General features: G+C 36.9%; 4 protein-coding genes across 19 annotated transcripts; 1 reads left to right on the forward strand and 3 right to left on the reverse strand.

The window, feature by feature from the left end:
- Positions 1-1,862: 1,862 nt before the first annotated feature.
- On the reverse strand, positions 1,863-29,004 carry LOC133523894 (uncharacterized). The gene is made up of 13 exons (XM_061859650.1): positions 28,563-29,004; positions 27,540-27,746; positions 26,726-26,900; positions 25,806-25,964; positions 24,730-24,833; positions 24,257-24,364; positions 22,209-22,414; positions 21,582-21,718; positions 16,545-16,676; positions 11,405-11,602; positions 10,609-10,742; positions 9,301-9,551; positions 1,863-7,674 (listed from the first exon to the last, which is right to left on the reverse strand). Exons 2-13 carry the CDS (start codon positions 27,738-27,740, stop codon positions 7,539-7,541), a joined length of 1,941 nt encoding a protein of 646 aa, XP_061715634.1. The 5' UTR covers positions 27,741-27,746; positions 28,563-29,004; the 3' UTR covers positions 1,863-7,538.
- An 11,617-nt stretch (positions 29,005-40,621) lies between these two features.
- On the forward strand, positions 40,622-66,454 carry LOC133523910 (uncharacterized). 3 transcript variants are annotated; one of them, XM_061859651.1, is made up of 25 exons: positions 40,622-41,024; positions 41,401-41,574; positions 42,329-42,588; positions 43,163-43,335; positions 44,166-44,256; positions 45,072-45,290; positions 46,083-46,329; positions 46,938-47,089; positions 48,243-48,351; positions 51,634-51,679; positions 52,071-52,337; positions 52,488-52,545; positions 52,760-52,806; positions 54,065-54,136; positions 55,062-55,594; positions 56,034-56,385; positions 57,713-58,000; positions 59,037-59,893; positions 60,030-60,052; positions 60,164-61,616; positions 62,056-62,193; positions 63,077-63,202; positions 63,940-64,125; positions 64,743-64,863; positions 65,467-66,454. In XM_061859651.1, the coding sequence occupies exons 1-25, from the start codon at positions 40,755-40,757 to the stop codon at positions 65,580-65,582; spliced, it is 6,378 nt and encodes a 2,125-aa protein (XP_061715635.1). In that variant the 5' UTR covers positions 40,622-40,754; the 3' UTR covers positions 65,583-66,454. The 3 variants fall into 3 exon arrangements, with proteins under 3 accessions (XP_061715635.1, XP_061715636.1, XP_061715637.1); XM_061859652.1 differs by having other exon boundaries at positions 40,797-41,014; XM_061859653.1 differs by having other exon boundaries at positions 40,797-40,966.
- A 7,684-nt stretch (positions 66,455-74,138) lies between these two features.
- LOC133523941 (voltage-dependent calcium channel type A subunit alpha-1) lies at positions 74,139-188,282 on the reverse strand. 14 transcript variants are annotated; one of them, XM_061859759.1, is made up of 43 exons: positions 187,880-188,282; positions 187,027-187,493; positions 125,628-125,762; positions 113,482-113,614; positions 112,837-112,976; positions 111,090-111,190; positions 110,035-110,190; positions 107,860-108,080; positions 106,642-106,745; positions 105,103-105,218; positions 102,039-102,098; positions 101,848-101,949; positions 100,279-100,476; positions 99,559-99,773; positions 98,982-99,194; positions 98,528-98,701; positions 98,226-98,282; positions 97,910-97,993; positions 96,623-96,729; positions 95,481-95,603; positions 95,037-95,216; positions 94,225-94,488; positions 93,647-93,790; positions 93,088-93,289; positions 92,824-92,988; positions 91,008-91,118; positions 89,381-89,464; positions 88,634-88,678; positions 87,103-87,285; positions 86,342-86,433; positions 84,689-84,842; positions 83,795-83,922; positions 83,507-83,709; positions 83,210-83,418; positions 82,691-82,726; positions 80,940-81,115; positions 80,537-80,549; positions 79,328-79,446; positions 78,878-79,032; positions 77,501-77,584; positions 76,443-76,633; positions 74,918-75,027; positions 74,139-74,487 (listed from the first exon to the last, which is right to left on the reverse strand). In XM_061859759.1, exons 3-43 carry the CDS (start codon positions 125,702-125,704, stop codon positions 74,274-74,276), a joined length of 5,643 nt encoding a protein of 1,880 aa, XP_061715743.1. In that variant the 5' UTR covers positions 125,705-125,762; positions 187,027-187,493; positions 187,880-188,282; the 3' UTR covers positions 74,139-74,273. The 14 variants fall into 14 exon arrangements, with proteins under 14 accessions (XP_061715743.1, XP_061715656.1, XP_061715648.1 ...); XM_061859672.1 differs by lacking the exons at positions 86,342-86,433; positions 105,103-105,218; positions 187,880-188,282 and adding exons at positions 85,743-85,834; positions 101,075-101,092; positions 103,253-103,368 and having other exon boundaries at positions 76,443-76,618; positions 187,027-187,827; XM_061859664.1 differs by lacking the exons at positions 86,342-86,433; positions 105,103-105,218; positions 187,880-188,282 and adding exons at positions 85,743-85,834; positions 101,075-101,092; positions 103,253-103,368 and having other exon boundaries at positions 187,027-187,827.
- Positions 188,283-282,840: 94,558 nt separating this feature from the next.
- LOC133524009 (uncharacterized) lies at positions 282,841-284,131 on the reverse strand. Its single transcript, XM_061859776.1, has 2 exons — positions 283,346-284,131; positions 282,841-282,978 (listed from the first exon to the last, which is right to left on the reverse strand). Exons 1-2 carry the CDS (start codon positions 284,114-284,116, stop codon positions 282,973-282,975), a joined length of 777 nt encoding a protein of 258 aa, XP_061715760.1. The 5' UTR covers positions 284,117-284,131; the 3' UTR covers positions 282,841-282,972.
- Between the last annotated feature and the right edge of the window lie 3,898 nt (positions 284,132-288,029).

The raw sequence follows: 288,029 nt of genomic DNA on the forward strand, positions 1-288,029 counted from the left end.
GGTATTATCTCCACCTTCCGTAGTTGGTATTTTTCGGCAATTTACTTATTATGGAAGGTGGAGGTAAGGAATGGAATCTCCATGTACCAAAAATTGTAATCGAAAACCTTCAATAGGTGGCGCTACATACAATACCTAGAATACTTGAAAAAAAAAAACAAATCATAGACACCGCACTTCACTCCGTCCTCCGTCAATAACGCCTAGTAGCTACTCTAGCGCTATTCTGGAGAGATTTGGAACTTGGTTATTTATAGCTTACAGCTGGACACTTTTCCAACAGGGGGCCTACCGCGAAAACACAAATTCGCAAATTGCGGGGATCTTTCTATTTTACTCTCACTATGACGTAATTAGAGTAACAGAGAAAAATGCCCGCAATTGACGAACTTCGATTTTCGTGATTATAGCCCAGTTCTACCATAAAAGAACTCACTCCTACTTATTAAGTAAAGGTGAATATTATGTTTTTTGTGTTAATAAAACTAAGCAGTTAAATTTTTACAATAAATGAATATAAAAAAAAAAATGTTTAAAGTTTAAAATTTGATTTTTGGGGTTTTTTTTTAACAAAATGCAGTTTTTATTCCCGAAATGAATTCTACGTAAAAGAGTATCAATACTATCAATAGATTTATCCGAAATTGACAACAAACCAAACATTAGCTACTCAGGGATTGTTAGAATTTTTAGAATAAAGTCAGCCGGAGCGGTACTTTAACCACCCTATTTCATCTATTTGAGGGCTACTTTGATATAAGGAACAACAGTAAGGTTCCGCACTAAACACCCATACTTACTTAAATTATTGAGATCTATAAAATGGGTGCCAAGTTCCAGTTCACTCGGGACGCGGATGTAATTAAAAGTTCAGGAATTGTCTTGGATTTTCCTACTTCCCGCGCTTGCTATTTTCTTAGCAAGTTTTGATTAATGGGTTAAAGTTTTTGTTTTTCCTCGCTCAAAAAGTAGGTGATCTTGAAAACCTATTAAAATAATTTTATAGTATCGTTATAGAACCGCGAGCCAGGAACAGATTTTTATGACCAATCGCCTGCCGGGCAAAAACTCATGTAGTGGTTAACGGCTATGTATGATGAACCTTCGTGGACGTCAGCTGCCGCACCGTTGGTGGGTTGAGGAATCGCTGCCATCGAAACACGGAAAAGAAAATTAGGCATCGCCTCCCGTTTGATACTTTGTCAGATGATAGTACAGATGCTATTTTTAATTTTAAAATCGTCAGCCGGTTGTATCGCGGTGGTAAGAACGTCAGCTGGTCGCATGAACATGTAAAAAATAAGCGCTTTACCCTTTTATGATAGTAAAACAAAATCATGACACGTTGCATGTAGCATTCCATCAGGCGTTTCAAATAAATAGATTACGCATTTTACACAAAGTGGTAAAGCGCGTATTTTTTACATGTTCATGTGAGTATGGATTTAACCTATTTTACGGTGCATATGGTGCTACTTTTCCGCACTAGTGCGATAATTAGCGCATTACGTGCACATACGGGCCATATGTACTGTAAAATTCTACAATACACGTGCGAAAAGGTAATTCGCAACTTCAAAACACTCTGAAAACACTCCCTTCGGTCATGTTTTAATTTATCGCCACTCGTTGCGTTGCGAGTTTCCTACTTTTCGCACTTGTATCGTAATGTGCTATTAAAAGGAAAGCGTGTCCCAAAGCACTAGTCTGCGGAAAGAGAATTGTAGAATGTATGGATTCCCTTACATTCCACGACTCTTCTCTATCCGCACAGATTACCATTTTTTGATGCAAAAATTCAATTGGTGACAGTTAGATGGTAAGTCCCACTTGTCCCACCAGGAAAATAAATAAAATAAGACTGTTTTACACAAGAGTTTAATTATCATGAAATGAAAAACATGCAAGTACATTTTTTAAATGTTACATTTTGTTATCTTTAATGGTGCCATTGGTATGCTGCTGTGGATGGGTTATACATAATAATAATATCATCGTAACTATGTACTAAACACTTAAAACTAAAAGCTGTTTAGGTGCTTGAATATGTTCTGATTCAAAATAGGACGGATCAATTAGTTCTCTCCGGAATTAATAAAAAAATGCACTAGCAAGCTCTTGTTTACAAATGTGTCTGAAAAGAAAAGAAAACGTAAAATAAAACTTCATAACACTAATTAAAAAAATGAAACAACAACAGGATGTGTTTTACATTACATGCGTAATACTATATATATTAGATTATCCCTAACGCGGCTGCATCCTTATAATATATGCCTTAGGTATCTTGTATAGGATCCGGCCCCGTGGTGTTTCAGTGAAAAAATATGTAATGCCAGTCTAGTAGCGCTCTTTCAAACCGTTAGTAACGTTCTGATATGTATTTTTCCTCGACAACGAACGACGTATAAAACATGATAAAATGTACAATAGAGATATTGTGTAAAAAAAAAAATCCTGCTTGCTATGATACCACTTTTGGCAGTTGAAAGAGACCCACCCACACTAAATAGCGTCTCCCAAGCGGAAAAATTGGAAAATGGCGTCACTGTGACGTTGCGTCGAGCAGCAGCTATAGACGCTGACGCTCAGGAGACGCTAGTGTGGGGTGGCTCTTAAGGGTCTTGATTCTTGTTCGTCTCTTCTTCGGTTATTTTTTCTTCGGTTCGGTGTTAACAGTCGGTATTTTGGTCTAGTCTATGACGACTTCGACGCATAATATTAAAATATAGAGACAGTTCTCTTCGTGTGACCACAGGGCCGAATACTATTAGCCCTAAAAAGTCCGAAATTGCCAAGGTATCATTAAATCACAGAATGCTATTTTTGAGATATAGTGACTAGCCATAAATTTATTTAACGATAATAAGTATCTATTGTCGATGGCTTCGAGAGATATTCATATGTATCGTAAATAAATAGTCACTACCAACAGCTTTATATGACACCAATCGCAATTTATAACAAATGTTTCGTCGACCAACAAAGATAATACTTAAAACTTACAGGATTACTCTATCTAAAATATTTTCTAACAAAACGAATTGTTGTTTATCATGTAGATAAACAAAGAGTAAATTAACAATATGATTTTCATGAACCTTCCGATATTTTTTAAATATTTTAGATATAAAAAAACACTTAAACCATCAGAGAGTACCAAAGTCATCACAGATTTGGAGAATTTCATTCGCATCAGCACGTCTCGAGAATGCAATGATTTAAAATCTCGTAAGGCCTGTACCATAGAGCTATTCATATTCAATTTAATGAAAAACTTATGCCAAAGTAATAGAGTAGCATTTCTTTTGTTACGTTAAGGTTTAGCAGTGATCGGCCAAGATAGAACAGTAGCCCACAGGCGAACGGTGAAACACTGAATATTGTAGAACAAAGGAAATGACACACTATTTGACCGTAGTTAGCAGAAAACAACCAACTTTTATCAATGCAGAAAGCGACCAAATTCACTGAGCTATGCTACGGTGTAAGTCACTTTGACAATAGTAAAAACTTAGTCGGTTTTTACAGAAAAGTTGATACATTTTCTAGCGTATCGTTAGCTGGGCCTTGGGGAGAATAGCTAAAAAATTCAAGAAAGAGAACCCGCCTTTGTGTGCACAAACAGATGACTAATATTTGAAATTTTAACAATAGTGAAAGTACCACACGCCGTCAAGTCCTTTCCTTAATATCCTCCACCTTTAAGCATTATGAATATACCATTCAAAATAGTCCTAAATTTTAAAACATATAAATATGTACAGTCGTTATGTAAAGAAGGTCAAACGGTCGCATGTTATGTACTCCAATACGGTATAATACATGTAGTTACAAAATGCTGTATGCACCATAATATAAAATACAAATTCAAAGCTGCCAGTACTTTGTGGCTAAATTACAAATGCAACATTACTTTGGCAAATATAATATTAAATATTAACGACTCACTATTCATACGAGGCACTTAGTTACACATAAAAATAATATTTTTCATCATGTTTTATGTATATCATCATCAAAGTACTGGCAAGTCTATATGATCGGAGGGTGCAAATAATCATAGTAAGGTGTAATAAATATAATCTTTTATAAACTTAAAATAAAAGAAATATTCCCCTACCTTTTATCAGCCCGATTGTTTGTGTGAAACAAGAGAGACAGGCGCCTATTTTGATATCCAAAAAGACCCTGTACTATGCTTAAACTACGTGTCAACAAAACTTGCTTATACATAGGTATACTCGCTAACTAAGCACATGCAATACAAAAACTAACAATACGTGAGGTCGATCTACAACATCATATTTATGAACATTCAGGATATTTGAAACTCTAACAGTTCAATTTAATTCCGAAGATATACAAAATCACAAGTTGCGGTATTTCTACATGAATAGGTAATTTGTGTAAAGCGATAAATGTAAAATATTTATCATTTGGCTGGGTGCTATCAATCGATATGCTTCAGAGTTACAGTAGTAAGCAACATACTATTATTATAAGTGCCAAATAAACTTCTCTAAAAAAATATGTAAACGAACAGACAAAATAAGTACACCAAACCAATCATCAAAAATGTTTGACTAAAATACTAGTTTTGCTGAAGCATTGTAGCTCCGTCCTGATATAAAATATTTATCAGACGCCAATATAAATAAAATTAAGCTTTTCTCGCTTTTTTGCGAGGAACACTTAAAACCACAATCTCATAATTGGTATAACGACATACCAAATAACTTTACAATTCAATCATTAGCTTTCACAAAACATTAGCGTTGAATAAACACGGAAAAATACGGGAAAATTTCCAAACGACTCGTTTTTTTTCAAGTTTCTTTCGAAAAAAAAAACACTGCAAATTTCAGTTACAATACTTCCGAAAAAAACTAATAAAGCCGAAAAAATCAAGTTTTTTTTTTAAACTTCTGTATTTTTCCATATGAATTTAATTGTGAATTTAACAGGAAGGTTAAGGTTGCACGTCTAATGTGTTGGGTAGTTTCTGGCATTTTATATATTTGACACTGTCATCATCATCACTCATCACTCGTATGACGTATTTAATTTTTCTGAATAAAACAGGAAAATTATCAGAATAATCGAAATATTGGTAAAATTCCCGAAAAAAGCATTTGTTTTTCTCCGGAATTTTCATCCCTATTCTTACTTGAAACTTTAAATAAAAATTCTGGGTAATACACGACATTGTATAGTGTGATGTTGTATGTTTTATATAGATTCACTCTACCTGTACAAACTTTATTGTCGCGTTTAGCCATTTAATCGGTCATCTACAATATATAAAATGTATTATATATATTTCGAATAAGATTGTCATCCTATTGTCGTCATGAAGCTAACAACTGCAATGAGAATGCAATGCAACGAGAGGGATGTACCCTAATACTATCGTGTATTAGCGGTATGTATACGGTCGATACTAACCTTTTTGCTTGTCTCATAACTCATAAAAATGTACCTATTCATAAGAGTTATGGAAGGTGGAGGTAAGGAATGGAATCTGTATGTACCAAAAAGTGTCATCAAAAAACCTTAAATACAATAGCGCTACAATACCTAGAAGACTTGACAAATAAAATCAAATCATAGACAGCGCACTTCACTCCGTCAATAGCGCCTAGGTTCTTAGCTACGCGAGCGCTATTCTGGAGAGATTTGGAACTATTATTTATAGCTGACAGCTGGACACTTTTGCAACAGTACCATAAGAGATTTCAATCCTTTTAATTCCACACTCCATAATAAGAGGAGATCTTTGACAACTCAGTAATTTTCAATATCTAGAGTGAGAACAAAACAACTTATTAATAAATCGTTTTCCTTAACTAATTTCAGAAGCAAAACAAGCATATCTTAACAAACAAAAGCTACACGATAAGCGGCCGAAGCCATGACGCCCCTGCGGTTACGTCAAATCAAATTCGAATAAAAAAAAATACTTTTTAGACACAATCACATGATTTTCGGAACACTTTGTGGTAAAATAACTCACACAGATCAATCGATTACTATAATGAGGTACACCGGTAGTTTTCTTACGATTTAAGGACCAAATGTTGGGAATTGACGCGTTGATGTGTGTTCAACGAATAGAAGCGAAGCTGGCACAAGGACTACACCTGAGAAAAATTGCATGAGACGCTTATTCAGTAGCCTAAGGCCGCCTTTACACCTGTAGTTACTTTCGTAATATTTATGTAATTTACGCACAGTTGCATTTATACTTAAAATAAACTTACAGTAAAAAATGCTTACGTAAATTTTGTGAGTTTAAGCTTGCATAAATTACTTACTAAATCAATAATAAAAATGTCTACTCATAGTCGCCACGTACAAGCGGCTGCTGCATATATAATTTTATACAATAAAAGGAGAATGCAAAAGAATGCTGAAAGAAAATGCTGGGTAAAACCTTGGCTAGAAAAAAGAATGGCACGAAGTGCGTTTGAAAATCTTTTGAAGGAGTTGAGAATGGAAGACCGAGCCCAATTTTTAAATTTTATAAGAATGAATGTTACAAGTGTTGAATATATTTTGGGTAAAAGTGGCACCTATCATTAAAAAAAAAACACACATTTTCGACAGGCAATTTCACCATCTGAGATTTTGTATTCTTTATTTTTGTAGTCCCACAATATGGGACGTGCTTCAAAAGCGGTAATTAAAGTTTCTACCTCGTCTGGTGACCAGGTTTGGTTTGTTTTTGTTTAGAGGACATTGTTATGGTGTAAGTTCTCAACTTATCAATTAAGTTCGATAAGCTGTGAGTCGCTTCCGTAAACAAACACGAACGTGTTTAGACTTGTAATTTCCCAATTTACGAAAGTAGTAAAAAATTACAGTAAGCTACTTACAACAAGTGTTTACACTTGAAAATTTATCGTGAGTCGCTTACGTAAGTAAAACTTACAGGTGTAAAGGCGGCCATGACTTAGAGATATAATTTTTTTAAAGTTTTAGTAGTGAATTACAGTTTTATTTTAGGTAAATATGTCAGAAATAATTTGTTTATATAGGTATATAAATATTACATAGACAACGAATGTGTTAATTATGTTTGGTATTTGAAACTTGCTCCATACAATATTTACGATTGACAATTAAACCTATCATTTCAGTCACTAGATATTATGAATACCTACAGTTCAGATTATTTTTAAAACTGTCCAAACAATAACCAAACAGTCCGAGTTGCCAGCAACGCTTCTATGCAGTTTATTCTCGTATCATACCGCATAAAAAGGGACCGATTTACGCTTTACACTTACTGTACTACGCTCGCGCTTACACAAGAGTTATTTACGCTTATTGCATGAAATAAAAGCTCACAATCCTCTAAATTGTTAGAGGTCTTGCTGCGTAAAAGTGCGTCCAGACCTGGCGAATGCGCCGTTAGTTGCTTGCTGCACAAATTGCGCACTACATTACTACTACACCGCGAACAGCTTCGCGGAGCGTTCGGCGGACCTGGACATTAAGGCCCCTTCTGTACGGAAAGACATTTGTTTAGGGTTTTACTTGAAGTGTCCGAGTATGAATGCGTCCATGACCTTGGGCGTGTGCTCGTCGATGCCGATCATGTCGAGGACGCCCTCGTGGCTTCCGTCGGTTGTCGCGACGCGGTGCGACGCTAGCGACATCACGATTAGCCTAGAAACCAAACATAGCTTAGCTTTCCTATAAAGAAATCGCTGACCCATGCCCGACTCAGTGGTTCACTCTTGTTCGAGTGTACAACACCCTGTACAGTCAAACAAGAGTGAACAATGAGTGAAAACCGTTCATTGCGGATCAAACTAAGGCCAATGATAGAGAACCTTAATAATGAACTATTACATTCCCATGTACATGTTACAAATTAATGATTTTGGAGAAACCTGGAATCGGCTTGAGTTGCAATGAAGCGATAAAAAACAATTCATAATTGGTTGCCAGTTAGTTAATTGAGTCCTGATTTAACACATTCACATAAAATATGAAATAAATGGATAACATGTGAAAACCCATATGTAGCGAAAGGCGACAACGGACTGAACGCCCACCTAGCTGGTTGCTGGCTGGTTTATACAAAATTATTAGATTAAGGCGAAACGTAGTCAGATTACCTTAGGTACTGAATATTATTATACCACTGTACACACACATCTGATAACTTTTATATCTTATTGTAAAGACATAAGGTCCACTACAGACGAGTTGAGAATGTTGCTTTCATAATATCCGTAAACCATACTGTCGACCCGGGTCGTAAAACTTCTCATTCACACTCTCTTGGTCGTAGATAGAGCGAGAGAGATAGTGATATGACCCTAGTCCTCAGTTTGGTCTGCGTTGATGAAATGGGAATGGGATAGGGGCCAGATGATCAAACGAGATGCATTTATGGAACTTTCGGTAGGTGTAGCAGAGAAAGGGGTACTACTGTTTGTCCTTGTCAGCCTTTTTTTTTATTCCGCACCGTAAATTTTTGTATGGTTTACGGTAGGCATCAAAATACCCGACTAAATTACGTAGGTTTTTTTGGTATATTATCAGGAATGTTAAAACGCGTTTTGAATTTTGTCGCCTTGCGTATGCTCTGTCCCTCACGGGCGCACGCGTATAGCACATCTATACAGAATGTTTATTTAGTTACCTGCCATAATTGACGGGCTGAATATATATATAGGTCATACTGAACAACTTTTACTATCGGACCAACCCCGAAATCGTAAAAAAAATATTACTCTCCCATAGAAAATGACACGGTCAGACAGCCAAAATGTATGAAACATAAAAAAAAAATCGCGATTTCGGGGTTGGCCCCATAGTAAAAGTTGCTCAGTATGACCCAAATATTCACCCCGTAAATTATTCCAGGTGATTAAATAAACAATCTGTAGAATCCTACCATCTATGGTTTGCGGCTACTATACGGAGCGTGCACAAACTGTAGGTGGCAGCACAGGAGACGTCAAATTTTTGGCGCGAGACGTAAATGTGAAGTTTATGCTCCCAATGTAGCCCGCAAGATGGCAGAATCAATGCACAAGAAAAAGTGCTTATTGATTCGAGTGAAGTGCTTATTTGATTGAGTCGATGTACTTATTGTAATTGTTTATGTTTCCGATTCAGGCCACAAGATATCTAGATAGATATATTAAAGGGATAAGTTCGCCTTTGTACTGCTTATCCTGTGTCCATATTTATGTTTTGTACAATAAAGAGTTTATACATATATACATACAAGATGGCAGACCCTCCAACGCACACGGTCCCGGTCCCTCTAGTACTTACTTGGCGTTCGCCTCGACCGCGGCCCTGTAACGCAAGAGCGCCCTGACGGGGCAGTGGTCGGGGAGCTCCTTGCCCGGCGCCGGCGGCGGCCCGAACCGGCCCCCCGCGCCGCGCCCGCCGCGCTGCTCTTGCTCCAGCTCCATGTACCGCGTGGTCCGATCCACCATGTTGATGAACACGTCGTACTTGTTCTTCTTCTTGGCGGCCCATTCTATGGGCGCGTCTAGTTGAACTCGCCCCAGGTTGGATTTCTGTTGGTGGCACGTTTGAATTGAAATTACCCAAAGATAAGCCACAGAGCCAATATTACGCAAGGCAATGTCGTACAAAAATGTGGACAATATAGGATACAAATACCTACATTTATAGGGAAAAAAGTTGTTAATAAGATTTCGTTTGAGACTAGTAAGTGTTCGTTTGTTCACTCTTTAACGGACCAGATTAAAAACAATAGTATTTATATAGGCTGAATTGTCATTATTTTATTATTATTATTTATAAAATACACAAGTCCCATCGTCTCTAACGTCCTAAAATTTCGGCAAAAGAAAAAAAAAATTATGCTAAAGGGTGGTAATTTTTGGGGTATAATATCTAAATGTGCCAAAAATGGATATAAACAGAGGATTACTATAACTAGCTTATATGCTGGCAGCATTTCCTTGTTCTATCGCAATACTGATACGTTGTGCGAGGAAGCCGCCAGCTCTTCGGTCACCACTTTCGTCACAGCCAGACGTTTAGATACGAGACGTTTCGCGATGTCTCCAAAAAACTTGTGCGCGTTGGGACCCTATGGACCTAGAGTTTCAACGCCAAATGGTACAAAATGGTACTCTCTACCAAGGCTCTTATATTTATTACGTTTTAAAATTTCGGCGCTTTCCACCGCTGCGCCACCACCCGCTTTTACATTAGTCCGTTGGAGGTGGGACGGTGCCAGTGTGTCTATGCAGGTAGTATCCCACACTAACATCCGTCCCAAGCTCCAAGGAACCAAGGACACTCCATCAGGCCTCTTGCCGTCATCCCTGATAATGCCAGTCGGCTCAAGAAGAGCAGGCACATTGATGGTGGCAAGAGACCGACGGATTATGTCATTAAGCGACGCATGTCTTGAAAAACGATCTGCACTTTTTTGACAAGATAATCCATGGTGTCCCAGTTGGTCCACATCTGTGCCACAAGAGCATATATGTGGTGTACATTCCGAAACCCCGAGTCGCAAACCAGCCGCCAGTCTTAGGGAGGTCGAATCCAAGAAAGAAATGTGCCCTATGAAAAGTTAAATAAGCTATAAATGTTTACCCTGAGATTGTACTCCGCCTGGTCAATAGAGGTCGACTTCTTGTCGACGTTGACGATTTGGACGCCTTCGTCTGTAAACACTGCGAGCTTCACATTGTCCTCGCGCTTCAGGATTTGAAGAGCCAGTATGATGGCTACAAAACAAACAAATAGCACAATATTATCTGAAATGTCGTTGTTTAGAAATATAGGGTGGATTTGATTAAATGGAGCTCTGAGAGCAGTTACCTGGTCCAGTGCGTAAACAAAACGGTCTTAGAACATCCCTAAATTTTGATAAACGATAGTCTATAGTTTGTGAACTACTAATATTAATCTAATACCGTTCGAGAAATGGACCCCAAATTATGGAAAAATGTTCAATCACCAACAAAATTTTTGATGGCAATCGATCAATTCCATCCATGTCCAGGAACAAAAGCCTTAAAACAGACCAATCTAGTTTAGGGCACTAGAAAGGAAATGCAAGAATGAAACTGTTTTTTTCCAGTTTAGCCCCATCACCGGCCACTGTAGTCTTAACCAGTCTATTTAGTAACTATTAGCGACCCGCCCGGGCTTCACACGGGTTACACAAAACCTGTACAAACATATACCTAAACCTTTCTCTATAATCACTATATTGATAGGTGAAAACCGCATGGAAATCCGTTCATTCGTGTTTGAGTTTTTCGCGAACATACATACACACGCGGCGGGGGACTTTGTTTTATAAAGTGTAGTGATTTTCTAACCGACACGTGCCAACTTGCTTCAAACACGACCATTATGCCAAGGGTAAACAACTAAATCTTACCGGCATGTCCCGGCGTGACGTGTTTATTGTAGAAGCACTCGGCAAACAGGTGTTTCTTGCACTTCTTCTCGGCGTCGCCGTCGCCGGCGGCGGTGACGGGCGCCGCCGCGGGCGCCGGGGCGGTCTTCGTGGGGGTGGCGGTGGCGGCCGTCTTGCGACCCTTCTTGGGCAGCACGAAGTTCTTGCAGAAGTGGCGGCCTGAAGGTACATTGGAGATCACATATATAAAAAGTGTACCATTTGTTTGGTACACTCTGGTAGTTGGATACCTTTATAGTATCCAGTATGTTACCATAGTAATAAAATGTAGAAAAAATAAACACAACGGAAAACTTTTCTTTCAGGAAATACTTTGTATTTTATTGGGGTGTGGGCCACATCGACCAAGCAGTGATCTATTGTGACAGTTCTATAAAGTTCATGAGTCATGACTAATGCCCGTGAAATCCAGAAAATTCCATATTTTTGCGGTTATATCGTCTCATATGGTTGCAATACATGCCGCCCTAAGTATGTACTTCTTTTTAACATAAGTGGTCCACAAGAACAGAGTATGTACATTGCAGTCTCCTCTGTAAAATACTTTGTAAAGCATAGTTCATATAGAATTGGTTGATTGGCTAGGAGATTGTTATTTTTTGAAGTAAATAAAATAAGCTTTCAAATATGTATAAATTATAAAAAAATCTCTGTTATGTAAATAATTATAAACTGGTTGTACGAACATAATGGACCTCCCTCCTCTTCTGCACAACACTTTGTCGACATTTCTGGGGTATTGATTTTTTGTAGATCGCAATTAATTGATACCCTGGGCAATTTGACTAGTCTTCTTTAAAAAAAAAATCATGTTTGCCCAGTAGTTTTTGTTAGATTGAAATTGGGGACCATTCGGAGGATTCATCTCGCGGGGTATGTAATTGGTCTGACTATTCGCATACCATGCCAAAACTTTTTTTGAGTAGTGGCAGCTGGCTAAATCTGGCCAACATTTCACAGGGCCGTTATGAGTTCTAATGGCAATAATCATTTCTCTAAGCACTCTTTAATATAAAGATCCGATTCATTGTTGACTATGTTATGAAACCTTTCGTCTTACAGCCGCAATTACAAATTCCTTCCCATATTATATATTTTTTGCGAACTTGTCAAGTTTCACGAACTTATATTTTCGGGTACATTACCTCTATTAATGGCCATATAAAACTTCGAACCGAGTAGTTGATTAAAATCAAGTTTTACATATGTCTTGTCGTCCAACAACAAGCAACCTTCGAATTTTGTCAATACTGGGTCGTACAATAGTCGAGCTAGTGTTTTAGCTTGTCTGATCTGTTTAACAGCTTTGCTCTTATAACCACCTCTGAGGTGAATCATCTTTATCTTCTATTCTATTCTTTGGATTTCTGGAATAAATCATAATTAGGCCGTCCTGAATTTGGGAATTATTTCCCAAAATCTTGTTATTTATCCCAAACCTCCGATTAATTTGTATTTTTCTGTCGGCTGATAGAGTCTCCTTGTAACGTTTTATGACCCTACAAATACTAGCTTTTAGCATCTTAAGCGACTTAGATGTCTTCGTCCGGGATCGATAAGAATTTTCGAAATATTTGTGCACGATCTATCTCCTTTTTACAATTTTCATGGTCGAAAACATTAAAATGCATAAAGCTAAATAATATATTCACTATTAATACTTTGAAGGTTGGTAATTGAACTGTAACTGTAAAAAAATATTCCCGCCATGGAATTATTATTTAGTAAACATTGCTAATTATGTGCCAATTCTATATGAACTAAGCTTTATGTAATGCACCCTAAATGAAACTTGGAGCATTTTGTCAGTGTACTCGTAGCTTGTAAACACTGTGAAATTAGCTTTCCTACTCCTTTCAGAAGTATTAAAATACGAGCATTTTTGTAGTTAATGCTCAACTACCTACCTTTACCTAGTTATGCCTGATGTTGAAGAAAATTAACCTAACCTATACCTAGTTATGCCTGATGTTGGAGAAAATTTAAGTTGCAATCACCTTGGTAGAAATAATTTATACCCCGGCCACACTCGACGAGTGGCATAGGAAGTAGGCAGAGACAGAGTGTGGCCACGTTACTCGCCGTTACATGCCTACTCCCTATTTTGTCGGTTTTATGGCGCGAGTCAAAGAACCGGCAATATAAAGTATGGAGCATCGCGAATAATCGCGCGAGTAGAGCAGTGTGTGGCCGGAGGGCAACATCGCGGCAGCGCGAGGAGCATAGTGTGGCCGTAGTATTATAAGACGTAACAGTGAATATATTCTAGACAGATCATCTTTTATTGTCAGACACTCTCGTTATAAATTTTCCTGTCAATTTGTAGCGCTACCGTAAAACCACCCAACTATAGTCCAGGGGCCCATTTCTCTAACGTTATTAGCAGGCGCGGATCCAGCTCTCAAAAAAGGTTGTGGTCACAGCCACCCGAAAATCGGCCAAGTGCGAGTCGGAGTACGAACTCACTCATGAATGTACGAGTCATGATCGTCATCGTTCATGAACGATCTTCAGCCTATCGATCTCAATAGCCCGTGAAAGTGTTACGTCACATGACTATAATGGGGTACCTAATGATTCGCAGACCTATTTTTTGTAGATTATCGATTTGCAGACAACGTTTCGCCGAACATCGTTTTGCAAAGGGATTTATTCGTACCTAGATGTAACTTTTAGTCGACTAACGTTTGGTAGAGTCTAGGTTCACATACCGTTCAATTACAATTATTGGGAGGATTACGGGATATTGCTATTTTACAATAAAAAAGAAGAAAACAAGCACCACAAGAATATTTTTGTTGATGGTAAGTACGAGTATCGCAGGCGGGGACCAACAGAGGGTTACTTATAGCCATTTTGGTTGTTGGTCCCCACCTGCGATACTTACCATCAACAACAATATTCTTGTGGGGCTTGTTTTCTCTTTTTTAGTGTGCAGTCGGGTTTTTTGTTTTTTTATACTATTTTTTTTTTATTTATAATTTTTTATTTACCCCCAAAAAGACATCCTATGACACTCCCGTGATCAAGACGAATCTAACGATACTTCATACATCAAAATCCATCAACCCGTTTAGGCTACAGGAGGCCACAAAGAAACAGACATACATACATACATACATACACTCGAAAAACATCCTCCCTTTGGCAGTCGGGTAAAAAAAAAATTAACCAAATTTTATTTCCAACTGTTCATTTTTCAATCAAATTTTCCCTATTACTTATTTGACAGATTTACAATTTAACAAATTACCATACCCTAACAATAATTAAACAACATTCATTAGACCAAAACGTTTCACTTGGTTTAAAAATGTTTAACAAGTTTTAGTTTATCAAACATGTTTAGTCTATTTTTATTTATTTATTTAAATAAAAATAAAATATTATTTAAAGAACATTAGAGTATCTACATAGAGATTACAGAACCAAAAGTTAAAGTAAATCGCATTAGCCAGTGTGGTTTTTTTTTTATTATTTATAAAAAGTTTTATACATTTATATCTCAGAAAATAACAGAGATAGGAAGCTGAAACATGAGGGTTCTAAATAAAAAAAAAACTGTAAACATTTCGTGGAAAGGCCGCTTTTCTATGAAAACACGGCAACTAAATAATTCGAGGAATAAAAATGGGGACAAAAAATTTTAAACTACGGAAATGTATAAACTTTCTTTTTCAAAAAAATCGCATGCAATACATTTTTATGCTATGTATTGAGTGGAAAAATTTGGCGTTTATGTTTTTACGATAGATTCTTTGGAAAATGAGAATCTAGCAAAAAACTTTTGGTAATCTATTGGGTCTTTGAATTGGTGTTTTTTTTTCTTTATTCCTTACTTTCTTATTTAGCAATAAACTTAGTAATCCATTAGTAACCTAAGAATTTCATTTAGCAGATTAAAAAATTCGAGCGACGTTTTTTTAAATTTAATTTCGAATAAAGTGACAGTTAAATTATAACAGTTTCGTTAGTTTAGCAATTGCGGTACTACATACATATTATCGGCATATAAAGTAATGTATCGGAAATCGCAAGCAATTTATTGCAATCCATGGAGCCGTTTAAACAGATAACTACGCTAAAAAACTCCTACGCCTGAAAATTAAAAGCTGGTATTATTTTTAGAAATTTGTACTAATATTTGTAAATGTTTCAGGTTTCTAAGACTCCTTAAGCTAAAAACAATGGCCCCTGTAATTTTAGTAAATAATAATAATTTTTGTAAATAAGTATCAGCTGATATTAAGATGCTCGAATTTCTAATTAATACTAAAAATCACTCTAACTATCGTGTTTCGACCAATTGTTTCTCGGGTAATTGTGACGGTTACTAAACGATTATTCTACGAAAAGTAAATCTGCTTATCAATGTTATGCCAAGTTGCCAACTGACTACTCTACGTAATGAAATTCTGCCAAAGCGTCTGCGAAACGAAAATCTGCGTAATTTTACTAGGCGAATCAATAGGGCACCCTATTAGGGTTGTGGGCATGCCCATCGTGCCCACAACGGTGGATCCGCCCTTGGTTATTAGACTAATATTATTAGTCTGTTGCCATGGTCACCCCTACGATTTGACAGTTCGTGTATTAATATTAGTCTAATACCGTTCGAGAAAAAAAATAATAATTATAGGACATTATTACACAAATTGACTAAGTCCCACAGTAAGCTCAATAAGGCTTGTGTTGAGGGACTTGAGGGTACTTAGACAACAATAGATATATATATATAACATATACATACTTACATACATAGAAAACACCCATGACTCAGGAACAAATATCGGTGCTCATCACACGAATAAATGCCCTTACCAGGATTTGTACCCGGGACCATCGGCTTCATAGGCGGGGTCACTACCCACTAGGCCAGACCGGTCGTAGAAAATGGGCCCCCATACTACAACTATGGTGTACAAGTTGGTATCTAAGTATCATACATCATATCAATGTTCTTTTTGGTTTAGTCGAGATTTTTCTTCTATTTAATAAAAGTCACATCTGAACAAAGATATTTTTAATTTTGACCATACTTTGGAGCCTCTGGACTACAGTGGGTGGTTTCACGGTACCGAGTTGTGAATGTGTTGTTTACCTTTAAACATGTGTGGTCTCATGTCCATAGTGATGAGGTAGCGCGCTCCAGTTTTGGGCGTGAGCGCCCAGGTCATATCCACCAGATTCGTTAGCGCGTTCAGCACGGCTTGGTTCGGAGGCTGGTCGATGCCTACAAAGTAATCAGGTATTTAAAAACTGTAGATTGATGATAAAGTAGATTCTTGCAACAGGGTGTTAATTTAGTCAACTGCAATAATTTACGGGGTGAATATATAGGTCATACAACTCTTACTAATGTACCATCCCCGAAATCGCGAAAAAAAAATTGATTCTCCCATACATTTTGTTGGCTAATGTTGATATTTTGGGTTGGTTCCATAGTATAAGTTGCTCAGTATCACCTATATATTCACCTCGTAAATTACTGCAAATGACTAAATTTACATCCTGTACAATAGGGACCGTGCGTGTATTTGGCCATTTCGTGACTTATATCGAATGTTTTTAGAATTAATGCGATAAGCAGGTGCAGGCGACAATCAGCGGGCCGAAATGTCAACATGGGCCAGAGGGCCTAGCACAGATGCCAATCGTCGCCGTAGCGAACGAAACGGTAATCTCTCACTATAGTACGGTCGCCAAATCTCAAAAGCCCTCTAGAAACACGATTTAATTGACTCGGCTCGGCCTTACCCACAACCGGTATCAATGTGTTCGGACAGTTCTCCTGATCACCGTACATGCGGTAGTAAAGCGGAAAAATGGTGGAGGGGATAGTAATGACGTCACAAAGATGGCGGCCGGACCTATTCTTTTTGGCGGTGTATCTCGAAAACCACTTAACCGATTTTAATCATCGAGGTGTCAAATAATAGCTTATATTATGGAGATTATTTCCTTTTCTACAAACATTTACGTGAAACCTATAGGAAAAAAAATAATCACAAAAAACTGTTTTTTTATAAAATTATTATTTTTTATTTTGTAAAAATCTCCGTAAATATTAGCATTTCGCAAATTTTGTTTAATATAAAACATATTGCTTCATTATCAAGGAATATAATGAGCCTTAAAACATACAGATCGAGTAATAAACAATGAAGCTACACTCATTTATTTGCGCATGGGTAACGATAACTGGCTTTTACCGGTCGAAACTGTGGTGACTGTTACGATACGTATTGAATGGAATTTATAGAGTATCGGTTTTAATTACTGAAATTATAATGACAATTATAAAAACCAGACACAATAATGTTACCTTACTTCGACGTTTAGTCTCTTTTTTCGTCTTAATCATAGGTAGGTACATATTTCTTTTTACTTAAAAATTTTATACAGGGTGAACTTTTAACCACCAGTCATACTCTGCGCAGCGACTTTATAGGTCATACTGAACAACTTTTACTATTAGTAGTCCCCAAGCCGCTCCGAGGCCAGATTTAATTGACTCAGCTCGGCCTTACCCACAACCGGTATCAATGTGTTCGGGCGTTTCTCCTGATCACCGTACATGCGGTAGTAAAGCGGAAAAATGGTGGGAGGGGATAGTAATGACGTCACAAAGATGGCGTCCGGACCTATTCTTTTTGGCGGTGTATCTCGAAAACCACTTAACCGATTGTATTCATCGAGGTGTCAACTAATAGCTTATATTATGGAGATTATTTCCTTTTTACAAACATTTACGTGAAACCTATAGGAAAATAATAATCACAAAAAACATTTTTTTTATACATTTGGTTGGTAGGTTTGTCTTATGTTTTAAAGCAGTAAAATCTTTCAAGTCGAAACACAGTATAAATATACATTTTGTTGTCTAATCTAAAAGTATGATGTTCATTGTTTAAGACTGATTAGTGATTACTGAATTAAATAACATGCTATTTGTTATTTTTGTTTTATTTTTTAAATCAGGTATTAATTTATTCACTATGTATCACTATACAGGCAAAATGTGTATCATAGTTGGTCTGTAAGTACTTACTACTTGTGTCGAATATAGGTATAAGATGAAATTTTAACCACCAGCCATACTCTGCGCAGTGACTTTACAGGTCATACTGAACAACTTTTATTATGGGACCAATGCCGAATCACGCAAGAAAATTTGGATCTGGAATGGCACCCACTGGCTGTGCCCTACCACACAAAGCGAGATGACATTCACAATGCCCATACCTCTCTTTTGGACGTAGTTTAAGGACGTACCCGGGTCCATGACGCATGCTCGCCACACCGCTGCTTAAAATAAGCTGACGCACCGTAAATTGAACTGCGCAAAAATCGCAAAAAATATTACACGGAGATCTTATGGCAGACACCGTACCGGTGACGTAAAAGACGCAACTGTTTTGCGAACAAAAAAGATTCGCGTGAAGCACGTCACTGCGATTCCGTACCGTCACCGTTTTTTAAACAGCGGTGTGGGGAGCATGCGTCAAAAACGGTACGCATACGACGCGTCACTGCGATTCCGTATCGTGACCGTTTTTTAAGCTGCGGTCTGGTCGCACCTTGTATTGTATTGTATTGTATTGTATTCGGGCGATTTTTCCGCAACTCGACGACTTGCGCCTATTTTGCGTGATATGTTGGGGGTGGGCTAGTCCTGCCAGCCCAGCTCCTCGAGGAATCCTATCAAACCTTTGATGTTGAGTAGGACCTCGGGGAGGTCTCTCGGAGATCCGAGATGTTTAGCCCTGTATGGATTCACTCCGCTGCATTCCAGCACCACGTGAGAGGCTGTTTCTTCTGTCTCCATGCAACCTCGGCACAGGGGACTGTCTGTGACACCTGTTGTGAAAAGATGTTTGTTAAATAGTCCATGACCTGTTATGACACTGGTTACCATACTCAGTCGGACCTTCCCTAGTTGCAGGAGCGCCCTTGTGAGTTTTCCGTTGATGCCAGGCATGGCTTCTTTTGCCTGTCTGCATCCAGTCTGGTTCAGCCAGTGTTCTGTGTGTAGTTTCCCTGTACGTGCCAGCAGCATTGAGCGTACCTTGCTAAATGGTATCGGAAGAATCGGTTCCGGACCAATCGCCCCCGCATTCGATCCTTGCCTGGCAAGCTCGTCCGCAGCATCGTTACCTCGGGATCCACTGTGTCCCTTGATCCATTGTAGGGTGATCTTGTTATTATGACATACCTCCATTAGTCGTTCGTGGCATTCGTGTATAAGTTTGGATGTAACTATATGGCTATTTAGAGCCTTAAGACTGCTCTACTGTCGGAGAGTAGGCGGATGGAGGATCCTACTACCTTCCTTGCAGTGATGGCAGCCACCGCGTTTATGATGCCCATGCACTCAGCTTGGAATACCGAGTTATGGGCTCCTAGCGGAGTGGTGATCGACATGTTCAGGTCTTCTGAGAAGGTTCCAGAGCCCGATCCGCTGTCTGTTTTGGACCCATCAGTGAAGATTCTCAGCTCCCGGGGATTGAGTCCTTCATGATTGTCGTCCTCATATAACTGTATTTTGTACCTTTTATCGAAGATAGCTTATTTGTGAATCCGGTCCGTGCCTGACCTAAGCACTGGAAATTCGTCATACACCTTTTCCAGGCATTTTGTGTGAAGAGCTCCTGTGATGTTAGACCATATCTTGAGGGTTCGCAACCTTACCGCTGAAAGACTGGCCTCTTGCTGTATGTGTAGGTGTAGCGGTGGAAGGTTTAGCATGACCTCCATGGCTGCAGTCGGGGTAGACCTCGTGCAGCCAGTGGTGGCCGCGCATGCGAGCCTTTGAAGTCTTTGTAGTTTGTCTCGTACGTTGCCTAGGTTTGTTCTTGGCCACCAAACCAGAGCACCGTAACAGAGTAAGGGGCGGATTATCGTCTTATAGAGCCAGAGGGTAATTTTCGGGTTGAGTCCCCACCTCTTACCAATCATCCTTCTGCACTGCCAGAAGACAACTCCCGCCTTGTCTATCCGTTTGTTGATGTGGTTGTTCCAATTGAGTTTATTGTCGAGAGTTAGTCCTAAGTACTTAACTTCATCGGACAGCTGTAGCTCAGTTTGGAAAAGTGTTGGTCTGGTAAAGTTGGTCGCACCTTTATATGGGACAGTCAAAAATTTTTTCGCGATTTCGGAATTGGTCCCATAGTAAAAGTTGTTAAGTATGACCTATAAAGTCGCTGCGCAGAGCATGACTGGTGGTTAAAAGTTCACCCTGTATAAAATTTTTAAGTAAAAAGAAATATGTACCTACCTATGATTAAGACGAAAAAAGAGACTAAACGTCGAAGTAAGGTAACATTATTGTGTCTGGTTTTTATAATTTTAATTATAATTTCAGTAATTAAAACCGATACTCTATAAATTCCATTCAATACGTATCGTAACAGTCACCACAGTTTCGACCGGTAAAAGCCAGTTATCGTTACCCATGCGCAAATAAATGAGTGTAGCTTCATTGTTTATTACTCGATCTGTATGTTTTAAGGCTCTTTATATTCCTTGATAATGAAGCAATATGTTTTATATTAAACAAAATTTGCGAAATGCTAATATTTACGGAGATTTTTACAAAATAAAAAATAATAATTTTATAAAAAAACTGTTTTTTGTGATTATTTTTTTTCCTATAGGTTTCACGTAAATGTTTGTAGAAAAGGAAATAATCTCCATAATATAAGCTATTATTTGACACCTCGATGATTAAAATCGGTTAAGTGATTTTCGAGATACACCGCCAAAAAGAATAGGTCCGGCCGCCATCTTTGTGACGTCATTACTATCCCCTCCACCATTTTTCCGCTTTACTACCGCATGTACGGTGATCAGGAGAACTGTCCGAACACATTGATACCGGTTGTGGGTAAGGCCGAGCTGAGTCAATTAAATCTGGCCTCGGAGCGGCTTGGCGACCGTACTACTATCACTCTTCCATATTAGTGCGACAAAGACATTAGCGTTACTGATATTTTGGTTAGGCACCCAAGAAGTTTATTTAAAAGACTGTTGAAAACACAAACCTTCCTTGTGGCTTTGCATGGTCAAAAAGGTCATGGTCATGGTTTGCATGGTCATGGATTAAAAAGCAAGAAATATGGATTTTCATGTAACTTACCCCAGTGCTTGACCTCCTTGGGGTGGCGGCGGGTGACCGACCACTCCCAGAGCCCGGTTTTGCTGTCGAATATCTGGCGGGCGCGACGGCGTCTCTCTTTCTCCACAGCTACTTTTGCTTTCTCGTGTTTCAGTGGTCTGTATTAAGCGGTAGGCAGATGAGTGCAATTATAGATATCAACACAACTGTTTAAACACGGCAACCACATGATAGTGACCAGAAAAAGATAGGCTGGTTAGGCAATCCAACTGATTCATATTGCATACTTTCCATTGGAACATAGGCAAGTCGGTGAAATTTGAAGATAGTTTTTTTACATATTTCTTTAGACAACCTAAATTATATGTTCAGTAACATATTTTTTAACATATTTATTTAGACAACCCTATTTATATATGTTCAGGAACATGATATTTTTTTTACATATTTCTTTAAACACGTTTAAATAAACGTTCGTTCGTTTAACGTTATTTTTTCATAAATTATAAGTTTCATCTGTGAAGGTTGGCCTTACGAACGAAGAATTGGGACTTTTTAAATAGACTGTTGAACCTTAATCCATCGTACATGTTTATCCAATTCATGAATATATGTTTATACATATGTTATATAACAGTATAAACCAACCTGGTTTTTCTTTTGTAATTATTCAGCGTGATGTACACCTCGATGGGCGTGACTTTCGACTTCTTGATGACGTCATTGTTGCTCAGCAGCGACACCAGGATCGCGGTCGTCGGCGAGTCGCTCGTGAGGAAGCCCATGTTGTGCACGCGTTGCACGTTGTAGAGCAGATCGCTGAGCTCCAAGTGAGGAAGCACGGCGTCCCACACCTGAGGAGATGGTATGGATGTAGATCTAGGGAAATATACCACGAGACCCTCCATACAAAAAGAGAAAAAGTAGATCTAGGGAAATATACCACGAGACCCTCCATACAAAAAGAGAAAAAGTAGATCTAGGGAAATATACCACGAGATCCTCCATACAAAAAGAGAAAAAGTAGATCTAGGGAAATATACCACGAGATCCTCCATACAAAAAGAGAAAAAGTAGGTCTAGGGAAATATACCACGAGATCCTCCATACAAAAAGAGAAAAAGTAGATCTAGGGAAATATACCACGAGACCCTCCATACAAAAAGAGAAAAAGTAGATCTAGGGAAATATACCACGAGATCCTCCATACAAAAAGAGAAAAAGTAGGTCTAGGGAAATATACCACGAGATCCTCCATACAAAAAGAGAAAAAGTAGATCTAGGGAAATATACCACGAGACGCTCCATACAAAAAGAGAAAAAGTAGATCTAGGGAAATATACCACGAGATCCTCCATACAAAAAGAGAAAAAGTAGGTCTAGGGAAATATACCACGAGACCCTCCATACAAAAAGAGAAAATGTTTTTCCACTTCGAAATGTTTTCCATTCTCCATGATTTTTTAGTATGTTATTGACACAATGAAAAACTAGGTTTATATTTATTTATTTAAACTTTATTGCACAAAATACAAAAAATAATGAACAAATGTCCTTTTTTTTCAAAATTTGCAAAACAAAAAAAAAAAATATTATTAAAAGCGAAACCTTCCTATAATACCTATATTATGCTGAGGCGATCGACATCAAAAATCAAAGAGATTAGTTAGTGAAAAACGTTTTTCCCGAAATGGAATTTCATAGAAAAAATGCCGTTATTTCGCTGTGATCGCAAAGCTATTGTTCCCTATTAAGAGGAGGTAATAGTACATTACTATAAAGACCGGGAAAGAAAGGATTGCAGGCAAAGTAGATATAGACGGATAACGATACGCAGCCGGCAACCCCGTTTCTCGCCGACATTTGTATAGTGCTTTTCTCAAACTCGCAATGAAATAAAAATGTAGTCATTTTCTTTTATTCGTAGATCTACGCAGCTAAAAAATACGAATCTACCACTATTTGATGGTTGAATGCAAAGACGTCGTGTCACAATTTGGCGTTTAAAAACTAAAGAAGGCCTAGGTGTGAAAGGCTGTATGAAATTCCTTTACATATCATCTTCACTCATCGCATCGGATACGTAGTATTTCTGGACCTAATTTGAAGTAAATCATGTCAACATTTCTTGCAAGTTTGTCAAACTTTAACTTTGAGGCAATTTCCTCGCGCGTATGCTCGCTCTGTGTGGACCAATACTGTACAGTCAACCTGCAATAATGTTACTCTTCGAAAGCCGCAAATGTGACACGCTCGCATGTGGCTTTACAAATAAGATCGAGTCAGATTTGAGGCCTTCGTTGTGTAACAATTATTGCAGGTGCAGTCACCTGCTGTTGGCAATTCATAACACAATAGGAGACTTAGGGTAGTTGAAAACAAAAATGAAAGCTACAAGCATTACTGGCAAACCATTGAGACTAGCTTTTATTACTGTCTGTACTCTTATTTGCAAATCAACAGAGGTGCCGATTTCAAAATAAAAGTACAGTACAAGGAAGAAGATTCTAAAACCATCGTGCCTACGTGGTTCTTTTATCTTCGCATTGCCGTGTCCATTATTAGAGTTAAATATAAATTGAAATATTCGTTTGTAGCTACCTGCACACAGCCCGCGAAACAAGTGAAGCTAAATAAAAATAAAATTTATTCATAAATATTCGGTTTCGTTATGTAGGAAAAAAATAACAACATACATCCTGCGAAGTCAGCAAATGTCCGGGTATGTGGTCAAGCGTGAACCGATGTTGTTCAACCATCGCGGCCGCCGCGACTGGATCCTCACAGTGCCTCAGGTCCTCCACCTATACAAGTCAATATTATTTTTTAGCAAAATATGCAAATTTTATTAGTACACCTAAATCCCGAGGGGGGTGGGGTTAGGGTCGGCAACGCGCATGTAACTCCTCTGGAGTTGCAGGTGTACCTAGGCTACGGAGACTGCTTACCATCAGGCAGGCCGCATGCTTGTTTGCCACCGACGTAGTATAAAAAAAAATAATCCCATCTTGTTACTAGGGTCCACACAGAACGAATCGCCTCGTAAGCAATTTCTCGCGCGAGGAAGTTCGGTCTGTAAAAGCGTGCATTACCAGAGGCATCATAGCCACGCGTGCCTCGTTCTGTGTGGACTCGTATGTGCATAACTAAAATATTAGGGAAAAATTACCTTTTGTATATACTCCAGCACAGTCTTCGTCTGTTCGTGGTCGGCGGCCAGTTGCCTCGCTTTTTTCAAACCGAAGATCGCATATTTGATGACGATGTCGCGGGCTGAAATAATAACCATTTTTCACAAAATAAGTCTATCACAGTGTCACAGCACAATATAACGAGGTAGTGGCGACCAAAAGTCAAGGGTAGGGTGTGAAATCTGAATCCGAATCAAATATCAAATATCAAACATTTATTCAGCAAATAGGCCACAGGGGCACTTTTACATGTCCATTTTTACAAACAATAAATTAAAAAAAAAAAACAATTACAAATATCGAATCTATGAAATAATAAATACTTTATTAGAGATGTATACTGTCTCTAAATGTCAAATTACACAAAAAAAACTATGATAAAAAAATAAATCCATAAAATTCTAAAATTCTTTAGAGATGTATGTCTCTAAGTGTCAGAGATAAAATATAAAAATATATATTAAATTATCCTTAGAGATGTAGAGGGTCGCCAAGGCTTGAATTCTTATATAAATAATTAAAAGACAAAAAAATTAAAACAGACAAGAACCGAATGAAGTGTCTCACGTTAATGTCACTCAAAAGTAAAGTTACATACTTTAACATAACCTGTACCCCGTGTAAGCTTAAACAGACCGGTCTCCACAAACAGCACCCGTTCACGAGTATGACGTGTATCTCAGCCATCGCCTCCCTCAACCTTCATTCGGGAAAGTGGCGACCCGATCAACGACGCCACCGTAAGTAAAGACTTTTAAGCGAGCATGACATGTGATTAACATGAAATTATCCGGATCCGCGGATCTTCCCATACATTTTAGATCTGTCTTGCAAACCCTAGTCAAGGGTGACTCACACATAATACCATACCATATTCTGTTCAGGTTCGTCCAGAACTAGCGAACGCGCCGCGAGTGCTTGCATGAGTAGCACTAATTAGGTGAGCCACGTGAAGCATCAAGTAAACATTTGTTTGCTTTCACTAATTCTGGACATAGCTCTATTTTATGTATACATATACACCAAACACTAAAGAGGACTTGATAAAACTCACCTTTATCATTTTCGTCGATCTTAACATGGCTCTTCCTGAGCAGGGTGTTGTGAGAGCGGCCATGGCGAGCCTTCACCCTCGTGAGCTCCTTTGCTAGTTCCATGGGGTCTTTGGTGGTGTACCACGACCTGACGATCTTGCACCAACCTTGGCCATTTCCTGTACGTAAATGTATATTTTAATAATACAGATAGGCAGTGCTTGGAACGCAAGCTGGCAGCTGAGGAGAAGGAACAGGAGATGAACATGAGTAACATTTTTTTATCGGTTTCCGGACATTATATTTAAGACAGATATGATTGAATACCATTACTTAGTATACACATACATAAAATCCAGTCATAGTCTAAAGACAATTGAGTAGAGGGTCCACAGAAACCAATTTTTTACATGCTATATAGTTCAAAAGGTGGACTAAAATCGCGACTGAGTGGACATGACCACCAGGAAAAAGATATCATGGAAGACCACAAAAACGCATCACGGGACATAGTTGAAAAAACAGGAAAAAATTGGATGAGACTAGCTACAGATAGAGAATAATGGAAGGGACTCGAGGAGGCTTTTACCCAACAGTGATCAGTGAAATGAATAAATAATAAAGTAACATATAAACTAAAATTACATTTACCAAAAACCATTACATTGTAAATTACAAAAATTTCCCTGAAAGAAATAAAACTATTTATTTTAGTAGCTGTCTGAGTATCCACAACACAAGCCTTCTTGGCTTACTGTGAGACTTAAGTCAATTTGTGTAAGAATGTGTTTATAATATTTATTTAAATATAATAATGATAATAAATGTTGCCAAAGTATGAAATGCTTTTGGTTTAGTAGATATTAGTGATTGTCAAAATTATCCCACTGCCGAAGATATCCCAATTGCACTTTATATGCAATTTGAATAAACTGTGTACCTGTTTTCAATAGCCTAGTGTATTTGCAGAATAGCATCATCTGCTCCGGAGTGTTGCAAATTTGTCCAACAGCTTTGTAAGTAGCAGCTTTGACATCGGCACTTCCCAGCAATAGGCACTTTGTGAGAGCAAACGCAATGGTTTCAAATCTTGTGTACCACCCATCTTTGTAAGCCTGTGTAGAAAACGAAAATTATTGCGAAAGAAGTCTCATAACACTAATCCAGTCATATGACTACTAAAATTTCTTGACTCCTTGAAACTCTACCCTGGAATTTATTCTAAAACACCTAATTATGTAATACAGTAGGACCTCATTAATCAGACCACACACAAAACCAACAGTTGATGGATTACAGAAGTTTCCGGATTATAAACTGCAATTAATAAATTTACTTAGATTACACTTAGATTATTACTTAAATTAGAAAATAATGTTTTTCGATTTTTCAATGTTCGTCTCTAGAAAAATTGTTATGAATGTTTCAAAACAAATAACTATTTTAAGTAAATGTGTCATATGCCCATACTGGAAGAGGCCTATGCCGACAGGCACACCACACTAAGAGATATTTTATAATATAGACAACTAAATACACTAATGTGTTTACAAGTGTTTCTTATATTGCATTGTATTGTATTGTAATACGGGTGATTATCCGCCACTCGATGACTGGCACCTATTTGATGGTTTGTCACCTGTGTGTCTTATATAGAATAAAGGTTTATTTAATTAAATTAATGTGTCATAGTTATCAAATTAATTAGGCCATTTGCTCAAATTTAAATATAAAACCTATGTTTGACAAGTTACCTTTAAAATGACATCCACAACTTGAACATTATTGACTCCATTAGCAAGTGCCTCATCAATTGTTTTCAAGTTTTCAACTTGAAAATATTTTTGTGACGTCCAGCAGCCCGGGTAATACTTGGGGACTTCATTTCCCGTATGAAGGAACCTTGTCAGCTGATTGCGAAGTTTCGAATCAAGTGTAGGTGTTGGTGTTGTCATTGTAGCCTGTAATTTTAATTCTTTTAGTTTACAATACTAATTATTCAATTTAAAAATATATACTAATAGTAACATAATGAACTGTTTATTTGTAAAACTCTTATGGTCGTCGTCGGGAACATAAAGCTAATAAGGTTTATTTTGTTTCTTGCAGAAAATGTAAGTCATAGTACTTTAAATTAAAAAATGAAAAACAAATACTGATGGTCAGTTAAGTTGCATGAAGTTACATTAACATAATCACTTATTGTTCTACATTACACATACCTATATCTTAAAAAAATATTATAATTGACAATTGTAAGGTCTGTTCCTTGGCTCTAATTTTGAAATCTATAAGAAATAGAAATGTCAACCGCATGCTATTGATAATAAACCCTCATCTAGACACAATGAAACTGTTTCCTAGTTTCATTATTACTCTAGTGCTTATAAATTATTCTTAAAAAGCGTACTAATTAATGCAAGTAATTTTATCGACCTAATAATCACATCTAATAAAAGACCGTCACAAAACATTAGGCACTGGAACGTCGGAAGTGGGTACTTTATAGAAAGATTAAAAATATGGGTTGTCTACCACAGCAGTCTGGAGCGCCGTAGCGCGCGGCAGAGCTAACACTAGAGGTTAACGCACGAGAAAACTATTAATTTTTTGCCCGAATTCAAGCGAAACATGTGCCACAATAAGATTGAGGATGTGGCTACAAAAAACTGACAATGGACGCTGCTTTCCATAACCATCAAAGTGAGGATTTTGGACATCGTAGTAGCAGTAATAAAATAAAATAGATTAGCTAAATAATATAATTTTCAACTTACCTAAATTCGTCTGGCAAAGTTCTTGAAAACAGATTTATCTCGAGAACTTCAGCTCAGCGGTGAATAGGGCTTTAATCCTCTTTCGTTCCGTTCGTGTTCGAGATACTTTCTTTTTTTTTTAATATTTTTTTTTTTTTTTTTTTTTTTTATGGCATCGCGCTCCTGGCGCATTCAGCCAAACGAGTAAAACGGGGAAACGGAATTAAAGGATTACATTATAACGGATATGTCGGAATTTGGATAAGGATCAGGGAATGGTAATATATTATAATTTTATATTATGACGTGAGAGGAATGAATACAATGATTTAAATATATATGGAGAAGAATTATTAATATACAGGAGTGTTCTAATAGATGTGGGAAACGGAACTTTTAAATCTGACAGCTGTCTTAATAATATAGAACGGTCATACAGGTTACAATTACCTGAAAAGAATATATGATTGAAAATAATATTACGGGTCTTTGGACGGAGTGCGGGACGGGTTGTGACGTTTAGAATCTTCTCGGCTCAAATTTTATTTTATTCAATCTAGAGGCGAATTTTATGCAAATATTATTTTATTTATTTATTTGTTCAATTATTGTATATATATTTCATTTTGTTGGGTTCAGTTCGTTTACATATGGCCGGCAGAGTGATGGGTTCTTCTAGCCCATCACCCAGGCCGGCCGATAATCTTACGATGGAGTCAAACTCCCCTTTAAGTCCTCCGGCGGTAGACCGCCAAGCATCAATCTCTCCTGATATGGAAGACGAGTACGTTTTGGCTAAATCGTCATCCCTTAAAAGACCCGCGATTAATTTAAAGGAGACCTCGACTGACATTCCAAAAAAAACAAAAATAAGTCAATCGATGAAAACTCAAGCGTCCGCATCGCCCCCCATTGGTAGGCAGTGCTACACTCAATCGGACGTTGGTCCATATGTGATTCACGTGCAGATGAAGTCAGATTCATCTCCTGATAATGCACATGACGTTACACTACACCCCGTGAAATTTGGGCAATATTTGTGCTCTAATAATGTTAAAGGTCTGCTCGAGGGGGGAGTCCGTAAGATAGGCAGGAATCGGTTAAGCCTTGAATTTGCTAACGGTCTTTCTGCTAACAGGTTCCTAGAAACAGTCAATAAAGAGAACTCTCGTTACCTTGCGTTTATCCCGACTTTCAACGTGGCAAGAATGTTTATTATTCGAAATGTTCCCAAGGATCTGTCCAATGAAGAAGTAGCAGCGGGTACGGTAACGCCTGAAGGATTTGGTAAGATTATTAAGGCGAGACGCCTCAATGCAAAAAAGAAGGTAGGTGAAGGTCATGAATGGATTCCCACGGAAACAGTGGCTTTAACTATCGATGGGCAAAAAATACCCCAGAGAGTGTTCCTATTTCACAACTCTTTTCTCACTGATAAGTACAATTTGCCGGTAATTCAATGCCGGCAATGCTGCAGGTACGGCCATGTTATGGCACACTGCAGATCACAGCCTCGCTGCTCAAAATGCAGCCAGTCACACCTTAGCTCGCAGTGTACTTCATTTAATGATGTAGTGTGCCTTTTCTGCTCTGGTGCTCATCCAGCCGATGACAAGAAATGCCCGGAATACAATCGGCAACTTAAAATTAAAGCTGCTATGTCGGAGGAGGCTATATCATTTAGTGAAGCCTCCCATCTCTTCCCCTCATCAAAACGATCCTACGCCGAAGTTGCTGAATCGACTGCTACATCATCTTACAAAAAAACCATTGCTATCACCAGGAAACCTAGGGCCCCTCTCCAATCGGGATATGATAAGATAGCCCATCAAGCAATAATTAATAGTTACAGAATCCCTGATCCTCAAAATGGTTGTGCTCTTCGCGAAATGCCGAATGCAGACTTAGGGAATCACCCTGACAGTGTCAACTCTTTCTTGCCTTCGTCTTCCCATCAACCCCAGGATTCTTTCCGTGGAAAAACTCAACTAAATGACAGGGTCCTTGATTCTCTTCTAACCTCCTTGTTGATGCTTCTTAGTTTAGACAATTTACCGTACCACGCTGCTTCCAAAATTGAATCCCTGTGCGTTATGCTTAATAAAAGACTTCAAGATGTGTACGGCAGTACAATGGAATTCGCGTAGTATTTTAAACAAAAAATCGGAATTATCATACCTTTACAATAAATATAACCCAATGCTTTTTGCTATAAGCGAAACTTGGCTTAAACCCCAGCAATTCTTCAAATTGCCGGGGTTTCTAGCATTAAGAGATGACAGGATGGATGGGTGGGATGGTTCGGCCCTTTTAATTAATAACAAAATCCCCTTCTACCAGTTACAACTTCCCGTTCACTCAGATAACATTTATATTGTTGCAGCCAGCATTAATAATATTTCTTACGTTTCAGTATACATTCCGCATCCTTCTATAGCAAATTTGAACGAATTCTTCTCAATTGTAAAGAATATTCCCAATCCGATTGTTATTATGGGCGATCTGAACTGTCACCATGCGTGCTGGGGTTCAGGCACTTCTGATAGCAATGGCAGGTATTTACTTGGTTTATTAGATAAATTGAACCTTTGTTGTTTAAATGACGGCAGACCAACGAGACGTACGGCCCCTAATCAGATTTCCTCAGCAGTAGACTTAACTCTTTGTTCATCCAATTTAGCCCCTCAACTATCATGGAATATCTCTTCCCTATCTCATAATAGTGATCATTTCCCTATATTTATTTCCTTACCTGGAAACCTTAATTCCTCGGCCTCTCTTCCCCCGTTACTAAAGTATAGACTAGGTAAAGCAGACTGGGATAAATATTCTTCCACTTTAGATGACAAAATTCAGTCCCTCTTATCTGTCACTCACCCAAACTTAAATTCCGCTCACGAGTCATTCGTCTTTGCTATCCATAAATCAGCAGAGGAATCCATCCCTCTTAAAAAACCCTTCGTCCGTCGTAATAATAAGCCCTCACAACCATGGTGGGACTCAGAGTGTTCTGCCGCGGTAAAAGAACGAAATGAGGCTGAATTGGAATATACTAAAAATATAACTATTGAAAATTACATCAAGTTCAAAAAAATAAGAGCGAAATGTCGTAAAATTCTCTCAATGAAGAAATCTGACGGTTGGAACTCTTTTTGTGAATCTATTTCCCCCTCGACTCCCTCTACGCTAGTATGGAGGAATATACGGAGATTTCGTAGAGGCATTGCTCCTGTGTCAGCCTCTGGATCGTCTTTCAACTGGACTAATGATTTTTTAAATAAACTAGCCCCTCCTATTGCTCCTAATGAGTTTGATATTCCAGTTACTTACTCTTTTAACAGATCGGACAATCTATTGGATAAGGATTTTAGTTTAGATGAACTCAAAACGGCTCTTACTACAGTAACTGACTCATCCCCAGGGTCTGATGGTATTGTGTACTCCTTTTTGAAAAAAGCTGGCTCAACATGCCATGATTTCTTTTTAGATCTAATTAATAAAACTTTTGAGTCGGGTGATATCCCTGAATCGTGGAAGCACCAAATCATTCTTCCTATTCTGAAACCAGGAAAAGATCCCGAGCATTTCAACTCTTATCGCCCCATTGCTCTCTCTTCGGTACTATGCAAGATAGTTGAGCATATGCTTAAAAACAGATTGGAATGGTATGTTGAGAGTTCGGGATTTCTCTCAGAGTCCCAATTTGGCTTCAGAAAAGGAAGAAGTGTTACTGATAGCCATGCTCTATTATCGACAGATATCAGAATAGCCTTTTCTCAAAAACAATCTGTTGTTGCAGCCTTCCTAGACATATCAGCTGCCTATGACAATGTTCTCCTCCCGGTTCTCTGCAGGAAATTGCGCTCCATAAGAATTCCGGAGAAGGTTGTGCTTTTCATTAATAATCTGTTATCAGGCAGAAAAATTACATTAAGAGTGCTTAATATGCATGATAATCCAAAAATTGTTTGGAGAGGTCTACCACAGGGCTCGGTTTTAAGTCCATTACTGTACAGTATATATACTTCTGACTTAGATCAGTCCATCAACCAGCATTGCAATGTCCTCCAGTATGCGGATGATATTGCAATATATTCGGCCCATAGGAACGTCGTTGATGCGTCCCATCACATAAACAATTCTCTTGTTTCTCTGGGTCTTTGGCTAGATGCCCATGGTTTAGACTTGTCACCTTCTAAGAGCTCTGCTCTAGTCTTTTTCAGGGGCAGAAATTGCCCTCCTATTAATGTGTCATTTCGTTCTCAAGCCATCCCGGTCCATAGGAATGTAAAATTTCTAGGTGTGACCTTTGATTCCAAACTATTATGGTTTGAACATATTAATAGTACAATTGGAAAGTGTGAAAAAAATTTGAATATCATTCGAGCCCTATCAGGCTCATGGTGGGGAGCCCACCCATATTCTCAGAAATTATTATATAACGCTTTAGTTAGGTCTATTCTTGATTTTGGTTCCATTATAATTGAGCCATTCCGTAAAAAAGATCTTAAAAAACTAGATAGGATTCAATCTAAAGCCCTAAGAATAGTTACTGGCGCCATGAGATCTTCTCCCATTAGAGCGCTTCAAGTAGAATGCGCTGATCCCCCCTTAAAGATTCGTCGCCAGTATTTAGCTGATAGATATTTATTCCGTGTTGCTCAATTAGAAAATCACCCGATCTTCCCAAAGCTTCAACTATTACAATCTCATGTTGAAGTGAATCGGTTATGGCTTAGAAGACCAAAACCAAATCTTGTTACTAGTCTAGTTAGATTAAATAATATTGAGGCTCCGTTAATCCAATTCCCTAAGATTCCCATTTATACAGTGCCTTTCGAGGCCCTTATGTTCCAGCAAAAATCAGTGAACATTGGAGTCAACCGTAGTTCGACTGACGTCAATGACAGATTCCTGTCTACAGTAAGAACTAAATGGCAGGGATGGGATTTACTCTTCTCTGATGCTTCAAAATCAAATAATAGTTTAGTTGGATGTGCTTTCATTCATGACAATTTGAAGTCAACCCACAAATTTCAACTTCCCTCGGTCTGCTCTATTTTCACCGGAGAATGCGTAGCCATTTTGAAAGCTGTTAAATATATAATAGAACACAAATTGCCTAAATCGGTAATTTTCTCTGATAGTCTCAGTTCGATCCAGGCCATTACCTGTAGCTCTATTAAAAATTGCTCAAAATCCCCCATAATTTGCCTGATTAAAGAAGCTCTTTTCGCTTGCCATTTGCTAAATTTAGTAGTTCAATTATCATGGATTCCAAGCCACAAAGGCATTCATGGCAATGAAAAAGCGGATGAAGCTGCAAAAGAGGCGGCTACAAACGGTAATAGGTCCTTCTTTCGATGTTTCAGTAAGGACTTGGATGTAGTTTCCTCGGAAAAGCTACATTCTGATTGGTCAGATCTTTGGGTTACCAATAATAAATTACAGTTCTTTCAAATTCAACGAAACATTTATTCTAAGCCTTGGTTTTTCAAATTTAAGTTTAAAAAAAAAGTAACGAGTAGTCTGATTCGCCTAAGGCTGGGTCATGTGTGTTCTCCGGAATTTCTATTCAGGATAAAGGTAAAAGGTAGCCCGGAATGCCAATGTGGTTATGGCGTAGGCACAATTGACCATATATTTTTCGAATGTCCGTTGAACCGTCTTTGCTTCTACGATCTCTTGCTCAAATTCAAAGTATCTCTCCCCTGTAATGTAAAGTCTCTTCTAGCTAGTTCTGAACCCAATGTATTAAAACTGTTGGCGTTTTTCCTTGATAAAAATAATATAAGTCTTTAAATATTTTGTATGTATACAGCTATATGTGTTTATTTTTAATGTTATATTGTTTAATCTTTCATGTTATGTATATAATTCTCTAAATTCAAAATTCTGGGCTAAATCATAGGTGCACTCCTAAGTTTGTCCGTAATAAACTTGACGTTGGCAAAGTGCCCTGGCAGCAAAAGCCATTCTAACAAAAAAAAAAAAAAAAGAATATATGATTAAGATCAGCGGGATCAGCTCCACAAATACATGCGGAACTGGCCACGCGATTTTGTAGTTTCAGGTGTTCCGGTGTACATACGTGACCCAATCTCATTCGAATTAACATACTGGTTGCAGGCTTTGGCAAAGAGATTTTAGCAAACCAAGGTTTGGCAGGAATTGATCTTTGTATGCTCCGATAATGTAACGCAGCGGCACCCGCACCAGATGCCCATAATTTTGTCCATTCCTTTCTTAGGTATATTTTAGGCAGTGCCAACAGGTCTTCAGCAACATTCTTAAATGGAAACATGTCTCCAGAACTAATGGCATCACGAGCTAAGTCATCCACCCTTTCATTACCTTTAATCCCTCTGTGTCCAGGGATCCAGGCAATGGAAACCGAGTAACCTTTAAGATGACATTTTTGCAGTAGACTACGGATTTGATAAATAATTGGGTTATTAGATTTAGATTTGAAAGGAAATTTAGATATTGATTGAAGAGAACTTAAAGAGTCTGAAAAAATGACTGTTTTTTTAAGATGCATTATGATGATAAACTCTAATGCTTTAAGGATTCCAAAGCACTCACCACTATACACAGAGGATTCTGGAGGCAATTTTATCTTTTGGTAAATATTAGATTGTATGTGAAGCACACCAATACCGACACAACCATTGATGGACATCTTAGAAGCATCTGTATACATATGGTTAGCACCCTGATAATCAGTATCAATAAAACTCAGAAATTGTTGATTTTGATCTATATCATTCTTTGAAATACCTATATCCAGGAGAACTGGTGGAACTAGTATAAGAGACTCATATTCATGCTGAAAAATGGGAAGTGATGAAGAGCTAACAGTGGGAGCTGAAATAGATTTAAGTTTTTGAAAACTTTTGATTAAGCAAGGAGGGCTCTTGTGTTTCCAATAGTTGGATGTACTTATTTGAAGTAGAAGGTTAGACAAGATAATCCAGAGTTGGTGATTAGAGAATTGGGAGCAACGGAAAATAAATCTATCACAAAGATATTGGCGTCGTAAATGGAGCGGAGGCTCACAACACTCAACTTGCATAGCATTGATAGGGCTTGATTTCATGGCACCACAAATTATTCTCAAGGCTTTAGATTGAATATGATCTAGTTTTTGGAAGCCAACGACATATCCAGGCTCTAACAAAAATGTCCCATAATCTAAAATGCTTCTTATTAAGGCATTGTACATTAGTTTCATACAAAAAGGATGGGAACCCCACCAAACTCCAGAAACACACCTAAGGATATTAATATTTTTTTCACATTTAGAAACTATGTACTCACAATGTGGGAGGCCTGTTAATTTACTATCTAAAATGACACCAAGGAATTTAGTTTTATCTTTTACTGAAATGGAGTAGTTATCAAATTGCACATTGATTGGAGGAGGAAATAGTTTTCTAGTAAATAAAACTACAACACTTTTAGGAACAGAAAGTTCTAAACCATTAGAATCTAACCATGACCTCAAGAAACATAAGGAACAAGTGACTGATCTACTAGCCTGTTCAGGAGAAAGATTTGATGAATAAAGTAATAAATCATCGGCATACTGTAAGACCCTAACAGTACCATTTAGAGATGACTCTAAATCAGATGTATAGATATTGTATAATAATGGACTTAATACAGACCCTTGTGGTAGACCTCTCCACACTAAACGAGAAATTCTATTGTTGTCATTTATAAGACTGATGGACCGTTCAGATAAAAGGTTTATTACAAAATGACTTAACATTTGTGGAATGCCTAACTTGAAAAGCTTTTCCTGTAACACTGAAACTAATACATTATCATAAGCAGCACTTATATCCAGAAAAGCAGCTACTACTGACTCATTTTTAGAAAATGCCAGTCGTATATCTGCAATTAATATTGACAAACTATCATAAGTAGATCTACCTTTTCGGAATCCAAACTGACTATGAGATAATAAATGGTTCTTTTCAACAAAAAATTCTAGCCTGTTTTTAATTAAGTGTTCAGCTACTTTTGCAAATACTGAGGAAAGGGCAATAGGGCGATAGGAAGAAACATCTGATGCTGGTTTATTGGGTTTTAAAATAGGAATAACTATCTGGGATCTCCATGAATCTGGGACTATACCGGACTGGATAACCGAATTTATTATGCTCAGATAATAAGTAAGTATGCCATCACTGGCATTTACTAAAAATGAGTAAGGCACACCATCTTCACCAGGAGCACTATCTTTTAAATTGCTTAAAACACCTTTTAGTTCCTCCATTTTAAAAGGGCAATTAAAAGTGGAGTCTAAGGAAGGATCATATAAAAAGGTTGCAGGTTGGAACACAAACTCTTCAGGAACAGATGAAGGTGCTAGTCTGTCTATAAATTGTTGTGCAAGATTAGGAGGCAGTGTACGCCTTGAGGGTTCATTGAATGCATGTCTGAACCTTTTGATGTTGTTCCAAACTATGGAAGGTTTTACATTAGGATTGAGAGACGCACAGAATCGTCTCCAACCTTCATATTTCTTCCTACGTAACAATTTTTTAGTATCACGTGCGACCTGCATGTAAGACTCAAAGTTTTCAGTAGTCATAAAATGACGATAAAGTTTTTCAGCCTCCTTTCGTTGTTTAATGGCTTGGGAACAATCCTGATCCCACCAAGGAGGAGAGGGGATTTTATTAATTACAGTATTTTTTACAGGAAATACATCATCAGCTGCTTCTGTAATCACCCGGGCCAAAGCAACCGAGCAACCAACTACGTCAGTATCATCTAAACTAGGCAAAAACAATAATTTCTTCTCTACACAGCATTTAAAGTTTTTCCAGTCAGCATTACATAGATTGTATTTAAGCCTAGGGCTAGGTTTCGGAGATGGTCGTGTAGATGAAGGAAATGAGACTATAATTGGAAAATGATCACTACCAAATGTAGAATCTAGAGTTTGCCAGGTGAAAGAAGATGCCAGTTCAGCAGAGCAAATGGATAGATCAACAGCGCTGGGTGATTCTGTAGGCGCTGTACGGCGAGTTGGAGAGCCAGTATTTAGGACACAAAGATTGTGATCATCTAAGATTTTTAAAACACGATGTCCATTATAGTTGGATACTGAACTGCCCCAAAACTGATGGTGTGAATTGAAATCTCCTAGAATCAACAAGGGCCTAGGTAGAGAGGAAATTATTTGTTCTAATTCATTAAAAATAGAAGATGATTGATGAGGAATATATACAGAGAGGATGCAGATGTTATTTACAATGGCAGCAATAATTGAAAAATCATCACTATGAGATGGGAGATGAAGAGATGAAAATGATTCAGAATTCCTGACGAGTAAAGCTACTCCACCCCACCCGTCAGGACGGTCCTCTCTGAGGCATGAATAGCCAGTAGCTCTTAGAAGAGCTCCAGGCTTGAGCCATGTCTCAGATAGGGCAAAAACACAAGGTTTAAATTTATTTAGTAAATGAATGAAATCATGTTTTTTATTGATTATGCTTCTGCAATTCCATTGTATTATATTGTCCATTGTTTTTAATTGCAAATGTAAGAGAGTCAATCATAGGGGCAACGTGGGACGGTAAAGTAAGGTTTGGCTTGGACAAAAGAGTTCTTAAGGCCTCAATAGACTCAGCGATTACTAGTCGTTCTTCCTTTTCTGTTTCCTGACGTAGAGCACAACCGTTTGCAGGAGAAGGGATGGAGTATTCACTTATTATGGCCCGATGTGCAGCCACATCATAGCCATGGGTAGTCTTTTTAACAGAAGGACGAGGTTTCAACAAAATAGTTTTTCTGCTGCTATGGCTAGGAGGGCGCATATTCGAACTAGGGTTTGTAACTGAATTTTGAGCACTATTATGTGGTAAATTTGATTGTATATGTGGTTGTGACTTAACCATATCAGCAAACGATTTCGATATAGCTGGGTGCAGTTTAACGGCTTCTCCATAGGAGATGCAGTTATTTGCCATACTGACTTTAATTTCTTTTTGCCTTACATGTTCTGGGCATGACCTGTTTGTGGCAAAGTGAAAGCCATTGCATAAACAGCAAATGGCATCCTCCTCCTCCACTGCACAGGTATTTCCAGGATGCATTTCCCCGCACTTGAAACATTTAGGCTTCGAACGACAGTTATTTTTGGTATGTCCAAATTTACAGCATAAAAAGCATTGAATGGTAGGAAAAATGTACAATTCAACGGCAAGAGAGTTGTAGCATGAAAAGACTCGTTTCGGTAATACTTGACCGTCAAATGTCAATACAACTGTCTCTGAGGGTTGCCAGGTAACAGAACCGTTAACCACAACTCTGTGGTTCAAACGTCGTACTTTTAATACTTTTCCACACCCCATGGGCACGGAAATGTTGGAAACTATTTCCTCCTCCGACCACTGTGCTGGAATACCTCGAACCAAGCCCATACGGGTCACAGAAAACGACGGAATGTATGCGGTAAGATTTTCTGATTCAAGACACGTATCAGTAACAAATAAGTTTGCGTCAACGTAATTTGAAAACGACATCGCTATACGTGTCCTACCAATGCGCTTAACACTTCCATTTATAATGTTTCTGAAGCCTTTTTTTAGTAAAAATTTCCCAAAGGACACCGGGTGCAGAGATGATTTTGCATCTGTTTGTTTCATTTGTACGTGCACCGTGAAGGGAGCAACATCGGAAGATGAAAATAAATTCCTGCCAACCTTGGTATTAGAAGAGTCATTTTTTGTATTTAAGTTATCCGAAGAGTTTTTGGTAACCTGAATGTTAGAGTTTGAAGGAGCTTGGGTTTCTTGTATGATGTTCTGACAATCGCACGAATAGTCCCCGCCATTATTTTTCCTTCTTTTTTTATTACATGTTTTGCATCTTTTGTGACTCTTATTTCTTTTCAATTCACTTCTGCTCCCCACAGAAGAGTCCGTGTCCATTGCTGAATCGATAATAACATTACTTCCGACCTGGAGGTTATCACCTCCAGGGTCGGGAGGATCGTCATCCCCCATTACATATATACGAAAAAACTTACCAACTACGACGAAATTACACTAATTATATATACAAATACAACAATATATACAAACTATGTGAAAAATTATATACAAATTACTGATTCCCTGATCTATAATATTAAAATGGAAATTAAATTTACAAGAAACCTAAAACTGGACCGCCGCGTTTCACGTTTCCCGCGCTCTTTTTAATATTTAATAATTATTTCCTATTTATTGCCATACGAAAAAAAAAATTGGAACCGTAGCTTCATTATTTATCAAAGAATTTTATTTTTCTTTGGTTAGTTATGTGGATTTTTGTAAATTGATTTATTAAATATAAATTAACATGTTTATGATCTCCACTTATCCACTTAAAATAATATTCTTTAAGGCCACATACGCACGAGAGTTTAAAAAGCGTTGCGTTGTTTGTGAGTATTGTATTCTTTGGTTGTAACATACTTACTTTACTCTTCGATCCAGTGCTATATCTAACCGCGAAAATCAATGTTCGTCAATTGGGGGTATTTTTCTCTGTCCCTCTAATTACGTCGAATTTCGGTTTTCGCGATAGGCTGAATTCAATTAATGGCCGAAGCTCAAAGTCAAAAATCCAACCACGCACGTCAATAAAGTGTAGCTGCCATTGTGTGAATAAATACACAGGTAGAGTCAGACCAAGATACGTTGGCAGCGATTTTGATAGCCCGGTCGGTGCAAGAGTCGTCATAATTTCATAGAAGTTTGACATTTAAAATAACACCGTCTAGACTTTCAAAATCACTGCCAACTTAGCTTGGTCTGTCTCTATACATTTGTGCCATTCAAACGCTTTTTTAAAGCGCGTTATAAAAGCGCTCGTGCGTATGATGCCTTAATAAACTGGCACGGCAAAAGTAAAACGTATATTTAATGAAATATGATGAAATAAACCGCGCATTTACGTACTTAGCTGTTTTAATAGTGACTTAAATAGGCCAAGAATTTCGATTGACATCATTGACATTGACATTCGTCGGCTTGACCATAGAGTGTAGACAGTAGACACAAAGACACAAGACCAAAATTCAATTCAAAACATCAACAAAAACATATGAACATCAACATGTCAGTGCAATAGTTTTGGCAGAAATCCTTGCAATATAATTTATAATAATACTTTAATTCCATTACAAATCCCAAAATCCTATAATGCTGCATGATGATCATAGCATTGCAGATGCTGATTATTTTCCGTGAAACCATTTTGGCCCTTTTGGATGGATGGCTACCACCGTTTTTCACTCAACTGGTTAGGAAGTTGAGTGATAACGGCCTGGTGCATGTGAAGGAAGAAATCGAAGAGCAGGTTTATGCAGACCGCGATGACGAATGCGGGGTGGTATTCTTCCCGCCGGTGTACGCTCAACGGTATGCAGCAGTCTGCGATTGCCTTATGGACGAACAATGGTTTGGCAGGTTAGAGAAGGCAAGTTCTGTTTTATTTTTATTTTTTTTATCGACCGTAGCTTGCTTTGCTCATGAACACTTTACATTTATGATGCAACTGTCGAATGCTATATGGTGCAGGGCTAAGATGGTCGGCTCTTTATCATTTGTCACCATACCTGTCACGTTCTAACAAGTATGTAAGCGCGAAAGTGACGAGCATAGTGACAAGTGATAAAAATGGAACCATGATACTGCCGCAGATCTGTTATTTAATTTTTTAAAGTATATTTCCATTACAGGGGTGACATCGTCACTGCATGACGAAACCTACCCAAAGATAAAAAAAGTACTTTTCTGTGGAAATAAGTCTTATACTGTCTAATAACACTTAAATTTGAACCTTTATATTTCAGGTCTTAAACATAGGGAAGCACTATGACATAAATTTCTTGAGATACCTAACTGAAGTGACAGGAGTAACACAAATACTTGGTCTAGATATCGCACACTCTCTGAACTGTACCTGTGATATGCGTGATTTATCAGTAAATTATTTAGAAAGATGGGGAAAACCATTGCAAATAACTGTAAGTCTGTTAGAGTTCTTAGGTTTGTTTGAAAACCTGATATTGTTGTTGTATTTGTATATTCCAAGAAGTGCTCAATTTCTCAAAACCGAAATGATATCCAGAAAACACTTCTTTCTCAGCAAGTATGTGCCCACTGTTGGGCATCTGCCTCTCCAAATCTCCAAGCAGTCTGATTTTCTGCTTCTCTCTTCCAGAGTGGAAAAGAAAAGCCTATATAAGGTTTTATATATATACAGCAGAATTTAAAAGCACACTGATAATATGAATTTAATCTATATTTGAATTTTTGAACACTCAAAGTTGTAATGGATCAAAGCATCACTTGACTGAAGCTAATGCAAATTAATATACTTCTTTTCTGTGTCTGTTGAAAATGTATCAAGTCTAGCAGTTAATTGTCAAAGTGAAGTATGAGATTGCCAGACTACCAACATTTGCATGTGGTGAACAACTAGAATCCAGCAACTTACATTGACATATATCTAAGACTGGGCCTGCCGGGCTATAAGAATGGTGCTAGTGCAGTGGTTCACACACAAATTCAAGCCAATTGTGCAGTCTGATGCCACAACGTGATTGGTTGATGAGATCGCATCATGTGCACGATTGGTCACAACTAGTCACGTTAGACTGCACAATTGGCTCGAATTTGTGAGTGGCACAACTGAACTAGCACCATTCTTAGTGCATGTAAGGCCCATCCTGTGATATATGTCAATGGCGACTTTCTTGTAGTAATTTGTAATTTCAGCTACTTCAAGGTAATGCAGCCGACCCAGACTACAGGCTTATCGGCTGTGATGCAGTCATTGCTATTGAGATGATACAAAAACTGTTGCCCCATGATCTAGACAGACTCGTTCACAATGTGTTTGGTTTTATCAAGCCTTGGGTTGCCCTATTTACTACGCCTAATGCAGATTTTAATTGTCTCATGAAGAATTTGGACAAGAATGGACTGAGGCAGTCAGATCATTACTTTGAATGGACCAGAGAACAGTTGCATGATTGGTAATTATTTTTTCTCAATACTTGAAGTGAAACTTCTTATGTGACTTCCAATAAGGTTGCGTTAAACGTTTAACGCTATAATCGGTAACATAAAGTAGTAAGAGTTTGTGATGAGTAAATTCGTCGATTAGCTCAGCTTGTTCACTGGTGTAATGGTTAGCACTCTGGGCTCTGAATCCAGTGATTCGAGTTCAAATCTCTGTGGAACTGACTTTTTGGATTTTTTCTTTTTATATTATCTATAATTTAGGAATTTTAGAATATATTTAATTATATGTATTATTAAATCTATTTTATAAATCTTAATTTAAAACAAACATTGTGCGTGGAGTCCCTCCGTATTTTAATTTATAATATTCATTACTAGATGACCCGTATCACTTACCTCTTAATATAAACCATATGTATTTTAGAGCATTATTTTCATCTCCACATTACGAAGTTTCAATTCTTCCGCGCGGAGGGACTCTACGAACAATTTCTTATTATTTAGTACAATCTGCAATCAATTGTTTAACCTTGTATTGTATTTATTTTCCATTGTAAGATTATTAAATGTCACTGAATATTACAGGTGCAGTAACATTGTAATGAGATACCCAGAATACATGGTCATGTCAAGAGGCATTGGGCCCGGACCTGTGGGCACCTCTCACTATGGCTGTTTTAGTCAGCTTGTGCTCTTCATATCAAAACATTACTATAAGAAAATGGAACTCAATGTTAACAGCTTGGTGATGGTTTCACGTGAGTATTCATAGTAAAATCAGATACTATAAACGATGTGTATTTCTGAATAACGAGCTCTGTGTATTTTCTATATATTTGTGTGATCATGAACTGGCTTAGCGAAATGCTAATGAAACTGAAAATTAATAACGGCATAAGCGCCAAGCAATAATGTTTAGTAGCAATTTCTGCGATAGAAGCTATTTCGAAACCTGCTTCTTATGTCCATAAAACCTAAATGCCCCTGGTTCCGAAGTCGAGAGAGTGGTACATTGGATTTTATTAAGGTGCCGTAGGTTCAGAGTAAAGTTTTGAAAAATCGTACCGCTTTTTTAGATCAGAATACGATTTTTTAATAAAAATATATTTAAAAAAATTAGCAATATGATGATTTTCTCTAGTGACTTCATCGATTGGAATCCTATTTTGTTTGTCTTTCGCTCAATAGAAAAAAAAAACATGAATATAAGTCTAAAACGCACTCTATAAATTTGTCACATTTTATACTTACACGAAAGTTCAAAATATGAATATTGCGGCTAAAAATGGGTCGAATATGATTTTTGAGGGAACTAATCGATTAATGTTTTTAGTTAAAACTTACAACAAAATTTTAATAATGTGATATCCGCAGTCGCGAGCACGCACATACATTTCGCGAGAACAGAACACGAACCTACGGGGTCTTAAGCAAATAGAATGTCAACTTATTTGGGACTACAACATTTCAGAATGGTGTATAGTATTATCCGCCCACTTTATTTGCGAATGGCATAAAATGACTTAGCGTTTGCGATTGAACATGTACTTTAATAAAACGCAATATTTAGTGTAACGAATATCTTTAGATCTCCCAGAGCCTGAACAAGTAAGCGAGATTGGCTGGATATCACCCAAGAATGCGAATAGCTCGCACAGCTCGTTCGATAGACTACTCGAGTTAGTATGAACATAAACAACTGAACTAAATACCCGTCTAAAGTAGAAGAAACAACATGCTCAGCTTCACTGAGGCGTGGTGTATGTGTAACACCAGAGTTTAGTAAATGAAGAACTCGTGACAGCCCTCATACAACAAATGTAGATGACATTCAATATAATTTTGTAAATTTTAGTTTCCCATCTGATTTTGAACTATATATCGAAGTGATAGGGTTTCTTTTTGCATAAATTCTGACCCTATGCTTTAATAAAGGGTTAAACTTCGTACATGACTTCGTACAACTATCGGTACCACTTTTGTTTATATTCTTGGCCCTTATATGATTTATGTATATGCAATGCGAAAGCCCGAAATTCAATATATATTTTCTGATTATCTGAATTTCTTATAAATTTGTAGAAATCTAAGGGAAGAAGGTTCAGTTATCAAATGCATGATCGAAAAATATATTTTTGAAAAAAATGTAATTTTGCGCCCCTTTATTGCAGAGAGCAGATTCTTGTACTTCTCGCAGTTTATTTTTTATAGTTCGTGTCATTCACGACGGCGAGTGCCTTGACTCGTATGGTCATGTTATTACAGGTTAGATTTGACAAATCTGCGCGTCATCGTGGATGACACGAACTATAATTGTAATCACAATGGCAATAGCGATAGCGTAGTTATTTGAGTAGTTTTTATGCATCCCTGCTTGTAGCTATATGTATGCATATTGGCGTTTTTATCTGGATAAACTACCATATTGTTTTGTACTTGCAACCGTATAATTGGAAACCTCATTGTAAAACAAACCTTATGTACTATTCGACAGACCTGAATCTTCAGAGTTTAGCCAATACTCATCTGAGGACACTCAGTTTTCAAGTCTCAAATTGACGATTCAGGCTATAGACAGGAGTGTTCAATGCAACCTTGAAGTAGAATTTGGCAAGAAATTTGTCATGTTCGACGATGACGTTATGTACGAGATCAGGATGCCTCGTAAGAGATCCGACGGAGATGTTTATGAAATTGGAGATGTTGCAAGCAGGTTCATATAGATTTTTTAATATTTTATAATTATGCCATAGAGCACCATCTAGGTGGAAGTCAAACTCTGGGTACAATATTTACTTAGACTTTACACCTATCAATAACTCTGGTTACTTATAAATAAATAAATAAATATCATAGGACATTATTACACAAATTGACTTAGTCCCACAGTAAGCTCAAGAAAGGCTTGTGTTGTGGGTACTTAGCCAATGATATATATAATTACATAAATACATAGAAAACACCAATGACGGAAGAAATATCCATGCTCATCAGAGTCATCACACAAATAAATGCCCTTACCGGGATTTGAACCCAGAACCAACTTCATAGGCAGGGTCACTACCCACTAGGCCAGACCGGTCGTCAAAACTTAAAAGCTTTGCTTACTCTTTTCTATTATATTTTATATTTTTGAGATTGTTTTCTTTTTTCTGAAACTTGTAATGAAATGTTGACATGACTTACTTCAAACTAGGTCCGGAAATACTACGTATCCGGTGCGATTAGTGAAGATGATATTTAAAGGAATTTCATACAACCTTATACACCTAGGCCTGTAAAGCAACCTTCTTTTGTTTTTAAACGTCAAATTGTGCCATTCAACCATCAAATTTTTTAGCTGTGTAAACCTACAAATAAAACAAATGCGATACAAATCTCGGCGAGACACGAGGTTGCCGGCCGCGTATCCCTATTTCGTCTATATCTACTTGGCCTGCAATCCTTCGCTTCTCGGCCTCTATAGTAAAGTAAACCATATTGTCCTATTACTATTATGTTTCAGGTTAAATAACACAATGCATTATGTAAAGCAGTTCTCGAAAATAACACAGTATTTAATGGAAAAAAACGAATACAACAAAATGGATTGGTTGGATGAAATCCTACAGCTGACTGATCAGTTGTCATGCAAAATAAACCATCGCTCTGGCGATGAGCGTCATGTGTGGAACAACGTGAACTGGGGCGAAAATGTTCCATATTGGAACCAGTATTATAAGGTTGTGGGAGTGTACAACTTTCCGTATGAGGTAATCGTTAGTTGTACACTTTAAGTTGTCTAGCTAGGCAGGCCGGGAACTTAGATTGACAAAAGGATGGCTCCTTTAGAAAATAATCCAAACACTGACTCGACAATAAAAGCCATATAATTAACTAAATTTCACGAGAATCTATTGAGAAATACGACATGTAGAGGAGACAGCCGGATATACGAAAGCATTTTCGGCGCCGCCTCGCTCGCGCTTTGCGTTCGCTTGGTCAATCATTTTACTATTGAATTATGATGTTTGCTTCTGATTTACCTGCATATGTATGAACAATATATTTTCAAGCTGCTAGAGTCGGACCAAGAAGCTAACACAGTAAATAATTTGAAAAATCACATATAAAGGCATTTACAATATAATACTCTTTATTGCGCACCTCACACAGTTTACAATACAAGTACAGAAACAAATAAAGACAATTAGATGGAGGTAAAAACAGGTGGTCTCAGTATTTACACTCTTTGTCGCTTCAAACTCGGCTACACTACCTACCCTATTTTTCGCGTACCCCACTTCCCCCTAACCCTCCCTGTAGGCCCTAATTACCCTAACACACCATCTCTATTTACACGATCACTTGCATATTCCAGGGGAGATCCGAAGAAGATGTGATTCTCGAGGTGTTATCAGCGGAGATCAACAAGTTTTTTGATAAGCACGTTCGGGGCAGCAAACTAGAGATACCTGTGGGGGCGTTGATGGACGCTGTCAAACATATCACGGATGACGTTGAAAAAGTTATGTAAGTGTTCAGATTTTTCCTTGTACTTGTAGTACAATCAGCCAAGAAAGTGGTTTTCGACTCTATTTATCAAGTAATAGAGTCGAAAAGTGGTAAACCACTTTCTTGGCTGACTGTACATAGATAGTAGGATCGTATAGATGTGCTATACGCGTGCGCCCGTGAGGGATAGAACATACGCAATGCGACAAAATTAAAACACTAATATTCCTGACAACATGCCAAAAAGAACCTACGTAGTTTGGTCGAGTTATTTGTCGCCCACCATAAACTATACTAAAATTTACGGTGGGGTATGAAAAAAAAATGAGACAAACAATAATAACGTTTTCTCTGCTACGCCTACTGAAAGCTCTGCCATTTCATCTCTATACTATTGTACCTCTAAGTTGTAGTATAACTACGAATTCTTGGTCAACAGTGTCGGATTTTACGGTTTTTTACGGCACATTTCATTTTTTCTCAGCTTCAGGGGCTTTAAGTGTTTCCAAGACAAAGACTTGTCTCTTGAAAGACAGACGGACGGACGGACAACAAGGTGAACCTATAAGGATACATTTTTTTCCTTTTGAGAAGAAACCCTTAAAGTTTTCGTTTTTTCTCTGAATGTATTTCATTTGCCGGGAACTTTTCGTTCCAAGTATCCGGAAAAAAAGACTAATAATGAGGGAATCTGGACACTTATTAGAAATGAGACAAGATAACAGTTTTGTAAAGAACCACTGTTTTTAAGCCAGGCACTATTGGGTATGGTAGGCAATAGCGAGCAAGTTTACGGTACTTACCCCCTTATTCATAAAACTTAACAAACCTTTTTTAAAGTTATGTGCCTTTCTATTAGCGGATTTACACTCGCTTGTGCCACGAGACGCATATGTAATCAGTGGGCCCGTGGGTCGTCTCGCGGCTCGGCTCGCGTCCGGAGCAGTTTTTTGGGCAAGAGTCCAAGGGGCTCGCGGGGGACGCGCGCTTATTGTTTATATTCGCGTTCGGGTTACGTTCGGTTATAAACCTTACACAGTGTCGGTTGTTTTCAAAATCGATTAGCACGACGAGCTGACGAGCTGTGGCCGAGGACACGAGATCGGACCAGTTATGAGGTTTTTTCCTTAGACTTCACCTCTCTATTACAATAAATCCTGTTTGATTTTAGTATGCTCATGGAGGACAGCGGGTACGAGTTGGAAGGAGAATCCGTCGTGTACACTGGCGTCGACGTCTCGGAGGCCAACTACGGCGAGGAGTTCGACTCCAACTTCGACGTAAAATACCAGTTTTCTTTTTACAACCTCTAGTTTAACTTGCCCTGTCAGTATGTATGTTATTTTGTTAGTGTCAAATCTTGCAAGCTAAATTTGACCCATTTCTCGATTTTCGGTTGAGCTGAAAATTTGCCTACATATGTAAGTCGGATGACAATGCAATAAGGTACAATCGAGCTGATCTGATGATGGAGATAGGAGGTGGCCATAGGAATTCTGTGATGAAACAACGCAACCTTAAGGTACCTTTCTACCAGAGATGTGCTACGCTACGTTTCTATGGATGTGTTGATATCATATCCACCAGTCATGCTCATTGGTGCACATAGCATAGCACTGGTGGAAACGGGTTTAATTAAGCTATGATTTAACATGATTGGTGGATATCAAACACATCCATAGCAATGAAGCGAAGCACATCTTTGGTGGAAAGGTAACCCAATTTTGTTTGGTGTTTTTAGAATTGTTCCGATGAGTATTAGTTGCCTGTGATAAGAAAAGTACAGTCAGCGACTAAAGCTTGTGCCAATTTTTTTGCCAAAAACTTTTATATACTGTCTGATTTCGATTTCTGGCCATATCTATCAAAATATGGATAATATTATAACTCTATCATTAGGTGTTCAAAATAGTTATTGGTGCAACAAGAGAGGGAAGTTAGTTTTCCTTGCGAGGGACCCAAAAACATGAGATGTAAATTAACTTGATCTCGTGTGACACATACAACTTTTTACCTCAGTAGTGAGAACATATTAAAGGTAAATAAAATTCAACATCAAGTAAAGTTTTTATTCCTGTATTCATGGCCTTCACTAAATTAAAAAGCTACTTTGTCTCACTCCCTGGAGTGACGAAAGTAGGCTTGTTCGAGCTGCTGAGGTGAAATAGTTATTTGTACAACAAGAGAGCAAAGTTTGATATTTCTTCGAGTGCTTGTTTTGAGTCCCGTGCAAGCGAAAGATTCTATAATAGATTCACGAGCGTAGCGAGTGAATCTAATTTAGAATCTTGAGCGTAGTAAGGGACTCAAAAGCGCACGAGATGTAAATAACTTTGATCTCGTGTAGTACACAAAATTTTTCACGTCAGTCAGCCATCAAAAAATACAACCTGAAAAAATGTAATCCAGACGGACGGATCACTATTTCACTCATGTTTTCTGAAGGTATTCTAACAATTAACTTTAATTACCGCAATAAAACAAAACGAACGAAATTTCAATAAAAAAATACGAAAATAATGAATTAACGAACATCAATTGACAGGTTCAATCGACAACTTTTTTTTGTAAAAAAAAAAACATTGTAAGATCCGGTCCGAATTGCGGATACCACTATTTGTCAACTATAGTAGAGATCGTTAAAAGTAGTCAAGTAGAATTATTTACTGCGTAACAATTGCGTAAATTTGTATAAGTTCATTGTTTTGATTTTATAATAAAATACGTAAAATATGGTGTTTTTATTACATTTTAAACTTTTATTTCATTAATTAATTATTACGAATGAAGACTCGTAGGGTGTTTTGGAACGATGCGGTCTGACTTATTTCGGGGGTCTATTATAAACCGTCAATATACCGTTGAATTACGTATGCACTTTTTTTGTCACTTTCTTTTTGCTATGGACGTGAAAGGGATAAAGACAATAGAATCCAAATATTTCGAACTCGTATTAGGCCCCGCACCTTGAAATGACATTCGAAACTAAAGGTCACTTGAATGTTATTTTGTCTCACTCGGTGAGCAAAATGCGATTTTGCTCACTGTTTTTAAGCAGCAAATTACCCTTATTCGAGCTGCTGACCTGAAAAATATATTACGCTGTAGTACTAGTTTGTTTTACCAACTGTTATTTATTCGATAAGCATTAAATCCCTCATGATCAGGTCATCTAAAAAGGCAAAAGCCTAAGTAGTAAAATTCCTAGAACGCACAACAGCTAGCTAGCAAAATGCCTGAAACGCACCATGCCTGCTTTTTTTATTACCTAAATCGCATTAGGACCTAATAGCAAAATACCTGAAACGCACCATGTTTGCTTTTTTGATTACCTAAATCGCATTAGGACCTAGTAGCAAAATGCCTGAAACGCACCATGTCTGCTTTTTTGATTACCTAAATCGCATTAGGACCTAGTAGCAAAATGCCAGAAACGCACCATGTCGTCTAACAGGTAACCTACCTACCTTTTAGTCAGCGATATAGTTCATCCCTACAACTTGTATGGTGTGACTATTTTGACACTTTGACTGCTACGAACTATATGACGCTGACTAGTCGCCATCAAATGTATCGGAGCGGTCAGTGTTGTACAATCAGCAAAAATGTACATACCAGCAGCAGCAATATGCAAATTAATAAAAGTAATTTGGATTGAACGAAATCTAGTAAGTAGTTTTTTTTTAATTCGTCATAAATAACTTTTATGTTATATGTTACTTGCTGCTACGGAACCCTTCATGGGCGAGTCCGACTCGCACTTGGCCGCTTTTAATTTAAATAAGGGAATGTTTCCTTTAATTAAAACAAGCTAACTTTTAAGGATTTAAGCCCTCCAAGGGCCTATTTCACCACGGTGACAGGTGCGAAAAATGTGAAAGTGTCCATTACTGGCTTTGCAGGCGTCCATAGGCCACAATTACCACTTACCTTCGGGCGGGATGTGTGCTAAAAAAACTTAATAATTTCGCCAATAAACAGATATTACTTTCGCGAAGAGCTTGTCAAATTGTCACAATAACACTACAATTGTAGCGGGTGCCGGGTGGCTCTATACTCCAATTTTTAATTCAAGACTAAAAAATCTACTATAATGATGCCACAGCAACAAAATTTTCGTATTATAGATCCCTATTTTGTAAAATACACGTCAAGATAATTTACTTATTGGTGTATACAGGACAATTGCTTATCAGATATACTACAATTTAGGTAAATCTAATTTAAAGTATATTGCCATTCAGCTGTTTTGCGTTTTAGACATTACATAAATTAGGCAACAGCATATTTTGTGACTCTGCTACTCAGACATTTGACGTTTTGGATGATTTAAGTCTTAGGCATTATGATTGTAATGTATTTTACTTCTTAGGTATAAAGCTTCTTAGACATCCGTTTCAGGCATTTTGCTACTTAAGCGTTTTGCTTTTTAGATGACCTGATCATGAGGGCATTAAATTTGATTAAAACGCCATGGGGTATTGAAATGTGATTTTATATTTAGAACCTTCCTTTATCTTTGTTTTGCATTAATTTATATGTAGGAATCCTTTTTTTTTCAGTCCGATTCCGTATCCAATGAAAGCTCTAGTGGACTCGATTTAAATGGTTCGTTACTTTTTATTGTCACGTTTGACTGGGTAGATTTTTTTTATGCACTTTGGCAGATTCGTTAACACATTGACCGCCAGCAACGAGAATTTGAAATAGAGGTGGATTGTCAAAGTAAACTTTGTAGCCACAGTAAATTTACTGCCATCTTTCGACACATGATTAAAACTTTTAGAGCTCCATTTGACTTTGATCCTTATTCTTTCACTGATATGTGTTAATTTTGTTAGATATCAAAAAGTGGAATGGAGGACCGGTCGTCCACTAATTTTAATATCCTTAAGCCTAGTATCTAACTCGAAAGAGAGAAAGCGTATCGTCAGTAGTATGTAGACGTATATGATAGTGTAGACTTTATCTGTAGAGTCCAAATTCCTTTACTACGCAGGCCGCTTGCTCAATCGGACCATTGCCCGGAAAATCAAGATGCTTCGTCTGATGTTGCCCCAAGAAGAGGACGTTAAGCAGGCGTTAGGCCAAGTCGTGTGTAGGCTGAAGAGGATCGCGATGAGTTCGGGGCCACACGCGCGGGGCCCGGCTCGATCCAAATGGCTTCAATCGAAACTTCTCGAACTGATGACGTTGACGGAGAAATCGGTTTTGAGAAGGAGTTTGCGGAAAAACGAGATCGTTCGATTTAAAGGTTTCAGCTATGGTAAGTCGACTTACGTTAAGCGTTACCACTAAAGAGTTATAGATTACCAGGACTTTTCCTGGCAATGACGATTGTCAAAATGAAATATCTTATAGCTTATTTATTACTCAGGTATCTATCAGTAATTAATCTATATTTTTAAATTTTTAGACACGGGGGATGAAATAAGCAGCCAATTATCTAGAATTAAGGCAGAAGATGATACAGTGTAAGAAACAAACATTTTAATTGTTATTTGTTGGGATGTCAATTTTATTCCTTGTTACTGTAGAATAAGGTATTCTGCATCTTAAATGATACAATAGCGTGTTTTAGCGATTTGCTTATATTCATCAAATCCTTTTTTACGACGGTAAGTAATTATGTAGTATTGAACTAAAGTGCCACTGAAAGTAATTTTTAAATCAATTTGTTTTTTCCAGGATAAGATTTCTTGAAAAGTATGAGGCTATATTGCGAATGTCAGCAGGTATTTGTTTCTTTGTCTTATAAAACTTTGTATGTTATTTACTGTTGTCCTACCCTTTTGTAATTTAATAAATTTTGGGCTGAGTTTGTGAAAATGACCTTAGATTAAAGATACATTGATTGAGTAAGATGCGTAAAATCTAAGACAATTTCGTGCTTCGAATTTGACAAGTAAACGAGATGGCGCTGTACAGCTCCATAATTTCGCGGTAACTCTAAATGTGAAAAGTTGACGTTTGACGATTCAGTGACCGCAAAATATATAGCGTAGCGTAGTACAGCGCCATCTGTTTTGGATGTCACACTAAGGGGCACGTTTTTTTCTTAGATTGTTCCTCTCTATTACAATCAATTCTCTTTGCCTTAGACTGTGGTTTTGGTCAGGTATCCTGTCCCACCATTGGTACCATCAGAGTCTAGTAAATAAAGTAGACTGATAGCCCCCATTCAACACTGCGAGAATCGTCAATATTGTAGATTACATTAAATTTTATTTACTCATGCATGAAAACTAGAGAACAGCAGGCCCCCGAATTAGACACCTACAGCCCCTATAGGTACTTTGGTATGGCACTTAGAATTAAGGCGGCCCCCTTCTCCATCTTAAAACCATTGCTAGGTTGCCTACGTCCCTAGGCCTGGGTCTTGTGGACTTAGGTAGAAATCCGGCCCTGGGGTACAGTACCTAGGGTAGCTACTTTCTATTTATAATAATTACCTACAAAACTTAAAATTGTGTGTAAGAGATTGATTCACAAAAGTAGATTAAAAACAAATAAAGCATTTTAATAGCCCTTAGAAAAGGTTTAATAATCTTAAAACTAGTCGGTGCCATCAGAAAAGGATATGCAAAAGATGCTTTTATTATGCTTTGATGGGGTTGGCCGGTCGACTATTTTACAGATGGCGCCACCATAGATTTTCTTATCAATCCCTAAAATTGTGTCCAATCTTTTTTTTATAGTATGGCATGGACTAGAATCTAAATCTCATCAGAACTAGAGAAAAACCTACGCGGGCGCCATCTTTGCAAACCTTTAACAGTTACCAACCCCATACTACTTTTGTGTACACTCAACATAAGTGAAGCCATAAGTAGCAGTTGGTCACAGATTTTATAAAAATAAAACGGAAGATCAGTAAAAAGGTACGCGGGGAATGCATTGTTAAAAGGAGGTTGCCGGTCTTGTTTGTTTCCTAGTCTCTGGCACTATATCAGATAATTGTTAGGGGTTCATGAAGGAACGTATTTTTTTTAGGTAACTCACACGAAATAAATTATGAACACGGCAGTGACAAGTCTTTTCCTTCCAAGGTTACCGATGATTCCAGTGAGTAAATTTTGCTGATTTTAATCATTTCCTTAAGGCCGGTTGTAGATGTCCGGTGTTTTCGCCGGAAACCGGACCGTGTTACGCGACTACGTCCGGTTTTGTACATGGCTACCGACAGCTACACTCAAGAAAACCAGACATCGTCGCCTATCCCGGACAATTGTCCGGCGAAAACACCGGACATCTACAACCGGCCTTAGTCGTCTACTGATGTGCCGTCGAGTTTCCAAAATTTTCTCATAGAATAATTTCGGAAGTTTCTAATTTTTGTATGAGTATCGAAATGTTTCATTTCCGAAATGAAATTTTCCTTTGTTTCATTTGAAATTATCCAGAAATTACTGAGAACTTATCCAGCTTTTGGGAACTTTCCGCAACTTGCACATCCTTAGAGCCGTTACATACGTCGACTTTTCAGTGATGTGGGAGCTTCTTTGAGGATGTTTTTCTGTATAATTACTAAAGTGGTTTCGCGATTGTTTCGAATGATAACTCCCAAGAAAAGAGTGGATGCTGAATAGGGTTGTTGACATAACTAAATCTAGATAGAAAATAAATGACGAATTTGTTACAATAAATTGGAAACTTATAAAATATATGGGAATAATAAAAAAAAACAAGACCGCAAAGTTTAAAAAAATTAGTTTTTTAAAAACATTCAAAAAGGAAAAAAATAATGGTACATTCAATTTCTTACATTTTATTTAAAAAAGATATTGTATAGCAACTATACAATGTGTTTGTCCACGTATAGTGGAGCCGTTAACCACGTATAGTACGATGAAATTTATCGACAAATCACCCCCCATACCTATGTTATATCAACCATTTTAAAAATGTGTATTTCTGTATAAACCTGACAGAATTTAGACTAGTGCTGTGAATGGTTAGACATTATTTTTATTTACAATTTGTTTTTTAGAAAATAGTAGCAGTGTTGACTTATCGAAGTTATGTGATGTTAACGAAGTTTGCAAATTTCCTGCGTCTGAGACTAATGATCTAAGTTTGTCACCTAACGAAGAATTGACACAGTACACGTTAGACGATCAACACATTGATAGTCTACAAGACTGGGGAGAAAAGGATATGAGTCTGTATCAAGAAGACACGAACGAAATAAAAAATAAAAAATACGGCGATGCTATTTCGAAAAAACAATCTAAGCACAAGAAGTCGCGCAGAGATGATAAAGGGAAAACAAAAACCACGAAAAGGAAAGTAACTAACAGCTCGAACAGCAGTATTTGTAAAAAAAAATCGAAACATATAGCAGTGAAACGAAGTCCGGTACATACATCTAGCAACAAAGTTGTGGACAGGAAAAATGATTGTGCTAAACATAAACAAGGAAAAGTTATGAACAAATTGACATACAATAATACATTAGTTTGTATTGATACGATGAGGAGGAAAATGGGGCCTACATTGGTTCTTTCGGTACCGCCCAAACCTGTAAGTGTAAGCGGTATACCTACAAGTTAGAAAGTGAATATTTAATTTCACTCAAAGTATTTTTTTTAGATTAGTCCAAATATTTTATTTTACGAAGTTATATTGGCTAATATTCTCTCTCCAATCATATTCGCGCATAATTTTGTGATTTAGTCTACAGTTTGAAGGTAATTTATGTATATGTCGGCGCCCGATTGTAAGATCAGACAGATCGTGAAATTCCTAGACATATCGTGAAAAGTGAATATCTTTGCCTCGTCCCCTGAGTCGAGCGGGGCTCCTATTTCTGGACTGTGTGCTCTTCGGACATCAGAAGCTACCTGACGAACCTATCCTACCTATCTATTGGATTAATATGACTACCGTCAAAATATTACACAGGAACATATCGATCGAGATAATTAATAAAATAATATAACATTGATTATCTTTATCTCAGATTCCAGGCAGCATACTTGAATTATGTCACCCACATTTGCATCATAAAACAGCCGAGCCTTTTCAAAAAAACATTGACTGCTGGAATGATACCGTCGGTACACCTGAGGCTCCTGAGGCCCCTGTGGCCCCCGTGGCCCCCGTGGCGGCCACTGAGCACAGCCATAGGGTAGAAATTTTGAGCCAAAGCGAAACGGTAATGGTGGCTTTGCAAAGAATGATTGGTACTGACCCAGACGTGGATGCGGAAATATACGAGCATGAATTAGAGCTGTCAGATTTGAACAGCTTGTTGAATGATACCACATACTTTGCTCATACCGAGAAGAATCCGTCTCCAGTTGGGGTGTATGGTATGATTTCTCGATACTTATTATTAAGCATCGGAGTTTTTATCGCATGGTAAGACTGATAGTGAGCTATGGAGTCGACATTAGCAATAAAATTCAACTCGTATTCATACTCATACTCATTCATCTATTTAATAAGTGATTTTAATTTTATAACCAAGAACTAGAACTTTGACGAGTTATATACTATACTTTAATTATGTCTTTGAATATATAAATATTACAAATAAGAATAATTACTATTTTTTGTATTGATTATATTACGAAACTTCATTAAAAAAAAAAACAAATTGTATATTAAAAGTAAAAATAATATGAATGTAAATTAATCAATACATAAAAATGGTCATTATATTTTATTAGTAATATTTATGTCCTGAAAGACAAAATTAAAGGATCGTTTACAAACATTCTTGTCCTTGTAAAATAAAAATCACTAATTAAATAAGTGAATGATTATGAGTATGAATATGAGTTGAATTTTATTGCTAATGTCGACTCCATAGCTCGATATTAGTCTTACCATGCGATAAAAACTCCGATGCCTACTTATTATTACCAAAGAGAATTGGTTATATAGGTGTATTGTCAAAGAAAACTTTGTAACGACGTAAATTTACATCTTTCGACACATAATTAAAACTTTTAGAACGCAATTTAACTTTGATCCTTATTCTTTCACTGATATGTGTTTAATTTGTTAAATATCAAAAAGTAGCGCCATCATACCGGGCACTATCTAAAGGTTATGGGGCCATCGCTCGAAATGATGCTGCTATACCTTTCGACTTAAAATAAGATCTATTAGATGGCGATTAGATGGTATAAAATTACGTATATTCTCTGAGATTTTTCATAACTTTAATCTAAATATTTTATCCTTGATGTCTAAAAGAGGTTTAAGTATTCGGGTCAAAACTGCTTAGATTGTTTCAACAATTCTCCTTAAGCATTATCTATATACCTACTTCCGATTTGCTGAGAATATATATGAAATAAATTAATTTTAATGTAGAACTGATCTTTAATACTCTGTTGACCAACACACATTACGAGTACTGTTTGTGTACTAATGACCTGTTTCACAATGTCCAAGTGAAGTCCTGAATAAATACTTGCCACTTATCTGACGAATAACGTCATCATTGGCGTTTCACAATCTTCGAATAAGCTTTACTGGTAGATAAAGTACTAAGTTTTTATTTTATTTGTTAATTAGCTATCCAACACTTTTCTCAGACTTAGTGAAACAGACCCTAAATGTACTTTTCGTTGTATTATTTTTTATGAATTGTCACTAGTAATAAAAAAAGTTCCTTTAAACGTTTAGATCCACTTGGAATAGGCGCATTCACTCAAGAATCTAACAATGCACAGCAAGAAATGGACCCTTTTCCTTGCATATTGAAGACTCCGTTTGTAGAAATTGTAACGCAAGACGGCCAGGAATTGATTGCTTTGCAACGTACCATTGGTACCGACCCAGAAGTTGATACCGACGAGTACGAGCAAGAATTAGGGGAATCGAAATTAACAACTTCTCTTAATAATATGGCATCGTTCGAGAAGTTTCCTGTCGGGGTAGTGAACGCGACATCACAGGAATTCTTTTTGTATGGTAATAGTTGCGTTGTTTTAGTTTTGACCAATATGGATTATAAAAAACTATTTTACGATTATGCCATGAACGAAATTAGAAACAGCCCTAATAGATAATTATGTACATTGACGTCCCTCTGTCACAGGCATTTAAGCCGACCACTAGATAACAGGCCGCCGGACGATATCGGCCTGTCTGTTACAACAAAAATTTGACAGTTCCGAACAACTGACCGGCCGATATCGTCCGGCGGACTGTTAGTCAGTGGTCGGCTTTAGGTACATCCACACATATGTATATAGGGTGCATATTACATACCCTTCAGTCACTAGATACAGTTTTCGAGTAAATTGCACTTGAAGAACTTGGATGAAAAGTTTCGGGTCACTATACACAATAAAGCTAGTGTATGGATACAAATTGAACCTTATCGACAATTAGTGTTACTATCCAGCAACGTGAGGACTCTCGAGTGCAAGAAGCATAGTTACTACTAAAAAAAGGCTACTGGATAGCTGGGAGACTTTTTATAAATACATTTTATGAAAGAACGAAAACAAAAGCAAACATTTGCAAATGTTCTAATTTGTAAAAGACCAATCAGTTTTTTTTCATGCCATTACTTCACATCAATCAATGTGTTATGAATAGTGTAGTGTGATTCACGAGATATGGCACGAATAGAATGAAAGAGTGAATGACAATATTTACACAAATATTGTCATTCTATCTTACGTATTACGTTATCCATTAAACTGGTGGCTGGAACTGTATACCGGTGTCACTCATACAATGAAATATTCGTTCATTTTATTCGTGCCAGCTTTCTTGAATCGACCTGTAAAGTTATTAAGGATTACTAAATTGTTTATAAGAATCAATTAATTTCAATACGCCAGTTTTATTCGTTTTCAAGATATTAAACTAAATGATAGTGACCCGAAACTATTGCTCATGAGTGTAGTTACCAAAGTCTTATTTTATTTTTCCTCAGAAGTGCTTGCTTTTATCTTTTTTTTATGGTCTATTAGTTTAAGTACAATATGTTTTTTAGATTTAAACGAACCTACGACGTCGAAAGGGATTCGTCATGTAAGCATGGACGTGCAATGCGGCACAGAGCGTCAGATATCTGCGACGACTTCATTTTCGTGTCCCTTAAAGATGTTTGGGCCTGCTTTAGACTTTGAAGGTTCAAATCATGACGTTCGGGCAGTCCTTAAAAACGACTGCGTTACCTCGACCCACGACATTTTAAAACCTTGTGAGCCAATGGCGTCTCCTTGGATGAAATCTGTGGGAATTAAAATAAAAGACTCAAATCATCAAATTAACGATACATCCAAAGAAACAGAAACTTTTTCTGGCTCTTTCACAATAGCCAAAAATTCTGCGCTAATTGATACTCTGCGCAACCTACCCGTGGAAGATACTCTTGACTGTACCAAGAAAAAGATGCCTAATAATAGCCCTAGCCTATATGGCCGGCTGAAATGGAATGAAATAAAAAAGAAAGATTCTAATCACGTAGTGTCGCGAATTTTGCATGTACCGAAGGGGGTACGGTCCAAATTGAGCTGTGGGGGTGTTCACATCCATAGTTACAACGATTTGCAGGTATCTGAAGACGTAGTTTACCAAGGCGAGTGGCAACGACACAGGCGATATCGCAATCCTAGAAAATCTAACCAACCTTCATCGGAAAAACTAAAGTTTACCCGTAAACCGAGTGTCCCGCCAATACTCCAAAAGCCGATCGTTCAAAAAACCGTCGTTACGCCTATAATAATTCGAAATACTAAAGCGAACAAAATGAAACAAGCTGTGACTAAGATGCACATACAAGCTAAATTAGCTCCTACAACGCAGCAAGTACCCAGAAACAGGACCGTAATTCGGCAGGTGACAAAGGTATTTTGTGTTTATGTTTTAACATCGTAAATTTATTCAAATGTAACTTTTTATGTAACAAGAATCTCTTGTTGTTTTATTCAGCTGAGCGACAGGTCAGTTAGGTGCTCATATTTATTAATTTATTTTCTTACAGGTTACATCCAAATCGACTGTAAGGTAAGTTAAATTTTGGGTATTGGTTTAAATACATTAAATATTGCTCATAAGCACATTACCATTCTGCCGAGAGTACTACAGATTAAACATTTTATCTTCTTTATTTTCCAGTTATTCAAAATCAATAAAGGCAAAATCAAGTAAGATAATCCATCCTCCGCGGCATACTAGACTTGCATCAAAGACTACTATAATAAAAGAAAATACTATTCCGATCACACAGAAGAGAAAAGTCTACATTCCTCCCTATTTGGAGAAAATGAAAAAAAAGCAGCAGATATCAAAAAAATCCAGCAAGATTGAGGCTAAATCAGATAGTTTGTCAAATCTGTTAAATGTAAACAACGAACAGATAACGTCGATACCAGCGCAATCGAAAGTTGAAGATCTGGTATCGGCGTTGTTAAAAGTCTCTATTAAACCTCCAAAGGATGTAAATTACGTCGTGTATAGGAATGAAATGGAGACCTCTCATTGCAGTGCTGCAATAGAAAATATACCCGTTACGGCCAGACCGAGAAGTAAGGAAGATGTTTTAAGGCGCAAACTTAGTAATCTCAGCAACAACGATTCTGCCTACTCGTCAACCAACAGCGCTACCATAGCGTTAAACCCAGTAATTACTAATCTCCATCCTTTTCAATCTAATAAGAAAACTACGGCGATAAAATCAACAATAAAATCTAACATAAAACGCGAAGGGACAGATAGCAAAATGGTTTCCAGAATTAAGAAGCTAGCCAGTTTAATGTTTTCTAAAAAGTCACACACAAATGTTGCAGAGCACTTGTCTAAAATTTCTACCATATCACCAAACTGTTCGAAATTGTCTCTGAAAGGTGATTTATTGTTAGACGAGGCAGCTAATAATGCTGCATCGAGTGAAGAGTCAAAGTCCAGTGTCACAAAACCGTTTCTTGAAAGTTATGATAGAAAAAGTAGACCATGTCCGAATGACAAACCCGAAGGATATTGTAACAAACAGGACTTAAAAACTACTTTAGTACTTGATTGTAGTGAATCAAATACACGAGATTTGAAAACTGAATCATGTTTCGACTGTAGTGAAGCAAAAAGTGATACACAAGAATCATTAAACACCACAATTTTAGTCACAACTTCAAATAAAAGCTCTCCCAGAATTTTTGTCAGTGATGTGCTGTCGAAAGCGAGGGACAATATGAGAGAAACCATAACCGATAGCTCTAATGATATTTTAGATGAAATGAGGCAATTGTTAGAAGAATGCTTGAACTTTAAAGATACGTCGCAAGTAGCTTTAAAGAGAGATTCTGAGGATGCACAACTAAAATCTTCTGATTTTGATAACGTTACTCCTATTGGATCTGATGCGTATGAGACTAGCAGTAGTTTTCACAAAACGTATGCTGTTCGGTCATTAGCAAGCCTGACGCAGAGTTTCACAGATTTCTCTTACAAGTCGCAGCCGTCAGCTTCGAAAATTTCTGAGGGCCTTACGGACGAAAGTTGGTACAACATCGCTACTTCCAGGCCAGGAAGCGAAGTTCAATCTGAAAATAAGGATACTATTAGCGTAACTCAGGTAAGGTGTAAGCTAGTAGAATTTTTGAAATTATTTTGAAAACTAACCTCCTTATTCATAAACGTCTACTAAAGTTACGATGCCGCTAATAATCGTTTGTCCCTTACCGACGTATTGGTATGATGCAAAGGGACAAACGATTATTAGCGGCATCGTAACTTTAGTAGACGTTTATGAATAAGGGAGATAAATGTTTTTATTGTAGATATTTTATTCATTACATTATTAATAGGGTGTAGGGTATTGTAACTAATTTAAGCACCCAGAAAGTTCGAGCACCTGACGCCAGTGTTGGCCGAATAACCATTATAAATTAAACCTTAAACCGTAACCGTCCGTTACGGTTACGGTTTAAATTATAATAGGTTAATTGCAATTAACGTTCGGCCAACACTGCCTGACGCAACCTTGCTCTTAATCCAGTTATGTATGTTTTCAGAAACCGAAGTCTGGTCTCGCGTTTAGCTCTTTCTCTGTGAACGCTCAGCCGAGTCCTTTGGCGTTCAGGCAACAGCCGGACTACGTGAACCTCGTCGACTCCGAGACTGGGAGTTGTGCGCAGGGGGCTCGACGAGCTGTAAGTACATTTATTTTTCTGTTGGCTGAGGCCCTTATTATAGTTATAAATGTTTGTAACTTGTAATACATGCGGAAACCTATTTTTAACAGTTTATTTACACGTTATTTATAAGCTTCCTTGAAACGTTCCTCTGGCACCCAATATTAGGGATGATGCGTGTATTTAAAATAAAGTATTTCTCACCATGCACGAAATAAAACATGAGAAAATTAGTAGCGGTTACTTTTTATCAAAATTTCTATTTAGTCAATTCTATAGAACTAAAACAAGTAGGTGACTTTAAAATCTTAATCTTTTTTGTGACTAATCGTTTTGATATTCGAAAAGATGACGAAAAAAGATACTGATTTGATTAGCAGGCAATTACCCTATACCCTATACAAAACACAAACACAAATTAGCTTTAAAATTCGAAAAAGAAAACTACGTGCGCTGTGCTTGTTTCCCCTGTTCGTGAAGGTACAACTTAGGGTTGGCAACGCTTATGAAACACCTTTGGAGTTGCAGACGCCCATAGGCTACGGTGACTGCTTACCACCAGGCGAGCCGTATACTTGTTTGCCACCGTCGTGGTATAAAAAAAAACTTAGCCACCAGGCTTTATGTCTATCGTTTAGTTAGCTGGTTAAATATTTTCTTTGTGGCATGTTTATATCAGGAACCTATTGACCCATTTTCATAAATCTGGAATCTGGTTATATCAAATTCGGTTTTAGAAGTCAGTTCCTTACACCACAGTGCATCTATTTTTTTAAATATTTTTATTTGTATTTCATGCGGAGCATTTTTTATAGAATAAGAAACAAATGAGGTGAGATAAATGTGCAACGTGCTAATGTTTTATCTACATGTGTTAACCGCAACTATAATTTATTGGCAGACCTCTGAAGAAGTGTTGGTGTCCAGCCGTTCGTCCGATAGCTATGTCTCCTGCTCGGTGGAGGAAGACGCTACGATCCCGAGCTGGTTATATAACATCAGTCAGCAGCCATCTGGCAGTTTCTCGGTAAGTTACAAAACAAGTTTAAAAATATAATAAAATTATAATAGTATAGGACAGTGTTGGCCGAACGTTACTTGCAATTGCCTTTAACCATTACAAATTGAACCGTAACGAATGGTTACAGTTTACGGTTCAATTTGTGGTCAATGGTTAATGGTCGATTGCATTAACGTTTCGGCCAACACTGGTATAGGATATACCCCAAAGCCGGAGGCATACCACGAACATCGAATATCGTAAGTTGGTTACCTGCGTCTCTATCGTCCGAATATGAAAGAGCTTTACAGAGACGTATTACTAAATTTGGTTTTCTATGTTATCAGTAGGCCCCTGTAGGGCTAATATGGTCGGCTCTTTATCATTTGTTACCATGCCTGTGACGTTCTAACAAGTATGTAAGTGCGAAAGTGACGCATGGCAATGCAGGTGATAAAAATGCGACCATGATACCGCTGCAGGTCTTTTTCGTCTACATGGATTGACCACTAGTTGTCGAGGGAGCAACTTTTGTCATAGTGAAACTAATTTGAAATAATAGATATCCTATTAGGTCTGATATTTTATGCCTATAACATGATCTTTATCTAGCAGGCCATCGCTTGAACTTGGTAGTAGTACAACGTCGCCATCAGATATATCGGAACGGTCAAGGTGCTCACAAATATCTCAACTTGCCTATTTTCAAGGAGGTAGTTTTATATGTCCTTACGTATTCTAATACATTATATATTGAACACTAGTCGAGCCGGCACGCCGTCCTTCCCGAAGTCGTTCCCGAACTGGACTTTGACGTGAACGGCAACGAGCTGACGGTTCACGGCGCGGGCGCGGGGGACGGCTGCGGGATCCACAGCGACCAGTCGCAGGACAGCTCGGGTCAGGGGACCTCGTTCAGCTCTACTGGCAGCTCGACGGTTCATAGCGAGGTGAGAGACCAATCTGCTCTTTGTTGAAGGATGCATCTAGCCGGCAACGAGGTGTCGAATAAAGACGCGGGGGCGGGTGTCGGCTGGGGATCCACACTTTTTAATAAAAAAACCGGACAAGTGCGAGTCGGACTCGCGCACCGAGGGTTCCCTACAAACTTAACTATTTTTTTTTATATAAATAAAGTTTTCTGATTTTCCTCTGTACTTTTAGTGTAAGACGATATTTCTTGCCAAATTTCATAGTTCTAGGTCAACAGAAAGTACTCTATAAATTTTGATTTCCTTGGATGTGCCGAAATATACGTTTTTTGCGGCATAAACGGCCGTCATCAAAATCATAATATCGTTTATTGCACCAAGGTAAAAAGTTGTTACAAAAAATACAAGGTAAGTATCACATGGACCCCAGAAGGGTTTTGCAAACATTTTCTTAAGCTGTTAGACTGTTGGTTCAGGTGTATAACTAAGCGCTAGTTTTTAGTCAAGATTTAAACCATCCATTGCCACATTTTCCGTCCTGTGGCCTGAAAAAGAAGAAAAGTAGTCAGTCGGTGGCGAGTTTTGAACTCGGCCATGCATTATTTTTCGTGATTAAATTATACTTTTCTTTCCAGTCCATCGTGGTAGACCCAGCATCGTTCCTGGCAGACTATTCACCACCGGGTGAACGATCACATTCCTCGGCAGTAGCTCCACCAGAGGAATTGATTGAAACTTTAGACATTGCAGCGCCCGGTGAGTTTTTTTAAATTTCTTGGCATCTGTCTGATCGGCGAGGCGGAGAAAACACAGTTGGCGAGCGATTATCATCACGCATACGAAACGTATGTCGATTGCAGTTCACACTGCCGGTTAACGTTTAAAAAAAACACATGCAAAGAAATAAACTCGTTTATTGCTCCTGCTTCATCTTAATCGTCTGCGGTACTGCGTTTGATTGACTAATTTCACTATCATCTATTTAAACAACTTTCCTAATTTTACGTCCAGGGTCGGTATGGCTTTTGATTTCCAAGATTTGGTATGACCTTGATATTTTGTTTTGGTTGGGTTTTCAGCAATATTGTTCTTTAGTGACTAATTCCAAAACTGAAATGTGGTAAGAATCGGTGTTTAACTTTAGGGGGCAAATTAATACTTAACACCTAGATAGATCAGATAAATAAGCGTCAAAAACCTATATTCGTGTTGTTAACTTATTACAACTGTACAATACATGCCGTCGCCTCTTTTCAATTTCTTTTATCAAGAAAGAGGCTTTCTTTTTCAATGTAAGTTGTAAAATGTTATGCAGTAGTCTACGCGTATAAATAATAATTGTTCTCTTTCCACACCCAGAAAACCAAAACCGGCCTCTAAACAGAAATCGTGTCCCACGGAGCATACACAGGGTGAGCTTGCCGGCCAGCGACGCCGACATCAGCTCGATTGACACGGACGTCGCCTCCGATTAGAACGACATGAACGTTTATTTTTCAAGCAACGGTTTATTTGCACCTTGCAATTCTGCAACACGTATTTAATCTTAGAAATACAGCGATTCACCAAAGCGGGTGAATAAAATAAGATACGAATGACATCCAATATTTTTGCTATAATACGTTTAACCCTTTGAACGCTTTATGTCGTGAACACAAACATCATTCAAACGCCAAAATCCCGGGCGCAAGGGAGCTAATGTAAACCTTACTCGAAAGTGTGAAGGATACTTTGACAGCGTCCGCCATAACACCTATAGTTGTTCTTGGCGCAGTGGCCACGACTAGTTACGACGCCTTGGCGTTCAAAAGGTTAAGTACATTAATGTCTTGCCGCAAACTTGGCGGGGGACATCGTTCATTTGGCTAATTTATTATTTATTAATATATCTTTCTACTTTGATGTACACAGTAACCACACAAATACTTATATTCTTTATTCTGTTAATTTACTCCCGTTTGGTAAATCGACGTGTACTGTTGTATGTCTGTTCGACAACTATATCTATGGCATAATTTTTAAGGGCCACTTGCACCATCCCACTAACTAACTTAACCGGTTAAACCTGGAGTTACCATGGTTACATGTACATATTGACACTGGGTTAACGGGTTAACCGCTTAATCCTGGAGCTTCCATGGTTACTTGTACAATTTGACAATGAGTTAACGGTTTAATCGGTTAACCCCGGGTTAGTGATGCTGCAAGTGGCGCTAAACGTTTAATGATTTGAGTTTAGCATAGACCCGTCTTAAATTTAAACCGTAGCTTGATATTGCAACCAGATTGTGATGTTGTTTGAAGTTCATTATGTTTGAAGTTCCAAATAAATTTAAGTACATATATACATTTTTATATCTTACATTTTTAACCCTATCGCTAGGAAATATTGTGGAGTCGTAAAAATTAACCCAGTAAGGGCTCTCAACTTATCTATATACTATTCATTTCGATACGCTGTAGTAAACAATCACAAAAAAAAAACTATCACGTGCCGCTGCGCTCCCACAGAAAAAACTAAACTGTCGCGAGGCGGGATTAAATAGTCGCTTTTGTCATTCATTTTTAGGGTTTATAGTAAAAAAAGTTTTATTTTTGATGATTGGTAAAAAAACAACACACAACAATACAATACTATAATCAAGCTCTCTATCACGATTGTATAAAATACGATTATACCATTGTGAGGGATTTTTCAGTACTTATTGAGATGGTGTAAAATCATTTAAAACAAAAAGGTTTCTTTTTTCTTTTTAGTCGAAGTTTAGTAATGGCGATCTGTACCCCTAGTGTAAATTTAGTCAATAGCGAAACGTGACGTACGCGTTTGCGTTAAGTCTCATTTTGTATGGGGTTTTTGAACAGCGCGCCAAGCGGGACGTTTTGGAAATTCAAAAATCTCATACAAAATGACACTTAACGCAATCGCGTACGTCACGTTTCGCTGTCGAAAATATTTACACTAGGGGTACAGTTGTTGAGACTCCATGGGTGCTATCATTTTATAAACAGTAAACTAGACTTAAATCGACCGGGATATAAACCGTGATTACCCTTTATATTGTTTTTGAGTTCCCGATACCCGTGAACAAGATGCATGTAACTGCATCGAAATATCGGGAGCTCAAAAAATAATAATACAAAAGGTAGTTCATATCCCGGTCGATTTAAGTCTAGTGGAACTAACCGTAAATCATTCAAAACTGTTAACAGTAGGCATTTAGGAAAATACGACGTGTTTCAACTGTCTGAAAGTAATAGTAATAGTACCAAAATAGTCAAATTAATGGTGAAAGGAAGGCCCTAGCCCTGGAATGCATTTCACTTAGATATTTATTAGGTTTTTACTTTACCTTTGTTTCTGGCAACATAGCATAGTTACTTATCCACGTACGGAAACGTAATAGCACTCCTCTATTAGTGCAATCTTTAGCTTTGTTTCAAGGTAGTAAATAATAAGTTACCAATCCACGGATACTTAACCTTACATGCCGATACAGACTTGGAGTATTTAACAAGGATTTAAATCTTCCAAGTATACAGAGCTCGTTGGCTTAGTTTTGGTGTCAGAAATATTTCGAAAATGAACACACATAATCGAGGAAATTGTCTTTTTTTGCATTTATTCATATTGTACAATCTTATAATATGATTCATTCTGCAAAATTTTACAGGCGAGCAAGAATTCATATATAAAACAGTAGCTCTTTCATATTGTACATAACCATTTTTACCAGTATAGTGAAAACATGCGTATAGTTTAGTTTTAGGATAATAAATTACTTAAATACTAATTTTAAGTTTGGTTCTTTATTAATACAATATCAATAGGATTGCACTATCCTGTAAAGTTATTGGAATGTACCAAAAAACATACTATGGTGCTCTCTTTGCCGATGAACTTTCTATGCTAAATACGTAATAAATGTATCATTTCAATATAAAATATGATCATCGTGAAGCGATACACAGATACAAGGCAGGCATGATAATACTGGGCTAACACTTATCTCACTTCGCGAGTACAACGCGGATCTAGCGGGTGCGCAGGGACCGAGTCGGCAACGGAGCGCGCGAATCTATTCGGCATACAAATCGTCTGGACTGAGCCAAAAGAGCAATATTTAAACGAATTTCGAACGAGTCTATCTATTAATAGCAATTATAATTACTGCTGTTGACGTATTACGTAGAAAAGTATTAAGTTGTTTAACATTAATTTCATAGTTCGTTTTATTCCTCTATGCATGGGTTATAAAAATGAATGACAATAAACTTCTTAAGTGAAGCATATTTTTAGGTATTTTCACAGTGTTAACTTAGCTATGTGTGCAACACTATCATAGATTCGCGGGCATAATATTTGGCGAAATTTTATTCAATACATCTATTATTATATCGTGTTTCCTTTGAGTCGACATTATAGTACAAAAACCATGGGATCGTATAGTTTTGCACCATCACAGATAAGTATTTATATAAACGTCACAGTTTGCGTGTCCTCAGTTCGGAGTTCCGCATATTTCGTATTTACCGAATGATATAAAAAACGTATAACAAAAATTCAAACGCCACTTATCGGTAGTAGTTTTAAGGTAACTATTACATCGAACATTTCCATTATTTTAAGGCAGTGAAACACCCAACTTAAATCCAAGAACCGTTGGGGACGAGATTACCTAGCTAACATTAAGATTAACTAGTAACGTATCACTAGACATTTTCACAGGCGACCTCTACATAACGGTCGCTTTTTTACAATATTTACACGTCTTATAACACTAAGTCGGTGGCCGACGCCGCAGCGAGAGGTGCGCGGCACCAAGATGCGCCTCTAACTATCACTATACTAGAGACCGCTATCAAACTGGTGTAAACGATTTAATTTTGTTACGTTAAAGTTGTGAAGGGTTGAAGGAAGTTACAGATTCGATAATAGTATTATTTATTGATTAATAAAAACCTAACCGAGGTAATTTGTTATGAAAGAGGTTATTGTTAGAGGTCCCCAGTGTGGGTGAGGGGAGTCGCGGCGCGGTAAGGCAGCGGTAGGGCGGCGCGGGGCGCGGCGCCGCGCTTGCGTCGCTCGCTGCGCGTCGGCGCGGACTAAGCGGCGCTCCAACGTACGGCCAATGTTACGCTAGACCACTGGATCATCGAAAGTCCATCGGCCTTATAAACTTAATAACAGCTCCAAATTAATTTATAGCTATACAATAACAATGTAAATATATTAGTGAATGTTGGTATCACGATAAATAATAAATCTACATAGAAGAAATCTAACATTTCGAGATCAGAAATTTACAACATTTATGAAACACGAATTTTTTCTATCGCTTCCTCGAGGTCAACGATTTGTCTTAATGTAAATACTAACACTTGAAAAGGCGTACGTTTCTTATATTATATAAGGGCATCTCGTACTACTCTCTTGTTTAACAATAATCACAATTATATGTTGGTTTACGTTTTCTTACATTATCCTGTGGACGAACATGTCGCGCAATATTGATGATCTATCAACTATTATTAAAAGCTCACAGAAAAAATCCGCATTACATTACAGAGTAGATACTTTGTACTAATAATCAACTATAACTGACGTAAAATATATAAAAAAGAAACACACTTAAAAGCTAAACACCCTCTTACCCCCTCGACTCACACAACAACCGTCAAACATTATGAGACGAGTAATATCTGTCCGGTCAGGATACCGCCGCGCCTGCTAGAGAGTGCGTCGGGCCGCCATTACCCCACTGTGCGCCACAACACAACGATAACTCTACACAGAATAAATAAATATACTATTAGACTATTCGCACTTGTCGCCTTTATCTAAACCTCAACTAACTCGATTACAGCATTTAAAGACACAAATGTCAATCTCACTTTAGGTTGTTTTATTGATTGTTAGCTTTGCAAATTATTGCTTTAATATATTCAACGGCAGTATGTGAATACCCAGGTTTATTACTTATTAGTGTACACGCTATAGAAAGCTGTACTTTTATTTAATATCCTAGTATACAACCTAGAACGAATAGGAGCTATAAATTCCCGCTGATTGGTATTGGATCCGAGGGCCTGTCGCGCTCTCGAGCAGACGCCGACGCTACAAATTAACAACTTCTCTACGCAATCACACAGGTCTAATAATATTATGTTTTTCCTCTTTATCACAGAAAACCATTTATATACAATTTTGTCGTACTAAAATGTCGTAACCTACAGCATGAGTCGCGAGAAATGTTTCAAATTTAATCGTCCACGGGTATGAGATATTGTGAGATACTATGTATAATTAGGTATACTAGTTCCATAATTTAAATATATTACTGTATGTGTACGACATTTTTTATTGCTTTACGAAATATTACTGTTTGTGTTGAAGTCGTATAAATAATGATTTGAGGAGCTACAGCGCCCACACGTTAGTGCCAAGATAATGGAGTATTTTTAACAAGGGAAGGGGTTCTTGGAGCTAACGCGTGAAGTGACATGAGTTGATATCTTATCACAATTACTGCTATATGAACACAGGTGAAAGCTTCCCTTTTGTCAGTATTTTGTCGAGGTCACTTGTATACGCATTACTGAACATCACGGAACTTGAACTTAGAAATCCATTTAATAGATATACATTTTAGTTAGGTACAATGAAGTAGGAGTTAAGCATATGATTATCACTTACTTGTGTGACTCGACAAAAGACTTACACCGTACAATACAGGGGGTGGTTATATTACACGCTCGAACCATTGCTGACAGATGTACAAACATTGTATAGTGTTGAATATTGCTTATTATTTCTTTCCGTCACTCAACAATTATGTTCCGGACACTTGGGAGGCGTGCGCGGAGCCGAAGCTAACACGTAGATTAGTTTATTATTAGATTTTTTGTGGTTTATTATCATATTATTAGATCGATTAGTTATTATTACGTTCATACGGTTATACTATTATTGTACCTGTTCGGCGGGGGCATGATTCATATGAAATATTTATATTATTGATGTCATATATGTAATTATATAAGCCAAAATTTGATTTTTACATATCACACAGAACTACCAATATCACTTTTAGTATGGGAGTTTGCTCAATTATTATCAGTCTATGAGCTTAATATATTTAAGTAGATATTTTAATCCTCCCACAACTCCAATTGGTGTAACAAATTACATACATAAATTATCTAATATTAATATCTAGTTTCAAATTTATTATTCTCACAGTGGTTGGATACATTTTTTGTACCGTTTTTTTTAAATCTGTCATTTAGCGCGAAGATAAATAATTTAACGGCTGGGCACGTTTATGACATGTCATCGTCGCCGTTGATGACGATGTCATAAGAACCTAGTGTTTACGGTTATTCGGGCTAATTGCTACTAAAATAATTATCTAAATGCTTTATTTTATACTTTGTAATTTATAGATACTTCTGACATACATAAGAAAAGAACATTTCATTTCCTTATTACGACCGGCATCTGGTGCAGGGATGTCACGAATGTCGCATTCTTCATATTCGCGAACGCGGAATCCAGGTCCAGGACGCGAATGTCTGAATGGGAATACGAATGTTAGTGAATATGTAGTTGTTGACGAGACAGGACACGACCTGCGCACATTCCAAAACATTCGCTTAATTTGATGCGAATGTCTAAAACATGCGCATAATCGTGACATGCCTAATCTGGAGTACTCGAATGTAACGTATCTACTAGAACAAGCCGATAAGTATATGCACGGTATGATGGTAGTCAATGTGTTAACAGGCCTTTAGTCATAATTAATTAATTAATTTTGATCTGTCATCAATGGCAGGGGCGCACTTATAGCTTCCAAATATATTCTATGATTAATTAATTAGTCGTGTTATATGCGACGATAAGGCAATAGCATAATATAATACGGATCGCGTACTTTCTATGTTTATTGCTTATGACATGTTCTTTCGAGGTGAAAGGACCGGCTTGGAGGTATTTAATTCTCACTAATAAATATCTCACACAGACTTTTGCCATTATTTGTCCGCACATCCATATTTGTATGGCGTACGATTATTACAAACATTTGAGATGTTTACTTATTAAAAATCTTAACTAATTAAATTATTTGCTAGCCAATAGACTAAATATACACTCAATGAGTTTGCAATTTTTGCAAGAAAGAATAACAATTTTGATGAACAGCCACTAGTAACTAACAATGCCTACGCGCCGTACACTAGGTGTCACTTAAACATCTGCGAATCCTCGGTAGATAGTATTATATTCTCACTTTTCTTTCGCTTTCCCCGCGAATCACGTTGTTTTATATATGTACATGAGCAAATGGCATTAATAAACGAACTGAACCTTTTATTTGTCTTTAAAGCCATTTTATACTAGCATTATAAATGAACTGTCTACTTGACTGTGACTTGCCGGTTTGCTCATTGTCCGATTGCTGTTCAGGGCATTTCATTTCGTAGTCCCCGTATTCCACACGGAGGGTTCAGGCTTCAGGAGGATAACAATTAATGGATATTATTATTAAGACAGCGTAAGGTATAAAATTTTTATTATTAAACGTTTATCCCCTGGACTCTTCCTACACTTAGGTGGAATAAAAACCTTAAATGCTAAGTAATTTAAAATCCTAGTAAAAACAGTCAAGCCGGTCTCGCACCAAGACGTCACGCACGGGTCTCAACAACCGGCAGAATTGGCTAAACGATTGTAAATACTCATTCATTTAAATTGTAGATCATTAACGAATAATTACAACATGCAATAAAGTTATTAGTTTACAATTAAATAGTTCTATATCGTAAATTGTTAGTGAGCCAATCTGACCCTGATTGTAAAGAAATGGTGACGCAGGTTTCCTTTAGTAGCTGGTGTTATCGTTGCTAATCAAAATTTGCCACACCTGATCTCGATCAAGGAACTTTATATTATGCGAATCGTATTAAACATACAAACATAAGGTTATATTTAACTGTCCTTAGATATATTATGTATTTAGAGATCACTGTATTCAATGTAATGTGGAAGTAGCAAATTAAAATTCCTGAATCGAGAAGCAAACGTGCGACCCTCGAGTTATTCTAGTGGCGTTCATTTTCAGCATTAGGTCGGTGTGTAATGTTCGAGTGTGTGAGGTTGGAATGCGGTGGGCCAGCGAGCGCGCCGCCCGCAGCGGCGGGCGCCCGCGGCTATGGCGACGGCTCGATGCTTGCAACGGTTACGAAAGTCCTAGTGTGTGATGATTTAAACAATCTCAACACTAAATATAATTAACTTCACAACATTACATATAATATAAATAATCATTCAGAGTAATCTTGTTTAAATGATAACAGTACATAATTTTCATAATTTTACCCAATTTAATTTAAAAATGTCATCTTTAATGAAATACAATACATATACAATTCATATTATTAGTTTTAATTGTATTTACTAAATTTAAATAACGTATAAAGCACTTGGGGGAGGACAGCAAATTCAATAAAAAATGTTATTATTAGGTATAATATTAACTAAGTAAAAATTATTTGCTATGTAAATATTTTATACAATACTAGTATTAATTTGTCTGACGATGAATTGCTAGTGTTTCCCAACGACTAAGTTGTAGATGTAGACGCGCGGCGCGGAAGGCGCGCGGCGCCGGCGCCGAGTGCCTGGCGCGCCGCCGCGCGAGGCGATATTACGTGGACTTTATCAAGTGCAAATTTAATGATATAGAAAGTTATTTTTACAATACAGACTAATAATTTCATTTATGTAAAAATCCTAGCGCAAACGAGCTGTCTGGCACTGTTTCATACTTCGATTACCTTAATCGTAATATAAATTAAAGAGTAAAATTTTAGCGAATTAAAAATTAAATTTTCCAAAACTTTGTAAATACTAGAATTTGGATATAGCTCATGGAGGCCCACCGGAAGGGGGCGCAGCGGAGGTCCGCCGTGTCCAGGAGGGACGTCCAAAATCCTGAGCAACGTAAGTCGTCTATGTACACACGGTCGCCGAGTAAAAACGAGATCGTTCGAGGCGTGTTGTCGCGGGTCGGGCCGGGCGCGACGCTTCAGAAGGTGTGCGCGTGAGTCGCGGGGGTCGCGGCGGCGCGCACGTCTCTCTGGGAGCGCGCGCGTCGGCGCCGCTAGCACCAGTCGTCTTCGTCGGAGTCGGAGTGGCGCGCGCGCGGCTTGTACCCGTTGGGCAGGCGCGAAGGCGGCGCGGGCGAGGGAAGAGCGCGCGCGCCGCCGCCGCCGCGACCTAGCGCCAGCGCGGCCTCATACGACAGTGGCGCTACCGGCTCGTACGACCGCCCTCCCCGCTCGCTCTCGTAGCCCCGCCCGCGTCTGTTGCAAATACTATGTGAACAAACGTACAACATGTCATCAACATACTCGCGTCTTTTTTCTTAACGATCTAGGTTTTGAGGCTATAGGTAACTCATAATGACTCAAACCCCACGACGGGAATAAGAGGCTGATTGTATGTTTTTAAATCTCGACTAAGTACTTACGACTTTGACACGACTTGCGACGTTATGACTCGCAGTGCATTTCGAGGACACCAGTAAGCGCGAGCATTCTTATCATCACCATAGACATTAACATTTTAACACCGCTCTAGATCTGTCAAATTAAAATGCTTGCGGTGGGCCACAAAACAGGAGATGCAAAGATATATAGGCATCATGCACGTGGGTGTGTTGATATTGGTGAGAACTAGATATACCTTTTTCTTCATTCACTCGATCCATTTGAATTATTAGATTATTTTAGAATTATACCTTACCTATCTCTAGATCTATAGTCTCGGTGTATCAGTCTTTCTACTTCTCGGCCATACTCGTACTCATCGTGCAAAGGCTCCACCGGGTCCCGCACGGTTTGCCTCAATGATAACTGAAACAGACCAATCAAAATAATGTCGATGAAACTCGTAGTTTCCCGTTTTGTACGTTCACATGTACTTAGTCGGTCCATAAGTTCTGTCACGAAGGTTTTTACTGATAAAAAGGTAGGGGAGAGCGGGGTTTGAGGTGCCGATTGTCATAAAATACAAAATTGATCTGTGAAAACAATGTGAAGAAGGTATGTGGCTTGCGCTATATTAAAAAAAAATGATAAATTATTTGCGTGTTCTTGCCAGTTTTTTTTACGAGATCGGTCGGAACGGAACTGGGCTGGTTTTAACTCATCGTTCAAAAAATTTAATCTCGTTTCACACATGGTAAAAGAGTACTTTGCAATCGTCGAAATATGTGATTATTTTTTGTGTATTATCAACGGTTAATAAAAAATCCAAAGCAAAAATATGCTTTTCCGTGGGGTTAGTTGTGCCTTGTGCCATCGTTTTTATTTTCCATAACTGCTTTTCAACTATAATAGAAGCGACTAAAACGGCTTGTGTAGGAAAACTAAATGTACAAATAAGCAATCGTAAATATTGTACTTATATTTCCTTTTGTAAAGCATACTTTTTCAAAATCTAGCTGCGTGTTCGCGTCCAACGACGATCGCAATGTAATCAAGAATTAATAAAATCACGATCTAAAATTTAAATTGTGTGTATATACGCAATATATTCTTAAATAAAAATATATATTGGTTGTACTACGTTTTGGTAAGTATTAAACAAGCTTTCACATCATGGCTACATTATTTTATTAAAGCCTTTATTTACATTGTATCCGACAAAACCTTTAAGAACTCATAAGTTCAATCTCACCGCTCATAAACCAACTAAGTAAGTAGTCACTCTGACGGTGAAACACGCTACAGGAATATTAATTTTTAATTCGCTCTTATTCTGTCTAGAAAAGGAATAGGGACCGTGCGCGTTGGAGGATCTGCCATCTTGTGGCTTGAATCGGAACCATAAACATGTACATTTACACGTCACGTGTTTTCTTGTGCATAGTAGGTTCTGCCATCTTGTGGGCTACATGGGAACAATAAACATCACATTTATGCCTCGCGCCAAAAATCTGACGGCTCCTGTGCTGCCTCCTACAGTTTATGCACGCTCCCTATAAAATATTGGAATTAATAGTACTACGTAAAATTTTCTACGGTTTAGTTTTTTGTAGTTTTTGTTTGAAAAAAAAAAAAAAAAACGTACAATAATAATTTTTACTCTTGTACTGTTATACTCGTAGGAAGTCGGCAATAAGTTTGTTTTTTAAAATATGTTTTTAGGAGAAACTTGACCTCTTCTGGTAAAGGTGCTAGGTATATTTATAATATTTTAAAATCTGAAGATGCGTAGGCACATGACTTGCGTATGCACGCAAATTAGGTAAGTCTAGTGTACTTACATGAGAGGGGCTATGGGTGATTCGAGTGAATGGTGGCTGCTGCTTGACCTGCAGCGTGGACGGCTTGGTAGGCGTGGGCGGGAGCTGCCGACCGCGGCCTCGCCGCGCTCCATCCCTCTCCCACGACCGGTCCCGCCAAGCTCGCCACTCGCGGTCCCTCTCCCGCTCTCGTTCACCTATTGGAGCCCAAACTGTTCTTTGAATAATTTGGACGTTCTATTTAAGACCCATTTTCATTGTCCGATAGGGTCCGCATTCTGCATGCGGAAACCACGTTCTTTTCTGTTTGCGCTATATACAAATGAGTACCAATAAGGTCCCCGAATGCCCCATGCGGATCCATCGACTAATGCAAATGCGCCTTATATGCTCGCAACGCAACCAACATTAAAATACATCAATGTTTCGCCGAAATAAACAAGAAAAATCAGGGTCATAATGAAAATATACAGTCTGGACAATAAACAGATGTGCAAACAATTTTCCTAGAAATATCACGTATCACGTCCTCTAAACACACGGCTCTGTCACTCGTCTTCATGCGTGCGAAACCAAAATATTGACACTGAAAATCTAATTTGGTTTAGACACAATGCTGATCTTAGCAAAGGGTCTTTAATTCAATATGGACTGTATATATTTCGATATATATTTTTAATTCAGACCCTTTGCTTTACAAATTTTTAACAAGATATGCTCGACAGGCATTTAAAGTAATTTATTTGATGATATAGACAAAGGTAAGTGACTTAATGCAGAAATCGTCCGGGACAGTAAAGGAATGTGTAGGTAAAACTTTGTGTTAAAGCTTGATTTGGCTTGCGTGACTTTTGACAAGAATAAAGTCGTCAAATGGGGGGAAAGAAATTGAAATATTGGTGTTTCGCTTGTGCGTCAAAATCAGTTGTGTGTGTTTTAGCTATTACCACAAAGACCTATGTAGTTAAATGTTATTAGAGGAACGGAAATTTGAAGGTGTGTTTCATGTTCGAGTTTGGATTAATGGATAGTGTGTATGTATGAATGTCTGTGTGGTGTGTGTGGCGAGTGGATCTCACCGTAGGTGTGGTGTGGCGGGCTGGGCGACCGCGAGGGCTGGCTCAGGCTGGTCGTTGGGTGCGGCGCTCTCCACTCCTTCCCTGCTGTCAGGAATACCTTCATGTACCTTCCACCACGGTTTACCCTATGCCCGTCGGACTACCGACCTCATTTCCTTGCTCACAAAGGTGACTCTAAAAGTTTTGGGGTGTCTGTTCAAGGTGGTACCAAATGTACGGGTAGTGATGGACACGGATTTGGATCTGGGATATTTTTGGGGCTTTAGCACAACCGTCACTAAATCGCATAATGCTCAATTCGGTTCCACTTTCGTTTGCAACACTATTGTATTCACTAAGCGACCAAGTGAAGACGAGTCCTTTAAGCGTTTGCATGCTGCATGGTTCAGGTACACGGGCCAAGTGCATGCGCTTCAGGCACCACAAGTTTTAGTGTAGTTATAAAAAGCAAGTAAATTTGTGCAAACAAGGGTGGGTAAGAGTTAGTTCTTTAAGTCGGCGCCATATCATGCAGCAGGCAAAACAATAAGAAGAATCTGCTTAGAATATTGTTTTTACAAGCTTTTTATTAATAGTTGTATAAAGTCAGCCGCTTTTGCTTCTGCTGGCGGCGGTGCCGACCCTAAGTATGCGAAGTGAACTTAAATCTAGAAATGTCAAGTATTGCCTGATGAAAAAACATACGATAGGAATCGCTAACAATCAAGTTATGAGCATGTATGGATGAGCTGTTATTTAATCATATCTAATTTGAACTACTAGTCGGTATGTAGATTATAAAACTAGCTTTGTGATGATATTAAGTAGGACTAAAATTTACAGACTATGTATCTATTCAACATATTTATTTTAGCATGACCGGTTCGGCCATAAATTGTCTTATAACTACAGCTACAAAACATGTCTACATCTACTTTAAGCTAGACTTCCCATCTTCTCACAAAACTTTCAGAGTACCTTCATGAGAAGAAAAATGTTTGCAAAACTGTTTAAATTGAAGCTAAGAAAAGGTTAAATATCTCATCGTTAATATTTATGAAAAAAAAATACACTACGGGAACAAAAAAAAAACAATTGAGGCAACCAGCTCAATAAAAAGCTAAAAGACTAGAAATTTCATGGATAAAGTCACAATTTCCAATTTGCTAGCATTAAGCCACTGTCCACGTTCTAGAAAGGGAGAGACGCATGCTCTGTTCGAGCACAGCTTCTGCACTTTCGAAAATATGGCGATCGGTAAATTTGCTGATATCTATATTGATCTAATAGGTGTGTGGTAGGACGTCTGTAAGATAACCAGCAAATCCACGTATACTGGAAGCTAAATCGGGTATCTCAAACGTGTAGCATTGTTAGCTTGTAGGGAAAAGTGCGTACCATGTGGATGGTAGTGGTGTGGCGGGCGATGTGAGCGGCCGTGCCGCTGATGTTCGTGCTTCACTATCTCGACGACGTTGCTGACCGTGTCCGAGAACCCGATGTCGTGGTGGTAGCCCCCGTAGTGGCCACGTCGCCTCGGACTGGGCGTCCGTCTGCAAAAACGCTTCATTAGCTGTAGCTCACAACCCGTTTCCCCTCATGCGACATCCCATGCAGTTACATGTCACGTACAATTACACGAAACAGCATTTCCTTCAGAATAACAAACGGGTTAGTTCAGAAACTTGTTAGTGGACGTTATTACGTGCAACGCTAACATACCGTTTTTCACAACGATTACTTTGAGATCAATTTCTTCTTCGATGACACTACAAAATAAAATGAAAACAGAAATAACTCAAAATAAACGGTAGCACAATAATGTGAATTATTTATGTGATATCTCACCTCAAACTGGAAGACCTGCCGTGGTGACCGTTTTGGTAAGTGTGCGGCGCCGTTAGTCGCGCCTCGTCCAGAGACTCTATTGACGCGTGATGTGAAGCTACGTCTTGCAACTCCAAAACCTATAAAACCACTCTAGGTTATGACCTACACAGTCCAAAAGTTAATCAAAAATTAAGTATTATTCTATGTTATACAACTTCACCTCTTTGTGTCATACAACTGTCCCATATTTACAAAATTGCATTCGTATATTTAAAAGAAAAACATGCATTGAGTAGATCAGTGAAAAATATTTGCGTCATGCTACAAATCGTGCAGTATGGTGCTGTTCGTTAATAACATACTTACCAAATAGAAGTTTCGACTAATACGTATCATCATGCGATGCATGCTTTCATATATAGATCCAGTACTCATGCGATATAAGTAGAATATTATGTTGTGGTGTAATGTTATATATTACGATTGTAATGTTTGTATATATGTATCGGTAGTGAAAAATCTATGTCTAATTATATCAACATGTGTTATCAACGTCTAGTCCATAGAAATTACGCTTCATATATATAGTTACACACGAGACATCCACTATTATAATACCGAGATATTATCAAGAATAATTAAATAAACTACAATTTTACTGATTAGTAAAAGAATCCTATATTACTGAAAATGTTTACCTAATTATAAAAACCATCTGTAAACTTTGAAACGTTTACCATTATAATTTTCGTAAGTACAACATATACAAGTCAATAAACATATAGTGGGCCTAAGCCCCTAAGTTATCCTTTACCACAAATTCAAATACCTAAAAACAACAAATATTTCATTATTTTCTAATGATCAACAACAAACATAGGACAGCGCGACCAACCTACGGCTTAGCTGTCCTTTACATTAACAAAACACTGTTCTAACTTTAAAATAAAATGACAACATATACTATCTATGACAGATGGTGATGCATCGACATGTTTATTTAGCATAAATAATTCTGATACAGTACGTTTGTGGACAACATTCTAATTAACCGTTTTGATATTTCTCAGTTGTCATGTGCGAACTCTCTCATTTCTTTGAACGAGATGAGAAATAATTTCGGTGGAAACATCAATTTGCACTTGACAATAGCTAATTGTATGATATTATAGGGCTTTACAACAAAAATATAGCTTAGCGCTGGGCCCGTTTTAAAACGGCATTCACCTTTTTATTGTTCCTGTAACAAAAGATAAAGCCATGTTAGTTTACGTTGGTCTGTCATCTTTTTACAGAACAAGCAAAACGATTGAAAAGCTTTAGCCCTACTGCGGTTCCTTCATACAAAAAACATCCTCTTTCAATGTAGGCTAAAAATGTAGCTTGACATAACACCAGAATCGGTCAAGTAACATTGAAGCTAACATAGCCGCATACTTACATAGTGGTTGGGTAAAAAAAGTAATTATCTCTACTATTTATCTTCGGGAAAAATAAGGCAAATCACACCATAAATAGCAGTATAAGCGATTAATAGAGATATATCTGCCCTGTAGTCAAGTATAAAAGTATATTTGCAAGGTTTGAATCTCCTTTACAGTAAATAGTAGCTTGAGATAATAGTACTCACTTGAGTGACTTTCTGGTGTTGCGACGGGCGAGGTCGGCGAGAGTGTGAGAGTCGTGGTCCTCGGGATGGGCAGCGGCCGGCAGTGCGACGGGGGGCTCGTGGCTCAGCGAGCCGGCGCGCGAGCCCGGGCCCAGCCCCGCCGCCACGTCCAACAGGCAGTTAAAGAAGGACGCCTTCTGCACCACGCACCCCACTTCACACATCCACCCCACACACGCATATGCGCAAGCTCATGTCACACGCCGCCAACAAACGCAATGGCAACTAACTAAAGCAGTGGTTCCCAACCGATGGTCCACGGAACACAGGTCAGTGAAAACCTCAGAAGTGGTCTCTAAACCATGACAACTATCTATGCAAGCTATTTGGTTTTTAGTTGTTTTGTTGGGAACCCCGAACTAAAGCCTACATGAGTCTGCGCAAACCCACACCTCATGTCCATGCTGGAGTTCTTTAATTTGTGTTATGTTAAGGTGTATGTTTGTTGAGTGTAAGAATCCCAACCAATGGACATTGTAAAATGAATGCATATTGCATTGTATATCTGTGGTGTATAGTGAAGATGAATGCAGCTGTATATCTGAGAAAACAACTATAACACGGTATGTTAGTAGGTATTCTACGATGTCAGAGTTTCTGTTCAGTGAATACGTTGGATGACTGATTCATAGTACGATACATATACGATAGAGCTGTAAATTACAAAGCTTTAATATATTCATATACATGGTGCTAGTTGAAAGGTTAGTGCGAAAATATTGAAGCCAGATGCAGTTTGGTATGCAGCTAGATTATGACTGCTGCATCGTTCGTTATCAGAAGAAGGATTGAGTATTTCTTTCCAACATGCGCTTATATGAAAATTGCCTTATTTATAATAAAGTATATATCATAACTACTTCGAAAAGGAAAACGTATGTCATGATATCGTAAGTATGAAATCGGAAAGATAGTCCTTAGGATAGTATGAGTACGAACTTTTTCGAAATAGTGTCGATATTGAACTTTCATTCTATTATACAGTAAAATACATTCTTAGGCAAAATGAGCGTAGCAGAAAAGCATTATTTCGTTCATCAGTAATCTTCAGGCTTCTACAATGAATAATTAATTGAGCCAAAATGTAGATAATCAGATAAATAAAATAAAACATTCATTCGGTATAACACAAACTACTGGAGGAAGAAACATTTTCAGAATATCCAAAGGTTGTCATGCAAATTTTCCTAGAACGGTCAAACAATACATCTGAATTCGCCAATTGATAGTCAACACAATGAGAAGAACGTGTAGGAGTAGCAAGCGATACAACTTGGTAGAAGACGACACAATGGGGCACTACGTCGGACATTCAACAGCTACTAGACACTGCCAAACAACTCTCCAACAATGAGACTGTTCTACGTTTATTTTGCAACTATAGGACAGGTCACTATGTCGTGGTTTACGAAGCCCTGACGGACACTTGACAGACAAAAATATGCTTGACGCGCACAAGTTTATTTGAGCCAGTACATCAAGTGCGTCGCTGGTGCCAAAATCAACTGTATCTATTCTATGCTACTATCATGGTATGATTTCTCTCATGGATTACTATTGCGATGACTTTAGAAGTCATAATTGGCCATTTGGATTCTTTTTGCATGATTCTCCAAATACGATGCGAGATAAAATATGATAAAATAAAAATGTCTAGAACAGTGCAAGAAAAAAGTAGTCAAAGTCTCGTTCCGTAAAATATTTAATACTACCGGCTGATTGGCCGTAGGGCTATTCTCGCCGAATGCCTGAAAAGTAAACCACCAATGTAGTCGACTCGTACTCGTACGAGTCGATTCCACTAACGTGACTCTGTATTGTTGTGCTCTGCTCGCGCTCGTAATACAAAGAAGCCAATCGAAATTTTCAATCTCATTCTCGATTTCACTTCAATTCCATTTGTAGCGTCATTTAACAACAATACATCCACATAAATAACACAATCAACTATACTTAACTAACTATACTGTTAGAACTTTACACTAATGTGGGGAATTATAAGGGTCCATCAACAAACACTACTTTAACGTGTAGTATTACCTATTCTTTAATATTTACATTTGGCTCAAAGGAACAGAAGATGCTGTACATTAATTACTCTTTAGCCACACGTATTTACTCTGGCTTCATTAGAACTACGCACCTACGACATATACCTAAAAACATTTCTTGTTGTTGAAATACCGAACGAAAACATCAGTGCAGAATACAATATTCACACAATAACTTACCGTAACGCCCTGCGGATTCCGGCCAAACCTAGTCGATCTCCAGCTCTCGAGGATGAGGAGGCCCGCGTAGATCTTGCCCACGGTCATTTTCCCTGTATTGAGTACGTCGTTTCGAGGCACCAGCAAATCTAGCATTTTCTTCGCTTGCAATGGCCATATGTGAGTAATCGTTTCCCTCAGCTCTTCATCCGCTTGGTCCATCTCGTCCGCTACAAAAACACATAGCTCGTTAAAAACTACATTTAGTTAATTTTTCATTTTGTGTTCATGCACTTTTTCCCCATTATTTATAATTACCTGATCTCATCTTGATGTTTAAATTTTCCCGTATCAACGCGAAGAGAGTTGTAGTAAAATTAACCTTCCCTTCGTCGTCTAACGGCATATTCATTCTAATTAATTTCTTATAGGCCAACCTATTCGGACACTTGTTGCCAAACCCCAACGGAGGATCCATATTTTTTAACATATCATACATTTCTGTAAAATGGATCTTTCCGCTGAAAAATAAATTATAAATATATATTACATAAATAAACACAAGAAATATATGGAATTCTTGACATATTACTAGTAAAAACTTACGTGGCATTTGGGTCATATTCGGCCCATATTCTAACAAACTCATCAAGGTGATGTGCGCCGAGGATGGACGAATCCCTCGTTAGGTAATCAAAATTATCCATAATGACGGCAACGAATAAATTTAACATCTGTGAATATTCGTTCTACATGAATATAATTATGACTCTAAAACTATTATTGGGGCTACGTTATAATATAAATAAATTATTGCTAAGACATATAAGTACCTACTACTTATATGTTTTAGCAATAATTTATTATGTAATTATCTAATCACAATTAAATGTTCTGCAAATATAATATGTAAGTAATTTGTTTCTTACTGCCTGTCTGTTTGAAAACTAATATACAATCTTAATGGCAAAGCTCACTTTGCTAGCTTTAACGAAGTGATTCACAGGGTGTCCCGTGGCAGATTTACGACTTCAAAATTTGGTGAAAAAAAAACTAAGACATACACCAAAATTATTTAGTTGACGGTGCATTACTCATGCCGCGGATATTAAAATGAATACGACAACCTACTCCTTGGAGCCTGATTTTGAATTTAATATCTTATTCTGAAATCTATGGGCCACATAAATCACTATTGACAGCAAACAGATCTAATCCACAACAGTTTCAGAGCAAGAAATTGAAATCGGAACCAGAATGAAAGGCGAATCAGAATCCAAAGCGTTGGTTCGATATGTTAGTATACTATTAGGCCGGCGCCCCACTGCTGCGCACGCTACATCCACGGCCCACGTTTTAATACAAACCGTGGGCAAGCCCATGAAATTTTGTATAGGAACGTGGGTCGTGTACATAGCGTGCGCTGCAGTGGGGCGCCGGCCTTACTATCATATGTTAGTCTTAATTACAATATATTTTAGTAATAATTACGGTACTTACAAGAAATGAACAGAAGAATATAAACGAAACGAAGTAGGCGTAAGCGAGCGTGCTTCCGCAAGGTTCGCTTGCACTCTTCCCGGCCTTCTCGTCGCACTTCGCCGGCTTGAGGCACGCCAGCATGATGTTAGGCCAGGACTCGCCCGTTGCGCATCTGAATACCAAGTGACTAACAAATACCCGCATTTGCTCCGATCACCCAAAAAACCCTTGACCTACCGTTAATGACCCAATTTGATTCGAGAAAGTGATATAAGTGACGTGGTGATAAATGGCGATGTCACGGCTATATTGCAGCTCGATATTTTGTATGTCTAAACTTTATATGACAATGTCGCTTTCTGTGACTTTCTCGTATCGAATGGGGCCCTTGTAAGACCTCTATTTTAAATGCATATGAACGTGTGCAATCGTGCAAAATCCAAGTCACACAGCCATTCGAATCGAAGATATCTTTTTAACTTAAAAATTATTTGTGTCAGTTCAAGGGTCTTTTGGCCGTGAAGTAAACCGAAACGCTGTGTCTCTGCTCCCTGAAATGAATTTCGATTTTTATAGAGTATTGAAGCTCATTCATGTCTGGTAACATTATTAATGGCATTCCATTCAACAGTTATAAGAACCAGTGATTCGGTTTTGATGAAAGAAAAAACAATTAAAAGTATTGGGTATTGTCGGGTAGACCAATTATTTTTAATATGTCGTAAATTTAAACTAAACATTTAAGTTTTCCAATGCATGTGATTCTAATAAGTGAAAATCTAATTTTGCCACAAAATCTATGTGGAGATATAATTTGACTTTGAATTTAACGTCATGCAGTGAGGGCAATCATGCACTTGCCAAACACAGACCTATTTGTATTACCTGTTTAAAAAAAATGATTAAATATAAATAACAAAAGGTAATCCCGTGTCCGACTTTTGCTAATCAGTGCTGACACAGCAGTTGTCACATATGGCAAAGCAACATTGATTATCTGTCTATAATTTTGTAATACCCACAATTATACAATAATGTAACGCGATATTATCCTTACGGTATTGTCCCTTACCTGAATAGTAGCATGAGTGCTTGAATGAAGCTTTGAAAGTTGTTGTGTCTGTTCATATCTGAGTCGGGTGCTAAGTCTATATTGCCAAACACCTGTGTCCAAGCAGATACAACACAGAAAATCAGCATTGTGTGCAAAAATACGTGTACCCTATACATCCTATGCTCACCCCGCTCTATAACAGTTACTAAGTTGGATCTACCTAAATGATCTATTGCTACCACTAATAAAATGTTTTAGGGGTACAATGCGAAAAAAATAGTATACAAGGGTTTACTAGTTACAAAAATAAGATGCAATATTAAGGACAATTTGAAGACAACACTATCGGCTAAATCTACACTTGAATGTGACCAAACACTATGTTTACGACATGTTGATGCGAGATCGATGATCATGATTGGTATGTACATGTAACATAGACAGTAGTGTCGGAGTCTTGGGCACAACTGCGCAAGAGTTGAGTCAAGATGCCACACCGCACTCCCATGTGCCATGCTCTGTAAGAACGAATCCCGGCCGTGTGGGCGCCCTGCCGCTCAGTGGACAAGTGAACAGAAAAGATCGGTTGGCACCACTACGCTGTACTGTACTCTCACCGAAATAGCAGCAAAAGTGCTCCCACGAAAGATCGGAAGTTGTTATGCCTGTTGATGGCAGTGTCTGGATCGTATTGCATGTTTCCGAAAACCTGCCATTAGAAAATGATCAGTGCCTACTACAGTGTAATGCTCCTGCGCTTCCATGTCGTGTTAGCCTATTGAATAGGAATGAGTCTTGGGAATGAAACTACTGAGTTTGGATGGAATGGAACAAATAACGCATCTGGCAGGAATGTCTGCGCTAGTAGAATTTAGCAAACGCCGATTGAATAACTATTTAATATTTTATCAAAATGGCAACTAGATTTTAAAGGAGAAGTAAAATTACGGCACTAGATTAAATTTTAGACCTAATATAGCTTGCACCCCGAACACTACAAACCTACTTGTAAGCTAAACTAGGTCAACTAGCCAGTATTAGAATGAAGCTGTTGTTTATTTCTAATATATAATATAAGATATTTTGTAAAAAATGCTAATGAGCATTGCAGTACCCATAACCATACAGATAATACAATGAATAAGTTAAATCTAATATTGTGTCTATTATGAATGCCAACTGTAAAAGCTATACAAACTATTAATTTTCCCCGGACTAAAATATTAAGAAAGAAAATTAATTCTTTTTAATTGTTAATTGTTCGAAATAAATAAAAGATTTATCACAAAAAAAATAAAAATGTTGTCATCATCATTATTACGTCCGTAAAGGTACATTTGCAACATAAAAACACATATGAGAGAAATGATGAACAGACCTGCATCCCAATGATGGCATAGATAAAGAAGAGCATCGCGATGAGAAGGCACACGTAGGGTAAGGCTTTGAAGCTCTGCACGAACGTCCACAACAGTATTCGAATGGTGTAACCCTGCCTGAGCAGCTTGATCAGTCGCGCGGCTCGGAACAGGCGGAGGAAACCGACGTTGAAAGTGTTCTCCTGCAAAGCGTCAACAGTGTTCTACTATCTACTCTCTGAAGTCCCATCAACACCGTCGAATAAAATGAAAACTAAAGAAATCACGTCTAGTTGATCAAATTATAACAATATTGCAAAGTCTTTGATGATTTGAATTTTTTTTGCCTCTTATGGGTTGATGTCCCAATGTATTAATTGGTACGTGTCAATATTCAGAGTGAGATTAACAAAGTCCACGTAGAAATGTACCAGAAACTGTACCAACACGTAATCACAATCAATTGGAATGATAACAAAACTAAAACCATCACAAAAAATAAAAGTGTAATGAAATATAAATATGTACTAATAACATAATAAATAGAAAGGCAATATGTCAATGCCTTTTTCTAACTCGCGAAAAAATAATGTGTTGATGGAACCTTGAAATTCGTTCATTAGGTACCTGCTTTTGTTTGGATAAGTTACCAAGTAAGTAATAAAATCTGTTATTTTCACCAATGCACTACTTTAACGATCGTTCTAATTATACGCTTTGTTGAAAATAACTAATAGAACAAATCGGAAATGGCGCAAGACATCATTTGTGCTTAATTTAGCTTTGCGATCCAATTACAGAATAAAGAACTAAAGCATTACAATAATATTAAAGTTTATTTAAATTTTGTTGAATTTAGTGTATTATACCACAAAAAAGCCGTCAAAAAGAGAAGAGTGATTAAAATTTTTGCGCTTTTTCCGTTTTCAATAAAGTACTGACGTTTTATAAACTACATTTTATTTCCTATAGATTATACCACAAAGTACCTAAATAAGTACTTATGATCGCATTACTTATAAATATGTTTGCCTAATCTTATACTATATAAATTCTAATACTAATCAAATTTATTAAGAGAAAAAGTCACACTAACTCGGTCTGTGAATTGACACACTAAAGTAAATTGAAGAAATCAATTACCATAATCAATTGGCCAGACAATCCTAAACAGATCTCTTTTAAAATCTAAAAATGTAACAAAGTAAAAGATTACTAACACTCCCATCAATGTAACACAACCAATTAAATACTAGCCAACACAACTATGAATACTATCAAATTACGTAAAAACTCCAAACTTTTAAAAATAATTTACGTCTAAATTACTTTCTTTATTAGCAAACTTTACTGGAACAAACTTGTAACTAAATAATTTAAGAAAACACTCTTTGAGTATAACTACACAATCTAGCCTAAAACTAGCACTACGATAAATTATCGATGGGTTAAAATTTGATTGCGAGTTCTACTAGATTCCGTTGTAAACATAACATTATGTATATAAAAAATACTATGTGTCCTAGCAAAACAATTAACTCAATTGGTTACCTGCTGACAGGAAATGTCAGAGGCACAGTGTTCTGGAAGATCGCTCTGTAATCAGGACAAATCGTTTACCTTCGGTTCTCAAACATACCGACTTAAAAACATTACCCTCATCTGCGGCAGCCGAGTTAAAAAGTACAACACTACTAAAAGTGAATTATAAGTATAAGTACACTTATTACACCCTGGGCTAAAAGGCACCAGAGTGTTACGGTGTGTGTAATAAATATGCGATAAATAAACAACCGTGTCGCCACATTTGGAAATAACACTGATTTATACTCGTAAAGGATGTTTTCTGGCATGAACGGTCTATCAGTGACTTTCTTGCGATCGGCGATTAGGGTTACCGATACTTTCAAGTGTAGCTAGAAAATGACTCAAAACATTGTGATTGAGTGTACGTTTTGCTTTTGAGTGTATTTTGGCTGATTCATACACAGCACTGCGATCTTATGGCTATCTTATTCACGTTTTCATTTTTCTTATGAATTTTTAGTTCTTACTGATAGCAGGCCAGGCATCGTTATAGTTCTGTCAAGTACTGGTAATACTTTGTTTATGCCAGAAAACTATTTAGATTTAATAAAGACAATCCAAGTACAATCCTTGAGGTATCAAAAAGTCCTTAGATTTCAGTATTTTTTCTGTAATGATGAACGGCACCGGCAAGATTGGGAAGCATCATGGAGCCCGAAGGACGTTTTAATAACTCCAGGAATGTAATCCCTTCATGATATGAATACTCACGCCCAATTCCATGATGAGAGCGTCAATAATACTTCCAATGACCGTTATGAAATCGAATGTATTCCATGGATCTTTGAAAAAATTCTGGAAACATAAATTACATGGTACTTTTTAGAGTTAATGCACAGTGTAAAAATAATCACAGAATGGATGGATGTATGTCAATCAATATTACATCGAAAATTAATAAAACAAAAAACAAGGGGTACAAATGTACACTTTCTATTTAGAACAAGTAGGAAGAGGAGTGGGATAAGGAATCTCTCTCTCTTAGAAATTATTAATTTGCATAACTAGTAAACTTTTAATTGAGTGACATGAAAACTATATCATATAAAAATTAAGCGGCGTTTTATATTCTATAAATTCTAATTTAATAATATTCAAGTGAGTACTGAATATTGAATGCTAAAAAATCATTCTAAGATATATTAAAGAAAATAATGTGTGTTGTCTTATATACACGGCATTATTGGATAGAATTACAAAAATACTTATATGTAAACAATGTTTCGCCGTGTGTACAAGAATTATGTTATTACTTAAATCTGTTGTACTATTTAAAGGGTAGCTTACCTGACATCCGAAGGCAATCAGCTTCATAACGGTCTCGAGAAGGAAGAAGATCGTAAAGATGAGGTTCATTAATGATAACGAGTCCATGAGTAGTGTTGGAGCCTCGTGAAACTACCACAAAATCAATACCAATATTTTTAACCTCAAACTTTATAAGTTAATACCAAGCCAGATTTACTTTTAACAACATTCATAAAAAACGACAATAGAAACACCGATCTGCTGAGTTCTTAAAAATAATTCTGGCTCATTGGTTTAATACTCTAACAATATTAAATTTTACTACTATCTGCTATAACTTTAGAAAACAAACTCGTTTTGTGTATATCATGTTGAGGTGAATGTACTGGTGTGTGCTGTTAAGTTCCCCTTTTTCATAACCCTGTTGTAAGTATATGTGTGTGAATGTGTATATGTGTTGTCATATTGTGGCTTCTCAGTGCAGCACGTGCGTTCATGCAATCGGATTAAACAAACATGCACAATTGAATCACCACAAATTTACGAGACACATCAAAGTTTACAAATCCCTTGTGAGCTACTAGATGCTAACAAGAGACTTGCAATAATATGTACATATATAATTAATAGAAGGAAACAAACGTTACAAACCTTTGACTACAGTAGTACTTCGCCAAGTTTGATCCGACTGTTAACTTACCTGACCCTTGTTCGGATGGCTAACTCTCTGAAGACAGCTTGAAACCATAAGTACAGTTAAAAGTAAAGGAACATTTATACTGACTGTGTGTGAAACAAACAGGTGCCGCATGCAGCAGAAAAGCCATGCTCAACAATGAAATGCCGAAAAATGGTTTCGTTTTCATTGGCATCTAAGCCTTTAATTTAAGAGAGAAATCTTGTAAAAGGTATTAAAATTGGGTGGTCATTGGGTAGGGATATTATTTACTCGGCTCAAATTATTCCCATACAGTCATGTAAATAGACAAAAAACATATTAGTAAACAGAAAGAGTACATTTGTACCTATTTTTGCTGTTCCATAGTAACCAAATTATTTACCAGAACGATCCGTGTATTGGTTTACTTACTTTGACACCGTAAGCGATGATTTTCAACACCGTTTCCACAGAAAACATTCCAGTGAACCCCATATTCGAATACTTGAGGATATCCGCGTAGAGGTCATTTTGATTATAGTACTGCCATTTTGTGATGATGTGCCAGGCGTATTGGATAAACCCATGGCAATGAAAATAGATATTTGTTACTCCATATAATAGTATCAAGACTTCAATAATTTAATGAGTACTGATAGATGTGATGTTTAGATAATTATACGTTGGCAAGTAATGTTGTATCATAGCTTTAGGCCTTACGATTTTGGACGACGGTAAGATAGAAAAGGATAACAAAAGAGAGGGATAGCATGAAATGAGTGAGGTGAGGAAACGTGCCGACAAGTCATTAAAATCAACAAAAATACACAGGGTCACAGTGAACGAGAGCATCAGCATATGCTTTCTTGCCTACTAAACAGAACATTACTAAAATTAATGTAACATAATGAGGGGATTCTTAACACACAAATTCTGAACAGTTATGAACTTTTGTATTGTTACTGAATCAGTTATAATCTCCTATGTAAATTTTGATTTCACGGTGAAACTTAAGCAGCTGATACTGATAGCCACCACCAACAATCACGCCTGGCAGTAGGCCATTCCACGAAGCATGCAGATCGCTCACAAAAACAATTAGGAATAGGTCTTATACAAGATCATGCAACACGAACAACAATAATGGCCCATGCCCCGAGCTCACTGCTTTCAGAGTAGTTGTGCATCAACAAGCACGAATAGTCCAATATATATTTTGTGTTTCATGTGCTGTAGATGTGCAGGAAGGATACGCTTATCGTGCAGTAGACATTGATACATACATAATGAATAGCAAGCAAGGAGTCACGAAAGGAACACAGAACTGAACGTAGGATTAAAACAATAAAATTATTCGTGGCGTACACTTGACGGGATAGGCTTAGACAGATCCACGGCGCATTCCGATGCAGTGTACCTAGTTTCTCGACGAGTTCATATTCCATAAATGTCATTGTAAGTGTTGCATGTGTTGTGTAATTTTGAAAATATTATGCTAGGCAGTACTTTGAATTTAACAGCCAATTTGTATTTGTTTCCTTTGTAGCTAAGGCGGGAATTACAAAGTGAGGTGTACACAGTTTTGCAATAACGGGGTTGTTTGGTGCCGACAAGTATTGGACGCACGCAAGTATAACATATAGTGGAAATTATTGTAAGGGACATATGCTCTTTACCAAATTAGACGGTTATACACGGAGCGGGCTCAATCGTGGATAGAGCTAAAAGATACTCGCCAGTTTTGACAAGTACCTTTACCCGAAGGCCGCAAAGAAATGTCCCGACCAAATTTACTTGACGCTAACGCTGGTAACGTATGTAAACTGTTATTGTTAAAACCTAATTATCAATTGTGCTGGTCGCTGGCAGCGTCAGCATTGAGTCAACTCGTTCGGATATTTTTTTTGTGGACTTCAGGTACGCCATAGTGAGTCCGGTCACAAGCACCTGTCTAGCTTTGGTCGAGGGCTAAGTGATTACCGAATTTGTTCTGCTAAACTAACTCGTCATCAACTGTGCCTTGTGGTTTAACTAACTTTTCCAGCAACTAATTCATTAGTGACCGCTTCTACATTTTACATTCAAAGTGCTTACTCATGTTTGTATGTAGTCTGTTTAGACGATATCTTGCTCTAGTGTACAAATAATTATACAATATTCATACCTACTATCATCGACACGATTCTTATTCTCATTAAATATTTCAAATACTTGAATATAGAAATAATAGAAAAATTGTGATACATACCTTCATCATGAGTAACAATGTGTTGAGTACGATGAGAGTCATGATGAAGTACTCAAAAGGCGTAGAGACTACTATTCTCCACACTTTGTACTTAAAACTCGCCCTTTTGCTTGGCATATACCTCTCAAGAGGCCGCGCTTCTATAGTAAAGTCTATACACGATTTCTGTAAACCAAAATGTTAGTGTAAGACGATTGAAAACAAAAACAAAACAATACACTGCTTACTACTTAAGTACACAGAACAGTCCCACACTGAACTAACCTGATTCTTATCAATTTCACCGTCTTGTAACTCGGCTTCACCTTGCTCTTGAAATGTGATAATTATCAGAGCTACGAATATGTTAACAAAGAAAAACGGAAACACCACAAAATAAACTATATAAAATATGGACATTTCTATTCGAAAGTTTTGTATGGGTCCCCTATCTTCATACGTAGCAGCCATGGAGTTTTGTAACACCCTGAAAAATAAATTTCATGACATTATCATCATTAATAAATATATGGCCTTGATTGGCAAAAGGTGGTAGCGAGTTGCTTATCCCACACCATTGTAACTCTCGCAGAATACCAGTGGTCACCACGCATAGACGCTTTATGTAATGTTACGTTACGTTACATTATGGTATGATACATGACGCAGTTGGATCCTGCACCAACACAAGCTGATGTTACAAGTAACTGATACTGGCAAGTTTAATCACATTCCAAAATATGGCACGGATAATGCGTTGTGACCGCAAGTTACCTTACATGCTCCATCTATTGAGTGATCGGTTTTCCACGCAAACAATGCGAACGCAAAGATAAGCACTTACTGTGGCCACCCTTCTCCCGTCTGTACCGCAAAAAGCGTAAGCATGGCAGTGGCGACGTTGTCGTAATGGAAGAATTGCGTCGTCCACTGCCGTTTGCTTACTTTCGGCAGTAGGCTATTCGCCTCGTAGACGAAATACGACCCTCTGCAATAAAAACAAACCCCATTTGAATACACTGTAGCCAGCGTAGCAGTATAAGCATGGTATTTCATAAAGAAAGTTGGTATAGTATCCCTTTTCCCAAGAGTGTTAGTTAAAGAAATTTATGTTGGGGAGTGTGATCAACCTATAACAATGATTACTCCTGGGAACATAACTACAAAGCGTAACTAAAACAATTGAAAATCATCCATTTTTATTGATCATACATGTGATGTGATATATACCATATACCATGACGACCATATGCAGTCTACAACTTAAAGATTTTTAGATTTCACAGAATTTCGCTTGTTTTAGCCATATGAATTACATGATTGCTTATATTTACTTGTACATATGATTATTAACTACATATGTAAAATATAGGTTGTTGTAAATAATACCACAGTATATATAGCAAAAAAAAGTATACTCACTGGCAGTCTTCAAATGTATTCTTACTGATATCGTTGCAGTGAAAAAATTTACCATTAAAAAGTTGTACTGCAATTACAGCAAATATGAATTGAAACAATATATACACAATGAGAATGTTAATGACGTTTTTCAAAGAGTTCACCACACAGTCAAACACTGCTTTTAATTTAGGGATTCGTTTTATAGTTTTCAACGGCCTGAGCACTCGCAACACTCTTAGCGACTTTATCGTCGATAGATTCTGAGCGCCTTTTTTCACACCTCTGTAACAATAGTAAAAATATATGTATGAACAGTTTGGTTTCACTTCCATCTTTTTAGTAGGGAGTACCTAGAGCAAAAAGTTTCAGACCACGTAGGTGTCTTTTCGCTGTATTACATACATATTATATGTATCTTTTTTTCTATACGAATCAAGTGAAAGTGAAAACATTTATTCTACAATTTAGGTATACTCGTATTACAATGCACTTATGAATGTCAAAAAACACCACTGGTTCTAACCTTACACCACAGCCCCACAAATATTAAAGAACATACGGCGACGTGAATAAGTTTCGTCACTTCATTTTTCAGTACAGTCAAGTGGCATATGCCATTTTTGAGTTAATGGAATTTTGATTTTATTTCAATGAATCAAATTTCAAATTTAAATGACGTAATCGGTCGCAGCCGGCCTATCAAAGTGAATTCACCAGTAGTAACCGTATTCGTCGGGTAGCAGTCGCATAATATTAAAAGACATGTTTTCAAGCGAATTCGCTCTGAGCATTTTATGATTAATAAGTATTATGAAATATTTTTTACGTACCCGATTTCAAAACCGAAGCTTACAAGGGCACATATAACGACCGCAGCATCCATAATGTTCCACAAGTCGCGAAGATAAGCACCCGGGTGAAATAGTATGCCCAGATCAACAATCTTGAGTAACATTTCAACGGTGAATACACCGGTGAACGCGTAATCGAATAAATTTAATATTTTATTCCTGTGAAACAAAATATTTGATTAGTTCTTTACAACCCTATGGCTAAATATTTTTTTATATTCTGAATTTGCTTGGACTGTACAATTTTGAGCTCTATGTGAAGGGTTACTCTATATTCTGATTCCCCAAGGGCGGGAAACGACCATATGACACCTCTAGAGACTGGAGTTACAAGCATTGGTCACATGAAAGGGGTAGCTAAATTTACTCAAGTTATTTGAATAATTATAGAGAATAATTTAGTAAGTACTTGTTTATACGTACCAGGCGCTTTCTTCAACTACAGGATCTTCAGCTGCTAAAGCCGCAGAACTCATACATATAACAATCATGATAAAAAAATCAAAGTATTTTAAATTTACAACCCAATGTGCGCCTCTCCTAATTCTGCAATCAAAGAAGATACACGATGACAATATTTAAAGACGTCTAAAGAGGCACATACATATTAACTAAAAAAAAAACAGAATATTAAGAATACTCGGCTTTCGTAAAACGACAAATATATACTGTTAGAAGCGAGTGGGAGTGGGACAGCAATAGAAGCCGACTACTTTTAATGCTTTGGTTTTACTTTATTTAATTTAAGTATATTGTTACGTCGTTTTCATCGTTGTGGTTGTGGTTCAATATAGTTCATAGCACTCTGTATTACATTTACTATAGCCGGACAATAGAAATGAGATTTTTGGAATGAGAACGAGAATAGCACAAAGCTAAAGGAATTTGCGACTATGAAGAAAATAAAACCGAGATTAAGAATTTAGAAATACAAGTAGATGGAAAGGGTACGTGTAGATAATCCTCGACCAATGTGCATCTGACTGTCAAAAATGAACCGTGGGTAAAACTGTCTCTTCCGTTACGTAGACATCACCCGGGGCAGAATTCTCACAGAGTCAGATAATACTACATGTACACGCCAAGTGCTACGTCAAATGGCACTGTCAAGACACGTCAAATATGGCACTGCCAAGACACGTCAAATATGGCACTGCCAAGACAGTGCAAATACAGCGTCAGTTCACACTTTCATAGATAGTAAGATAGTTAGACTGCACTAAATTGCTGATAGAAACATTTTTTTGATAATTGCTGATAAAGAACGGTATTGTCAGGGCAGCAGTTCAAACAGGACATTTAAGTTGGTAGTCTAAATTTTCCTGTGGTTCATTTCAATGCTAGGGGAGTGCACATAATGGACATCGTTTGTGCTAGTTGACTGATCTAAATGTGAACGCCAATAATCTTTCTAACGATTACAAAAAAAATTAAGAAAACTTTGGAAAACAAAATGCGTTACGTTCGAATATTCTGCCTTAAAGTTTCGCTCTCTTTTAAAATCAGCATTTCTGCTACTCGTATTTCTAGAAATCCATGAATACAATTTCTCATAGTTAGCTTACGGATTAGTGGGTGACAAAATGAACATGGACGAATATGGCAGCATTGGTTTTGGTCCATCTGGCACCTCGTCATCATCCTCCTTTTTGGCCTCTTCTTTCTTTTTGTTCTGAAATGGTTTAAAACACAGTATAAACGGCTTGAAAAAGAAACCTAAATAGAATCTACGCATATGACGTTTATATAAGTCATCTAGCAAGGCTCGTAACGAATTTAGGTATAAATTAATCTATTACTTAACATAACTTCGAATTTGCAAAATAATTAATGTTTATTGGTTTCTAATTCAAACAATTTTGATATTTAATGATTAAGCACTAGAAAATCATTATCGACAATAACACATTTTATAACATAAACATAACATCGAAGCTAGTAGTAACTGAGAGCAGATTCTACACACACATGCAATACTATAGCTTGTAGGTATACAGGTGACGTCACCACTTCGTTGTCACACACATGAACCAGCCAGAAGAAAGGAAGTACAATGATGGTGTAAATTTAAATAACAATACGTACTGTTTACGCCTGGAGAATACAAACGATATAACATTATACAAGATAGCAATCTATACAACAACGATAACAATGTAAAGAACACCTATAAGTAACAACCATCAGGCCCACAAAAGCGACACATACTCGCATGAGACCATTTTTAGAACATTGCTGATTGCCTTTATTATCAACATTAAATTAATGACTAACTATTCATAGTGTACCAGGAGAGTAGATGATATGGATGGATCAACTTTTTTGTTGTTATCGTATCGCGACAATAATAGCAGAATACATACTTTGTTAGAAGCAATGTTATACTACGTTCTACAAATATTCTAAATAAGATGACCCATTATGGAATTGACTTATTACTGCCATGAAAATGAATATTATTTGAAAAACTACAGAACAAGGGTTTTAAAACTGAACCGTAACCATGGCAACGTATGGCAAGAAAAAAGTTGATTCACCATTAATAATATAAAAGATGACATACATTACACCGAGCGGAGCCCGTCATCCGGTGCTCAGACACATAATTATTTAGGCATGTGGCCGTGAGCGCCAAAGTTGAGCCTCTTGCATTATTGAGGAGGAGAGGTATTGTCAAAACTTAAGCTACAACAAGTGACTGTCACGTTAGAAGTATGTAAGCGTATCAGGCACGGTTCGGGCTCGGTACGGACCAGCGTGAGTCATCCTGAATAAATTGTGTTGACCAACAATGTTCCAAATCTATTGCGCATGATTAAGCCTAGCTTACACCACCATCGAGCTGCTTTTACCTTCCTGGTAGTAGGCGACGGGGAATCTACTTCGGGTGGTATCCCGTCCACCGCGTGTAACGCTCCCATCTCTTTCTTCAATTCCTAATCAGCCGAAACAGAGGTTGTCGTATGAAACAAATTTTGTTCAGCATATCCGATCTTCCATACAACAACCGCTCGAAAGTGTTGTGTTTATGCTCGTGGAAGAGTGGTTGAACATGCTATGACTTTGAAAATAGTGATTCTATCAACTCAGGTCGGAAGCATCAGAGGATGAAATAGTAACATTCATGTGAAAAACAGCGTGACAAGATAAAGAGAGTTGTGTACTTACTGCAAGTTGCTTTTCCTTGTCCTCCTCGACTTGTTCCTCTTCCGCAGCTGTCAATTCCTAGAATGAAAACACAAAACATTTACACAAAAAGCTTGAAATTTACAGGTGCAGCACAACAATGTAACACTGATGTTATATTGACAGATAACGTTAAAATCTCTGGTGACCTCATATTATAGCAAGTGAAGGTAACGTATTGAAAATGGTAACGCTATTTATGGCGGGGGATATGGCCAACAATTTCACGAAATTTATATAATATAAGGTCACCGGAGACATGTTCTCATTAATAATGCACTTACCTGAGCGTTGGCTAAGTTATCGACAGCGATGGCAAGAAACACGTTTAGCAGAGTGTAGTTCCCGAATAGCACCAGTATAACGAAATACAAAGAGTAGATCATGCCCTTCTGAATGCCACCCTGTGATTCGATGCCGTGATACATAACTTCGTTCCAATCTTCACCTGTTAAAATCTGAAAGAAATGAGATTCCATATTTTTAAGACATTCCTAAAAAACTATTATAAATTTTGATGGCCATTTTTTGCCATACGACATATTGCCGTATACAATCAACAACACGATAAAAATGTTTACAATTAAAAAAAAATATTTTTCGGATATTAGTCACAACAAGAATTTAGGTTATAGCATCATTAAATTTTCTGTGTGTATATGATCGAGGTAAGAACGTAGCTGGGTCATGGTTTATCATAATATTACCAGAATACAGGTAAATAGTTGAAATACGTACCTGGAAGACAGTAAGCAGCGCTATAGGGAAGGTATTGAAGTTAGTCGGCGGCGTTCCCTCCTCGAAGTTGAACTGGCCGCCGAACAACTGCATGCCGAGTAAAGCGAAGATGAGGATAAACAAGAACAGTAGGAACAGCAGTGAGATGATAGATCTCATGGAGTTCAGGAGTGATATCACTAGGTTCCTGAGGGATGACCAGTATTTGGTGACCTGAAATAAAGGAAATATTAAGGTTAACGTCGCCAGTTTAAATACTTCCCACTGCTCTGTATCGGTCTCTATGAGCAATATTTTTTTCCATCTAAAGGTACAAGGTTATGGCTGTCTATTTGTTGTTTTATAATGCTAAACATCTTAATATTTATTCACTGTATGTACCTTAAATTAGCTTCGCAGTTCTAATTTTTCCAAATGCTACCATAAATAACTGTTTATAGTTCAAACTTGTAGTTTGGGGGCAATTTTCCCAAGGCTATTTTGCTACACCCTTTCAATCCAAACACTATTTCTATAGACGTTAGTGCAATTTATTATTACTTGGATAAAATCAAAAGAATGGACGTAGTTTAGTTACCTTGAATATCCTCAGCAGTCTTAACGCTCTCAACACAGACAGGCCAAATGAGCCACCCTTCACTTCGGACCACACCACTTCGAATATGGAGCCCGATATGACCACGCAGTCGAATCGGTTGAAAGAAGACTCGAAGTATATCCGCGGTCCCAAAGCATACATCTTCACCCACATCTCCATCATAAAAAGACCCAAGAACACAAATTCGGCATAATCTGAAAAAAAAGGAAATAATATTTATTCATCTAAAAGTTTTTACAATAAACATTGATAAATATTGGTAACCGCAGTAGCCAACGCATGCCTGTATCGTAGGAACCAATATCATATGTTATGTCCAAGTATGCTAGAGTCGGTTGACAGATAAAAACGTTTGGTAAAAATTAGTTGCCTAAGAACTTAGAAATTTAATTAATAAAAGATATTTTTTATTTAAATTACTTGTACTTTACATACAGCCAGTGACATAGAAAATTATCATCTGAATCATATTATTTTTCAGTAATTAATACTGCTTCAAAAATAGTATTTGCTTGAGATACCTAAATCTCGATCTTTGATCCCGATCATTACAATAATAAGTGAATCAATCAAAATTTACTTATATTTGTCATTTTAAATACCACTTAAATTTTTGTTTTATAATTACAATTAGCTATGATGGCAAACATTATGCCACGAGATTACTGATGTGTAGGTACTTAAATTCGAAATACTTACATAAAAATGAGGTCAGCCATTTTGGTTGTTTATAATGTTCGACGGCGACACATATCGTGTTGAACAACACCAGTACAATGACGAACCAGTAGAACCACTGCGTCTTGACCGTGTGCCGGATCCAAAAACGAAATCTCTTTTCCGCCCGCCAGAAGTCTGCACACTTGCCCACCGATCGCGTCTTGCTTTTCAAAAAACCTAAAAACACCAATAAACAATTAATAAAATATATTTCGTCTTCACGCGAGCCTAATGAATATAAGCTTACAATTCCGAACGACCAATTGGCTAGCATCAACATTAGCTATAGGAAGAACTGGGATTTTAGCGTCATTCAGCTAAATGTCGTTGATGTTTCTAGCGTTGGCGATGTTCTCAACGTGCCCGAATTAGGCTCTGTAGTAATTGGCACCGCTAGTGTCGAAATTCGATAACGGCTCGAATTCGACTCTTCGCTCATAAATCTTTGACCCTCTGGGAACATTCGTCATTTTATTTCTAGCCTCTTTCAAGTCACGCTGCAAGGTAACCTTTTTGCTGTAAGGATCTAAAGCCCAAGTCTATCAAGCTTTAGTTAACATGGACAGTAGGAATTTTACCAACAGATGAAAGAATAGCAAGGACGTCATAGAAGGTACTCAAACGACTTTACGCCACATGACGTAAGTCTTAGTGCACGTAAAGGCGCTTTATCGGGATCTGAAAGGGGTCACTATTCTACGACTATGACTATACTATTTTGACTACATAGAAGTTGTAAAGGAATATTCTACCAGCATCACGCTTGATCCCATACCTTGCTTTTTCTTTGGAACTGTAAACAACCAACACAGAAATAGAGTACGAATACTTAAAGGTAGGGTGGCAATGAGTGGAAAAGAAACTCAACACAGTCATGCAACATTCGCATAAAATTATGTAAGAAAAAAAAACGATCCAAAGTCGCTATGTAAATCAAAATATTACTCATCAAATTTACTGTAGTAATAAGGCACGAAACTTATTACCATACCTATTATTCACAAGAAAAAGACATATCAAAATTATTGTGAGAAGGTTAGTAAATAATATACTGTCGCTATCGACGCGTATGTGTTTCTAATGAACAAAAGTAAAACATTCATTTTATACAGCTAGATGAAGTTACATATATGTACTCGTACCTACTGGAGGTAAGAAATGAAAGATGAAAAACAGCAAAAAGAACTGGCTCCACGATTTTCTATTTCGTTACACTTTAGTATTTAAACTTGAAAGTTTCTCTTAATTAAAATAATGAATAGAAAAAGGTGTATGCGAACGACATCTGATGGTCAACCGCGAAAACCGAAATTCGCAAATTGCGGAGATCTTTCTCTTTTACTCCCACTAAAATGTAATTAGAGTAAAATGCGCGCAATTGACGAACTTCGATTTTCGTGGTTAAAGCATTGCAACGAACCAACGCAATCACGTCAAGTTTGGGTGAATAGTATTTAAACTGTCTGAAGAAAAATAGGTAATGTTAACCAGTTCTTTGCTGCTGCTCCTGCAATGATATACGCGCGTGAGCGAGACGGGTATACTGACCGTCGTCACCGCACTCCTCGTCCTGCTCTTCCTCTTCAGTGTCGGTGCTTTTGCTTTTGCCGAGGTTTTTTAACTTCTTTTTGGCCGCTGCTTTCCTCCTCGCTGTAAAATAAGTTGGTGTGTTAAATTTTATTCACAAATATGATGCAAAATAATTTTAAAGCGACTGGATCCGTAAACTGCATACAGACCTTCTATTATGTGCATTTTCTCCTCCTCGGTGGTTCTTTCTTCAGCTAAAATTACTTCCTCTGAAAATATATTAATATGACTCATATAATTGGGTTTCGCTGACCGCGTGTTATATTATCGTGCAGCTTTTTAAGTTATGGTGTAATATTTCAATATAATCTGTCATCTGTCACAAGGCATCTTTAGGGCTCCACCAGAGTGATGCTTACTAACGGCTTTTTAATACTACAGCAAATGCTAGTTAGTAGAGTCAGACCAAGATAAGTTAGCAGCGAATTAGATAGCCCAGCCTGTGGAAGTGAAACGAGAGTCATAATTTCATAGAAGTTTGACGTTTAAAATAACACTTGCACTGTCTAGGCTGTCAACATCGCTGCCAACTAATCTTGCTGTGACTCTAGTAAGAGCCTTTTGTCCGGGTCTGCCTAAAACGTAGTCTGCCTAATTCACGTTAAGACAAAACTTCATTTGAAATTCGCTATTTCTCTAAATCGCTATTGACTTATTACTTATGTTACCTATTTCGCAATATGTCCCAATCGCAGTAAGCCTAAGTAGCTGTTAGTTCATTTCGCGATACGCCTAATTACCAATGAACAGCTCGATCTACGCCCTTAACGCGTTTGTTCCGCGTTTTTTCCCCGAAAGTGTAATGTTTTCAGGATAGTTACAATTAGTCAATACTGTCAATAGGTAGGTAAGGTTCGTTAGTTAGGTTCAGAAGCCCGAAGGGTAAAGTACCCAGAAATAGGAGCCCCGCTGTACGTTTAAGTCGAAATATTGTTCGAAAAGAAACGATTAGAAAAAATCTATTATAGGAGAAGTAACGCTAGATTCGCATTTGGATAAAAACGTAATACATAAATGTAAGTCTCACTGTGCCAGATTCGCTTTTGGAGAATTATGCAAGAGGCCTAAGTCTTCTTGTGCCAGATTTGCATTTGGACAAAAACTAATTAGGCCTGAGTCTTAGTGCGACTATTTCCCGGTTGGTCTAGGCATAACGCGAATTAGTCAGACTACGTTTTAGGCAGACCCGGACAAAAGGGCGTTTGTAAGACGGTTCGAATTTGCTACCTAAGCTTGCTTTTGTAAGTCTCAACTGGACAACCGTTCAAACGGGCGCTGATTATTGGCCATAATTTTTTGACTTTATACCTCTGTACTATTGTTTCTTTCCATTTATGCAAGTACATTGAGGCAAGTAACTTACCGGCTTTACATATCCACTCAACATAACCATTGAGTTCTTTTTCTAGTTGCTGTTGTCTTCTTAACTTAAGAAATTCTTGCCTATTTTCTACTTTCTCTCTTTCTTTAGCGAACTCTCTGTAAAGATAGCGATACAAAATAACTAGCAGAACTAGCGATAGTTTCTAAACTGTGAAATGTGTAAATAGACATTACACAAATATTGTTGCAAATTAGTTTACATCTGGCATTCTCGTGATCTAAGATAATGTCAAAATAAAATTATAAGCAAGTGCGGTAAAGCAACGAGGTTTGAGATAATGATTTCAAGCCATTATTATTTTTCTGATTATTATTTCCCTTTATGATAATATCATAACCCTCCTTTTGCTTTACTGTTGCGGGTAAAAGGATTTTTGTATGGCCACATATTATGGCTCGCCTCATAATTATACTCTAAGGCATGTCCTACAGCAAATAAAATTTAAGGATAAAGAATCGACGAATGCAGTATTTTTATTGAAATTATCATTAACACATGGCGATCGGACGCCCTAGGTATCGCTGGAGCGACATGGTGGAGGCGGATCTGCGCGAGCTTCGAGTCGACAATTGGCGAGAGGTCGCACAGGACCGAGAAAAGTGGCGCTGTCTTGTGTCGCAGGCCAAGTCTCATTTTGGGTCGCTGAGCCAACGAAGTAAGTAAGTAAGTATCATTAACAATTTGTCGATGTATTTAAGTGTTAATTTATTATATACATCGTCGCCTAATATCCACAATACAAGCTTTATTGAGCTTAACTGTGGGGCTAGGTCGATTTGTGTAAGATTGTCAAATAAAAAAATATATAAGAAGATTAAAACAGATTTAATAGCTATAGCAGTTGGTTTAAGGTATGTTTTTATTGTATATCAGCGGGCCCGTTACTTTCTAACACAGAAGTACATGCGAGAATGATGATTTACATAAAAGTGTAAATAGCTGCTTATTTGGGTTTATATAAATGAGAATGAGCCTATTTAATCGCGCAAAAGTTCCCGAGCATGCCAGAATAACCTACTTAAATAATAACAAATTAAACTTTATTTGATATAACAGGGTGTCAGTTTTCGGGGTAATAATCATACTGTACACAGGAATGGCCATTACTATCTTTTTTTCTAGATTTTTTAGCGTTTATATATACCGACTAGCACTAGCTATACATAGGTTACTACTTCTTCCAATGAACAAGTGAAAGATAATAAGTTTTATTTTGCATAAATTTCTTGACCGCTGCGAAGTTAGAAGCTATATTATATGACTTCAACCAAGCAATGTACGTCAAAATATCTAAGCAATAAAATATAGGTGTAGTGAAGAGCTAAGAGCTGAAGATTTATTATTAGCATAAAAATCAAGAGACGTATTCAAATTTAAAGAATTTCACCAACTTGACAATTTCCTGTACCCCTAGTGTAAATTTAAAAACAGCGTGCCAAGCGGGACGTTTTAGAAACTCGAAATCCCATACAAAATGAGACTTAACGCAAACGCGAACGACACGTTTCGCTATCGAATAAATTTACACTAGGGGTTCTGTACATTTCTGGGTTAGTAACGACGGTACATACTGGCCGATTCGAAAGCAACGTCATAAATAACGTTTCTTAAAAAAAATGACACTTGACCAATCCATTTCGTATCTTAAGATTCTTTAGCAAATGTTTGAAATCAGGCCGATAGTGACAAGGTGTATTTGTTGAGGGCATTGTACATAATGTGAATTGTCAATGTCAGCCGACAGCCAAGTGGCAGCAATCGTCGTAATTCTATCATATTCCAAATTTGTATACGCCTCCAGGGTCCTAGCGCCACTGCACAAATCGGACCTGCTTCCGTAATCCAGTTTAAATAAGCGGTAAAGTCCGTATTGAACATCTGCCTCGCTCTCTCCTTCTGGAACTGAGCGCGTCTTTCCACACGCCCTCTCTCGTTAGAGAACTCTCTAAATTAAGCAATTTATGATACATATAAGAAATATCTCCCCAAATAATCTGTCTCTGTAAGTTTGTTCCCAAATATTTATTTATTTATAATTCGTTTGGTAAGAGATAAACGTATCATTGAAGTATAGGCAAAGAGAATCATACTGTCTTTTTCTCATGCTTTAACTCTATTTGAACTTTAAAATAAATGAATTATTTGAAATGCTTACGATATTTTTTCTACTACTGTAATGATAATAATGGTAATGGAATAAAAGGTTCAAATAAAAATTAATTTTAACGAGTGGTGAAGCGGGCGGCGCGCAGTGCACTGGGTGCAGCCGTCGCGAGCACTGAAGCTTGTGGAAGGAACACCGATGGGTTTGAAGCATGTCGCCAATAGCGATAAATAATTCAAGTGAGTAACCGTGGTATCTAAATATTTTAAAAGTAAATTTATAAATTTTGATATACTTATTTTATTTTGTCAGTATGGTTCTAGCTCGTGATTCTGAGTGACATAATATAAATTGCCCAAAATAAAATAATAAGAAGAGCTAATCTGATTCGTCTTCTCTATTCTAATAGGTTAGCTCGAATATCACTAATAAGATAAGAATTCTGAAGCCTAACCCAAATTGAAAATCAAATAAGACTTGATAACCTTAATTTTTATCTAAATCAGAATGTTGAACTTATTTCGTTAGTATAAGAGATCAACTGAAATGAAGTACGGTATCGGCCATTTCTAGAAAATAAATTAATGCCAAGCTTTTACAGACCATGAAACAAATCGCAGCTTTTGATCAATCAATTGAATGAGGGCTACCGTTTTTTTGCTCACCAGTTAGCGCCAATGTAGATGGTGGTCCAGAAGAACAGATCTCAAAACTCTGCTAATGCTATTAAAAAATATACGTTCTAATATACACTGAAGCATTTTAACGTCTCAATTCGCAGTTTTGTTTTAAACCTGTTTAATTTTGCATATATTTTAGTCGGCACTTTTTCTAAACGCTTACACTTACTGAACTATATCGAATGTTTTCAATGAAATTAAAAAAAAAATAACAACAAAATTCGCGATAAAAAAGCTTGTACCCCCAAAAATACTATGCATTTGACATTTTGAAATACGTCCGTCTACACTAGCGCCCCTAGCGGCGAAATTAAACGAGTTAGCCTTCATTAGGCGATCAATCTTCTTAGCTGACAATGTATCTCAAAACGCATGCTGTTTGTTGTAAAGTGAGTAGAGACCTTTAAGCATCAACCTGTGCTGTGTGTGCATGCTTCTCTTTGCCTTCTTATTGGTGAATATTTATCTCCACACTTCTCGCTCAACTCAGCATCCATCAGAGTAGAGCATCCTCTACTCTGATTGATGCTTGTGATTAAGAGGAATAAAGCGCAGTTATTAAATGTATATGTATCAAAACTTACCCGCTAAGAACACCGAGAACTAAGTTGAGCATAAAGAATGAACCCAATACTATTAGAGGCACAAAATAAATCCAATTGAATGCACTGCCTAAAGCGTCGTTCGTCTGAAACAATTGAAACGTGGTTAGTCAGGTGTTGTTTTGCTCCCGACGTGAAAAGGTCACCGTAATAAGAGGCCACGCATAACAAGCTTGAAACAGAAGCACTTGTTTTGTTTTTGAATTTGGAACTTGGTTACTGCATGAAAGTTCAGAGGTGGTGGAATATGTACAAAAATTAGTACGTGGCGTCTCAGGAGAATAAATATCGACATGACGGCGCCATTTTAAATTTAGGATTCCTATCTTATTTTATTAGCTTAGTTTTTATGATTTAATATACATATGATCTGTTCATGTTTTCTTTACCCCAACCAACTTAGACCTATTTGGTCGATTGTTATTTCATTCACGATGTTTGGTTTTGTGTGAAATTACTTATGATAAAGGTGCTACTGGCTAATACAACTTCAGGTAGTTAAATGATTACACCTCTCGCATCGAATTTTGGTCTTGTTGACCGTTATTTTTATATGGAGTATCTGTCACGTTAAATGTTTGTAGCAATTTTTTGAACGTTTAATCATTGTTGTACCATCAGCCATAAAAGTGCATGGCAACTTTATCAATGAACTCATTCATAATTTCTCCATGCAATTTCACAGCTCATTGTACCTAAGAGCTGCTTAGATCTTGAATCGACGGCCGTATTCGACAGTTGACAGCATCATGCGTTTAGCAAAATGCTGTAGACTTTCGTATACGGTACGGATCAAACGAAGAGCTACAGACTTGAAATTAATAGTTTTCTAAGCAGCCCGAATCTAGTACCCAAATAAGCAAGTACTTGCTTACTTGCTACGAACGACCACTCTATACACCAACCAGGCATGTACACCAACCGTGGCGTGGCGTGGCTTAGTCCGTCGAGTAGCAGGCAGGCGTTACTCTGCAGCTTACCCTACTAGCTTTGGTCTAAGACAAGCGAACCTTCTGCACGTTAGTACTATTACTTATTCTGAGTTCCAACTTTGAACATGTTGAATTAAAATTATTGCATTTTTATGCCAGTAGCACCTTCCATCCAACCGCATGGTATCTCTTTTTGGGAACGATTGTATTTTTTTGTCAGCCAGCGTGGGTAGGGGTTCAGAATGTTATATTATAAGGTATAGGCTACCCAATAGAGGATGGCAGTCCAGCCCTCCATCGTGATACACTGGAAGACGGTGAGCATAGCGAAGCCGATGTTATCAAACGACGTGATGCCCTTGTTCGGTCCCTCCCACTTCTCTAAACACGTGCTCTTATCGTATTCGCAAACATTGGCTCCCAGCGGCGCCAAACTCTTGTTGTCTGCATTGCACGGCGTGGCACTGTCGCCCTCATTCATTATTTCATCTGCGAAAATAGAAACGTTGTTATAGCGTACGCCGTTTAGAGAACATTCGCGTTTTAGCAAGCTAACCCTGGTTCCGATGCCTTAGGGTGTCACCGCGTTTGTCGACGCCGAATAGGAAACTGCTCAGTAAAAGCTCTGTTTCTCATAAGAACGATAAATAAATCGTCAGTTGTTTCGCTTCAGCTCGGGCACGGAAATCGGATGATAAAAAATTAAATTAAGTTCAAATTATAAGGCAGGCCCTATCCAGAAAGCGTATTGTGATCTGTCAGGGTCAAACGTGATGCTTATCGTCGAAGAATGTCATTAATAACCTGCTATTACAATCATAATACTCCTCCAGTTATTGAAAAGCACGCTAATGGTGCATTAAACCCTGCACAGATCTTTAAGAGTCATTTATTTAAACCGATTCGGTGACGATAAATGCGTTGATACCCTCAAAGTATCTAACTGCATTCTTATTAGAAAAGGACAATATAATATTTTCAAAATAAATCGTAAAAGTAGTATAACTTAACAGTTTCTGCAATTATGAAAGCAATCTCTCTCTAAGGAGATTCTTATATTATAATAAGGTGTAATAGCTTAATTAGATAAAAATAAAGCTTCACTTATAATTGCGATGATTCAAATATTATAAAAGTATAACTTCGCATCGCAGCTTTGCCTGCGCTATGTGTCGGTCATTCTACTAAGTACTTAGTTTTTATAATTACAGTACAATTAATCCAATCACATATCTCATTTCATTTAAATTTGATAAATCGAACTATATCACTATCCACAACGCAGGCACAGCTGCGATGCAAATGAAAGCAAGACTTCCATAGAATCTATTGCATGGTCATTACTCGTAGTGCACCTTGCTCGCACAAATATATAATATGAGCGAGATACACGGGCAAGTGATATTGATATGCAATCAAAATGACATCAATTTGCAAGTTGGCTTCAGGTAACGGAAGCCTTACTTATGTGTTATGTGCCAACACTAGCATTATCACTCCAATCATTTTCGCTCATTGCTGTTCATACATTTTCGTAAAATAATATGAACAATAAAATTGGCATGAACTACAAATACATTATTATATACTTAATTTCGCATAGCACATAATATTGTACATTGTACCAATTACCAGCGAAACAAAAATCTTCGACGAATGGTTTCGTAAAAGATTTTTGGAATTCGTTTTCAGATTTTAAAATTGATACTGAAATTTAATCAAAGTCAGTTTAAAAGTAAAACGACTAATAATAAAGCCCAACTAAGCCCCGAAGATGACAAATTGACATCCTGGTAAATAGGTACATTAATACATATGAATATTTATAAAACTAAGGGAATATATATAACAAAGAATATGGCTTAAAAGCGCCCTATACATAATATAACTGGTTTGCAATACGCTAAGTAAACATCGCATCGATTTGATATTTTTAATTCGCATTGGCGTTTTTATAAACTTCGCATGGCGGGCATCGTAAAAAGCATCTTAATAAAGTCAATCTTAATACTACATGGAGAATAGATAGTGAGTCTTTAAAATTATAATAAAAAAATCGTTAGACTGATCTTCTTCAAAACGATTTGACACTTTATAATAAAGTTAAGCTCGATCAGTTTAACAATTCGTATTAGCTCTTAATGAAACGTGACAAGATATTGTTGTGAATAATATGCTGCGTTTGAACAAATGGTAACTTACACTCATCAATTTCTTTAAATGCTAGCGTAAGAAAAAAATGAGTTTACATTCTTAGAAAATCAAAGCACGAATTCAATTTTAAAAAGCAGATTAATAGAACTTGCCACGTTTCAGGATAAGATGAATAAATTGTCCATTGCAACTTAGGTTGACAACATCTAGTGCGAACGTGCATTACGTGAAGGAAGTTTCAGGCACTCATGCTAAATGCACATGAAACTACCAATGACAAGATACTTACTAATATCTTCTAAATTATAACAAGTCTTGTGAAGAGCCCCGGAATAGAACTCCAGGCCGATGATAGCGAATATAACGATCGCAAACAGCACCAGTAATCCGATCTGCAGCAGTGGCGCCATGGCCTTGATGATGGACTTCAACACCACTTGCAGACCTACATGGGAAAATAAGCATTAAAAACTGTAACCACACGTTATGTTCCATTTACTCAGCGACAAGGCTGGAGTATTCATGACTCTCATTTTGAGCATTTGTTTAGCCTGAATAGAGGTAAGAGAGAGTGCGTTTATAACAACGTTTTGACGTTCTGCAGACTTTGAATTCATCATTTTAATCACACTCTGAAACTTGTCGAGGAGGTGTATAAATAAAATTACCACGGAATGAATAAATGGAAAAAATAAGTTTGATTGACGCACACTTTGTTAAGGGTTCGCTCGTAAATTGATGTAAAATATTTTCATTCATCACCTTCAAAATAAATTATTGGAAAAAATAACTGGATGTAACCGTCACTAAAATTTTATGAGAAATAATTGGGTTCGAACGAAAACAAAACGTGCACAAGAACAATGAATATTTGCTGTTGCATAATTTAAATGATAACAAAAGAAGCGCGTTACGCATTCGAAGAGATTTGACATGTTTCTCCATTTCTTATGCATGCTTAAAGTACATGCCAGTGTCATTTGTTTCAAGAAATGTTAAGGTTTTAATAAAAAAATGACTGACATTACAATACTTTTAAATATCGCATACCATTTCCGCTGTGTTTAAAAGGTTAGGAACATTATTTTACGAATTATGTATAAAGAAAAATAATTAGTTGTCTTTTAATGATTAGTTAGTTTTTTGTTACAGTAATTTGATTTAAAAACAGTTCTCTTAATTATTGTTTAGTTTTTACAGTGTACATAATAATATGGTAAAAATCACCTTTAAAACACAGCGACCAAACAGACAATTCAATGAACAGTTAAACATAATACAATATTATGCAACAGCCAGTGCATGTAACAACGTAAACTATGCTAAGAATGTGCTAAAACTCACTAGGGACGCCCGATACTAATTTAAGGGGCCTCAGCACCCTAATGGCACGCAAGGTTCTGAAGTCGACATCCGGCGCGATGTTCGGCTGCAGCGTGACGATACTGCCAAACACACACTTGATACTATAGCATGAACTAGCAACTAAATTAAAAACAAAATTACTACAGGGACCTCGCTCCACTGGCTGTATGTTTGCAAAGACCAAACAAAAAAACTAGCCAAGAATATGGTGTAAACAGGGAACACGTCATACTCCCCATAATTTGATTTGAATGCGGGTATCTAATGTAAAATTTAGTGTTAAAACCACCATACCATACTAAAAAACAATACTCTCTAAAGTGCGACGCTAAATAACTACACTAAATTTTAGAGTCTGGTGGGGCGAATTTAGCACAAAAAACCTTCTAAATTTCATTCTCAACATTCGACTAAAAAAGCTTTTAGTTATTTTCCTTGTCTTGGAATCAGTTTCCATATTACATTATTCTTGTATATTAGCTTTCATAAAAACGAAATTTTAGTTTCCGGAAACTGAACAAGAGAGGCTCTGAAGAGAAACAAGGACATACTAAGTATCCACTTATAACTTCAAGCTGTAAGTTTATACAAAAGTATAAAGTTGATTTTAATTAGATCGATGCAGGTGGCAAGGTTATGTACTAGTAGTCGTGTTAGAAGTATTAGTGTATATGGTTGTAAAGCATGAAGGCCGGTGGAGAGAGGCCCGCAGGAATGTGCTTGTCGAGTGTTAGTTTGTACAAGCCGCTGGGACGGCCGCCAAGCACACTCCCTATCTGTACCAAATCACGAGGACTAGCTTCGCTTACTACGAGACTAAAGTATTGTCACTAATTAGTCTTGATTATTGATGATCTAATCACATGTTATAATTCACGCATTTTAATCTAAATACGTCATATATTTCAATTAATAACTAAAATATATAGTCTTTTATCTAAGTTTAATAAGTTTTAGCCTTTTTATACACATACCAAAATCGTACTAAGTATTATATGCAACAGGTAGCCGAAATCCAAAGTATACATAAAACACTTTCTCATAATAATCAATAAATGACAAAAAAAAGATCACACATCTTCTAAAACTGTTACAAAACGTCTGTATAATAAATGCCGAGGAATCGACACTACTTTTTTTTACTAAAATGTTTGTAAAAAAGTTCTATTTTCAAAACTAGCGATATAAATTAGTTATCTACTGTTAAAAAAGTCGATAATCGAAAAGATCTAGCGAGAACGTTCTATACAATAATATTAGGTATTTAGTGAACTTTTCGCCAATTACTGTGAATTACTTGGAATCCGCGAGACGAGCTTCAGCGGGCGGAGGACTCGGAAGGAGCGCAACATGCGCAGGTCTACGTCCACGTTGTATTCGGCGAAAATCGTCATCGACCTAGCCGTAGCAAGCTCAGTCAGTGGCGTCATACCGAACAGTGCTCGGCGCAAGTAAACGTACCGAACAGTGCTCGGCTCAAGTAAACATACCGAACAGTGCTCGGCGCAAGTAAACAACAATCACAACCGAATGCCTACAGTACAATAACTTAAATATCGTATCTCATATTTGTATTTGAAACATTGCCTTTGCAATGAACATTGTGCTTAAAAATCAATTACATCATTTAAAATCAGAATTAAATATTTATTACTATTTCATCGCACAAGCAACCATATTTCCACTTAAAATGACAATAAATAAGTTGAAAAAGTTGATAACTTACCCGGTTACTACAACGAAAAAATCCATAATGTTCCAAACGTTTCTAAGATACGAGCCCCTGTGTAAAACAAAACCTAAAGCTAAAATTTTTAACGAGGCTTCTACACAAAATATTCCTAAAAAGTACGCCTCGGTCTTTTCCTGTAACAAAAACAAACGTGTCAAGTAATTCTAATATTGAAATTAGGTAATACCATCTAACGGTGCAACCACCACGCGTGGTTACTAATTATATAATGGTTCCATTCTATTTAGAAACGTTATAAGCTTGCTTCTGAGGACGCTGCTTATTAGAAGTTAATAAGGCAAGACTGACGCGGACAACATAGGTGCTGGAAATGTAGTTCAGGCGTAGTATTCATAAGTATTCAGAATTAGACAAACTGACGTTACCGAGCATATATTTCTTGATATTTCTTATGAACTTAAGTAAGTTTTCAAATTCTACTCCTTCGTGGTTTTATTAGAGATTTATTTAAATTACTATTAGTTTACTTAGTCTGTTCAGTACTAAATACTGAATAATAATAAAGACGGACATCTCAAGTATCTCAAGTAACCATACATGTGCTAAGTAATAGCTCCGTTAGATAGTATTGTTGGAATATTATATACTTTAAGATGTAAAGAATAAAGCACAATTTACCAGATTCTGTGCTAAGATGGTCTTATCGCCGTTGGGCAAATGCTCCTCCAGCGCCAGCACCACGCAGTTGGCTATGATGGTAAGCAGCACCGCGTACTCGAAGGGTGGCCACTCAATGATGAACTTTGTGTACCTGGAAATAAAGGCCGATTTGTTAAACCAATATTCTAACTAAATATGTACCTTAATTTTGGATCAGGACAAGCTTATTTAAGTATAAGGACTAAGTACTTAAATGGTAGTAGTTATAGTTTCATTCGTACTAGTAACAGGAAGTAAACTTTGCTCTGGTTAGTGTAAAAACTTGTGATATATTGTCTCATATCCAATTTATGTTTAACCTATCAATTAAAATGTATGAAAAGTGTTAACTTTTAGACCCAAGTGGCATGGCCAAGTTAGATACCGAACTCTATGTGCAGCTGTAGGGCTAAGATGGTCGGCTCTTTATCATTTGTCACCATGCCTGTCACGTTCTAACAAGTATGTAAGTGAGAAAGTGATGGGCATAGTGACAAGCGATAAAAATGGAACCATGCTGCCACTGCTGGAAAAGCGATATTACAATAAGCACGAAAGGAAAGTTGCATGTATAACGAGTACCTAAAGTTCTAAGGCGCCATTATGCTCGCGCTGACAGGCGTGGCGGTGATGCAGGTTGTCATTAAAACCCTTTCTTTTTTAAGGATTCTTGATAACTGATGATTTATCGGGAGTATTCTTTACTAGGAATTGAGTGAAGGAATGTGGTTTCGATCGCTTACCAATGAGAACTAAAGTAAAAGTATTTTTCGATAACAAATATATTGAATAGGTAAGGCAGGTAGGGATACAGGCACCTCGGAGCTGAATATTCATACGCCGTACAGACGTTCGAGTTCCTTGGTCAACGGGTCCCTGGCGCTCTGTGTCTCTTCAAGGACTTGTCGAATACACTCTAAGATATCACAGGAGACCGAAGATCTGGCAGCTTCCTCGCTTAACATAGCCTAACGATCCAGCGAGGAAATTCTGCCAGCGTTTTCGGTACAAAGCTTTTTGGGTAAGTTACTTTTATCTCTAGATATATAATCAGTTTAAATTGGCGCCATTAAGAACTAAAAAACACAAGATTCCTCTCGCAAAATGATTCTTTTCGCTTTATCTGTACGCATAGACTACTTGTACTCGTACTAACGCCAAAGAGAATTGATTGTAATAGAGACGTAAAGTCTAAGAAAAACCGTGCTCCTTAGTTTGGCATCCAAAACAGATGGCGCTGTACTGCGACATATGTTTTGCGGTCATTGAATTCAAACGTCAACTTTTGACAATCAGAGTTACTCATAAAATGTATGCAGCTGTACAGCGCCATCTCGTTTACCTGTCATATTCAAATTTGTCTTAGATTTAACGCATCTTATTCAATCAATGTATCTTTGCTAACGCGTAGAACTAGACTCACCTACTTTTATTTTTAATAACTACGACTATTTTAAATAAGGCTTCTATGGTGTCCATAGGTATATAAACTATCTATAATCATATTTAATTTGGATTTCTCAAAAGCTCGTCTGAAAATATACCTATCAGTGTAAATGTATTATATAAGTATGACAAAGTAAACTTTTTCTAAACCGACAGTCTTACGGCCCGATTCGAAGAATGATTAAGACACGTTTAAGATCTTGGAAAGATCGATTACAAAACGACATGTCAAAATTGACGTTTATTTCGATTCCGCTGTGATCCCAATAAGATCTATCTACGATATTTCTAACGTCAAAGTGACATTGGTTGCCCGAATCGAGCTGCTTCTGTCAATTATACGACATACAAACGATATCTAAACGAGAATTTATCTAAACCAGAACTTATCGTTATCGTATCTCATTCTTCGAATCGGGCCGTGAGACTAGCATTATTTGTTCATCAGCTGACGGTAACGCACAGGATAATAGGACCTTATAGGGTTATGATTTTAATAGCATCGCCTCTGCTCCGTCTAATGCGTTAGATTACGGTATCAGCTTTCCATACACGTCTCATTACATCGGTGTTTGCTTGATAATGCACTTAACCCTCATAGCAGCACTTTAGCAGAACACCGTCGTAAGCTACTAGATGCTTTATGGTTAACGATCGGTTCATCCAATGCTATAACTACCTTTATAATATAATAAATGTACCTATACTCACATTATGCGCGCTAAGTGCCCATTAATGGTAGAGTATCAGCCTGAGCAAATGACAAGACACTGATCAAGTGTAAAGAAAAGGGTCTTCAGGGAAAAACTGATATGTTATCAAGTTAAAGTACTCTACCTACGCGTAATATATCTAATAGTTAAGTATATAGTTCAAATGTTAAACATTTATTTTTTTATCCAAATTTAGTGAAATACTCAGCAAATCAATATGTTTATTTTAAGTAACTAATTTTGTAAATGAATTACAAATACTAGTGAACTTTTATATGAATATTTTGATTTTACAATGTGGTGTGTTGTAATAAGATGGAATGGGTATTTGGTGAGATGATCAGTGTTGCATTGGAACCACCGTAAAACAAAATACATAAGAATTGTACATTACGGCGTAAGAGAAAGTAATAGACATTCTTATAACATCGATAATAAATACTATATAAATGAGTAAAAAAGTACCTTCTAAAAATACCATTTCAACGAAAAAAGAGAAGTTTGAATGGAGGCGAGGCAAGATCAATATAGACCCTGAAACTGTATTTGAATGCCGTTCGTTATTGATGATCAGCAATAGGGTTTTCGAACGTTTTAAACTCAACGTTGACTCTCGTGTGAACTTCTAAGATAAAAGTGAAAAAGTTATATCGATTATAATATATGTATTTTACTTTTATCCCACTAAAGACGGAAACGTGTTGTTAATGACGACCGGTTTGGTCTAGTGGGTAGTGACCCTGCCTACGAAGCTGATGGTCCCGGGTTCAAATCCTGGTAAGGGCATTTATTCATGAGCATGGATATTTGTTCCTGAGTCATGGGTGTTTTCTATGTATTTAAGTATTTATATATTATATATATCGTTGTCTAAGTATCCTCAACACAAGCCTTATTGAGCTTACTGTGGGACTTAGTCAATTTGTGTAATAATGTCCTATAATATTTATTATTATTTATTTATTAAATCCTAAAACATAAAAAAACAGCCTTGTATATGATAAATCATATACAAGGCTGAAAAAAAAAGACGCAAGGTTGAAAATCGTCGAGTAGAAGATGATAATACCACCAGTGACGAATTTGCTCGTAGCATAAGACTTAGAACTTCAAGTGGGGATTGACCACTGACCCACGCAGTACAATTAAATGGCAATTGGAACAATGTCGCTAACACTAAAATATTAATTTTATTTGGAATTACGATGACTTTTTGAATTATCCCTGTTTTCAACTTACCCCAACGCACCTTATCTGTTTATTATTCATAAGTAAGTACATAGTACAGTCAGCGTCAAATAATTTGTAGCAGTCAAAGAGGCCAAATAGTTCGGTACACCATACTAAATATATGGTGTACCGAACTATTTGGCCACTTTGGTTGCTACAAAGTATTTGACGCTGACTGTACATACTAGTTGTGGTATATCTATACCTAACATGTTTCCAGTAAAAGAGAGATAGTAAACAATCGGCTTAGTTAAGATTAAAACTGTATCAATTACCTAAGTAATACTGGGTCTGACAAGTGATATACTTATAACAAAAGGGCTTATACTAAAATATTCTGATATTATTAAAGACAAACATTGTTCAATAAGTCAGCTCTCACATGAGTAATTCAACACTTCTATTATACTCATTATCGCCATTTATCAAAGTCAACTGAACAAAACACATGACTACCGGAGGGCCACGATAAATAACCCTTTGACCATTTCTTTTCCGTGGGTGGTAAGGTTTCGCTTACAGCTGGTGTATTGTGACTGTGCTGACACAAGAGACAACTCGACACAAAAGAATGGCCAGAATGGCACTTTATTGCATCTATGAAGCGTGAATACCTACCCGAAAGATCTCAGAGATTAATTTCCCATTTCTTTAGATCAGAATTTTAACATGATATAAGTAATGTTATAATGTACCTACCATATATTTTTTATATTAAAAAAAAGGAAAATTTTGTATCCCATACAGAATAATAGGTATTTTGCACATGGAATAATTCCGGAAGTTTACTATAAGATAACTTAAAATTGTAAGTTTCGAAAACAAATAATCGGAAAGGGAAATCTGAAATATTTCTATAAGTAAGTGCTTATAATCGATAGTCGACCTTAAGTTTGAGTTTTGAAAAGCTTCCTAAATAGTTCCATGTATGAAATAATGCACTTTTGGACACTTTCTGTTGGTACGTCAGTAGGTAAGGTTTTCTTAATTTACTAAATATATCGAAATATTCGTAGGTTGTTATAATCCGTAAAATACCGAACGACGGACCGATACTACCTTCAAACCTTCAAAAAAAGAGCCTACTCCCATCTTAAAGGCCGCCAACGCACTTACAACCTCTCTGGTGTTGCAGGTGTCCATGGGCGGCGGTACTCGCTTACCATCAGGTGATCTGTCTGCTCGTTTGCCTCCTCTATCATAAAAAAATACCTATGTGTACCTAATGAATAAAATACATTAGGTATCATCAATTGGAAAATTGACGAGTAAAATATTAATCTATAATTCAAAACGTATTGCAACCGCATATTATTACAGTTTATTGAATTCGATTCAATTCACACAACGAAAATTTAATATACTGGTAGGCATACCATATAATTGTATTATAATTCGCGGTTGATGTTAATTCATTAAGCCCTCATACTCGTACCCTCTGCCCACATAGGGTGAAGTGTCCAATGGTTTTTAACAAGTGTTGGTAGCCTTTAAACTTTGCGACGCCGTGTTAAACTCAAAAGCTGTCACTCAGGTTGAAATTGAACTTTATGAATATGCAGGTCTATGTTGCTCTGTGGTCTGTAACGGATTAATCCGTCATTGGCGTTAGAGCTGGGGTTCGGATATATCCGTCGTTGGCGTCGAAAAGATTAAATAATAGTTATTGGCACCTAACTTTGTAGGTAAGTTATCTCTTCTCAATATAAGGTTGGGGGCCAATGACTGATAATAGGAACTTCATATAATAACTTATGACAGTTATGACAATGAATTGCTTAATTTAATAGTACATTAGACTTGAATATAACTTATACTCCATTATATTCCAGGTAACATTAGATTTTAGAAGATGACAACATCAGGGATTCTAAACCTTTTCTGTTAAGTCGTAATATTATTTTGAAGTGAAAACGTCTTTAGGCGCGTTAGGCATTTTTTGTAATGGGAAAAACCATTGAACTCGCGACACTGTTACCGTTACCGACACCTAATAAAGCTAAAAATATTTCCTGACGATTCTTAAAATACACGCGTAATCGTTCAAGTTTTCACTTTTGTCGGCACTCCCGGAGTGCGACTGTTTTTTTTTTATAACGAGTATCTTCTTGCTCAGTGCAATAATAACATAAATGTTTATTAAAAAACGCTGCCATGAAATGCGAGTAGTATTTACTCGTATTTCATAAAAGTAACAATGTTGTGCACTCTCGGAACGATTAATTCTGAAAATATTTACTTCATCCAAAATTGATATTTCAAAACTCACTCGTATTGAGTATATTGAGTAACGATACTACACGCTATAGAGGTGGAGCACAAAAAAAAAACATCCCCACGGTTTACGTAAGTTTTTGGTCGGCTACCTTTTATAAATGTCTAATATTATTTAGGTACTCGTGCAAAATTTTCTATCTAGTACGTTTGATCTCTGAGCTAAGCCGCGGACGGACAGATGAACAGATAGAACGATGCACCTTCATTAGAACTAGAAAGTTTCCTAGTCGGCTACTTGAAGTTGTAAAAAGATAGGAAAAATTGTTTAGAATCATAGCATTCAATTTCTTGCACCCAGTTGTATACGTTTGCCTCTTTATATAGGTGTTTTATATGAAAACTTTATTTATTTATTGTAAAGTTCAATTATAAGTACACTTAAACTTGTAAAACCAAATATAATAACATAAATGGCACTAGGCTGTATACATATATACTACCTGAAATACTAAATGATTTGCCAGAAGATGTTCGTGTAAAGTACTTAAATGGTAAACATATAAAAAAAGTTATTAATAGCACTTATTAAAATCTAACGACAGAAGCTACTTACTCTAAGAATCCTACAATGATTTTTTATTAGATATAAGATATTAATATAATGCTTTTTTCTTTGAACTCCCTTGTAATAAAGTTTTGAAGTCTTGTATTAAATTTTAGACTGTAACTTGTTTGTTTATTCAATAAATAAATAAAAAACTGAGTATTTACAAATTAAAATATGAATTTAATCAAAATAATTGATAGATAAATTAGGTGGAAGTGTTTTCAACTTCGATATTTTATTTGAATGACACTGCTTATTGGTTGCCATGTGACATAAAAATGTTCTCCTTAAAGGACTATTTTTCTTCCTGTTTAATCCTATCTGGAATGGACTTATACTTTACCTGAAAAAAAAAAAAATTTACAATTTAACTATTCCAAGTCCTTACTCCCTTGAAGGTGATGTCGCTCCATGCGGACTAAAGCATCGACATCACCCGCTCGGTGTGCCCTTCTCATTTAATTAAATTGTCGAAATAGGGTTTCGTTTCAGCGCTGGCCTCCTAATTTCCGGGGCACCTTTGTCCCGTGTACGGGATAGTACCAAATTTTAAGTACTATTCTTGCATCACAAACTGAAAATCATTATCATTGGTCCGACCTTAGAAAAGTACAAATCTAACAAAAATGAAAACTAACAGACTCGTTTTTCGTTCTACGAATTGGTGCGGTTAAATTGTCAGAACATGTTCATTTTAAATAAATTTTCAACTGTGTGTGCGTACAGTTATTCGGAATACCTTCTAAAACTCAAGTAAGTGGCACTCGTAGGTACTCTGTTAAAAATAATAATCTTACTGTTCAGTGTTTAATTAATTATGCAAACACCGGCGCTTAGCTATATCTGCTTACCGAACGTCAATGACATTCTTGTGACGGCAGTGCGGCACGTTCAGCTGGAGCTCGTTGACACACATGCAATATCGATTTGCACTGGCCTACAAACTTGTTTACGGAAACATTTCTTAAGACATTGCGAATTTAAGCAGGGCGGGTGCCCTGCTTAAAAAATAAAACAGAATATATATAATTTTAAAAAATATGATCTTGTCATGTTTTAAAGACTTAGGTACCTAATAACGCATGATACATACGATAGGTAAGTCTTTAAAAAGAAGCTGATTAAGTATTTATGGAGGTAATCGATGATCGAAAATTATTTACTCCTTCCTACCTTCCGTGGTGTAAATATATAAATAAATTATAATAACGCCCAAATCTTATTAACAAAAAATATATAGAAGATTACTTCTACCCTGACGGCTCGGCCCTCAAATTAACTTAACCATCTATTGGTCACTTTACAGCCTCTTCAACTTCTCCACTTCTGCTTTCTACTTTTGTTCTATTTCACACTTTACTGAGTAAAATGTCAATAATAGCTACGGTCTAATCAAAATAAATACACAAATAAATAAATAATAAATGTAGAATAGTAGTAGTCTTCCAGATGAAAACTTTGTAGGATTCTAGAATTTATTATCTAAAAGTATCGAATCAGCGGCTGCAGCACGGTGCCACAGTAGGAAAGTTAATAAAAAATAGGCTGTTATAATTGAATGTTTCGCAAAATCGGATCTTTACTGGGTTGCTGGTGTTTTTACAAGAAAGAGTAATTAAAAGATTCAGTGAGCCAATCGGCCGACAAGTATTAAACTTCCCATACTTATACAATAAAATTTAGCGGACGCTTTAACGGCGACGTCGCTGACACAGAGTAGTAATAGTAGTAGTAGTAAAACACTTTATTGCACAAAACAAGTACATAACAAAATAGCGAATACAATAAATGTGTGGAAAGGCGAACTTATCCCTTTAAGGGATCTCATCCAGCTAACCTTGAGAGTTTGGTACAAGCGACGCGACCCTAAGGCTGAATTCGTTAACACATTCGCGAATGACACGTTCTCACGCGTCCTCGTTAACACGCGTCCTCTTGAATGACACGTTCTGTAGTCGGGTTCTCTGTTTGTAGTCGATGTTTTTTATATAAGGGATTCTACCGGCTACGCTCGAAGCGCGTAGCATGCGCTGGTGCTGAATTTACTTAAATCATTAAAACACACTGCTTAAAGTCTCCAACTACAATAATGTCTTTATTAAATTTGAGAAACGGGACTTAATCGCGTATTAGGGTAAATTTACTTAATACGCGATCAAGTCCCGGTCTATTATTTAATAATATGCGAAAATTTATATCAGTGTTTTACAAGTATGTCCCCCGCATGTCCCCCTTATACAAGAAATATTAAATATGTTTATTCAAAGGAAAACTAAAATAAAAACTTGGGAAAGGAAAAAAAAGTTTTCCTTTTGCTAAATGCTCTAGTAAAGAAAATGCTTTATATTAAAGTTATCAGCGCCTTTGACAGAAAACTAGAGAGAATAATTTTATTCCCAGGAAAAATATGCGTATTTCCTGACAGCAAAAATAAAGAAGTGACCGCTGTAACAAACAGCAAGCGCTTATTCCTTTCGGTATAATACCATTTCTTATATTAATGTAACCACTGCCAGCTATAGCTGCGGGCTACACTTGTAGCCGATAACGTGTTCTTTCCGCTTTATAGCGAAATGTGCCTATGAACAGAAAACTCTCCGAGCAGGTGGCAGGCAGTGAATGTGTTAACTTTATTCTAGATATATTTATTTTTTAATTAAAAAAACAGAGCTGCTTTTGTGTTATGTGACACCGAGACACTTTGCGAAAACTAGTTTAAACTCGTAAAATAGCGTTTTCATTAAAACCGGGTATATTACGGTAAGATGTTTAGGTATAGGCTAATCAAAAAGAATAGGTTCCGACATACCAACTGTCGATTATGTGAATATTTTCAGAATAAATCATTAGTAAAATCCACAAAATTTATACATGTACGAAATAAATAATTATGTCTATGTCATGACTGCATTGTATTTATTTGACTAACTTTTAGGTAAAATATTTTATTGTAATGAGCACAAAGATACTCTAAATAAAAACGACTTCACAGAAAAGGTTACCTTTAAAAAGGATTACCTTTGTTAATCTTGTCATCTGCTAGAGTCTATTGTTATCTGGAATGGAGTATACTAGGTATCGCCAGGAGAGTTGAGGTGAATGACTACACACACAGCTACACAGTACTAATCGCAAACACAATATTGAATTAATGAATGTGACTTAAGCGCACGATATTAAGCAAAAAAAAAATATCCTCGAAGTAAGTTTTTGGTCCATCTTGCAGTTAGAGGTTCAACTTGCTACCGGTACGAAAAAAGGATACTAATTAAAGATTTCGTAGTCATTTCATGATTTTATTGTTGTGTGCGTGACTTCAACTCTCGTGGGCATATCTATTATATGATATTTAAATTGTAGTGATTAAAGGGCTAAAGCCTGTTTGACTATGTCCAAGTAAAGTATTGGATAGATAATTAATAAATAAATTAACTGTCACATAAAACTTCCTGCAAACCTTAGCACTTAAGCCACCGGTTAAGCTTATTTGAAGATTGTGAAACGCCAACGATGACTATTCGTCAGATAAGTGGCAAGTAGCTTATTCGGACTTTACTTGGACATTGTTAAACAGGCCCTTAGTAAAGTAGCCGGTAAAAATAAAAATAGAAAGAAGATCTGAAAAGTTAAGGCACTTGTTGTAAAAAAAATCAAACATGAAAAATAAATACGTACAAAATTATTGGCATTAGCGAAATTTGCCTAGCCTCCCATAACAATAGTTGCTTCCACTCATTTCAATTCGCCAACATCATGAATAGAGTTCAAGCCTACATCGCCAACAACCAATAGAAAGAAAAAGGCAGACGGCTTTTTGCTCGTAATTCAATCTTTAAGAGGGCTTTGTATATCTCCTTCAGATCTCCTTCGCTTTAAATTATTCTGACATCCCTATTGTTTTCACAGTGCAAGTAAACCGCGACTTGCAGTTAAGATACAATGAGCCGAAGTCTACTACCTAATATTGGTGTATATATAGCTGAACCAAAAGTGAAAGTGCTTTAGAAACATTTATAAAAGACGAGCACGAATTTGAAGAGTATGTGCGATACGTAAAACCGTAGTCAGACAAATGTGTCATAATATACTAGATACACCAGCTTATAAGTGCATCGTAATTTGTGAAAATGTACAACGCATTCCTGCTTTTTCAAGCCAATTTGCAGAGCAGACACTATTACTTCGAATTACATTACTAATTCAACATTCCTACGTTTGGTAATGACATTCCAGAACCTCCCCTCATGCTTGTTAATTTCCCTTTTTGTTCCCTAGAACTTTATCTATTTAATCTCTTTAGACAGGATACGTAGGTTTTTGAGTTGTTGAGACGTGTCTTAGATTAACTATTACTAAAGGTCAAGATTTTGCTGATTTAAATCACAGGAAAGACATCATATCATATCAGACTTATATCACCCCCTGCTGAGCATAGGCCTCTCTTCCAGTACGCCACTTATGCCGGTCCTGAGCCAATCTTATCCAGGAAATTCATATTATGTACGAAGTAGGTATGTAGGTACATGTATACTGACGCATCAAAATCGCGTCCCCCGGCGAACACTTTACCTTAATGCACTTTAGCTTACTAGACTGCAAAGTATTCAGAGTCATCTCGGTAAATTTTCGTTCGTCAGTTGCTGGTAATTAGCTTCCGTTCGTACCCTTAGTTTCAAAGTTTACGGCGATATTTTAAGTTATCAAGTGGTATTTTCAAGAAAGAAAGAAAAAATGCCTGCGAATTTATGCTTAGCTTTCAGGAATCAATTTACCACATATAGGTATTTTGTTACATAGGTATTGTGTACATGCTCCATGCACATCATCAAACTTTTATAGACTGTCGCCGCTAGTGATTTTATAAGTGACGAAATATTATGATTTCTAAACAGTCCTTCGTTTAGGTACCTTTTACATTTTAAGCACGCTAACTTTTTATTATATTACCTGAATCATGCATTTGTCCATTTGTTATCTATAAGGAATATACGTTGAATTCGACTCCTGACGCCGCGACTGCAATGCAATACCCATAATGTCTAGCTTTGCGTTTCCGTGGCACTTCAGTCTAGAGGCGGATAACACTTATCGTGAAATTATCGCGTTTATATGCGTAAAGTTATTGCGTTTTCTTTTTGATATTTTTGCCGTGACAAGATCGTGACGCGTGCCTTGACTCGTATTGTCATATTATTAAAGGTTAGATTTGACAAATCTGCGCGTCATCGTGGATGACACGAACACCTTGTAAAATACAAGTTACATACGTAAATAAACAATATTTTTTTAAACTGAAAAAAAAAGTTATATTTATGTTTTTTTATCATGTTTCAATCGATGACGTATTTTTAAGACCCTGACAAGTAAAAAGAGTACAGTAGCGATAGTAGCGGAAGAGACTACACGGCAAAATTATCTAATATTCTCTAATAGCTGTCAAGTCGAGATATGTCTTCTTCTATATGTATGGTGAACAATATTAAACTATCGCTGATACTTTTATAAGCAGACTGTAGTGTAGAGATATTATTTTTATATTAGTTAAAACATAGGGTGGTAGATACTTTTCAAGCGTTATTCTATCCGCTGGCCCTTTGCGGCACCGACTCCACGGCGGACCAAAAAATCGAAAGCAAGTAGGAAAGCGGACCCTAGCAAAGGCCGGGATAACGCTAGGTAGAAGAAGACTGTTGATGATGATTGTACGAGTACAGTCAACATTAAATACATAGTGACAGGCAAAGTGACCAAAATGTATAGTAATAAACTTTTGTTAGCATATAACTATAGTTATGTTCCGATATATCTGACCGCGGGCTGTCCTATTTCTTTGATACTACCGACTGTACTTACGTGTACATTTTTCTAATCAAATGCATACCTATAAGAGTAACCAGTAAATATGGACGTACCTCCGTATAGGGTTTTCGTCGGAGAGTATGAAGAGCGACGTGGGCCCCGGAGTAGCGGGCTGATGCGCGCCGCCCATGGTATCAGCTGGCGCCGCGCGCGCTTGCGCGCCCGCCGCCTCCTGCGCTGCAGCCAACCTGGAAACGCAGCACCAGCACGTCAACACAACTGCATTTACATGAAAAATGGGGTAAATGACTTTTGTGTGTTATGGGTATGATCCAGTTTCTTGCGGAGATTATATGTCTAGATAGGACCAATTGCATCAGGCAATACAAAAGTCAGAATTGTGAGAGGCAAAGTGGCATCCGTATTCAGTGCTTACTAATTCAATATTTTGGCTGTGAGATATTTGCTCGTATTCTATCGATTCTCTGCATTTCAATGTTTGATATTAGGGTAATATTTTTATTTATTTACACAAATGCAAAAAATACTACAAAAATTTACTTATATTATTATAAATAATCATTTGTAAAATGATAACATTTTACTCCGGCGCTTGTAGCCTACTTACTAGCATTAAATAAGGGTTGGCTGGTTGATTCTCTTGCTAAATTCAAGTTCTTAGCCTCGAAAGCCCGCCGGATCATGTCATTACAATTACCAGATCAATATTATTTTATTTTGAAAATTTTCCCTACTAAGGCAAAAGTCACAAAGGAAAGTTTAAAAAAATGTTGAGTGAAAAATAGATATCGATATACAGTATGTATTTTTGATATAATCGCAAACGTAAACTAGTCATAGTCATGATGTGCGAAATACATTGCTGCTCGAGGAATTTTCAAAAATCATTAGTCTCTGGTAATGGAATTAACTAAAAAAATATTTCCGAATCGCTTTATAGTACTATAACCTACGTGACCTAAGTGACTACTTGTGACAAGTGTGACATTAAATGCGACGTGTTGAGTTAAAACAGAGTAGTGATACATTGCTTGCTGAATTATTTATTTTACATGGAAAAATAAAATTCGTCTGATTTTTAAAAAACCTATAAAAATGTGTTCATTAAATCGTAAACCAACTATACTCTTTGGTTATGCGGTCGTATCAAAAATACACGCTGTAGATGTAATATGTTTTAGTAGTTTCGCAAATCTGTACCCTTCATACTCGTACTAATTAGGGCGAAAAATGTGTGTGTGTGTGTGTGTGTGTGTGTGTGTGTGTGTGTGTGTGTGTGTGTGTGTGTGTGTGTGTGTGTGTGTGTGTGTGTGTGTATCTGTATGTGTGTAATACCATATTGCTCAAACGTAAAGTCTTAATTACATCCAATTATATATCATTGAATACACATTTTATGACATTATTTGGATTTTGTGAAAAATGTTAAAAACCTAGTTGTGCGAAATTATCCCATCGTTAATCGCTAATGGGCATGGCTACCATCACCTTCGAGATCCACTTTAAACAACTAATATCTAAGTACGTAAAACACTAGTTATTGTCCAATACTAATATATCTACACATTCAGGTTTTACGATGAAGGGTTATTATACTTGTTATAGATTTGCCATAGAGTTTTATTTGTCATGTCGGTATTAAATTTGTTTACAAGTGAGTACAGTGTTATCAAAAAGGTAAGTAGTTTATATAAATAAGAGCAAGTCATAAAATATACCAGACCCGGAGCTGTCAGGTAAATCTTTCCTAATAAAAATAGTTTGTGTTTAACATATCTTCTTTAACACAAACTGAATGACATTTTAAATACGCCGCTCTATAGTATAAATCCAATTTATGATTATTATATTACGTTAGAATTGAGACCACCTCGCGTTATCGATATTTCTGTTTACTTTACCTAGACTCGCTTAATTAAAAAGACTGTAAGGTTTACTGCGCCGTTCCTTTTTTATTTGTGAGCTTTGTAGTACTTATAAAAAACTAATACAACTGCTGTTACTCTGCGCAGTTCATATAATAATATAATATATCTAATATTTTTTTATTAAAACAAAAATCTTATTCTATTATTTTGTTTATTACATTTGTTTATTGTTTACAAACGAAGATAATTCAGGCACAACGCCGTGGGAAAACCACAGGAGAAACCCAACTTGATAAATAATAAATAAGTTATGAATGACTAAGGCCCTCAGCACACGGCGCGTAATACGCGCGTAGAACGAGAACGCTACCAGCACGTACAAGTTCAAAGAAGTCCGCACTCGAAGCGTAGCGTATGAGATTTCTGTCGCCGGTACGATAGGCGTAGCGTAATACAGACGTAAAAACCCAAACTTCTGTTATAATTCACATAATCACACAATAAAAAAATCTTCTACATCTGACGAGAAAGTAAGATCGTCGATGCATCCACCGAAGACATCTGACGCCATGATTTCAACGATAGAGATTTCACTTATAAAACGATTACGCTTACGCGACGCTTGGTCTTAGAGTTCTACGTGTCTCATACTCGTAACATTTTTACGATACGCTTACGCAGACGCCTCGTGTGCTGAGGCCTAACTATCCTAACTGATTTTAGTAGCTTTAGTAGCGAATCCATTAACCCATTGAACCCTTAAGTCTAAGGAGAGACTTTGCCTCCTTGTATGTGTTCTACCACTAAATACGAAACAAAAATACGAGGAAAACTGTGTGACGCATAATACAGACAATAATTGCAAAATAAAATGAGATATCTCTGTGTTGATAAAACGTCGCATTACGTAGGAAGAAAAGTCGCAAATGTTATTTGAAACTCTAGATGGAACGAGTACCCAGTCACATTTATATGCTTCAAAAGTGCCCTCCATACTCATGCGCGAATCACGGCGAGTGTAGCGCCGATTTCGCAGATTGTCCACGCCTTCGCGCCTTGTTCACCGTTTTTTGTCGTTCTTCGGCCCAACTCAATGATGACGCGAAGCGCAAACTTGCAAAACTCTACATTACACACTATTTTGGCTCATCTATGCCTAGATAAATATTAATTATATTATCATTATATTGTATTAAGTAGCTATATTTTACGATTTTACAACAAAATAAAATGGAAAAATATCCTTCACGTCAATCACGTATGATGCCGTATGTAACTAACAGTTAAACTCGATCAGCTGATGCTTTTCCGCCATCTTGCCGCAATCCAAACTGCGAAATCACCGTGAAGTTGTACGAGTGTGGAGTCATACGTCGCGATCTGTTCGCTCCGCGATTCAGGCACATAGTCTGGAGGAGGCTTAAGGTATTGGAGGTGACAGACCATTCAACAATAACTGAATTGGAAACTATTGAAAATCTTTGGGGCAATCAAAAACGACACTTGTTACTGACAGATCAGTGGAATGGGATCGAATACCGTACACTGTCTTGTACTAACCGTACAATTTTAGTCGTATTTAAAACTCCTAACACCTTGATACTGGCAAAATAGTCCCACTGGACTGGAGCCATAGTTTAAAAAAAATGAATGAATGAACTAGCCTGGGATCAATTGGTCTGATAGTCAAAGTAGATACAAATCTTATTCGGCAATATGAAAATAAGACTCATGTAACGTGCATTACACATGGGTTTAATAGAGTAAACGCTCCTTAAAGGACAAAATCATTTTGACGAATGTGTGGAAACATTCCTCTTCCGTCCCGACCGGTGATAACCTCTTGAAGTTCAAAGTCCTAATACTAGTACAAATTACCTCCAATGAAATTTGAATCATTATTAAATGGAACAGAGCTACTTTTGCTTTGTTTTGTTTGATTTTAAAACAAAAAAAATAATGTATCGATTCGATACCATTGATTCAAAGGCTATCCATTTTTGAATGGTGGGCAGCTAGAGGATAGGCAGTGTGATAATGGGGTACATCGATAAATGCTGCCTCATATTATTTGAAACATTTAATCATTAGGATCAAATCAAATCTGTCATCGTCGCTTCCAATGCGCGTGATAACTAAAGAAAAGAAAATTAACCGCATCCGGTATTTAAAAGTTGAGTTACTTTTCGTCGATACACGCGTATAATGTGTGAAAGAATAACCCGTTATAACACTATACAAATTATAACCCAACTGTCTAAAAGCAAGGAGGTTGAATTATCACCAAATGTAAATTTTATAACAAATATGTTCAATTTTCAATAATACTCGACTCACCATCCAATAACCTCAGTCAATGTGGAAAGATGCACCATCAGTCTAACCCGGGGTTAACCGGTTAAACCTGGAGTAACCATCGTTACCGGTACAAATTGCCACTGAGTTAATGGTTTAACCGGTTAACCCTGCGTTCAGTGGGATGGTGCAAGTGGCGCTTAGTCATTTAAAATGTTTTAACAGACATCAAATGTTGACAGCAAAATTCATGAAACATATTTTAGTAATTTATTTAAATAATTCAAACCTTTAAGACATTTCGAGCGTCTTTCTTTTTGTTTATAAAAAAATAAAGGTTCAAAATACTAGATTCATTTGTTTGTATTTTTTTCTTCTACGAAAATTGAATGTTGATATCGATGTTTATTCTAAAGGGACCACATCAAAAGGCATCTTAAGCTAGAGTATTAATCGTGATTAAATTTATGAAAACTAGTTGCAGCGACCAGGTCGCGTTAGTCACATTCGCATTAAACTTTTTTTCATTGTAAGTATCAACGTATTCTGCTGTAGGTAAACAAAAACCTATTTTCTACTTAGAATATTTTTCCTTCTTTCTAATAATTTTGGTTAAGTCATGGAGGACTCGGTAAATATGGCGGAAAATTCAACACGGAACCTGATACCCTGTCATATAGGTAACCTACATTAAATATGTATGTTCTCACGGGAGACTACACTACGGCTGAAATCACTCACCGATGTATTTACTTGATAGGCGACCGCGAACTCAAATCGATACTTGAAAATTTAGGTAATTGCGCAAAGTTCCATTGCGAGAAGCACTGCATTTAGTCACTTATACACCAACGAATGGTCTCTTAGTCAAATCAACTGGGGTGGGCACAAGCACAGACCAATAAAGACCGAAGCGGCCCGACACGAACGCAGCGCCCAAGAGCCAGGGCGGGAATGCGCTTGCAGCCTCCGCTCGCCCGGCTCCTACTTTGCTGCTCAGAACCAAACAGCCGTACGTAGCCGTGAGACTTGAACAAGTTAAGGCTTTTTCGTTCGGCGTGGGAGGACTGCAACTCGTCGGCCGACTGAGTCTTCGCTACGCGTGTTCTCAAACAATAATAGAGCAATCGGCGACCTAGTCGGCTGACCTACCTTCTGATTGAGACGACGCATATGATATCAGGCTTGGATTATGGGTGTTATGAAGTGTAAACTGGATAAGGATTCTGTTTATTTATCGGGAAACGGGGTCGCGTTTAAGTCGCATACTTTGGTGAAGACTTGTGTGAAATTCAAACTCAAAAGGTTGCAAATAAAAATATTTGGTTTTATAAATATTAGAAACACAGCATTTATTAACCCGATTTTCATTAATTTCCCTGCTAAACAGTTATTATGATAAATAAATGAATATTTTTATGATGACATAGCATGTTTAGCGATGTTAACCTGGATCGATCAGATGTAGGTTGTATAGGACTTGTCCTGTGTTACTTCGTGAAACGCCAGCGCGTATAGATCGTGTTATCCACGACAACGCGTGCCTTAGCTCCTGTTGCCATGTTTTTAAGGGTTAGATTTGACAAATCTGCGCGTCATCATGAATAACACGAACTATAAAAGTGTAATACTATAGTAATAATAATAGTATTTCCGGTTTTTGGGTCGAAAACTTGTACTTCTTCTACGCAGGAAGGCTTTCAGAAACTACTGCTACTTGTATACATGTATCTACGTGTTTCTGAATAGACCTAAATTAATGACCCAAAGGTATTTCGAAATTTTCGTTAGACTTATTCAATTTCCTGTGCGGATATGATGATCGTTCTTGTCTACGTGACAGCGTGATAAAATGGTAGTAGTAGTAGGAGTAAAACACTTTACAGTACATATGATGCTACTTTACCGCACTAGTGCGAAAATTAGCATATTACTATGTCGAACATTTAAAGGGCCATATGTACTGTCAAACGTTGTACGATACATGTGCGAACAGGTAATTCGCAACTCGTGTCGATTTAAAACACTGCCTTCGGTCGTGTTTTAATTTATCGCCACTCGTTTCGAATTTCCTATTTTTCGCACTTGTATCGTAATGTACTATTATTGTACAGAAAGAAACATAGGTAAAACAGGAAAGAACATACATCATTTGTACAAAGGCGTACTTATCCCTTCCAGGGATCTCTTCCAGTTAACCTTTGGTGTCCTTCATTCCTTAATGGTGTCCGTGTCCGTCACTTTCAGTCGCGCGGTAATTAAAAGCGAACATTATTTTATCACGTGGATAAAGCCATCTATAATACGATGCCGCAGGGCTAAGATAGTGAGATAAACAGCTTGCATGTCTGTGTTGGTATTAAGTGTTGTAATATCAGAAACTTATATTTTACTTTTCCTGCTAACGTGGCAGTAAAGTAGGTGAAACAATTGACAGTTGTGCCTTTCTTTAATGTATTTCTAGCGAAAAGGTAAGTACTTGTAGTATGTATTTATGAGATTTCTCATTTTCACTCGAGAAAGTGATAAATGAAGGCGGAGGTAGCCAAAGAGGCTATCATATTGCTACTATTTTGTGATACCTAATGTATCAAATATTACATGTGTTTTTACTTAACTGGTTAATTTGTCACAACGTACACGTTATGATTTCATATGTCTCTTCTTCTCTGCGGGTAGCATTCCATATTATTTATTTATTATTTATTATTTTATTATTATTTCATGGAATAAATTTATAATCTAGTACAGTTTCCTGCAAAACTGTTTACACAGTTTGACTGGATGTCAAACTGACTGGATGGTTTGGTTTGTTTGGATGGATGGTTTTTGCCGTAACGTTTTTCGGTAAATGTTTAAAATGGAGGAAATTGGCATGAGGGACGTAAGTTCCAGTAGCGTCTATGGCACTTAAGACTATTGCACGTTCGCCGTGATAATAACTCAACGAAGTATTTTTACTCTTTTAAGTTTATGAAGCTGTTGCGAGGTCTACAGTTCACAGAGCCACTGTATATTGCTAGTATCGTCCGTAGACAAAAGGCAGGCAAATATATCGATCGGATGTACGCTACGCGATCCACGGCATTCCAAGTGGTTGCCGAGCACTAAGCACACTGTTCAGGGGAAATAGTTCAACAGCGCACTCCAGTTACAGATAATTGTTAAGTATCTGGAGTTTCCGTTAACCTGGTTACATCGGAAACTCGGGAATACACGGCCAGCAGCTAAAGGCTAAATTACAGATTCCGGATTGTCTGTTTGATCGTAAACAACCGTAGGCACTGTACAGCGGCGCCGACTGTTTACATCGCTAGTTGCTAGTCAATTAACACCGGAAACGGCGTTGAATTAATATTATAATGAATAAATGATTCTGTTATATTTTGACAAATGAAATCTATTTAACAAAGATAAACATAATATAGATCGTGTCATTCACGACGACGCGGGCCTTGACTCGTATTGACATCTTATTAAAGGTTATATATGACAAATCTGTGCGTCATATGAAACGAAATATATTCCACTAAGCTCGCAATAACTCAAGAAACTGGTGGAATGTTCGTCTGCTTGGCCTTTGTAATATCGGAATGTTAGTCGCAATGCAGCCAGTTCATAGAAGTATGCTCCCGGTATTTGTGCATCGTCCTTTAGAAATATCCATGTAGGTACTTATTGGTAAACAGTGTAGCGAGTGAACAACTTAATGTGAATACGGTAAACGTTATACTTGACGACATATACTTTGCACTGAGTCAGTATGCTTTTTAAATTTTAGGTAATATCATGTCAAGACAAAAAAAAACTCATACGTCTTAACCACTCACTGTAATAAATTAGAAATCTGTGTGACGCATTTTCACAATGTACTCACGATGCATCCATAGAAAATCGACTGATTTGTAATGTAGCACCCCACTTATAAAAATTCACTTGTTTATCAATATTCTATATCACATTATGTGTAAATATGCTAGAACGTAAACTATATACGCAACTTAACTATTGTCCATGCGAACCCTTAATAAGTGAATTATGATAATACTTGAGAAGGTAGGTACATTTTCAATGCCACCCTCATTTTGCATCTAATACGATTACGAGATGTAAATAGATATAGACAAGTACACTGACTTTTCGTCTTTTGCTACCTACTAACTTGCATGAAATGTTTCATAACAGTAGGTACAGTCAGCATCAAAAGTAGCGGATCAAGTAACGCTTCATAAGTATCTATAATATTTTTCACATAGCTTGGGTTCTGTGACAGCTGTGATCTCAATACAATTTCTAACCTTAAAATGACAAATTTTATTGAGATGACAGCTGTCTTGGACCCGGGTATGTCCTTAAATTACGTCCAAAAGAGAGGTATGGGCAATGTGAATGTCATCTCGCCTTGTGTGGTAGGGCACAGCACAGCAGATGTCATTCCAGATCTAGAGCAGAACCCAACTGGGGACCTAAGAACCTTACAGAAAACCGCAGCCAAATAACACTTGACCCTACTCATAGTGTTGTGTTCCTGTCGGTGAGTAAGGTTGCCAGAGCTCAACGAGGGGGGTGGGGTTAGGGTCGGCAACGCGCATGTAACTCCTCTGGAGTTGCAGGTGTACATAGGCTACGGAGACTGCTTAACATCAGGCAGGCCGTATGCTTGTTTGCCACCGACGTAGTATAAAAAAAAAATCACAGAACCCAAGCTATGTGAAAAATATTATACCATTCTGTAACAGCTAAACAAAAAGTGATGTCTTTAATATAGAACAACTAAGGCTGGACAAGATATACTTTTGAACATGAGTTTTAGAAATTTATCTATATTTGGAAAAGTTATCCGGGATGTCAGATACTTTTGGCACGTTGTTTCATCCGGTACTTTTGATGCTGACTGTATTACAAACATTTGAAACATCAAGACAAAGACATCAAGAGGTTGTAAACATCAAGAATGGATTTTTTAACTCGGGTAGGTAAAGGCAGCTACTAAAATCAGTGCCGCTACGCGAAAATGATTTCTGATTTCTACCAAAACAAAATATATGGAATATACAAAGGAAAACTATAATATATAAGGGATCTCTTCCAGTTAACCTTTGACCAATTGAAAGAAAAAAAAAAAAAACAAGATAGAAGAGAGCTCGTCGATAAACATGCAAGCATTTGCAGAATAGACTACATTGATTGCATTACAACTTAGCATGAATAGCATTTTAAATCTTCGAGTTTTTTTCTCATATTTGTAATATCACGGATGCGAGCGACGGCGTCGAGTTTCAAAGGTGTGTTTTGCGAGAATATTTATCAAAAGGCGCGCTGTGAAGCAAGCGCTGTAATGCTGGTATGCCTGCGCCAATACTTGTGTAAGTAGGTATGTGATACCGAGCACAGACTTTATGTCAAAATAAAGTTTTTTTATAAAACTTACTTTACCTACAATAAGTCAATAGACAATGAAACGATTTTGAAGAAATTTTTGTTTTTTGGAAAATATTTTCCATCATGGACCTATTATATTATGAATATTTCAGTGACGGCACATCCTACATAGCGGGAAAACGCTAAGTACATATTTTAATTAAAATCCCGGATTATTCATACTACATTTTACAAAAAACTTCCAACTTCAATTCCGCTAGGGTTTAATGTGTTCGATGAAAACCTAGAGGCAGCTGGAACATCGGCACTGGGATTAAAATCCAATCGTGTTTCGATTCGACGAAGCGTTAAGTTATAATAAAGTGAAATTCATTTTCGTAGAGTAACATAGTTATGGAAGTAGGACTCCCTGAAGTTGGCAGAAAAAAATATGATTTTTATAGATCGTGTCATTCACGAGGACGCGTGCCTTGACTCGTATTATCGTGTTATTAAAGGTTAGATTTGAGAAATCTGCGCGTCATCGTGGATGACACGGACTACTTATACTCGTACACGTGTATGGACAACTTTTGAAGTAAACTTTCTTTGATTGAATGTGTTGGATTAAAAGCAACTTTTCAATAAAAAAATACGCGTTAAAAGGCGCGATAATATAAGGAAGGGAGGATATATAAGGAGCGATATTCTGAACTTACAATACCTTGTAACGACTGCCTGTCCTTGTGCATTTCGCTCGCAATAGTACTAGTTTTTGTATTATATCGTTCATATCACAATATACCCTTAGCAGATTTTAAAATCAAATGCCGCTCAAAATTGTGTTCGTAGTAGTGTTAATATTTTCTTGTTTTACTATAGATATGTGTGTTATGGTTTATAGTCAAACATTGAAGCTCCGGCGCTCATAGGTTTGACTAGTCAATGCTCAGGTCTGGCATAGAGTCCTAGTCAAAGCCGAAAATAATAGTGTTTTTCAGCCAACTAAAGAATACTTCAGTCAAAGGCCGGATGTTACAATATACATCGGGGTTTGCCCGAAGGCTTTGGTTAAACCGAGGATAAACTCATCATTCCGGAAAGAGACTGCATATCGACCTTTGACAATGACATGTACTATTTAAATTATGTGTGTTACTTAACTATAGGTATGTTTTTATACCACATCTAATTGCATTATATTGTGATTTTAATTGGCTCTTGGATCTCCTTAAATAAATAAATAAACTATTCACGAGAGTAATTTTAAGAGCAATCTTGAAGATATTTGCCCCAGTGGTAGCTGATACAGTAAATATTCAAACAAAATTAAAATTCGTCTAATAAAGCGATGACAGTCTACGACTATGATTCTATTGTAAGAAAATTTAATTTATTCTGTAGTCAATTGTCGCACAAAGGGTATATCGTATCGAGTGATGATTGGCCTTTTAATGTAATATACCAATTATTTTAACTACAGAAAAGCGCCAGACGCCATGACGTGGGTGTGTTGGCGCCGGGTGACTAGGCTCGCCCACGCGGCTGCGACGATTACGACCGCTGCGACAAGGGTGGAATTACGAAGCAAACAGGTACCGAAATAACCATGTTTTGTTTTCTATCTTGCCACTTTTCCTAAGAATTAGCGAAGATATTCTTTTTTCTAATGCTAAAAAAACGAACTACAGGTGTTTATTTTTACTCCAGTTATAGAGGTATATAGCAAATTTTGTGCGTAATGCATTCATTACGAGCGCGTGCTACACAGAAATTAACGTATTTTCTACTGAGGCGTCGATAAAAAAATATTTAACAACCCGTCTCGAGTTAAGTGGCCGAGCAATAAAGTTAAACTTTTACATTGTTATTAATATGTAACTGACAACACAGCTGCGTAAAATAGAGGAGTATCCGCATACAATACCACAGAATAAGTAATAGTAGTACCGGACAGAACAGAAACTTCTTACAAAACCGAAGTTTGACAGCAATTGATGGACGAATCAAGGTGTCTCTGTCCTAGAGTTGTCAAAATTCAACAGTCATTATCTTATCTGTGGTCGTACACGCAAAGGGACGTCAAGTTGTGCCAACTCTAATAATTTCTCGGAGAAATGCTGAGTCGAACGGAGCCGAGAATGCCCGAAAGGATCAGTTTCGCCCCCCAGACCATACATTTCTTTTCTCTTCAGAAATGTATGGTATGGGCTGGACTGTCGTTTTATAGAAAAATTTTTTCCTTTAATATTGGGGTTAGTTTAATTATAATTTATCACTTCAAAAGTGTATTACGATCTGGCTGTTTGATAAATTTTTACTTCATCCAAAAAATTCACTGCTTTTGAGCTTTGCAAGCAATAATGTTGTTTGATGTTATTTGCCACAAAAGAACTTCCATTAACTTTGTCAACTATAAATGTAGATTAGCCTAGATACAAAGTACAGGCTTTCTATAAGTTTTTCTATCAACAAATATGGAATGAGCCACTTGGCGCAGCTCCAGTTTGGCTTATGCCCCTAGCTGGTATGCGATTTTTACATATTACCTACTCGTACTCTGTTCAAGTAAATATTTCGAAGGCCGACTTTTACCTTCTTTCTTCCTAGTAAGCGCTGTGAAAGAGCATAAATGTTTATTTATTTAAACTTTATTGCAAAATATAAAGAAGAAATAGCGGAATTAATGCCTAAAATATTCTCTACCAGTCAACCATCAGTCCAAAACAACATTGAATAAAAGAGGACAGAATAGGCAACTTAAGCGGTACGCTACTAAAACAGATCAGCAAGGCTAAGATGGTCGGCTCTTTATCATTTGTCACCATACCTATCCTGTTCTAACAAGTATGTAAGTGCGAAAGTGACGGGCATAGTGACAAGTGATAAAAATGGAACCATGATGCCGCCGCAGAGCGCCTTATAAAATATCTGGAGTTAAGAACTCGTAAAAATGACCAACCTGGTTTTTCTACCAGTATAGTCTATAGTCTACAAGTATTACGAGTAGAATAGGTGCATTGTGTAATCTTCTTGGAAAATATTGTGTAAATAATGAAATACTTAAAGGAGCAGAGATTTTAAAATTATAAAATTAGGCTCGAAGATGAGGGCATTACATACTGTAGTGCTGGATAGCACTATGCTACTTTTACATGATTAACCCTTTTCCGGGCATAGTATGATTTATCGACCACATACGCGCCAATAGTATTTCAACTTTAGTATTCCGATTTAAGGTTCAAATTAGATTGCACTTTCGGAAAATGAGACTTGCCTTCAAATGAATCATCAAAGCTGGATTAATTGGAATATATTTGTTTTTTTTAGGAAATCCTTTTTTATTTTTAGAAAATGTTCACCTAGATGTATTCAAATATTCTTAAAGGTCAGGGTCAGAAGAGACTAAGCTTGGCGGTGAGCACATGAACAAATGATCTTCCTACCGCAATAGCTAACCGCGTGTAACGAAATCTTATACGAAATATAATTAAATAGTAAAGATACGAAACGGCCTATTTTCAACATATTTTCAAAAAGATACAGAATATTTCCCTGTGTGTGTAATCAAGCCTAAGCTTTGTTGTCTTGACGGAGTATGGTATTTAACAATGTTTATTAAAATAAATACAAAAATCGGATTGTAAATATAAAATTCAGAATGTCGGGTCGGTTGGCGCGATTAGCCGCTGAGGGAACGATCTCCAGTGCCTTATTGATTATCTCTCGAAAGCCCACGCCCTCTTCAATGCTCACGACCAGTTAAACCTATTTTCATCCGCTGGTTTTGAGCGAAAACCGACTTTGCGACTTCATACCATACAGTTTTGGGTAAAGAGCAATAATAAATGTTGGTTTTCAAGAGGTAGTTATTTGTGTTCTAATAGTTAATGGATGCCTACACTTTTACACCAAGATAACTGATAAAGTATGATATTTTAATTTTTTTTAATAGCTGTATGATTCATGCTGTACCGTGAACTGTGTTCGATAATATTTACTATTATTTGCCATAATCTGAAAACCTGTAAAAAAGTTACCCCGCAAAGTTACATCCCACAACGACATTGACAAATTATATTTGTACCTACAATATAGGGTTAGTCCCATTAACATAACATTCCGGCTGACCTCGAAGCCTACATCAATAAGCAAAAAACGTTCCCTGGGTTCGTTCCAAAGAGGTTATCTGGGTTTGAGGAGCGTGGCAGACGAGACGGCGCCGCGCGCTCCCGACGTCGCGGCACCCAACATGGAGGGTCACCCCAGTCTGAATCTGAACAGACTAGCGGAGATAATGTACAACTTCTTAGTCCGTTTCTTTAACGAAAACTCAGAAGTAATCAAAATTTATGAGTGTACTTGTTATTATAACAACGAGGTCAAACGTAGACATTGTCATACAGACATACACTCATGTACCTATACCATATGTTATAATCTAGTAATTAGCTAGCATTTTATTTGATGATCTTATCTAAACCATGTTTTATGGTTTACTTTACGATTTTTTATGAAGTCGCCTGTTTAGTGTGAACATTGACGTCATTTTCCTGCATTAGGTTCAGATTTATCATTATCAACATGATCGGAATCAAGTTTGAAATAGAAAAGATTCTAAGAAATTAGTCGTATTTTAAATACCTTCACATGTTATGTGAAGGTAATGTGAGTAAATCCCGATTTTTAGATGTTTGTTTCCTTATAAGCGGTCGAGTTATATTAAAGTTAAATCGGAGCTCTGAGGTTTGGATGAGTCACGTTAGTTACACTGCACAGTTGGCTACTATACACGGTGGGGCTACACTCGGCGGGGGCAAACAACATTATTCGACAAAATCGCGTAGGTGTCATACCAGCATAAATTTAACCACGAAATAAGTGACTGTCACTAACACTAAAAGAGTTAGTCAGGTTGTATTTTAAGTAATGTCAGATACGGGTCGGGCTTGGCACGAACTAAGAAAGCAAAAAAATACATTTATTTATGACAAAACAAACACGGATGACAAAAACATGTTGATGCGCGCAGCGCAAAATGCCATAAAAGGGTCACAACTCAGCATGTAGCTGGCAAAGCTGTTCTTCTGTTGTGACTACGCGCGTGACGTCCACCAGGACCTGGACAGGTCGCGTATACCAACACACAAAAATAAATAGAACACGGTGCCAGTATTCACCGTGTACACCCGTCTGGCGGCTATTGCATTGAAACGGATTTTGCACAGTTTTATTCTCGAAACTGAAACTTTATTGTAAAGAACTTGGAACAAAAGTGTGACATGAGTGAGCACGCTACAGAAATGTTGCATCGTGTATGAAATATTCCTCGCGGAAAATTATATATTAAAACTTTGTCAACAAAACTAGTTATAAATTTATCCAAATGTGAACCGACCACGCAATAAGTATAGCATTTGCATTCAGTTTCCAAACCAACTCGAATTAAGAACTGCAAATAGTTATACAGTCTCCACCCCGTGAATTCAATGTCACACTGTTTATTTTAAAGCAAGGAAGGATATGTCTTGTGTGAAAAGCTAGAAACTTCTATATACTGGATGCAAAATAGCAACGGACTTCGCTACGAAAAGTATTACGTCCTATTTTATGTCACGGTAAAATTTTGCGCTCACTTATAAGAAGTGATTGCTTTCGCTTCAGTCTTGCCATTAATATCGCACAGTGTGTGTGGCACGTGCGCATTGAGAGCCGTATCATGTGGGTGTACACGTGTGGCCGTTTTTATTTGTGGCACGAGCAAATGTTAGTAGGAAATTAACGCTGTTTACTATGCAGGAGGCGAATAAAATTGCCTGAGAGTTCTCATTCATATATTTCATTACCTATTTCAACGGGATGTGCGGTCATATACCTTAATTCTTAACCCATGTATGGTTGAAGCTAATTTGATTGTCAATACTAACGCTATGATATCTCCAATGTAAAGTAAACACAACAATTAAAGTCCATAACTGTACTGAAGAAAATATATTGTTTTTAATGTATGCCTAAATAGGTTGATCTGTGTAATAAATCTCAATTGAGTCCCCTAACTTCAAACTCAGATAAATCCGATTGTCAGATTTTGCGATCTTGGTGATAAAAAAAGGTCATAGGGTTAAAAATTTCCTAAGAGGGTTGAATGGATTTGTGGGAACATATATAAATAAATATACATCGACTGGCATCGTGTGTTGTCAAGAAACATTCATCGATCGACTGACACTCTGCGGTTAAACAGAGAAACAGTGACGTTTGCTCTAACAAGAGCAGCTCTAGAAATAGGAGAAACGGAACTAGATACAATCATCAAACGTGCTTACAGTGGTAAATGTTACTGTTCGAGAGCGCTTAAATAGCGCTGATTGAATATTGATATATTAACAAACGTCAAGGAATAAATCAAATTATTTTATCGAGAACATGAATAATAAATAGTCACGGAATATATTTATTCTAAGCATATTGTACAATTTTTTGTATACAATGTTGTAAGATAGTTAAACCAGTGTGTAAATAAATATACATCGACTGGCATCGTGTGTTGTCAACAAACATTCATAGATTGACTGACACTCTGCGGTTAAACAGAGAACCAGTGACGTTTGCTCTAACAAGAGCAGTTTTGAGTTTGCCCTGAGGAGGGCAGTTTTATGTTGCCCTGAGAAAGGCAGTTTATCCATATCCGGAGCCTGCAGCATCCTCGTCGCGCCGCCTTCAACGCAGTACACAACATAAGCAATCCCGGAACCCGAACAACACGACCTCATCTACTCTCCGCCCGAAGAGAATATTACACTGCGATAAAAAACAGACTCATATATGTATATGAGGAGAGTAAAAGTGCGCAGACGAAGAAACTGCTCTTGTTAGAGAAAACGTCACTGTTTCTCTGTTTAACTGCAGAGTGTCAGTCGATCGATGAATGTTTCTTGACAACACACGATGCCAGTCGATGTGTATTTATTTATGTATGTTCCCACAGATTTATCTGAGTTTGAAGTTAAGCGACACACTGGTTCAACTATCTTACTACATTGGTTTGTATACAAGTACAATATGCTTAGAATAAATGTATTCCGTGACTATTTTTTATTCATGTTGTCGATAAAATAATTTGATTTATTCCTTGACGTGTGTTAATATATCAATATTCAATCAGTGCTATTTAAGCGCCCTCGAACAGTAACATTTACCACTGTAAGCACGTTTGATGATTTTATCTAGTTCCGTTTCTCCTATTTCTAGATTGCGTAAGTTCTATCAAGCTGGATAACCGCCAGGACCTATGGCCTTGCTCCTACCGCCGGCGCGGCGCCGCAAGAGTTATGGCGAAAGGGCGACATAAGCTATGGTTAATACCTAGCCATATAAAAGAGAAGTGGCTAAGATATTGGTCGGTTATTAATATCGGCACAGCAGTCAAATGATAACAAATATATTTTTATAGCATTTTACGTAGGTAGCGACGTCATCGGCTTATATGTGTACGTAATTAGCGCTATTAGGTAACAAAGAGAATTGATAGAAGGTAGATGAGTAATAGAAAGGTAAAATCTAATAAAATAACGTGTTCCTTAGTTCGACATTCAAAACAGATGGCGCTGTAGAACGCCATATATTTTGCGGTCCCTGAATTGTCAAACTTAACTGTTGACAATCAGAACTACCGCAAAATGTATGAAGCTGTACAGCAGTCCATGGTTTTAAAAACTACAAACAAGCTGCACGATTCTCCTGTAATACCCCTGGAGTTGAACGCGTCCGTAGGTTACTGTGACCGCTTAGTCAGCGTAAATAGTAGTGGATGAAACAACGCGCCAAAAGTATCTCGGATAACTTTTCTAATTAGAGATAAATCTCTAAAATTTACGTTTAACAGTATATTCTTTACAGTTTTAAAGCCATCACTTTTTGTTAATCTGTTACAGAGTTCTATAGCTATTTAGTTCTATTCTATTGACGGATGGCATTTGTGAACGGAGTAAAACCGAAGTTGAAATGTTAAAATATACAATTTAAATACTGCTTGCTATCGAATATAGTACATTGTGCAACGTGGGGGGGAAAGTGAAACTTGGGATACGAGGGTGGAATTAAAGGCCCGAGTTTGCAATATTCTTACCCCCAGAGTTACACACAATGTTTTTCATCACACTTGCGAAGAAAAAAAACTAAATTTTAAGCGAAATAATTAGGTTAGGCATCGAAGGCACAGACCTATTCGGCATTTAGCCACGATTGAAAATTATGTACAAAAAATAATTTAACGGCTGTTAAATTTATCAAATTGCATAATTTTAAATGTCAACAAAAATACAGTATGACATAAAAAAAAGCTATATCTTCCCTAGGGATTTTTCACTATCCATAACTCCCCCGGGAACAATATAGGTATTTGTCCTTTAGTACACCTGCATAAAATAAGACCTATTTCGAGCAAATTTGATAAAAAATTAATAACAAACTAAGCCTGAAGCTAAACGTGAGCTAAACTTTGGTCAGTTCCACGTGGGTAGTGTTTGTTTTCATTTCCGTCAGTCAGGCCATCGAGCTAGTTAAGTTTTAAACTAAGCACCTAACAATGTTTGCAGGCAAGTTTGAGCGCGGCTTTACAACTGCCGGCTTATGAAGTCGATGATAACATTGGTCAATTAGTAGCGGGGTCAATTACATTCGAGCTTGCGATTAGTTTCACTCAGTTATTAGTTCTCCGACTTGTCACAATATTATGCTGATATTATTAGGACAACTGTGCTTTAATTAATGCGCCGTTGCCTGTTAAGTCAGCATCTAGCATAATCTTTTTAAAATCTGTTTTATTTAATAATTGTATTAAGCCATTAATTAGGCAATCTCGGCTAAGCAGAAGTGCAGGCTCAGATATGCGTTTATTTATTAAGTGAAGGAGGAACGGGCGGCCTTGTAACTCAAAGCCGATACTTACTCAATCCGATTTTACATTTTAGTGTTACGATGAGCTTCGACTACGTTCGTCATCGGACAATAGGTACATGAAATTAGTCGTTTCATTCACGTTGACGCGCAGATTTGTCAAATCTAACCTTTAATGACATGAAAATACGAGCCAAAGCAGGCGTCTTCGTGAATGAGACGATCTATAAGTTCAAGTGTCGCTAGTTCAGAATTATTGCTTAACACATTCGCCATCAGCGCGAGCTACTCGCTACGAACGTAGTCGATAACATGTTTTTTCTGTTAGTGGCGAAACGCGCGTACGATCAGTAAAACCCGGCTAGCGGGTCGCTGGCAGTGAATATCTTAACACGCACTACATAACAGTATTGTAAATAAAGGATATCTTCATTGGTTCAAATATAAATTCACGCTATTGAAGACTGAAGTTGATTTAAATGTTATGTCTAACTTCGAACATGGAGCCTTATTATTACTTTATAACCTTTGATCATTAAAATAACAATACAACAACAGGCTGTTATTTCTTGAAGGTATCCTATAAATAAAGTTGCTAAGATATATTTTCTGAGAAAAATAAATAGACCTTGTCTGGAATTTCTTGTAATTATAAACTGTAGTTATAAACACATAATTACAGCTGAGAGTCTTAAGGAGGATTTCACTCCCACGCAAGGTAAAAACTCTTTTACTGAAGATTCACAATAAGTAATTGAAAGAAAGAAAAAATGTTATTTACGAAGTAAATTCCTAGATGAAATAAATAAAATATAGAAGAAGATTTAAAATAGTACACATTTATGCAAAAACAGCTAAGTAATTAAATACTTATTTATAAATAGCGAACTATTATTGTCGAAGATAAATATTGAAGGTAATACGTAATATGTAGCTGTGGAGGTTGTGTTACTATTCTTCAAAATCTCAAGAGTTCTAATTCAAATGTTAGGCAATTTTTATAAGGGTTTTCCGAATGACACGAAAACATGGACCGGATACCCCATGTTTTGATACTTAGTTTTTCGGCTGTTTTAGCCACCATATTACACTGGTATTCATTACATTGTTATAATAAAAAAATTATAGTAAGAAACGCGAGTTTAAATGGCTTTTTCTTCGAACGCAAACGTAGCGAAGTACTGCAGTCATTTAAGCGTAAGTAAACGAATTATCTGCTAAGCGGGTTCCGCCGAGTATTTATAGAAGAGGGAGAAATGGGGCTACCCGTTCATAACGACCCTTTTTATAGGTCGAATCGTAACAGTCGTTGTTAAACTGTGTTGGTTTTACTGAATGATTGCTGGATTGTAGGTTTACGGTGGTTGTTTGTGTTTCGTGACCTAAAACCGTTTGCCGTAGATACCAACAGTTAGTCAAATAAATCCACGTGGCTTCTGCATGTTACAAATATTTTTGTCAGAAAGGTTAAGTAATACTTATTGTTCGGTTTAGGGCTTTGCAAATCTAATTGATATAAAATATAATCTAACACCACAGAAATTTATACTATGAAAACAATGCAAAAAAGGAAATAAAGCAAGTGACGAAAGTCATACATTGTCTACTTAAGTTTTATCATTGTCTAGCTTTTTCATTGACTTCAATGTGTGTGCAGTTTCCTTCTTGATTTGGAGCAGAAACCGGAATGTGGGAGATTTTGTTGTAAACTTTCTCTTGTGTAATCTTCATAGTTTTTAAAATTCGCTGAACAAATGTTGGTCAGTTTGAAGAGTACAACCTACGGTTCAATTCTTCGCTCGTGTTAAGGCCACACCCGGTATAACCAAAATGCGATAGTTTCTGGGCTTGTACCTTATTAAAACGTGCCGGTTTGTGGGAAAACCTACTTTAAAGCTTATAACTTATATGCAATTTGCAAAGTTATTCGTTAGCTATCCAAATGGCATGTAAAGTTTATTCTACCGCAGACGGGAACGAGGTTAACTAGCACGTGTAATGGGATTAATTTTCGAGCAAATATATAGGTCCTCGCAGCTCGACAGGAACAGTCAACACCATAGGTAGCGGCTCAGAATACGCGCCAAATGTATCTGCCACTTTCTAATAGCTTAACAAAAAGAGATAAAAAAATCTCATATATTGGTCCGACTAAGAAACGTTATCCTTAGAGAAATAAGTTAGCTTAGAGTGCTCACTCCGTAAATAGAAACACATTTATAATAAGTATTAAGCGCGCTTTGCGAAAACTGTAATTAATTTAAGCTTAATAAGAATTCAGTTATGAGCAAATTTTAAACTTATTAATAAGTCTTTTCATTCCCCCATACATTTATTTATGATATAGAAGGTAAACGAGCAGAATAATCGCCTGATGGTAAGCGATTACCGTTGCCCATGGACACCTGCCGTGTCACGCGCAACTTCGTTAACATAAGTTACATGAGTTACGCATTACTAGTCTAAATTGTCTTTAAACCGTCAATATATATGGACTAAAAGAAAATTATGAAAATCTTAACTAAGTACTGAGAAAAACATATGACTAAGTCTCGAGTGATATGAGTATATGCATAACTGACACAACCAATCACAATTGTTTCTTAAGTTACATGACATACGCGTGATCACATACAAAAAGTCAGTAACGCATAAAGTAATATAACGCGCCACGTCTGATCTCGCGTGTCATGTAACTTACATACCGTCGTGTGACTAATATTTACAGTATAGAGGAGTTGGTCATGTCAAAGAGAAATAAGTAAGCATAGAGTGTTTACTCCACTACCGTCATGTGACTAATATTTACAGTATAGAGGAGTTGGTCATGTCAAAGAGAAATAAGTAAGAATAGAGTGTTTACTCCACTACCAAAACGCTTATTATTTTCGCTGTCGACATCTGGCGTCAAGTAGCGGATTTGTCAGTACTGCTACTAGCTACGCGTGCTACGAGCTACGACGTGCGTAGCATGCTCTACGCTCAAGCAGTGACAAATATCTTCGGGAGTACTTTGATTATAACAACAGGGGCCTTATTCGAGATGCACAACTGTCAAATTTCGCGTCCACATCAAATCAACACTTGATTCTATCGCATGTTGATTGTATCAAGTGTTGATTCTATCAACTGTGGATATTATCATTTGGAACAATCAAAACTCATTCATAGAAAAAATAATCAAACAAAAATCAACTTTGTTTATTACTACTATATAGTTTGAAATGGCTCTGAACTCGAAGTGGTTCGGTTTGATTTGATTGTCACCTGACTGTGGATTGCTAATGTCAAATTTTGACAAGTGTTGATTTTATTGCTAGACTTTTTTGTCCATGGGCTTGGGCACCATCTTGGATTTTTTGACGTACGACAGGGAATACCCTTCCTTTCCTACAATATATGGCATAGAGTAAAGCGTCTTTTTTTTTTAAACATAAGTTTACAGGAATCAGCGACATCTTGTATTCGATAGGATAAGTAATGCGCTATGAACAATGCGGCGGCGAGTAGTGAAACTATACCTGACAACGTCAATCAATTAAAAAGTGACCACACAGTTGATGGTCGATAAAGGCGATTATTAATTGAATTTTAACGACAATAAAGAACTATTGACATGCGATATTTTTGTTGAACCCACACCTACACGTCGAATAATGCTCGCTCCACATATTCTCCTATAAACGCTCAAAATTGTAAAAAAAATTGATGCAATTTACTCCGCACCCAGTCTCAAGTTGCTTCTAAACCACGTTCACGAACCAAGTTGTAACCTAACACATCTGTAAATATAAGGCATATGATTTAGAGATAAAGTCCGTTTTTTTTTAAATTACGAGATGGTTCATGAATAACCTTTATTACTATAAAAATAATACATTTGTCAAAAAAAATTTCTGTATTGCGCTATTACATAATGCATAAAATTGATATAAAGATAGGTACCATAGTAGCTCGCTCACTTAGTCTATCAACAACTATTTTAATGTTCTTTGTACTCGTATACGCGACCCCATTGTATGTACAGTCGCCATCAGATATATCGGAACGCATGTATGAGATCTCAAATTATTAAGATAAGACCTACTGTACTGTCTATATTACTTACCAAGACCTAAGTACCTATTATTTATATGTACCTACACAAAGAGAATTCCTATGTTAAAAGGAGATTAAATACATATTTTGTTATTCAACTACAAATAAAATAAAATTTATCTTTTTCAGTTAACACATTTTTTTACCGATTTCTTTAATAAAATAAAACATTAAAGTATTATGTGACTATATTTAATTGTCTTCGGTGTAGATTATTTACTGATGTTCCAATTTCCTGTATCAGTTTGGTACCAGGAAATATAAAAACTACACCTCTTCAAAAACTTTGCTGGTAGTTCGACATCTGTAAGTTTAAATATAAAACATGATAAAAACACTTAAGTCAAAAACGTATACATAAAATATTTGCCCTATATTCTGGTCGCTCGGTAGGGTGCTCAGAAGGCTGGGTGCATTTCCGCGCTGGTTAACAATGCTGATCCTCTGGTCACCAGAAGCCTATATAAGGCGCTCTCATAGAGCCACGCTAGTGCCCTAGAGTTTCAAATTCAACCCCAAGTGCCACAAATATGTAGTTAAGGGTTTAAATTCTGGATCAAGAACATGGAATACTGTTCGCTAGTAAGGCCATAGGTATTAGAAAAAAATAATAGCAGGAGACGGCCGTGGTCATGGTAGGTGGTACAGGTGGGCCAGGCAAGCTCTGAAATTATGCACCTATTTACTATAACTTTGTTCACCTGTGTATATTTACTGTTTCCATGATAATCATTTTTAATATGTAGCCCGTGTAATCGGGCTGTATCATTGGTCTCATATTGTTTAACACAAAATCATAATTTTAATTCAATAATTAATGGTGTTTAAAATTTTCTTGCATATAATAATATTGTTTACTTCAATTGACGTGTTTATTATTTTCGTTACTATGTCAACGTTAATACTTAAAAAATTATAACGTGAAGGTTGAGTCCGCAGTACAGTTACAGTTTACGTACATAGTGGCATTAGGACCAAACTCGAAATGTCTGAACAGTCATGAAATTTGGTATGTATATACGTTAAAGGCCCCTTTTTCATGCCCACACCATTTGACATTTGGGGACCTCGAGGAACCGCAGCCATCTTGGAAAATGTGGACCATCCAGGAGAAATTCGCGTTTTACTCTAAATCTACGTTCTTTATTCAATAATCGTGTAAGGCAACATTCAAGCTTATAAAATTCTACATAAAATAGTTTTAGACATCTTTGCGAAAAAAAACGATCTTGCTTTAAAAAATACTTGCTAAACCCAGATTTAACCCTTATACCCTTTCATAGGATATTCTCTTAATAGGAAACTTGGAAGAATAAAAATTCCACTTTTAACTATACATTTGTACATAATCTACCCCAATATCAATATTTTACTTGACTGCAACTTAACCAGAAAGTAGGGTTATGGGTATAAGTACTGAGGATTCAGGACAGCCTGTAGCTTAGGATACTGGACGGATTTTTTAAATGACGTATTATTTAGCCCTAAACTTTTTTCTTCCGTTAATTTTAGTAACTTTGTATTGCATAGCACTTGTATACTAACTGTCGATCTACTGATGTCTGTTTTACTGTACTCCGCTCAATAGTTTAGGCGCTAGAAGAAAAAATATGATTTAATATTCGGAGTCCTCTCAAGGCGGCTGTATTGATTTTTCTTTAATAGAACAAGTAAAAGTAGGTTGTGAATGGCAAGAGGAATCTAACGATATGTCATTTAAAAAAATCCGTCCAGTATCCTAATACCTAGCTACTGGGTGTACTGAAACATCAGTACTTACACCCATAACCCTTCTTTCTGGTTTAGTCGCAGTAGAGTAAAATGTTAATATTGGGGTAGACCACGTACAAATGTATAGTTAAAAATAGAATTCATATTCCTCCGAGTTTCCTTTTAAGAGAATGTCCCCTGGAAGTGTATAAGCGTTAAACTTAGATTCAGCAAGTATTCTCTATAACAAGATGTATTGTTCCGCAAAGATATCGAGGACTTTTTTGTGTAGAATTTAATAAGTTTTAATGTTGACTGTTGTGTTGATGGTACACATTTTCCAAGATGGCTCGGATTCCTCGAGGTCCCCAAATGTGAAATGGTTTGGGCATGAAAAAGGGGCCTTTAATTTATATGCATAATAAATTTCATGACTGTTACAGAGATTTCGAGGTTGGTCCTAATCCGATTATGCTACATTGTGCGTCCGCAGCAAATACGGTTCTCCATACAAATGTAGTTTCGCTCTCATTTTAAATCGGCTAGCTAGATTGCTCTGAAACTTTGTACTTACAATAGGATATGGTATGTCTATGCCTATAATTAATTTAAAACATAAATGTGAAATAAGAGCCAATTAAGTTCAATATGAAGAATATGTGTCGTTGTTGACTCGCCGACAACGGAATTGAGATCTATATGGGTGCCATGTTCTGTGCTGTGTAGAAAATCCTGAAATTATAAAGGATTTGTCTTGGCTAGTTTTTACGTATAGCGTAGCCTATTACCGAAACGTCACAAATACCACGAAGGTTCGGCTTGTACGGGCCCTCGTTTTTCCTATATTCTTATACGCTGCGGAGACCTGGACTATCCGAAAGACAGGGGAGAAGACGATAGACGCCCTAGAAAGAGAAAAATGCTGGGGATATCCTGGACTGAGTTTCGGACTAATGTCTCCATCCTTAAAGAACTCCGTATCAAGCAGCGCCTTCCGACTCTCGTAAAGACCCGCATACTCAGTTTTTTCGGTCACGTCTCGAGGAGGAACAACGACTCCATAGAACGTCTAGTGGTGCAGGGTAGAGCAAACGGAAAAAGACCGCGCAAAAGGCCACCTATGCGATGGACTGACCAAATCAAATCTGCCATGAAGGGTCCCCTGAACGCATTTGCCAGAATGGCCCCCAACCGCGAAAAATGGCGAGAAATCGTACGGCAAGCAACATCTGCGCCTGATATCAGCAGTTGACCACGACGCTCTGCAAAGAGTACAACGACAAAGAAGAAGAAGACGTATCATATTTGTCTAAAATTTGGTTTGTTGGTACACATACAAGGGATAGTCTCTAGCTAGGTACGGGGTGCCACACTCGTCAGCGCGACGGCGATATTTTTTACCTTTTACCTAAAAATCTCAAATTTGTGTACGGGCTCAGCTCCTGTTTCGTCTTAAGCCTAAATTTAACAGATTCTGACTCACAAGGGGCTTTGGGCATGCTGTTGCGTTCGTTTTCAAATTTTGAAAAAAAAAAAACTAGCCTAACAACACAATAAATGCTTGGTTTTCCGCATTCTTCACTATATCTCCCTGTCTCACTACTATCTGACCTTCTAACCCAGAGGGGAAAATATACCTTATTGGGGATACTCCATCTTCCTCATGATAATATATTTTACTTTACTGAAAAGCAATCGGTACATGTTACAAGATGCACATTGTTAAGAGCCGGGGTTAGAACCCACGACCATTGGTTTTAAAATGAATCTTTGTATATAATTTGTATTTTTATAATAAATCTGTTTTCTTGTTGACATTTTGTGGTATTGTCATGGTATTGTATTGCTTTATGTTAATTGTCAAGATATTTTTTTAATCCTGGACAATTGTCACATGCGTCACATGTACGTTTTTATGATAGATCTACATCGACGCAACTGCATGTCATTGTCAAAGAGCATATAATCACTACGTTTTAAGAGACGGGATTTCCATACTAGCGAGTGGAATCAGTTTGTTTCGCAAATCATTACCAAAATGTACGACAAAGAACTGTCAAAGAACCATAGTATCAACATAAGCGATTTAAATAGTGTAGTACGCTACACGCTTACGATTCTTATCGATATCGATAAAATGGGGAGGGTTGAAACATAGGCTCCTGTCTACAAATTTTGTACTCGAAATCAGGTTAGCATCGAGTCCACATTTAAGTTGTATGTTATATAGTGGATAGATCTTAATTGGACTACTATCTGGTCGGGCTTAATGTGGACCCGAATTATTTTAATACAGTTTTTAAGTCGTGTTTTTTTATTTTATTAAATGCTTGATTTTCATAATGATGTGCACATACATGTTTGAATAAATGTAACTTTTCTATGGAAAGATGTATCAGGTCTCCGTTCCCAACAAATTTGGCCCACTGCCTGCATCTGAAAACATACAGCCTTGGAAAAACATGACTTTATCTACAGTTTATATTCCATGTGTTTGCTAATGAGATGATCACCTGATTATTTCGCGCTAATATGCATCTATAAATCATGTTTTTCGGCATCCAGTTATCAACAACCCTTTATCAATGCTTTAACTTTTTATGTATTTATATGTCTGTTAATCATGAGAACGGGTCTGGCCTTGTTGGCAGCGACCCTGCCTATGAAGCCGATGGTCCCAGGTTCAAATCCTGGAACGGGCATTTATTAGTGTGATGAGCATGAATATTTGTTCCTGAGACATGGGTATTTTCTATGTATTTATAAATACTTATAAATTAGGTCTATGTACATATATATATATACATTATTACACAAACTGACTTAGTACTAAAGTATGAATGGCATGTGTTGTGGGTATATATATATATATTGTTGTCTAAGTACCCACAACACATGCCATTCATACTTTAGTACTAAGTCAGTTTGTGTAATAATGTCCTATAATATTTCTTAATTTATCATAAAAACAGAGATTTATTTTCTTACATTTTAGGTTAATATATTAAATAATCACTAAATAAAAAAAATATGTTAACTAATGACCATTAATGCATAAGTAATAGATAATTTATGCATTATTAATCTTCGACGAATTAATTACGGTCATATTGCATGCTAGTTCTAAGGAAATTTCACATATTTAATTTAATTATTTACACTGATATACAAATAAAACTACAGTTATCGATAGTTATAGTACATCCCTAGTTCACAACGAAAAATAATGTAAAATATCTAATTTTCGATGTGTTTATAGCCTGTTGACCCAAAATAAGGTCAAAAGTATCTAAAGCAATACTTACGAGTCTTCATCCAAGGGAAATTTCGCCATAAAATCCCTTTTTTCGTGATTTTCTCGAGTGGCTCGCTTGCCACATATTTCACACTTAGTAAACCGTTTTCTCGCTGGCATTGTCACAAACTCGCTCTTTACTCTGATCACGGTTGACTATTTTCGATTTTTTCACTAAATAATAAAAAAATTACACGAAATACCCGAACAAAACATTGAAGCCTTCAAAACAAACAAAGCAATTAGGCTGACAGTAGACTTGATGTAAACTTGACAGAATAAATAATAGCACTGACGTTTTCTTTTTCTTCGTTGGCAATGATTTGCGAAACAAATTCCATACAAAACTTTTTTCTTCCGAGTTGCGTCAGCCTGATCGGAATTTGGCAGCTAACTCCATCTTGCGTCCAGTAGAAGAATCAAAATCATACAGAAAAAACTGCTCTCTGCCTAAGGATCCCCTTTTAAATGTCATAAATCCAAACATGGCAGCCATACCCATCGACAAAAAAGTCTACCGTTGATCTAATTTCATTTGACAGTTAACTAATACGTATTCGACACGCTTATATTTGACAACTAGAATCCTGACTAGAGCTGGGACTGCGTACCAAAAGTACGTCTCTGTTACTCGTACCAAAAGTACGTCTAAAATACCAGTTTTACGAGTATGACCCCCAATAGGCAGTTTACGTATTTGCCGTGCTTAGGCGTCTTACAAATAAGGATTATTTATACAAATATCGACTTATTATTTCGGTAAGGGTCGGAAATATGGTGACGTTTTGAGTGAAGGCTATGAATCTATTGTTATATATTATTACATTATTTTTAGATACAACAGACACCCAGACGACCATCTGTTAACAAAATTTTATTTTACCTAAAGTAACGGTAAGAATGGAGGTACGAGGTGATAAAAGTTTCATATTTGTTTTATTTCAGAAATCAAAGTCCGTACTTTTAAATACTCGACAAGCTAAAAGTAGTCTATTACAAATAACCTGTTCCAAAAACTATTCCGGTACAACGCCCCGCCTCTAGTGTGGATATTGTTCACTGACAGGTGGTGATAATAGCAATTCGACAAGTCACAATATTTCTCACATCAAATGGAAATCAACACGAAACGTCACTTTTAGCATGTCGAATAAGGGCCCAGGTTACCAGTTAGATTAGGAGGCAAATTCGAACATAATTTTTGTCTTCGCTCGCCTGTTTTGCTAGTACCTGACAGATGAGACCTACAGGCGAACGATTACAAAATGACATCATTATGATATCATTCTGATGTCAAAATTCAAAATCTAAGTTTGAATTAACCTGTTGGGTTTGTTATGAGTGGGCTGGGTATGATATGAGCAGATAGTAACATAATACGCTTCCTATTATTTTTACTGTTAATATTATAACACGTTGTTGACTCACATGAAAACTCATAAGGCGCATTCTGGTCACAAATACATATCTGGATTTGATTTTGATTTAACTTTAGTTTATTACCTATTACACACATATAATCGTGTGCTTGAGACGCAATGAGACTATAATATCATATCAAGATCATTCTATTAAAGCTGAAATGCGGCAGTGGTTATCGGTTTTTGAATAAAGCCCCCATGATATCAATTAATACAATGTTTTCATAACTCGCCTTCCACATTTATCGCATTATTATCGTAGTGATAAGATAAACGTTATTAAAATCACTTTTATTGCATACGCCGGCTCTGTGTTGGAGCGCTAAATAAATGAATCACCGTTAGGGACTATTTGGAACCCCCTCGACAATTTTATTAAGCCATTCGTTTACATTATATATAATTACAGCAAAAATTGTCTCTAATACATTTATAGACACTTTTAAAATTAGTGATTCCTACTACTCCAGTCATTTTACGGACTGGAGGCATGGTGAATTGAAAATAATTTACAAATACTCTTTATTGCACACCTCAATACAGAAACACTACAAACAATACAGCACATTATGAAGAGGTAAACAACAGGCGGTCTTATCGCTAAAAAGCGATCTCTTCCAGACAACCTTTAAGTAGCCGATTTAATAAATTTATGTCATGTCATATATTTTCTACTTTGATCGAATAGTAAACAAAGAATTACGTATTGATATTTATTTACACACGCGCCGTACATATGTATATTTCCCTTTACATGTATACATTTTCTTTGATTTCATTTTATACTGATTTTAGGCTCGCGAATGCTTGCAGATAAATATAGTAATAATCTTTTGAAATAACAAAACAGTATTATAATTTTTTTTCCTATTTACTTATTTCCGGATAGAATTTTTGTATGATTCCTGCATATATTACCTGTAGGTAAATATCTTCTTAGAATGACATTTTACAAACTCAGTTTATTATAATTTAATGTTTTGCTCATATTAATATACCTGTAGTAAAATCGGCCATCATACTCCAGTGTTTGATAACCTATTCAAAGCACTAGGTGCTTGTAATAAAAATGTGACCGTGGCCGGCAAAACGTCCCACTTTATTAAATTGAATAAAAATTGTACCAGCTACATACAATGAAATATTTTCTTAATTGATTTCATCCTCAAGTAATAATATTCATATTTTAAACTTTATTAGGTACATATAAAAAAGAGCAAACGATAAATTTTGTTTTAATATTTTCTTTCCAACATTGCTTTACAGGAAACAAATAACGAAGAAACTAGAGCAGCGCTAACGGAAAAGAAATAAAAAATCATAAAATTACTAGGTAATAAACCAGAGGATGCCTATTGAGAACTTTCCTCCTCGTGTTTTCAAGGATCAAAGCTTTGCTGAGAAATAAATAAGTGACTTGTGAGAATTCCTACGGCACTGTTTGCCGTAAAGGTGAAGGTTGTCGCAGCAAAGTCATTATTATAGGACACCTGTGGCGCAAACGCCAACTCAAAGACAAACTTTAACTTTGAAGTCGGCGTTTATGCACTCATAGAGAAGCAGAAATGTTCAGCTAGAAATGTTTGAAACTTATTAGTTATAAAGCCCAGTTTGAAGCAAAGAAATCCTTTGTTAAACAGTTTCAAGGTACGATATCACCTGGGGGTCTAGTCAAGATGATAATCCTTGATAGAAAAGGCCAATCGAACCTTAAACTGTATGGAAATATTCACGTGAATTTTCATAGCATCTGTCATCCCGATACATTTGTTCTTCACGTTTGGCATTTTTAGATGTACAATTGTCGTCTTGTTTATACTTTCCGCAAAACTGGCGACTGAGATCATAATGCTATCTCCTTTACCCTTGTTAAGCCCAACCAAGAGTGAAAGAGAAGGCATTATGACCTGACTCGCTACTTAGTTATGCGGAAAGTATAGGCTAACTGTACACAGGCCTGTGTATACTTGCCGCAGCACCAAATGGCAAGTCGGACAATGAGTCAGGTACCGTACCTCTTACTACTGGCACTATTGTTGCGAGTCCTTTCTATAAGACCGTGCAAATGCGAAAGAGAAAGCATGATTCCGATTCCGACCTAACTCGTAGCTTAGTCTTGCGTCAAGTATCATAGAGAAATAAGTAAGCCTAGAGTGCTCACTCCATACATCAGACACTTATTTATGTAGTCGACATCTAGCGTTTAGTTGCGGATTTATCAGTACTGCTACTTGACAATAGATGTCGCGACGAACGAAAAGTCTAATGCTCAACAATTTTCAGCTAATATTATAACTGGATTAACCGGAATTCCTTCAACTGCTTCTGCTTGTAATATTATTTGTACATTGTTGAGCAATACACTTTTTTACACTCGCGACACTCATTATATCTAGTGTCAAATAGCGGTACTGATAAATCCGCTACTTGACGCTATATGTCGACTACGAAAATAATAAGCGTTTTGGTAAGAAAACTGATGTATGAGGTGAGCACTCTATGGTTACTTATTTCTCTATGGTAGTTACAAAAATGTTTCTAAACGTGAATTGGTGTGTTTTCACGAAAAAAAAATCATCGCTGTAGGCGTAAATCCCGAAACTCGCAGCTATCAGTTAGGTATCACTCCGATATCGGATATAGGACAATTTCCCCTTGCGATTGATCGACGCGCCGCCTACGTCATGAGAAGACGAAACCGTCCGATTTTTCAATTTAAATAATCTGAAATGACCTTGGCGGATTAACATAGATTTTTATCCTTAACGGGACGTCTGACAAATTCATTTCTAAATATGAATTACTTCTAATAATACCTATGTATGTGTAGAATTCCTAGTATTAATATATAGATTGTTGAGTCGTATACAGTCCTATATTTTAGACTTGTTTCAATATTTTAAGAACAATTTGGAAGGACCGAAAAATGAAGAGTTGTTTTCATTTTCGCTGTAGTAAAAGTACATATACAGTACGCATATACTTTTCTTAATAGAAACCATATTAGGTCAGCAACATGATACTGATTTTATTGCATAACAGTGGTTTTTATATATAGTTTTCGTGTATTTGTGCGAACATGATGAAGAGAGATATAAATTAAATAGTTATTTACGTCGACCTATCTGTCCTAGTGGGTAGTGACCCTGCCTATGAAGCCGATAGTCCGGGGTTCAAGTCCTGGTAAAGGCATTTATTCGTGTGATGAACACGGATATTTGTTCCTGAGTCATGTGTGTTTTCTATTTATCTAAGTATTTATAAATATTTATATTATATATATCGTGGTATATGTTTCCACAACACAAGCCTTATAAGCTTATGTGGAACTTAGTAAATTTGTGTAATAATGTCATATGATGGAGAATTCTATGAAATTTCGTACTGTTGTCCCGTGCAAACGCAAATTTTCTGCAGATATGCAGGTACAAAAGTTTCCTTTTGTATGATTAATGGTCAAAAATATGTACAAAAAAATAATCGGTTGCTTTAAACGCCGAAAAAAGTCGCAACACGCGAAATAAAATGCGTCCTTACGGGCAGCCCGTGGAATATAAGTATTTATTTATTTGATAGTACGGTAACATGTACGCCGGCTTTGGAATATAGACGGCAGAAATACGTTACCATTCATATGCGTAAATTACATGACACGCTTTCTGACGTTGTTATAAATCTGTAAATAACAATTAATTTAATTTTGCCGACAAATACACTAGAGTATAATTTTCAGAACTTCAGCCATTTTCTTGAACTTTCTATGATTTAATTAAGTTATTCACTGCCAGCGCGAGCCACGCGCTATACTCGTAAATGTAGCCGATAGAATGGAAACCTTATGTAGCAAAAAGCCTCTACGAACAGGAAACCCACTTAGCGGATATCTGTAAGTGAACGTGTTACTTTGGTACAATCACGTCAGTAACAACGCCTAAGTTTAATTACATGATCGCCATGTCGCGAAACTCATTATAGATCGTGCTATTCACGACGACGCGTGCCTTGACTCTTATTGTCATGTAATTAAAGGTTAGATTTGACAGATCTGCGCGTCATCGTGGATGACACGAACTATATTGTATCCAATATGTCACGCAACGTCATTGGTACATAAACTTGCCAAACATTGCATGGCTTGAAACTAGTGATTCTAACAATCAGCTGTCTTTGTGTAATTCCATATTATGGGGAAAGGGTGAGTAGTACACGAGTTCTCTGTTCGTAGGCGCTTTTCGCTACAAAGCGGAAAATCGTTATAGGCCACGAAGGTAGCGCGTAGCCCCCGCTGGCATTGAATGTATTATGCAAGAAGGTGAAATACGAGTACCTACTTTGGGAGTGTTGGCGGGCCGTCAATTACAAGCATTATATGCGCTATGTGGCTTACAATGCTCCTGTCTTCCGTAGTCAACTTGTCTATGTTGTTTCCTTCTAGGTCACGAGTATTGATTTGAATTCAAGCCCGGGGCGCCGTAGTACAATGCATCGGGTGACAATGTGAAATTAATTAACTAATTGCTGTTGCCATTCAATTTGACTAATTTATTGCACGAATCGGATTTGTGTTATTGCAGAATATTGAATGGTTCTAGTGTTCACTGTCGTTATAAGATTGTGCCAATAGCTTATTTGTAGTTTTACATGTATGTAAAATGTATAATTGTTGGTGTAATAAAAGATATTTATTTACTTTACTTACTTACTTTAACCCGTTCAGCGCTTAGTCGTGTTAAGCACATTGTCGCTCCGCATTTATAAAGCATTTTTGTTACATATCCGAAAATCCGTGGTCCCGGCTAGCTATGGCTATGCTATGATTTAGCGTTATGACCGTAGCTTAGCAGTCAATGAGATATCTACCTACAGATATCAGCATAAACTTTTTTTTTATTTAAACCTTTATTGTTATCCCTCAATCCAGCACCTGATGCATACTAATATTTATTTAATATTCAGTCGAAAAGGAGATAAGCTCGTAAAACATTTTCGGTATTAAAAACTAACTGTGGATTGCGTTTGATTCTTGATTACAGATTGATTCTACAATCTAGGATAAATAGGAACAAAGGACCTTTTCAATCAATATTATACAATAGCTCTGAGCAATACAGGAAGTAGCTTCTTAGAATTTTCGACACTATAATACTTTTTGTTGTAAAAATAAACAGAAAACATCCCCATGTTGGCCAAATTGTAGGTAGTTTTAATTGAGCAAGGTTTATGATAACTTTACTGGGATGCCAATACTTGAAGACATATTTAACAGGTATGAGCAGGCATCGGAGTTTTTATCGCATGGTAAGACTAATAGCGAGCTATGGAGTCGATATTAGCAATAAGATTCAACTCATATTCATACTCATACTCATTTACTTATTTAATTAGTGATTTTAATTTTACAAGGACAAGAATGTTTGTAAACGATCCTTTAATTTTGTCTTTCAGGACATAAATATTACTAATAAAAAATAATCACCATTTTAATGTATTAATTAATATACTTTATTATTTTTACCTCTTTCAATATACATATTGTTTTTTTTAAAGAAATTTCGTAATATAATCAATACAAAAAATAGTAATTATTCTTATTTGCAATTTTTATATATTCAAAGACAAAATTAAAGTATAGTATATAACTCGTCAAAGTTCTAGTTCTTGGTTATATAATTAAAATCATTTATTAAATAAATGAATGAGTATGAATATGAGTTGAATTTTATTGCTAATGTCGACTCCATAGCTCGCTATTAGTCTTACCATGCGATAAAAACTCCGATGCCTAGGTATGAGAATAAATCACAAACGTATAACGTACGTACGTACGTGTAACGTACGTGTACTTTATGAAAAAAACATCATTATTTTTATTATTGTTCAATATGTATCGCTTGTCACTAGTGTATGGTTTGTTTGTTTTACGCCTTATCGCTCCAAAATTGTAATATTTATGAAGTAAATTTGTACCAATATGCTATTAGGCAAGTGTTACTTTTATAATAATCTGAAGCCATCCTATTTTCAGTGAGTCATGTCAGGCTATCCCTTGGGGCCAACTGCAAGTAATAATGAAGTCGGAAATTAGGAAAGTAATTCGAAACTCATATTAAATAGGCGTAGTGTGATGTCACAATGTGACTGCATAAATTACTACTTTGCTCGTTAAATATTGCGTTTCTATACAGGCTGTTTATTTAGTGACCTGCAATCATTTACGGAGTGAATATATAGATCATACTGAGCAACTTTTACTATCGGACCAACCCCGAAATCGCGATAAATTTACTCTCCCATAGAAAATGTCAAGGTCAGACAACCAAAATGTATAAAAATCACAATTTTTTAAGCGTTATCGTGATTAGTCCCATAGTAACAGTTACTCAGTGTGACCTATATTCACCCCGTATATTTTTGTAGGTGTTTAAATAAACAGCATGTATAAATAAGAGCACTTATTCATTTACATTTTTATTGCTAGATTGTTATATTGCCTATTTCTCAAAATAATAATTATGTTACAATACCTATATTCGTCGTATAGAAATCACCCTAAAGTCGTCATTGAAATTATCCCAGTTGTACTTTCAAAATAATAATTAAAAGTTACACGTTACGGAGTATAAAACCATAACTACAATAAAAAGCAATCATACTGTTGTCCTCTGCAGAACCAATCAAAAGGTCCCAGCTGTTTACATTCAACATGAACCGCTTGATGGTTTTAATTTTTCTACAGTCTACGGGGAAATTCACGATATGAAATACCTAGAATTCATTACCTTGTAATATAGAATGTTACTTACTACATTTTTATTTATACTCCCTTAAGTTAATACACTACGCTGTTATTTGTTTTACTGGGGGAAAAGTTGTTCTTGTAAACATACTTTGCCTTCGAGTGAAACTCAAAAATTTTCAGCACACCAACCAAACAAAAAAAATCTATTTAATCAAACCCAAGTGAACGTTATAAAATCAAAATCATCATTTAAAAGTGAATTCTAACAGCTAACATAAGGAAACAACTCAAAATTTGCATCTGATTACTTTCTCCCACATGCGAATAAAGTACAACTTTCTCATTCGTTTTTGAATATTTAATCAAGAGAGCCTTTACTTGTTGGTGTGGTGAAAAAGTATTGTATACTGTAGATGTAGATTGTGTTCATTTATTAAAAAAAAACATAAAAATACAAAGTTAAAAATATCTGTATACTTACACATATTTACATGTAAGAAATGGGGTCTAGCTCGGCTAGATACGAGTAGTAGGCTGGTGGCATTGCCTCGCTACGCTAAACGCTAAGCTGCGTCACTGACATTTCGTCACATTTCGTTGGAAATTAGTGGTGTATAAGGTTTTTTTCAGAGAATAGAAAAATCCGGATTTACCTACAACCAAAAGTTGTAAATACCGTTTTTACTTGAATTTAAGTTTTATTTTTGTTAGGGGAACTTGAGATATGTTTTAGACTGCTACGCATAATTTGGCAAGGGCTTGGTTATAAGATAGGTAAGTATTTATTATACTTTAAAAAGTATTATTTTGTATTTTATTCGTATTTTCTTTAGTGAATTCTTGAGAGAAAATGTTGTAAGCATTAAAGTCTCTTCTAGGGATAGCTTTATCCATACAAGACTCAAGTTCAAAAACTACGATATCTAATTAACTATAGTTTAAATACGAGGAGGTAAAATATTTATAAGGTCTAAAAACCTACTATATAAGTAATAGGCTGTATGCTTAGATTTATCCAGTATGTATAGGCTCCACTAAAGATACAAGAGCAAAGAAAAAGTAAGAATGGAGCGTATTTAGATTTTCATTGACTAACCATCAAGTTAAAAGTCAGATTGACGCGTCGGGCGAGGGTAAATTAGTTTTTATAATTATTTGGTGACCTTCTATGGAGTTCGCTAAATCTGTACCCCTAGTGTAAATAAATTCGATATCTAAACGTGACGTACGCGTTTGCGTTTAGTCTCATTTTGTATTGGATTTAGAAAGAGCGCGCCAAGCGGGACGTTTTGGAAACTTAAAATCCTATACAAAATGAGACTTAACGCAAACGCGTTCGTCACGTTATGATGTCGATCAAATTTACACTAGGGGTACTGATTAGCCTTGAAATCGTTACGCGGCGCGTTTTAGCCTTTTTTTGCAACGGACTAACTATATTATGTTCCTAACGCTGCATATATCTTATATTATATATCCTATTATTTAACTTTTCATAAATTAACAAGCCGTTAACGAATATTAAATTTGAAATATTGACAGTAGTTTTAATATATAATAACAAACATATACATTATATATACAATTTATATTGTGGCATTCGCATCGCAAGCTGAGCATATTAATAAGTAACGTATAATGTAAAATAATTTAAGAAACTTTAAATATTTAGTTTTATCTTCGACTAGCGACTCGCCCTAGCTTCACACGGTTTACACAGAACCTTTCTCGAGAATAATTATTCTACTGGTGAAAACCGCATGAAAATCCGTTCAGCAGTTTTCGAGTTTACCTCGAACATACATACGCACGCGGCGGGGGACTTTGTTTTATAAGGTGTACTGATAAAATGTCAGGGGCCGTGCAAATCGCGTCAGGATAAAACTATCCAGAATAGTAGGTTTGTTCACATTCATTTGATTAATTTCTTTACAAAGTAATGTACAATTATCATAAAAATATATTGTTGATATAAAAATGGGTTACTCTGAAATCAGCCTTTCAGGAAATACTTTCATTATCATATTACCAAAGATAATTTTATTGTAATAGAGAGGTGAAGTCAAAGGAAAAAACGTGCCCCTAAGTTTGACATCCTAAGCTGATGGCCCTGTACTGCGCCATATGTTTTTCGATCATTGAATTGTCAAACGTCAACTTTTGACAATCAGAGTCACCGAAAAAGGTATGAAGCTGTACAGCGCCATCTCGTTTACCTGACAACTTCGAAGCACGATTTTGTCTTAGATTTAATGCAACTTAGTCAATGAAATGAAAATGAAATTAAATGTTTTATTCCAGAAATAATTTCCCATAGGCAATCAATGTCATGGTGGAGGCGGATCTGCATGAGCTTCGAGTCGACAATTGGCGAGAGGTCGCACGGGACCGAGAAAAGTGGCGCTGTCTTGTGTCGGAGGCCAAGTCTCATTTTGGGTCGCTGAGCCAACGAAGTAAGTAAGTAATCAATGTCACTTTGCTATTAGCAAAGCAAGTATTCCCGAATGTCACAAATACGGAAAATATTGCCGGGCCTGGTGCATCGATTGAAATGTGGTTTCACGACCCAGTCTCGAAGTAATCGGTCAAAGGTCATCTCGCAGATTCGTGACATCATATTTAGTGATATCGAACGTCAGGCGGTCGTGTTTTTAGTCATCTGTCATAGTTATCGCCCTGCACTGCTGTAGGGCTAAGATGGTCGGCTCTTTATCATTTGTCACTATACCTGTCACGTTCTAACAAGTATGTAAGCGCGAAAGTGACGGGCATAGTGACAAGTGATAAAAATGGAACCATGATACCGTCGCAGGTACATATAAGTGCTTTGTACGGTCGATTTCACAATAGTACATTGTGTATTAACCTATTAGCGCCCATTGTACCCACTTGGGTACACCTGGGTTATGGTATTAGATTCAATTTTCAACTGTAACTACCTTACAGCATTAAAAAAATGGTGAGTTCCAAATTGACATGAGTTCGTAATTCTTGTACCGCCCGTGGCACAAACAATGTTTTTCATCACACTTGTGAGGAAAAAGCTAACTAAAAATCTAACTGATTTCATTCTGATATCAGTGTATGTTCGAATTAGCCGATAGTAAATTGAAAAACTGAGTTCAGGCAGTAAGTACAACATGTATTTTCGCACAACACAATTTGTTACACAATTTATGTTCAACTAAATTATTTATTACATAAAAGAGTAATAATATTTATTTGTACAACAAGAGAGCAAAGTTTGATATTTCTTCGAGTGCTTGTTTTGAGTCCCGTGCAAGCGAAAGATTCTATAATAGATTCACGAGCGTAGCGAGTGAATCTAATTTAGAATCTTGAGCGTAGTAAGGGACTCATAAGCGCACGAGATGTAAATAACTTTGATCTCGTGTAGTACACAAAATTTTTCACGTCAGTCAGCCATCAAAAAATACAACTTGAAAAAATGTAATCCAGACGGACGGATCACTATTTCACTCATGTTTTCTGAAGGTATTCTAACAATTAACTTTAATTACCGCAATAAAACAAAACGAAAGAAATTTCAATACAATAATACGAAAATAATGAATTAACGAACATCAATTGACAGTTCAATCGACAACTTTTTTTTGTAAAAAAAAACTTTGTAAGATCCGGTCCGAATTGCGGATACTACTATTTGTCAACTATAGTAGAGATCGTTAAAAGTAGTTAAGTAGAATTATTTACTGCGTAACAATTGCGTAAATTTGTATAAGTTCATTGTTTTGATTGTATAATAAAATACGTAAAATATGGTGTTTTTATTACATTTTAAACTTTTATTTTATTAATTAATTATTACGAATGAAGACTCGTAGGGTGTTTTGGAAAGATGCGGTCTGACTTATTTCGGGGGTCTATTATAAACCGTCAATATACCGTTGAATTACGTATGCACTTTTTTTGTCTCTTTCTTTTTGCTAATGACGTGAAAGGGATAAAGACAATAGAATCCAAATATTTCGAACTTGTATTAGGCCCCGCACGTTGAAATGACATTCGAATCTAAAGGTCACTTGAATGTTATTTTGTCTCACTCGGTGAGCAAAATGCGATTTTGCTCACTACTTTTAAGCAGCAAATTACCCTTGTTCGAGCTGCTGACGTGAAATAGTTATTTGTACAACAAGAGAGCAAAGTTTGATATTTCTTCGAGTGCTTGTTTTGAGTCCCGTGCAAGCGAAAGATTCTATAATAGATTCACGAACGTAGCGAGTGAATCTAATTTAGAATCTTGAGCGTAGTAAGGGACTCAAAAGCGCACGAGATGTAAATAACTTTGATCTCGTGTAGTACACAAAATTTTTCACGTCAGTCAGCCATCAAAAAATACAACCTGAAAAAATGTAATCCAGACGGACGGATCACTATTTCACTCATGTTTTCTGAAGGTATTCTAACAATTAACTTTAATTACCGCAATAAAACAAAACGAAAGAATTTTCAATAAAATAATACGAAAATAATGAATTAACGAACATCAATTGACAGTTCAATCGACAACTTTTTCTTGTAAAAAAAAAACTTTGTAAGATCCGGTCCGAATTGCGGATACTACTATTTGTCAACTATAGTAGAGATCGTTAAAAGTAGTTAAGTAGAATTATTTACTGCGTAACAATTGCGTAAATTTGTATAAGTTCATTGTTTTGATTGTATAATAAAATACGTAAAATATGGTGTTTTTATTACATTTTAAACTTTTATTTTATTAATTAATTATTACGAATGCAGACTCGTAGGGTGTTTTGGAAAGATGCGGTCTGACTTATTTCGGGGGTCTATTATAAACCGTCAATATACCGTTGAATTACGTATGCACTTTTTTTGTCTCTTTCTTTTTGCTAATGACGTGAAAGGGATAAAGACAATAGAATCCAAATATTTCGAACTTGTATTAGGCCCCGCACGTTGAAATGACATTCGAATCTAAAGGTCACTTGAATGTTATTTTGTCTCACTCGGTGAGCAAAATGCGGTTTTGCTCACTGTTTTTAAGCAGCAAATTACCCTTGTTCGTGCTGCTGACGTGAAAATAATATTGTTTAGTGGCAGTTCAAATTTAAGAATACATCATAATATAAAATATATGGGAGACCGAGCTTTGCTTGGGACAAATAAAGACTCAAAAATAGCTAGATTGATTTTTTGCCCTCAAAAAGCCGCATATACTCAATTTCAGCCAAATGTAGCCTTTGAGCATTCAGATTTCAGATATTACAATTTGTTCAAGTTTTGCTGTTGTTATGACTTTGACGCCGATTCTTGTATTGAAAAAGTATAAATAAGCGCGAACGAGTCGTCTACCGGCACGAGTTCCAGTGCAATATGCTCGTACCAATCGGCGTATCAACACATGATAATCTCAACTGTACCTTCCGAATTGTTGGATATTATAACAAAATTTTGCTAAATGGATAGAAGATGAGTCATCCATTATAAAAAAGTGGAATTTAAAAAATTATATTGAGATTATAAAAAAAAGGCTCCACAGTCTCAAAAAAATATTTCTTTGCTAAATTTCAAAAAGAAAAAAGGAAATGGTACCATTCGATTCCTTACATTTTGTTGGAAAATAAATTGTATTCTAACTATACACATAAACGCAATATTTCAAGGTCAAAATGGCAATTCCTTGATCTTCCATACATTTAGGACAGACTATTGTAATGTGACGTCACATTACAATATCATTTTGTTAGAGGCGTTTCAATCGTCGAGTGCGAGCGTCAGACATTAACTCTCATTTCTGACGTTTGTGTTGCTTAAATGCCATGAATCCTATATGTATAGACATTTGATCCTCAGAAAAAATCAAGATCGATTGACATTATTTATAAAAAACTGTCAAGTAGCCAATTGATAAGTCAGAAATGCCACGCCCATTTAAACGCGAGCCACCGTATCATATCAATATCAAAACCTTAACAGATATTTAAATAAGAATATTGCTCTCTTCCCATCATATATTTAAGTAAAATGTTCTGTAATTTGGGGTCTGAATAATGTACACGAATGTAGTTCGAATACAATAATAACATTCCATATTACCAATATAGTAATATTGCCAATACAGCATGTTTTTATATCCGGTAGTGATATAATTGCACTTGATTGTTTACCTTAATATGTAACACTACTTATTCTATAAGTTTTTAGCTTTTGGGACTCCATTTAATTTTATAATTTAATGTACCAAGATTGATTTATTATATAAAATGGGTAAAGTCTACAGACAAATCGTACCCTGAGTTTGACACTATAGAAGACATACATAGTTCGTGAGAAGCGCCATATATTTTGTGAGAACACCATATTAATTGTCAAACGAAAATGTTTGACAACTAGAGCAACCGCATAACTATGAATTCACATTATATTCTAACACTGTAAGCAGAAAGTCGATTCAGGCGGAGTTTGCGTTTAACGTAGGTTTGCCGGAGTTACATTCCTATTTCATATTAGTGATATTGATTTGACAATTGTTTCTGTTCATAGCTTCCCTGCTAAAATGTAAGTGCGAGCGAAATGCACGAGCTTAATATCAAGTCAACGTTATATGTTTGAAATCTTAATAAGCCTCCCGTCGTGTTCACTCGGTAAATTCACCCGGCTACCGTCCTACCTCGTCTCGCTCTACTATCGCTCTAGCTCTCTCTTGCTGCGTACGTATTAAGTACATATACACAGTATAGCTAGACTGCTATCACTCGATCTGGCTTTCAGGCCACGCCACGCCAAACTGGGCCGTATTCCAACTCGGGTTATACATTTTAGCCGGTGTTTTGCACAGGCCGATTGAAAAGGAGCAATAGAATACAATTCACACACTGTGACCAAACTTAATGTAGTTATCAATAAGCATGTTAGCTACTGTAGCATGGTGATCGCTTATCTCGTATATAGCTGGCAGTTAAAACGTCATCATTGAAGCTTGCTGAATCAAAAACCGTATGTCAACGTAACTTTATTACTTCGAAAATTTGGCGGCAAAACATACATAATGGGTATGACAATCGTAATCCTCATAGTGCGATTTTTTAACGATATCGAAGACATTAATTGAAAAAAAAAATCATATGTCATAACTAATTTAAATTAACATACCTACTTACCTAGTTGTTCATAATTAGTCCTTTCTTAATCTTAAATAGCTTGAAATGGTTCACATAAAGTAATATTGAACATCTTTTTGCTCATAGACTAAATCAGCTTTGTTTGATTTAAGCAACAATCGTGTCAAGCGGCATCACCTGAGACAAAAGTGTATACTCACTGCACTTACTTGGCCCACTAGTCGTCGAACACAAATATCATAAAGAGAAATAAAGCATAATTTCAAAACTATACGTCTTAATAATATAAATATAAACATCTTTTATTTTAGTAAGAAACAAAAGAGTTCAACCGCAATTCTGATTATTTTAATGGCTGTTTATTCTAATAACAGTTATAACTATAGTAAAGACTAATAATAACATCATGCTTGTAAAAGTATAACGACCGATTCAAACTTTAAGATACGTCAAATATTAAGTCTAGATACGATGTGTACTTTTCTTTCTTCTACCTTATAAACCAAAGTTCCCCCGCCCCGTCTGTATGTCATTGATATTAGACGTGCTAAATCACTTCCCATTTTTGAAAACCTATTAAAAGAACATTATTTGTATATTTCATGAAGGTCCTATATTCTTTTAAACTCCTTGTCGTTGAAATGGCTTCCTTTGTCATTTATATGTAGATATTTTTTGTATATAGTAATAAATGTAGTCTATGTTAACTATATATGTGTAGTATATGTATTATATTATATTTTTATTACATTTTTCTTTATTTTGCACCACCCGTTAACTTCGCTTCGTTCACCATCTCACTATCTGAAGGTCGTCTGGAAGAGGTCGCTGTTTAGCGATAAGTCCGCCTGTTATATTTTCTCAATTGCTGTATATGTTTTTTATGTAGTGTGCAATAAAGAATTTTATTATTATTATGTCGGTACCTATGTCTGCATGTTCGCGATGAACTCAAAAACTCCGAAAAGAATTTTCATGCGGTTTTCACCAATCAATAGAGTGATTCTTAGAACGGCTTAGGTGTATTAGGTTTTGTGTAACCCGTGAGAAACCGGGGCAGGTCGCTAGCATTTATTAGAAATGACGACAGTATATTCTCACAAAAATTTCAACATCTACTCGTCGTTGAGCTTTACTTGTATGAAGTTTACTTGTTTCACAGTTCCATTGGATGTAAGCTGGCTTACCATGTTTTACGTTTCTCTGGACTCGCTCTTAGTAGATAGGAGTGCCAGTTTTATCCTACACAATTTAAGCACTTTATATTCATAATGAAAGGGAGCCTACAGTTGTTAAAATTCACACTAGCCTAAGTTATGAATAAAGTTTTATTTTATATTGTAAGGTTAGGAGAAACCACGATAAAAATGTAGTGATAGGCACCTACATAAAATTGTATTAATTTATCGAGGGCGCCACTGTGATTTTACAGGCAACACATTATACAAGGTGTAACGAAAATAGTGAGGACCCGTTTAAGGGCATAATCAGTATCGTGTTCTAATAAAGAAAAAAATATTTGATGTGAAAAACCTGCCACGTAGAAAAAAAACTTGCTATCGCGTCAATTGTTTTTTCCTTCTACTATATCCTAACCAAAACACGATACCGAATAAGCCTTTAACACCTTACCGGATATGAAGCCATACATGGCGGATATGATATTCAACTCTATTTACAACTATTAAAGTTCAAATTTCAACAAATATTTTTTATTACATACAGTAAGGGAAACGAATCTCCACTATTTTCGTTACACCTTGTATAAACATTCATCTCATTGTGCCGCATAAGTGCGATCTTTACGTTTGTCGTTTGACATTTGACGTTTGTCGTTGACATATATAACAGATATTTACATCTAAACTCAAAACTTTACAAAAGATTAATTAGACCAAAATACTACCTACGTATTTCATCAATAATGCGATTATATCGTCAGGTGACAAGCAAAACTCACTAATTCATACAAAACTACAAGTTCATAGCCATAATATACCATATTACTACTCAAATAAGGTTCATTTTTGTTTAAGGGGCTCCCCTAGGTTTTCATCGATTTTTGATTAGTTTTGAGTCGTTACTCCTACATTTGCACTAAATATATAATTATAAGACAAACGGATATCGATTCTTCAATCTTTTATCTCCATTCTGGTCTGCTGGATTTTGAAAGAAATGAACACCTATTCTTTTATATATTTTTTAAACATTGTCTAAAAACTGGTCAGATATTTTAATTTTAAACTAACTAACACAAAAGTAATGGCCAGTAAACGAGTTTTTTGGCCTAAAATTGTCCAACATGCTAAATATCTCGAAGACAGTGAACTTTGAAGTAAATATGGTATGTTAGCTATACTGCTTACAGCCGTTGCTGTAAGCAGTATAGCTAACATACCATATTTATTTAATATGATATTTAATATGATAAGCTACAAAACAATAACATATATATTTAATATGATAAGCTACAAAAAACAATAGAAAAGTAAGGGATTCAGATCGAAGGTCATTGGCGTTAGGGACCCCTTCAATTATTTTTTAGTAATTAGTGAGTTTTGCTTGTCACCTGACGATATGCGATTGTTGTGACGTGGTTGTGACAAGTAAACTGCGCTATAACCGCGAAAATCGAAGTTCATCAATTGCGGGCATTTTTCTCTGTCATGCTAATTAGCTACGTCTTAGTCACAGTAAAAGAGAAAGATCCCCGCAATTTGTGAATTTCGGTTTTCGCGGTAGGCCCCCTGGTGTTAGGGGCAACACGAAGAGTAAACTGGTGTTTTGTCTTTAGTTCCGTTATATTTAAATATTACAATTTCATGTGGCACTGTAATCAAACACAACGACTTTTGAACAAGCGTCTGCTCAATCTCTCTATCATATCGGAAAATCAGTTTGGCTTCACAGCATCCAAGTCCACCACTGACGCTATACAGGCAATAAGGATCCTGATGGAAAAACATATGATTATCCAGGAGGACCTACATCTAACATTCATTGACCTCGAAAAAGCCTTTGATCGCGTGCCCCGCAGTTTAGTATGGCAGTCCCTTCGTGCCCAGGAAATTCCAGAAAAATATATACGGCTTATCCAAGACATGTCAAAGCCAGCACAAGGGTTCGAAGCCTAGCAGGCCTTAGTGACGCGTTCGAGGTCAATGTAGGCGTCCATCAGGGTTCCGCTCTAAGTCCCCTACTTTTTAATATGGTTATGGACTATCTGACCAAAGACATACCTTCGGCATTGCCATGGACTATGCTCTATGCCGATGACATCTTCCTAGCAGCTAACACTTCTAAAGAACTGCAGGAAATACTAAATACATGGGTTAAGTTATAAGTTCTCTAGTAAGTTGCTGGAGCATCACTTTCTATTGGAGTTAGAAGATTTAGTAACTTTTTAGTACTTCGGAGCACAATTTTTCCCAATAGGTTGGTTGGGCAGCTAAAAAAAAATACGTGTCCGTTATTTTAGACTACTCTATAACATATATAAATATGAATCAAATCGGAACCGGACAGTTGGGTACCTTTCCTTGTTAGTGAGATATGTAAAATCTTAGACGATTTCTTGCTTCGAATTTGACAGGTTAACGAGATGGCTTTATTAGAATAGAATAGAATAGAATATTTTTTTATTCGTAGACACAAACAAGACACATTAAATTACATGATATAACAAAAACAAAGGAAGTATAAAGTGCCACGAAATGGCCTCATCTCAGCATGTTGCTGGTGGCTTCCAGCGCTGATCTTCCGATGAGACCATCAAGTGCATTATACAGCTCCATACATTTTGCGGTAATTCTTATTGTAAAAAGTTGACGTTTGACAATTGGGTACTTCACACATGTTGAATATTATAACAAAATTTAGTTAAATGGATAGAAAATGAGCCATCCATTAAAAAAAAGTGGAATTTAAAAAATTATATTGAAATTATAAAAAAACAAGGCTCCAAAGACAAAAAAAATTTTTTTGTCTTTTATAATAGAAAAAAATGGTACCATTCCATTACTTACATCTTATTAATAGTATAGTTATTTTCAGTCTAACACATTGTGTTGGACTAAAAATTATTGTACAATAAAATTTGCGCATCGTTTAATTACGATAGAATACTGTACAATATTCTACAAGAACATCCTGTAACTATAATTAAGTATTCTTGCAAATAAATGATATTTAAAAAAAAAAAATTGAAAAACAAATTGTATGACATCTTTACACATAAACGCAATATTTGGCAATATGGCAATTTCCTTGATCTTCCATACATTTAGGACAGACTTATATGATGTGACGTCACATCACATTATCATTTTGTTAGAGGCGTTTCAATCGTCGAGTGCGAGCGTCAGACTTTAACTCTCATTTCTGACTTTTGTGTTGCTTGAACCCCATGAGTCCCATGTAGACATTTGATCCTCAGGAAAATCAAGATCGTTACGAAAAATTGTCAAGTAAACGATTCAGTGATCGCAAAATATATGAAGTAGTATGTACAGTGCCATCTGTTTTGTATGCCAAACTAAGGGGCACGTTTTTTTCTTAGCTATATCTTTAGCCTATATTCTTTCAATTGTCTTTGGCTATACCTTTTCGGTTGATCACACAATTAGCAGGTACTTCTGATTTAAATAATCGTGTTTTTCACCATTAATTTCTTACCTATAAAAACGACTTAGTGTTCCAAGTTCCATTTATTAAGGTAAAGTTAATCAAAGTTCGAGTTATTACTTGTTGAATATTTCTGCCAGCTTTAGGCAAGTGAGTCCTCGGCAAAAACGCTCAATTATTACAGCACATTTCAGGGCCAAATTTCTATTTGGCCAAAAAAGTCTGACTGGATGTTATACTACCACCACGGCTTGTTTGACGGACAAGGGCCAGAGGTACAAGGACTTGCATTAATAATGCTTAAGTAATAATAAGTTTTAGGCAAAAAAAATCATTTTTGGTACAAGCTTTTGTTGCTGAATGTACATTTCTCCACAGGCAACTAATACTCATCGAGACAATTCTAAAAACTTCAATCACAATTAGGTTGCGTTGTTTTATCATAGAGTTCCTATGGCCCCCTCCTGTCTCCATCATCAGGTCAGCTCGATAGTACCATAATATTGCATTGTCACCCGACTTACATATGTATGCAAATTTTCAGCTTAATTAGAAGTCGGGAAGTGGGTCAAATTTAACTTGCAAGATTAATCACAACTGTCAGATCATACCTACCCATAGCAAATCTAGATCAAATTCATAACCTGTTATTACAACCCAAATAAGCCTTCTTCTGTTCATTCTAATTTCTGCTTAATTAAAAGGATCTTCTTCGGAATTATGCAACACAAGAAAAAGAACAATATGCTCCGATTAGTCTTGAAAGTACTTTCCATTGCGCCACGGATCCCTACGCCACGTCATTACCGCCCGTTCGTTGAAAAACCGAGCGTCCTTGCCCCGCCTGCCACGTGTTCGGCCCGGGCGGCTGCGTTAAAATAAATATTAGTAGCGTATTTTGGAACGCAGGCTTTCAGTTACACGGCCGCGCGTGTGAAAGAGACGAACGTAGTAAGAAAGCGACGGTTATCAACCCGATCAATAGTCGCAGCCGCAGAGCGCTCTGTGACGTCACGCGCCCGTCTCGTCATCTTTTGCTCGGGTGACTACAGTTCGGTGTTGAAGAATGAAACACCGCTTCAGTAGCGCGGCGCGGATCGGTAGCTAGTTATCGAGCTGCCGGTTCGTCCCTATGACTAATAAGTATAGTTTGGGTATTTTGCTTTGACACATCGTTTTCAAGGCCAATTTTTACTAGTGGCTCCCAATTTTAACCCGCCAATTTCATAATAAAAACTCTTTATTATATTTTTATTATTAAATCTGCTCACTAAATTAGTTGAAAAATGGGGCCTGTAGAGAACAGCCGGACAGATATACGGAAGCATTATAAGAGAATTATCACTTTTTAATTTATATTTACAATTTTATTTACTCTCAAGCACTACGTTTTGAAATTATTACAACTTTAATATTTTAACCGCTACTACCACTATTTTATATAACTCGCAACAGTAAATCTTATTGGAGTGCAAAGAAGGTGCATTTGAATAGTCATAATTGTCATGAATAGCGGTGGTCAAGAAGAAAGGTTATTACCTAAAATCATTACGAAGCAAATTATCATTACGAAGACAGCGCGAACAAATTAAGTATTCTAGCTACAGCGCGCCGGTATTGACCGAGAACTTACTGAATAACGTCTATGTTAAAATAAACCTTATTCCCTTTTGATAAAGCTTATATTTCTGTGCAGAATAGGGATATCCGCAAAACAGGTATTTGTTCTAATTCAGCTTAAGCCATACGAACAAAAAATAACATAACGCAGTTTTGTATTTTAAATATATGTTAACACTATGGCAATTTACCATGTATAGACCAAATTAAAAAAATAATTGTTTTTATTGGATGAATTAAGTTTAAGACATTCAAATGTGATCGCGGCCGGCAAACGTCCCACTTTGTCGCTTTCCATAAGGATGAGATTTGCTTGTATCTTTATACCAATAACCTGACAAGGCGTCCTTATGGCAAGCGACAAAGTGGGACGTTTTGCCGATCGCGGTCACAATACTCATGCATATTTTGGTTTTACAATTTAGAAGTGGTTTCAATCTTCTCGGGTCAGAGGTGTAGGGTTAGAGCCGGTGTAGCTTTATTTGACGTTCATAATCGCATTGTAATATGCCTACTTGAATAATAAACTATCTTTATTCTTATATGATACATTAGTATGATTCTTGATGAACAGTGTTACTTCCGAAAGCTACGTTGACTGGTTTTGGGAAAATTATCTAAATACAAGGCACTCTCGTGAAGAACAAATGACCAATTATTGCAAAAATCATAACCATTCAAAATGTACTGGAAATCATTATTTTACGGTAATGTCGTGTCAAACTACGTCCTTGAATAGTTACACTCCTAACAATAGATATATGTATAATAATCACCACAAACTTTAATAAGCTGCCGCGAGATTTATACTTAAATGTATAACTGTAAAATTACCACGCAAGAAAGCTTACCTCACAAACGTGTTTGGGTTTTAGTAAACCGTAAGTAATTTATTTATCTACTATATGTTTATTAAACTTAAATATATTTAAAATTATTATTACAGATTATTAAAAAAATACAATTACAATAATACAAATAAACTACAATTAACTAAAACTACTATAAAACTAATATTCGGTCGGACACTACATGCTAATTTTATATTGATGTATAAGGTAGAAGTACTAGTGCTCGACGCTGCACTAGTCACCGACATGGGCACTTTATTTCATGGAAATATAGGTCAAATTTGAACAACCAAGATTTTTCTGTATTCGAACTTAATCCTTGTCACTTTGACATAAAGTGCCCATGTCGAGTACTAGTGCAGCGTCGAGCACTAGTACTTCTACCTTATTTGTATCTGTTTCGGAATATTATAATTACGAATACAAGCGAGTATTGTACTGCAATTAGTTTCAAATCAATATTACTCGTTTAAAGTGCTGTAGGTTCATCGGTCGGAGTTTTTGAAAACCGTACCTCTTTTTAGATAACAATGCGATTGCTAAAGATTTAATTAGCGATCATGAGGATTATCACTCGGGCCAGCAGCGATCAATTCCTGATTTTTGAATGAAAAAAAATCACGAACATAGGTCTAAAACGCACTTTAAAAATTTGTAACAATTTAACAAAAGCTAACATTAATTTGATGATTACTTATTTATTCTTTGTTTTAAACGGACAATAACTCAAAGTGCGCACATCCATCTCGCTCACACTTATGCTCAGTGAGAGTGAGAGAAGAACACGATTCTACGGCGCGTACGTTAATAGTCGCCTGTAGCACTGCCCGAGTACTTGAGGAGCTTAGGCGTGATACGTAGTCATCATCAGGTATATCGGAGCAATCAAGGCTTTCACAAATATCTGAACGGTTACCTCTATTATTAAGCCGTTAAAGGGCATGTTCAGATATTATTAAACACATTAGCTGCTCGAATATATCTGATGGCGACTGTACCTACAACTTCATACGTCCCCTTAACTAAAACATCGATATCTAAGACCTTACCTCGTTGCAATAAGGTCTATATAGTCTTATCTCTGTCAATAATGCCAGCATAGCGCTACTTAAATAATCGTTTTTTTTATAAGGAATAGTAGTTCTCCAACTACGGAAATTCCTTGTCGGTAGTTATCCAAATATGTATTATTAATATACATAATACATAAGTAGATGTTGTTCTTGAATAAAGACAGTTATGATTGCCTGATAGTTAATACCACCCAAACTGATTATAAATAATTATTTATGTCTTGGGCGTCAGGGTGACATTAATTCGGTATTCACGATATAAAAGTGTACAAAGTAGAGAAATTTCAAGAAATGGCGATAAATGAAAACACGACCAAAGGAAGTGTTTTAAATCGACACAAGTTACAAATTACCTATTCGCACGTGTATTGTACAACGTTTTACATTACATACCTATGACCATTTAAACTTTCGATATAGGCACGGAAAGTGCTCATTCTCGCACGAGTGCGGGATGTACTGTAAAAATAGTTTTAAACACACTTGCTCGTAACGTGGAACTTATTGAACTGGTTTTCGGCTCATAATCATAGATATTACACAAGTGTAGTTTTCATTATATTATTGCACTCGTGTGGTAATGTATGATAATCCGATCGAGCTAAGATTGTAACCTAATCGCTAATAATATGTATGGAGACGACGCCTTCTTAAATTGGTCGAGTAGATTTTACAACAAGGACTGGTGGGCGCCGGCCGGGCCGCCAGCGGCTGGGTCGATGGGCCGGCAGGCGCGTATGACAAATTTTATACTTTTACTAAATGCTTTAACAATTCAAGTTTGATTAATATGAAAGTATCGTTTTTTATTCTCGCAAGTGTGTTGTAAACGTCGTATGAAATACGTGAGCATTGGTTTTGGGGGTGGCACATCGGCTTTTAATATTGTCTCGTGTGTAATACCCAACGTAGCACACTTGTATCACAATGTTCTGTATCGTAACTATCCCGATTCTTTACGAGTAGAGTTGACAAGATAGTACATTTCGATGCTAGTGCGGAAAGTATGTCATTACTTCACGAGTACCGAGATATTTTTTCACGAGCCGTAGGCGAGTAGCAAGACTCGGGACGAGTGAAGTGTATCGAACGACGTTTTTTAATTCAGTTGCGAAAAAATAATAAAAACAACAAGTAGTTTTTTTATGCATGTTCTATAAGACAGATACAATTGTAAATATAAAATATTATACTACTATTACCTAAGTATCGTTATTTAAGATTATTTGTGTATAGTATATTTAAATTGTATAAAAACAATATCGAATGTTGCCTTTGGAAACTTAAAACATTCTTGCAGTAAGAGACGTAAAGTAGTACTTTTTGAGCAACTGTATTAAAAAGTAATGTTTTTGTGAAGTGTGGTGCAAATATTGTGTAGAATAGGCGAAATAAAAATTTGTGAATATTAGTCATATATAGCCACCCTATATCAGGTTTGACTCTTGCTAATAATTTAGCATACATAGCCCTTTCACACAATGTACTATTTATTACATTGCTGATCTTTTATACATACCGAGTGTGAAACCTGCGTTGAAACGTCGGAAATTAAGGTAATAAAATCAATTCGTTATAGACCCGGTTTTAAATATGTTTTACAGTACATATGGTGCTACTTTCCCGCACGGGTGCGGGAATGAGCACTTTCCATGCGTATGTCGAAACTTTAAAGAGCCATATCTACTGTAAATGCGAATATGTAATTCGCAAGTCGTGTGTCCCTCCCTTCGGTCGTGTTTTAATTAATCACCACTCGTTGCGAATTTCCTATTTTCTGCACTTGTATCGAAAATAACTATTAACCGGGTGTGGCCTGTAACAGGAGCAATTTTTTTTGTAGACTATGCAGACTATACTTTTCAAATTGACCAACATTATTTGTTCAGTAACTTTTAAAAATAAATAGTATTTTGATTTTCAGTACATTTTAAAGTTTATTATAAGACGCAATGTATTATTAATTTAAGGTGTGACATGTAACGTCAATTACAATAATAATGGCGTACATTGAAGATAATGTTTAATTTGTATGAAAAATAGGCAGTCTAAAGGCATAATTTTTAGAAGTTATTGAGCAAAAGTGTCATCGTTTAAGGAGTAGGTAAAATCTACGTTTATTTGCTCGTGTTACTGGGAAGGCCACACCTGGTATATCGTTGCGTAATAGAGATTATGCTGACGAGTAAATTATTTAGTACTTTTTTACACACAATAACAAATCAAACATACAGGCCAAATCTAAAGCGCTCTGATATCAAAATGATGTTAATCAATTATCGTGGATATCGCTCTTACTTGTGCGTATACTCGTATGTATTGGAGCGAACGAAACGCATGATAACTAAATGACATTATTTAGATATAATTCTGATGTCGTTGTTTGTTCGAGTTGGCGGCCTATTATATTTTGACATCAAAATTATATCAGCCGCTCGTATACTGTAAGTTTTAATTGGCCTTAATCGGACGGTAAATAATCAAATTAGAGCAACTATCATACTACATAATAGTAATTATACATAAAGAAAAACGGATCTTAAAATGCATTGTCCACCACAAGTACATTTTCCAATCTAGATATAAATACGTGAAGACAGGGGTGCACTATAGGTTCTGCAATATGTGCAATAGTGAAACGGGGAAAACTCATTTTACGAGTATATAATCAATTCAATCGTAGATTTACAAGACATTAAATTTGGTTACTCATCGATTTTTACCATTTTCCAGGCATACTACGATTTATAAACGGCTTCGCACAGAAGCATGGCGGTCTTTGGTGTCGGAGGCCAAATCCACTTCAGGTCGCTGCGCCACAGTAGTAAGTTATCATGATTCTAGTTGCGACCTTGAACTATATTAAGAGTAATTTTGACACGATAATAGGGTAAACGCATTTTATTTTAAAACAGGTTTTTACTGTATCATGCAAAACATGTTATACATGAAAGTAAATGTTTATGATTTCTTTTTGGTGTCTAATGTACTTATGTATTTACGACTGACCGCAACAGTATAATTTAGACAAGACATCGTGCATGCTTTGATTGATATTTAGTAGTGTAGTGTGCCAGCGAGTAATATGAGTGCAGTGTGCTACGCGTGCCGTAGCATTGCCTACGACGTTCGTAGTCGGTGTCTACGAATGTATCTACCCAGTTTAAATCTGTCCTTTATTCATTTTACACGGTGATGTCAGTTACATGGCATATTTCAAGCAAATATAATATAATTTAACTGTATCCGGATTTACCCGAACTAATTCGAAATTGCACTTTCATAACTGAAAGATTTGTAATTGTTAAATCAAATACATTTTACACATTTATTAATTTATATTAATTTAAAGTTATTAATGCATTTGGCGACTCTCCGGAAGAGGCCTTTATCCAGCAGTGCGACACAACGTAGGCTTTGTAACCTTCACCAACTTATAAGATGCATTTTTATTTTTAAAAACATTCCTTTATGGAGGTACGAGTAAATGAAGTCGCAGAAAGTGCTATCATTGGCATTTGCGTCTTTTGCAGACGATTTATGGTATAACGCCGGAGTGACACCGTTTTTGGTGGCTGAATAGATCGATGCGAGATTGACATGGTCTACCACAGGTCTGACATTCAACATTATGTTCCGGAAGGGGAGAACTTAGCGGAAAACGATACTGAGATGCCTAAACGTCGTTTTTGCCTCTTGTTAGCGAGTGCAGCAAACCAGGTCTCATCACAAAACTTGCGACCCTCCACAACGCCTTTGTGCCTCTCCCAGTCTCGGTGGTCAATATGGAAGGCAATCATGTCCTTCTTTGCGCAATCTTTAAACCGAAGCAATGGTCTCCCAACGGTAAAATAAAATAAATAAATAAAATAAAGTTTTATTTCAGGCAACACGTACAGTTGTACACCCATATCAGAATTAAGTTTTGCATTCGCAACCGCACTAAGAAGAACACGACGGAAGAATGTTTAAACCATTTCTAAGGCATAAAAGTGTCTGGAATTCTCAGTCCAATAATATCAAATTTATTTTAATTCAGAATGCGCTCCATGTCTAGCAGCCGTAAGTATAGAATACACAAAGGAGCTCTTGAACAGCATGAAGTCTGAACAGTGTAGTTAATTTCTCTAGAGCAATGTAATTTGCTTTGCTTTGTATTCGAGTCTGGACTGTAAGATCTGGCGTTTTTTAAAATGGTTTCTACTTCGTTTGCGTTTGGAAGAGTTATTCCATTTTTGCAGTGGAATAACTCGTTTAAATAATTTATAAACTTAAGTATAATAGCGGAATTCAACTATTACGGTCCCTATATGACAAATCTATTATTCCTCATATTTGGCACTTAGTAAATTGTTACACCGATTTTCTTTGATTTACTTGTCGCTTAAACTTATGTTTTCGCTACTTTGGAGTATTCAAAAAAGTTAACATTTTTATTTAAACTGAAAACAATTACACTACTTTGGGAACAAATATTCAAATCATCAAATATCTTGATTAGTGTTTATAAGTAGCTACATTACTATATACACCTTCACTATCCGGATCTTCACCACTGGAGGGCTTCGTCACGTTTTCTTTAATATATGACATTTATTCCAGTTTGTAACTCAAAACAATTGTTTTTATTTAGTACACACACTGTATACCTATTTCTGTATGGCTATTTTCATTTAAAGATAGCCCATTTTCATTCCTCTCGAATACATCATGTTGCACAGAAAGCAGACGATAATCTGAAAGATAATCAAGGTGTCATTTGCTAAAAAGCTCGGCCCAGGCGTGCCAAGCGAAACACTAATTGCACCGAGGTAATTAACTACCGTCCGTACCAGACATGTTTACACTGTCGTACTTTACTTCTTTGTAATAAGGCGAAAAATGTTATCTTTGGCTTGACGGTACGATACACTTGACACGATAGACAGTGCTTGCAACATCATCACCCAGGGCGACGTAAGATCTTATTATCAGGAGTCCTACTTGAGTAATCAACTTGACAGGCATGAGGTCTTTGCCGTACATATGAAGAAGTTCAGCCAGGCCAAGTGCAACTATGGGGCAAAAACATCTACGCTAAAAATATAAGCAATGGCACACTTTCGCCAGTTAACTATGAGTTTAAAATTGATAGTAAGCTCCAAGTGTGCTTAAAAATGTTCAAATAATGTAGTTTCTGTTTTTAGAGGTTTTACTCACTTCTTGGCTAGTGTATAACATTCCTGCACCCGAAACCGCGGGGTATGGTCATACAAAAGAAATCACGATGGTATAACAGGTGACGAGGGATAGAAAGAGAGAGATTGCTGGTAGAGCAAAACTGACAGTCACGAGAGGTACTAAAGAAGTGAAAGAAAGATTTGAGATATTCAGTGGTTCCATGAGAATATAATATAAATATTACGCCGTTGACGAATAGGGAGCTAACCGAGCTGCGACTAAATGAGAACAGTGGTTATATTTCCGGAGACAAGATGAAACGGATACAATTATTAGATATACCTTATCCTATTGTAAGTACAAAGTTTCAGAACAATCTAGCCAGTCGTTTTAAAATGAGAGTGTAACTACGTTTGTATGGAGAACCGAGCTTGCTGCGGGCTCTTTTAAGTGCGTGAAGGGTGGCCGTGACCTTCTGACTGATTTCGGCAACCTTCGGTCTCCAGCTCAGAGTGTAGTGCAAGTGCATTCCTAGGTCCTTGACACTCGGGCTACAAAGCAATAGGAGTGCCATGTAATTTTATTTTTAATTTTTAAAGTAGTTCAATTTGTCCCATAGTGAAACGCAACTGCAACTGTCGCACTAATATGGAAGAGACAAAGCGTTTCGGTGTCGAAGCGATAGCGATTGTCACCTTGGCTAGGCCGGCTGGACTTTATTTAAAGGGAAATAACAAACTTAAGCTTTATCGCAGTCAATCGACGCAGCCTAGCAACGTCCGAGGCAATTAAAATCTGAACTAGTGCGGCTAAATATAAAACTAGAGCACAGAAATACCACTAAAATGGAGGACCCTATTATGGAGGAGCTGATAAAAATGTACCACAGTATTAAGGAGGAGAGTTCATTTTGCTTTAGGGCGAGACATCGAATGACGTGTTGGCCAGAATGGCCAGTCCAGAGATGTTTGCTAGCAAGCTTTGATAAGGACGTGTCGTGTTCTGTATAATTTAGCACTTAAGCAAAGTCGAGATATTCTGTAGTTATATTTATTTTTTACTTTACTATATCTTTAATTTGAGAGCACGATAAACTAACTAATTTTATACTCGTATCAAGTGGAATTTTAAGTTATCATTGAGCATAATCATATCTATACATATAACTGCTGGTCTAGCCAAGTTGACTATGACAACGAAAGCTTTGTGTCTCTCTATCACTCTACCATATTAGTGCGACGGTGACAGTTGAGTTTCGATCGCTACGGAGCGTAGGCGATTGGCCTGTTGGCTACGCCTGGATAGTCTTCGAAATATTGCAAGTGATACTTTCTGCCATACCTATAAATATACATAGAAACATTAAAAGCGCTAGGTTTTGCTAATTAGATTTGTAACTATGTTTGCGGAAGGCGAATCTATTAAATAAAATGTGAACTGATGACACTTTCATCAGTGTAACTACAAGATGTATTCCAACCATTTTTTAACCCCCACGCAGACCTTGGGGTTCTATACATTTCACGAGAGTCAATATTCTTGGGTGAAACCGATTTAGTGTTCTTATTTGACTTTTTATGCTCCCGAAAGAGAAAAAAGATAGGTGATTAATTTATTGAACTACAAAAATAGTAAAACCGTGATCCAAATACCTTTACTTTGATTTACCCCAATGCACATTATTTCTTAACTTTCTTGTACTCGTACTAAAGAAACCATTTCCTATCGGGGGCCCATTTCTCGAAAGGTGTTAGTTTAATATTAAGTGTGTTGGTAACCCATACGACTTGACAGTTCGTCGAATAATCATATTAGTTTCATACCGTTCAAGAAACGGGCCCCTGAATAATCATTCAATCATACACGTGTGTAACTGTTATGTGTGACTGTTTCAAATCAAGATTGACAGAGGATTCTTAGATTCTTACACATATCATTCAAGTGTTTCATAGCATTGTGACAGTCCGTTTATTTAATAAGTAGGTTGTACGTTTATGCCTTGAAACATCAATATCAGTTATATATTATGTAATACTTAAGGACGACACACCCTAGACCGGGCCGGAGCGGGCGGTGCTTCGTTTTCTATGGAAAGCACCACGTGATCACTGATCAGCCGTCATTGACGTGTCAGACACCGTGGCCCCGGCCCGTTCCGGCCTAGCGTAAGGCATCCTTTACCCGGAGTCCGGACTTTTAGTAGAATAGTCATATAAATATATTTAAAACAGACCAATACCTGCTAACTTGAAATTTGGCCAACAGCTTCAAAGCTGCACTACGTTTTGCTTTATTCATTGTAATTGTTACGATTAATTTTATTCGAAAGAAAAATTCATTAAAGATTGAAATATTTAAAATTAAACATGATGTTTACAAAAAATCACAAATAGTTATTGTTATTGTTATACAACTACATAGTTGCCACTCTGATTCGCTTTTGATTCCATTTTTTTATAAATATTTTAGGACATTATTACACAAAGATACAGAGAATCTACTAATGGTTGTAAAATGATTATGTAATATGACTGGATTTACAATAGGATAAATCGGATAATTATTCAATTTATTTATTATAGTATTAAGTTCCTAAATTATATTGTGTAATTTGTAAGTGAAAATTAATTTTCAGGAACAATGTTTGCCATTACACAGGGAATCGTACGTATACATACATCACTATTTGAAAGAGTTTGTTTTATGTGAATGTAACCATTTAATACGTGTTTTTAATATAATTAAGTTTATGTGTAATGAAGGAATAGATCCGGGCAGTTTTCTATTTAGTTGGTTAACTGATAAATGTTTCAAGTGCCCGAAAATGTAAAAACACATTGTTTACCCTGAAGATATAGACTATAGAAAGTTGAAGGCAGTTATTAGATCTCTTTAAAGTGTTAATGACTTTGTTAATTCACGCCATCACGACTTAAGATTGATTCATGGAACACAGAAGCTGGAAGCTTAACAGCTTAAGAGGAAAGGCCAGCTGATCCCCTTCTCAGATAGCAAAATTTAAGGTGACTATCTCCGTCGCGCTGACGGGGGCGACCACTAAAATTAGTGCGATAAGGGCAACTGCAGCTTAGGCGACAAATCCTGCGTAAAAATCTCAAAAATCGAGGCTATGTACTCGACTGTTTCCTCCTCCAAAACTTGACTAATCGTAATGAAATGTGGAAATCTAAATTATAATGAAACTATAGGTGTTTTGATTTTCGGGCTTATCGGTATCAGTTTTGAATACCATGCTTTTCTTTGCGGCCTAGTCAATTAGGCCGTTTTTCCGATGTTTGAAGTGCTCTAAGTAACGGTTAGAAAAGCAAGAATACAAAAAAAAAGGAAAACTGTCCAACCCAGATATTGATAATATTAATCTATGGAAAAATATACAGTTAAGTACGTTTGTATGGAGAAATGACTGTGACCTCTTAATTAGTCATTATTTTCTGGAAGTATTTTACAATGTGGTTTATATTTTTTCAACTTTCTGGGTCTTCAATAATTCACAAGCTTCACGAGGATAAAAAAGCTACTAACCTTGCTTTGCTATTGACTAAATATAACCTACACCAAACGTTCACGGTTGCATTATGTTATTACCGAATACGAGTCCCCATCAATGACAATAACTGAACAGAGAGGCCGCCAATTGACACCCGTTTATGTGATATGTGGGTACGATTTAAATAAATTACATGATGAGCTCTGATTCGTCCGGTGCTTATATCAATTGGACACCGAATTAGGACATGGCATGGATATCAACAGGCTTTTTTCTAATTAGAATTTTTTCTTTAATGTTTCCAAAATTTATTTATGATACCAAAGAAAACGAAATTGAAAAAATATAAAATACTAAATTACTTAATTATCCTCAATTTATTTAAAATTTCAAGTCTATGTCGCAAGTATATATCTTTATTTAGTTGCGTACATGAATAGGAATAAAACAGCTTTAAGTAGTTTTTGTTTCTTTTAATGTATTGAATATACCAATTTAAAAATACACATTTTTGCATGACATTCTGACTAAATTATTCAAATTAGGTTTTATTTGTTATTCAACATCGTCACCTAACATGATCAAAAGCTAGAGTATTAATAAATGAAATGGAAGGAATGTAGAGTAATATGAGTATTATAGCAAGTTTAATAACGTAATTAGTCATTGGTTTCGCGATTACCAATCAGTACTATCCTGCTCTAGTTCCACATAGGGTAAAACGTCCTATATGTTTTAGTGTATGTAAAATTGGAGCAGAATAGTCTCAAAAATACATCACATGCTGCAAACACTGTGGTGGGAAGGAGACAGGCTAACGCGGCCCGCCCGGGCCAAGAGCTAGACGCTAGACCTACGGAAAAACCGCTAACACAAAGGAGTAATTTAGGAAAGCGACTAAAGATGGCGTCGAACTTACGAGCATACACATAGAGACTCTTCAACCTGTATATATCAATTAGAAATAACGTATCCAACTTAATCATCAGTAATTATGAACATTTTTTAATACCCTTTGCGGTTTTGTGAAGTGGGCAATCAGGACATGAGATTATAATACTATTACATGCAAGCAATGTAAGAACGTGTTATTTGTCATAGTACCCTGTCGTCTATATTTATTGAAACAAATTCCTGGCATTCGCAAGGTTTGCACCTACGCGTTAATGAACATTTACCTGTACTAAGGAAACGAGATTAAGTACTTTGAAACATATGAAAAACAATTCGCCATATGCATGAATCTTAAAATCTATGGGTGATTGAGATGAGTGTCAAGGAACATGATTTTTGGTAAATCCTAGTAGAGGTTATGAAGGTATGATGAGACATCATCGTCGGCTAAAATACATCAAGAATAGTGTAATAATTAAGTAGGGAGAACTGGCCTTAAATACAAACCTACTGCTAGGTGGATCGACAATTCTGCAAAGAATTTGGCGCAGAATCTGTAGAGAGCTAGAAAGAGAGGGCTAATGCCTTTTAATATTTGGTCAAAATACTTGATAATTTATAAAAGAGCTATGAAACTACATCGATACTCCATGTTAATGATTAATTGTTTGATGATATATCAGATCTTTTGATACTCAGCGCAGAGGAAACGATATATTTTGACGTATTTAAAAACCTATGTTTATATTTGACGTGCTTTTGTAATAAAGTTCAGAATAGATGGAGCTTTTTGAACAGTAGGTATGCTACAACGTTCCACGAGTGAACAAGAGTTTACGTTTTTTAGTAATTATGTGGTTTCTAGGAATTGAGCTTTAGCCTCAGTTTTGAAGATTTTAGATTGTAGGTACGTGTGGTTAGCCCTCTTGTGTATTGCCCTGCTCAGCGAAGCCTTACAATCTAGGACTCACCGAACTTAAGGGCATGGGCGCGGCAGGTTGTACGGTAGCACTCCTTTAATAATCACGTGTCTACGTAGTATTTACGACATAAAGCCGTAAATTGTAAGTTTTTCGTATAATCCCTGGATGTTCATTAAACAACTAGAGGCAGAGCTAAGTACACAGCACAACCCCCACCGCAGTCCACTTTTTATGTTAACTAGTCTCTCATATTAAACACGATTCTGAATTTAAATATACTAGTTCATTGAACTTCCCCCTCGAATTGAGGTGTTGCACTGGAGTCATTAAGATTGTTTAAGTGTTAGTTAATGTTCTGTTAGTGTCACCTTACAGTCTAAAGGCATTGAAAACATTTGAGGTTGGCACCGCAGTGTCCACGTGCACGTCACGACGGTATGAAAGGGATGAGTGGTGATGGTCTGCCACGACTGGCCATAACACGACGGTGACGAAAGGTCAGGAAAGCCTAAAACCTGACATGGGCTCAAGCAGGGGCATTCCTGACGCCAGCGACCCATCGACACTCCCAGCGGCTCACCATGTGCCCTATCATTTGTTAATTGGGTTTCGCAAAACAACAGGCAGCATTTGAGGCGAGACGGCTGAGATTGTCCGCCGCAGGAGCGAGCAGCAGCGCCATCTAGGAACCCTCATGGGGACCTAGAGACCTACTCCTCACCACCTGCAGATGATAAGAACGGCACGGCGCCCCGTCCGCAGACCGCCACTCACACAACCGCGAGAACCACTAACAGACTTGCACTAGACGGGAGCAACGGTCAGCGGACGGGCCGAGGTCGCAAGAAGCGAGCGACGAGCGAGCCGGCATTTTTTTTTTTATGTGACAGCGATTGCATACCGTCGTCAGAGCGTGGCTGCGTGTGGTGGTAGCGGTCGGGTGGGCCATGCTGTCAGGCGGCGCGGGAGAGGCGCGGGCCGGGCATGGCGGGTTGCTGCTCGACACTGCGGTGCGGGCGTCCGCGGCGCGCTCTGCACGCCACTGACCCGCACTCCTACCCGCCGCGCGTCGCCGCCCGCCGACGTTCGCGATCGCAAGTCTTTTATGCGCGCGCAAGTGTCGCACCGTGCCGTAAGTCCGCCTACGACTTGGCCTTGCCATTTTGGAGGGTGGTCTCTTCACCGAATTTCTTTCTTCAACATAGGCTTTATGCTCCTCGACCATATGACTTAACACCGCACGAGTCGAGCAGCCGGCCGCCTACACGCGGCGGGGGGGTGCCCGCAGCCGCCCGCCGTCGCCTGCAGACGCAGCGCGCGCCCGCCCCCCGCGCTGTGTTACGCGTTCCCACCCCCGCCCACTGCACTTCTCAGCTGTGCACTCCGAAGAACTTATCGTAGGGCGGATTGTACGATAACATACATTCAACATAGACTGGAAGACACAAATTCCACTAATAAGGAAGCCTCCAATCCGTTCAATCGAATCGAGTATCAAGCTCTAAATTGCAAATTTCAATTAAATATGAGATAAAGAAAATACGTACCTAATTTAGTAATAATAATTAAAATCGTATTAACACAATCGTTTATAATACTTTTTCTCTAATAATAGTAAGTTATAATAGTTGCAAGGGTACGGTTTAAATTTATGTTTTTAATTATGTCAGGCAAAGCACTGCTAATAAAATCTGTATGACATTAAAAAAAAACAGTTTTACTCGTAACAGGGAGCTCACAAAATGCATACCCAGTTGAATAAATTTCATCCATAAAGTGGATATGCACTTTTGCAGCTGTGTATACATTTACTTGTGCTAGTATAAGCACACGCTTGTTATGTGTATTGGTACATAGTAAAGTAAAAATATAAGTGGCAAGTACGCCGACGCCGGGCCCCTCTGCCCAGCACACGCTGAGACTGGATCATTTTGCCCATCAATACAATAATAGTTTCGTCTCGCTTTTAATCTACATAAATTTTGCTTTGTTTCTTTCTTTAACTAAGTAACTCATGTGTAAATCATGTGAAATAGTTAGTCTGGAGTCTAGTAGGAATGGAGAGCTTCGTATGAGGACACGACGAAGAAGGCAAAGTAAACCTTCTAATAACGAACTTTTGCGAAAGTTTTAAATTGAAAATGAATAATAACAGCCCATTATAATTATATTTAAACCCCATATAGTAGGAGATACGTTATAAGGAACATATATCCTCATCTGTTATTTATTTTTGATAAGAAATAAATAAAAGATAATATGTGAATACGAATATTTTCTAACATTTATTTCTTATCACAAATAAATAATAGATGAGAGTATTTATAACCTAAAACGCATCTTAGACCAATAGCAATATCATAAACGTCATCACCGACTCATAAAAGCTCGTTCCATAAAAAAGTAACAAGTGAGAGCGCAAACAGCTGTTTTATTAGTCGATTTACGTTTGTAAACAACACGGTAGGGCGACACGCAGCAAATTCACGGGGAGTGAGTATTGAGGGACTCCGTTGCAGTTTCGTCCGAGTTTCAAACGAAAGTGAAATGCAGTTCCTGGTATCGTGTGGCGCTTCGCAGTCGAGGAAAGCCCTTCGATTTATCTAGAAAGGGTTTATTTTACATCATCATTCAGCCGTAGGCGATTGTATTATTGGTTTCCGATACGCTTTCACGCGATAGTTTTGTAATGCAAACAGTGCAAAGTAGATAGTGGTTTTGCGTACTATTAAGGATATCCAAGTTGATGAATGGTTTTGAAGTCCTCGGGTGACTACTAAATCTCAGTACCTAGGTACGAAATTATAATTTGTTACTTTTTCTGTTTGAAATGTAAAACTATAGCAAGTAATACGAGGGTGGCATGTTTTTGATGGATATAGGTACAAGGAATCAAACATGGTACCACCTCCATAGTACGATAGTTAGCTTATGAGATAGTATTCCATTAAAAATGTTGAATACGGAACAATTTGACATGTTTCAGAAAAAACGGAAACCTTATAGGATCACTTTGTTGTTCGTCCGTCTGTCTCTCTGTCTGTGAAGAACGCGTTGAGGTAGGTATTGAGTTGAAATTAAAACCATACATACTCAGGTCTTTAGTCTCTTGAAGCGGTAAAAAAATCTAATTTCTAAGTTAAAAAACGTATATTTCGGCATTTTCAAGGGAATTCAAATCAGTACTCCTAGTGTAAATAAATTCGATTTTGAAACGTGACGTACGCGTTTGCGTTTAGTCTCATTTTGTATGGGTTTTTGAACAGCGCGCCAAGCGGGACGTTTTGGAAAGTCAAAAATCTCATACAAAATGACACTTAACGCAAACGCGTACGTCACGTTTCGCTGTCGAAAATATTTACACTAGAGGTACAGAATCAGAATAAGAAATCAGAAAAGGAAAAAGCTAAAACTATGAATTTATAATAAATAAAATATAAGTAGTTACATTTGTATGGAAAGCAACGTAATTCGTGAAAGCAGAAATAATATTAAAAAACGAATTTTAGAACCTCATTTGTCTAGCTTTTCAAGCCCCTGCTTCACCTGCACACTTTTCGAACAAGCATCCACTTGACAAGTTGCTCCCTTTATTTTATTCTTATCTACAAAATCAGCATGCATGTTAAGTTTCAAGTTTTCTTCCTGATGGGACTATACTTTAAAGAATTTATTTGATAGCATGTTGGGTTCAGTATATTTAATGTACATACAATCACATGCAGAGGCCGTTGACTTGTCTTAGAAGTTTATATGCACAGGGGGCACAGCGATGCTGTAGCTCACTAAGCAAAATTACTTCATCGAAAAGAAGGTAACAAGGTTAATGTATTATCCATAAGTATAACTTTGGATATGCTTACGTGATCGTAAATCAACCTTTTACATATTAGTTAGTAACTGTGTATGCGAACATAAGAAAGCGGTCAGTGTCAGTTTCGACCGGTGTCGGTTAGACAATGTTACAAGTACATGTGTGGATTAAGCCACCAGAATGTAGAGCACTGTGGCTTCCCCGATGTGTCCGAGATTAAAACCTCTGTCTCTGCTTGGATCCCAAGGAACTAAGAAAGTTTGTTAAAATGGAGATTAAGATTATTTTTTAAGTGGCTGACAATATAGTATTAAGCTTTGTGTTGTGATTATTTATAAGATTATACCTATCATTTGTAGTGTCATATTTCATATTTTAAAGATTATTTAAGCCAGCATAAACAGAAATAAAGAAAAATATCCTTTAAAGAAATTAGTGCCCCAGGTGGCCGTATTTTAGGTACCACAATATACAGTACTAGATCTACTTAATAGTTAGTTTTTTTTATTATTTATTATTTATTTACATCATCATTTGGTTCGTATTTAGTAGTACTTAATGAATTTTTTGTATTATCATTGTTTTATTTATTTATTTTATATCACGTCGGTGGCAAACACGCATACGGCCTAATGGCAAGCAGTCACCGTATCCTATGGACGCCTGCAACTCCAGAGGTGTTACATGCGCGTTGCCGACCCTATATTTTTTACTATTGTGACTTTTTGAGGTTTATATTTGTTTCTATTTCCATTGTTTTGTTTTGTGGTATATTCATTTTATTTTATTTTGTATGCTGATGTTCGATTGCATTTTGTATGGGATTTGAGGTTCCAAAACGTCCCGCTTGGCGCGCTGTTTCTAAATCCCATTCAAAATGAGAGTTAACGCAAACGCGTACGTCACGTCATGCTATCGAAAAATTTACACTAGGGGTTCTGTATTATGTTATAGTCTATAGATAAAAGTTTGGGTGGAAAAATAAACTGGGTTATTGCAAAGACGTCAGGGCACCTGCCACAATAATGTTTTCACTAGGTATCGAGGCAGGCGGTGACTTGCCGCCCACTGGATGGGCCCCTGAAACTGCCGTCGTGAAGACGACCAGGAGCAACACCGGTGTAAGGGGTGTCGAGAGGTGTACGCCGCTTTCTACCCAGTGACTGATAACAGCCACTGTGCCAACTCGCGTCTTATGCATTTTTCACTTCCACCCCTGGAGCATATAGCTCTAACGCTCCTCTCTGGACGGCCAATGAAGGCAAGCCAAAGCTGAGAGTCCTGCTTGGCGTTCACTCCGACCGACGAAAACACGCCGGAGACGGAGACCCTGGCTGACTCTCAGGAGTACTCGGGTCCGTGGGGTCGTTACTCCCCAACAGCTCTCCACAAGCTGCCTAGCTCTCGCAACGCTCAAGATTCCACTTGCTCGGGTATCAATATTAGCACGAGCGGTTAAACAACAATATTACTAAAGCCCTTCTTACGTGTAGTTTTATTATACAGTTTGCAAAAGATCATATTAGTTTAATCATATTATTAATTTTTAATTTGGACATCATTACTAATACCTAACATAAAATCTTTTTATGACCTCCTGATCAAATTAGTCAACAGTAATGCGTGATTTTCGACTAGTTTTCTTAATGGGTGTTTTAAAATTTCGATTTAAATTCTTTTAATGTGTTGTCAACCAAGTTCAGGAAATGGTGCCTAATTAATTAGCCTAGTTGAACTCAATTCCGATGTTTTTAAATTTTGTTCTGTGGTAAACTGTATTGTATTGTATAATTTATAAAGGACGCACAAAATACGAAGACAATTTACTCGACATTGACAACTATTTATATGTTATTATGATAATAGAATCATAAGTGGACAGGAATAATCAAATTGGAAAGATAAGCAAATAATGAATTTGAAAAACACCATAGCTACCTTATATTTGAAAAATCAAAAATGGAATTTCTATTCGACCACTTCACTCATGAAAGGGGGGTTTTAGCAAAGTTCCAAACCAAACCAAAAGCTCAAAACAATTGCAGTAGCTATAAAATATTTAAAAGTGGGTAACCATGTCCAAGTATGTTCATACATGCACGTTTCTTCATATTGCAACAGCCTCTGTCTCGATGTTCTTTTACACAACAACCCACATTCAAGTTTGGAGTTTTACGACCCAGTTTTATGATTAATTATGTTGTGAGGAAGGCCTGTGTAAACATTTAGCAATGTCTATACTTCTCAACTTAAATGACTGACATTACAATAAAAAACCGGCCATGCTCTGTATAGGGTTCCGTAGTTACTCGTCCTACATATCCTACCTCACATCCTACCTATCCTACATCACAACAGACAGCCTTGAGGGGGGCAGTTAATATTATGGATGATTTAAGATTATTTTTACATTTTTTCTTTCAGTAGATGATTTTTGTTGTCATCGTCAATTACGCCTGGAGTGTACTATGTACATGACAGGCATAGGGGAGTACTTTCACAGCACTAGTACATGTTTTTCTACGAAAGAAATACTATTAAGTGTATCATATCATTCATATCATATTTTCAATATTTTCGTTGAAAGTTTTCATCGAGCTTGACTTTCATGATATTTTTATAGCTAAAAGTACTGACTTTATCAATCTTAAAAATTTATGTTTTGTTTTAAATTCGTCTTGTATTTGGTAGTGCTGCCGCTTTTGCAAAAATAGTTCATAGATTTAGTTTTTTTTTACCTGAAAACTGTAGCATTGTGATTTTTGAGTCGGTTTGAGATGGAGTCTCATTAATAGGTAAGTCAGCAAAAGTTTAAATAAAAGAATGAAAATATTGCCCTACCATGAGATAAGGTCTTATCTTAAGGCAGGTTAAGGCAGGTTTGAATAGGTATTCTTAAAGAGTTTTCCAACATATAAAATAGCTTACCAACCATACAGGGTCCCACAATGTTTCTGGAATTAAGAAACTACACTGTACACTGTCTCACCAATTTCACTGTGATCACATATCGCACGGAATTCACAAACAGCACTGATTCACAACACACTTTTCACTGCGATCCAATAAATGTTGATCTGAAAAAGATCTTACAGACTACATTGTATTTGTAAAAAATGTTGCTGTTAAAAGTACAGCAGCCTTACCACAAGCTGGTCACTGATATGACACTAACATATTCGCTTACTTTTTAAGCATTTCGCTCTTACTGACATATTAGTGCGAGCGAGATGTATAGAAAGTAAGTTTGCGTAACTTTGAGGCTAGTGAATTTGTCAGTGTCAGGTCAGTAACAAGCTCGTGGTAGCCGTACAGGTACTCTCTGTCTATCGCACTCGTACCAATAAATGTGCATGAGTATGATACACTAAGAGTAATATTATATCAATATTAAATCAATGATTAGGGTAAATCGTCAATTACTGTGCAACACTCTTTAATAAAATAACTGGCCACCTTATACTAAAAATGACTTCTACACCTACATATAAGCAGAATTGGCTACTTGACACATGTTGAATATTATAACAAAATTTAGCTAAAATGATAGAAAATGAGCCATCCATTATAAAAATAGGAAATTAAAAAGACATATTGAGATTATTAAAAAATACAAAGCTCCAGAGTCTAAAGTATTTTTTTCTTACTTTCAAAATGAGAAATGAAAATGGTACCATTCGATTCCTTACATTTTATTGAAAAATAATTTGTGACATTTATATACATAAACGCAATATTTCAGGATCATAATTGAATTTTTTTTGATCTTCCATACATTTAGGACAGACTAATTTAATGTGACGTCACATAATTACAATATCATTCTGTTAGAGGCGTTTCAATTGTCGAGTGCGCGCGTCAGACTTTAACCCTCATTTCTGACATTTGTGTTGCTTAAATGCCATGAGTTCTACATATATACTATATATGTATTGATTTTTCTGAGGATCGAATGTCTATATATTATATAGACATTCGATCCTCAGGAAAATCAAGATCGATTTACATTATTCACAAAAGACCGTCAAGTAGCCAATTCATCTTTAGCATAAAGTGTCAATAACTGGCCACCCTTCAATTACTAGCCATCTTATAACACTTTAACACTTTTTTTTGCCATCTTTACCACTTTTAAGAACAACAACGACCCGCTTTCATGAGCTCAACATGAGAAATGAAAAGAAACACACAAAAATTACAAAGATTAACAAAATTCAATATACGCGTTGATTTATTTTATTTGTAATTATTTAACACTAAGCAGCAAGCCCTTCAGTATACGCTAACTGTTTAATATTCCTCATCCAACTTGGAAAAAATAATGCACAGAAGTAGGCGCGTAAGAGGATTGAAAGGGGGAGTTAGGTGAATTGTTTCCCCCTCGAGCACTAACTGTGCAAAAACTTCCAGTGGCGCAAGCATGTTTAAAAAGTGACAGTTGAATAGTTAAATGCAAAAATAACCATTGTATGGCATTAGCGTATTTGCATGTGAAAAAGTTAGCTTTATGTGATATTAAATTAGAAAATATGAGAAACTGATTTCCGGATGAAAATGTATTTGTTTTCAATGCAGCATTTCTATAAACTGGTGATAATACCTAGTTCCTGATATTTACGAAATGGGTTAACTAAGTACCATTTATAATTATTTGGTTTTATATTGGTAAAATTTCATTATCGGAAATAATAAACTGTAAGCTAAATATGTATACTAAATTTTCGCATTAATATAATTCTTAAAACGCATTGCTCAATATTGTATAGTTCGGCAAACTTACACAATGGACAAGTTTCGCATGTTATTTTGCTGTAACCTTTGCCAAATTAGACCTCGCCGTTTAAAGGTAAAACTCGGGTCACGACTGCACCGTTATTTGTGCAGCATTGCAGTACCGGAAAATGAGCGATTTGACTGTAAATTGCCTTATTGTCGTTGCCATACTACTGACATGGTTAGAAAGTTCAGTCAGTCACTTTTTTGTTGCAGGTGGCCGGTGCTCTTTGTCTCGGGTGCCATGTTTGTCAACCTGCATGCATCTGCGGGTCTATGGTAGAGAGCAACGGGCACTATGCCTTGAAGTGTTGCGGAGAACCTCCCCACCACCTTCCCACCCACCACGCGTTAAATTATATTACTCGAAAGGCACTGGTATCAAGCCAATGTCCCTTGTGTGCTGGGGCCGCCGGGCCTTAGTAGGTCGGATGACAAAAGGACGGACTGTTTGACTCTGGTGCCGTGAGAGAGAGGTAAGTGTCTTTTGAGAGAGGGAAGTCACCTGCGTTAGTACGTTCGCCGCCACGCACATTGGCCGCACCGTGTGGTGGGCAGGAGCAGCTGCTGCGTAGGCGCGGTCCCTAAAGAGGGACAAGTACTCCGGGCTCTAAAACTTCTTGTTTGTTGCCCCTTGGCGTGGACACGTTTGGGTGCGCGGAAGCGAAATCCTTTCTCGGGCAACTAATAGATGCCCTGTCTGCAGGATAGGGTTCGTTCCCAGTGCAGAAGTTATCCATCATGATCCAACGCGGAAACGCAGCAAGCTTCGGGAGCGATGCGGGGTGGGTTGTTTGAATAGGTTACCTATAGTTTAGTGTTCGTTTTATTTAAGTTAAGTTTATTGCTGAATTATTTTCATGTGCCTAAGTTTTTTTATTATAATATACTTATGTAATATGTCACTTTTAAAATACTTGAATGTAAATTAAATATGTAAATTAATATTTCAAAATGTTCTTAGCTTGCAAATTAGAATCGCATTTTGAGTGGCCCGCTGACCTAAAATAACAACTATGTACTTCAGTTGAAAGACTTGCAAGGAGCGGGTCATGTGCATAACTGTATAATTGAATGAGAAACGACGAACTAAATGCTCGTAGCCTCATAGACTAAAATGCAATTGAGAAAGCATATACTTATCACATTATTAGTGTTAATAATATAATATGTATAATGTTTGGCGCGTGCTTGTCGAGCGGTTCTATCCAATAATCAAATCACTGTGAATAAACTCGATATTTCATATTAGTTATAAGATTAAAATTTTACATAAACTCTTAATATAATATACATGATGTAGTAAAAATAGTGGAGATCCGTTTAAGAACATATTCGGTACGGTGTTCTGATGAGAAAAAAGTCTAAGAATTGTTTTGACCCGAAAAAATTTTTTTTGTCTATTGGCCAGGTTGTCCGTGTCGGTCAACCCTCCATACAAAGTCCAAAATTTTTCCACGTCAAAAAAATACAGCTTCTTCTTTTTCCTAATCAAAACACGATACCGAATATGCAGTTAAACCGATCCTCACTTTTTTTGGTACACCTTGTAGATTATAAAATAATAATAAAAAATAAAGGCAAAATAAATGTCTACATTAAACTTTTACCACAAAAGCTCGGAAACGCTCTTTTTATTCTTCAAAACTGATGGGAAAATGACATTTTGTCCACAAGAGTAGCATATGAATATGATGTAAATTTTGAATTTCTTTTTTTATTTTATTTATTTATTTAGTCATTACAAAATATACCCATATCTAAACTTATTTAATAAGTATCATTAAACCAGTAAAGTCGGTATCATTAGGTACTCCATGCCGTGGTAGATTTTATACAAAAATAAATTATTCTATAACAAAGGATAACAAACTGTTCTATTGTAATGTGTTATTCTTTATAATGGCTGGTAGAATTGAGATTAGTAAAAATTGACTCGCTACGCTCGTGGCTCAATTTTGATATCTTTCGCTTGCGTTAGTATAAATAGCACGAGGGGCTAAACAACAACTTTGCCGCCTTGTGAGACAAATAACTAATATAACCGCCATTTTGCATTTTATTGAAACACAAATTAACCTATGCCTACACGGGCTCTCAAGCACAATGACTTAAGGAAGAATCTGCTATTTATTCGACTAGTACCGAACCGAACGAGGTCTCAATGACCGCCTTTTTAAGAAATCGGTTATACGCAGCGAGTTCGCAAAGTGCATTCGACAGCGAGCACGTGTAGGGGTCACTCGCAAAACGCGCGGGCGCGGTGCAGCGTACATCGACCCAGGCCTTCATTCAGAAATGCACCGTCTGGACTATTGAAACTACATTGTTAACTTATAGTTGGTGCGTCTCGTTTCCACTTAAGCGTAGATTACACTTGTAGATGTACAATAGATTCTGTACTTCTGAATTAGAACAAATTTCGTAAAACGACTATCGAAAACCAGGAACGTAGTTTTAATTAGGTATGTTCTTTATCATTATCCCGTAGACATTTTCATTCAGTGATATTTGTAGCGTGGTAGGCAATACCATGTATATCTTCATAATAATATGCTACGCGTTAAACTACTTACTTAACTGAAAAAAAAATTAACCCTTAAATTAACACAAACACGGAAGGTCACGAGTTTAAATCTCCTCTTTTTTAAACGCCCTCAATAGTTGTAATGATTACTCGTATGATTAAGAGAATGCAAACTGTCAAATTGTACATTTCAAGTGTAATAATACTAATTTAAAACCGATTTTCGCAATAAAAGTAAGAAGACCAGAGCATTCCTGTATGTAGAGCATGCCCTTGAAATTTTAATGCTGATTCTAATGATTTAGGCTACGTACACACAGCGTAATTTTTTCCCGTATTCCATATACGGGATTTTATCGAATACCGTAGTGACAGCATAATTTGTATGGCATTTTTCAAAATCGTTCACACAGCGTCTATGCGGTAAAGCCACCGTGTACGATTACGGCATAAGGGAAAAATCAACGCCGTATCAACGTAGCCTCTATCTGTTACTTTTTGCTGGGAATTAAATGAACGTTAGCAAATATTGAGTCAGTTTGCACTGATACATTTGCGTTACATTAAATAGGAACTAAATGCAGCCCCCGACCCGGTCAGTAGGGCACCGCGGCGCGCTGCGCTTACCTCTATAGGCACACTTGAACTTTGAACTGGCGGCTGCGGCCGTAGCAACGCATTTTACATAATGTATAGCCTGGATCCAGCGTATATCGGCTTAATAAGGCGTAGTGGTTTTGTGTGGTTTGGTCATATGACTAATATCTGATCGCTTAACATGACTTGCATTTGAAGTCGCGCTTGACCAATGGAGTCGCTCACGACAAAGTATACCAGCTTAGAGCTCTGTTCGCAATAAATTTAAAGCATGAAGGGAAATGGGTGGTACAATAGAGAAATAAGTAAGCATATATTGCTCACTCCATACATCAGTTTCCTTACCAAAACGCTTATTACTTTCGTAGTCGACATCTAGCGTCGAGCGGCGGATTTATCAGTACTGCTATGGACTGTACTAACAGCAAAAGAATTATTTATATTAAAAATCTTAAGGTTATTTTACTCGTATTTCTTTTGTTGTCTATGATATAAAACAGCCAAATAGCAAGAAGAGAATGAGTTGTCAAACATGTAACATGTAAAAGATTTGGTGGATTTAAAATAAATTAATATAACTTATATTTTGTTTTAATGTGGAGATACGGTAAGAACCAGGCCGAGGATACTGTCTCACACATGCATAAGGCGCTATCATCGCGAAAGGCCTTAACATAATTGCAACAAGTATCCAAACGGGCAGTTTACCATCCTAAAGTATGTTGATTTGTGTACGAGTAGGTAACTTATTATTCTTTCTTCTAGGAATGAATTCTAGAGTTTTAATGCCAAGTGCTACGTCCAGTATGGAGAGGGATACGTATGCATTCTTAGTGCCAGGTTTGTGTAAACTTAGCGTGGTCAGAGTCCAGCGTGATTATTTTCTTTGTAAGTTCCAATATTTGAAGCCTATAATAGTTACCTATTTATTTTCGATAGCTGATTTACAAGTATTAGGGGTGAATCAACTTTAAGAATATGTATATATTTCCAACTAGGGAACAAATGAAACAATTTTATGTAATATTTTTGTTTATATTTGTTTTTTAAGTAGTCACACTACTATTTTAAGGGAAAAAGTGATCACCGGTGGACTTGATCATTTTTTCTGTTATGTATGATGTCTATTTTAGTTTATAATTAGAAGGAAGAGGAATTTTTATCGCATGATAAGACTAATAGCTAGCTATGGAGTCGACGTTAGCAATAAAATTCAACTCATATTCATACTCATACTCATTCACTTATTTAATTAGTGATTTTAATTTTATATGGTCAAGAATGTTTGTAAACGATCCTTTATTTTTGTCTTTCAGGGCATAAATATTAGTAATAAAAAATAATGTCCATTTTTATGTTTAGATTAATTTACATTCATATTATTTTTAACCTCTTTTAATATACATATTGTTTTTTTAATGAAATTTCGTAATATAATCAATACAAAGAATAGTAATTATTCTTATTTGTAATTCAAAGACGAAATTAAAGTATAGTATACTTTAATTAAATAGATTTGAGTTTTTTGACGATCTACACCTAAAAAAATATATATATACATATGTGACGTCCAAGTTCTAGTTCTTCGTTATAAAATTAAAATCACTTATTAAATAGATGAATGAGTATGAGTATGAATATGAGTTGAATTTTAATGCTAATGTTGACTCCATAGCTCGCTATTAGTCTTACCTGGCGATAAAAACTTCAATGCCTATTTATAATGTACATATTTACTTTTACGATATCAAAACATGTATAACTCGTCAAAGTTCTAGTTCTTGGTTATAAAATTAAAATCACTTATTAAATAGATGAATGAGTATGAGTATGAATATGAGCTGAATTTTATTGCTAATGTTGACTCCATAGCTCGCTATTGGTCTTACCTGGCGATAAAAACTCCAATACCTATTTATAATGTACATATTTACCTACTTTCACGATATCATAACTTACAGACCTTGTATTTACCTAAAAGTATTGCCCGTTTAATAAAATAATATTTTCAAACACAGAATGACCCAGAAAAAATGTTTTAAACGCAAATCGTCCTATTAGTATCGTTGCAAATAGAGCGATATTTGATAAAGTAGCCGTAATATAGGTAGGTACTCGTATTATACTAACCATTGATATCAAAGCCTGGTGCATCCGAGCCCAGACGGCTTTGACTCTAGAGTACTCAATAATTTGGGAGTTAAGAAGTCCCCTTGCCCAATTCCCCATGCAATTAAATAGATATGAGTTTTTTGACGATCTACCCCTAAAAATATATATATACATATGTGAGCTCAATTACGTTGAATACCTACGACGGCTTTTAATATGGCCCTTATCCTGGATTAGATTTTGCTGAAGTTAAATCAGGCTAAGATGGCATCCTAAAATTACTTATGCACTAAAACAGTTACGAGTATTTGGCAAATAGGTACCTAAATTAAACACGGAAATTAAAATAGCCTAACCTAACCTAACGCCCTCAAAGTTTGTGCCTATTTAGCGTTGGCGCTGTCTGGGTGAGAGTACCATATTTATATTTAGGTCAAGCAGAGATTAATGTTCTTATTTTTAAATTGTATTCTACGAATTATGTTATTTAAGTTAAACAGAGAGTTTTTTTATTTCCGTTAATTTCAAGGGTGCATTCCTGAGCTTAAATTAAGCGTCTTTCTTAAAGACACCGGTATTCTAATGAACTCCATTTTGGAGATAATAAATAATTTATTTTTATCTTATAAGGCCCTTACGAGCGTATACACTTGCCTTAGGGCCTGTTCACATATTGATTAGTGTTTAGTACGAGTCTGTACATTTGCTACTAAACGTAACTACTATCTCGGATGATCGATGTTCAAAATGACATTGATATATCACAGTTTTCAATTGTTTGGTTAAATTAAATGTAATGCCCGTGTTACAACAACGCTATATGCACCATTTAATTACTTTTTATATAAATAAAAATATATTTTTTTTTTATTTTAACCATGTCATTTAGTTTCCTTAAACGTACTAACCCATACCCCGGAGTTAACGGAATTCAATAAAAACACGGTGTATATCAGTATTAAAATATTTATTAGGACTTGATCATCACAACACATTTTTGTTTGCAATTAATCTTGAAGGTATTATAAAGGAGACCGTCGATTTTCGGCCCAGGAGATATAATCGTATATACCTTACAGACTTATACGTTAAATACATACGCATTTTATTACGGAAATATACATAATTAAATACGTTAGGAGGTTATATAGGGAATCTTACAGATACGGAGGTTTTCTACTAAGGAGTTATATTCACTCTGTGCAAACTTGTTTATGACAACTAAATAAGTCACTCGACACCAACTGCCAATGTCTGCTGCGGAACCTCAAAGCAAATATACTATAGAGGCGTGCGCCTGTAGGAAATGCGACGTGATTAGACACACGAATCTACGTAATTTAGTCGAGTTCATTGTGGCCCACTAAGCTTTGGTAAGCACTGACATAAATGTACTACATACTAGACAGGCTATCGAGAACAAATTATGTCCGCCATTTTCGGCGTTTGACGTCTGTCACTATGCTAAAGAATAAGCGTAGGTGCGTAGCTGGCTAGAGGGGAAACTGTTATGATAACTGTTCATTTTCTGCCTAAATACGCGCCGTAAAAAAATTAGATAAATGTATTTGTTTCCTTACAAGTTTATTGAAATTGTTTTACATATGTGACAATGACGACATTAAGAGTTATAAAAATAGTCTTAAAACTCTTTCAATTTGACTCTCGTACTCGTAGCAATTTTCATCAAATCGCGCTTGTACTTATACTCTTTGAATATAAGAAAAATACTACAAAATATTATGAGATAAAGAGTAATATATCATAATTTTGTATATACTTATTCTGTAAACAATAAGTACCTACGTGTTACATCCGCGAAATATAATCTATGGTCCAAAGAAAATGGCGTGCCACCGCGAATGTTTAAAGTGACGTTTCAAAATAATCTAAATGAACTTAAAACAACAGTTTTTTTCCAGTGGATTGTTATTATACTGTTTTTATTATGTTTCTTCTTTCACATAGGTATTAATCTTTTATATATATTTTTTTAATTTTGTTACATGCGTGGCATCTCGCCAGCAGTCGGAGACGTTCTAAACGCAATTAAGTGCCGACACTTATTGAGGTGCGGAAACAATTTGTTAGAGATGCCGACTGTAGTACTATAAACTGTAGTGATTAAAATTGACTTGTTTGGTTGTTCAGCCATTTTTTGGATGCCGGCGACTAATGAACGGCATGGCTAATTTAACCAAATGACATGTACATGCATATTAAAGTATATGTTCGATTTCAAAGAGGGGGCCCAACCGCGAATAGCCGACGTTGTCTTTTCAATAAACGGCTGCTAGCATTGTGTAAGAAATGGCTTGAATTCTTATTGGCACTGAAATATGGTGGCTCGCAGCAAGAATGCTCGCTCAAACATTTCTGTTAGATCCTAATTGACAAACTGACCTAAGTCTCTTAAGCTTTATACCCGACTGATAACATTAATGCTATAAACTTATCTCCTAAAATGGTGTAGCGTCCTATATGAAAGTTATATTTTAGAATTATGCAGCTGCAGATGATTTTAGTTCAAAATAACTCAGATGAGTAAATTGTGCATTTACAAAAAGGTAGAATGTAAGAATACGAGTAAAGTGTTACTCTCTTGCTCTCTCGCTCTAGGAGATGGTTGCCTCACGGTTGTAGTTAGTGCAAGAAGAACTGTAAGTAGGCACTAGGATTTAGATAAGTATTTATACCAAGTCACCCGGACGTATGCTACGTACACAACGCCGGGTGCCCAAGCACATGCCCAACTGAGCAGTGTAATTTTTTTAATGTGTTTGTGTCACATTTGTTATGTATTTGTGTCGTCATCATAGATTAGATTTTGTATGTAATGAGTAAGAAGTGCGACTGTGTGCACGCTTCCCCCACAAAAAAATGGCATAACGATTTGTACGGTAAGATATCGCTTGGACACTTGGGGGTCCTGACCGAATCTTTAGTCATCTTTGTGAATTTTTATCTAGAACGATTTTTTTGATCCATTGGTAAGGTGCTGAAACGGTGGAGGAGAATTAGCGCTGATTATCACAAACACCCGCATTCAGCGGGTCAGCCGCATTCGAGGGGAGCCAGTGCTGTCAAACTGGTCTAATTTGACAGACATTCATACGTACTCTCAGAGTAAACAACCCCAATTGAACCGTTGAAGTTGAAGCGTTATACATATAATCTTATGGAATGTTCCGTACTATTTATGACCTATAAAAAAAAAACTACTTACTAAATCTCGTTCATAACAATTTTCGGTGGAAGTCTGCATGATAATGTACATCATATATTTTTTTTAGTTTTATCATTTTCTTATTTTAGAAGTTACAGGGGGGGAGGGACACACATTTTACCACTTTGGAAGTGTCTCTCGCGCAAACTATTCAGTTTAGAAAAAAATGATATTAGAAACCTCAATATCATTTTTGAAAACCTATCCATAGATACCCCACACGTATGGGTTTGATGAAAAAAGATTTTGGAGTTTCAGTTCTAAGTATGAGGAACCGCCAAAATTTATTGTTTTTTTCTATTTTTGTGTAGAAATCTTAATGCGGTTCATAGAATACATCTACTTACCAAGTTTGAACAGTCTAGCTTTTATAGTTTCGGAAAAAAGTGGCTGTGACATAAACGGACAGACAGACGGACATGACGAATCTATAAGGGTTCCGTTTTTTGCCATTTGGTTACGGAACCCTAAAAAGCGGTCAAGTGCGAGTCGGACTCGCCCATGAAGGGTTCCGTACAATTTATGAGGTATTAAAAAAAACAACTTACTAAATCTCGTTCAAATCAATTTTCGGTGGAAGTCTGCATGATAATGTACATCATATATCTTTTTAGTTTTATCATTTTCTTATTTTAGAAGTTACAGGGGGGGAGGGACATACATTTTATCACTTTAGAAGTATCTTTCGCGCAAACTATTCAGCCCTGCAGTTTAGAAAAAAATATAGTAGAAACCTCATTATCATTTTTGAAGACCTATCCATAGATACCCCACACGTATGGGGGAACCCCTAAAATTTATTGTATTTTTTTTCTATTATTGTGTGAAAATCTTAATACGGTTCACAGAATACATCTACTTACCAAGTTTCAAACAGTATAGTTCTTATAGTTTCGGAAAAAAGTGGCCTTTTTTTGCCATTTGGCTACGGAAAACTGGTCTAACCGCATAAATACATGAACTTTAGTAGGTACCTACTAGGACAATGTTGTAGGTACAAGTTGAACATCAAGTCTAGTCAGAGCAGTGCAGCTGCAAAGCTTTTATCTCCCAAGTTCGGGGAACCTGCATCGCAAACAATTTGGTGAACTCTACTGAACTGTCTGTTTGCATAATGCTGTCAGGCGACAACGCTGCTGGGGGATTATTTCAACCGCTTGCTTAGCGCGGGCGACTCCCACCGCCTGCTTGATTTGAACTTTATGATACGTCAAATATTATTTATTCCTAGATACGATATGGATCGAATATGTCAGTGTCAAAATTGACGTTTCTTCAAATAAAACGTCGTTTTGACAAATCTGTCTTTTTAATCCGTTTTCTGAACCTACTGCATTTTAATGAATTAATAAAGGTCATGCCTGGATAAGCAAAGTGAATCTGCCCCCAGCGAGTTTTGGCTTGTAATTTTTGTTGATGATGTGGCTTTATATTAGTAGCAAGTATGCAAAATATCATGTTACAGATTTTGGTAAAAAAATAAACAAAATACGATCTTTCTTCAATATTTTTTTTTTTTTTTTTTTCTAGCGAGCCGATTTTGAGGTGTGTCACATATATGATGTATATCGCAATGTGTCCTATAATTGATGTCGTATAATTGCCTTTACTATATGCACAATACAGGGCGAAATCTGGGTCGTGATTCAAACTTATTGGTCCTAACTCGATAACTTTAATTACAATTCAGGCTAAAACCTCACTGTTATGACAACTTTGTCATAACAAAACATCGAAATCTAATCGATATAAAAAATAAAAATTTAAATATTGGAAATTGCATTGAGCGGTCTGACATGGTAAGGTTATTACCAAACAAATCGTGCGACTGCTGCTCGAGATTTATTTTATCAACACTATCCTGATTTGCCTATCCCAAGCCGAAGATTGATTTCCACGATGGTTCAGAAATTATGTATCTTCAGATGCCCGAACGACAAACCGCACGGTTCCTATTAATCCCCGCACCACGTGACCGCGGCCATAGGTACATTAGGCGGGGACATATAGGAATGATTCATATGAATGCACCTATTCAAATTTGTGCCCGGAGGGGACAAATAGGAATATAGCATCTGCACAGAAATATGAGCTCTGTGCTCTAACTTACAGCATAGTGAAACTCGACATTTTTATACTTAGACTGCTTACATTTCCTATACTTGAACAATTTTACTTATTAACTATTTAGTAATTTGCCAATTTTCTGTTGTAATTTTTATATTTAGAATTTAAAACCGACAAAAAGTACTTATGTATAATGAAAGTAACCGGTTAAAGTCTAAATCGACGCGCTTTTATTGAGGTACCTGCTTTACAAGTAAAATCCGCATTTTTTTTTGTAATAAGGGCTTTTAAATTGAATACCTGGGCGTTCTCATAAACACTTTTTATAAATAAATAAATACTAAATAAAAAAATATTATAGGACATTATTACACAAATTGACTAAGTGGGACTTTAGTAAGCTCAATAAGGCTTGTGTTGAGGGTACTTAGACAACAATATATATATAAATATATATATATATATATATATATATAAATATTTATAAATACCTAAATACATAGAAAACACCCATGACTCAGGAACAAATATCCATGCTCATCACACGAATAAATGCCCTTACCAGGATTTTAACCCGGGACCATCAGCTTCGTAGGCAGGGTCACTTCCCACTAGGCCAAACCGGTCGTTAATATTTTCGGAAATATATACGCCCTCCTTTAACTTTTGTACCGTAGGTCCAAAAAATATGAAATAATGTAAACCTTAAAGATTTTCAATGAAAAATATAGCGAACACGATCAGTTGAGCCGTATTTGAGTTATTGCGAAAGGTCTACTTTTCTTATTAAAAAGATGTAAGTTTGGACGTACGTAGGTACGCTGCGAAGGTACTTCCTTTTGCTTGTCATGTACATGATACTTACTGATAGTTCCCGTTCGGACTAATGTGATAGAAGGTTATTTACGGAACACTGCACTGAGTATGGCCCTGCATGCTCTTGGCCGGTTTTAATTTTAAGTCAACAAGGAAATAACCTCCTTTCAGTGTCACGTGATTACGATCGCAACACAAACTTTTCACCTACTTAATTACTTAGCCTTTAATAAAGGGAAAGAGCATAAAAATAGGTCATATTCATGTATTGGGGGGAAAACGGGACGGAAAATAGTGCAACAAATTGTGGTATAGCGTTGTTTCGCTCGCGAGCCGGAAATCAATAATGGCAGCTGGCCACGTGGCGGGAAGAGGCCATGTTCCATTTACACCAGCGTTTCGGCGTCTACTTTAACATTACAAAATGCATGATTATCGAACAATGTCAAAACAATTACAATCCTCAAAGGAATCAAATATTTATAAGTACGAGTATATCAAACCGGCCAATTCGAACGTACGTTGACATCAGAATCTTTATCTTTATCTTGCATTTCGCTCGTATTTGTCCGTACATGTATTAGCGTGGGCGAGATAACGTAATAATATGATTCAAATATCATTCAGATGTCAGTGCTCTGTAATGGTTGTCTAAACTTACTGATTCGGATGTTATACCGAGTCTTAAAATAAATCAGCCTGGTTAATGCGACAAAAAGCACTCTAAGAACTTATAGGTCATCCAGTCCAGACTGTTTTACATAGCAGTACTTAGGTATGTATAATTTTACTTTCGGGTAAATTGCAATCAACAGGACGACGATTAAGTAATTATACTATAAACATGGACTATATCACGATTCACGGCTGGCTTCATAGAAGAAGTCACTTTTCTCAATTTTACTTTGATCGTCATACATGGAGCATACGGACCCTTCTCTGATGGAAAGCCCCATATAGTCTGGCAAACCAATTTTGGCAAAAGCAGAAGAATAAAAAAGTTAGTTTCAGAAAGTACGAGGTTCGAATGTGAGCACAGTGAGCGCCGCTGCCGCTGCGGGCCACTGGGTGGAGGACTGGAGGTGCGCAGTGTCGCGTGGCGATCGACCTTTTATTTAGTACCAGCCACTGTCCTGTTTTCTATTTGATGTCGGTTAATATTTTGACGGTGTCGATGTCGGTTAGCAGATCAACTTCTTTATATTGTTATTCTGTCTCGTTGTCCAAGAGACAATACTTTTTGCAATAAATGTTGTAAGTTTCGCGTTCTATGTACTTTAGCAATAGCAAAAGCATAACAGATGACCCATAGCGGGAATGGCTTCTAATGACTAATTAAAACAAGAAATGTTACTTTGCTAATCCGCGAAAAAATAACGTGCTAATCAATCAGTGCTAACCCCTTTGTACTTACTTGCGTATTTTTACATGTAAGTAATAAATTTTCCCACCCTCCTACCGCAAAAATAAATACGCAAATAAATATAACAGCCCACCACCAAAAATACAAAACTCGACACGTGTACAAAAAATCCTCAGCAGATTATATTGTATCGCGGTGGTGGAAAGACCGTCAGCGTTAGCTGGTTGCATGAACATATATGGATATCCGGGATGCTATTGACCATGGAAATCTTTTTATGGCCCGTGGTCTATTAAGATCTAAACTTCTGCGTGTACAAATGAATTTTATCATCAATCTTCAAATGTAGGTACTGTACAGTCAGCATCAATAGTAGCGGATGAAACAACACAACAAAAGTATCTGATATTCCGGATAAATTTTCCAAATATAGATAAATCTGTAAAGTTTACGTTCAAAAGTATATCTTTTACCATCTTAATTGTTCCACATATAGGACCATTAATTACATTATATGAAACTGTTCAAGAATAGTAGATACTTTTGACACCTTGTTTGATCCGCTACTTTTGATGCTGACTGTACCTACTAGCTGTTATATGAGTATTGAAATAAAGAAATGTTAAGACTAGAATTAGATAAGTCTTAAGTTAATTTATTTTCGTTTAATCATCATAGGTAAATTCACCAAATTATAAACTAGTTAAAACTAAGCTACTACTTACTACAACTTATGAAACATAAACACTCGTAAAACTTATTATTTAGTGGACCCGGGTACGTCCTTAAATTACGTCCAAAAGAGAGGTATGGGCATTGTGAATGTCATCTCGCGTTGTGTGGTAGGGCACAGCACATTCCAGATCTAGAGCGGAGCCCAAGTGGGGAAGTACCTCCACCTTATAGAAAACCGCAGCCAAATAACACTAGACTCTACTCATAGTGTTGTGCCGATGAGTAAGGTTGCCAGAGCTCAACGAGGGGGGGGGGGGGGGGGGGGGGTAGGGTGTCGGCAACGCAATGATGTGGCCTCGCTCTGCATTTTCTATCGCATGTACAACGGGGAGTGCTCCGGGGAATTGTTCGGATTAATCCCTGCCGCTTCTTTTCGCCATCGCCCTACGCGACAACATTTCCATCCTCACCACTTAGATGGTTGGCAGTCCTCAACTGTGCGTTTTTCCAGGAAATTTCTGCCTCGCACAGCTAAACTGTGGAATGAACTGTCGCCTGCGGTATTTCCGGACCGATACGACCTTCAAACCTTCAAGAAAAGAGCGTACACCCATCTTAAAGGCCGGCAACGCACTTACAACCCTTCTGGTGTTGCAGGTGTCCATGGGCGGCGGTAATCGCTTACCATCAAGTGATCCGTCTGCTCGTTTGCCTCCTCTACCGTAAAAAAAAACGCGCATGTAACTCTCTGGAGTTGCAGGCGTACATAGGCTACGGAAGACTGCTTACTATCAGGCGGGCCGTGTGCTTGTTTGCCACCGACGTAGTATAAAAAAATATTAAGTAAAGAAACTCATGTATGGAGTGACCATCCTGTTTACTTATTTCTCTATGACCTTAATGTTGAAATTGACACCCCAAAAGCTATATTTAGAAATTGAAATAGGTACAATACAACTTTCAAATTCGTGCAACTTGCATCCTCCTTACTCCCTCTAGCGGTATTTTGCAAGTAATACAAGTATAAGTTGCACGTGTTTGTGGCAAAACAACGAATCTTTGTAACAAAATAGCACTAACTAGGTGGCGTTGGATGTCTAAACTTTTAACATTGCAACAGAATACAACTTCAATGCGGTTCGCAAGCGTTATCATAAGAGGGCGCTTTGTCCATGAAAGTAGTGGTAGCTTGCCTAACCCTCCACTAGATGGCGCTATACACCTGAATGTTGGCTTGACTTTTGCCAGTAGTTTGTTGCATTAATTTAGCCCAGATGGCGCCCAACACCAAAGGTATCCGTTTTCAAATAATTCGGATCCTTTAAAACTAGATGGCGTATTGGACAGCAGTTGATAGCGTACAGCAGAAATTGTAGCTGAATAATGTTAGAAGTAACGGAGCTAGTAGAAATGAACGCTTCTAAAATGAATGTTCGCCTCCTTCAACAGATGGCGCTATCATTATTCATCAAGCAAGTAATTCGTTAACCAGCATATAGAGGGCGTAGTCTTTAGAAACAACATATGAGGTCAAAAGGGAACATAACTACCTTTCATTAATTATTAGTTAGAATTTACAAAGAAAGAAACAAAAAGGGTTGTTACTGGAAAAAAATCATATAAAAGTGCATATTTATGCAATGCAAATTAAATGAGTGTTCAAAGTGAATTGAATAACAGAATTTATCGAAAACCCAGAAATGTTTTCGTCGTTCATAAAAACAATGTCCACACATAAATTATATTTCGAGCGTAATTCTATCTGCGCAACACTTTATGTTACCTACATTTGCTTCACTGAAAATTATGCTTTTCCTGTTATGATTTAAGTCTTTTTTTGCAAATCCATCGCAGGATACAGCAGGAGTTTCAGACAGCTAGCTTTTCGTTCGACTTTCATTTTTCATTCGTGAACCGAAGGCGGAAATTCCCCGGCGATTTGAATTTTTATGCAATTTGTATCTTTCATTTGCCTTCCCGTCAAATTTGTACTCGTCTCTCAGATTTTTAAATATGTATATAAACTGATCCAAATACTGCGAGTCAATAAAAAAAAGGCGCAAATATATTTTTGCTTAGTTCTTAAATAGTTTTTGATTAAAACATCACTATGACTAATATTTATTCATAAAATTTCTATGAATGGCCTGGCAATACCTAATAATAGATAATCGTCATTTACTGCAAGGGAATCAAACTAATGCCATTTTGTGATTTATTTATGAAGTAAAAACACCACGCAATTGCGAAACGGTAAATTGCGGAGAGCCTTCACTCTGGTCCGCATTTTACATGGTGACGGTTTAAGTGACATTCTTTTATAATTATAACTACTTTATACCTCGCGCGAAAACGCTCGTTAGTGTCATGGAGTTCGCTTGTAACGTCACTTCTCCATAAATATTGCAGTTTGCAGTGATGTAGGAAAGAAATATGAAACGAACCAACCGATTACTTGAAATTTGTTAATTTCAATTAATCGATTTATCGTAATTAATATTATCGATATATCGAACATTGATAGTAAAATAAAATATGTGCATTAACTGTCAATTTATTCCAAAATTTGATTTTAACCTTGGGGCTTTGTTATTAGTTGACTTATCTATTGTTAGCTTTTTATTTGTTGTAACTATCGAGTCGATTGTATGGCATAATTTCGAAATGGTGCATCACTAGGTTGTCTATGCTGCTCAATGAAAAATGTCATGGAGTGATGACGTCACTTCTTCGTGTTTCAGTCAATATTGAAGATTTTACACTTTTATTTTATTAAAATAGTATTACATACTTAGTATCTATTGTAATTGACGAAACATAATTTTCAACGATTATAATTAAAAAAACTTTATCTTTAAGAACACAAAAGGGATAAAAGAGTGGCAAAGTATAATAGTACGAATAACTAGATTTTATACTTAGTGTGTCTGAATTAATATAGATACGTTATAATGTAAATGAAACTTTTATTAACCATTCGATCAGGATCATTCTTACGCATGTTTTTTTAGATTCAATATTTAATTTAATAGAATATTGATTGAAATGAAGTGTTTCGTCTCTCTTTCCTAATGTTTATACGAAAATTGAGTCTAATGACTCATATTAACATATGTTTCTTTGATTGTTTATTACGAAACCATGCCCATTACGTTTCATTCCTTTCTTAAAAAAATACATGTCAATATGGCAAAATAAGACAAACGATTAATAGGTACATAGCTACTTAATAAGAGCTTGCGTTTTCGAATAACTACATTAAATATATTCATACAATCGCAGTCAGTACTTATAAGTAAATCAAAATTCGCAATGCAGTTTCATATAGTAACAACCGTTGTTTAAATGAACTAAACCTTTTACTATATTTTTTCCAAGATTTTTTATTCACCCATGATAATAAATTGTGGTAAACTTTTAGACTTCATGTACTTATGACGGGAAAATATGACCATATATAGTATTTTTCAAACGCGAGGAGTAGAGTGCCATTTGATTTTTTTTATTCCATGCCATTGACGTGTCAGACCAATCTTTTTTCAACAAAAATGACTTTAATCGCAAAAAGACAAAAAATACATATCTTGGTAGAGTACTATTTGTAGGTCTTTTTAATATTTAATATTGAAAAACCGTACTGAATAAGTTGTCTGAATGGAACGGAATAGCTGCCGAAACGCCTGTCAAAGCAGAGGCGTTTTTCTTACTGCAAGAATGATTTAAGTTTCCAAAGCCAACATTCGATATTGTTTTCATACTATTTAACACAAAATAATCGTAAATAACGATACTTGGGTAAAAATAGTATAACATTTTATATTTAGAACATGCATAAAAAAGTACTTGTTGTTTTCTTATTTTTTCGCAACTGTATTAAAAAAACGTCGTTCGATACACGTACGGAAATGTCATTCTTCACTCATCCCGAGTCTTGCCACTCGCTTACAGCTTGTGGCAAGATATCTCGGTACTCGTGAAGTAATGACATACTTTCCGCACTAGAATCGAAATGTACTATTATTTTGTTATAAAAATAAAAGGATAAGTAAATTTTAATATCGTTGAGTTTCATTACCTATGTAAAACGGAACTCAATTGCAATCAAGTCAAGAGTTTGACTCTGCTTATCAACCGAATCGATTCCACTCGTGTCAAATCGTTTCAGTCGCGTCCAATTGTAAAATTATGTTTACTTATAAATATAAATCATCAATTCATCACCAATAGAATAGAGATTCGTAAAAAATGGTCTCTAATTTTCATTATCACAACATTCACAAACCTATAATTGCTTTTTGACACGTGTCAGCCTACCCTTCGAGTTTGAATAATATTATAATGTTATTTTAATCAGTATTTAATCACAAGAGTAAAACATCTTGAAATAACCACACATACACGATTTAGTAAGCATCAAGACTACAAGTTGTATACGTAATTCTCAAAGAGCCTCTATAGATGGCTAGATGCGGTTAAAGACGAACACCAAGACGTTGCTATTACGCTAATTGCTGTTCAAACCGTACGTACTACGAGTATAGGGACCGTGCGCGTTGGAGGGTCTGCCATCTTGTGGCCTGAATCGGAACCATAAACATGCACATGTACACGTCACGTGTTTTCTTGTGCATAGTAGGTTGTGCCATCTTGTGGGCTACATCGGAACAAAAAACATCACATTTACGCCTCGCGCCAAAAATCTGACGGCTCCTGTGCTGCCTCCTACAGTTATTGCACGCTCCCTGTTATAAGTCACACTCTGTTTGTTCTAAGCCAGCCGTCTATGAAGGCCCTGTCAATTTCACAAATGTCACCTGATGCTGTCTAATTTAGCGTAGATTATTGAGTCGACATGTGATGTGAGAGCTCAGGTAACATCGTTACAAGTCGAATTGTAACGGTGTTTGTTATGTTTATTGTTACCGACTTGAATTTAACGGCCTGATTCGAACTTTTATACATTACGTCAAATATTAGGTCTAGATGCGATATAGATCGGATATATCAGATTCAAAATTAACATTTTTGTTTGAAGAAACGTCACTTTTTATACTGATCAAAATCGTATCTAGACCTAATATTTATTTAGGCGTATCTTAAAGTTCGAATCGGGCTAATAATCGGTCTCAGGCTAACTCAAACGTCCACCTAACAGCTAACTGAATCATCTTTTGGGATCTAACTCAAACGTCCACCTAACCGCTAAATCATATCATTTAGCTGTCATTCGCGCGGGCGCCTCGCTCGCACTAATACATTTACGGACAAGTCAGAGCGAAATAAACGCGCGAATGACGGCTAATTGATATGATTCCAATATCATTAAAATACCGGTTTAATGTCAGGTGCACGATCGAGTTGGCCTGGATGTCTTTTCTAGGTATATTAAGACTTAAAGGCCAATCAATTGATCAGTGTTCTTTTTTATAGTCTCTTGTCTCTTGATTAACTACTGATATTAATTGAAAATCTAATTTGCAAGCGGTACCTATGTCATGCTTGTCGTTTATAAATTTAGTTTTTTAATAAAAAAAATACATATACGCGGTTAGGGTAGAACAGAGCATGTTGAACCCATTTGAGTTTACCGATCTGTGTATTATAAACAGTAGGTGTTAGGAAAATCAAACATACTGAGGTCGTTAGGATATTAATTTGGGAATAAACTCTTTGAGACTGAGCTTTTATTTTACCTATTCAGTATCAAAAGTGAGATATGTATGTTCAACTTGCCCCGATAGTGAAGTATTTCACAAAAATTCTGATCATGACACGCTCATAATTTTATCCTACGTTTGTTCAAGTAATCAGACTTCTTTTATTTATAAAGGTCTATCAATGGTTAGCATCGACCAAAGTACTCAGCATGCAGCACGCAATATGTCCTAAATAGAGAGCCATAGCCGTTCTGCTTACGCATCGGGTGTGGACTGGCCTTATGCGTGTTAGTGTTACAATTTGTAACCTTTTAACTTACATAATGTCCCCAAACTTGAGCCGCGTATGTATAAGAGCGCATGTCTTATGGTCCGCGGAGGCCATGGCTGCGCGGCGCCGGCGCGGCGGCAGCGGCGAGTGCAGCGGCGACTCGATCCGGCGCACGCCCGGCGAGCTGCCGCGCCGGCGCACGGACGCATGCCTTCCACCCACGCCTCCGAGCATTCTGAAACAACCAGAAGATGCCGTTACCACAAATTATTCGCACTTTTCTGTTCCCAACAGTTAAGAACATTGATTTTATTTAATACTCTCGAACCTGATTAATCTTTATGTAATCGCGTGTAAATAGTATTTACTGAAATAAAGTAATTATCTTATTGTCGGGTATTTCTTTCAATCCTTGTGACTTCGTATTATCAACAATAACCACGAAAAAACTCGCAGAATTTATACCTAACATTGTTTACATGACTTCGAGCAGGTTCTATTCCTGGTTATGTATGAGAGATTAAAAAAAAGATTGAATGTCATTATTATTAAATTTAAAATCGAAGCCATGTTTCCTAAGAACATATGTTGCTATCTCTCATAGTTTCGGACTTCTCCATACTGGCCGTTTTGGATTGATCACCCTGTATATACGTTATTATGTAAATGAACCTTTATTCACCATTCATTGAGGTTCATTCTGACGCTTCATTAGATTAAATATTTAATTTAATTTAACAGAATGTGAATTGAAATGTTGATAAACCAGGAAATGTTAGAAATTAAAATGTAGAAAAAGGAAGTCGGTTCAAGATTGTTTAGCTCAAGTATATTTTGAGCAAAGCAGGGTGTTAATGATTTTATGGCCCTATTGTAAAAGAGCTATTAGTGATAACATTCATCGGTGCAAATAATGTCTTCAAGTATGTCTCAATCTTTCGAGCGAGAAAGTGGCACAAGAGCATTTTCGCATGCGCAAAAAAAATACAGTGTAAACTTCATATAACGTCCCTCGATATAACAATTCACTCCCTATAATATCACCAATTGTTGGCTATAGTTGATTTACTGTAATATTTATTTCTCTTTGCATATAATGAAAACTCTCTATAGCGTCAAAAAACGTCCGGTACCCTGAGTGTCGCTATATACACTGTATACGCTAAAGTCGATAAAATAAACGATAACCGATAAGCAATTAAAACAAGATAAAATTTAGAATCAGCAACTATCATAAAATATATGCATTTTTATAATATCCAAAGGGATTGCAAGATCAATGTATACACCTACCTCAGCACCTCAGCGCAATAAAACTTTACCACACCACACTCAAGCCATGGGAATAAATATGTACGTAGGATTATACTGCCGCCTAGGTAGTTGGAAAACCGCATTCGTCATAGCTACGAGTACATTAAGCTACGTAGGTCGCCAAGCCTCAGCTACCTTCGTCAAATTTGATTTGTGGCCTCTCAACAATCTCTTATCAGATTGATACGCTCTAGAAATCTACGGTTCCCGCAAAAACTTTTGACCTTTACCCTTCCGCTCACCTACTGTAGCCCTTACCATGATTAGACCACGGGCGTAGTCGCTAACTACTTTGGACGTAGTGTATCTCGCTCACACCAGTCCATCAGAATGAGTGAGAAGCACTGAGAGCGTAGTCGATAGCAATACGGCCGTGGTAAACTCAAGTATAGGAACTGGATTTGGAACGAATCAAGCCAAAATGCCGATTGACCCACGTCAAACGTGAAAACTACTCATAGTGACAGCTTGAATAGACTTACGTCTTACAAGTTACAACTATTCATGAAGAGTAGGTATATTAAGTTTCCTGTTTTGAATCCCTTATGAGAAAGTTGTGAAGATTAGACATAAATAAGCAGCCACTTGTATAATGTAGAAAGTTCCGGGCAAATGTCAAACTAAGACCTGTCTATATAACCTGTTTCATATCGGATATAAATTATTATTATTCATTACTTGGAAATTGGACTTTGTATTATTATTTAGTATATATAACGAGCTCTCAGAAGCTTGAGATGTAACGTCTGTCACTAGACCAGAAAAGTCGGTATTATGTTTAAATAGTCGACATAATGTCAATAAGCGGTTTAGTTTTTCTCGGTCGCGGTCGTTGTCCAGTCATACTGTAACTACTACAACAATAAAATACATTTTATGTCAAAAGTGTATTGTTGATTTAATTTACGCTACCTTAAGGTTGTCCGGAAGTGATCGCTTTTTAGCTATAAGGCCGCCTGTTGTTCACTTCTTCTTGACATGCTGTATCCATTGTATTGTTCTTTGTATTGAGTAGTGCAATAAAATAGAGAGTATTTGGATTGTATTGCAGATAATATTTGTGTCCGTCCGTTACAAGTGACAATACAGTATTTCGAACTAACGAGCAATTGTCCTTTTTATGTGACATCCGATAGTTAGTCAAAAAAATAGTACATATCTACAAAACAACAATATTTCATACAAGCAAAAATAAAATCAGAATTTGATTGTTTTTGAATATGTATTTTGTAATTTTATTGTGAGATGCGCGGCTAGAGCAATTGATAGATGTTAGGTATAAGTCACGCTTATTACGCGATTGGTGCTTGCTATATAGCCTTTCTAGAAATCATGTTGCATGTTTATAAGACATCGTTTATGATGGACATAATCCGTTTAAGTGTTAATCAAGTTAATGTTAGGGCTGTGTAGGTAAACTTGCGTGAGGAATGGATGTTTGCTCCAAATAGGTAGACTTTTAGCGTAAACGCTTTTCCAAAGCCTATGCCGCACGAGCGCCAGCTGAGTTTCTTTGAAAGGCTTCTGAACCGCGGATATCGTTTGAGGAGTTCTCGGATTAAAATGCATCTCTAGAGGTTCTAGTATGTTTGAGGCTTAGACATAAAATTTTCGATAGTATTCAAGTCAAACGACGTTAATGTAGATAGAATACTCTTTATTGGCACACCTCAATAAAAAAATACAAGAAAAATAAACAATTGATTAAATGTAGAGGCAGACTACAGGCGGTCTTATCGCTAAAAAGCGATCTCTCCCAGACAATCTGCAATTCTGTTGACATAAATAATGTTAAACGCTGATTAAAACTTTGACTATTTAAAATTATACGCGATTGCGTCCCGTTTTGTTAAATAATAATAAATAATGTTTTTTTTTAATAACGTATGTTTTCACAATATTGTTCCAATCAAACTATTGTTAATGAAATAGGTAACTTGATTTCTAAATAACGCCGTATAGGGCATAATCCATATTATATTGGAAAAAATATGTCGTGTACCATCTTCTATTGTATTGTTTTCTTATGCAAAATTGGCCTGAGTTGCGGATGTTTTAAATCTAGTCCTTTAAAGGGTTATTCTTAGTAAAAACAATACTTTAAGTAGGTAATGTAAATGGAAATTTAAAATAGATGACACATAATTGAAAATAGTAAAAATGTTAATGTGTTATGTATAGGTACTAAATTTTTCTTTAGGATGTGGCATCGATTTTCAATATAAGTACATTGCAAAAAATACTGCCTAATATTTTTGACGAAAAAAACAGTTAGCAGTTATAGGCCAGAAATGGGGTTAAACATTGCCTGTTATTCTTAACAAGATTTATTTACTTAAAAAACGAAAACCGCCTCTCATTTATATTTGAAAGTATTAAAACCTCACAGAATATTTTGCCTGGCAATTGCATTCCCGAAGTGAAATTTACTGGTTCATCGTGTTGAAGCTAATTTTGCCAATCTAACATTGAACCCCACTTTCAAGCAAATACATTGGTTCCAGTGATCAAAATAGAGTGGTACAATTTCGGACTTAATCAAGTGAATAACAAGGCACGAGTAGGCTTTTACGATAGACTAAACCCGAATATCGAATTAATCTCGTAACTGCAAAATAGGTGAGCGATCAAGCTCTGCTCGGAAAATATATAAAAATAAAAACTGTAAAATGCGCGTTTTTCCAGAGATAACACGTAGCTAGACCGATTTCTCGCACCGAAAACCCCCATATAGCAAATTTCATCGAAATCGTATATGTAAATATACACGGTGTAACACGAGGAACCCGAAATACTTTAACCACGCAATTCTGAGGCGAAAAGAAGGAAACAATGTTATATGAGTTTAAGTAAATTTCGGCGGGTAAAATATTTTTTTTTGTTTTTGTTTTCAAATTTTTGAATGTATTTGTACATAAAAAGTTAATGTTATGGTAAAACTGGCACTTAAAATAAATTTTTACGATTTGGTTTTGTAAAACTAGTTTTTGCAAAGGTTACTTGTCACTTTTTGACATCTATCAATAAGGATATTTAGACTTCGCCCCATAATAGCATCATCGCCATCAGCATCACTAAGGCGTTTTCCACTAAGTTCCAATAAGAAGATGTTTATTTTAATTGGTATTAACTCTGAAACTAGACAAAATCCAGAAAAGTTTATATAATAATTTAGTATTTAAATGTGATCAAGAATACACTGTTAAAATCTTTCGGTTTCCTCATGGTACACCGTGTATTTATACAAGAATTGCTCGTTTATAGGTATAAAATAATATAATATAAGATACCTGCTTTGAAACATGAGGTAAGTGTGGAATTTACATGTACAGTCACGTCTGAAAATATCGATACGAAAAATGTGCAAAAAATATACCATACCTTAATACACGGGCAATAAAGTCGTGTATAAATAATTTTGGCACTTTTTTCGTATCGATATTTTCAGACGTGACCGTATCATAATGTTATTATGATCATACGTCCACCTTCTTGGAGTTTTTTGCCTCAGAAGCCTTTGATTTTGCGAACACATGTTGCGAATGGCACACTGTCGCTCCAGTGACACTGTCATATACTAATATCATAGCTTTTTAACCCATTCAGCGCTAATCTCGACACGTTGTCGTTTTGCCTCTACGAAGCATTGTCACTACATACTGGGAAACCCATGTTATCAACTACGACGTAGCGCTACGACCGTAGCTCAGCGATGAATGTGTTGAAAAAGTGTAGAAATTTGCTTGAAGACGAACCCGTTTTCAGTGCTCTTGATTTATTTTGTGATCGGAACCAACTAAGGGAGCGACTGAAGAAAGTATGTCAACTACTGCCATAATGAAGTTCCAAGGCTTATACGCACCTAATCGAATTGGCTGGGACATAATGGGGTGATATGAAAGTTATAGAGCGACATCAATGTATACTCGTATACTATAGTACCTTAAGTACCTATATATATTAACAGAACGCAAACAAACACAAATAAAGTTACACACATAGAAAAAGTTAGTATGGAAGTTTGATCGTACTACGTGGACGTCGAAAAGCGCAGGTAAAACCACTTTTAGAGACAACGATAAACAGATATTATAAGATTTATACATATGTTACAACATTCACAGATACTTAATTTCTAGCATTCGTTGGATTTGCCATCTCGAATAATTTTTACTTTTCGTACATCTTGGCTTTGGCCACAGAGCAGAGGTATTAAAACAGTTTAACTTATTGTGGGTTTATCAACATGTAACCTACAACCTACACTTTTAATATTGATTTATGAAATGTACAAAAAAAACTGCTTAATATTGACACTGCTCTTCCAAAATGTTTCAGGTATCCAAACACATGTTGAATATTATAACAAAATTTAGCTAAATCCATTATAAAAAAGTGGAAAATAAATTGTATAACAACTATATACATAAACGCATTATTTCAGGGTCAAATAGCAATTTTGTTGATTTTCCATACATTTAGGACAGACTAATGTTAACGTTACATTACAATATCGTTTTTAGAGGCGTTTCAATTGTCGAGTGCGAGCGTCACTTTCTGACCTTTGTGTTGCTCAAATGCCATGAGTCCTATATAAGTATAGACATTTGATCCTCAGGCAAATCAAGATCGATTGACATTATTTACAAAAAAGTGTCAAGTAGCCAATTATTATAATTAGTTACATACAGTATTGTAACACAACTAAGAACTTCCTACGCTTTTGTATTCACTGATAACTTGAGAAATTTGGCTTAATTTAACAACACAAAGCCCTTAGAGATAATTGAATTATGATAATTTAATCAAAACGTAGGTAACACCGTAACGCGGAGTGATGTTCGTAAGCTAAGCAATTATTCCGCACATGCACACTTTCTGACACGCGTGTATGTCTTCAGACTGTCACATACAACAGACGAATACCAGCCTTAAAGCCCCTTCGGTGAACAATATTATACTAGCGGCTGTAAAGATAAATGTAGACAGCATACACAAAAGGCCTTGCCATTATGAAAAATTCCAAAAACTCACCTTAAAGTTCTTAGTAAGTACATAATTATGGAGCCTGCTGGCGAATCGTATCAGAAATACGACCTGCAAAGGAGAACAGCCGGACATACTCGTACGAAAGTAATTTTGGCCAAGCTCAGCTCAGTGTCAGTCACATTTTTCTCTCCGATATCCGATATGAAGCCCTCAAGTCGCCCCCAAGTATACTCCATTATAGAAAACATTAGTGTGTAGAAGATGTCTGATGTTTTAATCAGTAATGGATTCTCGAATGAATACCTCCCAGGAGAAAATAAATATATGTGAGCAAAGTTGATATGTATGTATACAAAAGTGAAACCGTACCAAACCTTTTGAATATACTAATGAAGAAACCAGGAAGTACAGAACTATTGGTTTCTTATACTCTAAGTAAATGTTAAGATTTTGTTACTAAGACTGACGATACCACTCTTGGATTAATATTAATATCGGAAGCGCGTTAAATGAATGTCAGTTCTGCGGTATTGATAGGTAGGTATACAGGTTGAAATAGCAAACATAATCATTCATCAGAAAAAACCTTTTTGTGACTCTAAAATAGATCCTTAGTCAACTAGGAACCCTTAGGTATAGTTTGGCCATATCCACCTATCTGCCTATCCGTCCTCGGCTTTCCTCCGTGATAGTTAGTGCAGAAAAGCTAAAATTTGACATAGATATATAAATCTATCATGCCGATAAATAGTTAAGTAAAAAAAAAAAATTTTAGGATACCTCCCCTACACGTAAAGTGATGATTTTTATTTCTCTGCAACCCTTTGGTGTCTGATTTCGTCGTGCGGATCCCTTTCTTTCGCATAATTATCGAAAATCATAATTTAATGATAGTCATATTATCATTAGTCATAACTCGGAAACTGTTAACTTTTCAAAAACTAAATTATGGCTAACGAAAATGCGGACAAACAATACATTAAGACTTAATACTTTATGGAACAATAGAGACCCGTCGTCGTGAAAGTAAAGAAAACTACTACTTAATAAAGACATTCAACTAAAGCGAATATGATCGGTTAAATCACTTTTGAGTTATTGTAAAAAGTATTCCCTTCATAGTAAAAAGATGTAATACATACAATACACTGCGAAGGTCCTCCCTTTTGCTTGAAATGTATGCACATGATAGTTACTAATAGCCGCCGTTCAATGTAGCCTATTGTAACAAAAGGGTAACTACGGAACCCTACACTGAGCATGGTCCGACATGACTGATTTTTTACTGTTAATAAAAATGATTATGATTTTATTTTGTAACTCATAAAGGATCGAGGATACTATATTGGGTGTAATATTGCGACGCACGGGGACTAAGTGAAAGATTTTGTATTATTAACTTGTTTGTTCATAATTTGAATCATAATTATTGCTATCTGTAGGCTTAGCAAAAAAGCCCCGCGACTATTTCAAAAATGATACAGTTATATAAAGACGGACAGTCTATATAGCGGGCGATATACTGCCGAGGCGGACCTGTGCCAAAATTCCACTGAGATATAATAGAAACCTCAATATTATGTTTCCTTTAAATCATCATCGCTATACGCATGTTTACCTGTGTACAAATATCATCTTGTACCATCAGCGATAATGCGAAACGGCTCTTATTGTTACTCCACACGTCTCCCAAGTTGGCGTTTTTCCGCTGCCAAACTTACTCAACAAAGTTTTAGGCACCTTGAATAATTTACAAGGTGCCAGCCCCTACGTGTTTTTGAAATTACCCATGTGTGATTTAGAAAAGTTTGTCATCGTATTAAACTTGTGCCATTGCCGGCGTATCCTATCGGTCGGTAAGGCAAGTCTTCTATCTGCAGTTATGCCAACAAAAACCATTTGATTTTAACAAATGGTTGATGAGGACTGAGCATGTTTTGTGGCATCAAAATAGCATGCGTTCTGTGCACTGTTAACTAGGGACAACTGTATAACAACTGATCAACATTTGCGTTGTTATTGACAACGCCCACGCGCTTTGAGAACTGTTCATAAGTAACCTAGGTAATTACTTCAATAATGGCCGTTGCCATTGACAACGCGCATGCGTTTTGTGTACCTATTGTTTATTTGTAACCAGGCGGAAATTCAAACTTTAACATAATGTTTGACGCCTGTCTTTCCAGTGTGTTTTAGATGCTGTCATTAATAATAATGGAAACAAACAATAAAAGGGGGTTTTAAAATAAAAGTAAAGAAAATTATAGATCTGCCGTAAAAGGTGTCCGAATCTCGTCGGTGTAATTAACCAGTTTGAGTAAATGGTTTTAGTTAGTATACATTCTGTATAACTAAATAAGCACTGTTTTGAAGTTTTAATTAGAATTTTGAGGTTATCTTGAAAACTAGAAAACTTGGAGGACTTTTAGGATCATATACCATGATCAGATTACTTTGTGTAGATAATACATTTTGAATTAAAACGACAGAAGATATTATATACTGATGAAGCTAAAGAAATGTATGAAAAATTAATACTAGTTCTGAGGATTAATTTACTTCTATTGAACGTTAGATATTTAGCCTTTGGAACGCCAAGAACACATAAAGGCGTCGTTTTTAGTCGTGCGTGTTCACAGCGCCAAGGACAACTACAGGTGTCATGACGAACGCTGTGAAAGTAACCTTCACACTTTCGAGTAAGGTTTATATTAGCCTTCTTGCGCCCGGGATCATGGCGCTTGAGTGATGTTTGTGTTTATGATATAAAGGGTTAAAAGGTACCCATATGTAGATTATGTCCGTCAAGTAAATTAACATTATGTGATTTCAGTAATGCGTGTACAAAGTAGTGTATTTGTCTCAATTTAAGCATTCATAAGCATGATCGGTATTGTATTATACATTAGTAACTAACAAGTTATGTTATGAGTTAAGTCGTGAGCGAAATTGAATTAAATTAGGTCGGAAACTGTCATGATATCAATGGCACATGCGGGAACTTTATAATACTTTAATCTTGTTTAGGAAAGCGTCACTGCGTCAAACATCAGTTCTAATAATACTGCAAATTATAACATTTATATACCTAATTTTAAGGAACGGAAAGCAGAAAATACTTATGTACATAAATAGCAACCTTAAAGATTAATACGTATATATTTGTATTGTATTTATTATGAAGAAAATCATAGTTTTTATTATATTACAATTGTTTTTCCAACTTTTTAGGGTTCTGTAGTCATGAAATCTGGAAACAAATGAGAATGTAATCAAAATATCCAACCGAATAAATTTATAAAAAATGCAGAAATCAACATCACAGTTGCGTTATAAGCTACAACACACTATGAGAACTCGCGGAGCGCAATCTTAAAAACGTCTTATTAAAAAGCGTTCCCGCAGAAGCACTTCGCTTTAGCGGGTAAAAATTGCAAAGCCGCCTACGTGAGGACTTTTTCTTTGTCGCAAAACGTACATAAATTTCACTGAGGCTAATAAATATGTCTGTTAAGTGATAAGGTCGTTTAGTATGGAAATCACGGCGACGAGTGACGGATTCTACGCCTCAACATTGCGGGAGCAGAGGGGGTGGTGAATAGAACGAGTATAATACAGGACGCCTTTTTTATTGTTTTACAACAATTCGTTCGTGTGTTTTAGAATTACCACAAATTTTACGTCATTCTTTCTCATAAAACGCACAATGGTTTCCAATAGAAATTAACTTAATAAAACTGGTTTCAAAAAGGATACAATAAAATCTCCCCCATTTTTTTTGGTTATGTGTGTCGGGGCATTCTGCAAAACTCGTTCATATCAAGTTTCAAGATCTGGATTTGAATCTATCACGATTTGAGGAGTTCACTCAATTTGTCATGAAACTCATCATCAAAACTAGATCTTACCGAATAAGTTTCTTAGAACCTCACTTGCTTCTCTAGATTAATTTCATTAAGACACATCGCCAAACATGTAATACGCATCATTGAAGATTCCGTTCTAGTCTTCAACAGCACTTGGTTCTACTTCACCAAATGGAAAATTTTTGATCACAAATGCTTGTTTTTTTTTAAATTTATTTATTCAAGACAATGATTAAAATTTGAGGTAACAAAAGTACAGAAAATATAAAAATATGGTCGAAATGATAACTTAAAAACACTGTTTCCGGCAGGTCCATGAGTTGGCTAAGAAACCGTTTTAACGAAAGCAATTACCGTATGATTTTCTAATCAAATCCAAAGAAGAAACTGGGCCTTACGAGTATTCGTGTTATTTCAGTTTCCTAATAAAATTTCAAACACTACTTTTAAGAAACATTGTTACGAGTCAAGGTTGGAATTTGGAACCTATGACCCCCGGTTTGGAAAACGTGCGCTTCACGGCTACTGGCAACCAGTGCTCCCTCAAATTATACTGAATATTGCTGTTAAATGGCAATCTTCGCGGTAAACGGCTGTTGCTTGAAAGCAGGCCGCGGCCCCTTAGTGTTTGCATTTGAGAGTAAAGTTTGTCTCTCGTCAAGTGCTCAGTCAACAACAAACCGTACATTGATTTAGAATTCTGAAATTGTTGTATATTAATAAGTGCTACAAACATTTTATTGTAAGTTGTACATATAGATGTCAATCACAATGAACAAATCAACTCTCTCAACTCTGATTCTACTCTGTGGTTGGAAGGTAAGTCATGCGCTAACGCATATCCTCAGGGTCGGTTAAGGTTGTAAACCTTAAAGTGTAGAGTCGCTAGTGACGTTGTCACAGTTGCAATGGTTAAAATCGCGGTGAATGACGGATGGTCAGCTGGCGCAATTGGTAACGCGTTGGACCGGCAATCCAAAGATGTGGGTTCGAGTCCAACGTTGGCTAGAGTTGATCATCGTTGATTTTTTCATTGTGATTGACATCTGTATATAAATGTATAGATTGTAATGTGGTATGTTCCACAATTTAAATTGAACAGAATATTTATATTTATTATTGTAAATGTTCAAAGTATGTCGTTATGTCCGAGTCCCGAGATGTCTTTTATGAGATGTATACCGGATGGAGCCTGTAACAGGAGCAAAAAATGGAGGGTGGGTGGTACAGGATTCTCTGCCGCTGTTTTGCTTTAGCCGGCCGTCCAGAATGGAGTCGCGAGAGTTGCGGTCTCGAGGGTAGATGTGGAACGTAAGTGGCTAGTTGGCTATATGTTTAAAGTCCAGTGACACCCCTCTACACTCAACCCTGACACCGGTGTTGCCCTTGAGCCATCCTAGATGTCACTTATTGTGGGTGGGTGTCACCGTCTGCCGGAAATAAATAAATAAAGTATACCTATAGTAAATACCTATAATATAACAATGCAAAACGAGTTGAACGTGTATGGATATAATTGATTTCATTAATTAGTTTTTATTTTTTGTTATGTTGCGACGACAAAAATAGATGTGAATATGTATTTTCTAAATATGTTCTCATGTCAGTGATGTATTAAACCTAAAGTATCTTCATTTCGAAGAATAGACTTCATAGTATCGAGTGAAAATAAAACAAATAAGTTAAACTTAAAGCTAAAGGTTAGTATTATAGGTACATTCGAATAAAATTTCATACCGTTTTATTAGACAGGGGTCCGTTTTTTTATTGTATAGCTCAACATTTAGATCAACGCTTTCACTACATAACCTAGTTAATTTTAGATTCCGTCAACTCTCAATTATCCTTATACACACCCTGGCGAGTGCTGCCTTTGCGTACGCCCCGTGACATGGGCAAGAGTAGCATCCACTAGGTATACCTCTTTCTTCTCATTAAAGTGTCAAAATGGCCTATACGTGTCGGCTTCGGCTCAGCGTACGCCTCCCAAAACAAGGAACACGATTGTTCTGTGATGGGTAAAGACATATTTCATTGATTTTCATATTTTAAAATACTTATTAATTTTAATGCTTATAAAACCTTAATTGGCGTGTAAATGTGCTCTTTATTCAATATCGCCTTATTTCATCGTACAAAAAATGGTATAACTGGAAATCGACAAGTATGTATAGAATTGCCAATAACGAGATCGTTGTTTGACCCTTGTCAGTGCGCTGAGGCGTACCGTCAAACTCGCAATGCCTTATGCCAACTTGGGGTGCGACAAAATCACCAATTTATTACTGGCGGACAGCGGATCAAACGCGCTTTGAAAAGAATATTCTTTCTTGACTTTTTTCTTTTTCATCATCATCAGCTGAAAAATTTCCAATGCGGGAAACCACGTCTCTCAACGATGTCTACAGTGATTCGTTGTGTTCTACCCTCAACCAAGAGGGAAGAAGCCTTGCGATGCTTACGAAATACCGGTACTTTTTCTATGAAATCTCCATTTCGGGAGAAAATGGTTTCCATTAGCTAAATTTTAACAAATCATTTTGATTTTGATGTCGATCGCTTCAGCATAATTTATTCTAGGTTTATATATATCACTTTTATTTTGTATTGCAAAGGAGATCATCGATTTAGGGCCCGTAGGAAAACCATCGCGTCTATGGTACAGAATATTACCGTAATTATATACTCATTTTATTAAGGAGAAAGATATAATATTGGGTGCAAACGAAACGGGAATAATAAATACATAATATTATTTATTTCCGTAATTAAATATATTTATTAAAAAAAGCCTTGCCGAGGTCAACATCTTTACTATGTATGTCTTCCCTCTTAAGTTGTATTCTTAGTTACACTTTACGTATAAATGTTATTAAGAGTTCGAGATCGCTATCCGTACAGACAAAAGCAATGAAAAAGGGTAAGTTTGTAAGGACCATTATATTAATAGGACCCGTATTCTTTGCTCTACAGTACATATTGATTTGTATCTTGCTCGGTGCACCCGCAGTTTTCTTATTTCGTTAGTTTATTCGATATGCAATGCTTTGCTGCGGCTACTCCAGGTAATGAGAGACGAGATCTTGTTATGGCGTATAATTTAAGAACTTGCCATGTATTCCCATTGCTAACATAACACAGGCGCGTCGAGTGTTCGAGTCAACCAGTGCAGCTTAAGACCTCAAGATCAGTTATGAAAATAAGATTAATTAGTTACTGGTTCTTGGAGGCGTCCGATTCGCCTGTGCTATGTAACCAGTGTGAATAGCTTCCTGGTTAGCTGCCGGCGCGTGGAAATTGTGCTGCAATTTTTATCGCTTTATTAAAAGGAACATCGCAACGTTCAACTAAAACCACTTAGTTTAGCTGTACTTGAGCCTTAGTTAATTGCTTCGAGATACGCTAAAACACGAAGATTTACCGGTGTTTATTTAAAGTTTAATGTTTCAGCTGAGAAAATGAGGGAAATATAATTTTGCAACAGCATTTTTCACTAAACTTATATGCCTGTAAAACGTCTGCGTAGATAGAGTATAAACACGAAATATTACACAATTTTTTGGCGGGAAATTAAAAAAATCTTGGATTGGTCACACTTTGTGTAGTAGGAGTTATAGTGTTGATACTAGAACATATTTTTGATTTTCTGTGCACACGTAAGGTAATAAAATCGGTCCATGCTTGATAATCTTCACTCGCTTCCTGCTACAAAGCCACAACATCTCATCTCGCTCGCACTTATATGCGAGTACGAGCGAGATGCATAGAAAGTAAATGTCAGTGCTGAACTGGTGGTAGCCACACTGATCTTAACTAAACAAGATCTAATCTATAAAAAATCTTTATACTGAATCTGAATTTGAAAATTCGGTCTCCTACTTAAAAATTAAACAAACACGGGAATATCAGCGGACTTTTATTGACTACTATTAATGTTTTAAAGCGCAAGAAAAGTAAATTGGAGCGGCCAGTAAAATCTTTGACACATTTTGTAATTGCGGAATGTTAGCTAAAGGTCAACATTTGATGGGCCGTTCAAGAATTATAGGCACTTGCTTTACTTTAGTATAACGAACTCGAATTTACTTTAGTGAATGTTTACTTGGAACGAGCATTGGCATCGTAAAAGTAAAAAGAGAATTGTTAATCAGACGAATGTTGTTTTTATTTTTATATATTTAAGGTAAGGCATTTATTCGTGTGATATGCACGGATATTTGTTTCCGAGTTAGGGGGGCTTTTTATATATTTAAGTATTTAAACATTTTATTTATCGTTGTCTGAGTACCCACAACACTCCCATCTTGAGCTTCCTGTGGGGCGTAGTCAATTTGTGTAACAATGTCCTATCCAATATTTATTTATTTATATTTAAATCTTTTATTTATTTTAGCGGTATTAATGATGTGGCAGAAATGAAGTACATTATTCATAATACAAACTTGTTAAAGTGAGTTAAAAATAAAAGCTAGCCATACTTTTCAAGCATTTTACTATACAATATATACGGATATCAAACTACATAATAATAAAAAACACAATCATATTAAAATGTTAGGTTGTCTGTGACTTTAAGTTGTATATTTTTTTGGCATTTTAAAACATAAAGACTTAATGTGATGACAACAAGAAAAAACACATCTCGATCCGTTTTACCAAATAGCTATTCCCTAAACAATCAATCGATGTAGTATTTACTTCCTCAATAAGGTTTATTTAAAGAGCAATAATTAAAAACATCGAGTCTCTTGTTCCTAAACAAAAGGCTTTGTTCTACCGGATCTTATTCATGCGATGTGACATTTGTACCAGCTCAGCATAATTACCGAGCTGATTGTACCCTTGTCATACTAATTGCCTCTTTGATTTGCCAATTAAATTGCGTGTCGCAAAACGACCTGGCATTTTTCTGCTTAGCTGTCATGCTCGCTTAAGATAACATATACTAGTATGAGCTTAAGTTCGAAACTAGCGAAATTACTAGAGTCAGACCAAAATAAGTAGGCAGCGATTTTGTTAGCCCAGGCGGTGCAAGTGTCAAGTAAACATCATAATTTCATAGAATTATGACGTTTAAAATAACAAAATTGCTGCCAAATTATCTTGGTCTGATTCTAAATGGATTCACGATTAGGTACATAATTTAGTTCAGTCGCCATGGTTCGGATATTGATATAGTTACTGGAATCAAATGAAAAGGTATGAAAATTGAAACACAATCAAGAAATATTAATGTTCTAGAAAAAGTTCTAGATAGAAAATTGAATTGGAATTCTATAATAATTGGAAACATGGTTCTTGAAACAAGAGCAAATATTTGTAAGAGATATCTCTCTGTTATGGTGATAGTCGGACGGCAACTGTGGCTACATTACTGTTGCGGCATTACTGCTCGTCGCGGCCGACTTGAACGTTTAATCCGGCACTCATTTTATTAAGACGAATGTGGAGGACCCGTGCGAAATCGCCTTTTCATACAAACGTAGTCCTCATTTTCCTCTCTGGATATTGACATTATTGAAAATATTTCGTGGCAATTTATTGTATACCAACCACAACTAAGAATTATTTTTTTTCGATTTTCTAATTATTATAAGAGTTAGGAGCATTTAAAAATTTAATGAAATCAGATTTTCGCTCCTAATTTTCATAAATTCAAACGTAGGGGCATAGCTATGGTTGATATACATCAAATTATGTCCAAATATTTTCCATAATGTTAATATCCAGAGAGGAAAATGGGGACTACATTTGTATGGATAAGCGGTCGTCCCCTTTCGTCTAAAGGAAATCGGCAGTGACAGCGGCCGCGTCAATGCCGCGGCGCTTACAGACAGAAATATCGTACCTAACAGTGGTGCAGCTACAGTTGCCATCCGAATGTCAACTTCAAAGTGATATTAATATAAAAAGAAACATACTTAATAGTTATTTGTTTTACAAAATGGTAAAGTTGTTGTTCAACCCCTCGTGCTAATATTGATGTCCGAGCAAACGAAATAATCCAAAATTGAACCACGCGCATGCGAGAGAATCTTGAGCGTTTCGAGAGTTTTAAGGCTCGAGGGTTAAACAAAGTTTGCTCCGAGTGAAACACAAAAATTTTCACCACACCAGCGAAAATACTACCTAACTGTAAAATATTATAAATCAAATTCAAATAAACGTTATTAAATATTTATCATTCAAAATCATCACTTAAAAATTAATTACATCAGCCTACATCAGTAAACAACTCAAAATTTGCATCTGATTAGTTTGCCACACATGTGGATGAGATGCAACCTACTTATCAGTTTTTAAGAACAAAGAGAACTAAAACCGTAAAGGCTGGTTTAGTAAAAATAGGTTTTTTAAATATTTTCTTTCATAATTTTAATTTTTGTGTTCGATCAACCACCGAGATATTTAATAATCAGAGTAGGATTAATGTATTTAAATGTTTTCTCCTATTTCGGGCTATTTCTCGTTTCGGAGGCCAAGATTCTTTTTGGATCGCTGAGCCAAAGCAGTTAGTTAGTTAGTTATTCTGGGCTTCACTCAGTATACTACTACAAAATTAGACTAAAGAGCAAATCTCAGCGTTTTTTATGCTCTAATTAGTAAACTAAAGTGGCATTTGGCATATTTATTACGTTAATAAAGCAAGTAAACAAGGTGTAAAACCGATTCTAATTATTCTTTTAGTGATGCCAACTCAAGCTGTGCACAATACAATCGTCACACACTATCATACCGCACAGGGCGGGAATATCGGTTACACAGTTCATCAGTAGCAGTAATAACTTTGCAAAGATACCTTCGAAGTTCTACCCCCCCGGGCTCACAGTAAATAAAGTAAAGCAAAGTTATATTAGTTAGGCAGGGACGTCGACAGACGCTCTCAAGCGAAATCAAATCTGTTTAAGAGAAATGACTTGTTGCAGGAAAGCCAAGTTTATAAATTGTCCTAGAATGGGATATTATATTATAAAAGGTCTATTATATATTTTTGACAAATGATGAATAAATGAATAAAAAAACGAGCCTCGAGTTTCAAGAAAAAATTATGCTTGAATAGATGGCGATATACCTTTGGCCTATATTTTGGCGTAGTTGTGTCTAATTCTGCGCATTTTTCGACTAATACTTATTCATTCACAAAAATATGGATAGCTATGTAAAAAATATATTATAAATAATATTGGTACAGGAACATTATGAACAAATATGTAAGAAGGTACAGAAATATTGTTTATATATTAATAAAATAATATATTATATTCTTGCAAATAATAAATTTAGAGATCAAGGGAGTTATAATGAAGCAGCTTTTTTAGACATTTCGAAGCCATAGTAATAAATAATACGGCGTGAAGACAAGTCTTCCATGAAGCAATTCAACAATTTTACATATTAAGTATTACAAAAATGAACATAAGCATATCCCCAATTTCCATGCATTTTACGTTGATCTCTGATGTAGGTATTAAAGAGCAACCGTTTAAAAAATGTCGGTTCGATCTAAAACCTTGATAAACGGAATCTATATCAATACATCCAGAAAATCCAATCATAATATCTTAAATAAGTTATAGTATTTATCCAAAAAATCAAATGATGTTCCGAGTCTGCAGATGAACGTCAATGGACTAAATATGAGTTCTAATAATCGGAATAATATTAACCATAAATACCGCTACCTACCTAATTGGAGAAAAAAGTTATAAAATGTACAGGCTCTTTCTTTGAAACTTAACAAGGCGTATAAACTCCAGCCAATACTCTCTCTAAGGAGTCAGAAAAACTGTAGGCAATCAACTTCTCTTAAGGACAGAGCACATCGGCAGCGTGTGTGTCGCCGTGCACGTGCGCTAAAATGTCTAATAATAAAATTGATTTCCGCCATTGCGATGGAGGTGTAGGGACTGAATACAATAGTTTCTTGAAAACACAGCATTAAAGTTAAATGATAAATGGGCGAAAACATATTCACAAATTATTTTCTGGCTGATAGTTAAAGTCCGAATTTCCGTAATTAGAGGTACACAAGACACATCAAAGCGTTTGAGTGCGATTGGATGTCATTTGATACCTCCCTGGAAGGGAGGTATGAGGGGCCGCTTCCGCCTTTCAGCTGTGGCGTCCGTGGTGGAAACTCCCCACCGATGTGGAGAGGTCAATTTTCGTCTTTTTGAGGACGATGTGTCCCGCTAGTGTTGGCCAGCTCTTCGCTACCGATCGTTACCCAACCCTACGACCTAGCCTGGTGATACCGTTTGAGCAGGGCCAGGTTTCCGGGCCTTTTGAGTGCGAATTCTATACTGAAAATTCCCCCTCTTTTCTACTCTCTTCAAATCTTTCCCCTGAAGGCAGTATTTTATATATTTTTACCGTCTCCATGTTTATGTATATTGAAAGGTTTTTTTTTTGGGAAACAAACACCTAAAAATGTTACATAATATGAATTAATATTAATAGAACACAGGTCAAAACAGTCTCCACTAGTAAATTTAAACATAAAAGCTCAAAGGGAACTTAGTAAAATACATAAAGTATTATCCAAAGCAACCAAGTAGTAAATCGAAAGCTATTTAACAGGTATTTTAGCGGACACTTATGTTTGTTAATTTGGGAGAAGAAAAGGTACAGTACAATTTTTACGTTAGTGTGTTATGTAGCGTGTGTGTGTTATGTTGTTGTGTTGTAAAGTTAGGTTTTATATTATATTATATTTCACAAACAGATTTCGGGAAAAAATATTATAGGACATTATTACACAAACGGACACCAGGATTTAAACCCGGGACCATTGACTTCATAGACAGGGTCACTACCCACTAGACCAGACAGATCGTCAAAGTCGTCGTGTATGAACAGGAGGATAACTCCAAAGGAGTTACATGCGCGTTGCCGACCCTAAACCCCCCCCCCCCCCCTCGTTGAGCTAAACCCGCCACCCCTCGTTGAGCTCTGGCAACCTTACTCACCGGCAGGAACACAACATTATGAGTAGGGTCTAGTGTTATTTGGCTGCTGTTTTCTGTAAGGTGGAGGTACTTCCCCAGTTGGGCTAGGACTTATTAGAATAAGTAATATTTTAAAGGGTTCTTTATTGATATGGTATTATAATGAACTAAAAACTAATTTGATATCTTGTATAGTTTTAGAGTTATGCGGCATTAAACAAGAATAACTGGGTTCCGGACAACCCACCAGAATGAAAAATTGGGCCTTTATTATTATTTTTCAATGATTAAATTATTTAATATTTTAATATTAGTTATTGCCCGAGGTCGATAGCTAAGAGATGTTTCCATCAGAGATGATTCAAAACTTTTCGACGTGCTAATTAATTAATGCATTCATGAAGTGCGATTCCTACGCAAGCCACCGACAAATCGAAGACCAACTTTGTTATGACAATGGAAAATGGAAGTGGTCTGACAGTTGGCTTCAAGTTATTTGTATTATATCGTAGACGACGACAGCCTTTGTTAACTTTCTCACCCAAATTTGTCGATTGTCATCAAACTAAGTTTCTTTGTATCGCTAAAAACCGACAAAAACTGAATAATTTCATTCAAAACTGGACTGGGATCTATATGGGGTTTACGAAAAAATTATACCACGCTATATATATGACGGCGGGATGGCCAATGGCAAGGGGCGCAGTACAGTTGATTTCATAAACTTGTATAGTATACATTTCTTCACCTTAGTCCATTGCAATAAGGTGAAACAATGTTTACATATTTATGAACTGGACTGTACCTCAATGTATTAACTTCACAATTTAACTAGTATGCGACCAGCACATTAAATCACCATCCCGACTCGTTAAACATACTAGTGCCTACTATATTTTAGTACTAAGTGATGAAAATAACTAATCATTCTTTGTATGGACTTGGATTAAATTAAAATAAAAGGATCACAGTACGTGGATTCCCTACAAGTGTTTCTCTTGCCCCGATGTTTGTCTTACGCCATCTAACCTTATGAGCTGGGAAATAATAAAATATGGAACATACTTATTCAGCAAAAACGTCTATGAATCTGTACAACAGTTCAAAAAATCTCAACAATAGCTTAGTTAACCAATACAAAATAGAATCTAGAAGAATGACTTCCAATCTCACTAAGACTTCGTCATCGGGGTATCCCCGATTTCATCTCGGCTTCCCTTTCAAACGTGACATAATACAAGGGACAGGTACATTGTTCGTGCATGGCATCGGGCGAGGACTGGCTCGACGTAGCGGGGCCATGTAATTAGGTAAAAGTGGAGAGGAACACCACTAAAAGCCTCCCTTGCGATACTGTACAAAAGAAAGGCTCTTTTGTGTGACTCGTGACTTTGGAGACATGTCCGGTCTTGCTCATCTCGATTATACCAGTCATTTGACTTTTATTTGACATTTGTTCTAATTTTAAAGCATTTAAGTCGTTTGCTCTAACGCTTGCACCTTCAAAATATTAACGGAATTTTGCAATAGATTTTAGCACGATCTGAATTTTAAGATATATTATACTCAACATCGCATAGCCTATAAGTTAGGATCTTAAAATTTTAAACATACTTGTATTAAATATATAATTATAGTCTTCAATTACTCACTAAGAGGAAATCTTTTGAATATCAGCAGGATGAGAATTGAGTTGAAAGTATTAACAATTTCTACGTGAACGAAAACATGGACGGAGACTAAATACAGTAAATACAAATATCAATAGCTTGAGAATTTGACTCTTCAAGTTGTTTCTTCTTATTGGATTTTAAGTTTGACACCTACGAATGCTTCGCAGCTTGTCTGCAATACATAATGCCTACAATACATAAGCCGCGCGCCAGACGGGATTTATTTTACCTCAAAACGTAGCTCTATTTTGAAATTTCATACATACACACGTCGAAAGTCTTTTTCAATGCATTGTTTTACAAAAAACAGAAGTACTAAGTTTAGAACTCGGGAAAAGTTTGCAATTTGTTGGCGTCGGATACTTGTAATTATATAATATATGGCACGTGCCGCCCATTGCCTAAACTTTACATTAAAATAAATTAACGCAATAGGCATCATCGCTTATTAGCTTATTACACTGAGCGGTTTTGGAGACATGAGCAAGTGATCAGCTAATATGACGTAATTAATATTTGGAATGGAGATAGAACAATCATGCCAATAATACATAACATTAATACCAATCTGTTAAATATGGGTACCTACTAATCCCAATAAAAAAAATTTGTTCGACTCTAATACTTTTAAGATATAAAAGACACAGTTTGCGAGACGCGTTACCAGCGGCTTACTCATAATTTATAAACATCTGCATAAAAATACATAATTTTAGCAGCCATGGCATGCTTGCACGAATAGTTATTACTTATTACTTCCATATATGTAAAACTAAAATAAAAAATGCCTTGGTAAATCCCACAAACCCACAAATCAAACTGGCTTACGAGTTTTTTTTTTGTTTTTGGGCGCTTAGTTAAAACGTAGGTACGTAAAGCAAGAAAAGTCGCGATAGCCGGAAAGCCGCCGACTGACCAGCTTAATACCCAAACTTGTTAGCGAGTTACACAGCTTCACCTATTACGTCCCGACTCCCGAGCAACAGGTGACCCGGCACCGAATCCAACTCAAATAATTACTTCCCTCCTAACACGTGCAGTTAGCCACGGGAGTAGCTTTGCCATTTTAGGACTGTATTGTAATGAGAACATACTGTGTTCCGACTGATGAAAAGGGAGGGCATTCTTTTAGTAAACATACATTCGTGTTAGGTTATTATTTTCGTGATTGGACTCAAACTTAACGACGGGATATTGTCTAATTGGGTATTTTGAACTTGGATTTATGGCTAGGCCATGCTTTTGAGATTTATATTACTGAATCGTCAAGACAAAAAGTTATATGTAATTTTCAAACCTGCTCACCAAATTTGACGAGGAGCGAATGTAGAGCAAAACAGCTGCGGATAACCGGACATACGTAAGCTTGCTTTTGCCTAACCTGATACGAGTCCAGATCCAGTTAAATCCAGATTTTTTAAATATGACTACGTTTATTCCTAAGAGGGATTTTCCAAAAAAACGTAAAAATAATTCTTGTTTTAAACTGCATGGATAATAAGCGCTGGTGACCTAGCGGTAAGAGCGTGCGACTTGCAATCCGGAGGTCGCGGGTTTAAACCCCGGCTCGTACCAATGAGTTTTTCGGAACTTATGTACGAAATATCATTTGATATTTACCAGTCGCTTTTCGGTGAAGGAAAACATCGTGAGGAAACCGGACTAATCCCAACAAGGCTTAGTTTATCCTCTGGGTTGGAAGGTCTGATGGCAGTCGCTTTCGTAAAAACTAGTGCCTACGCCAAATCTTGGGATTAGTTGTCAAGCGGACCCCAGGCTCCCATGAGCCGTGGCAAATGCCGAGACAACGCGAGGAAGAAGAAGAAGTTTTAAACTGCATGGAGTTCAGGTACACGTGGGTAGAGATGGGTAGTGAGTAAATACTCAAGAGTAAATACTCAGTATTTACTCAATTTAGCAGTATTTACTCATTTATATTATACTCAAATTGGTGGGTATAAACTATTTAGAGTGCTGAAAGGGGCATATAAATTTGAAATATGATGTATTTTGTAAGCCGCTACTGGATTAAGTACTCAAAATTGTAAGAAATTTTTTTAAGGGTGGCGCTCCATACAAGTAACTAATTTTCACAAAAAAAAAATCGGAAACCACCAACGTGTTACACATCATTAAATGGGTCTTTAAAAATAACCTGAAGGATTCTAAACACTTTTTTGGATAAATTGAATCCTTTTGGAAAAAACCGTTATCTAAAGGCCGAAATAATGTTTATCACTCTTTAACTTTCAAACCAAAGTTCAAAAAAAATAAAGAATAATATCAGAAGATCAACCGTAGAATAAAGTACAAAAAATACTTTGAACATGATCGGTTGAGACATTTTTGAGTTTTCTTTAAAAAAATCCTTAATTAAAGGCCGTAAGTGCAGCGTAAAGAGCGTAAGAGTCCCAAATTTAAAAGTATATACCTTCTTATTAACTCATTGATAATTACCCTTTTTTTTCAAAAACTAAGAGGCCTATACATGCTTTTTATTATGTAAAAATTTTTTGTTAGCAATCGTTTTTACTCACCTAAATAAGTATATACGAGTATTTATTGGGCGAGTTAAATACTGAGTAAACACTCAGCATTTACTCACCCCTACCCATTTCTACACGTGGGATAAAAATCACCAAAGTGCAGTTAATTCTGAAAATGTTATCAAACCTCACTCACACATACTTCTATTCTAGCGAGAATGATGAACGGCAGGTGAAAGGTCAGAAAAACATGGAATATAATGGATTATAGAATGTAGCACGTATCCAAGACAGGCGCTGGACCGCAAGGGTGACGTCATGGAAGGGACCTCTAGGAAAAAGAGGGCAAGGAAGACCTACTTTGAGATGGTAAGATGATATCACCAAAATTGCCTGGGTAAATTGTATACAAGTGGCCAAGGATAGAGATACATGGAGGGCTTTGGAGGAGGCCTTTACCTGTGAAACCGGGGTTCTTGAATAATTTGCCAAAGAAAGCAAATACGTAAACAGTGTAAGAATCCAAGAAATAAAAGGCTTTTTATTTTTATTTTATTTATCTATATAGAATATCATTTGAAATTACGGAATTAAGGAATAACCCTAATACACCTGAATGACGATAACAAACGTATTCACATCTCCTCCTTTCCAGTATCTTGCGTTGGTACCTTACAGTACAATCATAAACTTATTTCCGTAGTACGTGCGCACTCATAAACCCCTTTTTGAGTCGAATCTCAACAGTGCGTGCAATACATGCATTCTATAAGCACGCGTATGTAACTCAATTGAATGTTCCGTTCACCTCGCGCTTGCGTACGTTACATCATTTACATTTATATTGCCTAACTTATATTAACCTGACGTTTGATTGACGCGAGTGTAAATACGGGTTATTGAGCGATTACGAGGCGTTCTGAACGGGCTGCCGTCAGGTAAAGGAAAAACTTTACTTTGACTTTAAGAGCGATGAATGTTTGAAGCCTAAAACTCGTATAAATTATTTGAAAACTAAAAGTCCTATATATGACGAGTGTTTCCCTACCTGCTACGATGTAGATAGACGTAGTTTATGCTTTACTTCGGTACTAAAGTGGAATTCAGTAAAAAGAGCAAATAATGTAAACAAAAATAACAGATTTTTGTAAGCATTTGACATACAACCTAACCTAACCTAACATTTTTACGAAGTTTGTTTTCACTGAAATATTAAAAATTCATGATAGATATTTTAACAAAACAATTATAAAAAAATACGTTTGTATGTAAATTTTTGACAAGATCATGGTACATTGTTTGTTTACATTATTCGCAATATCTATTGAACTTCACTTTACTTATTTTTTAAATAAAAAAAGAAACACAAATCACTGGACACTGGAACCGAAAGCCAATCCTGGTGCGGTTCGATGAAAGTTGTCCATGAATTGCTTGGGACTATTATTGACTAGTATTGTAACTATTTATGACTTGGCACCGACTTCTAAATATCAGTTGCTAGCACATATAACAGGGATACATTTTTATTTATTTTGTTAAAAGTCGTTTTTTTCTTTTTAGGGTCCAGTACCTGAAAAGAAAAAAAAAACGGAAACCTTTTAGGATCACTTTGTTGTCCGTTCGACTAGACCCTTTATCACGAGAACGCGTGGAGTTACGCAGTCTACGCAGGTCCACAGTCCCTTGCAAATGTGAAAAAATCAAACTTCTAAGTTAATGTAAAAAAAATTACGGCCGTTTATGCCGCATAAAACGTAAATTTGGAAACTCTCAAGGGATTCTAAATTTATAAGGTACTTCCTGTTGACCTGGAACTATGAAATTTGGCAAGAAATATTCGACTTTCAGTACAAATACAGTAAAAAATCATAAAACTATACATTTGCAAAAAAAAAAGTTGTTAATTTTGTACGGAACCCTCGGTGGGCGAATCTTGAAAAACCGGATAAGTACAAGTCGAATTCCACTTCATCGAATGGCACTTTTTCGAATGCAAATGCTTAATTTCTTGATGAAAAAACTAAAATCGCTATATCTATGATGAATTTCTATAAGATTTAACGAGTTTTCTCAATGGATTCCGTCCTCAGGTTCTGAGTTAGAATAAGGAACGCTCAAGAAATCAAATTCAAAACCATGATTTGGAAAAAAAAAAACAAAAAAAAGCGGTTTTCGCCAATAGTGGCGATTGAAGATTTCGTTCTAGCTTTACCGCTTATATTATAACTAGTATTTAGTTCGCGTCACGAAAAACGTCTGTGTCAGAAACGAGCACGCCAAACATAGCGTACCTATTTACCCAAACATTCATCTGTATAATATATGAGCGCAAACGAAAATGACATAACGCAAATACTACAGCCAAGTTTGTTAGAGGGCATAAAAACATAACACCGAAACGAGCTTACACGTGCAGAAAATTACTTTATTAAAGAGCTCTTCAAGACGCTCTTGATGCATTTATTATAATTTTATTACCTCATTTCGTTTAATACGATAACAGTAATAAGGTACCCGAGTGCCCGAGGTGTGGCTTCCCTGCTAGCATAGTCAAGTGCGTCGTAAATAAATAGGGAGACCACTGAATATTTATTACTTATTCCTTCCAGCCGGCCTGAACTTTCCAGAGTGTGGGAACAAAATTCCAATACTTCTAAACTTTGTAGAAATAAACTCATCGACCGCCGCGTAACTTCGGTTTATCTAACCTTTAACGAAGTACTGATTTAAGTTAATTGGAATTGATGTTTTAGAATTAAACACTTCGATTGGGTTGCCGTGGTTAAAGACGAGATCATACTGAAAGAAATATGGCATACTCTTAACAATCGGATTCATTTCGGCAAGCACGGAACATGCTTTGAGCACTTATGAGAAGAGGCGAAATTAAATTCAAAACAAATTTTACTCTTACTAATGCATTTTATTCGAGGCTTGCCTAGGCTAATTTGTTTATGGTAGGAACTTCATTCTAAATCGACGTTTATTTTATCGTAAATACTGTTAAGTTTTATCACATACACTATTTAATTACTATTTGCGCTATGTCTATTAACACGAACATTCAAATGCTGCATTAGTATGTGTTTGCCAATTGTAAAAGTAGGTATTATTATTCCTATACATATGTAGCGTGTTATACGTACTCGTAACACATAAAAATTTAGTGGCTAAAATGTTTGCTTGGTTTGTTTGTGAAAAATATTTTTACGAATCGGCTTAAAATCGAGTTAACGAAATATTGGAGTACAAGTGAAAATTAAAATGGTATTTCGTTTTGTTCATTCTATTTCACTCACGTTTTTGGAATTATATGCAAATAAAACGAGTACAACTAAAAATTTGATTGTCAACTTGGTTGTACCGAAATCTGTTTTGTTTATTTTTCAATTGCATTTTTAGTTTCTCACACTGTCATCTTTTTCACAACTCTTCTAAAATTAAGGATAGGACCGGCAACACCCATGATGTACTTATACTTAAATATATTCATAGGCTATGAACCAGCTATCATCAGGTGGGTGATAAACTAGGTCGCCACCAAAGGGATATAAGACATGTAATTTTGAATACTAATATAACTTAGTGATGATAACAGAATACAAACAGAAGTCTTGTTACCCGACTACAGCCGAAGCAAAAGGAGGGATTTATTACACGTTTTAAACAGAATAAATAAATAAAACCGGACAAGAGCACGTCGGGCCATGCTCAGTTTAGGGTTCCTTAGTTACCAGCTTATCACAATAGGCTGCCTTGAACGGGGACTCTTAGGTGGTATCCTGTTTATAACAAGTAAAAGGGATTTTTGCAAAAACTCAAAAAGAACTCTACTGTCATGTTCGCTACAGTTTTTATTGAAAGTATTTACTAAGCTTTACTTGCATGATTTGTTTCATAATTTCGGGATTTGTCAGCAAATATTCTCTTTATCAAAAAATGTTTTGGAAGACCTCTATTCATTTTGGAAAACCTGTCCACCGACACCTCACACCATAGGTTTATAGCGAAAATAAAAAATTGTGGAGTACCCTTAATTATTATTTTTTTGACATTTTATTTTACCATTTTGTTGGCATGATGAATTCATGCATCTATGCCAAATTGCAGCTTTCTAGCACAAACGATCACAGAGCGAAGCCGCGGACGAATAGATCGAGTAACATGACGAGACTAAAAGTATAAAAAGTAGGTACAGTCAAGTGTAAAAATATGGGTGTACACATCTAAGTCAAAAATATGTCCCATAGCTTCTTATTCCAGTGTAATAAGAGCGTAGTATCATATTTATGAGACGATTCTTTCGATACATATTTTTGCACTTCACTGTACCTGTAACTAAAAAGGGACTTTAGGCAGTATAATTCCACATTATGTCCTAACTATATAGATTCGTATTGTTGCAATTTAGCAACATTTACTGGAAAGATAAATTGAATGGATAGAGGATTAAAATAAAAAGTAACTCTACGTCTCGGTTTCGATAGGTATTCATTTTCATTCAGTTCTTCTGTGAAAATCTAGACATACAATACAATACTCTTTATTCCACACTTCACAAAGTTCACAATACATGTACAGTAACATAAATAAATTCTTATCGCTTATGAGCAATGCTATATTTTAATAGGGAGTATTACTGCAATGTTCTGCCGCCAGAGAGCAGCACTATCACATCACATAAACCAGAGTAACTAATAAATACAATGCCCTAAACAGTTTTTGAGATTTTTTTTACTATTACATGGATGCATCAAAGCGGTTTGTTTACAGAGAGGGCTACCGCGAAACGCGAAAATCTAAATTTCGTTATCTGGCCTCTTTATCGCTCGAATATGCAAGAATAATTTAGATTTTCGTGTTTCGTGATAAGGCCTCAGAATGTGGTAGTTTTGCGTAATATCCCGTATTCTAACTACAAAAAAAATCAAACTAACATGCCGGCAAAAATGCTCTTTAAATTTAACTTGTCATCTAACATATGATAGAAACAGACTAAGATAAATCGGTTCGATAAGGATTGAACATACACAATAGTAGATACTTACTCATAGAGCGCCCCCGAACCCGCATGCTACACATTGTTTTGTACGCAAGAGCGCTTTGTTTGCGAGAGTGGCAAGTCTTGTCTAGTTGATCAAGTTACTGCCTGTCTTCAGATGTGATGCTTTGTTAAGTGGCGAATGTTAAGACAGGTTTACACGATCCGAGTGTTTCATATAAGTTAACTAAAAGTGACAGTGAATCCTTAATATAACTAAAAGTTACAAAATTAGGTGACAAAATGTAACATTATTCACTCCAAATATTCTCAGAAACGCGTGGTAAACTTAGCTGTTTAAGGTGACGCATCGTTAGGTATACATTAATATCTAAAAATGCGGCGCTTGCTTGCTTGCTTCCTGAAACCCGCGCTCATCTTGATACTTCGCACATATGAGTAAGTAATTTATTATTAGTAAATTGCTTTTGCGCTAGCTTATTTTACAAGGTCATATGCGGTAAAACGGGCTTCACCGTTAAAGGTAAAAAAAAATTCCAAAAATCACAACTTTAGAAATTTAGACGCTTGAATCGATCCAATTTTTCTGTACAATGTAAATATTTGTTTAAAGAGAGGCATCTTGGATACGATTTTCTCTACTATAGAAGTTCCCAGTTGTGTAACTGCAACTACAGATATGATGTCGATGCCACGAATAACCTGTTTTACTGAACAATACTTTTATGAGTTTCGTAATTGCTGAGATAAATCCAGATCCCAGACACCAAAATTTACACTGCGTCGTCTTAAAAATAGAATACCTACGTCCGTTGTATTACCATACTAACGCAAATAATTTATAAGTAGGTAAACAAAAAGTAAGATAGTTTATATCGGCGTTTACGCACTTAGTCGCCAGTCGCCTGGGCCACTCGTAGTGGCGACGTACAAGCGACTGATGGTTGAGACGACAATTTTGTATCCTTTTCTTTCTCGAACATTGTCAAGAACACAACATGTTTTAGTGATGCTTGCCCTCGGCTTGATATCCAGGGATATAACCGCGAAAATCGAAGTTCATCAATTGCGGGCATTTTCTCTGTCACTCTATTTACGTCTTAGTGAGAGTAAAATAGAAAGATTCCCGCAATTTGCGAATTTCGGTTTTGGCCCTTGACCCTAGCTGCCTATGTTTTGGTCACTGAGAGACCAAGTCGCCGGCGACTAGTCAACAGTGCGTAACGGCTCTAAGTAGTAAGGTAGGAACCCGCACCGTCCACAGAGTTAATAAGATTGCCGGCAGCATGTATTGTTCCCTAGCGGCCGACTGGACACAATTACGAGACTATCATTTGTTGCCGTCACTGCGCTATAGCGGACATGTCATGTTCTTGTACCTCTATAGAAAAATGCAATTACATAAACATTGTTTGATGTAGGTTTAGCTAAACCCGTTACTGATTTGCATAAATTGGTGTTTCCTTTTCGTAAAAACTAGTGCTTACGCCAATTCTCGGGATTAATTGCCAAGCTGACCCCAGGTTCCCATGAGCCGTGGCAAAATACCGGAACAACGCGAGGAAGATGATGATGATCCTTCGTTTCAGAAATTATCGAAAACTGAATTTATTATGCACTTTAACGAAATCAAATAAAATAAAGCCTGAACCTTATTTAATTTAATAATGGACTTTATTGTCATGCGTGCAATAAAGTATTTAAGAGCAAGTTCGGCCTGGCCAGCCACATTAGGGCTTACGCTAGACAACGTCCATAATGTTTATTAAGGGTCGCCGTCATCGAAAACGATGAGGAGGACTATATATATATATATATATATATATATAAAGCCTGACCAGTAATATATGATCACGCGCCATACTGCGAAATTTCATTGGAACTAAATTTTCCATACTAAACTCTGTCACCCTATTAACCCTATACATGAAAATAACAGCGCACTCTTGACAATGATCATATATTTCTGGTCGGGCTTTAATTTAATAATAATTTAAAACGTCATATAATCGTCAGATGGTTATTTTAATTTCATTGTAGGTAATGTGCTTCGGACAACTCTGTGGAAAATACGAGTCAGGCAATCAGCCAATAAATATATACGTTACATGTAACGATGCACGATCGTATAGAACAAGCAATGTACTCGTAAATATAATGCGATACGCATTTGAAGCAGGATATATATAATTATGTACATATAATACGATACGAATTAGATATCAATATCAGCACATGCACAAATCTAGCTACATTAGAGATATAAGTAGGTATACGTTATAATAGAAGCTGGGGATCCTGAGTCCAAACCATTATGGCCAAAGAGTATTATAATTAATTTGTTTATGTGTATAATTTGTTCCTTAATGAATAATTTGTTTTCACTTACAAGATTACATATAAACCTACCTATTATATTATAAATTCCTATGTCCGATTTTACCAGAGGTTTGTTAAGAAAAAATAATTTAAAAACCAAGCCAAAAGTGGCGTGTTTACAGCCAGAGTTCGAACAAATGCACTATTTAGATATGTTATAAATCAATAATGTTAATATCCAGAGAAGAAAATGAGGACTACATTTGTATGAGAAGGAGATTTCGCGCGGCCCCTCCACCTTCGTCTTGAAGGTATAATGGAGCCAGAATATCCTTCTTAAACTTGGCTCCTTTATGCCACTTCCATTATCGTGGAACACATATGTAATAATTTGTTTAATGAACTATGAATAATAGAGAAATTGACATTTTCGATTCACGGTTGGCAGTATGCAAGAGGCAGGTTGTTAGGGTTCTCGGCCATCATACTTCACAATAATATTAAGCAATTTGACATGTTAAAATTATTTACGTTTTTTCTGTAATTTAGTGTAGTTTTAGGATATACATATTATTTTTATAATTTTAGGATAGTTATTGCTCGTTTTAATTTTATCTCGCCGTGCATGCTTATTTTGGATGGCATTCTTATATAATATCTACTTTTCTATATATTGTAAAACAAATTTGAATGTTGTCTGTTTAGTGTGCCTTTAAATAAAATAAAAATAAAATAACACAGTATAGTTTTATTATTTAATTTATAACTACATTTTTAATCAGGTTAATACGAAATAGCTAGGGCGCCAATATTTAGGACCATGACTATAAAAACAAAGCATCCTCCATTGAAATAACATATTAAACTAGGTTAATAGAAATTGTTAAAAATAAGACAGAATTGGCTTTTTTTTTTTAATAACTATGAATAATTAACAGAAAGTTTAACTTAAAATGAATGTGAATAATTATGCATGTTCATTAAAACCTCATGATTGCCTTACATAGTAAAAAGTAAATTGGATTGTTTACCTTAATGTAGTTCCTCCTGATGCCCCAAATGACGCCCATAATATCCACCTTTGTAACAAGGATTGAGGCAAATTGAATTCAACATATTTACAAAGACGTATTTATGCGAATCGACATTTCGTACGGCCAGCTTTTACGTGGGGTCGCCACAAATTGCGTTACACAGGTTTGGTGGCGCGGACCCGAGGGCCCGGCAAAACAGACTTTTGCCTTTAGTATAAATTTGACTAAATACTTAGGAGTCGAAATATTAGTATGTTTATTGTCCTTACAGATTTAGCGTTTATTTTCAGATTAAGGTTTAGACCTGAGATTTGTTTCTCGTTATGTTTTGATCAAATTTTTTGATCAAAGAATTGGTTTTGAAAAAATATTGCCACAGAGACTGTCACTCTAACCAGATATTTAATAAGCACCTATTGCAGATTTATAGCAGATCTGATACCTATACTATTGGCGGATATTCTTAAGTGAAAAGGTTCATCTTACTGGCGTCTAAGCTACCACGTAAACGGGGAGTCACGATTGATCGTACCGAGAAGATGAAGACGTGAGATTTGTATCCATGGTGACCAGAGATTCGAACGGGCCTTATTTCTATTTAAAGAAAATACTCTTCTACAGTGATATTTATAAAGGAGTTTTCCGATTTCGGCGTAGTACAGACGTTGCGTTTACGTCGCGGAAACAGATTTGTTTATATGCAAATATATTTTCACAGGATAATATAATTTTATGCAGCTCGAAACTCAGCTTTGCAGGAAGCGTTCAAAAGTTACCACTAAGTGGAATTTGCTACTAATAATTTCGTTGTATAGTAGGCTTCTTATAATTTTAAGTATATATAGATGTGTTGGCTTTTAGTAAGCAGTGATTTGGCGTTACCGACCGTTTGATTTAAGTGGCTTCTCGTTGTTAAAGAAAAAATGATGATAAAATAAATAGTATAAAATAGGCAAAAATTGTTATTCATAATGATGTGACTCAAAATAGGTACAATGTGGTAAAATAAGTCCTAAAAAAAGGTTAATAAAAGGGTCGAAACAAATTTTGCGTATACGGTAGGTTGATATCATCAAAAATGTAATTTACCTATAAGTAATTTATATTTTTTATCGCTATCTTAGATTAGTAAAGCCACGAGCTAAAATAAAACAGTATCGAATTCCGCCGTGAACGCAGTAGACCCGCTCAACAGGTAGAGCGAACGCCGCAACAATAAAAGGGATTTGATTTTATGGCAGTAACAATTTATAGAAGGGAAGGTTTCTCTCTTACAATATTCGTATTTCATTTTGTTGTCAAGGAATATAGGCATAGGCATTTCACACGATTTTATATTTCCCAAAAAATCACTACACCTTATAAAACAAGGTGCCGCGTCTGTCTGTGTGTATTTATGTTCGTGATAAACTCAAAAACTACTGAACGGATTTTCATGCGGTTTTCACCTATCAATAAAGTGATTCTTGGGTAAGGTTGAGTGTATACTTTGTTAAGGTTTTGTGTAACCCGTGCGAAGCCGGGGCGGTCGCTAGTTGTGTATATGAGTATATTTCTTACGTGCACTATACTACGTATCGTATTATACGAGGACAAAATAATAAAACTGGGTCCTCAATAAATACATCCACAAAAAGATGAGGAATGCGACTTTGTAATGGGATTTTTAGACTTTTATAAGTATACGTTAATAAGGTTTTGTGTAAATTTGTTGAGATATGACGATGTTTACCAATGATATTGGGAAAAATCACGTTGTTCAGGAGCTTTAAACGAAAGCGCAGCCTAATCCGTTTGAGATATACGAGTAACAACACAACGTATAGTGGGATTATCTCTCTTTTGTTAGTCTGCAAAAAAAGTCCGCGAAGGTATATGTCTCTCTTTTAAGGATAACTTACAATACCCATTATTAACTTGTAAAAAGAGACCACGTAATATATCGTATTTGCAAAGCTATTTACACGGATACAGTATTAATTATTATCTAAATACGTTTGTTACATTGAGCATTTGCAATGTATAAGTAATGCAGTTACACGCGCGAAATTTTCAATTTCACGATCTCTTAAAATATTCATTTTAATTGTATGATTTTTAGAGCCATTATAATCTGTATGATTTCATCTATACTTAATAAACAGTATAGCCCACCGGGCAGTGCCCCGTCTGCTATGTGCAAGTTATTGCGCACAGAACTGATGCCTACAGCAATTCAACTTGCGAAACACACCGATATATATACATACCTATATATGTAAATCTTAGCGTCACTTCTTACGTTTGAACGAATATATCATACTTTATGCCATTACCAAGTGTAAGTCCTATTACGTGCTGATAGAGGAAGAGAGCCGGCAGCAAAACTTTAGCGTCATTTAATAATGATTAAAATTATTATAGTTGTGTTATGAAGTGTTTATGGACTATAACCATAGCAGTTTTTTGGCTGAAAGTGGAGGCGTTTAGGAGGGGCTTGAAATGTGTTGACGGTTAACGAATAAATGTGCGAAAGCCAGTAGGTGTTACTCATAAAAAGGTATAAAAAGCAAAAGGAAAAGTAGTACAAATGATTACGTGATGCGACTGATACGGGAAAATGAAAATCGTAATACGAGAGTTAAAAGAGCAAGCTGGAAAGAATGTGCAGAGCTTTTAGAGGAGGGGGAGAGGAGTTTTAACTACAGAAATTCCATATAAACCTACAAGTCCATTTTCTGAACCAGCCTAAGTTGCCCTGTCGGTGGTTACTGGTTAGAAGGTTCGCCATTATTTACTGGACATCTTTTATGGTCAATACAAAGTGTAGTACGAAGTATTAAGTACGAAGTGTATTACGGTTATAATTTTTAATATAGAATCTCATTTATGACGTTTGTATCTCCACATAAAATATAGTCAATATGTGAATTATAAATCTAGAAGCCAACATGATAACTTGCCGTCTTTGGAACGGACTTCCCTACGGCATCAAAAATGCTCAAAACAAGTTTGCATTTAAAAAATCCTTACGTGCTTTCTTTGCTAGCAGAATGAAAAAATAATAATGTATGTGTAAGCTCTATATGTTTTGTCGTTATTTATGTATATATTATAAGAAATATAAGTATGTATATTTATGTATGTATTATGTATGTATGATATGTTATTGTATTATATTTGGTTGTTGTTGTTAAAGTAGCACCGCCCACAATCTCTCTGCTTTGCCTAAAGGTTGACTGGTAGAGAATGCCTCATGGCATTAAGTCTTCTTTTGTGCAATAAAGATTAAATAAATAAATAACTATTTCATAATATGTATCGCGCAAAGTGAAAATAATCGTCACAGCTGCCGGCAACATTTCGCTCCCTCAGGAGCAATTTGCAAGAAACCCCTGATTTTTCTCCCAAGCCCGTCTCCGCCATAATGAAATTTTATAAGTGGTTGCGCCCAATAACCACGCTACTAGGTGTATTAGGGAAGCAAAATGTACCCGTCCCTCATTTCCGAGGGTTGAAATAATGAGCGGTAAGACGAAATTGACTCTAATTATCTGTTGGCTGTATTGTGAAATTTGTGAATAGGAATAAATAAAATAAATCAAAACGTTGTCAATGTGGTTCTAATTTAATAAAGTATTCAGTTTAGAACTCTACGGATTTAGAAACGCTATAATATTTTGTGAAGGCGAAGTGCGATGATACACATTTTCAATAAAGTTTTGCATATTCCTACCTCAACCAAAGGCCGAAAAGCTTGTCTACTAATAACTATATAAAATATAAGTATATATATATTTCAATTCGCAAATCACAATTTGACTATTCTTTTGCAAAACTACTAAACCAGAAGCTTTTATTGTCTTATTCCAAAATCTCTACGCACTAACCACGACAAGATTGATTTGAAAAATAATATTACACCTTGAAATCTACTTTGCTCGGTTCTCATTTTATGAAATGATGCTCATAAATTATAATAATGTTGTTGTATTGGTACGCAATTAGGGTTCTATGTCCACTTGTGTATCATTAGAAAAATATTATCAATTAACACTTGTCATGGTCCGCCACTTCATCAGCCGCGGTATCATGGTCTCATTTTTATCACTTGTCATGTTATGCGTCACTTTCGCACTTACATACTTGTTAGAACGTGACAGGCATGGTGACAAATGACAAAAAGCCGACCATCTTAGCCTTGCAGTATGCGAGACCGATAGCCACGAATAATCGTGAGAGGTGCATAATGAACCTAATTATTATGTTTGCTTTATTTGAAACTATAATAGATAATAAATAATAAAACTATTATGCCTCATTACACTCTCTCTCTCTCTCTCTCTCTCTCTCTCTCTCTCTCTCTCTCTCTCTCTCTCTCTCTCTCTCTCTAACACTCTTTAACACTCATAGTCATGACCCATTAGAATGCCTCGATTCGTTTAGAACTCGTATATATAGTTATGAAAGAAGTCCTTCTTTACGAGTATTTTTTTGTCGCAATTGTCAAAACAAATGCTTAGACCAAATCGCCTTGAAAGGAAAATTTCTTGGAAGATTGTTGCCTCCCAGTACTTATTTCTATTTCAGATCTCTCACCCTTCTTTATCAGTAAGATCAAAAGTTTGCTGTTGTTCCAGATCAAAACGGTTTTCTTTGATATTCAAAGTTGTCTGAGGCTAAATAAACACGCGAATCTTTTTATTACACGTCGCGAGCTCCAAGATCAGTTTCCTCATTACATTTACGGAGCGTAATAATGTCGCATTTAACCGCTTTCCAGATATAAAGGCACTGTAGACACATTCATCTAATTAAGAATTTCAGGATCAAACGAGGGTGGTTGACCTTGAGGTTTCTAAGAAAAGAGACAGCTAATTGCAAATTCTCTTATATGCTCCAAACTTCCAAGCCGGTGCAGGCTTTGACAACACACACTGTAAAGGTACCTATGTGATTTCTCATCTGATACTTTATAAATAAATTACCTATTCATCAATAAATTTTGTTTTCTTTGAATTATATCACCAAAAATAAGTGATAATTTACCTTACCTATTGTGTTCTTGTCACTGTCAACATCTGTCCGTTAACACCAAAATGGTATTTATTCAGGCACTCTATTCAATTGGAGCGGAATGACAAATAGTACGACACACTTTACAAATGTCGATAAAATATTGAACGATTGGTAATATAGAATCGGTTGAATGAATTTTTACAATATGCGTCTGCCACCTCGATTAAACAGCTAGGTATTAAAAAAAACTACAGCATGAACGCTGTCTATTCATCTGGAAATTGCAATTCCGCAGAAATCCAAATGCACAAATGCCTGTAAAGTTCTTCTTTTTTAGGGTTCCGTACTCAACTAGGAACCCGCTTAGTCAAGTCAGTCTGTCCGTCCGCGGCTTTGCTCCGTGATCGGTGTTGCTAGAAAGCTGCAATTTGGCATGTATTCATAAATTCTGCATGGCGACAGAACAGTAAAATAAAACGTACAACTTTTTCTTTGAAAAATTGTTTTAGCTTTAATCCAATTTATTTATTTAATCGTATGGCTCTTAGATGTTTGTCAAGGTCGCTTACAATATTTGTGAAACTTTAACTAATTAGGTAGGCTATAATTTTACATCTAGCTCCTTCACCCATCGGGCCGCGTTTTCATCAGGGAGGAGTCTCTCCAGGGTATTTTCTGTTTGGGCAGTCGTAGATGACATGGTGCATGGATTGCACTGGCTCTCCGCAATCACACATTGCTGGCTCTCTCCAGCCACACTTGAACATGTACTCTCCGCAAAGTCCATGCCCAGTTCTAAGCCTGTTCAGCTGGCACCACTCTCGTCTGGGGGCCGAGAAGCCGAATGGCTTTGGCTTGGGCTCATAGTTAGATGCAGTGGCCTTTGGTGGATTTAACTTCCACTCGCCTTCCCATCTAGTTTTTATATTAAGAGGTTTTTGCAGCAGATCTGGTAGGGCGGATGTCGGGACTTCAAACGATGACGGGGCGGGGCCATAAACTCCTGGTGGGCTGGTAAGTTTGGGTTTCCTGTTATTTCTCCTTTCCTTTAATCCAATGGTGTGGGGTATCGTTGGTTACGTATTTCAAAACGAATACGGGTCACCACCAACCGTTTTTGATAAAGTGAGTATTTTCGGAAGTATTCGCTCCAAAAGAAAAACAAATGTGCCCCCCTCTACCTTTGAACTATGAGCTCCAAAACAATTTAAAAAAAACTTTAAAAATGCATAATACTTCCAAAGAAAACTGTAGCCAACATGTTCGGTCCAGCCGTTTTTGAGTTATTGCAAAAAGTCTCCTCTAATTAGTAAAAAGACGTACAAAGCGCTGCGAAGGTACTCCCTTATGCTTGTAAGTAATGTACATATTTACTAGTAGCCCCCATTTAGCCTATTCTGACAAAATGATAACTACGGAACTCTACACTACGGCCCGACATGCTCTTGACCGGTTTTTTCTTAGAAATTTTACGCGCATATGATTTTTCTAACTGATCACTGATGAAAACTCTGGGAAAAAGGAAACTATTTTTTTCACAATAAACTTTTTTATATAAATAGGTATATATGTATAATAGGTACTTAAAAAAAATAACGATAAATGTTATATATCATTCAAAGTGAATTAGTAAGTAGGTGTTTCGAATTTTGAGATAATTATAAAGCGCTGGTTAAAAACGAGATGGTGGTTCCGTTTCATCATGACAGTCTTATCGACGCAATGTCATAGCTCGATAAACAATTTTAGATTTAATAATAATTTCGGCCGTGGCATGGGCTTCAATAAATATACCGAGGTTAATACAATATAATTTTCATTTGTCCTATTCGGAAAGTTCACCTGCTGATACCCGGGTGGAAAATTGCATTTCCCATCCTAGGGTGAATGGTATTTTTTTTAATTTACACTTTGTGCAACGGCTAAGAGCCATATACTTATGCCATATTATATTAAGTTAAAAGCTCTCATATTAGCTTCTGCATTTTCAGACCAAATATTAACGAAATGTTAATTACTGATTATGGTTACTGAGTGGGACCACCATAGACGGTGCAGGACGAGGCGCAGGCCGACCGAAAAGGAGATGGCGGGACGACGTGGATGCATTCTATCCAAAATGGTGGGAAAATGCCAACGACAGGGTCAGGGAGAAAACGAGGGGAGACCCAGGAGTGGGACACTAAATTAGGCTAACAAAAAAAAGTCAATTGCAATGCATTATTTAAAAAACATGACGGTTAAGAAACTAAGGGACTGAAATTGACGCTATTTACACTTTCATCGGAAAACAATCTAAAACCATAGACAATCCGATCTTAAATTGGGATGTGTCTGAAACGGCTTTAAAAAAGTGGAACTGAATGAATGAATGTAATGATAATATTTTAAACATTCGTCGATATATAGATATATATGTCGATAATATTTTATATATTTAAATATTAAATACAAGTAGTATAATTGTTATACACAATAATAAACTTTTTGGCAGTAGCTACATTTTTATGACAAAAAATTAAAAATTAAACTAATTAGGAAAACCCGTGAATAATACCTATTCGGTACTGAATAAACTGTTAATAATTTGTTCTAAAGAAATATAACTATAATAAACCTACATTACTTGTGTTTGACTTAACTCATAGTTGAAATGAAAAGTAGAGTGTTTAACTCGGGTAAAATTGCCATTTAGCCAATGTCTAACATTTTTTTTTCTCTTTCTGTGTATGATCTTCGCAAGATTGCAATCCACCTCCACGCAATCCAGTCCACGTTCATAGAAAGCAACTCATAAAATTTGCAACGAGTATCCGATCTTATGAATGCTCCGTTCCAGTTCTTTCATAACTGTACGAAACTGTCCCTTCCGACAGATATTAACTACACATTGAGCTTTTGAATGTACATTTCACGTATCAAAACTATGCCAAAAACAAGATGCAAGTACGGGTGCCACATAAAACATTGCTGTTAAATTGGTACAAGTATGAATGTATTTTTGTTTTGCATTTTGAACCATAGACTTTTTTACCAATTTCACTTTGTATTTGGTAAAGCAGTTCCAAAGTGAAGTACAGTGTTAGCTCCATATAATGTCACTCTATATTTAACGATTCACTCCCTATAACGTCGATATTTGTTGGCTGTAGTTAGGTTACTTTAGTATTAATTTCTCTCTATATAACGAAAACTCTCTAGCGTCAATAAACGTCCGGTCGTGGTCCGGTCCCTTGAGTGTCGCTATATAGAGTTTACACTGTATTTGACGACCGGTTTGGCTTAGTGGGTAGTGACCCTGCCTACGAAGCTGATGGTCCCGGGTTCAAATCCTGGTAAGGGCATTTATTCGTGTGATGAGCATGGATATTTGTTCCTGAGTCATGGGTGTTTTCTATGTATTTAAGTATTTATAAATATTTATATATTATATATATCGTTGTCTAAGTACCCTCAAGACAAGCCTTATTGAGCTTACTGTGGGACTTAGTCAATTTGTGTAAGAATTTCCTATAATATTTATTAATATTTATTATTTTATTTATTAATTTATCACAAGTCAATTTTGAAACGCGTATAACATATCTCGAGTAATAATAAATCATTTCTGCTTTCATGATACTAAATAAGGGTTCAATCGTCACTTTTCGGATACCTACGGAGTAATATGCCGAAGTAGTTACGCGCCTGCCAGATACAGATTTATGGAGAAAATAGTGACGCAGGTGATTGGTTCTCCCTGATATAAACCTCAGCCCGCGCAGCCAACATGCCAATCGTTAATGCTCCATAGCGTAGGGTAGTCAACTCTCTATCACTCTTCCATATTACTGCGACAGTGACAGTTGCGTTTCGTTCGCTACGGAGCGTTAAGGATTGGCACGTTAGCTACGCCACCAAAAACAAAATGTGGCATAAATTTAACGAAACCGCCCAAAAGCCGTTTACCGTATATTAGACAGATCTAAAACCGTTTTTACCTTTTTAACAGTATCGTACTTATACTGGATAGTTAAAGCATTAATAATTATAAAAACTGGTAGCCTTATCCGGATTTACTGTTATAGTACTCGTAATTGACGCCCAACCACTTCTAGCTACCGTTTATCGGCTTAAAATTGCTCACTAGATACGAACTATGGATTACTGTATTAATTACTAACGTACAGACATCGGCAATCGGCTTATCGGGTCTAAGTTCCAATAGTTTATTATGTTATGATACGTAGTACAACGTATTCTAGCAGGCTTGTCCCAGTCCCACTAGAGCAAAGAAGCATTGAGCGCAAGCTAAGACAATATTTTTGATATAACCACAAACTTAAACGAGACGTAAGTTTTAGTGGTATGAAATAATTCTGAAAGAAATTTTTAATTTATTCTTAACCACAACAGCATGATTCATTTTTGGAATTTTTTCGAGCGGCAATATATTTCGTACATCGTGATCACCTTGTGACAGTTGTAACATCGCGTCATTAATGCGACGTTTTGAGTTATAACAAATTAGTAATACATTGCTTGCTGAATTATTTTCAGCTATTTCACGCACCTTTACTGGGCGGTCGTCGAGTACGATATTATGAATTTCTTCAACGACATCCTCAGTAGTGACTTCGATTGGGCGACCAGAGCGTAGAGCATCAGATGCGCAATACAATCATATCAGTTATAAATAGTTTGCAAATTTGGTGCGTTAGTGCCGTGTACAGAATCAAGTTCAGTTTTTATTGTGGCAGCACTGCAACCCTTCATAAAAAAGTGTTTAATAACGGCACGAAATTCAGATTTTTCCATAACTATCTAGTAAAAATTTATAGGTGATCACAGTTAAGCAATGGTTAAGGTGACAATTTGTTGTTTTTACATGCTGAATTTTCGACATTTTTCGTTTGAAAGATTGTGCCAGCCAGTGTTAATGCCATTTACCAAAAAAAGTTTTTTTTTTATAAACTTATCAAAATGGCCCTCGTATGTGGTCATATCAAACAAATATTTATATAACCTCTTAAAAGACGTGCGGGTTTCACTGATTACGTTACAGGCCAATTCGAGTTTTAGTTACACGATCTTTTTCCGATATGATACTGATCTGTCAGTGTCAAAAGTGACATTTCTCCAACCACGAACGTCACTTTTCCTCCACACCGTCAGATCAGAATTATATCGGAAACAATCTACTTAATAACTAAAACTCGAATTGGCCTGTAAGTGTTGCTTTCTCAAATGATTGATGGCTCGAATCAGTTTAAAAAATAACAGGTCAAACAAAAAAAAAGTGGTAATTAGTTTTATTCCACGCTAAACGTAAGATTAGGGAAATATGGCTCTAATAAAACCATTTATTAGAATCGTTTAATCCATTTCCATGGCTGTTTTAAAGCAAATGCTGAAGAAAAAGCTCACCAAGCGCCCAATCAAGTGGAACCAGTTAATACAGTCTTGCTGTTTGCACAGACACTGGAGAAAAAATAATTTAGTGCGAATTTTCCACAAGTCCCGGGACCTGTTGATATCGTCGCCCCATTCCATTCGCCTTCCCTCTCTATTTCGCCCGGGCCATCGATCCGATTTTAAGTTATTTACGTAGATAGGATAATAAATTCTTTGTAAGCATACGATGCGAAGTGGCAGGTGTTACGAAATGCTAAATCCATAATTTATTTAAGGTTTTTTATGCAATTGTAAGTCATGCCGTGAGTCAGCGAGTTTAAAATACTATCATTTTTTTAGAAATGACGCACAGTTACTTTCTATGTAAAATATTTAAATAAATAAATAAATAGTAGGGGACATCTTACACAGATCGATCTAGCCCCAAACTAAACAAAGCGTGTTCTGTTGATATGGGTACTGGGCAACGACGAATACTTAATAATAATAATAATAAAATTCTTTATTGCACACTACATAAAAAACAGATACAGAAATTGATAAAATATACACATTGGTAGGTAACAACAGGCGGACTACTTATATATAGATAGAGACATACTTATGTACATAGAAAACATTTGCAGGAACAAATATCTGTACTATGAGTACTAGGCGACGTACGTATACGTATATATATGAATACATACTTATAGTTACACCCATGACTACATAGAAAACACCCATGACTCAGGAACAAATATCTATGTTCATCACACAAATGCATGCCCTTATCGGGATTCGAACCCGGGACCATCGGCTTTATAGGCAGGGTCACTACCGACTAGGCAAGACCGGTCGTCAACTTTGTTTAGGCTGTTTAATAGTGAAACCAAGCCTTTGAAAATTCCCTACAAACGTAATTATTTAAACTGTTGAAATAAGCAGCATATTGGGTGATTTAAATAGAAACTAACTTTGTTTGTTTGTTAAGGTGTTTTATAAATATAAAAGGAATATCTATTTTTCCAGCTCGTTGGGTGATTAACTCACAGCGGCTGGAGTGGCGAAAGACTTAATATATTCTACTATACACGGTGTGGCTTTCAGTGCAGATTAAACGAAGACCAATGATAGAGAACCTAAGGAGCTACCTATTTTACTCCCATGTAAGTTCACTAAACTTAATAACTTCGCAGAAATCTTTATCATTAGCCATCGTTTGATTCGTACTGAGTAATACAGTCTGTATATGAGCCTAGCCTATGCGTGTGACTTTGCCGAGAACGAACTCATTAATGATACTTTCATACAAACTTCCAACTGTTCCAACTTCTAAAACTTACTGAGTGCCGTTTCATCCGGATCCGTACAATCATCAATGGCAATTTTGCGAGGACATATTCGTTTTTTGTTTGCTATCGTTATTGTTTTTCTGTAAGGGTGGACGAATTAGCATCTGATTTTTAACTAAAAACTACATCCCCTAACTTCCAATTACTTTATTTTTGCCTTTGGTTTATAAAATGTATACAACAGAAAATTAGAATAAAGTACAACTTTCAGAGATGCTCTTCGTTGCATACTTATCTGATATTGATTATGCACCAACAGAACGATGTTTGGCTGATTTACTCCAATAATATAAAAAACTGGACAAGTGCGAGTCGGACTCGCCTATCGAGGGTTCCGTACTTTTTAGTATTTGTAGTTATAGCGGCAACAGAAATACATCATCTGTGAAAATTTCAACTGTCTAGCTATCACGGTTCATGAGATACAGCCTGGTGACAGATGGACGGACGGACGGACAGCGGAGTTTTAGAAATAGGGTCCCGTTTTACCCTTTGGGTACGGAACCCTAAAAATCATATAAATTGCTCGGAAAATTCCTGAAAGTTTAATTATAACAAAATATTATATCCCTTTAAATAATTAAGCACGCTGAACGTTATTGAAATATGCGCAGATTAAATCGCAGTTCATTGCAGTGGAGAGAATAAAACTTATTAGCAAATAATTTACTGACTATCAGAAACACTTAGTCGTAATAAAAATATTTAGGTATAAAAACTACAGGTTCTTTGAAGCTATAGTACTCAATAGTTGCAAGCGTCAATATGATCATGAAGAAGTTCAGTTTCAGGTAATCACAAAATTTTATCCTTTCATTTTCATAAAAAACAGTGCATGTGATATTTTTATTAGGTTGTCATATCGTTATTAATTAGGTTGGAATAAAGGTCAGTATCCTTTAGAATGCAAACGGAAAACGCCAAGAACAGGAGATTTTTTCGTGTGCTGTTGTAACGCACTTTTATTGGAGTTTCATGGGGTTACGGTACTGGGAGCTACAGAGCCTGGTATGGAGAATAAATACCGGCCTTAAAAAGTAAAATTATATGGCAATATGTGTTTGTCATTAGGTTGTACTGTGTAATAGGGTAGGGTAATTTGAGTTTAAGTTCAAATGCACCAGAAACCTGAATTCTACAAAACTTCAACACATTTATTGTTGTACCATAATTATATCTGCCAGTCGAGAGCACGGACTAACTGGCTATATTGTTTCTATTAATAGATGGTTTAATTAACTGAAACCAACTACACATTCATGTAAAAAGATCACGATTACGCAGAGAGTCTGTCGGTTTGTATGTGGCATCGTAGCTCTCCAACGGATGGGTCGATTTTGATGCGGTTTATTTACCTAAAAGCGAGTTTTCTTGCGGTGGCTCTTAGCTGCTTCATATAAATCGAGCCCGCAGTTTGAAGAGTATCAGCTCTTTTCCAAAATGATTAAAGACATTTTTGGCATTTAATGGATTTTGTTGGCACATAGCTTAAAGGGTTTAAAAAAAAAAGTTATGCATAGGTCAGGCCCTAATTAATATCAGTAATACCGGGTGCCATTTTGACTTTGTAGGAACTCAGTTTATTATATGACTTCTTTGAATGCAGTCCACTGGCTTCGCAATCTCAGTAAATTAATATTCGAGAGACATATTGGATGTCTACTTTGCGGAATAATTTTGAACGTTATAATTGGACAAAGCCTCTTTGTAATAAAATGCAATGTGAGAGTTCAGAAAATTATTTATTTAATAGACAATTAAAATTTAACAATTTTTCTAAATACATTTCGCCAATGTGTAATGCATATAGCATATAGGTGAATATAACGACCTGAATATAACCTTAATAGTAGTTCCGAAAATGAGTTCAAATTTCGGGTAGTTCCAAAAATTACTTAAATTATTTTAGGTATATTTATAGTTGCCAAAACCAAACTTTTTAAGTTTTCACTATATCACAAATCCTGTAAACACCGTTCAGAAATACTGATATCGAATACCTAAGGTTCGTACCTACCTTAGGTATAATTCTTTGGAAACAGTCGAATGTATTTAGTTGATAATAAATTAATAGTTTAAAAAACACTAAAAAAACCCACTTTAGATACGATATTCCATTATGGAATGCCAGTGCCTATCTTCTGGCTTCATCATCAGACCTTGAAACCTAATCGTGGTCAAAGTTGATTACAAGACTTTTCTAACAAATCCAAACACAGCTATTATGATACGATGTTCCATCATGAAGTTCCAGTTCATATCTTCCGGATCCATCATCAGATCAGTTCGACAGTACCATATATTATTGTATTGTCATCAGAACTACATACAGCTGCCAATTTTCATGACGCTACGAATCTTGGAAGATAGTAAATTAGTTACCTTAGATTCCATTAGATAGTTAGTTAGATACAGGTCGACCTAATAAAAGCGTATTAAAAAGTTCAATTTCAACTTAATATTACTGTATTACTGCAATCTAAGAGAATTTGGCTTAAAAATCGCTAGTCTCCCATTACCCGAATTTTGATTTGCAAATTCGTCCGCTCGATATTGAAATCCAATTTGCATGGAATTGATTTTGGTAGGTACCTAATACTACAATATCGTATAGCATTCAGTTGTTTAGTTGCAAAAGCGACTCTATGCACATAATAATAAGATCGCATATAAACTTCATCCATAGCGAAGATATGTTGCAACCTAAATTAATGACATGTCTGGCCGATGGACAAAATCCAAGAGAGGCAGTGCAGCATAATTAAAGTCAAGTGTTGAAATACTTTTTTATTTAAAGGTTATTACAGTTGGAACTTAGATAAATTTTGTTTTGACTTAGAGACGTTTCGATGTACGGAGTACTTTTTATTCATAAATAGAAATAGATACTTTAATCTTTATTATAGAGGTAGTATACATATTACGCTTGAATACATGTTTTATTCCTGGATGTCTTCGTCCTGAACTAAGATAAAATGTATTTTTAAAATTACCTTGAGATTATAATATTAAAGCATTTTAATGTAAAGATGAAAAAAAAACTTGATGGTCTAAGCTTGAAAAATGAACCTTATCTCATCTAATTTCATATAGAAAACATTCATAAAATAAATATATAAACACCATACCTACATAAAACAGTCCGCGTATGGAGGAGTAAAGTTCTAAAGAAGAAAGTAATAAAACGTGAGTGGAAAATGAACTTAGCCTTATAAATAATGTTCTCAGCAGCAGCTCAAAGCGCTCTGATAGCATATTGTTTACTTGGTTCAGAAACGTTTACTAATACTAACACGGCAACGACTGCTTCGCTAAAACCTAAAATGCATCATTTCGTGCAATTTAAGAGATTTCGGCAAACTAAATGTTGTTCTATATCTTTTTACCTGACTACGGCAAAGCAAATCAGGACTATGATTAACTTTAAATACGACTAATCGAACTATGTATCCCAAAAACAATAATGTCAAAGTTCATTTACCAACACTCATATAGCTATGAAAAAAACAAGTCGTCCATTTTTTACGAAACCTATGAAAGTGTGTTTATTAAAGGCTTCACTAACTACCCTTTGATTATTATTAATCATTTATTTCAAATAACAAGGATTCATTATGTGGTCGTATCAAAAATACACGCTGTATAAGTACCTATAATACCCATTTGTAGTACCCATAATATGACTTCGGATAGCACTGGGGCGGTTTTGCATGTACTTACTTACTTACTCCGTTGGCTCAGCGACCCAAAATGAGACTTGGCCTCCGACACAAGACAGCGCCACTTTTCTCGGTCCTGTGCGACCTCTCGCCAATTGTCGACTCGAAGCTCGCGCAGATCCGCCTCCACCATGTCGCTCCAGCGATACCTAGGGCGTCCGATAGGACGTCTTCCTGCTAGGCGACCCAGGTACGCTCTTACCTATATTTCATATTTTTTTGTATTTTTTATTTTCTTACCTATATTTTATTTCTCTTAGGTAGGTTTTTTCTCTTGTTGGTTTTGCATGTAAATCACTAATAGTATTAGCTTGTATTTTATTATGCAATAGGCCCCCCGGATTAAATATACTTGATAAATACGTAATCCGATAAATGTATGTTATCGTTTGACATCCCTAATAACTATTACGATAAGTGGACACTGTTTACAGTCACCCCCCACGTAGGAAATATATTATGCACAAAAACTCCCCAGAGACGGTCTGCTTTAGCTTAGAGGGTAACATTTACCTACAACAGAGCCTTTGGAAAAGAATATATCCTAATAAATACTAACAAAATAAAGAAGGTATATATACCGCAAAAAACGGCTGTTACAGAGATAGTAATTGTAAGCTGTGCTCACTTACAAGTGGCTAAACATCTGTCCATGTTCTGTATTCTTATTTGGCCAGGCAACGAATGCTCAAAAAAGAGGAGATGAAAAATGGGACCTTCAAACCCCTCTCTCTCCCCCGGCTCAAGGGCTACGACCCTGGACTTTTGATATGTTCACTTCCTGACTAGTCTAGTAGCATTTCCCTTTATAACCTCAGGCTGGAGTGCATTAAAGACTCGCGTCGCAATATTCTTACCCCCAGAGTTACACACAATGTTTTTCATTACACTTGCGAAGGAAAAAACAAAATTTTCAGCGACTTCATTCTTTAAGAGGGAAGATTAGCTTCTCGAATCTAACAGCGCGGCTTACGTAGGCGATGACTCGCGAATGCGACGCGGCACGGCGCAGCGCAGCGCGGCGGCCCAACGGGGCAACGGCATTCGGAGATCGCCCACGTAGGACACTTCCATAGGTATCAAAGGATTTAATTCACCCACGCCGCGACGCGCCGCGCCGCGCCGCTTCGCGTTCGCGAGTTATTCGTTCAAGTAAGACACTGCCTAACGAAATAACGGTAATTTTTCAATGAAATTCCATTTCGGGAGAAAACGTTTTCCACTAACTAAATCATAACAAATCATTTTGATTTTGTTGTCGATTGCATCAGCATAATATATTCTAAGATTATCAGTTCTGTTTTTTTGAAAAAATAATTGTGTTTGCTTTGCATATTTTGAAAAAAAAAGGAAAATCTATAAACCTAGTTTTTCGTTGTGTCAATAACATGCTAAATGGAGAATGGAAAATATATAGAAGTGGAAAAATGGAAAATATTTCGAAGTGGAAAAACGTTTCCTCTTTTTGTATTGACGGTCACGTGGTATAGCTCCCTCTAAAGACGGTGACATTCCAATCATTCGACCGCCGTATTGTCATTCGTCTGCCGTATTGTCATTCTTGGACAAGTTACACATCGAAGGCACACCTATCCAGCATTCATTTACGATTGAAAATTGCGTAAAAATATTTTAAACGGATATTAAAATAATCAAATTAAATACTTATATATTTTAATATCCAATAAAAATAAATTATAAAATGCGACAATTTAACTGAAATTAATTAATAATACATGCCTTTGTTCTTTAGTATGCCTGTATGAAATAAGATCTTTTTCAAGCACGTATGATGAAAATGTAAATTTATGAAAAAGAACGGGGAAAGGGAATGTGATATGTGCTTATATATTTTTAATAATGTTGCTAAATGAATCTTACTTAAAGCTGACCTTACTGTAAACAAAAAATATAGTCAACTTTGTAGATATAGTCAACTTTATCAGCCACAAATATGATTTAAATTGATGATAGCACTTTCCTTTTGGCCGAACAGGGTTTGTATTGGGGCTACAATCTCCATAGCGACCGCCAACCTACTTCAAAAGAGCATAAAGCAGGTTGGGATTCTATGTATTTATACCATTTTCATGTCGCGGTTGGAACGGAAGGTGGCTTTTTATTCTGATTGCTTAGCGTACGAAACGCGAGCATTTACAGCAGGCATAACAGATTAATTTCGCTCTTTGATTTGGAGGTGCGGGTTCGGTGCAGTATGCGGAATTATTCCTAAATTGAATCACAACAAATATAAAACAATCTTTTTTCGGTTTGCTTGGCTCATAACGTCTGCGCTGGGCAATGGCTATGAGCCAAAGATGAACCTCAATTGCCAGTGTCCATATCCACATTAGGATGGGTCGTTTAAAATATAGAGATTCAAAATAAACGAGCGGCCACCACAGCCGTTCTGAAATACCCCAAATGTCCCGGTCTCTGGTTGATTCTCCACTATAGTCGTTACGAATCTCGAGGTCAAACCTCATACTGTTTCGTATGAGACGCATACTCGCCTGTTTGCGGTGAGCAACGACAGGAACTGCCGAGGTGTTAATAGTGGTCACATTTACTTTATGTGATGACTAGTCTTGCTGAGAATCCGAGAACCGAGAAGACCACGCTTAAAAAGTCTCATCAGTCGTGGGTCGAGTCTTTTTTCGCGTATATTAGATTAGATCGCGTAGATGTCATTCCATCTTTTTGCAGACTTAGTGCTGCTAATATAAATATAATATGATATACACAGACATAGAAACGAATGCAATGCATCTGAAAAACTGTAGTACGAATTAGAGTCTTCTTTAAAAAAAAAACAAGTGTCTTTAAATAGCAATGGGAATATGTAATGGAAAAGTTCTGTTTGAGCTTACAGTTTACAAAAATAAATGTTAAATTTAAAACAGAATTGCACGTTTAATAAGACAAATATATTATTCGGCACTTTCACTGAATAATTAGGCCGATATAGCGAATGTTTGTAACATGGAAATATTTGTCGAATATCGAATAATTACCGAATATTTGGCCTATCTCTCATTTAGAGCCCTAGCAGTATATGGTCTGTGCGGAAAGAGAAGAATCATAGAATGTAAGGGAACCCATACAATCCAGGACTTTTCTCCTTCCGCACAGTTCTTATAATCGACGAGGCTCACAATTTTAAGCTTAGCCCTGTACGGTTATCATTAGTGAGAGCGCCGAGGCAAAGTATGCGGTACCCGGAGGTATGCATGGATTGCAAGGTCACGCACGGCAGACAGTTGTAAAGTATGCGGTACCCGGTGGTATGCATGGATTGCATGGTCACGGCAGACAGTTGCAAAGTATGCGGTACCCGGAGGTATGCATGGATTGCAAGGTCACGCACGGCAGACAGTTGCAAAGTATGCGGTACCCGGTGGTATGCATGGATTGCAAGGTCACGGCAGAGTTGCAAAGTATGCGGTACCCGGTGGTATGCATGGATTGCAAGGTCACGGCAGACAGTTGCAATGTTTTTTCTTTACCTTTCTGCATATAACATGGCTACGCCATGAAGGGCTGTTGCTATTTCTCACTGAATAATAAGGAAGTAAAAATTCCTGTCTTAGGTATATTATTCGGCTTTTATTCCCAAACTAAAGGGATACATTTTTTTCAAGTAAGGACAAATTAAGTACAAATTGTCTAATAAATGCTCATATAAAAAAAAAGAATGTACGCAATGTGGCCTGCGTTGGAAAAGTTAAAGACTATATGAGAAGTGGAGAGTCTCTGAATTCATTTCAGGTTTCAGGTCAGAGCCGGGAATGTCGTGTTCCGACACCGCGCTAAAATGCAAGAAGGTGAGAACCTCATCAAGAGTTAGGTGGGACATGTTGCCATTTAGAGTGACAGGCCCATATGTTAATGGGTTCAAGGCCACTTATGACTATTTATGATTGTATGCCACATCAAATAACAACGAGCAAGATGCACAAGAAAGTGATGTCATACTGAGAAAGAAATATGAGATTAAACCGATCTACCACCTGGAAAAAACGAGTAACTGAATTGAATCGATTTTATATCTCTACAATACATATACTCGTATGTTCATCACTTAGATCTACGTAGGGATCCTTGCATACAAAATGGTTCACTGTTAAGGCGAGTAAACAAATCTTACTTCTCGAAAACTCGGCCCCAAAGGATGTTAGTGACGTTGGTAAAGTTCCAACAGGGCTTAGCCTGGGGATTAGTCGAAGTTTTAAGGGTAAAAAGGGAAGTTACTCCTTTTAAACGATTAAGTACTATCGTGAAAAATGGCCAAATTGAGAAATCGGTGACAGTTAACGAATAAGTAAACTTAAAATAATTACTTCTAGTGAGATATTTTTACTTAAATGAATATTGATCGATCATGAGATTCATGGCAAAGAAACTCAATTACTCAACTCAACTCTTCAACAATTCCTTCTTATGTGTCAGAGTTCAATCGACTGATGTCAATGAAAATCTTGTTCCCGAAGTAAAGTTATCCAATAGTAGACTTCGTAATGTATCCGGAAGATATCTGCGCTTTTATAAATGCTAACAGCTGCTTGCACATGTCCAGTATGTTTTTTGTAATGACATGCAGTCAGAAAAAAATAACCTTGTCGAGTATAACTTAATTACAATCGCTATCCCTAACCATGTCCGATTTTTGGGTTTTAGTTTTGAATGTGGTCTTTTGGTTATATGTATGGAGTGCCCCCTTAAAAATATAGTTTTATAAATTTTACCTTCTAAACTAAGTACTTAGCGGCTCACAAAATGCACCTACATGACATACGGACAGACAGACATGACGAAACTAATTAGGTTCCTTTTTTGCAATGAAGGGAACGGAACCCTAAAAATGGGAAACGGTCGGTATCACGACACCAGACAATACGACTTGGATGTGCCGTCTGGTGAGAGCCGAAAACAGGTTGCACATTTTGAGCACTCAGATCTATTATGTAATATAATAAAATATATACTATGTAATAAAATCCTTGCTACCATATAGCACATGATTTGGCTTTGCCCTAAACTAAAATCGCTCCTATTACAAAAGGTCTACTGAATGAAATTACATAATACCTCTGATATGTAGGTAGTATGTAGTAAAAATAAAAATATAGTTTTTTGCCAGCCAGAGTTATGATGATGTTAATGTTTTAAAAGTTTACATGCTGGCAGGATATATCAATTTTTAAAAATAAAAAGGCCACTGATCATCTAACATTATGCACATGACTTAGGTACCGTGAACAAAAGATTATTTTTAGAGATAAAGGGTATATCCACATTAGACTGCCCTTTATACTTAATAGGATAAGTGATCACTCAAAACAAAATATTTAAATGAGACGAACAGTATAGAAATTACAAATCTAATTAGAACCAAAATTATACCTAAAACTGATTAATACCGTTTCTCGTGAGAAAAATGCTGCCAACTAAATACGTTGTAGCTCACGTACCAAAGGTAGCTTTTAAAAAGTGTAAATACTTTAAATATAGGAATGATTATTTTAAATACGTTTCCATCGGTTTTCAATACAGATTTTAGCCACATGGATAATTTTAATGGACGAATTTGATATTGACAATATGTCAAACGCACTAACGAAGTGAGTTGTTTACATTTAAAATTTGTTATGTTTTTATTATTTTACAATGCATTATTTGACAAGTAATTACAAAAAGTGAAGAGACTTACATAACTCATAGTAAAAGTTGCTCAGTATGATCTAAACATTAACGTTTTTGAGTAATCGCTTTTCGTACAGTTTCATACTGTATATTCATGGGTTTTTGGCCTAAGCCAGGTTTAAGCCAAGTATAAGAAAATGTTTTTGTCAGTTGTAAGTCACTTTCAGAGGTCCTATTTACGCAGTCTCACATCGACATCTAAGAACATTTTTTTTTAAACAGCGACATCTCTAATTATGTACATGTCAATATCATTGTATTTTAAACAATACTTAATTCATATTAGTTTTACCCAACTGATAATTATACGAAATAACCGCAAGTGACGTTCCATTCTTTTAATACTCATGAGTAAGAAAAAAGACTTGAGTAGTAACTCAACACCCTCAGTATACCCGGGTAAAACCGCACGGCAAGTTGAAAGAGCGTCACAAATAAGTTTATTACTTATTTCCCACTAAACCAAATAAAAATGGAAGCAGTCTAATGCTATCCCTTACAAAAATGTGATACTTATCAGCCGGATAATAAATAATGTCTGCCAGTAATATTTCACAATTCTGCTTAGGGACCTGCTAAAATTTACGCTACACATTTTATTAAGAGACCCATTAAATGTACGGGTTCTACCAGCGACCATTCGGAATTTACGATGTGTACCGCCCTGCGGCAATATCTATGTTTCTTTATGTCCGCCTTGCCTTGCCAGTAGGCCTAGCACATGAAGGGTGCGACAGTAACTCACCCGCGAGATAGACTACTCGTCTTTATCTCATTATATTAATTAAAGAGAGATGGGTATTCTATCTCGCGGGCAAGTTACTGTCACGCCCCTCTTTTGCTAGGCCTATAGTTCTGGCTTCAAGACCCTGTAGAGTTCATATAACTATAAAATAATTATGCTCTTATATAGTTAAACTTAATGAGGTCAAAAATTTATATTTGCTTTTGTCGTTAATAACTATAACAACAATTCGTCTATATTCAAATGTTTTGGATAGTTATTATTGATTAATCTTAAAATCTATCTTATTATATATGTTAATCAACTACAAACTAACCTAACCACCTAACCATGAGACTTTGCCCTATTTATCCCAGTATTTAGTGAGCGGGCAGTCGAGTCTCTCGGCCAACGCAGCATGCTGTTGCTGCTACCGCGCACACGTTTCAGCAGAGAGGCAATTCGTTTGCGCCTAATTACAAAGAAGTCATCTGCCCTTGCCTCTGCGAACATGCCAGAGACACTGCAGTGCTTTGGTCGCTTCAGCAGCATTCTGAGGACGTTGTTGTACTGAACACGTATCGTGCTAAACCTCACCCACAGGCCTTTTGTGTAAACCTCACCCACAGGCTGCACGTACCAACCAACACTGCAACACTGTAACGTATGAAATTAAAGGTTCCATTGTGAAAATCTCCAATTATTATTTTTATAATCTTAAAATACATAGTTTGAATTAAATTGAAGTTATTTTTAATAGAAAATAGGCGAACATTTACGTACTATTCCCCCTACTCCCCGATACAACAGGGCCTCATTTTTTACAGTAAATATTTTTTTTACCTATTGATAACAGGAAAACCTATGTATAAGGAGCTCAAGTGTGAGTTGATCTTAAATATATGATGTGTTTGAGGCGCTTGGGGCCTGACTCTAGTCGCATGTGATCGTTTTTTTTAATACTAACAGAGGGAAGTAAATAGACATATATATAAAAAGGTAAGGTATTTACATAGTTAAGGTCATAAATTGCCGAAAAGAAACGGAATAAAGTAAAATGTACCTATTCATACTAAAACCTGCCTTATTCTTTTATGACACCCAACAGTTTAACGACTTTCAACACTGAAAGTTCTCCTATGATATAATTTGTTATCCCATCAGACCGTACAATGCATTTCAAGGACCGGATTCCAGTCCACTGCGAGCGAATGGAACCAGTTGTGCATGTCAGATACCTGATAGGCTTTCACTGCGAGGCCCTTTGTTAATTGTTAGACGTGGGCGCTCTTCAGTCTGCCTATATGCTCGCATATAACGTAGGTGCTACGACAGTTGCGAGCATATGTAGGTATGTGCTTATGCTAGTTAAGTACCTTGCTTACGTAGTTACCGTCGATATGTCGTACGTTCGTGTAATGAGGTATTGACGTGCAAACGTTACTCATTGGAAAGATCGACACTTGCAAATGTTCAAACCAGCAACATTTATATATAATTACCTAGGTATAAATAAATTTGAATATTAGTTTACCAAACCTTCATCTAGGTTGGTCTCAAATAGCTTGGAGAATTCATTTTCCAGAATATACTAATACCTACAAGTAAACAGATACGATAGTTTTCACAATCTTTTCTAGGCTTCATATTATAAATTTTAAGGTTTCATCATCAATCATCAACTTGACTTAGTGAAGTTCCAAACTCGTTCTTATTTTAATTAAACCAATCAAATTATTAATATGCCATTTCATCTATGTCAGTTCAAATATAATAATGAATATTGACCAATTAAACTGTTAAGACGGTATTCCAATAATCTCTCTATAACATACATGACAATTCACCACGAAATCGATTAAATTTATATCTATTTAAATTGACTCAATAAACGTCAAATAAAATTACAAATTACACCACACGTACATAAACACGGATCAGCATCATCAAGTTCATTTATTTATTTATGCATCATCAAGAATGTACAAAATCAAACAAAGGCATAAATCCTATAACGAGTTACTGTATCAAATTAAAAAAAAAAACTGTAACTTCATAAATTCTGACGCACTTTATTCGGCGGGCGATGTGAAAACACGTCAACCGTATATAATTGATTTTCGGTCATTAGGTTTGAGTGCTAAAAAGAGCCGGGATAACCTCTTTGATTTAAAAAATGAAATAAAGGGATCCCGCTAAAGTATAACATTTCGGAGGTTGCGTGTCAATCAAAGCTCGGCACCGGCACCGGTACCTTTTCCATAAAAATGAACTAGCTTATAAGAATATAATATTGGTCAATCGTCCTGCCGTCAACCTCAGGTATCAATAGAGATCAAGGTGCTATAAAAATACATGAAATAGTCAAAAGAAATTATAAAAATGTATACCAAACAGTAATAAATATGGAGGTAGGCGTTTTGTCATTTTATGCCAATGATAACAATAGTTATGCCTGTAGTAATAGTAAAAACTCAACATAGGAGAAAAAATATAACTTTTATTTTACAACGTTCAGTGACAAAAAATCATACGCGGGCAGGGATGCGTGTCAGATGCCTCTTCGCAAAACCAATAAGGTATTAAGATTGGGGATAAAACTGGTGTACCTAAAGAATAAATTAAATATAAAGATTATATTATTCGACTTTACTACTATTCAGTCCCTAAAAGTAACCGTTATAATTATTAATATCCATTTGCACACGTCTAAAGTAAGTTGTGTAGCGCTAGAGTCGCTGTCATTTTGCTTTAAATTGCGCTACGGATGCGCTTATAATCGGATTATTTAGAAAAAAAAATAAAGTGCTATAGTATTTCTAAAGAGGCTTAGCTCCGTCCAGCGCAAATGCTGAAGACGCTGCTAACATTAGTAATCAGGCACCAGTGGCCTCAAATTTCGTCTGTCTGCGTGTCCATGGCTGGCCCTACATCTATGCGAATTTGCAATGTTTGTGTAGGTACGTTTTAATCTTACAAAATGTACACATAATGTATCGCGTTATCGCATTAGCAACGTAAATGATGGCTTTGTCAGTGCATTATCCCTATACAGACGAAAACAAAAGGGCCTTATTATGCGACCCACCTTCTGCCAATTTAGACTTAAAAGAGCGGTAACAAGCTTTAAGTCACAAATGATCAAGTTTGTGGTACATTCCGTTTGAGATCTGAAGACGTGGGGTACAATGACGTGGTAGAGACCGACGCTTGTTCAATACTGGCCACATTATAATGAGGTACCTGGGAGCATATCAATTTGCGCATGATGGATTTCGGTTTCATTAATAATATGGGCGGCTCATATTATTATTTGGTAATGGTTAATGATAATAATGATGCATTACGGTATTCGCAAGCGCTTACTGATTTTCGTTAAGTAATTAATGAGCTGAGAAATATGAGAGTAAAATTATATGTATTTCATTTTCAAAGAGTTGTGAGAGTGTGAACTCTTTGATAAATATGGGAGCAAGTATATTAACCCCTCTCCCAGCTGCTGAGAGAATTTCGGTATTTTCTTTATCAGTCATACAGGCATTCATTTAGAAAACACTAAACCATTTAAGCTCTTTTTTCTTATAGCGGATATTGTAAATATCTAAGACATTAAATGATTTATATACCTCGGTAGGTCCGGAAAACTGGTACTCGTATCAATGTATCGTTATTTGCCAATCTTTGAAGTTCCGTAATACAACTACAAAGGCGGGCATCGGATGATACTCGTCAGCCGGCCGCTCCCTAGAACTCCCTCGTTAGCCAACTCTCTTGGCATAAAGGCGACAGGGTGGGCTAAGAAATATATGCAAACATTTATAAAAATACCAAGCAATTGTATTGAAGTAGTTTGAAGAAACTTAAATATGCTAAAACAATCCGTTATTTTATGAGTTTTAGAGAGGAGCCACGCACACAACAACCATGGCGGGTACCTAATGATTCTCCGACAATTAATTCGCAGATTATCGATTCGCCGAACATCGTTTCGCAGAGTGATTCATTTGTAGATGTAACTTTTGGTCGACTAACGTTACGCAGACCCTTGGTTCACATATAGTTCAGTTAGTTTCTGTGTATTAGATGTCTCACTAAAATACTGAATTAGTTTACAATAGTTTATTTATCTTTGAGTTTTTACAATTAAAACAATACAAATCCTTCTTTCAATCGCTTGAGTTTTTCCCTCTCAGTCGTAATCTAACTGTCAATGTCACATTTTACCAAAACCGCGGCAAAACTATCTGTCACTTGGCAAACACTTGACAGAATAAAACTAAAAGATCGTTCGAGATATCCTTAATATCTAATATGTGTAAATTAGCAGAACTATTAGTGGACGATTTACATTTGGCAGAGTAATCTTTTCGTTTAAGGAATGTTTAGTCGAATAACGTTTCACATTTTATACAGCGTTACTTGCGAAATAAAAGTATTTTCACAAGAAAACTGACTTCAGAAAGAATGAAATAAAATATTATCCTTTTTAAGTATATGCGTTAAGCATAGTTTAGGTTTGAATCATTTTTTAACTTAAATATGAACAAAAGCATAGGTATTGTACAAACAGCAACACTCTTAAGTGTCCACCGGTGGACCTTATGCCTTTCGTAATAAGGTCCACCGATGGAGAATTAACAGTGTGGGCCATCGTACCTATGCAATATAGGTTTTTAATATCTGGACGACCGAGCCTTGCTCGGATAATATATGAAACTCAAAAATGCGTGTTTTCCCAGAGATACGACCTAGCTAGATCGATTTTTCGCCGCCCGAAAACCCTCATATAGCAAATTTCATCGGAATCGTTAGAGCCGATCCGAGTACCAATTCTTGTGTATATATAAATATATATACAAGAATTGCTCCTTTCAAGGCATACAATTTTATGGTCATTTGTGTTAATGAAAATAAGTATATAATTAAATGTATTAAAACCATGTTTATCAGACTCAAACTAAAAGTTGTTGTGTAGGTTAGTCATTTCTTAGTCTAGCCATAAATAAGAGCGAAGTTTTGTTAATAAATATTAATGACAAATGATTATTCGACCTATTGTGTTTCGACCAATAGTTTCTCGGGTAATTGAGACAGTTACTAAATGATTATTCTACGAAAAGTAAATATGCGTATCAATGTTCTGCGTATTGACTACTCGTGCAAACGATTATTATGCGTAATGACATTCTGCCAATCGTTACTCGGCCAAAGAACCCGTCTGCGAATCGTTGTCGGCGAATCGAAAATCGGCGTATTGCTTGTCGGAAAATCGATAGGGCACCAACCATGGCATGTAAAGGAATGAAACTGTCAACGCCTGTATTTAAATCTTTAATTAAAAAAATAATATGCAAAATCGAATTACAAACAGCTGATGTGATTTAGCGTCCGATGAGCCGTGTTTTACGACATTAATGTAAATTTATATGACAGTAATTATTACCGTATCGATTAGAGATTTCTAAATCATTGCAACGATAAAAGAAACCTCCTGCCGCAAAGCGAAAGGATTTCTATGTTTGACCTTTTTTTGTTTATCTTTATGGCATCTTAGCACATAATCAGACTTGACTTGAACTAATTAAAAAAAGGAGTAGGTTCTTGATTTTATGTGTCCCAGAACAAGAATACCAAAATAAAAAATATATCTAAATGAAGTTAATACATTCAACTAAAAACAATAGGTAAAACAGAAAAACAAGTTTTTTTTTTTAATTTATAGTAAGACATTTAGACATATCACTAATTTATTTATTTAGTATTTAATCTTTACTGCACAATACATGAAGGTACAAATGGCGGACTTAATGCCTTAAGGCATTCTCTACCAGTCAACCAATGGGTTAAACCAGAAATATTAGGTAGAAAAATATGAAATGTTATGTTTTGATGTTAATAAAACAATTATTGAGATTAATACACACTTGTATTACTTATTATCTTAGTTTATAAAAAGTAGTAAAAGCACAGCACAGCCATCATTGATGGCATCATCGAGTAAGAGAGAGAGAGTTGTCAGTCTTGCCACAGATACCTAAACTACAGATAAACAGATAGCATATCTGACATCCCCCTTCTTTACCTTATCTGAAAGTAAGTACTTATTCTAAGTTAAAATCAGGTAGAGCTATTAAGATACATAATCACTCAGGTATCTAGGTTTTTTAATAGCTCTTCCTGACCGTGACCTTACACCATTATCATTTATATTGTAATGATTAATATTATTATCATTAGGCATATCTACATCACTTATATTTTCATGAATCATTACAGGCTCATTTTCGTTATTCTCAGTTACATTGTTCAACACATTCTCATTGTCCTCTGTTTTAAAAGTTACATGTTTTCTAGCCAAACTATAATCTTCACCAGGTGACCCTCTGAAAACATGATACCTATTTCTTTTAATTATTGAGTCTCCTGTGTCTATCAAATAATTTCTATAATTATCTTCCTCTGAAACTATCCTTCCCTTAAGTTTTTTATTATCGTTCTTATCATGAAAATATACATTTTGTCCACTACTAAAACTATTAATTTTGCCTCTATTTTTCCTGTCATGATAATATTTATACATTTCTCTCTTTTTCTCTATTTTTTGCTTAACATTGTTATAGTTAACTTTCTTATATCTGTCTTTAGTTGGTAAGAAAGATGTTACTTGTCTTCCAATAAGCAATTCATTGGCAGATTCTAACTCTTGATCTATAGGCGTATTTCTGTATTCTAATAAGGCCAAGTAAATATCTTTCTTATCCTCTATACATTTTTTAAACATCTTTTTTATAGATTGTATTTGTCTTTCTATAAATCCATTAGATCTAGCATAATAGGGAGAGGAAGCTATATGTTTGAATTCCCATTCTCTACAAAATTCTTTAAATTGCCAACTTCTATATTGCGAACCATCATCAGTATACAATATTTTGGGTATGCCCCACCGTGCAAATACACACTTTAATGCCTTTATATGACACTCTGAACTTTGGTCCTTCAACTCAACAAGTTCCACATATTTAGTTAAATAATCTTATAGCGTGTGACAGAGACGGCACGCCTACGCGTTCGTTGGAAGTAGTTGGCACTCCAACTTTGCGCCTTCCCAATAGAACTAATCGAGGTCGACCTCCGGCTCGGTTTCTGACAGATTAAGCCGCAGGTCAATTTATGCTGGTCGCTTGCGCGAACACATGTTTTAGTATTGCGCGGACGCCAACAGCGCTGTGCGCAGTTAGTCCGGTAGCAGGTGCCGATGGGGATAAACGTGTGCGCGTACTCGACCCCACGACCGATCGATTTTGTAATCACTTTTTGTGTTTTTATAGTACGGTGTTCGTTTATTAAAATAAACTTTTTTCTAACTTCAGTGCCGTTCTTTGTTACTTATTTCCTACACCCGCTATATTCTGGCCGCCCAACGTCTTTGGGTCTGGAAAGTTCGAACGCACGTTCACCAAGAGTACCTACCGGTCGTGATTTGTCTGGATTTTCAAGAAAATGCCTCTCACACGTCGGCGTCGTGGTGGTAGACTCTCGTTGGGTTCACACGGGAGCACCGAGTCAGTCAACGAGAACATCACAATGAACCAGGAAGCCTTAACGACGATGTTGACCACCTTGCAACAAACTCAGAACGAGTTTTGTCAGCAACTGCTTCGCGAGGTGAGGTCTTCAACTCCGTCACAGGCCGACGCCACGGCGGCTGCCATCGCTGCTGCTGCTACATTCGCTTCAGTTAATGGTAACTTTGCACAATGTACGGCTCGTTACAGCGGCAGCAAAGAAGAGCATCTAGAAAGTTTCATTGATAACATTGAAAGTTACAAGTCATGCTTGCATATTACGGACGAAAATGCTGTTCGCGGTTTGTCACTGCTACTCACGAAAGACGCAGGAGTTTGGTGGCAAGGTGTAAAATCACAAGTAAGGACGTGGGCAGATGCGCTCGATAAGCTACAAAGTGCTTTCGGCGAGCGCCGCCCTCCTTTTGTTATATACACAGAGCTTTTCTCGTTAGTTCAAGGCGAACAAAACACAGAAATATTTGTGTCCAAAGCCAGAGCGTTATTAGCTAAATTGCCACGGGAAGACCTAAGTGAGCGAGTGCAAATAGACATGGTGTTCGGGCTTTTAGACCGCCGAATAAGAAAACGGTTAAAAAGAGACAACATAGATACTTTTGATACATTGTTGAAACATTGTCAAAGTATTGAAGATTCACGCAAAGAAAATCATATACCCGTTGCGGCGAAAAAATCGAACGATCGTCAAAGTTCCACGGCAGAGAGCGTTTCGCCGAATAGCGCAAGGTCGCGCGCCAGCGGTGCGAGCGGCGTTGCTAGGCAAAGTGCCGCCGCCGCCGAAGATACCTACGCTTCAACGTCGCGTGCGCCGTCTTCTTCCGATCAACCTGACGTCAAGCCTCGTCGTTTGTATTGCGTTTATTGCCGTCGCGGCGGGCACAGTAAAGATAACTGTGAAAGATTAAATAAAAGTGAAAAAAGTGATAAATGCGTAGAAAATAAGGTCGGTGAAAAAGTTAAGTGTTACGGTTGCGGTGCCCCTAATGTTATTCGGTCTAAGTGTCCTAGTTGTAACTCTAACTCGGGGGTGTCGTTTTATTCGCTCGACGTAGTATCCTGTCACGTCGACGACGCCGCTAACCCGCGCGAGGGCGGGTCGAGCGGACACGACTCGTCGCAACCTGCGTCACCGCCGCCCGACGCCGCGAAGGCCCGTGTATGGCGCGGCGAAAGTCCCGCCGTACGGCTTTGCGAAAGTGCTGCGCGTGCTCACGAGTGCTTGCGAGAGCGCGGTGCCTACGCCGCCGGTCACGGAGCAGCGGCGCGCTCTCCGGGCGATGCGGTCATGCCAGGGATATGCGCCGCGCCGACTGCTAACCCTTCGCCTGCGCACTGTGGAGGAGGTAACCCTACGCGTCCCGTGGGTGATTTTAGGTACGCACAAACATTGTTTTGTAATAATGATAATCAGACGCTGTCTTGTAATAATGATAGTCAAACTTTATTTTGTAACAATGTAAGTCAAGTTGGTGTTGATAAAATCAATGTTTGTCAGGTAAATGTCAAAGCTTCTCCCCGCCCTCTTATGATTATAAATATTCTCGGGGCGAGTGGCTCTGCACTTGTTGATCCTGCGGCTAAGGCTAGTGTCGCTGGTCACACGTTGTACGCTTTCCTGCGAAGTAAAGAACACCCGTTAGTGTCGTCAACAATGAGTGTTAGGTTGGCAGACGGTGTTAGTAGGGATATGACTGTACTAACCGCGGAGGTGGAGGTGACACTGAAACACAAGACAAGAAAAACTAGTTTTGTGATTTTTCCTGATGCCGTCGGTAACGAGTCTCTCTTAGGAATAGATTTCCTTAAGAACTTCGATTTAGTCGTTGATTTTCGTGATGATCTCTGGTATTTCGCTGAAAATAGTAAGCAAAAGTATGAGTTACAGTTCGAAAGCGTGTCACCTCCCACTCTGTGTGTTGCTGCTTTAGAGGTGCTTCGGGAGAACGAGGCTACGTTGCTGAACGCACAACAACGCGAGTTGCTTGCCCAGTTGCTCACTGGGAACAGGGATCTGTTTGAGCCAGGGGGAGGGCCAACTCCTTTTGCTGAGCACAGGATCGACACGGGTGACCATGCGCCTATCGCGGTGCCGCCTTATCGTGTCACACCTGCCAAGAAGGAGGTGATGCGAGCGGAAATAGAGAAGATGCTGGCGGACGATATAATAGAAGAGTGCGAGTCCCCATGGGGCTCCCCAGCTCTTTTGGTCCCCAAGGCTAATGGCAAGGTACGTTTTTGTGTGGACTATCGCAAGCTTAATGCTATTACCAAGACGGATTTTTATCCAATGCCTTTGATCGACGAGCTTGTACAGTCAACGAAAAGGAACTGTTATATGAGTACGCTCGATATGCGCAGTGGATTTTGGCAGGTGTCTGTTCGGCCGGAAGACCGCGATAAGACAGCTTTTGTCTCTCCTTTTGGTACGTACCGCTTTAAGCGTATGCCGTTCGGGTTGAAAAATTCGCCGTCCACCTTTCAGCGGCTTATAGACAGGCTGCGCTCAGGCTCTTCCCTCCAACACGTGACCTTGCTCGCTTATCAAGATGACCTGCTGGTCATTTCTGAAGGTTTCAACCAGCACCTTGCGGATCTCCGTGCTGTTTTCGAAAGGCTACGTATGTTTGGTCTGCGCGCTAATCGTGAGAAGTGTGTATTTGCGCGTGAAAAGGTAAAATACCTTGGTCATGTCATCTCGCAAGACGGTATTTCGCCGGATGATGACAAAGTCCGTGCTGTCTTAGACATGAAGGCCCCTTCGACGCTGCGCCACTTACGGACATTCTTGCAAACCTGCTCTTGGTTCCGTAAGTTTATTCCTAGTTTCTCTGCTGTTGCCGAACCATTGACCCGCCTGACAAAGAAAAACCAGGTATGGATGTGGGGTCCGGAACAGGTAAAAGCTTTTGAGGAGTTAAAAAAGCGGTTGACTACAGCTCCTGTCCTTATCCAGGCTGATTATCAGAGGCCGTTTATTCTAAGAACAGACTCGAGCAACTACGCGCTCGGTGGCGTTTTGCTTCAAGGAGAAGGTAAAGATGAACGTCCCATCGATTACGCCAGTCGTCTGCTCACGCCAGCTGAAAGAAACTACAGCACTACAGAACGCGAGGCTCTTGCGGTCGTGTGGGCTGTAGAGCGGTTCAGAGGATATATTGAAGGGCATCCTGTCGTGATAGGGAGCGACCACCAGCCGTTAAAGTGGCTTCTTACCTTAAAGTCACCTTCAGGTAGGTTAGTTCGGTGGGCATTAAAACTACAGGCCTTCAACGTCCGGTTCGAGTACACTCCGGGTAAAGCGAATGTAGTCGCCGATACTCTCAGCCGTCCTGCCTGTGGAGAGGAAAGTAAGGATCAGTGTGGTATATGTGCGGTCGTCGTGGACTTACCTGCTCGCAGCCCTACAGACCTGCGTCGTGCTCAGCTTGATGACCCGGATCTGGAAAAGATAATAGTAGAGTTAGAGAGTACGTCAGACGATGCTGCTGTTGGAGCAAGGCGTTGGTCTGAAAGAGGATATTTTATGCAGCAAGGCGTCTTGTACAGGTACAATCCCGACGTGGATAGCGAAGAGCCGCAGCTAGTGGTTCCTGTTTCGCTTCATCTTGACATCTTGAAGGAATGCCATGATTCTCCGTTGTCAGGGCACCAAGGGGTTGAGAGGACCTTTCATAAGATCTCGCAACGTTTTTTCTTCCCAGGTATGCGTCGTATCATCGCTGAATACATAAAAAGTTGTGTATCTTGTCAGCGATACAAAGCGTCTAATGAAAAGCCCTCTGGTCTTCTACAAACTCCTGTTCTTAGTCAACGCAACGAGGTCGTAGCTATTGATCTGTTTGGTCCTTTACCAGAAGGAGAAAAAGGAGAGCGCTGGATTTTCTTAGTGGAAGATACCGCCACACGTTGGGTGGAACTATATGCATTGCAAGAAGCTACATCCGAAGCTTGCGCGCGTACTCTTGTAGAAGAGTACTTTCTCAGGTACGGTTTCCCTCGCAGGATAGTCTCAGACAACGGTGTACAGTTTGTAGGAGCCGTTATGCAACAGTGCATGTACATCCTAGGAGTCAAACAAAGCCTCCTTCCGCTGTACCATCCTGAAGCGAATCCCGCCGAGCGCAAAAATCGCGATTTGAAGACTCAGCTTGGGCAGCTGGTTGGGAACGACCACACAACATGGCCAACGAAACTGGGTGTGATCCGGTTTGCCATGAATAGTGCCGTGTGTCAAGCGACTGGTGCTTCTCCGGCGTACCTCATGTTTGCAAGGCAGATGAGGTCTCCTATAGAGGTTAGTTATGACTTAAGAGCCGTCCTTGATAAGGAAAACTTTGTTCCCCAGATTACGCCGTATCTTCGCTCGTTTATTAGTTCTCTGTCAGCAGTACGAGACCGGGTAGAAGCTCAGCAAGACAGGCGTAAGGAACACGCTGACAAGTCTCGTCAGCCAGGTGATGTATTTGACGTCGGGGACAGTGTCCTCATTAAGTCACACGTTCTGAGCAACGCATCAAAGAACGTCTCAGCCAAGTTCGTGCCAAAAAGAGATGGCCCTTACCTGGTTGTTAAGAAGGTTAGTCCGACAACTTACCTAGTCGCTGATCCTAAATCACCCGATGAGGTTCTGGGCAAGTATCACTCCTCTCAGCTGTTTCGTTATAATAGTAGGGATGACGTCCTTCCTTCTCCCGTAGTGCCTAAACGAAATAGAGGTCGTCCACGTAACCGAGACCAGAGTGTTGTGCGAGTCCATGGACGTGGGCGTCTTCATGAACTCGAGGGGGAGTCTATAGCGTGTGACAGAGACGGCACGCCTACGCGTTCGTTGGAAGTAGTTGGCACTCCAACTTTGCGCCTTCCCAATAGAACTAATCGAGGTCGACCTCCGGCTCGGTTTCTGACAGATTAAGCCGCAGGTCAATTTATGCTGGTCGCTTGCGCGAACACATGTTTTAGTATTGCGCGGACGCCAACAGCGCTGTGCGCAGTTAGTCCGGTAGCAGGTGCCGATGGGGATAAACGTGTGCGCGTACTCGACCCCACGACCGATCGATTTTGTAATCACTTTTTGTGTTTTTATAGTACGGTGTTCGTTTATTAAAATAAACTTTTTTCTAACTTCAGTGCCGTTCTTTGTTACTTATTTCCTACACCCGCTATAATCTGCAATTAATATGTAAATTTTATTATTCACAAAAAACATATCAGCTCCTACTATGTCCCAAGGTTTGTTACTCAATTCTCTTAACATTAGCGGTTCATGGGAGTGATTTCTCTGATATCTTAAACATGAGTCACAATTTTGAATTAAATCCTCTAATTCTTTTATCATAAATGGCCAAAATAGCAAACCTCGGATTCTACTTTTACATTTCTCAATGCCTAAGTGACTGTAATGCATTTTTTTAAGCATTTCCTTTCTTAACGACTTAGGTACAACAACTGCAGTATTTTTGAAAATTAATCCGTCTGAAATATAGATATCATCTTTTATGGAATGATAATATTTTAATTGTAAAGGAATTTCTTTAGAAGTTGGCCAGGAATTTTGAATGTATTTTATTAATAAACACAGATCCTGATCTTTTTGAGTTTCAATTTTTAATTTATCCCATGTTTCTTTACTTAAATTTATGCCTTGTTTCACTAAACATACATGCAATTCTACTTTTTCATCAAGTTCTTTGTTACATATAGTATCATTTACATAAGCTCTTGATAAAGCATCTGCAACTAATAGTTCTTTGCCAGGTCTATATTTAATTTCTAGGTCATATCCTTGTAATTGAAGTCTTAACCTTTGTAATCTTAATGGAGTCTCATTCATTGGTTTTTTAAAAATATGTTCTAACGGTTTATGGTCTGTCTCTACCTGTACATGTCTACCATAAATATATTGGTGGAATTTATGGCATCCATATACTACAGCTAAAAGTTCCTTTTCTATTTGAGCCCACGATCTTTGAGTTTCTGTTAAAGCTTTAGATGCATATGCTATAGGAGCATTATTTTGAAGTAAGACAGCACCCAATCCCGTGCTACTGCTGTCAACAGATAGAGTTATTGGAGTATTCATATCAAAGTATTTTAAAACTGGTTGTGAAGTTAACACTTTTTTTAGCTTTTCAAAATCATTTTTTTGTTTATCACCCCATACAAATTCAGAATCTTTTTTAAGTAGTTCCCTCAATGAAAAAGTTACATCTGACAAATTAGGTACAAATTTTGCTACATATGTTACAATCCCTACTATTGTTTGCAATTGTTTTTTACTCTTGGGCGCCTCCATACTCACAATAGCTCTAACTTTCTCTGGATCCGGTCTAATACCATCACCACTCAAAATATGTCCTACATATTTCACTTCTGTTACCCCAAACTGACATTTATCTTTGTTAAATTTAACACCTGATTTCTCTGCTTTATCTAACACCATTTTTAATCTTTCATTGTGCTGTTCAATTGTTTCCCCCCATACTATAAGCTCATCAACGTACTGTTCTACTCCTGTAATGTCCTTAAAAATATCTGAAAAATATTTACTGAATACCTCGGAGCTGAATTCAAACCAAAAGGTAAGCGTATGTAACAATATCTACCAAAGTTACCAGCATTGAATGTTGTATATAACTGACTGTCCTCACTTAATTTAATCATGTAAAATCCTTTTGATGCATCTAAGACACTAAAGTATTTAGCAGAAGGCATTTTGGCTACTAATTCCTCAAAAGTGCTCATTTTATACCGTTCCCTAATTATGTATTTATTTAAATTCTGAGGATCTAAGCAAATTCTAATATTACCACATGGTTTCTTTGTAACTACCATTGAATTTACCCATTCCGTTGGCTCACTAACTTTCCTTATGACACCTGCACGCTCCAGTTTGTCCAGCTCGGTTTTAACTTTTTCCTCTAATTGAAATGGTATTTTCCGGGGTCGCTCAGCAATTGGTACATTATTGTCTTGTAATTTTATTTTATATTCATATGGAAGTTCACCTAGACCTGAAAACAAATTATTATATTTTTGCACAATACTGCTTACATTTTCATTAACTATCTCTACAGGTATTACAATTCCCAGTTCCACTCCAGTATAATAGCTTAAGACACCTGTTCTACAACAATTTGCAACATAAAGAGTTGTGAAACATTCCTTATTCTTATATTTTATTGTACCCTTACATGTTCCTTCTATTTTTATTGGTGAACCATCAAAATTAGTCAGTCCCTCATCAGGTCTACACACTGTCAAATTCAATCTACGAGCAATATCTGAATGTATTATGTCAACTTGTGAGCCGGTATCAATTTTAAATATAGTTTCTACATTGTTTAATTTTAATTTCATATACCAGTCTTTTTTACTTACGGATGCACAGCTTTTGTTTAGGCACATAGCCGCAAAATGGTTGTATTTGCCACACCTCACACACTTCTTATTAAATGCTGGGCATTTTGCATAGCCATGTTGTCTGCCACACTTGCCACAAGGTTTCTTATGATATGACGGTTCTGGTTGTCTTGTGTGCGCTTGACCCTGCTGTCTGCCGTATGACTGCTCTCTGGTTCTGCTCCTGGAGGGCTGCCTTTTATCACTAGAGTGCTCCTTTTTTATGTTCCTTCTTTGTCCCGCTCCCACTTCTATTCTTGCTACCTCATTTTTGTTCTTGATGGTATCCATTTGAGCTCTTGTAGCTTCAGCCGCTCTGCTCATATTTATACATCTCTCCAAAGTCAAATCCGTTACACTAAGTAAGTCTTCCTTTAGTTCGTTATCAATTAATCCTATTATTATCTGGTCCCTAATGAGTCCATCCTTGAGTTTCTCGAAATTGCAGTCTAAGCTAAGTTTTTTGAGTGCTGTCACAAAGTCTTCTATATTTTCCCCAGCTTTTTGCTTCCGATTGAAAAAAATATGTCGATTGTATGTTTCATTGCTTGGTGGACTACAGTGTTCTTCTAATTTCTTGAGTATTTCTTGGTATGTTAGTTTTTCTTTGTTCTCAAGTGTATTGTAGACCACGAGGCCTTCATCACCTATGCTGTGAAGTAGGAGTGCACTTTGCTGTTTTTCAGTCAACTTTTCGGCCGCACCACTCGCCTCAAAATATAGGTAGTTGGAATTTTCGTTTCCAATCATGGAAAGCTTGTTTGATGTTGTTTCCTGAAAGATTCAGGGGTGCTGGCGGTCGTAACATGTCCATTTTTGTGATGCAAAATGGCGTCCCATGGAAAAGTTTTCTCTATTTGTCCCAATAGTTTTTTATTTGACATACCGTTGTGATTCTTATGTCCGCAGCGCCATGTTATGTTTTGATGTTAATAAAACAATTATTGAGATTAATACACACTTGTATTACTTATTATCTTAGTTTATAAAAAGTAGTAAAAGCACAGCACAGCCATCATTGATGGCATCATCGAGTAAGAGAGAGAGAGTTGTCAGTCTTGCCACAGATACCTAAACTACAGATAAACAGATAGCATATCTGACAGTGCAGTGTCTTTTGAAGAAAATGAATTTGTAACCAAGATTATATATGAATATAAACTATATATATGATGATGATGATCTTTCCGGCCGATTTCGACCATGGCGACCACTTCGACTCCTAGTTAGCTCGGCGCTCATGCGCCCGAAGATGGCTGACATAGCCGATCTTTGAGGTGAACCCCCGCGCACATTGAGGGCACGTGAGGACACCAGCTAGGTAGTGGTAGTGAATGGACGCAGGCTGGCGCGTTTTCAGCTCGTCGCGTTTAGCGTCGAGGTCAGCTTTACGTTGCTCCTCGAAATCGCGCACATTGCCCTGCACCAGCCTGCGCCACTCAGGACGATGTGCTGCCAAACCTTCCCACCGAGAGGCGTCAATGTTGCATCTTTTCATGTGTCTTTTCTGAACATCCTTGTACCGGAGGAGTTGTCCGCCAACTTTCCGCTTACCCTCCTCTAGTTCAGAATAAAAGATGCGCTTCGCCACTCTCTCCTCCGGCATACGCGATACGTGACCGCACCACCGAAGCTGTCGACGCATTATGTAAGCCTCTATTCCACCGACCTTGGCTCGTCGCAGAACTTCGGTATTCCGTACTCGATCAGACCATCTGATGTTCATGATCTTACGCAAGCATATGAGGTGGAACTTGTCTAAGGTACGAATGTGATGACGGTACACGCACCACGTCTCGGAAGAGTATAAAAGGTTTGGCAGCACGATCGCCATGTACACTGAAATTTTGGTGGCCAGTTTTAAATCGTGCGAGCAGAAGACCTTCGAAACTAGTTTCCCAAACGCTGCAGCTGCCGCACCGATCCTGCTGCTGATCTCAGCGTCAAGGTCACAGTTCGATGTTATAGTGCTCCCCAGATACCGGAATTTGTTGACCTGCTTCAGCACGTCCTCACCAAGCTGTACAGCTAGAGTCTCGTGACCATATGAGTCCAAAGACATCACCTCCGTCTTTTTGATACTAATTTTGAGGCCGTACTTGCAGCAGGCTTGGTGAAAAACAGACATCAGCTGTTGCAGGCCATCTGGGGATTCTGCCAGAAAGCACAGATCGTCAGCATACATGATCTCTGTGATCAATGTATGTGACACTTTCGTTCGCGCCCTAAATCTGGCCAAGTTAAAAACACTGCCATCGGTACGGAAGCGTATGCGGACACCTTCGGATACTGTTTGTAAGACTTCCTTGACTACAACTGCAAAGTATAAAGCGAACAGTGTAGGGGCTAGAACACACCCTTGTTTCACCCCACAGGCAACGGGGAAGAAATCTGACTGCTCACCGTCTACAGCGACGCAGCACTGCATGTCGTCATGCAGGAGTCTCAGAAGTCTTACAAACTTCTCCGTGCATCCCAGCTTCTTGAGTACCAACCAAAGGGCTTCGCGAGGCACACTGTCAAACGCTTTCTCCAGGTCAACAAAACAGAGGTACAACTGACGGCCTTGTTCCCTGCTTTTTTCTTGCAGCTGACGTACGCTGAAGATAGCTTCGCAGGTGCCTCTGTCAGGTCGGAAGCCAAATTGGGTTTCAGGCAGGATTTTTTCTGACACATTCGTTAGGCGATTTAGCAGTGTTCTGGCAAAGACCTTCCCAGATGCTGTCAAAAGCGAAATACCGCGGTAAGAGTTGCAATCAGATCGGTCACCTTTGTTTTTATAAAGAGCCTGTATGCGAGACACTTTAAAACTATCCGGGACTCGCTCTTCCTCCCACATACGAACAAACAACTCCCAAATAAATGAATGCAACTCCTCGCCGCCATATTTTAATAGCTCTCCCGGTATAAGGTCTATGCCAACTGCTCGCTTGTTCTTCTGCTGTCTGATGGCTGTGACAACCTCGTCACGTGTCAGGGGCTCATCCAGCTCGATGGCTACGGGGAGTTGGGGCATTAAACTGATGTATGATAGATCAGCTGATCGATCTACGTTGAGCAAAGAGTTGAAATGTTCTGCCCAACGCTGCAGTACGTCCTCTTTGCTAGTCATCAAACTGTTACCATCTACAGCCCGCAGAGGCACTTTCGCTCTGAAAGACATACCAATCAATTTCCGCACCTCGTAATAGAACTCCCCAAGCTGGTTGGTGTCAGCGAGCCACTGTATCTGACATGCTTTGTCACGCCACCATCTGTCCTTAATTTGTCGAGACAGCCTACGCATTTCCTGGTCACTCGCTTTGACTGCTGCTTCGCTTCTACCCTGTCGACTCTGTCGTCTTAAGAGGTCTCGGTGTGTGGCACATGCTGCCTGGAGAACTTCATCATTATCGTCGAACCAATCTTCGTTACGTCGGTCTTTATTACCTAAGGTAACAGAAGCGGCTTCCATCAGATGAGTAGACAGTTTTCCCCAAACAGCACCAACATCATCCCTAACATTAATTGGCAGAAGTCTCTCGGACAGGACTTTGCGATATTCTTCCACCACCTGGTGATCTTTCAGCCTGTCCACGTTCAAAGACGCCGGCTTTTTCACTATAGATCTACGCGGGCGACGTAGACGGAGTCGCAGCCTAGTGACAATGAGCCGGTGGTCAGTCCAGCAGTGCGCACCACGCATTACTCGGGTGATTTGCACCTGACTGAAGTCTCTTTGCCGTACGATGGCATAATCTATCATATGCCAGTGTTTGGATCTTGGGTGCATCCACGTGGTTTTGTACTTAGCGGCAAGCCTGAACATTGAGTTCGATATTGCCAGCTCATATTGAGCACAAAAACTGAGTAGCAACTGACCATTGCTGTTCATATTGCCGACTCCGTGCCTACCTAGAACTCCAGGCCATGCCTCATAGTCTCGTCCAACTCTGGCATTGAAATCGCCTAGCAATAGGACCTGCTCTCTGGCGTCTATGCCATCTAGGCATTGAGACATTTGGTCGTAAAATTGGTCCTTCATGTCATCAGACTTGTCTAGCGTTGGAGCGTAGACACTGATGACATTCAGGAAATTGTCCTTATCCAGATGAAGGCGCAATGTGGTCACGCGGTCTGAGATGTGTACAGGGTACTCCTCCAGTCGCTTCACTAGCTGGGTCTTGATGGCAAATCCTACACCTGAACGCCGAGGTTCGGAGGCAGCGGTACCCTTCCAGAAGAATGTGTAGCCACCACCATCTTCCACTAGCTCTCCTTCGTCGGCAAGGTGCGTTTCACTGAGAGCAGCCACATCCACGTTATAACGACGAAGTTCTCGAGCTACTATGGCGGTTTTGCGTTCAGGGCAGGCGTTACCATCTCGATCAATGAGCGTTCTGACGTTCCACGCGCCGAATGTCATCATAGCTATTTTCATGCTGTTAATTTTGTTGCGACGACCACGAATTGAGTTGATGCGATGGCAGCCGCGGTTACTACCATCTTTCAAGTAGGGACGAGCATTTGTTTAGGGCACCTTTTCTAGCCCTCTCCCCGGCTGAGCGAGGAAAGCAGTGCCTCCCTAAATAGGGCTGCTTTGTCACCCTAGGTGCTGCCGAATCCATACTGTCGCCCCAGATTTGCAGTACGAAAGCGACCACGGCGTGTACTCACACCCCTA

The sequence above is a fragment of the Cydia pomonella genome, chromosome 1 (assembly GCF_033807575.1).
Source record: "Cydia pomonella isolate Wapato2018A chromosome 1, ilCydPomo1, whole genome shotgun sequence".
Lineage (NCBI taxonomy): Eukaryota > Metazoa > Arthropoda > Insecta > Lepidoptera > Tortricidae > Cydia > Cydia pomonella.

Bases quoted from the DNA above. Each gene is read 5' to 3' on its own strand.
- LOC133523894 (XM_061859650.1), bottom strand. From the start codon at position 27,740: ATGACAACACCAACACCTACACTTGATTCGAAACTTCGCAATCAGCTG. The intron at 21,719-22,208 runs GTTGGTTTATAC...CGCTTAATACAG, and splicing joins AATTACAAAAGAAAAACCAG to ACCACTGAAACACGAGAAAG. The intron at 9,552-10,608 runs GTAAACATTTAT...TGCCACCAACAG, and splicing joins AGGCGGAGTACAATCTCAGG to AAATCCAACCTGGGGCGAGT.
- LOC133523910 (XM_061859651.1), top strand. From the start codon at position 40,755: ATGATGATCATAGCATTGCAGATGCTGATTATTTTCCGTGAAACCATT. The intron at 43,336-44,165 runs GTGAGTATTCAT...GAATATCTTTAG, and splicing joins CAGCTTGGTGATGGTTTCAC to ATCTCCCAGAGCCTGAACAA. The intron at 64,864-65,466 runs GTGAGTTTTTTT...TTCCACACCCAG, and splicing joins TTTAGACATTGCAGCGCCCG to AAAACCAAAACCGGCCTCTA.
- LOC133523941 (XM_061859664.1), bottom strand. From the start codon at position 125,704: ATGGGCGGCGCGCATCAGCCCGCTACTCCGGGGCCCACGTCGCTCTTC. The intron at 103,369-106,641 runs GTAAGTTTTGAT...CTATCTTTACAG, and splicing joins GTTCTCGGTGTTCTTAGCGG to AGAGTTCGCTAAAGAAAGAG. The intron at 79,033-79,327 runs GTGAGATATCAC...GCGTTTTTGCAG, and splicing joins GGCAGGTCTTCCAGTTTGAG to ACGGACGCCCAGTCCGAGGC.
- LOC133524009 (XM_061859776.1), bottom strand. From the start codon at position 284,116: ATGATTGGAAACGAAAATTCCAACTACCTATATTTTGAGGCGAGTGGT.